The 288,358-nt window shown below is 41.6% G+C and overlaps 6 protein-coding genes and 2 long non-coding RNA genes across 29 annotated transcripts; 3 read left to right on the top strand and 5 right to left on the bottom strand.

The window, feature by feature from the left end:
* The first annotated feature begins 44,503 nt into the window (after positions 1-44,503).
* Positions 44,504-48,429, top strand: SFRP2 (secreted frizzled related protein 2). Its single transcript, XM_050946631.1, has 3 exons — positions 44,504-45,167; positions 46,465-46,545; positions 47,974-48,429. The coding sequence occupies exons 1-3, from the start codon at positions 44,669-44,671 to the stop codon at positions 48,276-48,278; spliced, it is 885 nt and encodes a 294-aa protein (XP_050802588.1). The 5' UTR covers positions 44,504-44,668; the 3' UTR covers positions 48,279-48,429.
* A 23,995-nt stretch (positions 48,430-72,424) lies between these two features.
* LOC127047861 (uncharacterized) lies at positions 72,425-85,487 on the top strand. 8 transcript variants are annotated; one of them, XR_007773484.1, is made up of 6 exons: positions 72,432-72,635; positions 76,725-76,831; positions 77,252-77,289; positions 79,550-79,643; positions 81,310-81,451; positions 82,395-85,487. It is a non-coding gene; the product is annotated as an uncharacterized LOC127047861 (long non-coding RNA). The 8 variants fall into 8 exon arrangements; XR_007773483.1 differs by lacking the exon at positions 76,725-76,831; XR_007773480.1 differs by lacking the exons at positions 76,725-76,831; positions 79,550-79,643 and adding an exon at positions 78,192-78,286.
* A 10,343-nt stretch (positions 85,488-95,830) lies between these two features.
* Positions 95,831-105,413, top strand: RNF175 (ring finger protein 175). The gene is made up of 5 exons (XM_050945496.1): positions 95,831-96,042; positions 96,704-96,811; positions 98,953-99,073; positions 99,801-99,934; positions 105,213-105,413. The coding sequence occupies exons 1-5, from the start codon at positions 95,831-95,833 to the stop codon at positions 105,328-105,330; spliced, it is 693 nt and encodes a 230-aa protein (XP_050801453.1). The 3' UTR covers positions 105,331-105,413.
* Positions 105,414-117,373: 11,960 nt separating this feature from the next.
* TLR2 (toll like receptor 2) lies at positions 117,374-134,142 on the bottom strand. 3 transcript variants are annotated; one of them, XM_050946357.1, is made up of 2 exons: positions 134,049-134,142; positions 117,374-120,547 (listed from the first exon to the last, which is right to left on the bottom strand). In XM_050946357.1, exon 2 carries the CDS (start codon positions 120,537-120,539, stop codon positions 118,188-118,190), a length of 2,352 nt encoding a protein of 783 aa, XP_050802314.1. In that variant the 5' UTR covers positions 120,540-120,547; positions 134,049-134,142; the 3' UTR covers positions 117,374-118,187. The 3 variants fall into 3 exon arrangements, with proteins under 3 accessions (XP_050802314.1, XP_050802312.1, XP_050802313.1); XM_050946355.1 differs by lacking the exon at positions 134,049-134,142 and adding an exon at positions 123,715-124,026; XM_050946356.1 differs by lacking the exon at positions 134,049-134,142 and adding an exon at positions 123,736-124,026.
* LOC127047726 (toll-like receptor 2 type-2) lies at positions 131,757-141,957 on the bottom strand. Of its 6 annotated transcripts, none has more exons than XM_050946348.1 (4): positions 141,632-141,727; positions 137,859-138,017; positions 136,527-136,655; positions 131,757-134,150 (listed from the first exon to the last, which is right to left on the bottom strand). In XM_050946348.1, exons 3-4 carry the CDS (start codon positions 136,623-136,625, stop codon positions 131,757-131,759), a joined length of 2,493 nt encoding a protein of 830 aa, XP_050802305.1. In that variant the 5' UTR covers positions 136,626-136,655; positions 137,859-138,017; positions 141,632-141,727. The 6 variants fall into 6 exon arrangements, with proteins under 6 accessions (XP_050802305.1, XP_050802306.1, XP_050802308.1 ...); XM_050946349.1 differs by having other exon boundaries at positions 137,872-138,017; XM_050946351.1 differs by lacking the exon at positions 136,527-136,655.
* A 15,442-nt stretch (positions 141,958-157,399) lies between these two features.
* On the bottom strand, positions 157,400-281,263 carry TMEM131L (transmembrane 131 like). Of its 7 annotated transcripts, none has more exons than XM_050946217.1 (35): positions 281,062-281,263; positions 280,188-280,258; positions 272,182-272,225; positions 223,591-223,659; positions 221,905-222,028; positions 220,644-220,760; positions 218,056-218,166; positions 210,387-210,464; positions 209,193-209,346; positions 206,493-206,551; positions 206,028-206,136; positions 203,738-203,843; positions 202,950-203,103; positions 201,914-202,084; positions 201,281-201,350; positions 200,491-200,608; positions 199,621-199,762; positions 198,187-198,296; positions 196,405-196,477; positions 194,181-194,323; positions 193,141-193,283; positions 192,244-192,430; positions 191,194-191,379; positions 188,794-188,943; positions 187,256-187,875; positions 182,214-182,368; positions 180,684-180,808; positions 177,880-178,013; positions 176,517-176,702; positions 171,290-171,368; positions 169,701-169,786; positions 167,519-167,639; positions 166,620-166,708; positions 164,958-165,100; positions 157,400-159,453 (listed from the first exon to the last, which is right to left on the bottom strand). In XM_050946217.1, exons 1-35 carry the CDS (start codon positions 281,183-281,185, stop codon positions 159,307-159,309), a joined length of 4,698 nt encoding a protein of 1,565 aa, XP_050802174.1. In that variant the 5' UTR covers positions 281,186-281,263; the 3' UTR covers positions 157,400-159,306. The 7 variants fall into 7 exon arrangements, 6 of the variants coding, with proteins under 6 accessions (XP_050802174.1, XP_050802170.1, XP_050802172.1 ...); XM_050946213.1 differs by lacking the exon at positions 157,400-159,453 and adding an exon at positions 162,965-163,380; XM_050946215.1 differs by lacking the exon at positions 157,400-159,453 and adding an exon at positions 162,965-163,380 and having other exon boundaries at positions 169,701-169,783.
* On the bottom strand, positions 242,137-251,390 carry LOC127047870 (uncharacterized). Of its 2 annotated transcripts, XR_007773498.1 has the most exons (3): positions 248,781-251,390; positions 247,357-247,478; positions 242,137-243,863 (listed from the first exon to the last, which is right to left on the bottom strand). It is a non-coding gene; the product is annotated as an uncharacterized LOC127047870 (long non-coding RNA). The 2 variants fall into 2 exon arrangements; XR_007773497.1 differs by having other exon boundaries at positions 247,357-251,390.
* A 4,374-nt stretch (positions 281,264-285,637) lies between the features above and the next one.
* On the bottom strand, positions 285,638-287,462 carry LOC127047822 (uncharacterized). Its single transcript, XM_050946656.1, has 2 exons — positions 287,020-287,462; positions 285,638-286,237 (listed from the first exon to the last, which is right to left on the bottom strand). Exons 1-2 carry the CDS (start codon positions 287,282-287,284, stop codon positions 285,708-285,710), a joined length of 795 nt encoding a protein of 264 aa, XP_050802613.1. The 5' UTR covers positions 287,285-287,462; the 3' UTR covers positions 285,638-285,707.
* Positions 287,463-288,358: the final 896 nt, after the last annotated feature.

Raw genomic sequence — 288,358 nt, 5'->3', positions numbered from 1 at the left:
CAGCCTATTTGAAAACATTCCTACATTACCTGTAGCTTTATTTCCTTTATCCTGTTCAGCAGGACTGTGCTAAACATTTTTCCAGGAACAGATTATATACAAATGCAATGAATATGGAGATTAAACAGGAAGAACTGGAAGTATTAGTATATAAGGTAAATTATGACTTAATTGGCATCACAGAGACTTAGTGGGATAAGTCGCATGATTGGAATATTGGTATAGAGGGATATAGCCTGTTAAGAAAAGACAAGTAAGATAAAAAGGGAGAGGTGTTGCATTATACATCAAGAATATATACACTTGTTTTGAGGTCCAGAGGGAGGTGGGAGGCCAACCCATTCAGAGTCTGGGTAAAAAAAAAAGGGGGGGGTAAAAATAGGGTTGATTTTATGGTCCGAGTCTACTATAGACCACCAATCAGGAAGAGGAGCTGAATGAGGCATTTCTAGAACAAACAACAAAAATATCCAAAACACAAGACCTGGTAGTAAGAGCGGGACTTGAAAAGACATCTGTTGGAAAAGTAATACGGCAAAACAAAAATTTCCAGTGAGTTCTTGGAATGTATTGAGGACAACTTTTTGTTTCAGAAAATGGTGGAAGTAATCAGGGGACAACCATTTTAGAATTGGTTCTGACCAACAGAGAGGAACTGGTAGCAAATCTTCCAAAGTGGAAGGCAGTTTGATAAATTTCATTATTCTAATGAAAGAAAGGAGTGAGAGCAGCAGAATAAGGACAATGGACTTCAAAAAAGCAGAATAACAAACTCAGAGAAACAGTACGTAAAGTTCTATGGGAAGAAAATCTAAGGGAAAAAGGAGTTCAGGAGAGTTGGCAGTTTCTCAAGGAGACAATATGAAAGGCACAACTGCAAACTATGCTGCTGCAAAGAGAGGAAGAATAGGAACAGACCAATATGGCTCTATCAAGAGCTCTTCAACGATCTGAGAATGAAAAAGGAATCCTACAAAAAGTGGAAATATGAACAAATTGCTAAGGAGTACAAAAGAACAGCATAGGCATGTATGAACAAAATCAGAAAGGCTAAGGTATAAAATGAGTTACACCTAGCAAGGGACATAAAAGGCAATAGGAGGAAGTTATTTAAATACGTTAGGAGAAACACATTAGCAAGAGAAAGAGGAAGAAAAGTGTAAGGTTCTCTACTTGCGGGGGGAGAGCTAATAATTGATTATATTAAGAAGGCTGAGGTGTTTAATGCTTATTTTGCTTCAGTCTTCAATAAAAAGGTAAAATGGTGGCCAGATTCTCAATACAATTAATGTTCACAACAAGGGGGAAGTAATGCAAGTCAAAATAGGGAAAGAACAGTTTAAAGCATATTTAGGTAAATTAGATCTATTCAACTTGTCAGATCTTGATGAAATTCATCCTAGAGTTCTTAAAAAACTAGCCGATGCAATCTCGGCACCACTAGCAATTCTCTTTGAGAATTCCTGAAGGACAGATGAGATCCCAGGGGACTGGAGAAGAACAACATCATACCTATCTTTAAAAGGGGGAACAAAGAAGACATGGGAAATTATATATCGGTCAGACTAACTTTGATACTTTAGAAAGATACTGGGATCAATCAATTATTAAATGATCAAATTGTAAGCACCTGGATGATAGTAGGATTATAAGGAACAGCCAGCATGGATTTGTCAAGAACGAATCATGCCAAACCAACCTAATATCCTTCTTTGACACGGTTAATGATCTAGTGGATAGGAGAGAAGCAGTAAATGTGATATATCTTGATTTTAGTAAGGCTTTTGGCACAGTCTCACTTGATATTCTCATCAACAAGGTAGGGGAATGTGGTCTAGATTAAATGACTATAAAGTGGCTGCTCAGCTGGTTGGAAGACGGTACTCAAAGAGTAGTTATGAATGGTTCACTGTCAAACTGAGAGGGCGTATCTAGTAGGGGCCCATGGGGGTCAGTTCTGGGTCTGGTACTATTCAACGTTTTCAATAATGACTTGGATAATGGAGTGGAAAGTATGCTTATAAAATTTGCGGATGACACCAAGCTGGGAGGGAATGCAAACACTTTGGAGGACAGGATTAGAATTCAAAATGACTTTGACAAATTGGAGAATTGGTCTGTATTCAACAAGATGGAATTAAATAACAACTTAGGAAGGAAAAATTGAATGGACAACTACAAAATGGGGAATGACTGGCTAGGTGGTAGTACTGCTGAAAAGGATCTGGATGCTCTAGCAGATCACAAATTGAATCTGAGTCAACAATGCCATGCAGCTGCAAAATAGGCTAATATCTTTCTGGGGGTGTATAACAGAGGTGTTGTATGCAAGATACAGGAGTTAACTGTCCTGCTCTAGTCAGCAATATTGAGGCCTCAGCTGCAGTACTGTGTCCAATTCTGGGCTCTGCAATTTAGGAAAGATGTGGATAAATTTTAGAAAGTCCAGAGGACAGCAAAAAAATGAAGCAAGGTTTGCAAAACTTGACCTATGAGGAAAGGTTGAAAAAACTTGGCATGTTTAGTCTTGAGAAACGAAGACTGTTACAGAGGAGACAGGATCAATTGTTCTCCACGTCCACTGAAGGTAGGACAAGAAGCAATGGGCTAAATCAGCAGAAAGGGACATTTAGATTTGATATTATAAAAACCTCACTACAAGAGTAGTTAAGCTCTGAAATAGGCTTCCAAGGAAGATTGTGAAATCCCCATCATTGGAGGTTTTTAAAACAACTTTGATAAACACCTGTCAGAGATGGTCTAGATTAACTTGGTCCTGCCTCAATGCAGGTGGCTGGACTTGACTTCTTGAGGACCCTACCAGCCCTACATTTCTATGATTTTATGATTAGAAAGTATTATATCACCCAACTTACAATCCCTCTTAATGGCGTTCTTAGGAAGTCTCGCTTTACTTCCCATTTCACTATGTTAATGCTGTTCCTTTTTGTCATAGTTGGTTCAGATTTAGTAGGTGCATTAGCCACTATTTCACATTTTCCTTCAGCATTTCCAATGCAGTTCAAGCTTCTTCTGCAGTTTTATTATTTCTAAGATTTCTGCCACAGTGGTGGCACACCATAATTTCATAATTAGCACAGAGACCATCATGAGACACTTAAGATTTACAGTAATATCAATCAATGCAGCAAAAGTATGTTATCAGAAGATATTGTGAAATTTGCTATAAATCACAGTACATATCACATGGTGACTGCAGTTATTGTGTGTTGCGACTGTATCTCTCCAGCTCTTCTAGGGCTGATCCAAACCCAATTATATCAATGGAAAGACTTCCATTTACTTCAGTGAGATTTGCGTCAAGCCCTTAGTATTTAATTTTCAAGCTAGATGTTGACTTCCCCACTGACATTTCTTTGCTACATTCTATAAGTTCTTTAAGGAGAAATGAACAAGTTATGATATCACGGAAATCATTTGCACTCATTGCTTTTTCTACTTCTCAGTGGTTAAGAGTTTCACATTTGTATCCTTTGTAAGGCATCTTTGGAAATAAGACAAATAAGAATTCTGATTGTATTAGTTACAAAGGATTACTGTGACCAGGAATACTTTATGAACATCATATGACTGACCAAAATGTATGTTCAAGGTAATTCAATAAGAGAATACTCTTCCACCAGCTAACTGTGGATTATAGAACTCAGATCAGTAATAATGTCCACAAAAGCTGTCTTACATAAAATGTGCAAATAGAAGGTGATTCCTAAAATTTAAGATATATTAATCCTGTGACTTGTTTTTTGGATGTGGTAAGGTTCAAATACGCCTTTGGATGCAGCTGGCATAGCATCAGAAGTCTTCTCATCTGGGCCCTCCTTTTCTTTCACCTAATGTAGTCCTTACTGCATTGCCAATTTCCATATAAATCTGCCACTATCTTCCTTGATCGATGGAGAATGTTCCACTAAGTAGCCTGCATTTTTAACACTTGTTCTTCATTCAGTCTGTTTCCATATGGTACTTATAGAGTCAGTCAGCTTATTTGATATCTTGCTTTCCAGACTGTCTTTCTCTGATGATGTATGTGAGTCAGTGATGGCTTCCCATATCATTTCACTACTCAAGGACTCGCTGTTGTAAAGTGTCTCACATTAGCTCCATATTTCCTAGACCTGCAGAAATGTGCCCAAATATACTCAACTTCCCGTTCTCGGGAGCTCTGTGCAATTTTACGCATTGTTTGCTAAACCAGACAAGCTGTTCTTCCTTTAAATAAGTGATAGTGCATGCACTCTCCTGTTCTTGTGAGGAGAGCTCTCAGGAAGAGAAAGGGGAAGTGAGACACAATGTTAAGAAATGGATGAAAGCCCCCAGGGAGAAAGGATGTGGTGAGCCCTCTGGGAAGAAGGATCTATAAGAAAAAAGGGATATCAATCTCCATCAGAAGAAGAGAATAGAGCGGACAAGCCCCTGCAGAAGAAATGGATTGGTATTGCTTGAACCTATTCCCCTCCACACAGAAACCCAGACAAACAAAAAGTAAAACCCTCCCTCAGGGAAAGCCAAATAAAAGTGATGTTTCTTGCACTGCACCCAAGAGGTGGCCAGACAGAGGCTCAGTGAGGCTCCCAGAGAATGTGAGTTCCAGCGTCCAGGATTTTCCACTGAAAACATCCTGCTACCAACCCTCATAGATTTAGTCTTGAGGACTGACAGACCTTCAAAGTCAATTCTAACTGCTGTAACTTTTGCAATAAGGTCTCCCATTACAATGACATATTTGACACCTTTGCCAGGAGCACTTAACAATATGCCAAAGAAAGAGTTAGTGCATGGTATTGAAAAACCAGACCTGCTAAGGAGTCTCACTTGAAATTCAATTCTTAGCAAACCTGAACTGGTAGGTTCCCAGTCCAACATAGATTTGGATTGTTGTCTCATGGGAGAAGGTAAGATCTGCTCCTTTGCTGTGCTTGTGATCGCTGCTTTCTAAGATGATCACATGATTTTCCATCACTAAATCTGGACTCAGCAGCATCTGGGCACCTGCAGTCAGTAATGTTCAAGACATCTGTGCTGTAAATGGTCATTTCTTTTGGCACTTGGACCACGCTGAAGACAGTTTCTTCCCCTATTATATAAATAAGTATTCTATTTTTGTCTTGTCTCAATTAGCAGCATGCCAGAAAGTCAGCTCACAACATGGGGCTTTTACCGGGTCTTATCATTACTAAAATGAAGGGCCAAATTCTGCTTCTGTGGTGAGAAGCCCAAAAGAGAGATGCAGTCTCTCTGGGCTCTACTGTCAAGAACCTTCGCAGACCCCAAATAGAAACACACACTTTCCATCATCAGACAAATGCATAACCCCTTCCCAGGGGAGGAGAGATGTGGCATTTGGCCACTGTGGAATGACATCAAGGAAAGTATTCAGATTTCTCCCTAGCTAAACAACAGTCCTCTTTATGGAAACCATAAAGTCTCTGTATGAGTCCAAATCAGCAGACAGCCAGGGATAGTAGAAGCACCAATAGTGCAAAAGAAGAGTAACAGGATACGGGGAAGAGGCCTCCCTTTGCAAAATAATGTATTTTTATGTATAAAGACAGAGAGACACGCCCCAGTCCTATCTACTCCAGAGAGTTAATGCAACTATAGAACTGGAGCAACTCACATAGCCATAAGAGGAAAGTGTATCTTCCAGAAAGAAGTCAAGACTGGATGCCCTTCAGGAAGATATGCTTTAGCCAGCCACAAGTTTCAGGGCTCAGTACAGAAGTAACTGAATGAAATTCTTTGGTCTGACTAGATGGTTCCTTCTGGGCTTAAACTCCATGAATGGGAAGAGAAGGGACCAGGATTTGCATAAATGTATTTAGGGCTCAGAGAGCTCATTTAGATGAGCTCTGCAACTTCTACTCATAGGGAAGATGCTATTCCAGTCTGCACCTCCCTAACAATCAGGCCAGCCACTCCTAGGACAGGGCAGTCCTGTGCACAGGCAGTTTACATGGCAATCACTGGGTATGGCATCCTATACAGACACTTAATCTGGGCCCAGGATTTGGTGCTAACAAACTGCATGTTCTTTTAACATGAACTCATTTCTACAATTAGATTTGTGCTTTTCATGGTGAGGAAACTTACCATTGTGAAGGGATTGTTTTGTCCCCTAAAAGTTATACTTCATGTAATTGTTTTTCTTGTTGGTTTTACCTCCCAAATTGGGGTTAGCATTTACATAATCTGAGTCTGAGGCTGAGGTTCATGTTGTTGTTGGACAGTCAAAATATTTTGTTATGTAGGAGCAGTTTTCTTTTGTTGCCATCATCCTGAGAATCTATTTTCAGTATTGTATCCTTCATCCAAATCACCTTTTTCTGGCTAAAAGAGCTTCTGATGAACATACTGAACTGATCTAATAAATCATCTAACTTCCAAGTCTCTATCTTGCAAGATACTTTTGATTAATAGCTTGAAATAATCTTGGACTTGTATTGCTCACTCTTCTGAGCCAACTGAATGACTTGTGTCTGGCTAAAACTTCTCCCTTTGATATTGCACAGAGACCAGCATGCTGAAGAGCTATTCTTCCCTGACTTTTATATCCATACTCCTTCCTTTAAACACATTGGGTTTTTGTTTAATGCAGGGTTTCACATCCAGAGCTTTGCAGATGGAATGCATAATTGAACTTTACATTCAACTCTTGAGAAACACACCATAAAATTAATATTTAAGCCATATTCCTATACAAATGTACATAGAAAGGAAGCAAAATAACACAAAGAACATTTTTTCCAAAGCAATTTCTGGCCTATCTATATAATACTCTCCAGCCATTACAGCAGGAAGATGGAAGACTTAATATTAGTAAAAAGTGACTTTTAATTCACAGACAATACTGTCCTGCACTGATCTGCCTGGGTCAGTCTTGTAGACTAGGGACCAGACAGAATGGGGGCAGAGGGAGAGACAGAAAGAGAAACAGTCTGCAATAACACCAGAAATCCTGTAATGCCTCCTGCCTCAGGTATGCACAACTGGAATAATGGGTAATATTCCCTTTCTAAGCAGAACAAATGACTGTTAGATATGAAACCACATTGCAAGTGGGCCACAGTGTGGGCCATAGGTTCCCCACATGGTAGTAGCCATAGGGTCCTGCATGCATGTGAAATGCCCAGGATGGAAGATTGAGGGTAACACCTAGAGCGGCGCTATCCTGCACTGAACTCGCAGATGCTAAAACAAAAGAATGGTTGTAAGTCATATTCAAGAGAAGCTCAATCAAAAGGGAAAGAACAGGTAGTTTAGCAACTAACAATCAACAGCTTTAGTCAGGTATACATGGTCCTTCCCCTGTGTGAAGGGGTGAACTAGAATGACCTCTCAAGGTCCCTTTTAGTCCTATATTTCTATGATTCTTTGGATTTTATAGCCATGATATAGAGAATTGAATTTGAATCTAAACCTTACTTGTCTTAAGAAGTTTGAGCCTTAAAGTTTTGAGCTGGGCTCAAATCCATATTTTCCCAAGTTTTTCAGTTGTTTAGATCTGGGGGTTTCCATTTGTACTCATATCTACTCATCTATGCATGTTAGATCTTTAGAAACATTTCATCAAATGATATCTGGTGGCTCATCTTGACATCTAACACTGTCCAAAAATGTCTCGAACAGTATTGCACAAATCATGTTCTGTGGGCTGCATGTGACCAGTTTCTGCAAAATTTAAGCTTTCATTTTTTAAAAATTAGGCTTCTAGTATTTATGATTGCAAAGAAACAAAGGAACAAACCCAAACCTGATATTCATCATTTGAACAGATGCAGTGCTGTCTTCCTGAGTCTACAGATGTACAGCCTGAAATGACAGATTTGAGAGAAATTTCCATTGCCTCCATTCATCTAAATGTGATGTTAGCGCGGACGTCCAATGACGGTGATTTAAATAACATGGTAAATTATTTTACTGCTAATAATTTTAGCATTAATGTCCAACTAATGTGCACACACATCATCTCTAGGTATCATAGTGGTTAGCAATGAGAAAGACCTTGGCAACAGATAAATCTATGATATTGCATCCAAAGCTCATATGCTTATTTTTCATGAGTTGATATGTATAAAGAATTCATGAAGGGCAGTGATTTAGCCCACATGACCCCAGGAAGGTTATAGTAGTAAGAACAATAGCCACAACATCGCTGAGGCATAAATCTTTCGCACATATGTATTAGTGTATTACTCAATGGTACTCACTTCGTTTTGCATTACCAAGTGGGGCAATCATTAAGACACCTTACCATTCTTAACTCTGACCACAGTAGAAGTGCCATCTGTTGTGATGTCAGTAAGTTTACACAAACACAAATCCATAAAGCCACATGTGCCAGTAGACTCTTTTGTTTAATCTTGAATTGAAGACACCCTCTCAAGATGTACTACTCACTAGCCTCCTGTTTAAATCCCTTCTAAAGAACCTCAGTGCCAAAAATAGAGTCTGCTATTTTATCACTATTTTGATTTCATTTAGTACTGAAAAAACATACCATGATGCTCTTGTATCTTTAACTAAGGGCTGGTCTACACTGAAGCTGCAAGTCGACCTAATTTATGCTACTTCAGTCATGTAAATTTGACTTACAGCACTGTCAACTTACAGTGCTGTCTACACTGCACTGTGTTGACCATAGATGCTCTCCCGTTGACTTACTTTATGCTTCTCAGGGAGCTGGAGTACAGAGCGCTCTCCCATCAACTTGGCAGGTCTTCACCAGACCCACTAAATTAATACCGCTGCATCAATTGCCACAGTGCTGATTTAGCCAGAAGTACAGACAACGCCTAAGTAAAAGCAAAAGCATATTGCTGTTAACTTTGTTTTATTTATTTATTGTTATTCTCCTAGTCCCTGCTGGCTGCTGATCACCATTACTTGTAAACTTGGGCCCTTATCCTGCTATCCAATCCTTATGGTTGGATCCCTGCACTCATATAGAATCTCATTGACGTTAAGGGAGTGTCTCCCCACATACGCAAGGGTCCACCTGTATAGATTCACCTGGAGGATTAGAGATGCAGACTGTAATCTCTTTAGGCCAGAGCATGTGTATTTTCTATGTCTCCGATGAAGGTCCTGGCATGCATTTTGGCATTATAAAACAAACAATAAATAATTTTCTAACATAATTGAGGAGTGGGCAATTGTATTGTGGAATTACCTACACCTGTGTTTCAAAATCTGGCTTCACCACCAGCACATGAGTGAAAACAGTGAGCTAAGAAGTGATATATATTTGCCAAGGTTGAGAAAGGAAAAGAAGACCCAAACCAATGGTAACCTGATCCTGTCCCCACTGATATAATTGCAAAACTCCTTCGGTGGAAGCAGAATTGGGACCCAAATGAGCTAACAACGATTAATGAGAGGAGATCTTACCTATTATTTCTAAAGGCCCAGGCTCTTACAGCTTTGTAAAATTTATTTTAAGAAATGGAAGATAGGCAACGGGAGGGGCACCAAATTTTATACCACCCATAGTGATCACCGGACTATCTTCAGATGCAGGGTTGCTTCACTTAAGCCTGTTGAGACTTTATTTAAGGAATTTCATTTGCTTTTAGGGAAGAGGTATATAAGAATTGGACTTCACCCTGAAATCAGATTTTACTCCTGTATTGGTGGATATTGGTATTGGGAGCATATATGTGCAGTAGCCAGGCTCTACTTCAGCTTGTAAAATCTTTTTCTGTGGGATAGTGAATTGCCCAGTATTTTTCATGTTAGAATAAATTAACTTAAGTATGCATAGAAGGTAGAGGTACATATGACTCAAATGAAAAGTAAGGCTAAAAATAGTGCCACACCAATTGCTTTGTTCATACTCAGGAAAAGGAAACCTGGTCGGGGGGGCTGGAAGGGAAGAAATATATTTAACAGCTGTCTCAACATAATGTCAGATTTATTAAAGATTTCTAAAATAGTCTTTGACAAGCCTTGACTTAGTGTGCAGGGCTGGAAATGGTATGAGAGTGAAGTATTTCTCATGATTTATAAGAGACCACTGTGACTAGTTTGAAAAACCTGCATACAAGTGCAATAAATTAAAACAGAAGCCTACATAAGACATTCGACTTGTAGACAAAAGGTTTACAGCATTCTTCTGTCTGAATCCCCTGTGCGGTTTGCAAAGGGAAATCAGATTCAAGATATTCTGTTAGCAAAGTACAAACAGCCTAATATTGTAGTAGCTGAAGTAAATTTTAAAGGGTTTAGCACATTTTTTAAAATTAAAAACTAGATACATGGAGCCATGTCATAATGTTTCCAATGGCATTTTATTTGGACTCTGTGTCAAAAGTTGTAGTACGTGTTTTCACTGATTCATCAAAAATAGATGATTTCTTTATTTTATTTATTGAAAAACTTGGGCCCCTAAAGCAAGAGCTAAGCCTTTACAACTTTGAAAGCACAGAGCATGCATGTGCGGAAGAGTGGAAAATGAGACCATATGTATTTGATCAAAGGTGGTGGACAGGCTGGCCTTTCTTTTAGCTTTAGAAGATAATTACACAAATTTTCACATTACCTAATTCATCAACAAGCCAGAATTCATCAACTATAATGTACCACAAAGAAAACATTCCAGCCATCCTCAGTGAAAGCAACTGGAAAGTGAAAACCCTGCAGCAAAAGATATATATATTTTGCAGGGTATTACTTATATAGATAGCAGAGAAGTCAGATACTGATCTTCCTTCATCTATAATTTTCCATTTCCTTTCATAAGGATATTTTCTCACATTCCATTGTAGAATCCAACGAATGACTGAATCTAGATTAACTCACAATCCCTCAGAAATTCACAGACTGGAAAGGAAGTTGAGCAACTCCAGCCTCTGAAACCACCTTCCGTGGATTTAAGACAATTTGCATGGATAATCCACACCACGAAGACTGCTTCTAGGCCATTGAGTGTAAAAACAATGTTTACATTATTGCATAATTTGATTATTCATAAAGTTATTATTGCTGGTGTATATTCTCCAGAATGCACACATTCTAAACCTCCTCAACCACAAAACACACCGATATTAAATCTTATGGAGAGGAAGATTCCTGTTCAGAACCTACATTAATTCTGTCCTGCTGTTTTAGTTTACATAATTAATTTTTTATAGTTTGGTAACAAATTATCCATAACTTCTACCTTACCCCACATAAACTAAACAAAATATCGGACCAGTGTTGGAGAACACGTAATTCTTTAGGTACTGCACCTTTCCCCCATATTTTCCATTAACTAACATTAAACAGCCTCTATCTGAACCCACTTACAAATCCATGGAAATCAGTGGCATTGCACCAGTATAAAATTGCTATATAGATTACAATCAGAGCCAATGTCTTTTTCGTCTGCTGAAATTGCTAAATATTACTCTGAAATGATGGACCAGTTATCTCAGTTATACATTCTTCCTGGTTTGGATGAGGATAATAGGTCTTGATCTCATAAATTATTCCAACACATATGGTACTTGCAGTGAGAATTGTTATAGCAGCAGAATGGTGAAACTCAGATTTACATAACTGAACAGATGGATTACAGAAGTCTGGGATAGCCTTGCAATGGAAAAAGCTGATGAATTACAGGAGAAACACATGCCAGTTATTTAACCTACTGGTTGCCTTTCATTAATTACTAGAACAATGAACAAAAAGTTAAAAGAAAAGAAAACCCAATCAAACAGAAATGTGGACATCTTTTATATACCATACTAACTGTAGAACTTCCTTTAGCAATTTTTATGACATATGGTTCACCGGTATTCAAAATGATATATCATTGTTAGTGATTATACAGTAACTCCTCACTTAAAGTTGTCCTGGATAACATTGTTTCATAGTTACATTGCCAATCAATTATGGAACATGCTCATTTAAAGTTGTGCAATGCTCCTTTCTAACTTCCACTGCTTGCAGGAAGAGCAGCCCGGTGCAGCTAGCTGGTGAGGGCTTGGAACCAAGGTGGACCAACAGCCCCCCATCAGCTCCCCACTCCCCTAAGTTCCCTGCGCTGCAGCCGCCCAGCAGGCTATCAATCAGCAGTTCAGCTGTCTGTCCCCCCACTGCCCTGTGCTGCTCCTGCCCTCTGCCTTGGAGCTGCTCCCAGAGACTCCTGCTTGCTGTGCAGGGGAGGGAGACGGGGAACTAATGTCAGGGTGTCCCCTTCCCCCCTGATCCTGCACCCCACTTACCCCTTCTCCATATAGAGCAGGGAGGGAACATTGACAGAGAGACAGAGAGAGCTTGGGGCAGCAGCCGCTGTCTCAACTTCCTGATCCACTTAAAAAGACAATGCACTTAAGAGTGGGTCAGCTTACTTAAAGGGGCAGTGTGCATCTGTCTCTCTCTCTCTCCCCCACACGCAAGGTGTGTATCTGTCTCAGTCTGCTATGCTGTCTCTCCTTCCTCCTGTTTGTGCTGCCTTGATAAGAGGCTACATTAACAACGTGTTAACCCTGAGGGCTCAGCCGAGTGCTAGTTCATCATTTAGCAGCAAGGCATTCAGTGGGAAATATCCTTCCCTCTTCTACCCTCTAACTTCACCACCTCAACCAAGCTTCACAATCATTATAACTGTGAACAGTATTAAATTGTTTGTTTAAAATGTATACTTTGTGTATATCTATATAATATATAGTTTTTTGTCTGGTGAAAAAAATTCCCTGGAACCTAACCCTTCCCCCCCACTCCCAATTTACATTAATTCTTATGGGTAAATTGGATTTGCTTAACATTGTTTTGCTTAAAGTTGCATTTTTCAGGAACAAAACTACAACATTAAGCGAGGAGTTACTGTATTGTCAAAATGGCTTTCATGTTTTGTGTTCCAGATGTCCATTGTCCTCTGGTCTTTCTGATCTTATATTTGTCTGCATGCCTTTGCATTCAGAATTAAAACAAATATAATTAAAAAAATAAAACAGTCACACTGAGACGAGATCTCCCTACTGTGATAAGCAGTGTATTTTTTTCTGTAGCTGTCTAAACCCAGGGCAAAAAATAAAGCCTTCATATATTCCAATATTTAACCTTTCCTCTTTATACATCTGCCCACACACACGTACATGCACACTTGGCCGTGAATTACAAGGAAAATTCCAGTAATTCATTGTAACGACTCAGGCCCCAATTCATCAAAGCACATAAGCATAAACCAATGGCAGCATATCTCCAAAGAGCCCCATGCTCCCAGAGAGGGGAGGGAGCGAGCTGGGGATCATGCATATGAATAGATACACCACATTGTTGGCCCAAGATCTGCAAGGTTGGGGACTGGATTCAGCACAGCTGGAAGGTTTCATCTCCACTGAAACCCAATATACCTCATCCCTCAAGCGGGTGAAACTGCAGGATTTTTTCTATGGTTTAAAAGCCATATTTTTTTTAGAGGAATCAAATTTCTGAAAACTGTGGTATCCTCCCAGTATTTTCAGGGTCAAATTCTGCTCTAATGTATAGTGGTATAAATCTAAAATAATACCATTTGTTTCATTTTATTTTTATTATTACCCTGTGCTCCTGTGTAACAACAGTGGATAAACATAGTCAGAGGCATCTACAGTTTACAGTTCTAAGATGCACAACAGGTATAAAAGATGAGTCTGATATTGGTTATCCTTCTGCAAATCATCCTTGCATTTCCTCTATGTTTCTTTTGAAGTATTTGCAACTCAATTCATTCTGAAGGAAATATCTCATAATATTTATAGCATATTTTCTATTTTGAGGGTTCAGAATTCCTCCTTTGTGTTTATAGATCACTTTTGTATCAAATCCTGACCTCTCTCTATTTGCAGACTCTTTCTGATTACAGAATGGCAAAGTGACTCACAGAAAATTGGAATTCCAATGAAAAGACCATTTCATATTTCATTATGTTATTGTATTGACAGGCAGTTTTTAAATGTGATTGCTTTATTGTTACCAGAGGACGCTCAGTGCTACATTCTGCGTGCCCTCTGAGTCAGACTCCATGTAACTCATTATATTAAAAAACCGCAAAAACCACAGTACATGATGTTACTCAAGAATGGTGACACTAGATTTTTCTGATACCCAGTTTCTCCTGAGATACAGTTGGCTCTATCTGTGTCATGCACCCATCTTACATAAAGATCTCTGTGGCCTTAAAAGCTTAAACCTAGAACATTTTTATTTACATCATCCCTCTTTATTCATTGTAATACTTCAGTTAACATTTCTGGGCTAACAGTTTTTGACAATAATATGACAGAGAGGTATTCTAGGAAGTAGATTACACTCTGCCCATATATGCATATACCCAAGCTTTATTCCTTTTATCCAGTGTGACAAAGTTCCTCCTCTACCTTGGTGGGTCCTGAGCTTATTTGGCAGATTTGCTCACCTCAGTGATCTTCCTCACAGTCTGGGTCATCTTCTCCTGTGTCTGATCAGGAGTTGGGAGGTTTGGGGGGAACCCCAGCCTGTCCTCTACTCCGGGTTCCAGCCCAGGGCCCCATGGATTGCAGCTGTTTATAGTGCCTCCTGTAACAGCTGTGTGACAGCTACAACTCCCTGGGCTACTTCCCCATGTGCTCCTCCAAACACTTTCTTTATCCTCACCACAGGACCTTTCTCCTGGTGTCTGATAACGTTTGTACTCCTTAGTCCTCTAGCAGCACAGCCTTTCACTCTCAGCTCCTTGCGCCTCTTGCTCCCAGCTCCTCACAGGCACTTCCTCTCCTCTGGCTCCCCGCTTCCTGACTGGAGTGAGCTCCTTTTTAAACCCAGGTGCCCTGATTAGCCTGCCTTGATTGGCTGCAGGTGTTCTAATCAGCCTGTCTGTCTTAATTGGTTCTAGCAGGTTCCTGATTACTCTAGTGCAGCCCCTGCTCTGGTCACTCAGGGAACAGAAAACTACTCATCCAGTGACCAGTATATTTGCCCTCTACCAGACTCCTCTACCCCACTGGCCTGGGTCTCTCACACCAAGTACTTTCATATTTGGAACTAACAGCTCCAGGAGGATCAAATGATCATTTAGCACCAGCAATTAAGAATGTATAATGCTGAAGCCATTCTCTAAAGCAGGGGTTGGCAACTTCTGGCATGCGGCTCTCCAGGGCAAGCACCCTGGTGGGCTGGGGCAGTTTGTTTATCTGCCGCGTCGGCAGGTTTGGCTGATCGCGGCTCCCGCTGTCTGCAGTTCGCAGTCACAGGCCAATGTGGCAGAGCTGCACGGGGGGTGAGGGGGGAGGGGCAAGTGAGGCAATTTGCCCCAGGCCCCCACACATGGGCCCCCACAAGAATATAGTATTCTATAGTATTGCAACTTTTTTTTATGGAAGGGCCCCCGAAATTGCTTTGCTCCAGTTCCCCTGAATCCTCTGGGTGGCCCTGAAATGCAGGAGGAGGGAAGCTTCAGCCAGCACATCCCTTGGCCCGCACCGCTTCCTGCTGCCCCCATTGGTCTGGGACGGCAAACTGCGGCCAGTAGGAGCTGCGGTCCGCCGAACCTGACGACACAGCAGATAAACAAACTGGCCTGGCTCACCGGGGTGCTTACCCTGGCGAGCTGCGTGCCAGATGTTGCCGACTCCTGATCTAAAGAATCATATTTGAGGATGCCCAGATATATATTGTCAAGAATGGCAACTGATTAAGGGTACCCAACTTGAGATGCCTTGAGCCTGATTTGCAGAGCACTTGATTTTAAGAGATATCTGCAACTCCAATTGACTGCAGTGGAGCTGTGGGTTCTGAGCTTTTCTGAGAAATCAGGTCCATGGTAGCTGGCCATACAAAATACTGAAGCACCCAAAATCATTGGCCACTTTGGAAAATTCAGCTATTCGGGTTCCCTTGAAATCAACCCTGCATAGGCTTGCAGGAGGTGTTCCCTCGAGCAAGCAGAAGGACTGCACTAGATGCACCAGATGGAAGAAGCAATTTAAATTATTTACTTTTTTAAATTAAAATACCACAAAAACAAAACATAATTGTGATTTTTCTAACTCCATCAGAAAGGTATCACCTTTGTGGTGAACTCAAGAGTAAGTAGAATGGTAATATTCATAGGCTGCAAAGGAAATAATGGATAAATTACTCTTCTCACCGTCTATAGTACTAATGTTATCAGTATTACCAATGGCTCCCAAGGCTCTCAACATGAAGTATATCAAATTCTCAGTCTGATTCAAACATACATCATCTACTTCTAAATTGTCAACTGCTGTGGGAGCTTTTGTTAGGGCCTCAGGATTCATCCATTGCTTGTGAACTATCAAAAGAAAAGAAAGACAAAAACACATGTAGAAGGAAAGAACCGTACCTAATCAGGATTTAAACTGCACTCCTGTGTTGATGCCACTGGGTATTTAAATTGCATGCTCTGGGGTTTCCTGCTAGTTCCCTGAATTTTGAGAAGGTTCCTTATGCTTCGTACTCACCCATCAGAAGCCCATGAAATCCACCTTCTACTTTGTAGCACAAGGAGCAAACATAATCAGAAGAGGTGGCAAACATGCTCGGAAGTTCTATCCCTTCCTGCCTATATTCACATCACCAAAACAATCTGATCTGGCTCAGGCTGACAGCAGGGTTTGAAATCCAGGCTTTCAGTACTAAAAGTGTAAGTGTCACAGCTTGTGCTAAATAACTAAGGGGCTTGTTACATGGTGGGGTTATGTGCACTATGGAGGTGTGATTTCTTAAGAGCATGAATGTATTCTGCATTAATTGGTCCATGCAGACACTGCTGGAGTGCATGAAATCATTCCTAATATACTTCAATGTAGTGCTCTTTGAAACTAGGGAACCTTTAGGGTACGTCTACATAGGGATAAAAGACTCATGGCACAGCCACGGCTGGCTTGGGCTAGCTGACTTGGATTCATGGGCCCAGGCTGGGACTCTCCACCCTCACAGGATCCCAGAACTCAGGCTCCAGCCCAAGCCCAAATGTCTACACAGCAAATTTTCAGTCCTGGAGTCCAAACCAACTGACTTGGGCCAGCTGTGGGTTTTTTTATCCCTGTGTTGACATATCCTTAGTAAGCACTGGTAGGAGCTACATGGACAAATTAATGTGCAACGCATTAGTCACACATTCAAAGTGTGCATTACTCCATTGTGTAGACAAGTCCCAAGACCCTCAGTGGAAAACTTCAGCAAATTCATAAATCTTTTATGTGGATCAACTACTAAATGGAGACAAAGATCAATTCTCTCCTAGTATGGATTACATGAACAAGACTGAAGATCTCATACGATCAACCACATGGGGAGGAGCAACTGAACTCACAGATTTTGCACAAAGAGCTTTATGGGCCAGATCTTCAACCAATGGTGAACTGGTATCACTCCATTGACTCCAGTGGAGCTACAACAGTTTTATACTAGTTGAGGATCCAGTCTATGTATTAATAATAATGCATTACACTTAGATAGTATTTCCATCCAAACATCTCAAAGTGCTTTACAAATATTAATGAATTTAGCCTAATAACATCCCACTGAGATAAGCATATAATGGCATCTTCTTTTAATAAATAAGGAAACTGGTATACAGAGAGAGAGAAAGAGATGTGGTCAGAGTCACACAAGAAGCCTATAGCAGAGATGGGAATAGAAGCCAGATTTCTTGACTCCCAGTCCTGTGTCTTAAATCACAACACCATCCTTCCCCTTTCCCAGAACAAAGCAAGAGAAAGGAAATCTACACAAGCATTAAACCACCAAGGAAAAATAACTGACTTTCTATAGAATCAAGTCAGTGAGGTCTTTTTGCTTAAAGCACAGTAGGACCGTACTAGAAAGGAAACTTGAGAAATTGGTTAATACAGTTCCTTCTTCTTGACCAAGTAGTCAAGGAGGATTGTCCTAATAAATAGCATTAGTATGCATGTTCATATTGTAAGCTAAATATTATCTATAAATAGGTCAAAGGTGCTTATCTGGTTTCACATCTCTTTAGAGGAGCAGAGTTCCAGAAAAAAAAATCTCATACAAGCACCCCAGAATTAAACAGGACAGATTTTGAAAACATGGGTATAGGAACAGTCAAATACTGCACAGCATCATGGAATTAAAACTGGTACCTGGTGCATATATTCTAAATTCACAGCCAGCATGTAATGACGTAGGCCATCTAGGAAGGATTAAGGATTAGTTATCATTTCAATCCAATGAAAGAATATCTATATTTTTCTTTTAGACATATAATTCTCAGGAGAATAGTGCTTGCCAACATTCTGAAAAAATAATCTTTCAGAATTCCTGCAAGCCCACTATGTTATGATTTCATTTCATGAAATACAACACCTTTACATTAAACCTCATAAAACTAAATCCTACTGGATCTCTTCCAGGTTCAGAGAATAAGCAGATATATTGGTGATGCTTAAAACAGTAAAATTTGGCCCAATGTTACATGCCATCTTCCCATTTACAAGGGGCCACAGGTCTGTAGGCAGCTAATTCACTTTATTACAAAACATTTACATATAATGAATTTCTCACATAATTGAGCTAACAAATACTTCAAGAAATAATAACACTTCATAAGGCTGTAGTGGAGATCTATTTCTATTGATATTCTTCCACCCACTCCACCTCCCCAAAACAATGAAATATGTGCAGAGCTGTCCTGCTTCTTAGTTTGCAGGAATTAATTTGGTTGTGCCTGGATTTCAGGTAATCAGGAGGGACAATACAAAAGGTTATTAATCTACCCATTTAGAACTACTGCTAACTACATTCAGTGAGACGGTACATCTTTTTTTAAATCTGATTACTTCTGCCATACAGACTGAAAAGTAAGACAGATTACATTCAGTCTTATCATTTCTGGCCAGGGTGAATGATGAGGGTATCATGGTACCCAGTATAGGCACAAGCACATTGTGCAAAAACAAACATGACACAAAAGCCATTTTCAAGTCATTCCAATGGGAAATTATTAGTAGTGTTCACTGCATGCAGCACATAGCCTAAGTGTAAATAATATTCTATTAGAAATTAGCTTCCCCCCCATATATATATAACTGTATTGTAGCTCTAGAATCTGGACCAGCTCTGGCACATCTTAGTGTGAGATATGCAGCTATAGATACAGAAGTGCACACATTGCACATTCCTGAATTCTTTCAGATCAGTTAGTGAGCTAATACCATCTCAGACAAACCACAAGATAACTGAGAGACAAAGTGGGTGAGATAATATCGTTTAGTGGCTCAGCTTCTGTTGGTGAGAGAGACAAGCTTTCAAGCTTACACAGAGCTCTTCTTCAGTTCCGTGTAAGCTCCAAAGCCTGTCTCTCCCACCAACAGAAGTTGGGCCATTAAAAGACATTACCTCACCCACCTTATCTCTCTAATATCCTGGGACCAATGTGACTACAACAACACTGTCTACACAAGATAATCTTCAATTCTGAGGCACAATCTGTTCAAGCACATGAGGCAACACTAATGTTAACAGATACTGCGCTTCATCATATTCAGAAGTCTCTTAAGATTCCTTTCCAATGTTTCTCCTTTGATCAGAGCAGAACATGGAAAAATGCAAAAGTCTTGAATTTTGTTTCTTATTATCTGGGGGGTGGGCAATAGCTTTGTAAAATGTACATTGCTCTTGGCAGAACACACAAAAAAAAGATCCTAAAGAGCAGACATGTATGATACAAGAGGCAACAGAGAAGGCACACAGTGGGTAAACAATGCAAAAAGGGAAAGGGGGTTCCTGGGAGCCATGAATAAAGGCAACTTCACTGTAATAGATATAAAGGGAAAACTCCCTACTAGTGAGGTCAGTTAGATAATGGGATTTCAGGGCCAAGAGAAACAAAACAGCCAGACAAACAGAACTTCAGCCCACTTTCTGAGCTCAGTCCTCAGACCCTTCCGGGCTACCTTTAAGGCCTTCCCTGCTCTATCAGAGCACTGACTCCCAGGCTGCTTCCCTAGAGTCCCTCTTGCAGTCTACCTCTCACTGAACTCTCCTGCTCTGCACCCCTTCTCCCAGGCTCTGCAGCGTTCTCACTTGTTTTTCTTTTAGGTAAGCACGGCCTCCCAGGGCTTTCTCCTTGGAGGCCCTTCTTCCTAGCAGGTTCCCGCTGTCTCTGCTCTCTGGGGATTGTGGCAACTTCTCCCAGGGACTGCTTTGCTTCTTGCAGACCCTATCTCATGGGCCTCACACAGGGGCCTAACCTGCTTCTTGAAGTTCTTCCCATAACTGGTAGGTAATTATGGCACACTGGGGTTCCATGAACAAAACTGGCAGGCCCAAGACTGCGGGCTGCTAAAGGGGCAGGCTGCCCTATTATACTTACGTTTCAGTGTTGTCTATCTTTTCAGCCTGAGCACCTTCATTTCATGTAAGTGTATAATTCATTCATCACTAAAAACTACACGTGTATAAACCAAGGTACCAATGTTTTCAATCTGTTTATATCACAAAGCTAAACAATGTAATTTCCCAATTCACTTGGGAAAGTAAATATTAATTCTAACCCAACAATAACACTAGTTAATACAACTTTATTCAGTGGGAAGACAGTGATTTACAATCCTATGTAAACCTCATGTGCCCTTAAACTGTGGTTTGCAAAGTGTTATGCATCTGAGGAGTGTGAGCAAAGTGGAGAATTATATAGTCACCATCTTTTACATATAAATACATTTCATTTTTCCTACAGCGAGAGCCCATCAAGACTGTATCGTGCATTGACTGGGGACGTGGGTTATTGAAAAGCAATGCACCACACTTCCTGACCTAGGAACTAATATACCACCAACCAGCCCAGGAAAGCAAGTGTAATTTAGACCTTAACATGATGGTACAAATCACTTTCACATTTCATCCTGAAGCATTTTCATATGACAAACAACTGTATTTAAACCTCAGAATAAAGGATAACAACACACTCTTAACTCTAGTTGTGTGCTGCCATTCCAGCATATTGCAAGTTGATTTTGAAACAAATAAGCTAACGTGGAGACAGGAGAAAAACATATGATGCTTGCACTTTTTATAGATTACATCTGGGAAATATGTAGGTCATCAAAGAAAGTCTAAGTTAGGTCAGCTCCCCAGCTGTGAATGTCTCTGGATATGTCCTCACACTCCCAGAGCAAGGGCATCCAAAGTAATCGTTCTGCTCTCTGAAATTTGTACATGCTGGCTTGACATGTCAGAAGTACAAGGGAAACACTTAAAATAAAATAGAGAAAATCACATTGGAAAGTTCACGACAACTACCTTAGAAACTAAAGAGTTTCTGGAAGCACAAATTTATTTTTCACAGTACATCTGTCCGGATCACCATCTGGAAATTTTGTCAAGGTTTATTGATCTTCTTAGCTTCTGCAATTCTTTCCCTCTTTCCTAGGCCTTCATACTACATGCATTTATGTATTTGAATAAAGTTAGATATATGAGCTAACACACTCTCCATTAGTAGAAAGCTCGTTAGTGAAAGCCTGGCCGTACTTAGGTCAATAGGAGTCTTTCCTATTGACTTCAGTGGGGCCAGGATTTCACCCAGTTTTTCTAGCAGGGCTCTGACATATGTTACAGCTGTGTCACTTTTATGAAGAGAAAAGCTGACACTGCTGCAGGATTAAGAATTGTACACATCCTAATATTTTTTTACCCTATCTTATCCATCCCACACCCCACCTGCTTGTTTGTTTTAACCATTGTGTCTCGTCTTTTAGACTCTAAGCTCTCCAGGACAAGGCTGTTATTTTCAATGTTTGTAGAGTTCCTAGCACAAAAGGGCCACAATCCGATTGGCCTTTAGGCACTACCACAATATAATTGTTAAAAAAAAAAGTTATGGTAACTGTCCATCTTGAAAGATGATGGTGTAAGTACCAAAGCAGTTCTGTTACTGTGTGTCGCCCTCCAGCAATTCTCAAGTGACAGTCCTTGCCACAGATGGGCATAAGGCACAGGGCCAGAAGATGAAGCCAGGGCACTACTAGTGTTTGATTCCTACTTGTCTTCTTTAGACTGATAGTTAATCTGAATTCATCACAAGCTAACATAAAGCTGTGACAAAGCTGCTATGAGCACTGCACCACAGGCAAAATTAAGGTATCTTTGCAAGTGTTTGACTTTGCTTTTTGCTCTTAGACATGCATCTGATCTTGTATGGGACATGTACAACCTCGGTGCTAGCTGAGGAAACATGATGAAACAGCAGAGAAAAGAATATACCAGAGTGTTGGTGCCAAAATATTTCCTTGTGTGACACAACTGTGGGTTTCAAAGTGGTCAGATTCATCACCATCACACTGGACTGTAGCCTTCATGCCATCATGGAAGGATCAAATCAGACTGAGGATTTTGCAACTCTCTTTCGAAACTGTAAAAGGTCCTTCCTGCTGAGCAGGTCAAAAGCCTTTGTAAGCTTTATGAAAGCCATGTAGAGAGGTTTCCTTTTCTCTTCTTGCAATTGCTTCAATGCAAAGACCATCTCAATAGTTTACCTACCGGCATGGAAGCCACACTGACTCTGGATATAATTCTCCAGACCTGCAGTCTGTTGAGAAAGACCCGTGCAAATGTCTTGCCAGCAACACAAAGAAGAAAGATTCACCTGGAGTTGTTGCAATCACTTCAGTCGTCTTTATTTTTTACAACATTATGATGTTGGCATCCTTCATGTCTTGCAGTATCCCTCCTCCCCTCCACCAGGCAAGCAAAACATTGTGCAGATGTTTAAGCACAACCTGTGCTCCTTGTTCCATCTTTTCCTGTGCCTTTCCTTGTTGTATGGAGGGGACTGCCTTTTCAAACTCATTTTTAGATGGTTCTATAAATAAGGGAGGTTGTGAAATCTCCATCATTGGGTTGGGTTTAAGATCAGGTTAGAAAAACACCTGTCAGGAATGGTGTAGCTAGATATTATATTGTCCTGTGTTGAGTAAAGGGGACTGGACTAGATGACCTATTGAGATCCCTTGTATCAAATTCTTTAATATTCAGGCGCCTGGGAATCATATTTAGGGCTGCTTCAGAAAGAGTGGTTTTGCATGAACAGAGTTTGTGGGGGTGTTCCACCCAGCATTGTATCTGTTTGTTTCTGTCACTGATGATATCTCTATTAAGAGATTTGACTGGGGCAGTCTTTACTGAAGGGTCAATTGTTTTCTTGAGTCCGTGATACATACCTCTTAGGTCTCCATGTCCAAAGGACATTTATATCATCTCTTAGATTGAGCTACTATGACTGAGTACATTGCCTTGCTGTTTGTTGCAACATGTTCTTGGCTTCTCTGAGGTTTGCACACCCAGGAGAGGGGTTCATATTGTACTGGAGGTTTTGTCACTTCAGAAACTGGAAGCATTTCTTCAGAGTATGATTTAAACCAATCTTTTTCTCATATAGTCTTTTACTAAAAGCTAAGGTTGACACTATATGGATATTCATTCTGAGCGTGTTCCATGCTGCATCAGCATTCAAGGGAAGTTGCAATCGATGACATAGGCCTCCTTCCCTCCCCCACCCCTCCACCCCCAATATTTACAGTGAATTGGAGACATCTTCCTTGGTCTTTTGTGCTGTTGATGTCAATGTGTGAGCAAGATCTTTGTTTGGTACAATGGAATTTATGTGGTAAAAGCTTTATTTTGCACCATACAAGCATGTAGTCTGTGTCACAGTCTGCACTGTTGAAAACTGGATGTATGGAGAATCTCTTATAGGTGCTTTTATCCATTTGGTGCCACTGTCCAGATACGGGATGTTTCCATGAGCACCTTAGAAGCAGTTGTTGGTGCAGAGCTCTATTAGTCTTTTCCCATTGTCATTCATTTTTCTCACTTCATGGTGGCTAATGCTTAGCAGCCACACCTTGTGATCTTGGCTGACTCTAGCATTGGAGTCCCCCAGTAGACAGAGTAACTGTCCAAATGTTAGCTTACATATGAGACTGTCAGGTTGCTGATAGAACAAGTCCTTCTCTTCAGAGAAGGAGGAAAGTGTTGGCGTACATGTACTGATGATGTTGGCAAAACTATCTGTGATAGATATTCTTAGTAATATAGAATCATAGAAATGCAGGACTGGAAGGGACCTCAGCTACCTGCACTGAGGCAGAACTAAGTATTATCTAGACGAGGCCTGCACAACATACGGCCCCAGGGGCCGCATGTGGCCCACTTGGGCTCACTGTGTGGCCCGTGGGGGGTGAGTAGGCAAGCAGCAGGATGGGGCGAGCCAACGGCTGGCTGGCTGGCTGGCGGGTGGGCGGAGTGGTGAAGAGGCCAGTGGCAGGTTGAGGAGTGAGGGTAAGCCAGCAGCAGGGGGTGGAGGAAGCAGCAGAAGGTAAGAGGCCAGTGGAGGGTAGGCAGGTGAGCTGGCAGCGCCAGTGGCAGGGGGCTGAGGTGAGTGGGTGGCGGGGGGTGAGTAGGCAAGCCGGGGGGTGGGGGGGATGACAAGCCGAGCGAGCGGGCAGTGGCGGTGGGGCAGGTGGGCTGAGGAGATGAGCAGGTGGACAGTGACGGGGGGCAGGTGAGCTGGCAGCAGGGGAGGGGGGCTGAAGAGATGAGCGGGAGGCAAGGGATGAGTAGGCGACCCTGAGGGGGGGGGAAGATGATGAGCCGAGCAGTTGGGCAGTGGCGGGGGGGGGAGAGCAGGTGAGCCAGTGGCAGGGGGAGTGGAAGTGAGCGGCGAGTCGGTGGCTGACCTGTTCTACTGATCTTGTCTCATAAAAATTGGTCCTTTTTGCTGCTTTTCTCTGGGCTGGGGGTTGTCCCAATGCTGCAAAGAGGGTGTTTCCAAAGGAAGATGCTTGCTTTTCACTCCCGAGGCCGTAAGTATGTCTGCTCTTCTCTAGTCAGCCCACTTGACAAGTTTGATTGTCCTTGGACTGGCTCCTATCCCTTCTCAAAGGGTTGCAGCTCTCTGAAGGTGCCTGCCTTCCTCGCCTTCCTCATTCACACCTCATTCATTCAACAGGGCAATTGATTACAAAGTGGGGGGAAGATCTTATTCTACTTCTAGCAAAAAGACATTTTTCTTTTACCTTAATTATACTACCTTAGGGGCCTGCTATAACATATTACCAAGGTTCAATACCGCTGTTTCAGCAGGGCAGCGCTGGGGAAGGAGGGTTTGTTTCCGTCGGTCGGGCAGCACTGGGGTGAGGGTGAGGTTTGAGGGGGGATTTAGGCCCTCAGCTGTTTTCTTTGGAGTAATATGGCCCTCGCTGCTTTATGAGTTGTGCAGGCCTGAGGACTATCCCTGACAGGTGTTCCTCTAACTTGTTCTTAAAAACCTCCAGTGATGCAGATTTCACAACCTCCATAGGTAATTTGTTCCAGTGCTTAACTTCCCTGGCAGTTACAAAGTGTTTCCTAAAGTCTAACCCTTTCTGCAATTTAAGCCCATTACTTCTTATCCTATCCTCAGTGGATAAGGAGAACAATTTATCACTCTCCTCCTTATAACAATCTTTTGCATAGTTGAATACTATTATCATCCCCCCTTATTCTTCTCTTCTCGAGACTAAACAAACTCGATTTTTTCAATCTTTCTTCATTGGTAATTTTTTATAGACTTTGAATCATTTTTGTTGCTCTCCTCTGGACTTTCTCCAATTTGTCCACATCTTTCCTGGTGTGGTGCCCAGAACTGGACACAGGATTTCAGTTAAGACCTTATCAGTGCTGAGTAGTGTAGAAGAATTACTTCTTGTGTCTTGATTACAACACTCTTGCTAATACATCCCAGAATTATGTTCACTTTTTTGCAAAAATATTACATTGTTGACTCATATTTAGTTTGTGATTTATTATAACCCCTTGATTCTTTCTGCAGTACTCCTTCTCAGGCAGTCATTTCCCATTTTGTATTTGTGTAACTGATTATTCCTTTTTAAGTGGAGTACTTTGCATTTGTCCTTCTTGAATATTATCCTATTTATTTCAGACCATTTCTCCAGTTTGTCAAGATCATTTTGAATTCTAATTCTGTCCTCCAAACCACTTGCAACCCTCCCAGCTTGGTACTGTTCACAAACTTTATCAGTGTACTTTCTATGCCATTATCCAAATCATTTATGAAGATACTGAATAGAACTGGACCCAATACATATTTCTGCAGGACGCAATTTGATGTGCTCTTCCAGCTTCACAGTGAGCCATTGATAACTACTGTTTTCCAACCAGTTGTGCACCCATCCACCCGCATACTTTATACATACATTCTGATGTTACAGTGGGACATTTGACCTTGGATGCTAATGGGTTTTTGACTACATAACCCACCGTGTTCATGGCAGTCTTGTTTTCTTCTTCCATGTCAGAAAAACACATAATGCCTATTGTAGAAAGAGAGTCTGTGTCATTAGTCTGTTTCAGAGAGAGCAGCTACATTGATTTCAGAGTTCTCCAGCTCTCTGTCAATGATGGAAGCTTTCTAGGATCACTGACTTTCTGTAGATCAATCGACATTGCAGTGCACATTGTCCTCACATTCCAACAAGAAAGTTTGAAAAAGGTGACCATTGTACCCAAATCTTTGACATATACACCTAGGCAGAAAAAATAAGGAGGAACAGGCTTGCCTTAAGACCAAATTCCTCCTCTTGGTGGTACTGACCTGGCCCAAAGGGTTGGATATTAAGACATTTGGAAGCCAGCACAGTTGCAGGACATGCCAATTGCTTGACATTTTGTCTGCAGCAGATTTGGTTCAACCAAACCTTTGTCCAGCCAAGAACTAGCTGCCAGGCAGCTGTGCCAGATGGAGTAACTCATTGTGGATACTGTTTTTTATTCCAGTGAATATCTGGCAGGTTGTACTGGGTTATGTGGTACCAGTAGCAGGCCTTACATGCCTGTCCTGACTTGAATGTTAAATAATAATTAATCATAATAAAGACTGAATTTTGCCAGAACTAGGCTTTAGGTTGGGGAAATGTTGAGAGAAATTCTCCACTTGGGATGAGAAGACGAAATTTTCTGTGTGACTGATGTACAGAACCACTTTGAAGCTGCTTAGGATTTGAGAATGTTAAAATGAATTCCAGGAGAGAGAGATTAGCAGGCAAAGGTAAGTGAGGCAATCAACGTTGCATGATAAATAAATGTATCATGACATTAAAATTAACCACATGGCTATGACTTCGATATGTTGTGTGTACACACACACACGTACATGTTGTGAGAATAGCATATATGGGAATACAGTTTCATCTTGAGATGCTGTAAAGTAGCTCTTCTCTATCAAGATGAAGATTCTAGAATGTTATCTTCATGACAGACATAGAGAAATTAGCTAAAAGATAGCTAATATTTTTGCTGGAAGGTTGCAACATAACACTACTGTTATTCTTAGAATCCATAATAACACACAATAATCAAAACCAGAGAGAGAGAATATGCAGGTTGCTCTCAAAGACAGAGAATCACAACTCATCCCAAGCTGTTCTAGGCTGATGGCTGCTACACCGCACTCTTTACTACTGAGGCCACTAACCTACAAACAGACCCAGGAAATGGTCTGATTCTTAAAGTGATACCATGAAATTCCAAAACAGACCTCAATATAGCAGACAGAAGAGACGCTTATAACTTAGTTCCAGAATAGGAAGGAATAAGAAAATGGAGATAATGAAACTGCTCAGACATTTGAACCTATTCTTCATTCTGCTGATGAATGAATGTTGAGTGACTAGTTTTGCTGCCAGGCTTATTTTTTTCAGTGATTTTTAAAAGATTTTTTTTATTGAACTTTCCATAGGCTGGTGATATAATGTCATCCTAAAACCTTTCACCCAGATAAGGCCATGCCAGCTTCCTCAAAAGTGGCCGCATTCTCTGGATTGTTGATGTACGAGGGAGGAGTTGTCACAGATTTACAGTCTCTGTGGTATACAAAACACAAAATATTTTTAATTGCTGATTTAAGCGCAGTTTTTCCAAACTGATGCTTGCTAAAGGTGACCTAATTCAAATGTGACTGGACCAAGTTACCTGTCTCCACTGTAGGCCTTGCACTTGATTTGTCTGAAGACCTTGGAGGGAAGTGCTATGAAGTGAAGTAAGTGAAGTTTACAAACCATAAGAATCAAAGGTAAGGCTGAGAAGCCTCACCTTTTATCAGCAATCCACCTAAGGGAAGACTGATGTTCCAGAATCTCCAAGATCTTGCCACTTTGAGGAGAGGAAGCCTTTGACCAGTCCCTCTGCACCAGATAAAGGTCTGCTAGTGAGAAGTGGTTTACCAGCAGAACATCACCATCTGTCTCCTTGTCTGCAGTTCCAGCTCCTACTCTGTGAAACCCCAGAGAATGAGAGAACTGAAGAGTCTGTGAGCCCCTGTTACCTTAAGTATCTTATTTTTCCCTTTTCCATTTTTATTAGCTGGAAGATGTCCCAGTCATTTTTATATTCTTTAATTTTAGGGCATGAAAGGTAAAGCATGGTTGCGTGCAAATATGTGTGTATGAGCACCCATAAAGTCCACACAGGGAAGGCACCAGAAAAATAGGTCCTCAGGTTTTACAGCCCCAAATATTATTTATTCAGTAGAGTGTGTCCTGTGTTCTTTATTTAAAAGTCTTGAGAGATTTGAGATTGTCATCTGAAGTTTCTGGTAAATAAGAGTTGTCAAACTTCTGCTTATCAAGACTGTTCTGTAGAAGTTTGTATTTTAGTATCTCTGTTTGGGAAAAGTAGGAGTGGCCAGCCACCAGAGAGAAACTGAAATCTAAGAAGGAAAGCTTTATAAGTATCTCTAAGGCTAAGATTCAGACATTAGATAATAGTTTGGTTTTAGTTTGGTTTTAAGATCCTTAATTCAATTCAAGTTATATTTATGATTGACTTTAGTAAGATTCAAACATTGGGCTTTATATTTAAATGGACAGCCATCTTTCTGGACTTCTTGGAATTTACATCGAATGATTCTTTTTGGCATAAATTTGATGATTTAATGCATTTGTTTATTTAATTCTAATCCAATATTGAGACTGATTTGTTTATTTGACCTCGATATGATATTAATTTTATAGTTGCTTTATTTTGAGTTTAGTTTAGTAACTTAGCTTTGGTGGTATGTTTTCTTGATTTTATGTTTTGTTTATGTGTTCTAATGAAATTTATAAAAAGACACTGGGTTGCATTTCTTTCAACAAGCCACCTGGGTCCAAAACCATTAAGGGCCTAAGAGGATAATAGTCAACCCGAAAGCCTGATCAGCTCCCTATAATTAGTCTTTGGTTCTCAGAATATATTTCTAGATCTCACACGCACAGTGTGTATACTAGACAATTCAAGGGCAGAGTAACTAACTTTCTTTAAAATTCAGTGCTTTTGAAATGTGCAGACTGACACCTTTGGAAATCAAAGTGCTCTGTTTATGCACAGAACAGGTACAACACTAAGCCACCTCTGCAGACGAGAGAAGCATAATCATCCTGGCCACTTAATCTTTGCCCTCTCTGTAAGGCTGCTAACCATGGTGATGCCAGATAGCGACAATCATGTTGATATTTTTTCTGATGTGATGGCATCCATCCATTAAATTGGAACACTAGTTCATTTGAGACAGGATACCAAAAGCAAGAAATAATATCATCTGTATGTAATTTCAATAGCTTCCGATTTAGAACTGCTGAAATTCTCTTTTCTTGAAGATTTGAGATCAAGTCCTGGTCCCATTGAAGTCAATGGAAGTATTGTCATTATTGAAATGAATGGGAGCAAGGTTGGGCCATAAAGTGAGGAATCATAGAACTGGAAGGGACCTTGAGAGGTCATCTAGTCCAGTCCCCTGCACTCAAGGCAGGACTAAGTATTATCTAGACCATCTCTGACAGGTGTTTGTCCAACCTGCTCTTAAAAATTCCCAATGATGGAGATTCCACAATATAGAAAACAATAGGAAAACAATATAGCTTAGAGCACTGGATGCATAAAGCTCTTTTTTGGGCAATTTTTAAAAAATATCTTCAAACTTTGAGATTAGCAATAAGCCATAACAATCAGAAAGTCAGATTAAAAAACACAGAAGCAAATGGAAAGAAAGAAAACATGATTTACCAAGACTGTGGGATACGCATCTAGCCTGCCCCAGGATAAGACTCCTCAGAAGAGGAGACAAATCATTGTTTGTATGATGCTCTCTGCTACAGAACACCTTGCCACAGTAAATTACAGTGAGCATGTTCAGGCTGAATGTAAAGTCTTCCCCTATAGCTGGAATGGCAGCAGCCTACAGGACCAACCCATAATCATGAACAAGTAAAAGGCAAGAAGAGAAGAAGCATGATCTTGTGGTTAGGGCACTAGACTGGGTCTAAGGAGAACTGGGAACTGTTTCCAGCTCTGCCATAGTCTTTTCATAAGACTTTGGGCAAGACGTTTAACTTCTTGGAATTAAATTTTGTCTGCACATTAAATCAATGGCAAAACTCCTCTGAAGTTCAATGGGCCAGGATTTCACCCTTTGTGCCTCCATTCCCCATCCACAAAATGGGGACAACAATATTTCTTCCTCCCGCTCTTTATCAATCGTGTCTATTTAGATTATAAACTCTTCAGGACAGGGACTACCTCTTACTATGTTTGTACAGCACCCACTATAATGGTGCCCCAATCTAGGCTCTGGCCTCTAGCTGTGACCATCATAAAAACACGAAATAATAAGGAAAAATAAACACTCTATGGAGGAGAGAGAAAGGAAGGGTACATTAAATTATTAATATACTAGGAACTGGGATGAGAGGCGAGAATGTAAGATGATAGCCCTTTCAGGCATGCTCTGTGCTAACTTTAATTGCTGTCCAGCACTTAGATTAGACAGCTATAATGGGAGTACTAATCACAAACAGGAATACTGCATTAGGCAGAAATCCACACCATGGCAGAAACTGCAGCCAAATATAGATATACCGCAGCTAAATGAAAAAGATCACAGCTGACAAAAACATTGAAGTGCAAATAAATGTAGATTTTATAAAGATCTATGTCCAACTGTTTTCATATATCATTAAACATAGAATGTGGAAAAATCATAAAATGTAATGTGACATAAAATATAAATTACTTGAAATAAAACAATGATAGTCCTGACAGTAATAAACAAAACTAGTACAATTTGTTTAAAGGTAGCAAATAAATGGAAACTGTTGTGATGTGAATGACCACACTGGAGACAATAAAAATCTTATTTTGTGCCATTTGAAAATGATCAAAGTTCTTCTCAGCCTATGCAGCACAAAATGTTCCTGGGCACAGAAATGCTTCTGTTATGTTGAAAACCAATCAAACTAGTCCGAAGGATTCAATCTCAAAAGCTTGTCTTCCTAGAGAAGATAAGGAATGCCAAAGTAATCTGAAGAGCAATAAAATACACTGAAAATCAATAACTGATCTCACTGTCTGCAGCAAAAAATTACATTATGTGCACAAGCGCCACCAAGGGGTTCTTCCTGTATATTTCATTTATCGCTTTTTTCCATTTTCACAGCACATTGGTACTAACTGAGGCACTGTTTAGCACTCCACACCCAAATATCACTAGAGTATTCAATTGACAGCACTGTAAATATACAATAAAAACTAGAAATTAGAATATTTTCATTTAAAGCAAAAAAATATTTTGATGTGACTTTTAATTTTTCACAACTGGACTATAAAGTATTGTGATAACACACACACACAGAGCTCATTGTCCAGCTTTAATCTTGTTTAAATTCCCCTCTTATCAGCCACCAAAGCCTAGTCAGCAATACTCTTACAATTAGAAAACAAAATTCTGCCTTCAGTTAGAAACTGTGCAATCCCCTTTTCTTCAGTGGGCTAGAGATTTTTTTAGAAGCTATACTATAAACAAAGCATGAGTGTGAGTTTCACATTTTAATACATGCAACACTCTTCCATTGATGTTCCTGTCAGTGCTAGATGTAATTTTTAATGGTAAAGGAGCATTTTCTGTAACGAGGAGAGGGCCATTTTTGAGGTTTATCAGCCTCAACATAGCCACATTATAGGTTGTATTCAATGAACTTGCTAAATGTTCCTAAACATCTGGACAGTTACCACTTTTTTAACCTTGTGCAATGACAGCTGACCAACCTGTATTTTTCTTTCTATTCAGGCTGCTAATCTGGAGACATAGGTGGTTCTTGAAAAGCCTACCTCACTTTTCCTAGATTCTATCAACCCAACCACATTTACCAGAGGGATAGGAGCATTGGACCTAATTTTCATCTAATTTATGCTAGTATAAATCTGGAATCATTCCACTGTAGTCAATGGAGTTACAGTGTTTAAGGGATCTCAGAATCAGTCCCATTATGTTTTTCTTTTGACTAGCACAACTTTCCATTTCTGTGGTTTTCTTATTATTTGGTGGGATTTGAATTTATTAAGTATGGCTGCATTTCGATGGGTGCTATTGTTTATGCAGATTGATCTGTCTCCTGCAATATTTTTCTCTTGATGGAAGGATACTTTCCCTCTGCAAGCACTATGGCTCTCTCAAGCCTTAAGAAAATAGTTTAAAAGATGTATGCCTGCCTTTGCATACATTTCATATTCCAGAGTTTGGCCAGATTAAAGAAAAAAACCATATGTGCATAATTTAAATACATTTCTTTCAGAATTAAAATATATGGAATTCAAACTAAGGTAATGAATGTGAAGCAAACTACATTTCAGACCCCATAATTACATTGTAGCGAGATGACTCAATTCTGCAGATGAGTAGAGCAAAGTATTATTTATTTTTCCTATTGCAACATAAAATTAAAATCCAGCAAACTATCCAAAGGGATCCGTTGACTTTATGGCCATTAAATCCAAAAGACAAGAATCAAGTAAGCATAATTTTCACTGAAGCAAAGCTTAATGCCCATAAGATTTATCAAGGCACTGTTGCTTACCTACACACAGTATCTCTTGTAGCCACTGGTTTTGACTAGCTTTTGTTTAGATTTGAAACTATATCATTTCTTTTTTTTAAAGTGAACCACCAAATTTAAAACTATTCAGTTTCAAAAATGAGTTAGATGGAGTTTGAAGAACTACACCTGCCAATAGGGGGGTTTCCTAATTTTACAAAGGGTTTTCTCTTGCCTGTTGCTGTTTGAAAGAGCCACACAAACAAAAAGGCAAACTGACTAATTGACTATATGAGGGAATATATTATTTGGTTGGTCCTGCTTTGAGCAGGGGGTTGGACTAGAGGACCTCCTGAGGTCCCTTCCAACCCTGATATTCTATGATTCTGTGAATAATGGAACAGACTATACTAGAAGCACAGTCAAATGAACAAAGTAGGCTCGGCAAGATGGTTGATTGGTTGGTCAAATAATCTCAATTGATCCTATTATTTGACCACATATTGACAAATATTCCAGCAAGAACGTCCTGACGTGGGCTGTCTTTCTGATTGCATTATGCAGACCCAGATTAAAGAACTATGAGGCCCTGTGCACTAAGGAAATTGGGGTTCCTCACCTTCCTTAAAGCTCCTCCACCCCATACATACCTCACTCCAGAATGCCTCTCTATCCCCACCCTACACACAGACACCGGAATGCCCCGCCCAACCATATATATCCCTACAACTCTCTACCACCCCATTTATCCTGACAGTTCCCACACATGTCCCAGCAACCCTGACATCCATCCTGCTGACCACAGCACCCAACACATCAATCTCACTGGCCAAACCCCCCAGCAACCCTCACTCACATGCAGTTCCTCCCAATCCTGGCCATCCAGATCTGGTCTCTCCTATTGCCTGTCCCACACTCACCCAGCCCTGCACCGCTCAGATTTGGCCTGGTGACCCCTCCATCAGGACGGGGAGGTGACCAGGACTAATTTGAGTGAGTGGTGTTGTGATCTGACAAACAGGGTCACGGTGCCACTCAGTTTTGGTTTTCTTTTGTTTTCCAAAGATCAACCCTCCTACCCCTGTGACAGGAGCCTTGTGCAAGTGCACAGCTGCATATTGGTTAATCTGGGCATGGCATTATTCTTTTAATATTTAGACATTCATTTAATTGTTTCACATTTTTTAGTTAAAATAGCTCAGTTAAGTAACTGACTTTTTGTAATTAGGCATAAGTATCTATCTAAAACTAAGCCTTCTGAAGACCATAAAGCAGTGGTTCCCAAACTATGGGTTGTGACCCCACGTGGGGTCATGCCATCAGCAGATGGAGTCACACCAATCCCTAGTATGAAGGATGCCATTTTTGTTCTACACAGCGTAACCTCATAACCTTGCTCTTCAAAAATGGCATCTTCCATGCTGTCTGGGTCCTGGGAGGAAATGATCAATTAAAATAGGGTCATGTGGGGAAAAAAAATGGGAAAGGCTGCCATGGAGTCTTACTGTTCTTTGTTACTGTAGTTACCATTCTAATAAACTAGAGCTTTAAAATATTTGACCATATTTGACCAGTCAAATGCCCAGTCCTGGCACAAAGTTAAAAAAAACTGGCAATTATTTTTTTCCTTTACTCTCTTTTAGTTATTTTAATTTTCGGTGCTACTTGTAACAATAATAGGGACAGCATTTGCCAACAGAAGGGTGGGTTTTAAGTTGATGGTGTTCCTTTAATGTATTTTAGAATGGCCTAATTGCTTGAACCACTCTTCCTTCTCTTTGCCTTATGCTTCTAACTGATTTCAGTCTCTTCAGAGAGACTTTTCATTTTCCCTCTTGTTACATGTTGATTGGTCCTTTTCCATTTCTTTGACCCCCATGTTAGGGTTAGGGACCAGGTTACTGGATAGCCCCTTACATCAAGGCACTGAGATTCCATATTGAGGTATCACCCATAAATGTGAGTTTTATCGACCCTGGCAACACTATGCACATATCCTTAGCCCTCAACGCCCAGCCCAACTAGCTGAACCCAGCACAGGGCATATGCACTGGAAAAAGAGACCAAGCCTCTCGACCCCACTGGGAAAAGAGAACATGCATCTAGCTGCGTCAGAGACTATTTCAGTCAAAGGCAGATGCAAACCTGGGCTTCCAACACAGCTCAAATTGAAAAACATTGAAAGACCTGCTTTTTATAACCAGAAATTAACAATTTTACAGTGATGCCCTAACAAAAAAATAGAGTTTGATGTATTGTGGCCATTTAAAGAATAATTTAGTGTTAAGAGGAGAAATACATATTTTTCCCAGCAGTGCTGACTAAAGAAAATCTGCCTAAAATACATAACAGTCATCTAGGCATTGAAAAAATGTAAGCAAAAGACAAGGCATATTTTGTTCTGGCATGATATGGCTGCTCAGATAAAAGACATAATAGCTCCTTGTGATCTCTGTGATCACTTCTGAAAAGTATAAACAAACAGACCCAAAGCAGGATTATGAATTCCTAGAGAGACCCATGGCAAAGGCTAGGAGAGGATTTATTTAATTTGACAATAAAACCTATTTCTCAAGCCCTGAGAATAGCTATGCAACAGGTGTTACACACATACAGTGGCGAAGTGCAATAAAAAGCTGACTAATTAATATGCAAATTCAGATGGTATTTTAAAGCAAAATCTCAGATCAGTTCAGGTCAGCATTTGATCTGACAATAGCTCACAGTGAATTATGGGTGGGATTTTTAAAAGTGCTCAGCCTTGGCCTCTCTCTGCTCCCATGTAAATCAGTGTAGAACAGATGTAGGCCAACACTGAGTGCATTTGAAAATCCCACCCTATTCACCATGAGCAAGATCCTTCACTGAGGGGAGGAAAAATGGAAAAGATTCATTTCCCCTGAGCTTTTGAATCTTCAGAAAGACTCCTGAGCATAAGGACCTTTTACTAAACCTTCTCCATGCTTAACTGAACTGAAACACTAGGCGTCATTGTTTTATTATTTGCTATAGAGTGGTGCCTAGATTTCTTGATCATGTTTGGAGCCCCTTTGTGGTAGGCCTTGTGCAAACAATAGTGGGAGACTGTCATTGTGTCTGTGAACTTAGAGATGATTCACCAAGTGAGATGGACAAATGAGAGGGGGGAACAATGGTGGGAAATTCATGCAGCTACTGAGGTAGCTCCTGAACAATTTGATGGTTCCTGAAGAATGACAATAAAATGGTAGGACTGGCCATACAATAGCTATGAAAATTCCCTATACCTACTATAGAAGACCTATCAAACAAACAAAAAAAAACCACACTGATAGGCAGTGAGGATGAGAAGTGTTATGAGTTCCTCTCTCTTTATGTCACCATGCATTAAGTGTGTTCAAGGCAGTAAATTTGTATTAGTAAAAATGTGCAAAAAGTAAATTAATATAGTTGATATTTATTACAGTATGTTTCATCAAACTGCTACCCATTTTTTGCCTGTTAGTACACATAATGCACACATTATTATAACTTTCAGTCCTCCTTTCCTTGTTCATTCCTCAAACCGCAGATGGTTATTCAACCCTAAAAAAGTTAGTGGTGGTGTTTCTTTGACAATCTGAGATTATGAAAAAATTGGGTATGGGGGAATAGGGAGAGAAATGGTTTTATAGAGATTGCTAGTACACAGACCCACTATAATAGTCACTGTGTTCTATTGCTGCCTCTTAATCTGGATCTCTGTACCCAGAGATCAATTTTTCAGTCTCCTTATTCTCGCTCTCCACTCTCAAGTCTTAAAGTGATTTAAACACTTTACTGCCTTAATGATTTAAGACATTTTAACAGCATACATTGCCTTATGATCTAAAGGGGCTTAAATGCTTATGCTACTTTAAGGATTTCATTGTGTATGCCATTTTATGAATTTATGGAAGCTTAAAAGCTTATGCTTCCTTTTAAAAACAATAATAAAGTGGCTTAAAAGATTATGACATTTTAAGAATGTTTTCTTCTTTTTCTTCCTGCTTGTCTTTAAAAAAAAAAATCTAGGAAATGAAATGAAAAAACATGCTAATATAACAGTAAGGTTGTACATTTAAAATAAAAATCACTAAAGTGCAAAAGCCGAGAGTCCTAAAACAGCATGAACTTATCCACACTGTTTCTATAGAGGATTTTTCTATTCCTCATTTTGTTTGATAAATAATAATGTGACCTTTTTTTCCATTACTATTTATTTCAGAAAATATTCAGAAAATACTGCAAAACTGAAAATGCTACTGTAGGAGGCCATTTCCTGATTATTGTTGTTTGAAACATGCAACTTTTGAATTATATTATCATACTAGACAGATCAATCCATCGATCAATAAATTGATCAATTTGGGTTTGCTTTGACAAAATGCTTTCAGAAGTAACTCATTTCATTTTGGGAGCCAGACCAGCATAGTGGGCCCACTTTCTATGCTGAGCATGTCCTCAGGATTTACACTCAAAAGATTTTCCTGGAGAAACTCAAATTCCATCTGTTGCCTCTACCACAAATCGCCTTTATTATATTGACTTTACTCTCTTGGCGCTCTTATCTGGTGGCAATAAATTCCCACTAGAGCGGAACACCAACTTAGCCAGTGACCCCAGACAGACAATAGAGCAGGTCCTTGCAGACACTCTCAACTGATTTCTGAGCTGCTCGCTCTCTCTCTCGATTGCCTCGTTTGTGCCAGGTTTTATTCAAGAGTGTGTGCAATTAGGAGATCCTTCATTTAAAGGGACTTCATGGGGCTGCAACAGAGCAGTGGAGCAATAAATTACTGGGGCTTCAGAAGCAGGAGGAGACTGGAAGAAAAGAGTGTGGGGTGGGAGGTGAAAGGGTAAATGCAATCGCCTGGAATCTCAGAATCTGACTCCAAGGTAAAGAAATTACTAGCCTTGTAAATCTCCGCACTTGGGTAATGATGGGTATAACAGAAGCTGCAAACTATACAAATTAACTTTGGGATGCTGGAACCAAGAGGTTTACGGTGGAATAATCGGCATCCTCATAAAAACAATAGGAAAAGAAATGCTAGCCATTTACTACCATTATGTTTGAGTTTGAGCAGTAAAAACCAAACGACCCGCATTTTTACGCAGCAATCGTTCTAATGTCCCTGGGAGGACTTCTTGGTCGCTTTGACTGCGCACGTTTACAAATCAGAGCAGCCAATAAAGGCGAGCCCTAGGAAGGTGGAAGGAGCATACGCTTGGAGCAAAGTCTCTGAACTGGTGCTCGCGTTAACAAAGTTAAAAGATCATTCCTAGCGAAGACGAAAATAAGCTAAAGCCTGCAAAATGGACACACGAGGAGGCTCTACTCTTTCGTTTCTGGCTTCTGTAGTAAATTACAGTGTTATCTCCTTTTAAAGGAACATGATGTGAAATAGGGTTTAAACAGAGTTCAGGCGAATTGATATACATCTGAACCTTTTAACGAGGAACCAAGCTGCCACATAAATACACTAGCATAATATCACCAATCAATGATAAGGTGATTGTCTGCTACATGCACTTTTTCAGGGCTACCTTGCCCTGGGATGGATGTTAGCCAAGGCTCGTTGTTTGCACATGGAGATCGTCCTTTAGCTTTGTTCACGCTCAGGATTGTTGCAGGCTCTATACAACTGCCTCTCGTTGAGAGGAGCACAACGAACCCACCCTTTCTATAAGGCTGCGCTATTTCCAGGCAGCGTTGGAAGAGAGAAATTCCCTCCGCCCGTAATAAAGGGTTAAATCAAAGCTTGCTTGGCGAGTCAAAGAAGGACTTAGGTTTACTCGAGTATGAAGTGGGGTCTAACGTGTTAAGTACATGGGAAAATGCAGCCAAGGGCCATAAATATCTCATTAGTTTCATTTCCAATTAACCGTGAAACAGCAGCTCTTTATTGGAGTGAACGCGTGCAGCAGGGAGATCCTAGTGCTGAGTCCCCTCGGGCCATGGATGAGACTGGAAGGCAGGAAAGCCTGTCTGACATGGACACCACCAGCTGTAGCTAGAGCAGTTACTTCACTTCCCCTTCTAGCACCTTGTTCCCTCCTTCTTGATGCCCTCTCCGCTCTCCTCTTCCACTTCAGAATCACTTCCCGTTCACTGCACCAGCCCCTTCTCTCCCTCCTTCACGCTATACCACCAGTAATTAACTCCTCACTGCATTTCCCCCCGCCCCTCATTCACATCCAAATATAGCACTCCTGAGAAAGCAAACCAAGGCAGGGAGCTGGTGGCAAGAGGATGTGAGGCTTTTGAAAGACTCCGACAGCAGCCTTTCCACCCCTTCTGCCAATAGATGCCTCTGGTGTAAATGGACCAAGGAAGAATGTTTCTTTACGGATTTTTAATACAAAGCGTTTATGTGGCTAATAAATTCTCCAGAAAGTGGTTGAAATTGAGATGCCTCCCCCTAAAAAGCTGTACTCAAAAGTGTGTGTAACTTTTGCCTTTTCATTCTCTACAAATCCAGTTAACTCAGCCTCTCTGGAATAGGCAAATACGACTCCATTAATCTTCTATTCCACAGTTTGGGAACTTGAGTTTTGCCATTGACTTCAGAGGCAAACTAATCTTTCACTCTAGGGACAACAAATCCAGCTTTTAAAACAGAATGAAGTCTCAAACCACACACTCAAGAGCTCATCACAAATCTGGACTTGGCCTGTTTCTGTACAATCTGACATGTGGCAAATTCACATTCCTTTTATGAGCATGCAGCTCTTTTACAACTCTTCTTTGAGCTTTTGAATTTCTTTACAGAGATATTCAGAAATTCTGTTTTTCTTAGGGGAAAAAAATACTATTAACATTGGGGAAAATGTATTGCATCAAGGCTGCAGCCATTTAGCTTCACTCCAAATTACCTTAAGCACAATTTTGGTAACACCTCCTTGCCAAACATACCTTACAGTTTAGTCACACAATTGCAGTGATGCATTTATAGCCACACACCTAAATTTTCAAAAGTGACTAAGAATTTGGGGTGCTCAAATTGAGACCACTTAAAGGGGCCTAATTTTCAGAAAGTGCTGAATACCTGCCTTCTGAAAATCAGGTCCCTTTAATAGGTCTCAGGGCACTCAAGATCACTAGTCACTTTTGCAGATGTAGGCCTCCATGTTTTATTTGAAGGTATTCACTTTATTTAAACAAATGCATTGCCAAAGTTCTGGTGTGAACTGTGTAGATAAAATTTAACACAATAATGTGTTGTTAGTTTCTTTGTAGTCTACAAAGTAATAAATACAAAGACACAATCAACTAGAACACTAGTTGGAAAGTTATATCACTACTATTGTTTTTCACAAACCTGTAATGCCTTCCAAAGCTATGCTAAAGTTTTGCATGCTAATCCAGGTGGTGCATGTCAGTAGTGTGTTTAAGCTATAAAATGTATGCACTGACAGTCCTGGAACATAACTTCACTTAGGAAGGGTTGAAACACAATACCAATTTTAAACAGAGTCTCATTCCAAATCCAATCCTGTTCTTAACCCAAATCATTTCATGAAAATCAACCAGAGCCAGACCGATTAAGAAGAGGTTGAGAAGTCTCTTCACCAGAAGCTGTAATTCAATATGTCAAACTTCCTAGGTATCTCTGCAAAAAGGACAAGCATCTCAGAGAGCAGGCCCCCATGACTTAACTCCTAGTCAGTCTATTTCTAAACAAAGTTCTCATTCTCCTAGACTATTTTAAACAGCAACCTCTCACTCTTTGTCTCTCTCTGTCTTGCTCGCTCTCTTTCTCATAAACACTCACATACACACAAACACCCACAGACACACCTGTAAAACTCATCTTGCAATTTGTGTGTCACTCAGAGAGAATATTTCATATCAAAATATCTTGACCCAGAGCTAATTCACAAGTTTCCGGTTTCAGCAAAGCTTTCTGATGTGCAAGAGTAATGATAGAGAATACAGGCATTCAAGCCTGCAGTTTAGGAAAGTAATATCAGAGTTTACAATCACAAGGACCAATCCTCAAACTTTCAATCTAAAGCACCTTAACATTTTCTATTAAAAGGATCAGAATGAGGAACATAAATATTGCTTGGTACTGGGGTTTTAAAATGTCATCTCACATTTACAGGAGACTGGTTCTCCAAGTCTGGTTTTAAAATGCTATTCTATTATCAAGTCTCATCTAAAGTCAAGGCTCTAATCCTTGAAAAGCACAGTATGGTCCCCATCCTTCCCCTATTGAAGCGAATGGCAAAAATCTCATTGACCTCAATGACTGGAGGATCTTCTCCTACAATTTTATCCTCTGTTAGGAAACAGCTCCTCCTCTTGACCTACAGTCTCTGAGCTTCATTCCCCACTGTCTTGCAAATGACTGACTACACAGCCTGCACCTATGAAAAGAGGGCACATGAGAGGAGAATTATGGTTTGGTCATGTTTCAGATCCACTTTGCACAAGTGTAAATGACAACCCAAGATGGTAGGCAATGGCAAATGAAGCCCTCTAAATTATAAAACTACACAAATTAATCAGAGGTCAGTAGAGCTACTCAAATGTAGTGTTAGACCCTACTCTCCCAGTTTTGCTATTGACTCCAGTGGGAGCAGGACAGGGCCCTGAAATTACATATCTTGTGGAAACAAAAGAATCTGAAATATCTTATATTGCTCTCTAAGAGCCTAGACAAAAAGCCTTCAATCCAGATACCACAATTAGTCTGAAGAACGCATTGCCACACAGAATGCTATTGAGGCCAAAAGCTTAGCAGAGTTCAAAAAAGGATAGATAGTAATACTGATAACAAGAATATCTAAAGTTATAGAATAGCTTTTTTAAAGAAAACATTTCAGAAAGGATATAAACCTTCACATTGCAGGATATAAACCAATAAGGAGTGAGGAAGAAACTTTCCCTGTTGTTATTCCATAACTTCCTATTGTGAGGTTTCTTGCACCTTCCTCTGACAGGACTGGTGTGGCCATATTCAGAAACTGGCCACTGGACTAGACTGGACCATGGGTCTGACCCAGTATGGCAACTCCCATATTCTGCGAGGGGGATACAATAGTGAGACACTGTAGGAGTATGGCCCAGCCTGCAGTCCCTGAGCACCCGGAACTCCCAGTGACTTCTACAAATTGACTGATGCATTGGAAAATCTGTTTTGTCAAGTACCTGGTCAGATAACGTATACAAAAGGTGACTTCTTGGTTCATGTTCAGTTACACGGTGACTAATGCACAATGGTAAAATACACCCTTACAGATATTCTACTTGCACTCTGCTTAACAAAACATGAACAAAGAAAATGACCCCCAAGGTTTCTGAAACCTTAGTCAGCTAGCTAAATGTATATGCATTACAAAATATATTCATAATTTGCCAAAATCATGATTTCCAAGTCAAGCATCTAGTACCACATCTATAAGGAGATATTTAATGGTACCTTCAAATAGCAATGTTGTCATAAATAATTTTACTAAATCTCAGAGGTTTGCAATTGCAAATAACACAGAAGCTGTGTTGTGAATGGGATCCCAATGCCTTCTCCATTGGTTTTTGCCCTTGTAAATCAATGCAATATCGAATCCTGTAAATAGGTTTCTAGATGAAGACAGATGGTTAGAAAGCGATATACATACATTTTGTTCTCCCTGTAGAACAATTAATTGTTTACCCTCAGCAAAGTTTTTAGAGATACTATTTCAAAGACAATCTAAGTCTTGCAACTGGGCAAAAGACTGAGGTCCCAGTTTCTCATTGATGAAATGCAACAGTGAGGTGGGGACAGCACAAAAGGGTGTGAACCTCCAGGCTTGATTCTGAAGTCAATGGCAAAATTCTCACTAACTGTAATGTGCTCTCTCTCCACTGAAAGAGGAAGGAGGGTACTCTCTGCCCTTACTAGTCGCAGGTAAGTGCAAACTGAACAGCCTGATTAGAGGGCAGGGGTTGAAAGGAGGTCTGAAATTATAAGCATTCTCTCCCAGTTTTGAACTATGTATTTCCAGACTCAGATTGCTCCCTCTGCATTAATTAGAAGAAAGATTCAGTAAGGAAAAACCTTCTTTAGAGTATGGATCAGTTACATAGACATATGACAGCCTAGTAGGTTTTTCAGATTCAAAGAGGCCTCCCTATCAGGAAGGTAAAAGACCACCACACCTTCTTCCCACTCACCACTTCTATCTGCATGTCATGCAATGAACAGAACTGATCTCTTATGGTTGGAGGGGAGAAGGCAAGGGGAGCTCATGAAGTCACAGCCTCAGCAGCAAAATTTTCCTATGGTTTCACTTGGGCAAGAAGAAAAGGATAGAGAACCACCAGTTATGCAGTACTTTATCACAGCACCAGGGGCACTGCTCCCGGTGCCTAGCTCAGAACTGATCTGCACTATTACATCCATTTTTAGGGGAACACCTCACTGCATAATGATCACTAAGCATTCACTGATTCTCATCGTTCATCTCATTTGTTTTCTTCTGTACTTTCTCTTGAAAAGGAGTTGATTTTTCTTACTATATGGTGGGAACGGGTATAATTAATTTAATTTTGTCTTTTTCCCCTGAATCCTGGCAACTATTGAGCCACATTTTTTTTTAAATTTTAATTGTTTAATATTTGCACATTAGATTGGATGGGGGTAGAGAGGCTTTGGGTGCTTATAAATGTGTAAATTTGAGCAATAAATAATTACTATAAGGCACAAAAATAGCATGCAAAAGTATTTTCTGTGATACTAATGAGTAAAGATTCATTATTTACACTGCGATTAAAAGAAGATTGAAATCCTATGGAGCCAGTTAATGCAGTACAGTCAAACTGCTGAGCTAGCGGCAGCTTTTACCCACTTTGCTATGAGAATTGCAGACAGGTTAGCCATTAATTAGTCTCTGAGCTAATATTTTTCACTGTGGTTTTTATACCCCATATACACAATTAAAGCTGATTTTTTTTCTTTACTGAAACAAGCATCAGGGAAAAAAATCCTTAAGATGTGTGTGTGTGTGTGTGTGTTAATCACCAGACTTCTTAAAATAAGGTCCGTGGGAAGTAAAGGCTGTGAAATAGCTACACTTCGGTGCAGTGCTGCGAATCCAGTTCTAATGCCAGTTTAAAAAAAAAATACCCCTCTTGCAACAAATTCGAATGAATTAGAAACAGGTCAGAGGTGAAGAGACTCAGCTGGGGTCAAACTCACGGAAAACAAACAAGTCTCTCCTGATGCGTTCCGCTAGAGAAGGAAGCACCAGCCCAGCGTGGTAATTGAGTAAAGGAGACTAGTAGGAAACAGACGAGCATCTTCAATTGAAGGGGAAGAGGAAGAGGTCTATTTGCAATAGCTTTATTAACTGCAAAGCTCACCTTTAAAACTAAGCCACAACCTTAAAGCAGCTCTCTTTATTTGCCTGAACAATGAGCTCCTAAGTCTTTTGTGCTCTTTGTTCAGAGGGTTTTTTTTTTTAACGCGCATTGTAACATTTCTTTTAAGGATTGCCTGCCAAAAGCGAATCCCCTAAGGAAAACCAGACCAAGAAAGTAGTGACCAATCCTTTTCGGATTATTGTCAGAAGGCTCCTCCCAGCCCCTTCAATTTGCATAAAAAAATCCAGAAAACTCTTGTTTGCCCAACATCTTGATCAGTTTGTCCACCCCTGTCTAACAGTCAGAGCTCGAGCCTCCTGGAAAGCTGCATGTAGCCTAAGGGAAGCTGAGAGTTTTTCTCTCTCTCTGGGCTACAGCCTGTTTTCTGCCTTTGTAAGAAACTGGAAGCCTCGCCTGGGGCGTTTTTTTCACCCCCGTTTTACAGTGTGAGTCACCAACCATGTACCAGGGATACTGGTCTCTGTTTCTGATTTGTATCGCCTCCCACTGCATAGGGTCCGTCAAAGGGCTCTTTATTTTTGGACAGCCCGAGTTCTCATACAAGAGGTCCAACTGCAAACCTATCCCCGCCTCCCTGTTGTTGTGCCGCGGTATCGAGTACCCAAACATGAGGCTGCCCAATCTGCTAGGGCATGAAACTATCCAGGAGGTTCTGGAGCAGGCTGGAGCCTGGATCCCTCTAGTTCAGAAGCAATGCCACCCGGACACCAGAAAGTTCCTGTGCTCGCTCTTCGCGCCCGTCTGCATTGATGACCTGGATGAGACCATTCAGCCTTGCCATTCGCTCTGTGAGCAGGTGAAGGACAGTTGCGCCCCAGTTATGTCTGCCTTCGGCTTCCCCTGGCCTGATATGCTGGATTGCAGCCGCTTCCCCCAGGACAACGACCTATGCATCCCCCCGGCTAGCGGCGACCACGTCCTCCCTACCGCCAGAGAAGGTAAGAATGATTCTGCTTCAGCTTCCTGCGATCTTGGGCATTATTATTTCAATGAAGGGTTAATGGGTTTCCCTGCATATTGTAATGGCTCAAGAACCAGAGCATCCCCTAGACTCTGCAACACATACCAGGGGCTATGGAGTCATAATGACTTTTAAAGCAGCCGAAAATAAATCGTTTCCTGCTGTGAACAGGTTTTAAACAGTGGCCAAAGTTAAGAATTACAGAAGGTTGTTTTACACCTTTATTTACCATGTTAGTTTGTTGTAGGGCTGCTAAAGAGAGCGCGCGAGATAATGGAACTGAAAAAATGTCAAGGTTTTGGAGTGATCAGCAAAGCAATTTCACACGTGAAAAGTCCATGAATCGACAGTTATTACGAATGAAGGAAGCCTCTTCCACTGGTACCCGCTTTTTATGTGGGGGCTGGTTTTAATTAGGTGGAGAATATCATGCAAAAGGAGAATTTCCCTAGTTATAAAAGGGGTGGGTGGGTGAGAGGGAGTTGCTATAGAAAGGGAACCTCATGCGCTTGATACTCTTTCACAACCCAGCCCCCGCCCCCAATATGCCTGCCTTGATTTTTGTTCCTCGTGGGAGGGAAAGGGGGCTCCTTCATCCTTTCCAGGGGATTCAACAGGAACGTCTTTTCAAGCCCCTGCTTCATTCTAGGCAGATCTGAAGTCAATTGCAAAGTTGCTTAGCAATCTTTTCTGAGATGATGCAGCGTGACTTTCCAATCCTCTTGAGGTTAGATGGGTAATTCACTGGAAATGTTTTCCATTTTTCCAAGATTTTCCCAACCCAAGCGATAAACAAACCAAAGCGGTAGAAATGCTTTTATTCCTATCGCTTTTAGTGGGAACTTTGGTGGTTTTGTGATTTTTACTTTGATGCCCTGGCTCTTTGCTACTGTGCATTTCACAAATCTTCCTCTCCTTTTTGAAAAAGGAGGACGTTGACCAGAATGCGATCTATATTATTATGATAGCTGAAAGAATACGCACACTTCACAGTTCATTCCTGTTTTAATGAAAATCCCTCTTTTCTTAAAGCTAAAAAAACGAAAAGAGTTCGTTTAGAGGGGTTATGTTAACGAAGCAATCTGTGTGCGATCAGTTCTGGGGTCATCTGGGAAATGAAAGGTAAGTCAGAACTTAGTTAAAGGCAGCTGTGCGAATTCTACAAAGGGCAGATACCAGTTGGTAGAAAATCTCAATTCGCTTCAATGTTCCCAAACGCCACCTGCTGTTCTTTTTTAACCAAACCTGCTGAAAGCTGCTTCTTACATTTCCAGCACCAAAGGTCTGTGATGCCTGCAAAAACAAGAACGAAGATGACAACGACATCGTGGAAAACCTTTGCAAAAATGACTTTGGTAAGTAAAAAAAGAGCCCCCTGGTTAGAATTCCAGGACTGGGGTCCGCTCCTGTACTGATCAGGTTAAACTCCCATAGGAGGCAATGGGATTTCTGTCAGAGTAAGGACTACAGTCAGGATTTAGCCTTGTCTGCAAATCAAACTAAAGTCAATCCTTCTAAGATACTGTGTCAGAAGACTTCAATCATGCAAATCCTAGTCCTCAGAGTGGAAAAAGTGTTTTTAAGTTCTAGCAAAGTCAGATTTCTGTTTGCAATTTCCTCCTCATCTCAAAAACCAACAAAATCGCCAACAATAAAGCTGTTTAATATTCGTTTATATAGTGGAGTCAGGCAAGTGGAGTAGTACAATGAACAAAAGCAATCGGTAGTCCAAAATTCTGTCCATGGGAAAAAGTGGAGGAAGGATTTCATATAGGGGTGCAGAAGAGAGATCCAAAACCCTGTCTCAAACATTTGTAAAGACTTTCTTTACAGATTTTTAATGAGCCTCTACATACGATTTCACAGAGAAGGTGGTGTGTGGAAATTTATGTATATATACAAAACATTAACATTCTGGATTAGAAGAGGACAGGAAAGCCCCTTTAACAAGGAGAATTGGGAACTGTACAAACTGGAGCATGCTTATTTCAAGAGACTATTATAATAGGTCAGTATCTATGATTCCAGGTGGACATATACTGTAAACATCTGAAGTAATTCAAATGTGTCCTCAGAAACAAAGCCATTATGAGGACAATGTATTCATATAGCCTCTATTTATCCTCGCTTTGGACTGGCAAACAATGCCTAAAAGGTTTTATCTGAATACCACAGAGCTAAACATGTTGTGTAAGTCCTTAAAGAGCCTTGTATTTCCCTCTCCTCGTTATTTTATCAAATCAAATGCAGCTGTTAGGTCAGTTCTCCTTCCATGTGATCTATTCTTTCAAACAGCAATACATGTGAAATATCATTTCCTTACAGGTTTACCTAAAAATCCTCTCCAGATTAATCAATTAAGTTTAAAGTTTTTAACCACAGAAAAGATCAGATTTCAAATTAGATTTAGATTCTTCCCCCTCCCTCCTTTTCAAATTCCAGGGTGTCCATAAGAATGTCTAATGCTGGGTTAAAAACTAGTGCATATTTAATGTACAAAATGTGCCCTCTCTGTGTTTGCAAATGTTAAGAAAACTAGAGAAATGATGCATTTAGAAAAGAAGAAGAAAAAAATCTTAAGGCTGATTCAAACTGAGATGACTTGCATGCACTTAGTGGCTTTAGAAAATGAGCCACCTGCTGCCCATTCTGTCAGCCCGTGACAGTTTAATTAGCAATAGAAGACCTCCCTCCCCAGGTCCCCTTTATGTGCACTAATGGAGGGGAAAAAAAAATCACTCAATCTCTCTCATCCCACTTCTCCCTCCCCCTCTCCCTATTAGCCCTGAAGATAAAAGTGAAGGAGATCACATACATCAATGGGGACACCAAGATCACCCCCGAAACAAAGAGCAAAACCATCTACAAGCTGAATGGGGTGACAGAAAGGGAGCTGAGGAAGACAGTGCTCTGGCTCAAAGGAGGCCTGCAGTGTACCTGTGATGAGATGAATGACATAAATGCACCCTATTTAGTGATGGGACAAAGGCAGGCCGGGGAGCTGGTGATCACCTCCGTGAAGCGGTGGCAGAAAGGGCAGCGGGCGTTCAAACGATTCTCCCGCAGCATCCGCAAACTGCAATGCTAATCACTTCTACTCTAGTCACTTTCATCCTAGTCACTTACACCAGCTGCCCCAGTTCTGAGCTCTTCAAGCCTCTTGCATCTTCTTGTTTCAGCCTTTCTGAACCACAAGATATAGCAGGCATGGGAGACGATGGCTGTTTGTTTAAAACGAAGAGGAGAGGAAAACCCTCCCCTTCAAATTTTGTAAATATATTAAAACTGTAATAAAAATCATGAATATTTTTGTGAAGTATTAAATATCTTGCTTAAAGCTAGTTTTTGTTTTGGTTTGGTTTTTGCATAAGTGCAATGTGACATTGTTCTCAATTTTTCTTTTTCCTTCACGTTGGGAAAGCTGGTCAATTGATATCACCACTTTTCTCTATACACGCATATGTGTTTTGCTCTGATACCACTCAGAAATAGCAACAAACATTTCTGCCTTTTGTTGGCCTTGTAAATGGGGTCTGATTTTGTCCATGTATGAAATGGCATGCCATCTATTTTTAACACTATAGAGGATACCATTACAACTGCTGCATGAGGTACATATGCATCAATAGAAGTTAACCATGTGCACATTTTTTCTACAAATCTGACCCTTGGGCCCCCCCCAAAAAAAGTTTTGTAGACTGATCTGAATACAGCTTTTAACTTTTTTTAAACTTTGCAAATTTTATCATTTGTAGCCTAACTGTAATATACCTAACGATTAACCTGAAAGAGTTGTAAAATATTGCTTTAACCAATCCTGTAAATATTCCAGATAAACATATTATTGTATATAAACAGTACATCACAGTTTACCAATTGTCTTCCTTTGGGGGGCAGGAGGGGCGAGTTATTTCAATGAGTTTTGAAAATGAGAGAATTGAGAATCATCATCACAAATGGGTTTTTGTTATAATACAGCAAAACTTGCACCAAAGTCTCCAACTCCAATAAGTGAGAGAGCCCAATCCTGTGATTGGATCCATATGGGTGGACTCTTAGGCCTTGTCTACACCACAAAGTTGCAGCGCTGGTGAGGGGGTTACAGCGCTGCAACTTAGGAGGTGTACACATCTGCAGGGCATTACCAGCGCTGCAACTCCCTGTTTGCAGCGCGGGCCGTACACCCGGTCGAACCTCAGTGTAGAGGATCCAGCGCTGGTGATCCAGCGCTGGTCATCAGTTGTAGACACTCACCAGCGTTTTTCTTGACCTCTGTGGAATAAGCAGGTATCCCAGCATACCTGAGGAAGCCTCTCTGGTAATCAAGCAGGTATCCTTCCCCGCGGTTTGCTCTCGCGTTCCCCGAACACCCCCGCAAGCAGGTCTCCTTCCCCGCGGTGTGCTCTCGCGTTCCCCGAACTCCCCCGCAAGCAGGTCTCCTTCCCCGCGGTTTGCAGGGGGGTTCGGGGAACACCGGAGCAAACCGCGGGGAAGGAGACCTGCTTGCAGGGGGGTTCGGGGAACGCGAGAGCACACCGCGGGGAAGGAGACCTGCTTCCCCGTGGTTTGCTCTCGCGTTCCCCGAACCTCCCTGCAAGCAGGTCTCCTTCCCCGCGGTTTGCTCTCGCGTTCCCTGAACCCCCCTGCAAGCCGCCCAACAGCGCTGCAGTGTGGCCACATCTAACACCACTTGCAGCGCTGGTTGCTGTAAGTGTGGCCACTCTGCAGCGCTGGCCCTATACAGCTGTACTAATACAGCTGTAACAACCAGCGCTGCAAAATTGTAGATGTAGACATACCCTTACTTCAATTAACAGGACTTCAAACAAACTTAAAGATCCAACCATATCAGTTCTAAGACATTTCTGTAGGACTTTAAAATGCCACTCTAAGATTAGCAGGGTTTTTTGCTGGTCCTTTGGGTGGCCATTTATGGTTTCACCATGTCTCCTAGGAAGACTTTGCTGTTTTGTTTTTTTATGTATATTTTATTCCACCTCCCCCCCAAAATGAGACAAGAACAAAGAAAAATGAAACAGAACAAGGAAAGGAAAGGAAAGAGGGTAGGGAGGGGAAAGGAAAGTAGCATCTCAGGTCTGGTCTACACTACAGACCTATACTGATATAACTACATCCTTCAGGGTTGTGAAAAATCCACACCCCGAGGAACATAGTTATACCAACTTACCCCCTCTCCCCTCCATATAGACAGCACTATGTTACTGGGAGAGCTGCTCCCACTGACACAGCTATCACCTCTTGGGAAGGTGGATTAACTAAGGCAACGTGAGAGAGCTCTCCCGTCGGTGTAGAGCATCTTCATTAAAATGCTACAGGAGCATAGCTGTGCTGATGCAGCATTTTAAGTGTTGACTTCCCCTCAGATCCCACCCACTAAGAATTAATCAAAGATTTCCAAAAATTCAGACCAACTCTTTTCTAATTTGTCCAAGGGGAAAACTTTGCATTTTAGCAATAGAGAGTTACAATGGCTTATCTGTTTTAAAATGATCAAAATAAGGTTCATTTTCATAAACATCCAATTGAAAGAAGTATAAAAGGAACCAAAAGGCCTACTGAAAATCCCTGTTAGTGCAGAGTAATTAAGGTCCTCCATTTTGGGGTTTTATTTTATTTAAAATTTCCCAGGAATTTGTCAGTTTTTGTTACTAAAATTTTTAAAAAATGGGTGAAAATTGGTGCAAAAAATTAACTTCATGGTTTTCTGGGTAAATATAAGGATTAATACTGGGGGCTTTGTCCAGCAGGAGAAGCAGACCAAGCTCTGTGACCTGGGTCTTCTCTCTGGGTGCATGTTTTAACCCTCTCTCAGGCAGCGCTGAAGGGCCCAGATATTCGTAGGGGCTATCACTGGAGCCAGTACTCAGAGGGGCAGCGATAGGAGAGGGCTAGGAAATACCCCGTGGGGTGCTTGATACTTGCAGGGCAAAGTGAAGGGGTTCTTAGTGGGGCAGGAGGCCAGTATTCACTGGACAGGGGGGTGACGCGTGCAACTGTTGCTGTACTGATTGGCAATGGTCTCAACGTTGCCACTCTGCATCACCATGATGTAGCAGTTGAAGATCAGGTCTATGCCAACCACCAACATGGCAGTTTCTGGTGCCTTCTGCTCCCCATAGACCTGTTGAAGCAGTGGTTGAGCAGTCTTGACTTCTGGGACCTGGCATCCTACCAGTCTCACTGCCCCACTGCAGAGCAATAGCCACCCACTAGCAGCTACCCTGTTCGGGGCAGCCACACTGTGTTATCAGGCAGGGACTCTACATGGAGGGACACGCTCCCCACCAGAGTCTGGACCAATACCCTGCTCTGGAAGGAAAGAGAACCACTTGATATGTGCCATCTCTCATTTCAGGTCAGGGAGTCAGGTAGGGAAGGGGCGGGGGGAATCAGTAAAAACAAACAATGGGTTTTGTAAAACCCAAGACATTTTCAGTAAAAACCAAAAATAAAGGGCCTTAGAAATAATTAAAATGGTAAAAAAAAAAGCTGGTACTTTTATTTCATATATATTTTTATATACTAATACTTTTACTTAGGCAAGAAATATCAACAAACATAATAGGATTTTTAAAAACAAAACATCACTGGGGTTACCTAAGAGCTTAACTAGGAGGCTATTTTAGCACCCATTCTTCCAAACAGTTACAGAGAGATGTGATTACATGGTCATATTTTATCATATATATCTTTAAATAATATAGATATGAATGGGCCTATTCCTCAAAGTTGCTGAACACCCAGTACTCCTATGACTGCAGTGAGAATATTAGACTCAGTATCATTCCCTGTCTTTTATTGCTGACACAGAACAACATGCATATACCAAGCAATAATCAGTTTTTCAATGTGAAAAGGAGCCCCATTACTTTCATGTATTCAGAATGATTTTTCCTGGCAGCATACAAGGTTAAACCTTTTACTGTCTATTGCATGGAGCTTGTTTTGAACAGGTTAAGATCCTGGGACCCCATCCTGCATTCCTTGCATACTCAATACTTCCATTGAAGTCAACAGTGCAGGACTGGCCCTTCACAGGAATATCTGCAGACAAACTTAAAAAGTAAGTGGCTCATACAATGGACTCAGCATTGTACAAACCCAACAATAAGCAGGTGCCACACAGCTCTATTTATCCCTCACAACACGATAGGACCACTGTCACTAACCTGATCCAGTGCTTACACCAAACCAGCTCATGGATGAAGAACAGCTGGCAGAAGCAGATCAAGGTTGAAATTATGCTGATTAGCAGAGGAAAGCACTTAGAGAAGTTTGCAGCCATGGTTCAGTCTCCACTGAGTGAAGATGCACAACCACAACTAATCAATTCAGTCCACAGTTTAGGAGTACTCCTTGTTTTCTCACTGATACTAAGCTCTCATGTAATAGCCATTAGATTGTCCCCATCATGTTTCCCCTTTGAAAACAATAGCTTTGACTTCAATGGGAGTACAAGCAAACACCAAGTCACTTGCCCAGGGTCATATTGAGTCAGTAGGACTGTTTGCTCAGGGTCACATTGACATTAGCGGGATTACTATCATGAGTAAAGTATGTAGGATTTAGACTAGTGTCAAGAATAGCACTCGAGTCACTTAATTCCTATTTATTTCCCTGATTTAAACTATGGTTCTTGCCATTTTAATGGCAACGTGTTACTATAATAATAATATTCACTTCACCAAAAAAGGAAAGGTTTAGTCAGTGTTTGTATTATAAAACCTATTATCAGGGGTGTATAACCCAGCAACTGAAAATCCAGGTCAGTGGAAAATTAGCATTATAAGGTCTCAAACTGGGAACAATCTTCTCCAAAAGTTACCAGAAAAAATCCATTTAATCTATTTCAGGAAATCGTTGTGTCTATAACTGGGAATCTTTGGTTATGTCAGGTAAAAAGAGATTCAAGTAAGTAGCTAAAGGCCATGCAGATCTATAGCTTCTGATCAGCATTGCATCATATACATTTGTTTAGAATTAGCTCTCTCATCTGATTTTTTAGGTTTCTAACTTAGATAACAGAGTTATTTGCAAACAGAATAAAATAGGGATTCACTTTCATATGTTTTAAGGCAAAAAGTAATTTTCTAGACACTCTTGTTCTCTTCTAATTAAGAATATTGTTAGGAAGTCAAGTACAGAGATCCCATAAAATATTTGTAAAATACCAGTTGACTACAATGGACTAATTTATCAAAAATAATAATACTTGATATTTATTAAACAGTTTTCATCCAAGTTTCTCAAAGTACTTTACAATTACCCTAATTTTATTGATCAGGAAAAAGTCACACAGCAGCCATTTACAGAGTTCTGAAAAGAATCAAATCTATTGCCTCCAATTTTTGTGCTCTAGCCACTAGACCATAGTAATCTGAATGGCTCATGGTAGTACATCAGTGTTGCAATTGTATCATTTGGAAGCATAATAGTGACTAATGTTCCCTCTAGATTATTTTTCCCTATGTGTGAAAAAGTGAGTGCCCAAACTCAAGTTTAAAACTTATCAGCGAAAGTCTCTTACAATCTCATTCTCTTCCTTATTGGATATCCTCTAATTCCACCTACTCTTTCCATTTCACTCATTCCTGCTCCTTCCCCCCCCACCCCATTCATCATTTATTCCATATACCTATATTCACTATTGCCTTCTCTCCACCACTTACTCGTTCCTTCCCCCTCACCACATATCCTCTCCTCATTCTCACTGTTTTTGTACAAAAAAGAAAGAGAACATGCACAACAATCCTACACAGTCCAAAAAAACCAAAAGATACTTGAACAATTCAGAACTACCTAATCATCATCTCTCCCTCTCTCTCTGTTTTCTCTTGTACTGTCTATCATCAGAAAGTAACAGGCTTCTTCTCTGCAAGTGGCTGGGCTGCAGGTGGCTGTGGTTAGAGACAGAGAGACGCTGGGGGAATGGGAAATTGAAACTGAGCCCTTTTGTCTACTCTGGGTTTGCCAGTACAGCAATAATGATATAAACTGCCTCATTGGAGGTACAGCTTATACCAGCAAAAGAAATTGCTTTTGCCAGTATAGTTTACACTGGTTCCCCAAAACACTTTTACAGGTATAAGTGCTTCCAAACGAGGCTTTTGCTGGTATAGAAATGTTGTAAAAATAAAATAAAGTAATCACACTCCTAACCAACAGTGCTATACTGGCACAAGTGTTCTTGAGGTAGGCAGGGCCATCGTTGCCAGAGCTCCAGGGGAGGCAGACTCTGCTGTGTGAGGCTCTGATAGCATTAATATGGTTTAGATTTTTTCCTTCTGATATCTCTGATGTTACAATATTACATAAGCATATCCAAACTGTAACCTTTTCATATTGAACATAATAATCCCACTTGCCCCTAAGCAGACGAATATTATTAGTGAGAATACTACTGTATTTTATTCTAGGTCATAAGGATGTGTATGTTACATTAAAGCAGGAATAGGAATATGGTAATGAACCACTAAACTTGATGGTAGAAAAGAAGTATACTCGGTTATCTAAATTTTTAGCATTAAGAAAACATCTCAATTTCCCTCAAAGTCAAAGGAAAGATAACAGTGAATTTCAAAGGAAGTTTGGATCAGTACCTAAAATACCAACATAAATCCAGGGGCAAAGATAAGGTTGGCTGGGTGCTCGTCTGGTCATGGAGAATGTCTCCATTTAATAATCCAAGGCTCAGAACTGTGTTTTAAAATTAAAGTCTGGAAATCACAACCAGTTTTTACAGGGTTTTATTTTGTTTTCACAGATGTGCTTAATGGTGTATTTTCTCTTGAATGAACAGCTTTAACTCACAGGCTCCAGAGACCGTGGGGGCCAAAGGTCATTGTCCCCCATTTTTTTAAATCTGAACACGTTCCTGGCTGGGAGGGAGCAGGACGCAGCCTGGCTAGTATCCACATCCCACTCTGCATCGTGCCACATACCAGGCCCTCACCTGCTAGCTGCCAAATTCGCAGAGGCTCCTCTTGGTGCTAGTGGGTCCAGGAAGCAGGACAGTCGGCTTGCCAGCAGGGAGGGTAAAGTAAGGAGCAGGGTGGAGGAGGCAGGGGCTCCAGGAAGATCAGTCTGGTGGAGGAGGTGCTTCCTCCAGGGCTCTGGGAGTGAAACGTTTTGGTTGCTTGGCCCTCCCTCTTTTGCAGTCCTTCTGGTGCCCACGCTTCAACAACATTTTGTTTTTGCAATATCACAATAAAGATGCATTTGAAGCCTTTAACTACATTGTGTGTTTTGGAATCCTAAATATATCCCTAATTATTCAGGGGAAAGTAATTACATAAACAAGGTATTTCAAATATCAAGGTACATATAGCACACTGAATGACTAAGGCCAGCTCTACAAGTTGTGCTGCTCTAGACAAACCAGCAAAATGTTGCTCTTACCAGCTTACAGTCACTCACACAAAGAGTTAACTGAACATTATGCTGTTCTAGATGCCTGCATGATACAGCCAACCCTTTTGGTTACATTCAGAAGTACATGAGACTTCCATATCCAAAAAGGTTTGGTTAAGAATAGCTTGGCTGGGTGACAAACTTGTAATCCTTTAGAAATGGAAAAAAATGACCTAATGGCGCCCTCAGTAGTGGAACAAACAACAGAAAGGTTTATTGCAACATCATATGAAAAAAAAAAATTGGCTCTCAACAAAATACAATGGTTGGCTACCATTCCTGACCTATTTGTATAACAAATCTAATATGAAATTCCTCTCCACCCCTAGCAAAAACCACAGAACTACACCCCCCCCGCCAATCCATGTATATAATGAATAATTCAAGAGAAAAAAAAAACAAACAAAAAACCATCGCTCAAGACCTGAAGATGAGCGCTGTGTAAGCTTGTCTCTCTCACCAACAGAAGTTGGTCCAATAAAAGATATTACCTCACCCGCCTTGTCTCTCTAATATCCTGGGACTAACACCACAATATCAACACTGCAAATAAGACAAAAAAGGCAAAGGGAATGTTTTAATTTAATTTTTCTGTGGGGGGGCAGAAGAGAGGAGCTATACACACACATGTACATATTGGACCCCATCCTGCACAACCACCATGTAGCCTCTGCAACATACACAGACAATTACAGTGTAACATCCCTCATGCACTTCGTTTTATACCTCCCTCAGCCCCACTGTTGCACCCATTTCTGCACCCACCAAGTCCATGTTGCATCCAGTCACCCTAAAGCCCCACACTACAAACCTTCAGCCATCCTGCTCATTTCTCTTTAATTTCTGGGGGAACAGGATAGCAGCGAGGCCACAACTTGCTTGAAAGTTCTGAGGTGTGGAAAAAGCTGTTTGTTGTCCCACTGAGGCCTCCAGGCATGGCAGCACAATTCCTTTCTGAATTCTTATAGAGTAGAAGCAAACAGTATGGCAAGCCCTTGTTCCTGTTGCTTGTTTCTGCCACCTGATAGCATCATGTGACCCTTCTGCCAGGCCGAATTGATAGCAGCAAGGGCCGGGTTCAATACATAGGGGTCCCTTCCCTACAACATAAGGCAAACCAGCTCGAGCCCCCACCCAGTGACCTGGGAAAATCTTACACACACATACCTGGGCACCTCAAAGAGGCACTATTTCCCCTCTCGCAAGCACAGAGTCTTGGTGTAGCAGAAAATGTTTAATAACATGAGATAAACAACATAGCATTAAAGTGGGAAACCACCTCAACTAGGCTGTCTCCTTTTCCCTGGGCTCTTGAGTCCAGCAACCCCAAAATCACCCCAAGGCTCCAAAGTCCAATACCTTAAATGTCCCAAGAGTCCAGCAACCCAAAAGTCTCTGTCCCGGGTCAGTGCAGCCCCAGAGTTCAAGAGTCTATCTGCAGGGGTTTCCCCCCCGCGCCAGCCTGGGTAGAATGGGGCACCTTACATGAACCGGGGCCGACTGCCCTGCCTCTCCGTGGGATTCTGCTTCCACCTTCCCCACGAACTGTTCAGCTCCACTCAGCTCTGCCAGCTGCTCTGCTCCACCAGCTGACCTGTGATCCACTCCAGCCGTTCCCGCAAACTGCTCGGCTCTGCTCGCTCCATGGGCAGCTCCAACCGTCCCACAAACCGCTCTGCTCTGCAATATAGCTTCAGGCTCCCCATTAGTTAGCACAGCTCTTTAGTGATTTCAGCTCTTAGTGAGTTCAGCTCAGTAACCTGTAACTTAGATTCTTAAGAGAATCAAAAATCAGCTCCGATATTCCACAGTGGAGAGAGCAGGTGGTGCAATTGGTGCTTCTGGCTCACACAAGCAGCTCACTCCCTTGTCTAGCGAGCGCCACACAATTGATGGTGAGACTCCCTGTCACAAAGCAGTTTCACAGTTCCTCATCCACACAATCAGGGTGACAACACTCCACTCCTCCTGCCCCAACAACAAAGAAACTGGGGATCCCATAGCTGTCAAAGCAACCATCCCAGGCTGCTGTGGGCTATGCCAAGCGGGGTGGGTGTGCCTATGCAAACACAATCAGCTCCTGAAATTCTTTTCCACACTTGCCATAATTCACCATCAGATGTCAGGGTAGAGCTCATCCTGACTCTGCTTACATCACATTGACTATACTAGCTTTGTGTGCATGAGTGATGTTGCCCTCTACTGGCAACACCACAGAAAGGATAAGAGACCTATTGCTAGCAGAGCAACAGGAATTTTCACCTAGTTCAAGTCGTAGAGGCTTTTGTTCTTAGAGATGAAGGATCATATTCTGCCAAAGGAAGAGCGAGAATGATGCCACAGCCCAGTGGCACTCATCTATGATGGGGGGGGGCGGGAAATCCAACTTCAAGTCCCTGTCCCAATAACTAGTGGAACAGCTTCCACAGGAGAGATTGAAAGAGACTCACCTGAGGCCAGTGCAGTTGCCAGGGTACTCTCCTGGGAAATGGGAGGCCTGGGTACAAATCCCTGCTCCACATCTGGCAGGGGGGAACTGAACCCTGGTCTCCTGCGTCCTGGCTGAGTGCTCTAACTACTGGGTAAAAGAGCGGCACCTACTCCTCAGTTAGGGGAAAGGGTTAGGCACTCTGGGGGGTGGGGGAGGGTTTTAATGGCTGTGAATCTTAAGCAGAGGGAGACACCTACTTCCAGTCCAGAGTTAAGCACTTAAGTGTTTTTGAGGTCATGACTTAGGCCAAACATCCCTCCTTGGCATTACCTACTGGCTAGCATAGACGCCTCCTGGCTCAGCATGCTCGTGTTTGTGAATCCCATTCTTAGGCTTCCAACTCTCCTCAAGAATTGTATAGGGAGCCTCAGTGCCTAACTTCCACTAGGAAGCAGGGTGCCAAAATATTAGGCATTGCAACACTGAGACTAAGGGTATGTCTATACTACCCGCTGGATCGGTGGGCAGCAATCGATCCAGCAGGGGTCGATTTATCACATCTAGTCTAGACACGATAAATTGATCCCTGAGCGCTCGCCCATCAACTCCTGTACTCCACCGCCACGAGAGGCGCAGGCAGAGTCAACGGGAGAGCGGCAGCAGTCAACTCACCGCAGTGAAGACACTATGGTAAATCAATCAAAGTACGCTGACTTCAGCAACGCTATTCACATAGCTGAAGTTGTATAACTTAGATCAATCCCCTCCCTTCCCGCCAGTGTAGACCAGGCCTAAGTCTCCTTTATGGATCTAGGCCCAGGAGCTAAGTCCCATTTTCAAAGGTGACTTTGGCCACATTTTACCCATTATTTCCAGCTTACAGACTGACTGACCAAGGCACACAGTAGTTAAGTACTTGATTGGGTCAGAAAGCGAGTCCGTCACAGAGCCTGGAGGAAACTGAGCAAGTAGACAAACAATTCTAACCACTAGACAAACTTATTAAATAAAAACAAAAAAGTTGGAAGAAGAGAAGCTCCTGGTACAATAAACTCTAAAAAACAATTATTGTACCCATAAAAGTTGTCCCGTAAGAAGTTATAATGCACAACTGCACATCCAAAAACCTTACTGCATTAACAACACTTTTTAAAAACTGAGATGATTCAGGTATCACAAAACAACATTAATCTTTTTGGGGTCATGTACAACCCACATTTTGATGCAAAAAACATTGGAGTATGTTCTGAGTGTAGTCAATGGAAGCAACACACACACAGCAATACATACACAGACTATGGCTCATCAGTACAGAACGAGGGTAAGGTGGAAACAACCTAACTGAAATCCAGCACAATTCTTTGGCTATGTAGGGGTTAAATTCTGAAGTCAAAACACAAAAGCCAGAAAACTCATAGTTAAGCATTAAACCTCCCATACTGAACCACTATGGAGTGCCACTTTAATGTTCTCCAACACCTGTTATACTCAAGTAGGAGAAGATTAATCCTTCACTGACAATTTCCTTGCTTCTGCAAGTTTGCTTCAGATACTTAACATTATCTAAAAGGTTTTTTTGTTATGTGAATTTTGAACCATAGGTGAGGAGAAACCACATTTGGCTATCTGGTTATGTAGGTGCTGTGTTGGATGTTAACAGAACTATCAATCATTTCAATTTACTTTAAGGCACAAAAGTTAATTTATTTAAAGAAGTTAGTCCTGAAAAATTGTGTTTCTCTATGTAAGATAAAACTTGTTTAAAACATATTGCTCAAGATGAGATGGTAGAAAAAAAGTTTTGATTTGTAGATCTTCATGGATCTAGAAGAACTAGACATGCAGACAAAGCATGAAGATAAAAGATTATTTAAAAGTTAGGGATTTTTTTTTTAATAGAAGAGCACAATTTTGATAAAACTTGGCAGCCCTACTCAGCATGTCTGTTCCCTTCACATACTGAATATCCTAATGTAGGGTCAGTTTCCAATACCTTAGCTCACTTTGAGTTATCCTTTACCCTGCAATTATCCCAGTGAAATCAATAGAGCTTTTTAAAGTAAAGGGAAAATTTTCAAGAGCAGGTGTATGACATAGGAGCCTAAGGCCTGGTCTACACTACGCATTTAAACCAAATTTAGTAGCGTTAAACCACACAATGAGGCCCTTTATATTAATATAAAGGGCTCTTTAAACCGGTTTCTGTACTCCTCCCCGACAAGAGGAGTAGTACTGAAATCGATATTGCCATGTCGGATTAGGGTTAGTGCGGCCGCAAATCGATGGTATTGGCCTCCAGTCGGTATCCCACAGTGCACCATTGTGACAGCTCTGGAAAGCAATCTGAACTCGGATGCACTGGCCAGGTACACAGGAAAAGCCCCGCGAACTTTTGAATTTCATTTCCTGTTTTCCCATCGTGGAGCTCTGATCAGCACAGGTGACGATGCAGTCCCAAATCTAAAAAGAGCTGCAGCATGGACCATACAGGAAATTCTGGATCTGATCGCTGTACGGGGAGACAAATCTTTTCTATCAGAGCTCCGTTACAGAAGACGAAATGACAAAGCACTTGAAAAAATCTCCAGGCCATGACAGAGGCCACAACACAGTGCTGTGTGACAAGCATAACGGAAGGCCAAAGAATCAAATGGACGCTCACGGAGGGAGGGAGGGGGTACTGAGGACTCCAGCTATCCCACAGTCCCCGCAGTCTCCGAAAAGCATTTGCATTCTTGGCTGAACTCCCAATGCCTGTAGGGTCTAACACATTGTCCGGGGTGGTTCAGGATATCCCTCGTCAATTTACCCCCCCTCCCCTCCTGTGAAAGAAAAGGGAAAAAATTGTTTCTTGACTTTTTTCAATATCACCATATGTCTACTGCGTGCTGCTGGTAGATGCGGTGCTGCAGCACTGAACAGCAGCATCCTCTCCCCTTCCCAATGGTAGACGGTACAGTACAAAATGACTGATAGCTGTCCTCATCATCCTGTGAGTGCTTCTGGCTGGCCTCGGTGAGGTCGGCTGGGGGCGCCTGGGTAAAAATAGGAATGATTCCTGGTCATTCCCGACAGATGGTACAGAATGGCTGGTAACCATCTTCATCATAGCAACTGGGGGCTGAGCTCCATCAGCCCCCCCCTTTCATGTCTAAAGAAAAGATTCTGTACTGCCTGGACTATCAAAGCAGCTAGAGGCTACCTCCCCTTCATTTTATCTCACTAAAAAGTCAGTGTTTCTTATTTCTGCATTCTTTATTACTTCATCACACAAATGGGGGGACACTGCCACGGTAGCCCAGGAGGGTTGGGGGAGGAGGGAAGCAATGGGTGGGATTGTTGCAGGGGCACTCCTGCATGAAGCTCATCATTTCTGCGGGATCTGACATGGAGCAGCTGTGCTCTCTGGTTTTCTGGTACACTGGTTCTCTAGTACACTTGCCCCATATTCAAGGCAGGACTGACTATTTTCAGATAAAACATAAAGGAAGGAATGACCCGGGGAGTCATTCCCATTTTTGTCTTTGCGCCCCTGGCCGATCTCAGCGAAGGCCAGCCAAGAGCATCCATGACAGCAGCAGACGGTACAGAACGACTGATAACCGTCATCTCATCGCCAATTTACAATGGCATGGCAGAAGGTACAATAGGGATGGTAACCGTCTCTGCTACCTTGCAAAGGCAAATGAATGCTGCTGTGTAGCACTGCAGTACCGCCTCTGTCAGCAGCATCCAGTACACATACGGTTACAGTGACAAAAGGCAAAACAGGCTGCATGGTTGCCATGCTATGGCGTAGGCCAGGGCAATCCAGGGAAGAAGGGCGCAAAAAGGATTGTCTGCCGTTCCTTTCACGGAGGAAGGAATCAGTGACAACATTTACCCAGATTCACCCGCAATGCTGTTTTTGCACCATCATGCATTGGGATCTCAACCCAGAATTCCAATGGGCGGGGGAGACTGCGGGAAGTATGGGATAGCTACGGGATAGCTACCCACAGTGCAACGCTCCAGAAATCGACGCTAGCCTCGGTACATGGATGCACACCGCCGAATTATTGTGCTTTATGTGGCCATGTGCACTCGACTTTATACAATCTGTTTTACAAAACCGGTGTATGTAAAATCGGAATAATCCTGTAGTGTAGACGTACCTTTAGTCTCACTTTTAAGAGACCTAGGTTCAAAGTTTTAAAAAGGTATTTTGGCCTTGCAACGTTGGGTAGAACAATGCCTAAGGGCCAGATTTTTCTAAAAAGATATTTAGGTGGCTAAGATGCAGATAGGCACTTGGGATTTTTAAAAACACCTAACTTTATCACTGGGAATTAGGCACTTAGGTGATTTTGAAAATCCCACAAGGCACCTATCTGCACCTTTAGGTGCCTAAATACTCTTAAAAATCTGAACCTAGTCATCTAAATCACTTTTGAAAATAGGTTTTAGGCTCCTAATTCAATTAGAACATTTTGAAAATGTTGTCCTAAAGGTATTACTCAAATTGGATAACTGAATCTGTCTCATAGACTTGATTTTGTTTTAGACATTTGCTAATCATCTCATTAAGATTCACGCATGCAGTAGTCTGTGTGAGATGCAAAATAAGCTGTCCTGTTTATATCTTTTTGTGGACACTTGTCAGGCAACTTGGATACTTTTTTAATTATGTTTTAATTTTTTTAATTATTGTCCCTTTTTGACCCGACCAGCTAGTCAAAGTTTGGGGCTCTGAGCATGTTCCAGCTGGTAGAGAAAATTGACAGAGTCTGGTATTTTCTATGATGAAATCTTGGTTGTGGTTTTTCTTTGTTTGTTACAAGGAATGTATGAAATGCTGTGTCTTTCAGGCTTTCACAATTTTTTTGTCCCAACACTTAAGCAACTGAAAGCAGTCATAAAAAATATTTAGTTTCAGTCTCCACAAGAAAATGTAGAAGAAATTATACAGTGATATGTTGAGTTTTAACATTTTTAACCATGGTAGTTAGTTGGCAGATAGAAAGGAGGAGGGATGGAAAAACCCCAAGAAGCGCTGGGTTTCACAATAGAAGGTGCAAGGTGAAGAGGAAACTGTTTTTCTACTTAAATAAAATTCTTATTGTGAGGAGCATGGGAAATATCTGCATTTTTAATTATTATTATTACACGTACCTCTGTCTAGATGATTCCTATCACGTCTGCTATATAGAGGCAAAGAATTAACCTAGTGCTGGAGGGTTATCCATCTGCAGGAAGGCAGACAATAGTTGTAGATAGCCTAGTCACTTGATATGTAGCCAAAAATACAGGTGTCCAGACCTGTTATTGTTTTGTCCAAGTCCAAGGCGGGCACAACCAGCGTAGGACAGAGCCAGGGCCCTAGCAGGATAATGGAGATTACCAGTCAAAGGCTATTGATTTGTTAATGACTCTGATCCACTATAACAAATACAGACAACTGGGGAAATAGAAAAATCTCAGTGGAAGGACAGGAAGAGACAAAGGTATTAGAATCTGCTGTTAAAAGGGAGATTCTCTCTAGCAAGAAGTGACCAGACTGGACCACAACCAGATAAGACTGAGCAAGAAAAGAGAAGGTGCAGACGGATTCTGATGGGCTCTCATGATAAGGAAACTGAGCCAGGGTCTTGTGTTCAAGTATAAGAGAGTTTTCCATAAACCTGTAACTCTTGTGTTTTGTCTATAAGTAAAAAGTGTGTGTGGCTTAGAAATTCTTTGCAAAATTTACAGGAGTACTTGTAGCACCTTAGAGACTAACAAATTTATTTCAGCATAAGCTTTTGTGGGCTACAGCCCACTTCTTCGGATGCACAGAATGGAACACACAGAAAGAAGATATTTATACATACAGAGAACATGAAAAGGTGGAAGTAGCCATGCCAACTGTAAGAGGCCAATCAACTGAGATGAGCTATCATCAGCAGGAGAAAAAAAAACCTTTGAAGTGATAATCGAGATGACCCATAGAAGGTGTGAGGAAAATGGCAAAATTTGTGTCTCCTTTGCTTTAACTGCCACATAGTCCTTGAAGAGTTAAATGATAAACCAGAGAACTCACCAGGATGAACCTCTGGAAAGGTCACGTGTGAGCTATTGGAGAGTCTTGGAGGGTCAGCGCTGGTCTTGGCGCTTAGGATAGCTGGGCTGTAGAGCCTTACCTCCCAAGAAGGGGTACCTGCATTGATGTCTGTATCCCAGGAGTATGTCTGAAAGGCCAGATATAGAGAGTGTGTCCAGACCCTGCTCAGACCCAGTAAGTTTAGAAAGTATGTGGGATCCAAAGGTAGGGTTCCATATAGGTAGCTCAGAGAGGGTTGTAACACATTTTAAAATACATGAAACATATAAATCTCAGTATTACAGTCCTCTTGGCTGGATCCCCTGATGACAATATTTGAGCTGGAAGTCCTGACTGCCTGCATGTCTTTTTCTCACACTCACTCTCTCATCTCTTTTTCCTGAGAATCACAGTCTAGAAGATCTAGAACTGCTGCATTCAGTTTTTGACAGTGCATTCCATGACGGACTTGGAGAATCAGAAAACATCAAGAAAAAGACACCACCATTTACTGGAGTCTTTGCTAAGGAGTGGGAAGCTTTCCATGTCAGTAGAGATTTAGTGTGGGATTTTCAAGTGCTCACTGCTGACCTCAATTTTCTCCCATTGAAATCAGTGGTAAAACTCCATTGACTTCAATGGGAGCAGAGGTAGACCAAAACTGAGCACCTTCAAATATCTGACCTTTGAACACTATGATTATGTAATTTGGAAATGTCATAAGAAAGGTAAAATAATTAATGTTGCAGGTAGGACAAGTTGGCCTCTCCTGTTTGCTCTACCCCATAATACAACCAGTAAGCATTCCATGAAATTAGCAAGCAAATATTTACAATAGATGCAATAAAAATGATTTCATGTAACATATTACTGAAGTTACCACTGTAAGATATTATTGATGCAACTATTTGATTAGATAAAGATAAATTAATAAGATTAAATAAAGGAAAAGGCACTTGCCTGTGAACAAAACAACATCAGAGGTTACACGAGCTAGAAAAACAGTGACTGATACTGTTTCAAGGCATAAGAGGAGGAAAATCATAGACTATCAGGGTTGCAAGGAACCTCAGGAGGTCATCTACTCCAACCTCCTGCTCAAAGCAGGACCAATCCCCAACTAAATCATCCCAGCCAGGGCTTTGTCAAGCCTGATCTTAAAAACCTCGAAGGAAGGAGATTCCACCACGGCCCTAAGTAACCCATTCCAGTGCTTCACCATTCTCCTAGTGAAAATGTTTTTCCTAATAGCCAACCTAAACCTCCCACACTGCAACTTGAGACCATTACTCCTTGTTCTGTCATCTGCCACCACCGAGAACTGTCTAGATCCATCCTCTTTGAAACCCCCTTTCAGGTAGTTGAAAGCAGCTATCAAATCCCCCCTCATTCTTCTCTCCTTCAGACTAAACAATCCTAGTTCCTTTAGCCTTTCCTCATAAGTCATGTGCTCCAGCCCCCTAATCATTTTTGCTGCCCTCTGCTGGACTCTTTCCAATTTTTCCACATCCTTCTTGTAGTGCAGGACCAAAAACTGGACACAGTACCCCAGGTGAGGCCTCACCAATGCCAAATAGAGGGGAATGATCACGTCCCTCGATCTGCTGGCAATGCCTCTACTTACATAGCTCAAAATGCTGTTAGCCTTCTTGGTAACAAGGGCACACTGACTTACATCCAGCTTCTTGTCCACTGTAACCCCTAGGTCCTTTTCTGCAGAACTGCTGCCTAGCCATTCGGTTCCTAGTCTGTAGCAGTGCATGGGACTCTTCCGTCCTAAGTGCAGGACTCTGCACTTGTCCTTATTGAACCACATCAGATTTCTTTTGGCCCAATTCTCTAATTTGTCTAGGTCCCTCTGTATCCTATCCCTACCCTCCAGCATATCTACCACTCCTCCCAGTTTAGTGTCATCTGCAAGCTTGCTGAGGGTGCAGTCCACGCCATCCTCCAGATCATTAATGAAGATATTGAACAAAACCGGCCCCAGGACCAACCCTTGGGGCACTCTGCTTGATACCGGCTGCCAACTAGACATGGAGCTATTGATCACTACCCGTTGAGACCGACGATCTAGCCAGCTTTCTATCCACCTGATGTCAGGAAGAGATCCCCCATAGTACAGTGCTGTACAACCAGTTTTGTGAAGCCTTGTGCAAAGCACAGCATGCAAATCACTGGCAGCACATTTTTGGGGAGATGATGAAGGTTTGGCAGCTGGATGTGTTGGAGGTACATTAGGGGGTGACAGGATGTTTGTGTCAGGTGGGAAAGAATCTGGGTGTTACTTGCTAGGGCGCCACAGGGGGTTTTGACAGCTAGTGGTGGTGGTGGGTGATGACCGATAGGTAAGAATGCTGATCACTGGAAAAGCAGAGAAGCGTTGGCCATTGGAGATAATCTTTCAAGGCGAGGATGGAGAGTCACACAGACCAACAGCTATCAAAAGCTGTGGGCATGTATAGGTCATGTTAGACAATCCTACCAAATACATATGCACCCAGTTCCACCCCACCAGTGACAGTCTTAAATGCCAGTTTGATCTACTGCTCATTCTCTAATGTCATGAATTTAGCGTATGAGCCTCACAGCAAGCAGTGGGATTGCAGGGCAGGGAGGAACGACAAAAAACAACACATAACCTTGGTAGTGGGGCCCAAATTTGCTTTAACTGGCACTGGGGAACCATGTGACCACACCCTTGGCATATGCTTAGGGTTAGCTTTGGCCAAGTGTAGTATGGAATTGTTTCACTTTCATCTCAAACATTCAGTGTAAGCAAACAGAAAAAAGATACTAAACTAGACATCTCTTTATATCAATTCTCTTTTGAACTTGCTGGTCCTGAAAGAAACAAAAGGAAATAGAAGTTACTTGTCTAAACTTTACAGTACATCAAGTAACAGGAGGGTTACCTGAGGACTGGGAAAAATACTACAGTTTTCAGATAGAATATAAGAGCTGACTCCACTACCAGCCAGTTAATTTTACTTTAATGCCAGTAAAGATACTAGAAGTCATTTAATTTAAAAAAAAAAAAAAAGGAGTACTTTTGGCACCTTAGAGACTAACAAATGTATTTGGGCATTAGCTTTCGTGTGCTAAAACCCACGTCATCGGATGCATGGAGTGGAAAACACAGTAAGAAGATACATATACACACAGTACATGAAAAGATGGGAGTTGCCTTACCAAGTGTGGGGGGGTCAGTTGTAACGAGAATTCAATTAAAGTGGGTTGTTGAATTGAATTGTCTCGTTAGAACTGACCCCCCCTACACTTGGTAAGGCAACTCCCATCTTTTCATGTACTGTGTAAATATATCTTCGCACTGTATTTTCCACTCCATGCATCCGATGACGCGGGTTTTAGCTCATGAAAGCTTATGCCCAAATACATTTGTTAGTCTCTAAGGTGCCACAAGTACTCCTCGTTGTTTTTGCTGATACAGACTAACATGGCTACCACTCTGATAGAAGTCATTAATGAATAGATGGGAGAACCCTTCATTTTTGAAAGGTCTTCCTCAAATATACAATCCTTCCCTCACTAGGAAATCTCCTATTGCGAAAAAAAGATGTGTTAAAAAGGTAAAAAGACTATGGATATTCATCTTGATTTTGGACAATTGGAGGGCAGCATGGGGGGTGCTGGTATGTCAAATTTCACTCCGTAGAAAATTCTTTTGTCCTAAAAAATAAAGGTTTTGTAATTGAAATAGAAACAAACTATAGAAATGTCAATGTTACAGCATATTATTTTAATAAGGAACAGGGTTCCCCTAACTACATTACATGTCTTGAAAATTTAGATTGTAGAACACATAAATGCAACGTATATTAACAGAAGCTATTATGAGGCTAAAGAAGTTAGTGTATAAATGTAATCAATGAATTCACTTGGTTAACATTGAATAAGGTACCGTATTAAAAAAGAACAAAAATTGTTGCTTGCATTGTGCTAGCCCATTAATTATTTCTAAAAAGCTAGAAATCATGAAATTGAGATATGAATATGCCATGTTGTCAGATGTGTATTGTCAGATGCTACCGGTGTGGTGCTCTGCTCTGCTCTCTCCTTGTTGGTATCACTCGGCTGTGTGCATGTGTTCCCTCTGTGTGCTGCCCCAGCTCTGCGCAGATAGCTGACACAGCAGACCCGAAGAGAACCCTCAATGACCACAGAGTTTAGTAAGGTACGAAGGCACGTCGGCCAGGTTTATTGCGATCTCAGACACAATTGCAGTTCCCTGTAGGTTTCTTAGCCTAATACAGGGCATACTACGAGAAAGTGCCTCTTGGCAATGGACTCGGCTCAGTCAGTGGCGGGACTTTCCACTGCCCCCTCGGCCGGACAAAGACATCGCCCCAGGGATACATTTTTATACACAGGTACAAACAAGTTACATATCACTCCTGACGTACTGAGGTACAACCCCTCTACGCAGTAAGGTGCTGCCTCTCACCTTGTACATGTTGGTTCTATCAAAACAACTCTATCCATCATTTTACCCTTTTGCCCCTGTCATTGGGATGGGTCAGTCTGTTCCTTGTTTTCTGTGTGGAATGTGCAAGTATGTGAATGTTCTGATCTCTAGTGTTTAGTACCTTTTAGGTACGTATCTTCTTGCATCAGCCCTTTCCTTGCCAGCTTCTGTGAGCAGGGCCTGCCTGTGGCTCACAGCTTCACTTTGCTTTATGTTAGCAAAGTCTTGGCCATTATTTTAGTTCAGGCCTCAGGCCTCATACTGGGCCTTTATCAGGGCCTTCACTTACTACATGCCAATTACTGAATTTCAATTTGGATAAAGATATGAACACAGGGTTTACTGAATTTGATACATATAAACACATGACTGGATTAAGATTCTATAAAAGTAATAGAGCTATCAAGTTAACATTAACTCTTATCTCTTCTAACTCACAAGTATTAGACAATCATCATATGATTATAATGGCAATCACAGGACACAAATCTTGTAAAAATTGAGTTCACAGCATCACACAGGAATCCAAACAACAATTTAACCAATATATTAGATAACCTGCAAAAACAATTAATCTGCATTAGATAATACTACCAAGTAATAAATCAAATTGCAGTTTTAAATCTGAACCTCAAATCAGCTATTTAGTTATTAAGCCTCTGATATGGGGTAGCAGCCAGATGATTATAAACTCTTTTCAGGTTACAATTTAGTTACAGTTTAGTTACGGTTACAGGGTTAAACAATGTACTCTCATTTAGTTCTCCAGCTGGCCAGATTAACCATTATTTGTCGCTACACTAGGCATATGCACCCTGCTGGTTGCTACTCTCCAGTGCCAAGTCATCTATTTCCCTGCTACTGCTAGGCAGCGGCTGCTCCATTCACACTCCAGACAGCTTCCTTTCAAGTGAGCATTACAAGCTCAACAACAGACCTCATTGTTGGAATTTCTATTTACACTGCTATTTTTTGTTACTGAGACCATGAAAGGAAACAACAAAAGATGGAGAGTAAATGGACTGCTAACACGCTAGACTAGAAGTCATCAACCCACAGCTCTTTGAAGTTATCTGCATGTAAACATGGAAAATATACAGATATGTGAAATCACTGGGAACTGAACTAAGACCACCAAGTTGACATGTGTGTCTATACCACAAAAATCATCATCACAAGCGGCAATAACTGGCAACCTTGCCCTACGCTTACAAAGACTTGCAGTGTATTTATTTGTCCAATTCCTACTGATTCTAATGGGATTTGGATGGATAAATCCCCATGTAACTCTGAAAATGCAGGGACTTGTGGGCAGTCTCAGCACAAAGGTGAAAAATTAAACAAACATTAAGATGGAATGTGATCCCGTAAGGCCAAAGGTAAAATACATTGGCAGGTCATTGTAAAGGAATCTCATACTATTGCTGCTGTGTTGGACCTATTTCTTGGGTTGAAATTCACCTCTACGCAGAAGGTCAGTGCCAGACTTATGAACTCTACGGATACAAACCTCAATTCAGCAAAGCACTTAAGCACGCTTAATTTGAGCACAAGTTTAAATCCCACTGATTTCAGTGGCATTCAAGCATGTGCTTGAGTGCTTTGTTGCATAGGACTGAAGTTAAGCACATATTTAAATATTTTACTGGACTGGGGCCTTAAATGGGATTTAGGTGGTTCATAGACCTTAACACGGGTAAATTAGAGGACTTCAGCTTCCAGATTTTAGCTCAGACCCTTTCATGACACTTAGTTTATTTTGTAAATTACTTGTATCTATTATTAACCTTTGACTCAAACATGCCATTCTAATGCCAACCTATGGGTTTATTCACAGGAGTAAAATTACTCATGTGTAAGTCTGAGCAGGAGTGAGGCCATATATACTGAAGTGATAAGCGTTATCTAAAACTCTAAGCTAAACAGAGATATATACAGCTCAGTCCCCCTCTTGCAAACTAATCTACTACTCTATACTGCAGTTCCAAAGGCACACACTCCTATCTTTGCTGTTACTCTTTCACTTGAACCCATATCCCCAATGCTACTGCACCTTTCTTTTCCTTTCCCAGCCTCCCTGCTGTGTTCCTCCTTTGGCTCTCATTCCACCCAATTCCCACATCACCAGGCTCCCACAACCTCTTATTCTAATGACCACTTCCCATGAGTTACTGCTCCACATTTCAGCCCATCCCCTGCTCCATCTATCCTATCTTCTTCACTCCATTCATAGTTGATATGGGGCATTCTCAGATTCTCATCATCTCCTACCTGTATGCAGCATTTTTAAAAACTTTTGGTCTTATTCAAAATGGCTCCCCATCTCCCAATACCTTCCACAGGGTAAAGCCGAATTGCCTCAGATCAAACAGACACTAGTTCCCTAAGGCCTTGCTGGTGGAAGAAAAAAGTTTCCCGTAAAAAAAGATGTCTATTTCTCATCATTTTCAGAGGGACATAAGCCACGGGGCTGCCATCAGCTATGGCACGGTACAAAAACAGAGCAAAAAGATAATCCCTGCCCAAGTTAAATTAGTTATTTGTCAAGTGCTTTGAGATCCTTGGACAAGAATATGTGCAGATTATTACTGAACATATTTATTACTGTACCAGATGGGATGTCAATTCAGCTATTCAGCTTGTTGCCCAGTCTGCACCCCTGTCATTTCCTCCCCCCAGCCTCCATTTGTTTAAGAAGAGATAGAAGAGGAAATGGTTAGGACAAAATATAGTTTTTTGCTTTGTACATTTCTACTTTATTTAGTGGTAAATCCTGCAGTCCCCCGTCTGATATGGGACACTGTGTTGAATGGCCAGTGTGATATTTGTACTGGAGACGTACATCCAGTGGTCAATAAAAGTAAATCATCAGTACTTAAAAAAAAAAGTTACCAGTACTACTGAAGTAACAGCAAACTGACTGGGGACACGGCAAAGCACCATGTAACTGGAAAGCTTGTCTTTCTCACCAACAGAAGTTGGTCTAATAAAACAAATAAATAAAGCAAGAAGCAAAAACATCAGCCACATTCTCTCTCATTCAGAACACTAAGCTACTGAAAAAATCCTCCACTCCAAGTATTATGCACATGTTCATGAAGAATCAAAAGCTAACAGTAGCAACACCAACACAAGTTTGTTTTAAAATACAGTGTGTTTGTCTCTTGTATAACTATTTTGCTACCCTAAAAACAACCACAACAAACAAACACACAGACAAACAAACTGGGGGTGATGGGGAGATGATAACCTTCTCTAATGGGTGATTTTTCAGTTTAAGCATATAGTTGCACCCACAAATGTTACAGATACCTGTTTGTATGCACTAAACTGGCCTTCCCATGCCAAAGACGACATCATGAGAGGGCCTTTACCCAATTGTGCATATGAGACAGCACTGCAGCACACGCCATCAGTTACCCGGCTTGTGCGTGCAGGTTGCGCTGCCAGGTTATGTTACCCGACTGCACGCGATAGGGCCCTCTCCTGTCCCCGCAAACAGAGGCGATCAAGGCCAAATTTAGGCCCTGATTCAAGCTCAGAGGGGGCTCGACCAAGGGAGGCGTCAGGCCTTGCAGCCAGTTCTGAAAACGGGCCCCCCCGACGCGACTGCCACTTTCCGTGAGTCAGCCCTGCCCTCGCACAGCTGCAGGCCCCCTCTCCCGAGGCCACCGGGCTCCTAGTCAGCGCTGCCTGGCACCCAGCCCGCCCCGCCGCGGGGATGCTGCAGCCGGGAGCCGCTGCTCAGGGGCGGCCGCGGCTCCGCACTAGAGCGCGGGGGGATCGGGGCCATTGGCCTGGCCGCGGCGCAGTTCCGGGGGCTCCAGGCCCGGCACGAACAGGTAACGGCGGCGCTGGAGCAGCCGAGCCGGGGGCCCCAATCCCGCCCCCTCCGCGAAGCGATGCGGGGTGGGGGCCAGACCCCGAGCCCACCCCCATGGAAGTCAGTGAGGGCAGCTCAGAGCCAGGTTTTTCAACGGCGTCGTTGATTGTGGGGCCGGGAGGACGCTGTATACGTGGGTGTGGAGTAGAGGGGAAGGTGTGTTACTGGGAGCAGGGTTTGTATCAGCTGGGGGTGGGGGTTGTGTAGCGTAGTTGCTGTTTTAGCATGTTCGGGGGGGTGGGGTCATAGCATAGGGAAGTTGTACAAATATGGAGGAAGATCTTGGTTCTTAGGGGTTTGTATCAATTCACCGTAATTTCGCTGTTATTATTAACCCCACTTTATTAAACATTTCAAAGTTGTGTGAAGAGAAACTGAACTCTGCCAGAGAGATTTGACTCAGTGTCTTTTTGCTGTAGCGATTATTTGTCAGTTTCCCCTGCCTGACCTTCAGTGTAAGCCAGATCTGCAACGCGTTCTTACCTTGCGTAGCACTTACTCGCCCAAATAATATTGCAGGCCTTACGCTATAGCTTCTGCTTACATCTGGGCCCCAAATCACAACTCTTTTCTAAACAAAAATGAGAAGCAAGAAGCAAAAACTACAGAGTAAGAAGAAAACCCATGAATAATTCCTTCTGCTCCAGGGGCATCACAAAGTAATGAGCTGAGGGAGGGAGATTTTAACAACTGCAGGTTACAGGTTTGATCCTGAAAGCCTTTATTAACATGTAGAAAGATTTGCCAAATCAAGCCTGTTCTTTCCACTAGTATCTTCCATCCCAAAGTTCTTTACAAAACAATAATTAATTAATGGAATACTAAATGTCTCATTTAAGCACATACACCCAGGGGAGAGACTTAAAATGTCCTCAGAACAAATCCCAAATATAGAAATTTCCCTTCCTCCTGCTTGAGGGAACACTTAGTTTTGGGATTTGTGGACTGCCAGCCCATGCAGCAGGACTTTCTGGCTCTCCCCCAAAGAGTGTGTACATACATATGTACACACACTGTAAAAACTTTGCAGAGGCCCTTAGAACAGTGGTATTAGGTTTCCATACATAACTGTTATATTAATAAGTATTATTAATTTGTATCTTCATAGCATCCAAAGGCCCCAATCAGGAGCAAGGCTCGTTTGTGCTGGGTGCTGTACAGGTGGATAAGAATACATAGTGCCTGCCCCAAGGGCCTTGCAGTCTAATTTAAGACAAGATACACAATAAACAGGTGCTGAAAAATAGGAACAAAATTATATAGTGTAAACTTAGACCAGTATGATAATTATCGCAGGAGGTGCAGATAGCCATGTCTTTATTGAAGAGTATGATAAAGAGAAAAAGCAAACCTGTTAGTCACCCAAACAAGAGATGAATTCAGGAAATAAGAATTGTACACTACAGTATCTACTTGTCTACACCCATATTTCCAGTCTGTATATTTTGCCACAGTGTAATTAGCTGGTCAAAAAACAAGCATGGGATTTACCTGTGGTTGTGTTTCATAGTCATGTAAAATTACAGATTAGAAAGGCCTTTTAGGTAATCTAGTCCATCCCTCTGTCAACAAAGAATTTTTTCCTGCAGTCTGTTTTCCAGTGCTGTACATTTTTAAAATGGAGGATATTGGTTTACACTTCATTAGGGAGCACTTTTCACCTGACAGACACTCTGAACTTGTTTTTTGCTGTGTAAATAAATTCTAGTCTTTGCCATCAGCAGCTTTGACAGATACGGTAAACAGCAACTTTTGAAAGATAATCTATATAGTAAGGATTTTACATACAGAGCAGATATTTTTGGTTTTCTGTCTCTCATTCTTCATTACTAAGGAAATATGCATGAAAAGAGGTGAATTTGACTGTAATTCCAGTGGCAGAGCTCTTTATACAATGTTATGCTGAGCGTGCTTTCTGTATTGATATTAAAGTCTACAGCCATCTAAAAACAGAAAAGTTTTTTTTTTTTAAATCTTGACCTACTGGCTTGGGTTAAAAGTGTCCCAAAATTACCCCCAAATTTCCTCCCCTTCCACCTGTTCATGCACATATACATACAACGAGCATGGTTCAATACCATCAAATGGGTTACTGTTTTTCAAGCACTTTTCTTTCTAAATAGATCAGTCCAACAGACAGAAGGTGTAAGTATTTGTGATCTTGAGGAAAATGACCTGGTGACTCCTGATTACATTACCAACCTTTTGGTAGAGTGACAGCAAAACCAAGACTGACTAGTATTACAGAAAATGTTTTAACATGGTCTAAAAGTTATCAGTTCTGCAAGATGATTAGATACATTAGTAGCTAGGTAATGACATTCTAGAAGTGAATACAGTGCAGTACCATTTCCAGTTCTTCAGCATAACTGCGGCCTTTTTAACTTGTTTTCAGCTGATTTCTAGAGAGAACTTTGCAAATGTGCAGTTTCAGAATTAAGTAATTTTATAAAGTCACATTAGTGTGTGCACATGCGCATGCACGCACAGAGAGTAAATAAAGTTTGTGTTTTGTAACCCTTGCTGATTAGACTCAGGATCAATGTCTCAGCTGTCCACAGGAGTACTTTTCTAGGGTGACCAGACATCCTGATAAAATTGGGACTGTCCCAGTATTGAATTCTGTCCCACATCCTGACCGATGTACGATTGGGATGCCATTTGTCCTGATATTGTAGGGTTGCCAGGCCTCTGGTTGGCATGGGGTTGGCAGGCTCCCTATCCAGCCGGCTCCACACAGCTCCCCAGAAGTGGTGACAGCCTTCTGGGTCCTAGGTGCAGGGACAGCCGGGAGGGCTCTGCATGCTGGCCCCACCATGAGCGCCAGCTCTACAGCTCCTATTGGCCGGGAACAATGGCTAATGGGAGCTGTGGAGGCGACTCCTGCAGGCGAGGTAGCACACAGGGCCGCATAGCCAGATCTCTGCCTAGGACCCTAGGAGGGAAATGTTACCACTTCCGGGGAGCCACCTGAGGTAAGCGCCACCCGGAACCTGCACCCCCTTCCACACATCCAGTCCCTGCCCCAACCCTGAGCTCCCTCCTGCACCCAAACTCCCTCCAGGAGTCAGCACCCCAAACCCCTCTCCCATGCTCCTACTCACTGCCCCAGCCCTGAGAACCCCCCCTTGCGGTGGGGGCTGGAGCCAGGGCCATGCAACCCTGGCTTGCGGTGGAAGCCAGAGCCAGGACTGTGTGCCCCCGACCCGCAGCTTGCGGCTGGGGCTGGAGCTGGGCCGTGTGTCCCCGTGGCTTGTAGAGGAGGCTGGAGCCAGGCCATGTGCCTCCCTTGCAGCTTCTTAGGGCTATGCACCTCCCTCCCCCATGGTTCAGGTGGGGACTGTGGCTTCCCCTCCCCCACGTGTCCTAATATTTTACTCTTGCGATCTGGTCACCCTAAGTACTTCCCCTTCCACACCTCTCCTTACTCCAGTGAAGCTCCAGCCATAGAGAAGAGAGCAGGAATTACTTGCTTGATATTCCCTCCTGCAAACAAATGGTGGTCAGGGGATGGGATGGGGCAGACAGTGGGAAGAGCTTTGGTTCCATGGCAGTTAGATGCCCAAGGGGATTGAGAGTTCCAATTCCTGCTGTGGGTTGGTGCAGCTATATGACACCCCTTTATTCAGGGTAGATAAAAAAGTTACAGGCTAGCCCTAGATACTCCCTTGTGCTGGCATTTTGCTTTAAGTCCTATGTTAGGATTCTTATAGCAAACAGCACCCTAGAAATACCTCTAAATAAATAAAATGATTGTAAAATGTATGCACATGAGTAATCCCACTGTAGTCAATATGTTCTCAGGATTTGATCCAAATGTATTAACAGGATTATATATAAAATAAAACTGGTTGGAAAATGGCAAGAATGTTTTGTGAAAATTTTCAAAAAATAATTTTCTGGAATTTTTTTGCAAAAATTTTTAAACTTGTGGGTTTTAATGGAAAATCAGAAAAACAGAAATCTATTTTTAGTATTTCCCCTTCCTCTGTCTTTCCCTTCTCTATATCCCCCTTTTTTCCACTTGCCACTGAAAAAGGGGAGTGCATTTTCAGTTTTTATTTTAAAAAGAAATTGCAGTTTTTCATTTATTCTGATTTTTAAAATTTGAAACATTTTGAAGAAAAACAAATTTTCATGTACACATTTCATCTTCATAACTAACCTACTTTAAGTTTTAAAAAGTTTTGAATTAAATATTTCAACCAGTTTTAATATGCAATATCTAGACACTTTGTTCTCTAGGCTTGATCCGTCAGCCCTTATTTATGTGAACGATTATACTATGGCTCTATGGGACTTCAATAGGACAAATCATACCAGCAGCAACTGCAGAATTAGGCTTTGTATTTGTAAGTCTATACTTAGCTTTAAACTCAACCTGATAATTTTTTTACTCTATTGCTATATTTTATCCCTAGGGATTTAAGGAGAAAGTTAAAGGACATTATGTTTTATCATAAATTCAGCATCTTAATGTACCATCCTAGAACAAGCACAACAAAAATTCCAACTGATATACATTTTGGTTTTGGTCTTTCATTCAGTTTTGGGACCTTGATCCTGCTCACACTGATATTAATGGCAGAAATCCCCACCTATTTCTGGGGGAATGAGATGGAGTCCATAGTTTGCTTGAGGGAAACTGTGGCATATGTATCTGAGTTAAATATGTCTTACCATTGGTACAGGGGGAAGGGGACTTTGAGAAGGAAACCCTCCTGATTATTGTACATTATCAAGCTATAATATTAGTTTTGTGGCTGTTTCAGGGAGATGCATTAAGATTATCAACAGAGGAACAATGGAAGTAAGTGAGTTTGCATATTAGCAGTAGATTTTATACATTGGTTTTCATTATAGCAGTTCTAGAAATTGTTAGAGCTGTTACCCCAAATGTTTGTTTTTAGATTTAGAAAGTCTAGTCTTTTTTCCTTAATTTTCTGTATTAAGCATAAAGATCACTTACATTTCCTCTAAGGTTTATTCATGGCAGAAAAGTTAGAAAATACTGCTCAAGAACTTTTTATTCTACACATTAAATCAACTCGACAGCAAAACAAAATAATTAACATCTCTATTACTAATTAAAGTATAGTATTCTACTTGATAAGTTAAAGATGATCTATGTAATAAATTTAGTGCTTCCTATCTCTTTCCACAAGTCAAATAAAATGTAAGGAAAATGTCTCAATTTTTTTTTAATTGGTTAAAAAAAAAGGGTAAACAACCCAGCAGGGCTAATATACAGAGAGTGGGATCATGTTGACCATTTCACCTTTTTCCCCTCCATCACAGTAGATTTTAATTTTCCTCATATATAAGCTGTATGCATCCCCACTCCAGCTATTTTTAGAAGGCCATCATTCCAGCATGCTCCAGATGAAACAGAATGAGCATCATCCTCTGACATTACATCATGTAAATTATCCAGCAGGCGGCACTCTGAGAGCAGCACACTTTATTTCTGGGAGGAAGATGCTAAGTGCATCACATTCACTGGCCACTTAAAAATATTTATAGCAAGTGTGGTGTCAATAAAATAGCAGAAGTGATTCTTTTATGGTAACATGAAATGTATTTGTTTCTGACACTCAGAACATACACACAAACAGTCTCCCCATCTGCAATTCAAAGTGTGGTCTGACCATGAGTCATTCAGCTAAATTCTGCAATGCTGTTTGACAAGTACTTCTCATATCTCTTCTATAGCTCTCATATCATCTTTGTTAAAGTGATATACTGCATTCTATATTGAAGTCTAGAACAGTGTTTTGATTTTGGGGATTGCCAGAAAAATCTTTCAGGTAGGTTTATATAATATTTATCTATAGGTTTATATATTTTATTTATGATTAGATAGCCTTTTTACTTTGTGGAAAACAGTGTTATTAAGGGATATATTTCAAATGTGCATTTAGGGGTATTGTGTAGAATAAGCTTAACAGGGACACTTTGATAAAGCTGCATTTCTGAGAAGGAAGAAGAGACTAAGATGGGTAGCTATACTGCACTCATCTGTGATGTTGGCACAGGCCAGATAGTCATTGTTTTTTGAACAGAAGAGTCAGTGTGACAAGGGGAGAAGTGGTACATCCTGATCCTTTCCCTCCCAACCGCTACTTCTGTTTTAACTAGGAAAGAGGCAGCTAGCATCTCTTTTCTGAGAAGCAGAGCCACAACATTTAAGATCTGGATCCAAACTTCCTCAACATTCAAAGTATTGTTGGATCCAGGGCTTTGATCTGACACATTACAGAGAAGTACTAGCAGTGAAGAGTAGATTTCCATCCAATTCAGGGTTCAAATCTGGATCCAGATGAGGCTAGAGCTGGGGTTCAAGCTGCAGATCAAAGCAGGGCTAGAGGTCAGGTTCAGTCTTGACAACCCCAAAATTTCACAAAATGTTGATCCCAAATTTATGGTAGGATCATTTTTTAGTTGTCAAGATTTCCATCTTTGGGCTTTAATCATGAGAGTGACTGGTTTGGGATCCAAAACAGAAAATAGGTCCTTTCTTCCTCCCAGGCTCTGTGATTCAGCCCTTAGCATTTGTTATATAGCACTTTCTGACTTCACAAATTTTTACAAGCATTAACTAGTTAACCCTCACAGTGACCTTGTAAGGAAGATAAATAACTGAGCTCATCCTCATTTTACAGACAGGGAAACAGGCAGAGAATTTAAGGCTTCTTCCAGTTTTGTTTCTGACCTGGAAGCAAAATGCCTGGGTCAGTTCAGATGTGACAACTGGAATTCTACCCTCTTGCAAACACATCAAAAATTGAAAGAGAATTTGTCTCTGTGGCTTCAGTTGTGACCTCTCTGCGTTTAGAATGGGGTCAACAAAAATTAGAGAGGAGAAGGACCTATTAGAGCATCTAGTCTATCGCCATGCCAGTACAGGATGGTTTTTCTTTTGTTTTAGTCAGTCTAGTTCTAAATAACCCAAGCACTGGAGCTTCTACCATTTGCCTAGGAAGAATTTAATTAATATTAGTGTCATGAAGTTTTTCCTGGTAATCATGCTAAATTTTCTATTTTTTTATTTTCTCCCACTATGCCCCCAGGTACCATTTCTCTCCCTCTCTGATGTGCATAAGGGACAAGTTGATTATTATGACATTTCCTCTTCTCCCCTTGCCTCCATTAGCCATCGCATAGGTAAACTGAACAGCATTTGGCTTGTACTTAAAGTCAGTCCAACCCCCTAATAATTTGTGTTCCTTTTCTCTGAATGCCTTTCAATTTGTCAGTATTTTTCTGTTATTGAGGCACCCAGATAGAAACCTGTATTCCAGGCAGGGCTGCAGTTATACAGATGGTGTAATTCCCTTCCAGCTCTGTGATTTGATAGTTTCATATACAGTAACTCCTCACTTAAAGTCATCCCGGTTAATGTTGTTCTGTTGTTACGTTGCTGATCAATTAGGGAACATGCTCGTTTAAAGTTGTGCAATGCTCCCTTCTAACATTGTTTGGCAGCTGCCTGCTTTGTTGACTGCTTGCAGGAAGAGCAGCTCGTTGCAGCTAGCTGGTGGGGGCTTGGAATCAGAGTGGACCAGCAGCCCCCTACTCCCCTAAGTAAGTTCCCTGTGCAGCAGCTGCCCAGCAGGCTAGCAATTGCAGCTGTCCCTCCTCGCATTGCCATGTGCTGCTCCTGCCCTCTGCCTTGGAGCTGCTCCCCGAGACTCCTGCTTGCTGTGCAGGTGGGAGGGGAGGAAGATGGGGGTTAACGTCAGGGTGTCCCCCCCTGCTCCTGCACCCTGCTTACCCCATCTTCCATAGAGCAGGGGGACACCCGACAGGGCTCAGGATGGAGAGAGCTTGCTAGCAGCAAGCTGAGCCAATTAACAAGGCAGTGTACTTAAAGCAGGGGCGGCTCCAGGCACCAGCGCAGCAAGCGCGTGCCTGGGGTGGCAAGCTGAGGGGGGCAGCCTGCCGGTCGCTGTGAGGGCGGCAGTTAGGCAGCCTTCAGCAGCGTTTCTACGGGAGGTTCCTCGGTTTCGGCAGCAATTCGGCAGCGGGTATGACGAAGGCACGGGATCGGCAGATCACCCGCAGAACCGCCGCCGAATCCACGGGACCGGCGGACCTCGCACAGAAACGCTGCTGAAGGCCGTCTGACTGCTGTGCTTGGGACAGCAAAAAAACAGAGCCACCCCTGACTTAAAGGGGAAATGCTCATCTCTCTCTCTCTCACACACACACAGGGTATGTGTCTTTGTCTGGTATGCTGTCTCCCCTCCCTCCATTCCTGCTGCCTTATAGAGTGTGAGAGTTAACGCTTGAGGGCTCAGCCAATTGCTAGTTCATCATTTAGCAGTAAGGCATTCCCTGGGAAATATCTCACCCTCTGACTCGTCCACCTCAACCAAGCTTCACAGTCATCACTGTGTACCAGCATTAAATTGTTTGTTTAAAACTTATACTCTGTGTGTGTAATATATATATATTTTTCACCAGACAAAAGACTATATTGTACAATATATATTATACAATATAGTCTTTTATGTGGTGAAAAAAAAATTCCCTGGAACCTAACCCCCTCATTTACATTAATCCTTATGGGGAAATTGGATTTGCTTAATATCTTTTTGTTTAAAGTCGCATTTTTCAGGAACATAACTACAACGGTAAGTGAGGAGTTACTGTATAGTGACCAAAACTGCAGTGGCATATTGCATTGCAAACTAACACCTAATTTACTAGCTCACAATCTTCTTCAGGTCTGTCTGGGCATTTCCAGCTATCCTCCTCCCAGGTTCTCATTGTCAAAAAAAAGTATGGACTGCTGTGTACATTTTAATTGTATGCATTCTCTTTTCAGACTTCAGCATCAGAAGATGCATGCACAGCACCATGGCCACGAATCCATGCATGTGGAGATGGTTCTTATTGTCATTGCAACCTTGGTAGTGGCACAGATTGTACTGGTTCAATAGCAGCAAAGGCACTGCAGGTCATACAATGTAAGTAACCAGTCAAAAGATTGCTGTTTTAGAGCCATAGCATCTCAAAACATCAGTTCTTTCTCATGCAAAGATTTAAAATATATACAGGAGCGGCGAAAGGGTTTCTGGCACCCCAGGCAGAATTGAGGGGGTGGCATTTTGTGCGCTCCCCACAGAGCGTGCGGGAGCTTCTGGTTCCACTCCCATCACGCTGCTGAAGAAGGACCCTCTGCTGAAATGCCGCAGGCAACAGCGGCAGTCATTGAGCTGCTCAGTTGCCTGCTGCCGTTTCCCATGGCACATCGACAGAAGGTCCTTCTTCGGCAGCACGATGGGGGCAGAACCAGAAGCTCCTGTGCGCCCCATGGGGAATGCACAAAATGCTGCCCCCTGAATCCTGGTGCCCTAGGCAACTGCCTAATGGAAGTGCTGGCCCTGAATATATATATATATATGTAGAGAGAGAGAGAGATATACCTATCTCATAGGGCTGGAAGGGACCTTGAAAGGTCAGCAAGTCCAGCCCCCTCCCTTCACTAGCAGGACCAAGTAGTGATTTTACCCTAGATCCCTAAGTGGTCCCCTTAAGGATTGAACTCACAACCCTAGGTTTAGCAGGCCAATGCTCAAACCACTGAGCTATCCCTCCCCCCACTCAAGACTTCTCTTGACGACTTAAGTTCAGAATGACACTGCTGTGAATGGATGGAGAAAATGAGGCATCATTCTTGTTCTCAAGAAGAGTAGCTTTTACCATTCCATGAGGAAAAAAGCAACTCTAATTTGATTTCCTCTATATACGAATTGGTCCTGAACTCAGTCCTTGGTGGGTTAAAAAAAAAAACAGGAAAAAAATTAGAACCCAGCCCTCAGAAACTCAGACGTCTGATTGGGAATCTGGGAGTTGGCTATGAATTTCTCACAGGGGTATGTCACATCTCTTTCTCTTCCCCTTCCACAGTCACCATCCACACCTAACTGAAGGGATGATGTAGAGAAGGATCCAAAGAGAGTCTGAAGCTTTGATTGAGCAAGGTGCTTCTGCACATGACTAACTCTGAAGGAAGTATCAGAGGGGTAGCCGTGTTAGTCTGGATCTGTAAAAGCAGCAAAGAGTCCTGTGGCACCTTATAGACTAACAGACGTTTTGGAGCATGAGCTTTCGTGGGTGAATACCCACTTCGTCAGATGCACTTCTGAAGGAAGGATGGTCCAGTGATTAGGGCACTAGCCTGGGACTCAGGATACCTGGGCTCCACCACAGATTGCTGTGTGTTCTTGGGCAATTCGCTTAGGTCCAGATCCCCAATCAGTGGAAGTTAGGAGCCTAAATATCTTTGAGGATCTGGACCTCAGGCTCTCTATGCTTCAGTTCCCCAACTGTGAAAATAGACACAATACCCTACCTCCTGAGGGTATGTGAGTGTAACTGCATTAAATATTGTGAATTGCTCACATACTATGGAAATGGGGGCCCTATAAGTAGGGTGACCAGATAGCAAGTATGAAAAATCAGGACAGGGGTTAGGGGGGTAATAGGAGCCTATATATAAAAAAGTACCAGATATTGGGACTGTCCCTATAAAATCGAGATATCTGGTCACCCTATCTATAAGTACCTGAGACAGAACTTTAAGCATGTGCGCAAGTCCACTGAAGTCAATAAGTCTCTTGTAAGTAGCTCTTTCCCACTGGGAATTTGTCCTTGGAAATGAATGATCCAGGCCAAAGCCCTTGTTAGTTTGTATACTGATATCATGAGTTTTGGTGCCAAGAAGTTAGTGCACATTGACATCAGTAATCACTTCCTCAATCTTCCTTGACCGCTTTCCAACAACTTACCCGTCTTGGAGAGATTTTAAATTTGGTATGTTGAAAATCCCCTAGTTTTCCCTCTCTTCTTGTATTGGTTGAGGGAGGATAGAGTCACAGTTTAATATGATTTACAGTCGTGTTTTGACAGAAAAATATAGAAAGAGGCTGATTCACCACTGCCTTACTTCAACCTCATGCTGGAGTTATTTTGTTGATTTCAGTGGAATTACAATGGCAAAAACTGGAATAGTAAAGTGGTGATTAGTCCCTAAAAGTACACCTTACAAAAATAAGGAACTGTAATAAAAAAATTTTAATAATGGAAGGAGCTGTCAAAATGAAAAGCCTTTAATGGGATTGCAAAGATTGAGTGATGAATTTGGCTCCATGTCCACAACTCTGAGCATTCATACCAATATTGTCTGTTGAAATCAGTTTCTCAGAGGTAGAGAAACTGCTGTCCCACCACCAGTACAAACACAGAGCTGAGCACTAAATATATATAGAGTTGTTGAGCTTTTATAATGGCCCCTCTTGGAATGAGCAAATCTCCGATAGTGCTAAGAAACATACATTTTGCATTATCCTTTCATTACTCTCCCTTACAATACTCTAAAGCTAGTCATTGGTGATGGATCACTCTGTCAGTGACCAAAACTTCCAGTAGTATACTAGCTCTTGTCCTATGCCATGTGTTGCTTACTAGGATCTACTTTTTGAAACTTTAGCCTCAACCAGTAGTTAATCACATTTAAAACTCTATCTGGTTGGTAGGTGATTATTTTAGTGGCCCTAATACTCATTCATATGATCTATCTTATATTCACCTTATAGAGAACCCACTTCAGCTACAAGCATTAAATCAGGTTTTAGTGAGGGGGGTGTTTTTTTAAATGTACAACAACAGAGGAGGGCAAACTAAGGCCCATGGGCTGGATCCACACCATCAGGGCTTTGGATCTGGCCCACAGGATTGCCAGCGCCGTGGCGGAGCGGGAATGAGGCAGGCTTCCTGCCTGCCCTGGCCCCATGCCACTCCCGGAAGCAGCTGGCACCACATCCCTGTGGCCCCTGGGGAAAGTGGGGGGCATAGGGCTCCACGCTCTGCCCTTGCTTGCAGGCACTGCCCCCGCAGCTCCTATTGGCTGGAAATCGGGAACCGTGGCCAATGGGAGCTTCAGAGGAGGTAGAATCATAGAATATGATAGGTACCCACAAGTGAGCGCTGTGCATGGAGCCCTCTGTCCCCCTCCCCTCCCCTCCCCTCCCCTCGAGGCTGCAGGGACGTGGTGCCGGCCGCTTCTGGAAGCAGCACAGGGCTAGGGCAGGCAAGGAACCTGCCTTAGCCCCACTGCGCACCAGTGTCACTCCGGAGCCGCTCAAGGTAAGTGGTGTTGGGCTGGAGACTGCACCCTGAACCCCTCCAGCATCCCACACCCCAACCCCCTGCACCTCTCCTGCACCCTCAACCCCCTGCCCTGAGTCCTCCAGCACTGCCACACCCCTCCTTCACCCCAATCCCCTGCCACACCCCTCCTACACCCCAACCCTTTGCCCTGAGCCCCTTCCTGCACACAGCACCCCACACTCCCTCCCCCACCTCAACCCCAACCCTATTTAAGTGATGAATCATAGTCCTGTGGCAATGACCAGATCTTCAAATCCAGTAATAACGGAAATGCAGTGAAAAGAAGCAGAATCTCCGTCTATATAAACCGTCATACCAGAAGTTGAAGCTAATTTTGGACTTGGTTGTGGCAGTTCTACTTTATGCTCTGCTTAGCTGAGAAAATAATTTAGTTTCACAGCCGTGCTCATCTATTTTTACAAGGCTGTTAATGTTAATTGTACTGTCTCAAACAGCAGATAGTGCAGAGCATTAATTCCACATTAGATAACTTCAGAGAATTTTTCATTAATATATCTTGTAGCTTGTGAAAAAGAATAGCTCTACACCATATGGCAAGTCCGGGCACATTTAAATTGGCCTCCTCAGTGGCACAGTTGCCAACTTTCATATGATAAATAAACACCCTGACTTTCACGAAAAACCAAAAATCAAACTAATCCCATTTCAAAACAAGCCAAGCCCTAAGAACCCCAACCCTCTATGTGACTTGATCCCCCCAGCATGCAGTCTGAGACTATGGTGGACCCGCTGTGCACCTCTGACTCTCTCCCCCTTTGCCCCTGCTTGCTGGGAGCCAATTTTAAAAAAAGCAGCATCAAACTACAAGAAGCTACAAGCCAAACAAGCTACAAGTCAAAAACTAGCCAACAAACAACTCACAAGCCAAGTAAGCCAAAACCAAGCCCAATTTCTGCATTTTTTCCCCCACGGGGTGGGCATGTCTGATCACTGGCCACATAAACATCCTGTTTAGGATATTTCTGTGACTCACAGGGAATCTGTGAGCTAACTTGAACATAACATTTTAAAATGCTTGTCTATTAGACAACTACAGAAAGAAACAAGAGATGTCATTCACACCACTGGTAAATCCTTTTAGTCTTATCACCTTAAAGAAGTCACTTCCTCTTTATAACTTTGCAAGAATATTGAAATCCATTCAATCACTCCCTCCTATTGATATCACTGTATTCTCACCAAATTAGTGAGATTTAACTAAATCCTAATTTTAAAAAAGCCCAAAACCAATACATTAAAAAGAGAAAACTGCTCTCTACTCTTGTTGCTCGTGTACAGTATTTCTCTTGCTTGCTACCCAGCTTTTGATCAACCAGCTTGTATCTGAGTAGTTTACTCATACTTTGTATGTGTCAGATTCTATGTACAGATGTGAGAGAATTAAATATTTTTGTTTCTGATGCTGCTGACAAAATGCTAACCTCTTAAGGAGGGGGTCAGATAAAGACGCAAGCTATACAACCCTCCCCAGTAGAATAACTGTATCGTTGAGGCTTGGAATTTTAGTCTGCTGACAAAAAGCAGGTGGTTGTAATCTGGGGAGGGGGGAGTGGAATGGAAACTGCTTCTTCTGTGTTCCCTTTCCATAGGAGATTAGGGAACCAGATTATCATCACATGTGGCTTGGTCTGGCATAACCATTTGGCACCACAGTGCCTCTGGTACAAAGGCACTCTTATTCCTAATGGTATGAAGGCACTCTGTTGGAAGGCTGTCCTAAGTCTTCTTAGTCTCTTCAAGGTGCTTCCAAATGCTTTCTGTCTCCTTTATTCTGAGCTGGATGTTTATGTCCTCTGTGGGATGCCTGTTTGACTGACTCATTAATGAGCTTTTTGCATGACCGTAGCAGGTAGGAGTCAGACAAAGTGGGGGGCGGGAATTGACAACCTACCAGTTGTTTGGTAAACTTAGGAGGAAATAGGCTACAGGAAGCATAAAAATCAAACCTGGAAGGAAAGGGCATCAGTGTACCTACAAAGAGGGAAAAAAGGGGAAAAAACCCAAATACTTAATGAATTCAAGGGACATCATTACAGCCTGCAGCTTCTAAAATGCATTCTGTAGTTTTATTCAGAATTTTGAGGGCCAGCAACTGAAAGAGGGGCATGCTGGGAAAGGTTCCTGTGTCAAAGGAGTGAGAGCATTTGTTGTAACAAACCAGCCAAAATTCAGCTGTGGATAATTCTGATGTGAGGGAAGAAATTGCCAGCCACCAGATGGTCAGATGTAAAATAGCCTGGGTGTGAGCCTGGGGAAAAAAATGTGGTTTTGCTGATGTTGGAATAAATCTTAGTAGTCCTCTCTGCAGTACTTCTTGTAGATGCTAATTGGCCAAAAGAATTAGCTTCCAAATTATGGAGGTGCAGATTGAAGGAAACTATAAGAGTTTATTATCAGAAGGGTAGCTAGCTGTGTTAGTCTGGATCTGTAAAAAGCAACAAGGAGTCCTGTGGCACCTTATAGACTAACAGATGTATTGGAGCATAAGCTTTTGTGGGTGAATACCCACTTCGTCAGATGCATAAGAGTTTATGAAATCCTGATTAGTTTTCTTGACAAATTAAATTTGTTGTCCAAGATTTTTAAAAGTTGAGTAATGATTCTGGACCCTTCCATTTTTTTCATATCCAAGCTGAAAAATATCTTAAGAGCCTGATTTTCAGAAAGTGATCAGTTCAGTGTGCAAGTAGCAGGCCTGTTTCTCCATTCCATTACACTAGTTTTACACTGACTTGACTCCACTGAAGTCAATGTCAAACTGTTGTGACAGAATGGAGAGTTATGTCTGGAATCTTCAGCTGAAAAAAAGAATATAGTAAGAAAACTTGTCAAATGATTTGACCCTCTGTCTTTTACCAAGGGAAAATCTGACTAACAGAGACTGAACTTCTTATCATAAAGTTTGCTTATTTTTGGAAGCTATCCACTGATTAAATATATCAGCTGCGTAGAGAAAAATGCTTTCTTCTAGCATAATACAAAGTTTTAAAATATGTAAGACAGAAAAGGGAATATTTGTCTTCAAATCATTTCAGATGCTTCTGATCATAGATGACTATATAAATATAAGTTGTCTATTCTACTAGTCATAAATCCTCTGTGGCAAGATTGCCATGTAATGAGTACTTTGGAATATAGTTGACAAATGAAGTAGTATATTTAACAAATAATTGATTTCTACCAATAAGTAATGAGTCTAAACTTGAAAATATTGTCATTTTGGTTTGGTTAGTATAGAAATCTCTGCCAATTTCTGGCATACAGTTGAATGTAAGCATATTACATTAAAATTTAAATGCCACATAGCTGAGTTAATACTTCTTTCATGCACGTTTTAAATATTTGAATATGTCTGCATCAAAAGAAACTAGACTTTTAGAAAGCCCATTAGCTTCTGTTGCCAAATTAACAAGTTGTCATGAGATTGTTCTGTCACAATAAATCTAATTATGAACAGTTATTTTCTTTATATATGCATTTTTCACCACTTGCTTTAAGATGGAAGGAAAAGCACGATAATGCTTTTTTTGCTGAATTTGTTTGTGGTATAAGTTCTTGTTTACTTATAACAGAAAAAAATGATAATTTGAGACAGAGTACAAATATAAATCTTAAAAAAAATCATTGTGTGTTTGTGTAAATTGTTGTTCCATCTGTATAATTAGAAAATGGGAATGCTGTCTAGGACGCCAGTGCTGACTTCACTTCCAGGTCTTTTTGTGCTCATTTAAAGTACAATAAAGAGAAAAACATTTTACTTTTTGGCAGCTGTCTGATTTGTCAGGAAATTCCTCTTGCTATGATATGTGGATGAGGAAAATTTGGAATAATATGATCCAGATGCTAGAGTTGCCATTTACCAACAATGCAGATGTGTTGTTATATGAAGTTGTCCAGATGGTGACCCTCCAGCATTATTAATATATTGCAGATACTAGGCCTTATATCTTTATGACATGATTTCATATGTTTATACTCTAATTTACTTGATTGAACTTTCCTACATTTCATATGTGGCAATTACTATTAAAATTAACAGTTTGATTTGTGTAGAACACAAAGAAGAGTATCTTTAATAGCTTTGAAGAGAGGAGTTCTTTTTAGACTGAATTTTGGTGACGATATTACATTAAAATACTACATTCTAATTAATCTCCTTATAGAATTAGCAAAGAAAATCTCAAAGTACAATTTTAAAATTGGTTAAGACATGAGTGTTTATAACTAACCAATTAGATAACCATGATTAGCGTTGAACAAATCTGTGAAAGTTGCTGCTCCTATGTAGCTGACGGTCTGATAATTTAAGAGGCTGAATTGTAATTCTAGGTTCAACTTTCAGCAGTCAAAAAATAACATCTTACCATGTTAGAACTTTAGGATCATGTTCTTCCTGGCCCTTACACAGGTACACAGTGGGAAGGGGCGGCAGCAAGAAGCCTCTTCCAACTGGAATTGCTTAGATGAGGGCCAGTCAGAATTCCAGTCCCTGCAGTCAAAGAAAGTCAAGGACTGCTCCCCCATCTCTCGTGAGGGTGAACAGTGCCCTACAGGGGGCAGGAAGGGGTGGGCAGAATGCAGTGTGAAGGCACAGCCATAACTCATGCCAGCCACTAAAGAGGAGAAGGTGCTGAACTCCACAGAGGAGTGCATGTTACAGTGTGTATGCTTGCTCCCCCTGCACATTGGGAAGCATTCTGTAGTCCTTTTTGCCTTCTTTTGAAGTATCAGGTATTGGCTACTGCAGATCCCATGCCAATTCTGCACTACATTGTGTGACATACAGAGGTTGCATTCACCCTGTCTGGTGTTCATAGAATCACCCAGTGCACTAAAAAAAACACCTCAATGAGGGCGTGGCTCCCAGTGCTTGGGCACTGTTTACACTGGTGCTTTACAGTGCTGCAAGTTGCTGTGCTCAGGGGGGTGTTTTTTCACTCCCCTGAGTGAGAAAGTTGCAGCGCTGTTAATTGCCAGTGGAGATAAGCCCTCAAGTGACCCACCAGAGGCAACTGGTAGTGCATGGGATGGAAGGAGCAATATTATTTTCATAGGTGAATAGCAGATTTTCCCACACCTTGTAGTAGGCCTTGATATCTGCAAGTGCAGGGCTTAGGCACAGCTGGATCAATATCTGATCCAGAATTGCTGTGTTCCTATCTTTTACATCTATTTATTCTAAATGACCTAATCTTTTATCAAGCCCTTGATAATGAAATACTGCTTTTTATAAAATATTGCTTCATATTACATTTTTTTTTTTAGGGGAAAGTTTGTATTTCCCTTTAAAAAAGTCCCTAATTTTTCTTGGTAACAGAGGAAAGGCTCAGTTCTGCCTCCATCGGAATCTATGGCAAAACACCAATAGATGGCAGCTGGAATAATATTGGGCATTACATGATTTCATTTTAGGTTTAAGAGATGAGATTCCTATCCTTCCCTTTCCTCTCCCCAATAAGGAAATTGTGACCCTGTTCTAGATAACATTGGGAGGGAGTGTTGTTTTTTAATTTATCCACATTCTAAAGGCATCTCTTCACAGTTTCTTTTATTCTCAGCAACCTTATTATAAAGCCTACCAATACAGGATTAGGAGCTGAAACTCTTAAACTTTACAAACACACATTAAAGTCATTATAGCTTTATCTCTATCACCATCAGGTTTTCCTAGTGCCAAATTCATGGTCAATGAATAGGAGTCCAGGAGAGTGCCAATATCAGAGGGCTGACTATTCAGCGGATTTAAAACGTTTGCATATTGTAAAGGATCTGGAATAGATATTTGTTTACCACAGGCAAATTAAAAAGCAGAGATGAGCAAGTATAAATTATTAAGTTTGCCAATATTAATTGAGAAAAAGATGAAAAAGTTTAATCCATTTTGTTTGTGCTGTTGAGGGAGATTTTTAGAAAGTCATTGTCAGTGTTTTATGGCTGGTTTATTTGGGACTGAATTCAATGCCATGACCCTCAGTAGAGGCTTTTAAGAGTGACTCTCAATCTTATCGGCCAAATTCTTATTGATGTAAAAGATGGTTACTTACCTTGTAACTGTTGTTCTTCAAGATGTGTTGCTCATATCCATTCCAGTTAGGTGTGCGCGTGCCGCATGCACGTTCGTTGGAGATTTTTACCCTAGCAACACTAGGTGGGCCAGCAGGGCGCCCCCTGGAGTGGCGCCGCTATGGTGCCGGATATATACCCCTGCCGGCCCCTCCGCTCCTCAGTTCCTTCTTGCCAGCTACTCCGACAGTGGGGAAGGAGGGCGGGTGTGGAATGGATATGAGCAACACATCTCGAAGAACAACAGTTACAAAGGTGAGTAACCGTCTTTTCTTCTTCGAGTGCTTGCTCATATCCATTCCAGTTAGGTGATTCCCAAGCCTTACCTAGGCGATGGGGTCAGAGCGAGACGTTGCGGAATGTAAGATCGCTGAGCCAAAGGCGGCATCGTCTCTAGACTGCTCAACCAGTGCATAGTGGGATGCAAAAGTGTGGACTGAAGACAAGGTAGCAGCACGACATATTTCCTGGATAGGAACCTGGGCCAGGAAAGCGGTGGACGAGGCATGAGCTCGAGTAGAGTGGGCAGTGAGACGGCCGATCGGGACGTGGGCCAAGTCATAGCACGTCCGGATACAGGACGTCACCCATGATGATAGCCTCTGGGAAGAAATAGGCATGCCTTTCATACGCTCCACGACCGCTATAAATAGCTGAGGCAAGCGTCTGAACGGTTTGGTTCTCTGAATGTAAAAGGCAAGAGCCCGGAGGACATCCAGGGTATGCAGCTGTTGTTCCCGGCATGATGCGTGCAGCTTCGGAAAGAAGACCGGTAGAAAAATGTCTTGATTGATGTGGAAGGCGGAGACCACCTTGGGGAGGAAAGCCAGGTGTGGTCGCAGCTGTACCTTGTCCTTGTGGAATATCGTGTACAGGGGGTCCACCATCAGGGCACGAAGCTCCGATACTCGTCTGGGTGATGTTATAGCAACTAGGAAGGCCGTCTTCCAGGACAGGTACAGCAGCGAACAAGTGGCTAACAGTTCAAAGGGAGGGGCCATAAGCCTAGCCAGAACAAGGTTGAGATCCCAGGTAGGAGAAGGGCGCTTAACCAGAGGATAGAGTCGCTCCAAGCCCTTAAAGAACCTGGAAACTACCGGGTGGGAGAAGATCGAACTGCTGGATTCCCCAGGATGGAAGATGGAAATCGCGGCTAGATGCACCCTTATTGAAGAAAGTGCCAGGTCCTGCTCCTTGAGGTACCATAAGTAGTCTAAGATAATGGGGACCAATACACCTGCAGGAGCAAGGTTACGCTGGGCGCACCAATGGGAGAAGTGCTTCCATTTGGCGAGATATGTCGCACGCGTGGAAGGCTTCCTGCTTCCCAGGAGGACCTGTTGCACCGGGGTGGAACAGCGCAACTCAAATTGGTTTAGCCAGACAGCAGCCATGCTGTCAGGTGGAGGGACTGCAGGTTCAGGTGGTGAAGTCTGCCGAAGTCCTGCGTTATCAGGTCCAGGTAGAACAGCAGAGATATCGGGTTCACCCGAGAGAGGTCGAGCAGCATGGTATACCAGTGCTGCCTCGGCCACGCCGGAGCGATCAGGATTAGCCTGGCTCTGTCTCTGCGGAGCTTGAGCAGGACTCTGTGAACGAGGGGAAAGGGTGGAAAAGCATAAAGTAGACGACCTCCCCAGTGGATCAGGAAGGCGTCCGAGAGGGAGCCTGGGGAGCGACCCTGCAGGGAGCAGAACACCTGGCATTTCCTGTTCTCCCTGGAGGCGAAGAGATCTATGTGGGGAAAGCCCCACTTCCGGAATACTGAAAGGAGGACGTCCGGGCGGATGGACCATTCGTGGGACAGGAAGGATCTGTTCAGGTGGTCCGCGAGAGAGTTCCGGACTCCCGGGAGAAAGGAGGCTACCAGTTCTATCGAGTGGGCTATACAGAAGTCCCACAGTCGCATCGCCTCTAGACAGAGAGGGGAAGACCGTGTCCCTCCTTGCTTGTTTATGTAATACATGGCCGTTGTGTTGTCTGTAAAGACTGCAACACAACGGCCCTGTAGGTGCTGTTGGAAGGTCTGACACACCAGTCAGACCGCTCTCAGCTCTCGGACATTGATGTGAAGCCCCAGCTCCTGAGAGGACCAAAGGCCTTGAGAGTACGAAGGTGCCCTAAGTGAGCACCCCAGCCGAGAGAGGAAGCGTCTGTTGTCAGAGACACCGAGGGCTGTGCTGGGTGGAACGGACGACCGGCACACACCAGGGAGGGAGTCAGCCACCAGTTGAAGGAGCCCAGAACGCTTGTTGGAACCGTAATTACCATGTCTATAGCATCTCTGCGAGGACGATAGGCTGAGGCGAGCCAAGTATGAAGAGGACGCATGCGCAGTCTTGCGTGCCTCATCACAAAAGTGCACACAGCCATGTGCCCCAGGAGGACGAGACAGGCGCAGACAGAGGTTGTTGGGAAGCTTTGTAGCCTCTGTATGAGGCAGACCAAAGTCTGAAAGCACTGTGGGGGTAGGCTGGCTGCTGCAATATTGGAGTCCAGCAAGGCCCCTATGAATTCTATCCTCTGCGTAAGAAGCAGAGTGGATTTGTCCAGGTTGATAATCAGGCCTAAACGGGTGAATAGGTCCTTGATGACATTCACGTGAGCGGTGACCTGAGCCTCGGAGGTCCCTCGAATGAGCCAGTCGTCGAGGTATGGGAAGACAAGCACCTGACGACGGCGGAGGGAGGCGGCGACTACCGCCATACATTTCATGAATACCCGAGGGGCCGAGGATAGGCCAAAGGGAAGGACTGTGAATTGATAATGTTGACGATTCACCACAAAGCGTAGGTACCTTCTGTGCGGAGGGTAGATCACGATGTGGAAGTATGCGTCTCTCATGTCGAGAGCAGCGTACCAATCTCCGGGATCCAGGGAAGGGATGATGGTACCCAGGGACACCATGCGGAACTTGAACTTTCTCATGAATTTGTTCAGTCCTCACAGGTCCAGGATAGGCCGGAGGCCTCCTTTCGACTTGGGAATTAGGAAATATCTGGAATAGAAGCCCTTGCCCTTTAATTCCTCTGGAACCTCCTCTATAGCTCCCATGGCAAGGAGCTTGGACACCTCCTGCAGAAGGAGTTGCTCGTGAGAGGGGTCCCTGAAGAGGGACAAGGAGGGAGGGTGGGAAGGAGGGGTCGAAATAAACTGAAGACGGTAGCCATACTCCACCGTGCGGTGGACCCAGCGGTCCGAAGTCAGCTGGGACCATGCAGGGAGGAATGCGGCAAGGCGGTTGGCGAACTGAAAAGGATCCTGGGAGGCAATTGATACGGTGCTCTCGGGCGCACCATCAAAAGTTTGGCTTCGGTCCCGCCGGTGGCTTGGTAGGACCGGAGTTGTTACCCCCCTGTGGTCCAGACTGTCGTCTGCGAGAGGTATGACCTCGCCTTCAGGAGAAGTCCTGCCTTGGACGAGGTAGGGGGTAGGGGTGCTGGGGCTGCGGTCGGAAAGATCGCCTCTGAGTCTGTGGCGTATGCTTTCCCAGCGAACGCATGATTACCCGATTGTCCTTCAGACTCTGGAGGCGAAGGTCTGTCTTCTGGGAGAAGAGGCCCTGGCCATCAAAGGGTAGGTCCTGTATCGTATACTGGAGTTCAGGTGGTAGCCCTGACGCCTGCAGCCACGATATATGCCGCATGGCAATCCCTGATGCGACGGTTCTAGCCGCCGAGTCAGCGGCATCTAGCGAGGCTTGGAGGGAGGTCCGCGCCACTTTCTTCCCTTCCTCCAGGAGAGCTGTGAATTCCTGATGGGAGTCCTGTGGGACGAGTTCTACAAACTTCCCTACTGCCTCCCAGGTGTTATAACTGTACCGACTCAGGAGGGCTTGTTGGTTCGCCACCCTGTGTTGGAGGCCTCCTGCCGAATAGATTTTCCTACCCAGCAAATTCATGCGCCTGGCCTCCCTTGATTTAGGTGCAGGGGCTTGCTGGCCATGGCGCTCCCGTTTGTTGACGGACTGGACTACCAATGAACAAGGAAGAGGGTGCACCTACAGGTACTCGTACCCCTTGGATGGTACCATATATTTGCGTTCAACCCCCTTGGCTGTGGGTGGTACTGATGCCAGGGATTGCCAGATGATATCCGCTCGCACCTGTATTGAGCGGATGAAGGGAAGGGCAACCCTGGTTGGAGCTTCCGCTGATAATATACTGACAACCAGGTCGTCTACCTCAGGAACTTCCTCAACGGGTAAGTTAATGTTGAGGGCGACGCGACGCAGTAGGTCCTGGTGCGACCTGAGGTCAATGGGGGGCAGACCAGATGTAGCTGTCTCCGCCACCGCTTCATCCGGTGATGAAGAAGATGAAACCCCGGGAACCAGCGGGTCTTGGAGTTCCTGGTCCTGAGGGATGTCCTGCGGATCCTGTGGATCTTGTACATGGGCTGTGGGTTCCTCCATACCCGCCGGGGGAGGTCTGCTCACAGTGGATTCTGGTGCCCAATGTTCAGAAGGGGCGGACCGCGGTGGAACATGCAGATCACCTTGGTTCTGATGGTAGGCCCAAGGTGTCCAAAAAGGCCACTGATGAGGGCCCTGGTGATTATCCGAATCCCCATATGATGCAGATTCTGCATGAGAGGAGATCGACGGATGGCGAGATGGCCACGGAGGGGCGGAGACCGTTTGGTGAGTGTCTCTGCATCCATTCGGACCATCTCTATGCGGTGCCGGAGAACGGTACTGAGAGTCGTGACGGTGCCAGGAGTGGGACCGGGACCTGCGACCAGCATGGTGCTGGGAGGTCGACCGGTACCTGGAATCGCCGTGCCGAGATTGGCTGCGAGAGGCCCGGTGCCGCGAGTGTCTAGATCTGGATTGGTGCCAGTAGTATCTGGACAGCGACCGGGATCTCAAGTGGTACCGCGAGTACGACCAGTACCTCGATGGAGAATGGTACCGGGACTGCGAGGGGCCGCGGGATTGGGATCGACGGCGGGACCAGGAGTGCCTGCGGGACCTGGACCGGTGAAGCTCTGTGGTGCCGGGCGAAGAAGGTCTCACAAGGGCCGGCTTGCCAATAGACTGAGGGACCCGCACCGGTGGTGCCGGGGGTCGAGGCAGCTCAGGCTCTGTCATGGCGATCAAGTCTCGTGCTGCGGAGAATGTCTCCGGCGTGGATGGCACGGTAAGCTCAACCGGGGAGCTGGTAAGCACCGGGGGATGTTCTCAGTTAGTACCAGTTACATCATCTTCAGAGCTACCTGCAAACCTCTGTCAGGCAGAACACCACAGTATGTATTCTTTAGGTCCTCCTCCTTTTGAAGGACAATTGAAGATGGAGGGTGGGTATTGTTAAGGGGATACTTTGGTTAGACTTGCAATCATTTGCTGTTCATGTTTCACAAAGTTTAATAAATGGCACAAAGGCCATTTAATAGTTGTAGATTAAGACATTGTATTAATCACATTGCTATATTTGAAAAAAACCTAGAGAAAATCAAGCTCCTTTTATTTTAGGTGCCTAAATATGCTTTAGACTGATGACCTTTAACAAACTTGAAATGTAAATGAGTAAGGATGAAAGTTAAAGTTAGCACCATATATGTGTATCTTAACTCCTATATTCAACTATGGGCCTTACCCTACAAACACTACAGTGTGGTGCTTACTACAGTGAGTAGCTCCATTTGAGCTCTATCATTTACTTCAAAGCGACTACTCACAGCAGTAAATCCTAATGATCACTAGTCGTCTTTTGGTGGAGCAGGCCCAGGGTATCTTCTCGGCAATGTAATTTTGTTAAATATGCATGTGTGGTGAGATAAGAAAGGAGTGTCCATCCAAATGGATTTTAATCCCAGTTTAATTTTAAATATAGATAAAGACAGGACATTTTAAACTTGCTTTTGTTAGAAACTGAATTTGTAAAAAGATGTAGCAGTCTAAGATATGATACAGTATGAGATTTTGGAGATCTTCAGTATATTTCCTTTTCTCTGATCCACAGGTTGGTCTACAAGTGGTTTCTTCTTATCTATAAACTGAGTTATGCAATTGGAATTGTGGGTTATTTAGCTATAATGTTTACCGTGTTTGGATTTAATTTATTCTTTCGGTAGGTATCTTCAGGCAATCTTCAGATTGTGTGTCTTTTATGTAGAATTTTTATAAACTTTGATAGTTGCAATGAAAAGGTTCACTTGCAATCTAATCTTTTCCCCACATCAAACAAATAACTATCGCTTAGGGTACAGGTTTACATTTTCTCTAGTTTCTTGATTTTTTTTGCACAATTAATCTGAGACTTGATACTTAAACTGCTTTAGTGGCTTCATATATTGTATTCCTGGATTGTAAGGGGAAAAAATAAAATTATACACCACCACGGTGCTTGAACTTTTAACTACTTATTTTAACTGTTAAGTAAGGCCCTGCTCCCGCAGTGGGATTCACACAGAAGATGATGCATACACAGGCTAAGGGACAGAAATAAAATATATAAGTATGGTGATCAGACTGATGTTTAGCACACATCTTGTAGTCCCTCTTTATATATGGCTATCTATTGTGTTGTCAGGTTTTTTCCTTTTTGATTTTGACTCTTACCCTTAGCCTCAGTTCTGTTCCCTTTAACCCAACTCATTCCACAAACTATTACACATCTCCCTACTGATTAATTGTTCTAAGGATATTTACAAAATTCCCCTTCCTGTGCCAAAATCCAATCAAGGTTTTAACCAAATCCACCTCTCTACACCCAAATTCATGGGGTATGGCTACATTTGGAATTTCAAAGCGGCAGCGCTTTGAAGTGTGAGTGTAGTCAGAGCGGCAGCGCTGGGAGAGAGCTCTCCCAGCGCTGCATGTAAACCACATCCCTTACGGGTGTAGCGTGCAGTGCTGGGAGCCGCGCTCCCAGCGCTGCTGCCCTGATTACACTGACGCTTTACAGCGCTGTATCTTGCAGCGCTTGGGGGTGTTTTTTCACACCCCAGTTGCAGCGCTGTAAAGTGTGAGTGTAGCCAAGGCACCACCGCACTCATTTTAAAGGCTCTCCTTGTGTCCCCCGTCTCAGCAAAAATTAGCGGTGCATTCTTAGGCCTCATGGGAGGCTCCCAGATCTGAGAGTGTACTTCTGGGGGAAGTTTCTAGCCTCCCAGGGAGTCCTGGCCTATATGGCTGTTCTTGGATTGAAAGGCTGAATTTTGCTACCTTCACACCCCATCAATGCCAATTCAGAAGCAACTATACAAATTTATATGGAGGAATATTCGGAGTTACCTTCTCCCAAGTTCGTGTGACCCCCACAGCACTTGCAGCCACTAATGGCTGGAGAACAAAAGACCCTTATTTGAGTCTCCTTCAAGGCAATTATTGCATTATGCCCCCAATCTGTGTATGCAAATGAGTAAAGAAACAGAGTGGCTTGTTGGTCTACAGTTGCTGATAAAAATCAGTACTACAAACACAGTTTTCTTAGAAGGAAACATGAAATGAGGAGGCTGTTTTGGAAAACTGCCTAAAATATTACATGTACTTCACAGACAGGAGTGACTGGATAACCTTGATAGTACCCATTTAATGTTTACAGGCAGTATTGCTTTGGAGCTGTGTGTACAGTATGTATGATTAGATTGTAAACTCAGCAGGACAGGGACCTGATCTATAAAGTACCTAATATACTTCTGGGTGCTGTTAATAACTAATATTGTAGATTACTGTAGAAGGTGACTTAAAAGCTTTATTATCATACTTAAGCTTTTGACTTAAAATCACAACATTTTCACAATTCCTGACTTATTTTTGTGTAGTGCTACTGCAGTAAATGAAGCTTAAAAGCAGAATAGTGAACTTTATTGTTGAGCATTTTTTCTTGGATGAGTTCTTTCAGCTAAAATAATTTAGCATTTATTTGAAAGGCATTTAACATTTTTACTAAAATGTTCGCCTAATTCATTTGTATTTTAAGGATTTTTCCCTTGGAAAAAAATGCCATTTTGCACTTTCTATACCTTATTTAGGTAGAGTTAAGTGTCTATAAAGATAATATAAATTGTTTGAGCATACTTTTGTGAGATTAATGTTGTTTATTACACGACAAATATGAAGTTGGCTTTGAAGGAAATTGAAAACGGAGTTGTAGTGAGGAAAAACAAAAGCCAGAGCTATCAAGAGTAAAAATCAGTTTGATACTTTCTCCTTATATTCTGTACACTAGCAAACACACTCATGTGCTCTTTATCTGTTTTTATACAGAATCAAGACTGAAAATTTCATGGATTTTGGTGTGATATTGCTGTTTTATGGACTCTACTGTGGAGTGATGGGAAGAGACTTCGCAGAGATTTGTTCTGATTACATGGCTTCCACTAAAGGGGTAAGTGCTGGTTTCATTACGTTGAATGACAGTCAGATGGACTGGCCATGAGCTCTTAAGTCTAGTCATACCCTATGCTTCTAGAAGAAAGGTCCCCCCATATTCTTTCCAGAAGTTTATCTAAACTGTTCTTAAAGACAACTTTTATTGTGCCATAGGCAAACTCTTCTGCTTTCTGACTGGTCTTAGTTTCAAAAGGAATTTCTTAATACAGCATTGTAACCAGTGAGTATTCACTGGTCCGAGTTAGGAGAGACAATCCCTATATAGGAACATAGAGAGCTGGTCCAAACAAAAAAGGCAAAAATAGGGTTTCTCTCAACCTGATTCCATATAAACAAGAGACCAAAAAAGACTCCTCATTGCCATAGGTGGGTCTGCTTCTTAGTTCTCCAAAACCCAGTGAAAGAGTCTTTAAATCTTTCCCTTTTTGCAATTCTTGTCTTTTCTTCTTAATGAGGCAGTTAGCCTTCACTAAGGACACCTACATTCCCTAAGTCTGGGATGTTTGGCACACTTTGCAATAGAGGCAGACACTTGAAGTCCTCTTCTCAGCAAGAAGGTTTTAATTCTCTCTAAACGTTCTGTCACTAGTATCTAAAGACAGTTTTAGCTTCTTTCATTCTTGTCCTTAACCCTTGTGTCCACTGTGGACTTATACTGAGTTATTTGTGTCTCCTTGGCCGTAATGGAAAGTGTGGTTTCCGCCAATGTAAATATTCAACAGTTTTATAATGTCAGTGGGATGCCTACAAGAAATTTGTCCAACGACATCTGTGCAGTCTGTGGACAGAAAATCTTTGTGGACATAAATGAGGAAGGGATAATTGAAAATACCTACCAGCTGTCATGCAATCACGTGTATCCTTTCAATTCAATTATGAAATAATAGTTTCCTCTTTTCTTGCTGTTGCACCAAAAATAAAACGATTTGCAATAAACAGACAGGGGGAGGGGGGAGAAACGGAGGTGAAGAGAAATAAATGAACACAATCAAAGAAACCACAGCACAAAGGTAAAAATAGGGATATGGAATAAGTTGCCTGTTTGCTCACATGAGGTTTAGTGGAAGACCTAAATTTAAGTACTATCATGCAATGCTTGCTTCCCAAGCTACTGAAACTCAGGTACATCAACCAATTAACCCAGTGGTGGGCAACGTGTGGCCCATCAGGGTAAGCTGATTGCAGGTCATAAGCTATTTTGCAGATGTTAACTGTCTGCAGGCACAGCCCCCCGCAGCTCCCAGTGGCCATGGTTCACCATTCCCAGCCACTGGGAGCTGCGGGAGGCAGCAGGCCACAGGGACAAGTCTGAGATTACAAGCCTGATTGATAAACTGAATAGTGTTTGATGTGATGTACATAGACCTTTGTAAAGCATTTGACTTGGTATTGCACAACAGTTTGATTAAAAACTAGAATGATATAAAATTAATATGGCACATTAAATAAAAGTTGTCTAACTTAACACGTCTGAAAATGTAATTGTAAATGGGGAATCAGCATTGAATGGGTGTGTTTGTAGTGGGATCCCACACAGCTCTGTTCTTGGCCCCACACTATTCAACGCTTTTATCAAAGACCTGGAAGAAAACATAAAATTATCCCTGTTGAAATTTGCAGATGACACACAAATTGTGGGAGTGGTAAATAATTCAGAGAACAGGCCACTGATGCAGAGTGATCTGGATCGCCTGGTAACTTGGGTGCAAGCAAACAACATGCATTTTTAAGATGGCTAAAATGTAAATATATACATCTAGGAACAAAGAAGGCAAGCCATACTTACAGGATGGGGGACTGTATCCTGCAAAACTGACTCTGAAAAAGATTTGAGGATCATGGTGGATAATCAGCTGAATATAAGCTCCCACTGCGAGGCTGTGGCCTAAAGGGCTAATGTGATCTTTGGATGCATAAAACAGGTGAATCTCGAGCCATAGAGAGGTTATTTTACTTCTGTATTTGGCACTGGTGAGACTGCTACTGGAATACTATGTCCAGTTCTGATAGCCACAATTCAAGAACAATGTTGAAAAATTGAAGAGGGTTCAGAGACAAGCCGTGAGAACAGAAAACTTGCCTTACAGTGACAGACTCAAGGGTCCATGTGTTTATCTTAACAAAGCAAAGGTTGAGGGGTAACTTGATTACTGTTTATACAAACTGGAAATAAAGGTGTAAATTTTCAACAGAGAGAGTAATTGACTCTAGGTAAATTATTCCAATGTTTATGGTGGATACTCTTATCACTGACCATTTTAAAAATCAATATTGGGGTTTCTTTCCTAAAAGAATTAATTTGGGGCATTTCTGTGGCCTGTGGTATACAAGTCAGACTATATGATCACAATGATCCCTTCTGGCTTTAACACCTATGACCATTGCCCACTTTCTAGGTAGCGACCCATATCTACAATCCAATAATACCTTGACTGCATAGCAGCAGCGTTTGCATATCCTTCCCCAGAAAAGTCAGTACCATGGAACAGAGGAGCTGCAAGTTGAAGTTCGGCCATTGAGAGAGGCAGTTTCACTGAGGCATTGCTGCCATCTGATGTACCATAGGTTAAGATAGAATGGCCTGATCCACAAGGGATTTAGTCATTCCATTGCTGAGCATCACGGTGTCTAACTTGTAGGCTCCTAGAAAAAAAAAAATCACAGAAACACTAGTGTGATCCACAGAGCCTGAGTTAGGCACCTAGACTCCCTATATAATAAATGGGGAGATTGGAATGTGATCCACAAAAGCCAGCACATTAGAAAGAGAAACCAACAAAAGAGGTGTGTGATAAGCCCTGCCCCTCGCTTAGAGGTAGGCTGCTGCCTCTGGGCTGCAGGGAGGTGCCTTCTCTGCTTAGCGGTCCACGAATAAAAACACATCTCTTGAAGTCAGGTGGCTTAGCCACCTAAGAAGTTTCCTGCAGGAATGAGTTAGGCACCCGACTCACACACAAAACAGAGCTGCTAACCCTGTAATTTTTAGGCTTATGGTTAATGCACTCATGTGGGATGTGGGTAGGATGAACAGACATCCCATTTTTAAAGGGACAGTCCCATACTTAAGCCCTCCTGCAGGTGACTCAACTTTTTCTTAAAAAATGGGCAAATTGCCCTGTAATTTCTGTTCTCCTCCCCCTCATCACTACTGGTGAGTCTTGCTGCTGGTCGGATCCCTGCTCACCAGCCGCTCACACCAGTGATGAGTGGAGGGTCTGGTTGGTGTGCAAGGCTGGTGGCGGGGCTGGCCACTCCCCCTGCTGGTCTGTCAGCATAGCCCCTGTTGCATGCCATCTCTTGGCTAGTAGGGCTCTGCCCCCCCATCCCGTTTCTGGCTGCACGCTGTGGTGGCTGGTGAGTGTGGGCAAGCACCAGGCGATGGCCAGTTACGTATCACCTCTGCTGCCCACCCATCGGCTCTTTACATGCTTCTCCTCTTGCTGTCCTCTCCCTGCTTTGCCCCTTTACCCTCTGCAGCCCTGCTGCTCCTCCATATCTTCCCCCTCCCCCCACGGGGCACATCTCGCTCCCAGCACTGTGCGGAGAACCAGCCCCTAGTCGGAGCACTCAGCTCACCCACAGCCTGGCCAACAGGCTCTTTTCTCCCACTGCCTCTGGCTGGGCTGGCACCCCGGGAAAGCCCAAGACCCTCCATCCTGGGGCGCTGGCCAGGAGGAGCTGAGCCCTGCATGTGCCAAAGCCCCACACAGTGCTGGTACGGGGAAGCCTCTCTGCCCCTCAGCTAACCTCTGGAGTGGTGAGGGGAAGCAATTTTCAGCCTGTTTGCACCCTGACCCCGCAGGCTTAACATCAGTCCCATGGGCAGGGGCTTAGCACCCTCTTCACCTGCCCCCTGGTGTGAAGGGCTGCTCTGTCCCCTGCTGAGCCACCTCTCTGGTCTGGTTCCCTGAAGTCCCTGCAGTCAGGTTCCCTGGGCCCTGGTGCACAATGCAGCTTTAGGGCTTAACCCCTTCCTGCCCATGCTGTAGCCTGTGGACAGGTGGTGGCTGGGTTACGTCGGTGGCCAGCAGCAGCCTAGAGGTGTTAGCTGCCTTTTGACACTGTGTGGGCAGGAAAGGACAAGCTGCTTCCAGCCATGGAGGGGAAGAGGGGAAAAAAGATGAGCTCTGCAATGACACTGACCAGGTCATCCCTCCCTGTCTCCCTCAACCCGTGCAGCTGGAAGCAAGTCTCATCCCGCACAGTGCAAAAAGGCTGCTGCTGGCCACATTCTGGTGTGAATCCTAGCAGAAATCTGGGGGGTGACCCTGTGTTTCTCCCTCCATATGGTGCCTTGGAAAGATACAGTACCAGAAGAGATGAGTCTGTCCCAGGGGCCCAGCCAGGCATGGATGGGGGAGAGCTCTGGGCAGGGAGGGTCAGTCACCCCCACTATCAGACAGGTGTGTGTGGGGGGGGTGTCCTCTCCCTGTGTGAACCCTAAAGCTTTAAAAATAAGGTAAATAAAAAGAATCCAACTACACAGTATTTCTTTTTAACAAGGGCTCAGTCAACTTGATGTTAATTTGCATGTTTGTACTGTGTAGTTCAGATTGATTGCCGTTGAACTCTGTTGAATAAGAGTAATTTTACCAGGTGTCTCGTATTCAGCACACGGAAATATGGTCACCCAAGATGTGGGCGATCTAGGTTCAGTTCCCCCTCAGGCAGGGGATGGGGCATTTGAACAGAGGTCTCCCAGCTCTCTGGAGGTCTGGGGCTGATGTGGGGCTCTTTTAATCTCTCATGGTGCTGTACCACTGTGGATAAAAACTTAAATAGTCATTCGGTGGATACAGGGACAAAGAATAACTCTGTAGCCTGGTAGTTAAGACACCCACCTCAACCAGTCCAGTCCCCCTGCTTTAGTCATTAATTGTTTCTACAAAGGAGAAGAGCTTGAGCAGGAGAGATTAAGGAAGCCCCCCCATATCCCATAAGAGTATGATTAGAGCATGCTCATGAGAGATGGAAGATGCCTGTTTAAATTATTTCACCCCTTCTGCCTGAGGGGGAAATTGAACCTGGGTCTCCCTCATTCCAGGTGAGAGTGCTAACCATTGAGCTTAAAGTTAAGGTGAGCTCCTCCTGCTGACAGATTTTTGAATGGGATCTGATCTGGTAGGTGGCCTCTCAGCACTCTACCCAATTGGGCTCTGCATGCAATTAGATAGACGAATGTCCATCTTCCCCTGGTTCATGAATTGCTCTGGGGCTTAGGCAGGAGATAGGCATCAGTGCACATGCTCAGAGGCAGAAACTTAGGCATTGCATTAGTTTAGGAGCCTACAGGGTTTGGTTGGAGTTTTGTAGAACTAAAACTGGGATTTAGACATGTAAACCCTAGATTTAAGGCACCTAAGTACCAAGGGGCCTGATTCTCCACTCACCTAGCCTAGTTACACTGGTGTGACTGACTTCAAGTGAGGTTACCCCCAAATTTGCATGGGTGAAAGTGGGATCAGAATAACTCGGGGAACATAGCTCAATATAAGCATGACAAGGACAGGAGACCTTTAAAGCTGTTCTAAGATAAGAGATATCATTTCTTTTAATAGCTTAATGTAAGTAGTTTACAACTAATCAATCATTTAATCCCTTCTCCCCCAAATTAAAAAAGAAATTATAACCTACTTTACAACAACTTCACAAGGCTCCTGACTTTCCATGAATTTCAAATGCTCAGCTGCACTTTTTTCCTTTAACAATGTCTCAAGATAATAGTTATAGACCCAAACTGTGAAATTCAAGAGTATTTTGATCTGAGGTTGTGATTCAGCCCATTCAAGAACAGCGCCAGCTACTACTAAATTTGGCTCTGGATTCATGATTCCTAAATTCAAGGATGTCCAGATCCAGAATTTTGCCTTGGGCCCATATCTAATTATAATTAATAAATATTATATGAACTTGTGTGGCATGCTTTTCATCCAAGTTAGGTAAATATAATTATCCCCATTTTTAGTTGGGGAAACTGATGCAGAGAAGTTAAGTGACTTGTGTAAGTGCCTGAGATAAATAGCAGTGCAATGTGCGCAATCAATAATGATTCAAATCTGGAAATAAGTTCACAGAAGCATGTATTGTTCCTTGTTTATATTTGAAAGAATCCTTAACAATATGCCTGATACAAGATTTCATGAATTTTGCATCCGAGGTTGGTGCATTGTTGGCAAAAAGCAGACTTGCCCATACTGCAACAAGAAAGTTGATTTGAAGAGGATGTTAAGTAACCCATATCCTTTTCTTTAAAAGTGTGTTTTTTACTTCAATTTTTTAATTATTTTGTCTTTGCTCATTTGTGTTATTATCTAGTGGAGAGCGGTGAGAGTAAAAAATAAAAATAAATATGGCCAGTTAAAATAGCAGTAATAGCAGCAGATTTCTTTACTTCCTTTTTACTAGTTAGTAAACAAGAGTTTTTCTCTCCTAGCCCACGTCCACACTACAGGGTAAAATCGATTTTATTAAAATCGATTTTATAAAGCAGGCTTTATAAAATCGATTTTGCGCGTCCACACTAGGGCTACTTACATCGATGTTGAGCGTCCATGTTCCCTGGCGTCCATCTTTTCCCTGAGCGTTGCACTCTGGGTACCTATCCCACAGTTCCTGCACGGGTCCCTGCCCTTTGGAATTATGGGTTACTAGCCCAGTGCATGATGGGATCAAAGTCCCCGTCCTGGGTGGTTCTGGGTACAGCCCCCCCCCTTCCTGTAAACGGCACACAGTCAGTTCGCGCTGTTTTTACTGGCTGCAGTGAGGGAAACGCCATTTTGCAGCAAGCATGGATCCAGGTCTGCTCTTGTCCTTGATCGCGAATGCTGTAAATAATTCACGCATTCTCGTTCTATCACTGCTGACCCATGATGCAGAAATGCAAGAGAGAATGCTTGAATGCGGGGACGACAGCGATGACGAACTGGAGAACGAGTTTTCTGACTCCCCGGGCCCCTGCACGTTGGAGCTCCTGACGGTTATGGGTGAGGTTCTACCCGTTCCGCGCCGCTTTTGGGCACGGGAAACAAGCACTGACTGGTGGGACCGCATAGTCCTGCAGGTGTGGGACGATTCGCAGTGGCTGCGGAACTTTCGCATGCGTAAGAGCACTTTCTTTGAACTTTGTGACTCGCTTTCTCCTGTCCTGAAGCGGCATAATACCAGGATGAGAGCAGCCCTCACAGTGGAAAAGCGAGTGGCAATAGCCATATGGAAGCTTGCAACGCCAGACAGCTACCGGTCAGTCGGTAATCAATTTGGAGTGGGCAAATCTACTGTGGGGGCTGCTGTGCTGGAAGTATCCAAAGCAATCATTAAGCTGCTGCTTCGAAAGGTTGTGACTCTGGGAAACGTGCAGGCCATTGTGGATGGCTTTGCTGCAATGGGATTCCCTAACTGTGGGGGGGCCATAGATGGAACCCACATCCCTATTTTGGCACCGGAACACCAGGGTGCCCAGTACATTAACCGCAAGGGGTACTTTTCGATGGTTCTGCAAGCCCTGGTGGATCACAAGGGACGTTTCACCAACATCCACGTGGGATGGCCAGGAAGGGTTCACGACGCACGTGTCTTCAGGACCACTACACTGTTTAAACGGCTGCAGCAAGGGACCTACTTCCCTGATCAGAGAATAACAGTTGGAGATGTCCAAATGCCTATTGTTATCCTTGGGGACCCAGCCTACCCCTTGATGCCCTGGCTAATGAAGCCATACACAGGCAGCCTTGACAGTGCTCAGGAGTTGTTTAATTACAGGCTGAGCAAGTGCAGAATGGTGGTAGAATGTGCATTTGGCAGGCTTAAGGCGAGATGGCGAACGCTTCTTACTCGCTCAGATCTTAGCCAAACCAATATCCCCTTTGTCATTGCTGCTTGCTGTGTGCTCCACAATCTCTGTGAGAGCAAAGGGGAGGCCTTTATAGCGGGGTGGGAGACTGAGGTAAACCACCTGGCCGCTGATTATGCGCAGCCGGACACCAGGGCAATTAGAAGATCTCACCAGGATGCTGTGCGCATCAGAGAAGCACTGAAAAGTAGCTTCCTCATGGGCCAGGGTACAGTTTGAATGCTGATTTTCCTTTCAATTGATTGCTGCCCTCCCCGTCTATGTGGTGTTGCTGCTGCAAGATACTTTGCCTGCAGCATTCCTCAATTGCTTGCTTAGGTTACTTGCAAGAGCTGTCCATTGGAAAACATATACTTCTGTATTTCCCAATTATTACCTACCTCCACCATTAGCTGCTTCCGTCTGCTGCTAGGCACAGTACCTGCAACCTTCCTTAACTGCTTTTTTATTGAAAATAAAGTTACTACTATTTGTTACAAGAATTGTGTTCTTTATTTAAAATCAGACCCTTTCATCAATCAAGCATAATGTTTGTTGTTACAATACTGTGCATGAAATTTCATAACTCATTGTTCTATGGGGGACGGAGCGAGGGAGGTTTGGAGGAAGGGGGAGGGAGGTTTGAAAGAAGAAAGTGCATCAGAGAAGACAGAACAAGAATTCTCATGGACCAGGTTACGGTATGGCTGCTTTCTTTGTTTTCCCTGTATTGCCCATATCCCCAATTGTCAAATCCTGATGCTGATAACTAGCTTCCGTGCAGCTTTCCAAAGCTGCTTGCTTTAGTTCATTACCAATCTACAGTCACACTGACTTAATAGCATGACCTGAGAGTAAAAAATAGGCAAAGGTGCCATGGTAGAAGTTTGGATCATTAGAGGAGGGAAAAAAACAGGACACAAAGGGCTTTTCAATCTAATGAAAGCCTTCTGGTTGGAGTGTCCGCAGCGGTGGAGGGGGCTGGTGCAGAGAGCCTTCCCCCACGCGTTCTTACACGCCTGGTTCTGGAAGGTGTGGGACAGGGTGAGTACTGAGGGAGGTTATACACGGGCTGTAGGGGCATTCTGAAACCACGGAGCTCTTGCAGCATATCGCGGAGGATGTCAGTCTGATCACGAAGAAGATCCAGAGTTGCTGCTCGCCAGCGCTGATCTTCCTGCCACCTGACATCATTTTTGGCGTCCCTCCTGTCTTCGCGTTGGTCCCTCCTGTCTTCGCGTTGGTCCCTCCTGTCTTCGCGTTCACTGGCAGCCTCCCTGTACTTTGCGACCAATTGCTTCCATTCTCCCTGCTGAGCTCTCTCTGTACGGGTTACTGCCATAATTTCGGTGAACATGTCCTCACGCGTCCTCCTTTTCCTCAGTCTTCTTATGATACCCCCCCCACGTAGATGAGAAGCGAGAGGGAGGCTGGAGAAATGTGCAGCTGTGTGTGGGGGGGTGGGGTTTGGAAAGAGTGATAAAAGAATCATAAGAGACACATTTCACACAACCATGCATACAGTCTCTCCCCTCACTGACCTGTGCCTGTTACCGAACCTTGAACATTTTACTTTACCAAAAGGTCACCTTATGATTCCTATAATACTTATTGCTTGTGGCTGAGGACAGAGAGTTCTGCTCAGACGCAGGTCAGGGGAGCACACAGACCATGTCCGGAGAAAATGGTAAGTTAATAATGGCTAGTAATCCCTGTAGTAGATTGTACTGGTAATCAAGCTACTCTCCTTCCCGCGGTTTGCTCCCGCGGTCCCCGAACCACCCAGCAAACCGCAGGCAAGGAGCCCTGCTTGTTCGGGGAACGCGAGAGCAAAGCAGGGAAGAAGAGTAGCTTCCCGCGGTTTGCTCTCGCGTTCCCCGAACCACCCAGCAAACCGCAGGCAAGGAGCCCTGCTTGTTCGGGGAACGCGAGAGCAAAGCAGGGAAGAAGAGTAGCTTCCCGCGGTTTGCTCTCGCGTTCCCCGAACCACCCAGCAAACCGCAGGCAAGGAGCCCTGCTTGTTCGGGGAACGCGAGAGCAAAGCAGGGAAGAAGAGTAGCTTCCCGCGGTTTGCTCTCGCGGTCCCCGAACCACCCAGCAAACCGCAGGCAAGGAGCCCTGCTTGTTCGGGGAACGCGAGAGCAAAGCAGGGAAGAAGAGTAGCTTCCCGCGGTTTGCTCTCGCGGTCCCCGAACCACCCAGCAAACCGCAGGCAAGGAGCCCTGCTTGTTCGGGGAACGCGAGAGCAAAGCAGGGAAGAAGAGTAGCTTCCCGCGGTTTGCTCTCGCGGTCCCCGAACAAGCAGGATGAATCCGCCCTGTAACAATGGAGACTTTTCTAAAAACCACCTCATGGGTCACTGTTTTAGGAAAGGTTTTTAATCTACTTGGTCAGTGACTCTAAGTACAGGTAGTGATTTGAAGCACCCAGTAAAAAAGGCTTACATTAAACTGAAGCTTTTAGTAAAAAAAATTACACTCACCAGAGGATGGTCCCTCAGCTTCATTTTCTGGAGTACTGCCTTGAGATGGCTGGCAGGGAACCTCAGTAAGGGTGAGGAAAAGATCCTGGCTGTTTGGGGGGATAAAATGCTCTGTGCTCTCTGCTGGAGCCTCCTCCTCTTGGTCCTCATCATACTGATCATCGCCATCAAATAAATCTTCCGTAGTTGCAGGAATCACAACGCCCACCTCTGAATCAACAGACAAGGGGGGGTTCGTCGTTGCGCTGTTCCCCAATATTGCGTTAAGCTCGTCGTAGAACCGGCATGTTTTGGGGGCAGAGCCTGACCTGCCCTTTGCTGCTTTGGTCTTCTGATACGCCTGTCTGAGCTCTTTCACTTTCACTCGGCACTGTAACGAGTCCCTGGTATGTCCCCTCTCCCGCATGGCATTAGAAATTTTTTCAAAGGTTTTCTCATTTCGTCTGCTCGAGCGCAGTTCTGAAAGCACTGACTCTTCTCCCCATACAGCTATCAGATCGAGTAACTCCTGTGTGCTCCATGCTGGAGCTCTTTTCCTATTTTCAGGAGACTGCATTCTTCTCTCTGCTGCTGAGAGCTCCACGCTGTGCAAGCAGGAAATGGAATTTCAAACTTCCCGGGGCTTTTCCTGTTTACCTGGCCAGCAGAAGAGTACCTTTACCTGTGTAGAGCGGCCACTAGAGCACTGTGGGATACGTCCCGGAGGCCATTAACTTCGATGGCCGTCCACACTATCATAAAATCGATTTTAAAAAATCGATTTTGGGGTTACTCCTCTCGTTTTGATGGAGTTCCAAAATCGATTTTAGGGACCCTTAAAATCGATTTTATGCACTCTGTAGTGTGGACGGTTACAGCTTTAAATCGATTTAGAGCTCTTAAAATCGATTTAAAGCTCTAGTCTGGACCTGCCCCTAGTTTCTCCAGAAGGATGGACAGTAGGCCAAGTTCTGCTGCTGCATTTGTGAAACCCCATTCAAGCTGGGGCAGAATTTGTCCTACTGACTTTTTCCAACCCATTTCAATTCCCCTTGGGGGAATTGTTTAAATCTTACTTTAAACATTTTTATGAGAATATCATTCAAAATACTGTAAATCTAGAGCAGTGTTACTCAGACCTCAGTGGTTCAGGAGCCAAATTAGCAATCAACGTTACCCAAAAGAGCCACAGTAGTGTGAATGCACTATTTCATTTACTATGGTACTATTCATAATTAAACTGTTCAACCGGGGAAATATTTTGTTTGTTAGATAGATAGATCTCCCAGAAAATAAGTTAATAACTTAGTGCAAGTTGATAACTTAATTGGTTAATAACACAGTAAAAGCATCCTGATAGTTAATAACTTAGATTGGTGAATATTAAAATACTGTGTGATTTAATTATCATATGCTGCAAAGAGCTGCAGGAGACACATTAAAGGGCCACTTGCAGTTCATGAGCAACAGTCTGAGTATCACTGCTCTAGAGGAACCGGAGAGCACTATGTTTGAGAACATTAAACAAGTACTTTTCTTCGCTTATTGCTGAAGGAACTGATGTCATACTAAATCTCTTTTCACCTTTAAACAATCTTGGCAGTAGATTTCCTTAACGGTAGGTTAGGTGGAAGCGTACACATGTTTTGTATGGGCAACTGTTGGATTGGCTCCGCTATCTGGTGGCCTGGCAACCAGTTGTTATAGGAATAGTCCAAGTCATTAACTATTCGCTGGGCTTAGAATAGGATATGTGATTATAGCCAGAATGTAAAATGTTGGCTATTTCAATATGTAAAATACTATGTATCTCCTGTACTTAATATTGTAAAAATATAATTAAGACTGACCTCTGGTGTTCTTATTGCACTGCTCTACAGGAGCCTCAGATGGACCTCTCTGATGTCACAGCAATACTACATTACTTGAACAGCATGAAATTAAAACGTTTCTGATCTTCTCAAAGTGTGCATGGAAAGGGTCTCCTTGAAAGGAACATTTATGACAGGACAATGTTAGTAAAAGAAATGGCTATTTTTCTCATTATGACTATTTCTGACATTTTTTTTATATTTGCTGCGCTAGTAAGTATGTCAATAGCACTGACTGATTGATGTTCAAGTAAGATTACTGAAAGATGGGTAGTGTAAATAGATAGCCACCTCCTGAGCACACTCTCCTGGGCTGGGTAGTTCTGCAGCACACTTCCTCAGTTTCCCTTTCTCCCAGGGCTCCTCAAAAATGTCACCAATTCCATGTAATCTTAAAATATCTCCCTTCTGAAGAGGGATCCACTTTAGCCTAGAGCAGGGGTCGGCAACCTTTCAGAAGTGGTGTGCCGAGTCTTCATTTAGTCACTCTAATTTAAGGTTTTGCGTGCCAGTAATACATTTTGACGTTTGTAGAAGGTCTCTATCTATAAGTCTATAATATATATAACTAAACTATTGTTGTATGTAAAGTAAATAAGGTTTTAAAAATGTTTAAGAAGCTTCATTTAAAATTAAATTAAAATGCAGAGCCCCCCGGACCAGTGGCCAGGACCCAGGTAGTGTGAGTGCCACTGAAAATCAGCTCACGTGCCGCCTTTGGCACGTGTGCCATAGGTTGCCTACCCCTGGCCTAGAGACATTAGTATTTCATACCAGCTTCACCAGCAGGCCCCAGGGTTCCCCAGTTTGATCAGTTCTCTCCCCTGGAGTCAGAGTTCTCCATCCCTCCTTCTCAGAGCTGAATTCAGTTTCTCTCATTGAATCAGGAGTCCCCAGCCCTCCTCATTGAAGCTGGGTTACAATCCAAACAGTCCCTTTATTCCCTTCAGGAATCAGTCTCGCTTCTTACACCACTGACCTGCAACAGCTTCTTCAGGCCAGTTGCTTCTGTTCTGCCTGACACGCCCAGCCCTACATAGCTCAAGTGAGAGGCAGTAATACTCCAGTTCCTCACTCTCCCTCAGGCTTCTCCCTTATATCTGTAGGCCTGGCCTCAGTTTAGTCATGACCTCATTCGTTAGTACTCATCCTCCCCATCTGGGGAGATGAGCTAAGCTTGTCCCAGGTAGAGCTGTGGCCTATCACCCCTTAAGGGGCCCAGCCACTCTGTGACAGGTAGCATTGGCTGATGAAATTTAGGATTGGCTCATAAAACTTAAATGCAACACTAGAGCTTGGCAAAATTTTACATGCAAAAACCTGTTTGTTTGTTTTTTTGTGCTGAAAACAAATGCAGATTCAGCTCAACTGAAACAATTTGTGAATTTGAGTCGATTTTGGCTCATTGTTTAGGTCCAAAAAAGAAAAAACATTTGGAAATGTGAAAATGTTTTATTTGGGTATTTCCAAAACAAAATATTTATATTTTTTCATTGCAGAAAGATGTTTGATTTTGAAATTTCCCTGAGTTTTATTTAAAGTCTGTTTTTAAATGTTGAAAAAAAAAACCCTTGAAATGAAAATGACACTTTTTTCAACATTTTAGTTCACTGAAAATTGTGAAATGGTTTCCTTTTGGGTTGACCCAATGTGATTTCTCTTTAATTTTTCAGACCTGCCCCTGACCCAAATAGTCAGTTATTCAGCCAGTGTTAACAGCATCCATTAATGTGATTATTTGGAGGACCATTCACAGCTGTGAGGACTAACTCAAGATCACTTGTTCCCAAATGCAGCAAACATTAATCTGAGGCTATGTCTACACTGCCCCGCAGTTCAGGTTACAGGAGTGTGAACAACAGTGTGTACCAAAATGTTATTCTGTCACTTCCCTGAGTGGATGCTGTTGGCACAAACTAAAAGACTCCTGTTTTGCATTAAAGTAGCCCTGTTTGAAGAGGACTAACTTAATATGAACTAGGAACCTTTTAATTCGTGTCCGCAGCACCCACACCTGGAAGAAACAGTGCAGCACTTTGGAGCACACTACTATTCACAACCCGTAGTCCTGCAGAGTAGTATAAACAAGCCTTATCTTTACTAGTTCCCATAGGCACCTCTCGCTCCATTGTTTTTGCTGTATCAGTGCTCCCCTCTTTAAAGAGCTGCTTGTACTAATCTAGCTCCATGAAATCCATCATAAAATCTGCAAAATAATCTCCTCACGTGTACTCCTCTCTTGATACAAGAGCATCATAAGTCACCGATAAGCTTTTGCTTTAGGGTGCAAGATCAGTGAAGCTGAGGTACGTAGTGCTTTTTGGGATCTGTTGCAGATGGAAGTGAAAGACACAGTAGGGGATGTGAAAGCAGTAAGGACTACAGGCAACTCTTTCCTTAACTTTTTATTTCCATGCTTTTTAAGTTTTTGAGTTGGTGGGGGTGTGCCTTTGTTCAATTTTTACTGTCAGTAACTAGCATTTTTATGTCTAATATATTATGTATTTTTTTCACATTATACTTTTCCTACCCTCAAACTGTCAAATAGGAATTGTATAGTGTAGGAAGGGTGTGACAGTCATGCACACGGGTGGGCGTTACATTTTGGTATGGCAAATTGACTTTGCTACAAGTTACGTTCCACTGTAGTTGAAGACACCGCAGCCCTTTTACTTCTAAGGGCTGATCTATACTGGAAACATACAGTGGCATAGCTACATCTCTTGGGAGCGTGAAAAATCCAAACCTCATGAAAGACATAGCTCTGCCAACCTACCCGCACTGTTCACCGGGCTAACTCAACAGATGTCAACTCAATTACCACTTCTCAGGGAGGTGGATTACCAACTGTGACAGGAGAACCCCTCCCGTTGGCATTGGTAGTGTCTACACTGAAGCACTATGACAGCTGTGCCACTGTAGCAGTTTAAGAGTAGACATACCCTAATAAAATATTTTTTAGGTTATGATTATGCTAAAAATGCTACAGTGCCACAGCTGTGCCACTATGGCGCAGACACCTACTGCAGCAAGAAAGGGGTTCTTCCACCACTGTAGTAAACACGCCTCTCCCAGAGGCGGTAGTTAGTTTCACGAAAAAATTCTTTTGTTAACCTAGTGGTGTCTACATGGGGCTTAGGTCAGCTTAATTACATTGCACAGGATGGGAAATTTTTCACAGTTCTGTGCAATGCAGTTAAACCAACCTAATTCTGTGAAGTAGAGTAGCCCTTAATAAGTGAGTTGTCCAGAATTAAAACAAGTGCCACTCTGTGGTATCAACAATGTAAAATGCTTTCTCCCATTTAATTTCTGGATTTATGAACTTCTACAAACATAGGCCGGTGACTACCACGCACCAATTCCCCAGTGAAGAAGAATGGATTTTTTCCAGAGAGGTCGCTTCCCTTTATTTCCCCCCCCACACACACACTCTAAGAGGCCACCTCTTAGCAACCATCTCTCCAGCCAAAGAGGGGTGAAGGCAAGATCCCTAACCATAATTCCATGTGTTAGCTATAAAAGAGGTATTATTAAAAACATTATGTGAGATTCTCCCTTCTCAGGGACTGCCTAACGTACTGCCTCAGCAGCACCAGACTCTCGGCCCAAAAAGGAGGGACTAGAACACAGATTGTGCATGTCAGAGTGTATTCTGTGGTTCATGAGACAGTGAAGCTTCCCCTGGAAGGGTAATTTCTCCAGGTATGTACAACAGCTGCTGTATTCAGATTAAACATCACCTATTCTTTAGAAGTATTTATATTGAGGTTTCGAATGAAAAATATAATAAATGTCACTTAAATGGATCATATTCCAGGATAAATTTGAAGTTACATGGAGCCAACTAAGGACAACTTTAAGATTTTGATATATAACATAAGAAATGGAAGAAAAATAAACCATAAAACTTCAACAAATAGGAAGAGCAGAAAGAGAAGTAGTTTTGCCTTTAAGAAGGAGTGGTGAAATTAATGATCCAAAACTCCAGGTTTGGGTGCAGTGCGGTGGAATTCTTCAGAGCAGCTCTTATTTCAACAGGCAGTTCTGTAACTACGAGCAGCTCGACATATTGTGCTCATTAGCATAAATTTCTGTTTAGTGTATACTATTCTTTGACTCCATAATGTTTTTATGGCTATGGTCACATGTGCAAATATGAGTGTAAAAAAATCTTCCTTTTTATGAAACCAGCAAAGAGTCCTGTGGCACCTTATAGACTAACAGAAGTTTTGGAGCATGAGCTTTCGTGAGTGAATACCCACATTGTCAGATGCATGTAATGGAAATTTCCAGGGGTAGGTATATCTATGCAAGCAAGAAGCATGCTGGAGATAACAAGGTTAGTTCAGTCAGGGAGGATGAGGCCCTCTTCTAGCAGTTGAGGTATGAAAACCAAGGGAGGAGAAACTGGTTTTGTAGTTGGCAAGCCGTTCACAGTCTTTGTTAAATCCTGAGCTGATGGTGTCAAATTTGCAGATGAACTGAAGCTCAGCAGTTTATGGACACATTCAGATATTAGGAATGGCAATATACAAAAATCTGTAGGAGAACACTTCAACCTCCCTGGCCACACAATAGCAGATCTTAAGGTGGCCATCCTTCAGCAAAAAAACTTCAGGACCAGACTTCAAAGAGGAACTGCTGAGCTTCAGTTCATCTGCAAATTTGACACCATCAGCTCAGGATTAAACAAAGACTGTGAACGGCTTGCCAACTACAAAACCAGTTTCTCCTCCCTTGGTTTTCACACCTCAACTGCTAGAAGAGGGCCTCATCCTCCCTGACTGAACTAACCTCGTTATCTCCAGCATGCTTCTTGCTTGCACATATATACCTGCCCCTGGAAATTTCCACTACATGCATCCGACAAAGTGGGTATTCACTCACGAAAGCCCATGCTCCAAAACTTCTGTTAGTCTATAAGGTGCCACAGGACTCTTTGCTGCTTTTACAGATCCAGACTAACACAGATACCCCTCTGATACTTCCTTTTTATGTTATGCTGTCTGAGAGTTGCTTAATTGGGAGGTGTTAGGGAAGCAGATTTAGTTACAGCACGCTAAAGGATTAGTGAGAAGTGCAAGGGGACTTCCCTCACTGACCTGAATAATTATATAACAGTGAATCAACTAAACAGCTTCCAAAAGAATGTGTTAAAGACCCACAGTACTAAAAAGAACTATAAGAATGGGCCCAATCCTCTGCCACTGAAATCAATTACAGAACTTTTATTGACTGCAGTGGGAGTGAAGTTTGGTTACCTAAGCAAGCTAAGAGCCTGAATCCCATTTTCAGAAGTGATTTAGGAGCCTACAATGCAGTGCAATGTAGGCTATAGCTTTAAGAAGAAGGATTGGAGAATTCAGAGAAGATAGTGGATTTTTTTTTTTCAGAGCAGCTCTTATTTCATTAGGTAGTTAGGACTTAGGGCCTAAGTTTCTAAATCACTTTTGAAAATAGGACTGGGACTCCTAAGTCACTTTTGAATATGCTTCTATTGCATAGTCTATCCAGGCTCTGATACATGTGTAAGCCCAGGTATGATTGCAGCTCAGGTAGAGAGACTGGAGCCAGCTTTAATCTAGTTAACTTGAGCACATGTGCTTCAGCAAAGGATGGCCCTTTGAATAGTTATCCAAAGTTTGAGGCAAGTTTGCATAACCTGCACTGAAGTGCACACTGCCATGGCTTCAGCATTGCAGGATCCGATCTAGCTAGATTCAGACTGGCTTGGGTATGTATACAGAACCTGCAGTTGCACCCTGTGATTGCAGTAGAAACATAGCTATAGGGACTTTTGACATTTTTATCCTTGGTCGAGACTAATTTCAACCGAAGTCAAATGGGAAGTTTCCCAATTGATTTAAATGGGAGCTAGATCAGGCTGTGAAAGAATTAACAACAAATTTGAGCAATAGCCAAATGTTTCCTTGGGTTACATGTTTTATAACACTGGATTTATTTTCTTTACATTATGTTACTTTACAAAAAGTAACCAGACTACCATTTTCAACCCCCCCACACACCCCAAAAAAATCTATACCCAAAGCAAGGCCCTATAACCAGGGAAAAGTGAAGAGTAGAAGACTCAATGGAGTCCATCAATGACCTTGCATTGCCAGTCTAATGATGTGGCAGGCACTTAGGCCCAGGCTGCCAAAGGTATTTAGGTGCCCAATTCCAATTGATTTCAAAAGGAGTTAGGTACCTTAATACCTTTGAGGGGCTGGGCCTTAGATGGTATGGGTGCTAGTAAAATATAATCTTAAGTAGATAAATAAATCGGATGACTACATTTGGTTTTAAATGGCTTATATCAGGGGTAGGCAACCTGTGGCACGCAAGCTGATTTTCAGTGGCACTCACGCTGCCCAGGTCCTGGCCACCATTCTGGGGGGCTCTGCATTTAATTTAATTTTAAATGACGTTTCTTAAACATTTTAAAAACTTTATTTACTTTACATACAACAATAGTTTAGTTATATATCATGCACTTATAGAAAGAGACCTTCTAAAAACATTAAAATGTATTACTGGCACGCAAAACCTTAAATTAGAGTGAATAAATGAAGACTCGGCACACCACTTCTGAAAGGCTGTCGACCCCCGGTTTATATAAAGAATACAGAATTGCACCAGATTTTGCATGTTCTCGCACCACAGCCTTTTTACAGACACGTATGCAGAGACGACATGGACAAATCTCTAAACAATCTTCTGTCCTCAATCCGTATATTTCCTTAACACAAATTTCATTACTGTAGATTGAAATGTGGAGACGATAAATGGCCAAAACATAAAAAGATTAAAAACTATTTTCATAACACCACATACAAACTCCAGTGTTTTCAGCTTTCTGGGAAATTTAGGAGCCTAATCCTGCAAATGTAATGAGATAAGGTCCTTATAGTGGCCTCATTACTGTCTCAGTCTTGACAGACCTTTTCTAGTATTTTAATGCTATTTTCAAATTAAACCAAAATATCTGTTGCTGACCTTCATCAAGAGGCCATTCAAGGTAGGTCTTTGTGTTCATTATTTTCCTCAGCTTACAGAATCTTTTGGGAATTGTTTGCTCCTCAATGGGCTCCAAAAGGATCAAAATTGCTGCATCATTATGCTCATCAAAGAGACGAAAGTGCGAGAACTCCAGCTCATACTTGCACCACTCGCTTTGCACAAAGTGCTCTGACAGCACAAACAGAGTTTTATGACTTTTTTCAATGGAGTCAATGATGTTGTCAATGATCCACTTCCCAGGCACAAAGTCCCGTTTATGAAGGCACAGTTTAAATGGGGGGATAGCATTCTCAAGTTCCTGTACCATTAAGTTTTCAACCCATTCTGAGTCTCTTTCACTGTAGGAAACGAAAGCATCATAGCAGAAGTCATGATTGTGTGATTTCCTGGGTTTCCTTTTAGCTTGAAGCCAAGCCCAGGTCATTTTCATGTACCAGATCACATGAAGTTTGTAGCCCAGGATCACAATAAACAAGATTACCAAGACCACCAGAATGCAAATTAAGGACATGGCCAAAGTTCTGTGACATTCAAACATCGAAAGTTGAGCAGCTTTTACCTGCTGTCCTCTCACAGAAGACGGAGAGTCACAGATGTAGTTGTCTGGCCAATTAGCCAAGACATTGGCTATTCCCTCCTGATATTGAATGAAGGAGAGAAATTCACAAGAGCAGATGAAATTATTGTCACCTGCATCCAGTGTCTCCATTTTCCTAAATGATCCAAATTCTTCCTTAGAGAAACTGGTTAATTTGTTTCTGCTGATTCTCAGGGCTACTAAGTTAGGAATAAATGGAGCATCTGGCAAGGTCTTTAATTTGTTTTTTGCAATGTAGAGCTCTTTCAGACATGGTAGCTTTAATCTAAAATCATTGAGGCTATTACTACTAACATCCAAAACTTCAAGAGTTTGAGGAATGCATGTTGTTAATTTGGGTATTTGAGTGCCTGAGATATTTAAATATTTCAGGTTTTCTGGCCATTGACACAATTCTGGAATCTCACCAAAATTGTTTTGGCTAATATCTAGGTGAGTAAGGTATTTTAGATGAGATAGACTTCGTCCCGTCATTTGTAAATCACCCAATGTATTTTGACTTAAATTGAAAGTTTGCAGCAAGGGCCATGCACCCCTACAGGATGAGTGTTCCAAATTTGGATCTGCAAGCAAATTTTCACTGAGATCAAGATAAAGGAGTGAGGAAAAATGTCTTGAAATGCTGCAAGGCACCAAGAACACCTTCGTATTTACAACTGTGATTCTGGTGATGTTACCTATAAGATTTTTTAAACTGCTAAGATCTGAAAACAAATAAAATTTTTCTATAGTTAATCTCTGTATTGTCACAATTTCCATGGGGCTTTCTCTCTTTATTTTAATTGGTTCATGCCAGCGTCCCGTTCCCTGCAGTATAGAGTTGTCCAGCTCCAGCTCCAACAATTGCTCAGCATGCACCAAGATGTGTAACAGTTTGTCAATGCTTGCATCTGTAAACAAAACATTTTTTAACACAAATTTTTCCATGACAGAATGACTCATTGGCTCCAATAATGAAGATTCATTAGCTGTATTGAAGGCTATATTTCTCAGTTCTATACATATTGCAGAATTTATAAGATCCTCCAACATCACCGATAACACCTGAACATCATTTATGTTTATGATGATATGATTTATGTTAACTGTTATCAAACTCCCTGACTCATATTGCCTGAGCCTTTGACCATCAATCTCAAGTTGCTCAAGAACTACAATGCCATCAAAGTCTTGCTTCTGTATAGCAGAGAAGGAATTGTTATTCCCCAGGTGCAGATATCTCAAATTTTTGAGATTAGAAAACAAGGGATTCTCCCCCAGTGTTGTATATAAATTACCCTGTATGTTTAGTTGCTGTAAGGAAAAAAGATGTCTAAACCAAATGGGTGACAAGTGAGTCAACTTATTATTTGATAAATCCAAATGTTCCAATTTTCCAAGGAAAATAAATGATTCCTTATCTATTGTCCAAATTTGATTGAATTGCAGCAGCAGCACTCTCAGATTCACACGCACCAGCAGATCAGTTTCTCTGACATATTTTATGCTGTTGTAGGACAGATTTAGCCCTGTGATATCAGTTGTTAGTCCTGAAGGAATGGTGCTCAAATTCATTGAAGAACAGTCACAGAAATGAGTGGCATCACATGAAGGACACACCTGTGTCGTGGCTTTTTCTTCAGAAAAATTTGCCATTATGACCATGTAGATGACCCACCCTTTCCAGAGTTGGTTAGGCATGATTTTACCTAAAATTTAAAAGAAGGATAGAATAAGCATAGCATGAATTATTAGTGTTAAAAAAGCCATACTTGAAAAACAGTCTCTACCGACCTATCTTCAATAAGGTGTTATGAATAGTTATCGTTTGTAAAGCCTTTGGAACGTGAAAAATATATCAAGTGTTGAAAATAGTACATCAAGAAAATCAGATTATACATAAATGTGCTAGAATTATTTTCTGTTTGGCTTTCAGTTCCTTTTTCTTCTCCTGCTGTGTTTAATTTTGGAATGAGAAACATCAAATTAATTACTACCTGCACCAGTCTTTCACAGATCAGTGAATACTTTAGTCAAACATTCATAAACCTAATAATAATGTAATTTACTGACCTAATCCTTTTTATGTTCAATAAATAGCTAGGTTCCAACAAACTGCTTTTTAAGAAAACACTCTCTAGTGTTTTCTCCCTCTTCCCCCCAAAAAATCTGCAGATTTCATTTTGTGTACAAAGTTTGAGCTGTAGGGTGCTTACCCTTTCTGTGCACTCCAACTCCCACTGAAGTCAATGAGAGCTGGGGACAATCAATTTCTTGTAGAAATCGCTTATTGAGTACTAATATTATTTTCAAGATATGCCACTATTTCTGCATAGTGTTTCTTTGAAAAGAAGAAAAGGCATTGCATGTGTTGTAATCCTTTCCCTCAACCTTCAGCTAGCTTTTGACTTTTTCGCTTGTGAAGTCTTGGGCACAGGAACTGCCTTTTCCCAGGTGTCTGTACAGGACATTCATTACCATATTGTATATGGACAGTGATGACAAACACATATTTGTAGATATTGACAATGAATCCCTGAGAGGAGGGTTCAGCACTGATGCAGCACTGGTTCCGACAGACCCTTAGCAGAGAGAAGGCTATGGTGACTTTATGCTCCTAGAACCTCTTTCCCAGTAGATGTTCTGGTTAGCATCGCTGACAACTGATCTTCCTTGTTCATTGTCTGACCCACTTATGCTCTCATTTTTCAGCGTTTTTACAGGAAATGACCAGCATTGCAAAATGAGAGTGTTTGAGGGTCAGGAGTGACATGGCTTTGTGGGGCAGCTAATGTACTGCTAGCCCAGCCTACTGCAGGCCCTGTCTGAGCAGATAGAAAGAACACTGGAACATTCTTTGCCATCAACAATGTCCTTTGTTATGCCTTCTCCAGTCCCCCACAGTGCAGATGGCTGTGCTCTCCATTCTTCTTTCCTTCTCCCCGATCTGAGGCTTGGCAGTGGCTACATAGCAGAATACCAGCCATAGACCAAAAAGAAATTAGGATAGGGTGCTTAGAAAGGGGCTACCTCCACGTGTTTTCCCATAACCCTTGTGAGTACCACAAGAGCAGAGAAATGGTTACCAGGGGATTAAGGAAGTGGCTGCCTAAACCTTCACCTCTGCTGTTCCTAAACCACACTAGTCTGATGGTTATTTAAAGGGACAGATTCACTGGTGTTTGTGCATTTATTTTATATACTGGGGGAGGATACATTTCTTCAACCCTTCTCCCACCACACCACATCCTGGCCCCACACTAGGAGACTCTCCCTGCCCACGAGGTCCCCCACCACCACTCTCACCTATTCCACCTTTTTTCCTATTATTGCTGCTTCTCCCTAGAACTTTGGTCACGGAGTGGAAATCATGGGCGGAGGGTTCCGAACTATGACTACACCATTCACACTTCCCTAGGCTCAGCTACGTTCCTGCTACAGCGATGGGAGTCATAACAGCAAAGAATACATAGAGCCAACAATCAAGTATCAATCATAGAGCCAACAATCAAGAGTATCAATCAAACATTTGCAGGCAGAGACACAGTAATGTCTGTACTGTAAACCTGGTATGAATTAACTTTGCAATTTTCAAGCTGTTGTACGGATTCAAGACCTGATACTGCAGACACGATTCTCTTCACTCACTCAGATAGTCTAACTGTAATATGAGGATTATTGTGTGATTCTTCTTTCTTATGGCAATTTGTGTGAATAAAGTTAAGCAAGTGCATGAGTGTTTACAGGTTTGAATATCAATAACATCATAGCAGAATTTTCAGAAGCTGGCACGATCCATCACTAATTTAGGACACTCAGCAGCTGACCGCCCAGTGATCTGCCACACACCATCCATGCAACCTCCTTAGTGGTCATCCCCTACTACGAACACAACCACTATTCCTTTCTTAATAACTTTCGCAAGGTGATTTCCATCTCTACACCTAATGTGACCAATGTGCATACATTTGCATCTGCCGATGTCCAACATCAGAGTCCGCTTTTCTCCACTAATACTTCTAACACAGGCATTCATCTTTTTCCCCTCCCCCCCCCATCCAGCAGACGTGCAAGAGTCTTCACCAACACCCACATTTCAAAAGCTTCAGTTTTTTCTTGTCAGGAGCATTAATTTAACATCCATAAATGGCTACACAAAAAAAATTAGGCTTTTCACCATTTGCACCTTCCTACATTTCAAGATGCTATAGCTTTTCCACAGTTTCTAAGGGGGCCATAACTAAGCACACCATCCCTGCTCTTCTTCTGGTTTCTTTGGAACAGCTTCCTTTGTTGGATGTATAGGATCCCAGATAATTCAACTCATCTGCTGCCTCTGCAGCTTGTCCATTAGTCACAATGTCTGCTTACATCCTGTTTTTATTAGATGTGTCAAGATACATTCATTATGTTTTCACCACATTCAGGAATAGTCCATACCCTTCACTAACCCTGTCTTCAGGGCCCTACAAGTGCTCATATCAATTAATAACTATTACAATAAAAATGAAATGTGCCAAGATTCTGCAAACTAAATATGGTACAGGAAACTATTATTAAGCTAATGTTTAAAAATAAAATGTTACCAGTTCTATGGACCCTGAAGCACTGGGGTCAATGGAAATGTTGACATTGATTTCGGGAGCAGGTCCTAAACGGGCTAGTGTAAATTGTTACTATTCAACTAGAGCAACTACACTAAAGGTGTATGGAGGATAACTACTAATCTGCATAACACCGTTACATCCATCAGATACAAACACGCAAAGTCCTGAACCAGTTGGATCTGCCCACGATGGGCACCGCAGGAGAAACGTCAGGTAACTAAAGAGATGTCCCAGGGCCCGCCCGAGAGAGATTATTATTTCTACCTTACCCATTCAGGTCTGCGACTCACCTGTCTTCCACACCGGGCTTCTCCGGCGGGCGATCAGCGCTCTAATAAATCAGTAGCCCGGAGAACGAAGCGCAGCCTACAAACCACGTGCCCATCAACCAATAAGCCAGGGCTGGAAGCTGTCAAACATGGCCCGAGGGGAGCTCCCCCGTTTTGTGGGACCCAGCAAGGCCGGGACCAGACTCAACCGCAGGGCAGAGGCTGCTGTACGCCTTCCCCTCTGGCCCCAGCGCTGCACGGAGCCGCTCCTCCCGCCTGGGGGGCTGCAACCCCCGGGGACTCGGGACCCGTCTGCGGCCGCACTGGGAGCTGCTGGGTGTGCAGCGGGGGCGAGGCTGTCACGCTCCGCTCCGCGCCTTCAGCCTCCCCCGCGCAGACCTGCCGCGAGCGCCCCAGGCGGCGCCCGCCCCTGCTCCGGCTGGTCCCCGCGGGAGGGCAGCTGCAGCGGCGGGGCCGCAGGGCTCCGGGAAAGCCGCGCCCGCGCGCCGAGAAGCTGCCTGCCAGCTGGTGCTGATGTGCGGCCCCGAGCGGCGCGGCGCGGCGGGCTGGCTCGGACCCAGGCAGCGAGACCGCGACTCACTGCCTGCATCTTCCCTCCCTCCTCCGGGCCTCTCCTCCCGCCTCCCTTTTCTGACAGTCTGCAAGGCAAAGTCAGCTGTGGCCAGGCACTGGCTGCCCGGCCAGTCCTCACTCTGCTCCCCCGTGTAGAGAGCCCCCATCCCTGGTTTTCACTGGGACTTCAGGGACGGGAAAGGCTTCGCTTTATCTAGTCCTGTCTCTCCCTTTCACTCTCTGCCCGCTCCTCTTTACTTCCCCGAAGCAGTGATGAGCTAAGAGGAAAAGGTCTCTCAGGGACCAGTAACTGTAAAGACAGGAAACAAAGCCTAGGAATAAATGGTCAGATTTCAGAATGCCAAGTAAGTAGTGGGGTTCCCCTAAGGAGCCCTCCTGGGAATAGTGCTGTTCTGTTCAACATATTCATAAATGAGCTGGGGAAAGGGATAAACAGTGAGGCGGCAGCATTTACAGACAATACCAAATTTCTGGAGCTACTTAAGTCCACAGCTGACTACAAAAAGTTACAAAGAGTTCTCACAAAGCTGGGTGACTGGGCAACAAAATGGCAGGTGAAATTCAATGTTAATAAATGCAGAGTAATGCACACTGGAAAACATAACCCCAACTGTACATATAAAATGGTGGGATCTAAATTCGTTGTTACCACTCAAGAAAGAGAGTTTGGAATCATTGTGATAATTCTCTGAAAAGATCTGCTCCTTGTGCAGCGGCAGTCAAAAAGCTAACAATGTTAGGACCCATCAGGAAAGGGATAGGTAATTAGACAGTAAATACGATAATGCCATTATATAAATCCAAGGTACATGCACACCTTGAATACTGCATGCAGTTCTGGTCACCCCATCTCAAAAAAAAGATAAATTAATTGGAAAAGATACAGAGACAGGCAACAGAAATGATTAAGGGTATGGAACAGCTTCCTTATGAGGAGAGATTAAAAAGACTGGGACTGTTCACCTTAGAAAAGAGACAACTAAGGGGGGGGGGGGCTATGGTAGAGGTCTATAAAATCGTGAATGGTGTGGAGAAAGTGCGTATGTGTTATTTACTCCTTCACACAACACAAGAACCAAGAGTCACCCAATGAAATTAATAGGAAGCAGGTTTAAAATAAACAAAGGGAAGTATTTCTTCACACAACACATAGTCAACCTGTGGAACTTGTTACCAGGGGATGTTGTGAAGGCCAAAAATATAATAGGGGTCAAAAAAGAACTAGCCAAGAAGGTCAGGGATGCATTCCCATAGTCTTATATGGCGGAGGGATAGCTCAGTGGTTTGAGCATTGGCCTGCTAAACCCAGGGTTGTGAGTTCAGTCCTTCAGGGGGCCATTTAGGGAATCAGGGTAAAAATCTGTGGATTGGTCCTGCTTTGAGTAGGGGGGTTGGACTAGATGACCTCCTGAGGTCCCTATGATTCTTGGTATTTCCAACCTGTTTGTCAGAAGCTAGTTTAATAAGATGAGGCCCTGAAACATAAAATCTTGTATCAGCGGCCCAGTATGAGGCCTGAACTACAGTAATAGTCAAGACATTGTTAAGCAAAGCTGGGCTGTGAGACAGAGACAGGTTCCTGCTTGCAGAAGTTGGCAAGAAGAGGGCTGCTAGAAGTACATATTAATCACTAATAAAATGAACATGGGCCAAGTCAGCACCAGAACAGCAAACACATCCCACACAGATAACAAAGAACAGGTAGACCTAGCCTAAAAATACAGTAGAGACAATATGATGGATGGATAGTTTGTCCAAACCAACCTGTGCCAGGAGAAAGGCAACCCCCTAATAGAGGGGGCTGTAACTTAATGCATCAGTAGTGATGAGTAATCTGTTCTGCACCTGTGTATAAGAATACATCCCCAAGTGCACATTTTTGTCTCGCCTAGAAGGCAGTGGAAAGTCCTGCCACTGACTGAACCAGTCCATTGCCAGGGAGCACATATGTACTGGCAGACTCATCGATACCTAATCTGGCGAGCTAGAGACTGTGTTTCTCTTTGACAATAAACCTGGCCCAGGTGCCTTTGTACCTTATTAGAGTCTGTGGGCATTGGGGGTTCTCTCGGGGTTTGCGGTGTCAGCTATCTGTGCAGAGCTGGGGCAGCACACAGAAGGAACGCGCATTCAGCCAACTGATATCAACATTGAGTAGAGCAGAGCACCACACTGGCAGTGTCTGACAACAGCTGGGAGTGGGTGACAGGGGATGAAACACTTGAATGATTGCCATGTTCTGTTCATTCTCCCCTGAAGAACGTGGCATTGGCCGCTGTCAGACAAGAAGATGCTTAGCTAGATGGACCATTGGTCTGACCCAGTATTGCCATTCTTATGTTCTCTTACCACTTGCTCCCACTCCTGGTCTCTTTTCTCATCCCAGTTTTCTTCCTCGCGAAGGAAATACCTTTCTAAGCATTAGATAATTAACCTGTCTAATTCATTACCCAGGGGTATAATTGATGAAGATTTTAGCATAATAAAATTCCAGAAGGGATTAACACACGTGAATGAGAGAAGCTTCTCTAGTTACACTGGCTATGCTAAAAATATCTCTCCTCTGCTTCAGAGCGTAAGTTCATCAGCTGGAGTTACTAAAGATTTGCCCCAGTATACTTCCACAGTACCCTGCTCAGGTGAAAGTTTGATCATGATTAGCTGATATGATGGAGAACTTGATTTATCCTGTTAATCATGTTCAACATTATGTTCATTAACACCATTGTTCACAACCGCATGAAAACATGGTGCATTTTAGTGTATGCATGGTCCAAGACTACTGCAGAGGTAAGCAGAAACTGTGTGGTAGGATTAAAGCCCATTAACCAAATTCCTCTGAATCACCCAGTTCTAAACAGACTGTGACCTATAATCCAAGACCAGTACAGACAAAGTTGCTGGGACATGGATATTCCAAAAAACAGGTTGGTTTCTTTTGAAAACCCAAATCATTCTAACTGTTCAAGAGTATTTTTAAAATGCTGTTTTCCTGGTGCTTCCCCATAGTAATCTGTTACAGCTGTCTGCACAGGATATCTGGAATTACTTCTAGAAAGCTTATGTGAAGCCTGAGGTGGAGTTCCCTTCAAATTCAGGTCTCTGAATTGGGTGCAAGAGCCCATTTCTTTCTATTTCTAGTCTACTTTAAAATTCTCATATCTGTTCTACAAAGGAAATTGTATGGGGAAATCCCCTCATGGATTTCCAGAGTGGAAAGATGGAACCTAAACAGGGTATCTCAAGATGTGATAAAGGTATGCTTTGAATTTAAGATGGAAGCATCACCATTTTTTTTTAATTGGGCATTAAAAAAATCCCCCTTACAAAACAAAACATTCCACTGCACACACAGTTCTATCCCTGGGGAAAGGAGAGAAAGAACCAATCACAGGTGATAGGTATTAGTCATGTCCCTTAATGCACTACAGATAGAATGGTGATGAGGGTGATATACAAGCCAATACAGAATAGAATATTTTTCAATCCTCAGTTGTCTCTTACTGGTCACCATGTCACACAGAAGAGTGAAAATCTGAGTAGTCCCCTATATTAAAGAGGCTTAATGGCAGTTTCTCCCAGATAAATTAGTTCTTAAACCAGGGTCTGATTTTCCTCCTACAACAAATAAAATATTTCTCCTGCATTAACTGAAGTTTCCAAGTCTCATTCAGTCCTAAATCTTCAAACAAATTGGAATAATGACATCAGCTGTTAACTGTACTCAGGGCTATTCAAGTCAGAACTGCCTTAAAGGAAATACTGCTTATTGCATCAGTGGTTCACTAGCAGGGCTGGATTAATGCAGGGGCTGCAGTCCAGGGCCCTGGGCTAAGGGGGGGCCCAGTACAGCAGGACTCAGGCAGTCTGCCTGCATGACGTGGTGGCCCCATGCTGCTCCCAGAAGCAGCCGGCTCCTGGCACATCTCTGCAGCCCCAGGCGGAAGTGAGGGAGGCAGCTCCATGCACGGCCCCCACTCTCAGCACCATTCCCAGCTAATGGGAGCTGCGGGGGTGATGCTTGCAGGCATGGGCAGTGCACAGAGACACGATGTCCCCCTCCCACCAGGGGGCACAGAGATATGCCAGCAGCCGTCCGCTTCCGGGAGTGGCATGGGGCCACAACATGCAGCCTGCCTGAGCCCTGCTGCACCAACAGCCAGGAGCCACCTGTGGTCAGTGCCTTCCGGCTGGAGCCTGCACCTTGCAACCCTCCTGCAGTCCAACTCCCTGCCCCAGGTCAGAATCCCCCTCCTGCACCCAAATTCCCTCGCAGAGCCCACACCCCTCACCCGCTCCTGCATCCCAACACACTGCCACAGCCTGGAGCTCCCTCCTGCACCCAAACTCCCTCCCAGAAAGAAACTAACAACAGCTGTTCTAAGGTAAGAAGTAGGCTATTTTGAATTACCTTAACTATATTCTACATGTTTTTAAGACTGAAATGTAACCACAGAATGGCTTTATGTTAATTAAAAGGCAAGTTTAGTATAGCGTTAGTAGCCTCAATGCTATAATTGTGATCATTTTATTTTAAATTAGGAAAAGACTTGTTTATAGGGGGCCCCAGAAAATCTAATAGCCCTGGGCCCACAGGAGAGTTAACCCGGCCCCATTCACTAACTTCATGAAGACACAGAGATTCTAAAGACATGATCACAGTAGTGTAGTAACTTAGAAAGCCTTTGTTTTATTTGTTAACCAAACACTGTCAGAGTTGATTTATTTTTCCTTTCCTGTATTCTTAAAATGCAGTGTCACCAGTTGTCTCTCACTTCCATCCAATGAAACAAAGATATATTTTAATATATTTATAAATTGCATAAAATACTACATTAACAGCATATTATTAAAGTTCTGAAGTCAAGCACTTAAAAGTTTAGAGATGAGTGAGTAAAGGTTGCTCGTCAAATCAGCAACTCTTCAATATTTCTTTTCTACTTCATAATTCAAGGTGACGCCTCATGCCTAATTTATTGTACACCATTTAATCCCTGCACCGAATACAAAAATATTCATTTCCTCATAAGATTTTCCATGGTGCTTGTCATCAAGGTATTCGGTGCTTTACAAACATTAATGAATTTATCTTCAACTTCTCTGGGAGATGGCACTATTGTCCCCATTTTACAAATGGGGAACTAAGGCACAGAAAGATTATGGCCAATCTTTGCAATAATGTTTACTAATTTGAGGTGCCTCAGTTATGCAAAATAAACTACAGTGGGTGAAACTCACTTTTTACAACGTGGTGTCTACCCATGAGGTTTGCACTAGTGCCACTACATAGGTGTGGTTACATCCGTGCAAAAAATCCCACTGCAAAAAAACACAAATCTACTATACCTATACCTTAGTGGGGTAGGTAGAAGGAAAGAAAGGTAACAATGGGGCAGCAATTGTGGAACAGATTGGCTAGGGCACATGAGAAGAGGGAGAGGAAACCTAACAAAGATGCGTACTTAACAACATCCACAAGCATTTTGTCTGTTGTTTGAATATCTTAGGGTAAGCTACTAGGGACAGGGACTGTGACTTCAGTGTTTTTACAGTGCTTATAACAACAAATAATAAACACATAGAAATAATAAAGTACATAGACCATTAAAATGTACACATAGTGATCCTGTGACCTTTGAAACTGGACACATCTCAAAGTTTTCACATCAAGTATCTGACATATTTGTCAAGTTGCTTCATTCTTAAATTGCTGGGTGTGACAGTGTGTGGCCGGGGCTCGACCCTCCCTGGGGAGGAGGGGAGCCACACTGCCTCGCTACATGTCGTCTGAGGGCCTCTGCCCTCGGGGTTGAGCAGCCAGCAGTTCAGGCAGCTCAGGCCCTGTAGGCAGGACCGAGCAGTAGCACAGTCAAAGGGGGCCCAGCCCTTGGTTCGGGCAGGCACCAAGCCCACAGTTACAATAGCTCAGGCCCTTGTGGCACAGGGCTGAGCAGTTAGCAGTTCAGGCAGCTCGGGCCCTGTAGGCAGGACCGAGAAGTGGCACAGTCAAAGGGGGCCCAGCCCTTGGTTCGGGCAGGCACCAAACCCCCAGGTACAGTAGCTCAGGCCCTTGTGGCACAGGGCTGAGCAGTTAGCAGTTCAGGCAGACTAAATGGCCTCCCTAGGCCGGAGAGGGGGAGAGTCTGCCACCCGGGTATGGGTGGCAGGGGGAACGCAGGCCCGCCCACTCCACTGCATTCCAGCCCGGGGCCCTAGCAGCGGCAACGATGCGCTGCAGTCAGTGGGGATCCTGGCCGAAACACACTGACATGGGTTCACGTACACTTGCAGTCTGACTGGGGTCAGCTGCCCCCGGGCTGCTTCCTATCTCCCCCTCAGGTCCTACCTGATCTGGGGCATCAGTCCCCGGGAAGCTTAGTAGCATGGGCTCCTCCTGGCCAGGGCTGGGTGGCAGATCTGGTAGTACCTCTGGAAAGTCCAGCCAGGCCTGGTCCGGGGGTTCCTCAGGGTAGTAGCAGGGACGGGGCAGCTCTGGCAGCTCGTCATCGTAGCGGGCACGGGGCAGCTCCGGCAGCTCGTCGTCATAGTGGGCGCGGGGCAGCTCCGGCAGCTCCTTGGCGTAGCGGGGAAGTTCTGGCCAATCGGGGCAACGGCCCTGGGCCTCCGCAGCTTCCCAGTCAGGAGCACCCTCTAGCAGGTCCGCTCCCAATGGCGGCAGGGCTCCAACTGAGGGCTGAGGGCCGTCTTTTATACTTCCGGGTCGCCTCCTGACCCTCTGAGGGGCAGGACTATCACCCAGTGGCCCCGCCCCTTTAGGTGTCTGACGGGGCTCGACCCTCCCTGGGGAGGAGGGGAGCCACACCGCCTCGCTACACTGGGCCACAAAAAATCCTGATGTAAATCCACTGATTCCCCTGGAGTTACATATTTAATCTATTCTCTTTGAAAGGTATTACCTGTGGGAGGATCTGGCTTCAGAGATCATATTTCTATCTAACTGGGCAATTTCTACTTTTCCATTGCATTTTTCTTGAATGACTCTAAATAGTCTGATGGTATCTAAAACAAATAAGATGATGTAATCAATGGATCCTGTGGTATGTTTCAGCATGTTGGCTCTCTTTTTTATGAGAGAGAGAGAGAGAGAGAGAGAGAGAGCGCACTGTAACTGCATTTGTTTTGGAATGGTTAAAAAGAAACTACAGAAGCACACCAGCTTCAGTAGAATTTCTTCCCAAAAGCATTTTCACAGACAGGGATGCTTGGGTACTTATTAACAGAAAAGTCAGAAAACCAAAGAATCTCTAAAACAGTTGGATGTTCTCAGCTGGTATACTTCATTTAGCAAAGCTTAAATTAGTTTAGTGTGCAGTCAAGTCAAGCCTCCACAACACTGAAATAAAAGTCAGCATAACAAAATGTTTCTTAACAGGAAAAAGGCTTCACAAATGTCCTGCTTGAAAACGTAGTGTGGCTGAGTTAGTGGTTCAGCCTAAAATGACATCATAGGATTTTAATGCTGTTTTCAAGTTATTCCAAAATATTTGCTGCTGATTTTCGTCAAGAGGCCATTCAAGGTAGGTCTTTGTGTTCATTATTTTCCTCAGTTTACAGAATCTTTTGGGAATTGTTTGCTCCTCAATGGGCTCCAAAAGGATCAAAATTGCTGCATCATTATGCTCATCAAAGAGACGAAAGTGCGAGAACTCCAGCTCATACTTGCACCACTCGCTCTGCACAAAGTGCTCTGACAGCACAAACAGAGTTTTATGACTTTTTTCAATGGAGTCAATGATGTTGTCAACGATCCACTTCCCAGGCACAAAGTCCCGTTTATGAAGGCACAGTTTAAATGGGGGGATAGCATTCTCAAGTTCCTGTACCATTAAGTTTTCAACCCATTCTGAGTCTCTTTCACTGTAGGAAACAAAAGCATCATAGCAGAAGTCGTGATTATGTGATTTCCTGGGTTTCCTTTTAGCCTGAAGCCAAGCCCAGGTCATTTTCATGTACCAGATCACATGAAGTTTGTAGCCCAGGATCACAATAAACAAGATTACCAAGACCACCAGAATGCAAATTAAGGACACGGCCAAAGTTCTGTGACATTCAAACAGCGAAAGTTGAGCAGCTTTTACCTGCTGTCCTCTCACAGAAGATGGAGAGTCACAGATGTAGTTCTCTGGCCAGTTAGCCAATACATTAGCTATTCCCTCCTGATATTGAATGAAGGAGAGAAATTCACAAGAGCAGATGAAATTATTGTCACCTGCATCCAGTGTCTCTATTTTCCTAAATGATCCAAATTCTTCCTTAAAGAAACTGGTTAATTTGTTTCTGCTGATTCTCAGGGCTACTAAGTTAGGAATAAATGGAGCATCTGGCAAGGTCTTTAATTTGTTTTTTGCAATGTAGAGCTCTTTCAGACGTGGCAGCTTTAATCTAAAATCATTGAGAATATTACTACTAACATCCAAAACTTCAAGAGTTTGAGGAATGCACGTTGTTAATTTGGGTATTTGAGTGCCTGAGATATTTAAATATTTCAGGTTTTCTGGCCATTGACATAATTCCGGAATCTCACCAAAATTGTTTCGGCTAATATCTAGGTGAGTAAGGTGTTTTAGATGAGATAGACTTCGCCCAGTCATTTCTAAATCACCCAATGTATTTTGACTTAAATTGAAAGTTTGCAGCAAGGGCCATGCACCCCTACAGGATGAGTGTTCCAAATTTGGATCTGCAAGCAAATTTTCACTGAGATCAAGATAAAGGAGTGAGGAAAAATGGCTTGAAATGCTGCAAGGCACCAAGAACACATTGGTATTTACAACTGTGGTTTTGGTAATGTTACCTAGAAGATTTTCCACACCATGAAGATCTGAAAACAAATAAAATTGTTCTATAGCTAATTTCTGTACTGTGATTACTTCAATGGCACTTTCTCTGTTTACTTCAATTTGCCCATGCCATTTTCCAGTTCCCCGTAGTACAGAATCGTCCACTTGCAGCTCCAAAAATTGTTTAGCTTGCACCAAGATGTTTAATACTCTGATAACACTTTCATCTGTAAACAAAACATTTTTTAACACAAGTTTCTTCATGATAGAATGACTCATTGGCTCGAGTAATGAAGATTCATTAGCTGTATTGAAGGCTATATTTCTCAGTTCTATACATATTGCAGAATTTATAAGATCCTCCAACATCACCGATAACACCTGAACATCATTTATGTTTATGATGATATGATTTATGCTGTTAACTGTTGCCAAACTCCCTGACTCGTATTTCCTGAGCCTTTGACCATCAATCTCAAGTTGCTCAAGAACTGTAATGCCATCAAAGTCTTGCTTCTGTATAGCAGAGAAGGAATTGTTATTCCCCAAGTGCAGATATCTCAAATTTTTGAGATTAGAAAACAAGGGATTCTCCCCCAGTGTTGTATATAAATTACCCTGTATGTTTAGTTGCTGTAAGGAAAAAAGATGTCTAAACCAAATGGGTGACAAGTGAGTCAACTTATTATTTGACAAATCCAAATGTTCCAATTTTCCAAGGAAAATAAATGAATCCTTATCTATTGTCCTAACTTGATTGGATTGTAGCAGCAGCACTCTCAGATTCACACCCAGCTTCAGATCATTTTCTCTGACATGTTCTATGCTGTTGTAGGACAGATTTAGCCCCGTGACATCAGTTGTTAGTCCTGAAGGAATGGTGCTCAAATCCATTGAAGAACAGTCACAGAAATGTGTGGCATCACATGAAGGACACACCTGCGTCGTAGCTTTCTCTTCAGAGCGATTTGCACTTATGACCATATAGAAGATCCATACTTGCCAAATATGCTTAGTGTTTGATTTTCTTTGGTTCAACATCTTAAGAGAGAAAAAGAGAGAGAAAGAGCGAAATTAATATAAGGGAATTGAAATCCAGTGTAAGTTTAGTTATGAAGGAATTCACATTCTGATTTTTTTCTTGTAGTGATTTCTTGTTGGATTTTTTTCTCCCATTCTGTCTGCTTTATTTTGGAAGTATAAGTTTTTGAAGTGAATTCATACTATAAATTAAATATTCATAAAATTCACAGGTGACAGACCTGGTCCAATTTTTTAACAGACATACCTCTGGATGTTTGAAAATTCTGATTTAAGTCAGGGAGAGATTTTAATAGCCTTTAACTTGGTTAGAAGTTTTAACATTATCAAACTATGCTAATGGTATATTCCCAGAATTCTGAGACCCCCTCCCCCCTTCATTAACTATAAGGTGCAACTACAAAAAGAATAAGTGCTTATATGTATATCATAAAACTATATATATGCTTGTCTCCCCAATGTCTGCCTCTATTTTTGTACAACACCTAACACAACGGGACCCTGCTGTTGCTCAGAATGTTTAGTGTAACAGTATAAACAATAAAGGAAAGGATAAGACATCTGACACTCCCTGTAAATTCTGCAAAAGGCAGTTTAGTTTATTTTTTGAAGTTAGAGTCTGATATCCAAACAAACAAGTTCTTTCTGCATGTACACAATATAGGTAAAAGTAATACATTGCAATGCTACGCATTACATTCCCCCTGCCAGAACAGCACTGGGTTTAATTCACACAGGATCTGATCCTGCTACTATTGAAGTCATTTGCCCTTGACTTCAGTGGAAGTAAAAACAGGCCCACAGTTGTTAAAGTTCACAAAAATATCTTATAGGAATTCTGGGTAGCCAGAGATGAAGTACTTATCTTTCTTACTGAGGCTTACAGCTTCGGTGCCAGTGTTTTGTATTGGTCTCATGCATTAGGATCCATGGAGTCTTCTCATCTGCAACATGGCAACAGGAGCTGGAAATGTTTTGGCTGATAAACAATGGAAGGACCCTGGTCTGATGCTATGCCAGCTCTCAGGCTGGCAAACACTTTGATCTGTCCTGCGCAGTGAAAGCTTCACGCTAACAAATTTCCAAATGTTCCTTAACTCTCTCAGTCCCATAAACTTCAAGTAACTGTTGCACTCACTCTACAAATTCTTTGCTTTTGGAATGAGTAGGATTGTTCAGTATTCCCACTGCACCATCCTTTATAGTTAAACTTCTGCCACATTTATTGTTGTGCTAGAAAACTGATGCAGAAGTTACTGTTTATTCTTGAAGTATCTTCTCTCTATGCTGCAATTCAGCAGTAGGTCTCTTTTCTTTTGCTTGGTCAGCTGTCTTTGGTGCAACCACTGACGCAATGCTTTTGTGCAAATTTTTCTTTCACAATCAGTGACTGCAGCACTGACGGGAATAATAGTTTCAGTACTTTTCTGTTCCCATTCTTTCAATTTATATTATTATATTATATTTATAATAAAAATCTATATTTATTATTTTTGGATTAGGAGTTGAGTAATTTTCGTCTTCGTTTACTCTATTGAGAATGGAGCATCTCAGTTCACATGAGGTATTTTTTTATATAGGTCCCTCTGAGCTGAACTGTTCTGTTCTATAAACCACTGTTTATGTATAGACTATTTTACTGGGTCAAGTTTTTTAGTCTGTGGGAAAAAAAGAGTTTTTTCATTTCCCAAGACACTGTGTTCAAAGACATTATCTGAAGTGGACTTTTATTATCAACAAAGATTAAGTTAATAGGCAACAGTTCTGAAAATTGGATCAAGATCCTGTATCCAAGACAGAGAATTTTAATGAAAAGGAATTTCAAGTTCTCACTGAAAAGGTGCACCTAATTAAAAGTCAGTATGGAATTTGTACTAGGAAAAAGGAAATTGTAAATTTTGCATTCCTGCCACTTCTAAAGGAGAGAATGGACTAAAAGTGTTTGTGCCTCACCACACTTCCTGATCAAAAAGATGTTACACAGCTGCATAAGTGAAGAAGGTACAAGCGTTTTGGTTTTTTTACCAGACCTGAAAGAAGAATCTTTTGGATTTTAAGCACCAAACTTTAAAAATATGATTTGCATTTTTCTGTGCACAACTTCGCATGTACACTTTTCCAGGTCAACCATCTATGAGTATGTGTGATAAAATTTTACATATTTGGAAAAAATGAGGTTCATGCACTAAAATTCCTATCACCTCTATGTGCATGTGGCAGAATGTGTGTGCAAATATTTGTGCTCCCAAGGTTGCGCAAACAGAAGAAGCCTGGCTGAGCCCTTTCATGCAGTTTGATCCTAATATGTTAAAATTAATAATTGATACCAACATGGTAGCTTAGACATTTTCCAAAAATGATTTAAAAGTATTATACCTGCTTAAATTCCCAGCTGATCACATTTTGTTCATACTTAAAGCATTTTTGCTGTGTGAAACTGATTATATATGGGAAACAAGGAAGCTGGTTTTTCATGAAATTCTGTCATATGCATACAGCAACAAGCTAGGAAAAAAATAGAGATTTCCTCCTCTAATTCCTTTCAATTGTAGCAACGTTGGATAAAATATTTTTAGACAGACAATAAAAACAATGCAGGATTACTAGGATTTTTTTTTCACCCTTTAATAGCTTTTTTGTAATCAAGAGAAAAACTGCTTATCATAGCTAAAATAAAGTTTGTAAAGCACTTTGAAAATGAAAACATATGAGATAAGCATTGTATTTACTACTTAATACTTTTGCTGTTGTTTTGTTTTTCAGATTATTCACCACTCTTTCAATAAATACATTTGTGTATCATCTGGAATTGGCGTGATCTGTATCGGGGCATTTAATGAAATACTGACTCTCTCCTGACATCCAGGACCAGTCCATTATCTAATAACACATCTGACATCCAGGACAGCCCACTATCTAATAACACATCTGTGTTACACATAGCAGTCATACTCCCTCAATCAGGAGGGCCAAAATAAGTTACATCTGTGCTTCTGACTTCTTCTCCAACCCACTGACATTATCTCAATCTTGTTTGGATTAAGTTGCACCCAACTAGCCTTTATCCAAACACCACATTTGCACAGACAACGGATTATTGGTTCCATTGTTCCAGCTGAGGCAGAGGTGATGGAGATGTGCAGCAGGATGTCATCAACATTCTGAATGTCTAGCAGCCCATGTTTCCTCATCAACATACTCTTCAGCCTCATATATGAGTTGAGCAGAAAGGTTGCTAGGATAGAAACTATGGGATCAAGACAGTACTCTTGGGGCATAAGAACAATGGTCCAGAATTGTCTTTTGGGTTCTCTCTAAAAGATCAGAATGGAGTCACTCAAGAACAGCTGCATTCACCCTAACTAAGGTCTACAAGTGAGTCAATTCAATGCAAGAAACTGCTGACAGATCTAGAGAATCAACAAACTCTTTATTTTCATCCATCAGTAGGTAGAAATCAAGCAAACACAACCAGCATTTCTATTTCATTCCTATAGCCCAATCAACAGAGGTCAAAGAAATCTCAAGGACTCAGACAAAAGCCACAATTGACCTGCCACAACCTCCTTGGTAACTTTTCCTAAAGACAGAGATTGAATTCTGGTCAATTGATTAGACAGATTGTCAATATCTAGAGTTGGCTTCTTGGAGATTGGTCCAAAGGGCATATTTTGGAACCATCTAGCTTTAATAAAGAAACATACTCACTCTGAATGCGTACTTTTGAAAAGGAGCAAAATACTTCCTCTAATTTCTAGCCAGAAGAGGCTGATGTTTAGTATTCATCAAAACACACATGCCAGTATGTCCAGTAAGTGTATGTTCCCTTTAGTCTGAAGCGATGCTCTTTCTTCCTCTTTTGTAAAGCTTTTAAAAAAAGGGGGGGAGGGTACATTATATTTCTTCTTTTCAGCATAAGAGCACAAAAATAAATCCAGCCTCCACTTGTGAAACCCTAGCTTTTCCTAGCATTTACAAGCTACAAATCATTGCACATACGGCAATTTTTTCAGCAGGGAGTGAGCAGAAATACAGAAATGCAAGATAGCAAGATGTGTGGCGATATTTTGGGGGTTTTGGCTGTATTACATGTCACATGCGTGAGTGCCCAACTTTCTTTCTTCTTGCTCACTGTGGGCCCTGGCCTACCACCCATGTGCAGACTGAGTAGCATTTATTCTTAAATTGGCTCGCTGCAGCAATAGCGACTAGTCATGTATGTGCTGCACAGCATGAGCAATATCACTAACTCTCATCATTCTATCATGATACTTGTGATACTGATTATTTTTCTGAAAGCCCTAGCTCCTGGAATCATTTGAATACATAAGAATCTCAGGTTGTTTTTTTGTTTTGTTTTTTTTTTCTAATAATAAAAGAGTAAGTTTCTAGGTCTCAGCATTGTGTAGTAAAACATTACCCCTAAAGGTCCAAAACACAGAAGGCAAATTAAAAGTATCCAATATTTATTTGTCTTAAAAATAATGAGATGTTAAAATCTCTCTCATGATTTTTTGGAGACAGAATACTGAAGTAAATGGACCACTGGGGTCTGATCCGGTATGGCTAAATCTATGTTTCTATGCAGGACACATCTCCAAGGAAACAGACATGAAGGTTTAAAAAAAATAAATCAACACTGTTAGGCTATATAGCCCTAAACTGGTTTGCCCACCATAATTAATGATGCTGCACCATCAGCTAGGTCTCTGCTGTCTCTGCATTCTGCTGCTGCCCTTTATGCTTTTAGGCCAGATATACACAAAAAAATTGGGCTGATCCAGCTACTTCACTCAGGGGTGTGAAAAAATGACATTCCTGAGCAACATAGTTAACCTGACCTAACCCCTGTTGTAGATAGTGTTATAATTCTTCTGTCAACCTAGCTATCACCTCTCAGGGAGGTGGATTGACTACAGAGACAGGAGAACCCCTCCCATTCCTATAGTAAGTGTCTATAAAGAAATGCTACAGCTGCAGCACTGAAGCTGTGCTGCTGTAGTGGTTTAAGTGTAGACGTAGCCTCAGGTTTATTTCCTCTTTCCACTTCTCTCTCTCCCTCCCTCCTTTTATCCTAGCCAGACATTCCTTTCAAACACTATTTGTCACTAGCCAAACAGCATGGAATACCATACAGGAGTCCCATTATCCCTCTCTGAACTCATTCTGAGCAGCGTGGTTACGTTAAAAGAGACACTGTACTGCTTCTGTCTTTCAGATCTCCAGCAACAACATATTCTACTCTGGTTTCCAGACCCTTATGGAATTTTGTCTCTGCTGGAGAAATTGTCATTGATGCAATACTGAGGTGCCTTGATATAAGGCATCCCAACTATATCTTTATGTGGTAATTACACTAGAACAGAGGTTCTCAAACTGTGGTCCATGGACCACCAGTGGTCTGTGAGCTCCATTCAGGTGGTCCGCAGATAGTTCCCTCTAAGGTGCATGCCTGGCCAGCCGCACACAAGAGAATGAAAGGCCACCCACCTAATTAGTGCAACTGCCAGACATGGCTCCACTAATTAGGTGCTTGGACCCTGGGCAATAGGGGGTAGGTGGGAAGGGGCAGTGGAGTGAGAAGAGGGTGTGGGAGGAATTTAGGATGTGCAGGGCTGTGGGGCCAGAGAAAGAAGCGACTTTCCCCAGCTCCAGAGCTGTAGCTGCCAGGGAGAGACCCCCCTCCTTCCCAGCTCCAGCTTGGGGGCTGCCACAGCAGGGGAGAGAGGGCATATCCATCGCATTAGAAGGTAAGACTACTGAAATTAAAATATGAGTTGTGTGCTTTTATTTGTAGAACAAAAAAACATTTTTTATATATATAGCGCTTTTATCCAAAGTGCCTTACAACAGTTAGCTAACAGTACAAACAACGTTTGGAAAGACCATTAAGTGGCCCACTGAGACCTCAGCAATTTTCAAGCGGTCCACAGAAAGAAAAGTTTGAGAATCACTGCACTAGAGCCATGTGGCTGCAGAAAGGTTGCCAACCCTCCATGATAGTCCTGGAGTTTCTAGGAATTAAAGATGAATCTTTAATAAAAGATTATGTCATGTGAGGAAACCTCCAGGAATACATCCAGCCAAAATTGGCAACTCTAGCTGCAGGGCTAGAGAAAAGCAATCTGGAACTCTAGGCACACCACTGAACACTTAGACTCTGCCTGGCCCTCGCCCCCAATGTGGTGACAGGGTCCACTCGAGCCACCTGCTGGACTATGAGTTTTCTCAGGGCAGAGGGGCCTACTTCCCCCCATCCTGGATGTCTTCCTTTTCTTGGCTGGGCACCAGCTTCCACCCACCTGAGCAATGAACTTGTGGGGGCGGGGAAGGTGGTACAAGAATTTTCCACTACCACCATGCTAGCAGAAGGTCCTATCAGGTGGGGGCCACCAACATCACCAGACATGAGCCAAGATGGGATGGCAGCAGTGAGGGCAGTCCTTTTGTCTCTTTCTCTATCCCCTCCTTCCTTCAGTCTATTGCTTCATCATTCCCTTTCCTTCGTTCCTTCTTGTCATAAACATACAGATAAGGGTTAATGCCTCTTTTACCTGTAAAAGGTTAAGAAGCTCACATAACCTAGCTGACACCTGACCAGAAGGACCAATAAGGGGACAAGATACTTTAAAATCTGGAAGGGGGAAAAAAGTCTTTTGTCTGGGCTGTGTGTGTGCTTTTGTCGGACTCAGAGAAAGAAGGAGCCATCCCACTCCTATAGGGTAGTGAGTATTTAGAGAAGGAATGTATTAGATTACTTTTATTTTCTATTTGTGATTTCTTTTGCAAAACAGAGGGAGGATAAAATTGGGTTCTTTGTGTAACTTTAAAGTTTTGCCCAGAGGGAAGCCCTCTGTGTTTTGATTCTGTTTGTCTGTGAGATTATCTTGAGCTCTAATCTCGCAGAGGTATTCCTTTCACCCTTTTCTCTAATTAAAATTCATCTTTTAAGAACCTGATTGATTTTCCATTGTTTTAAGATCCAAGGATTTTGGGTCTGTGTTCACCAGGACTGACTGATGAGGGTATACTCTCAAGCCTACCCAGGAAAGGGGGTATAAGGATTTAGGGGGGAGGAATTAATCTCAAATCTGCCCAGGAAAGTGGGGGAGGGGTAGGGACTTGGGAAATATTTGGGGAAAGGCAGAGTTCCAAGGCAGTCCTTTTGTCTCTTTCTCTATCCCCTCCTTCCTTCAGTCTATTGCTTTATCATTCCCTTTCCTTCATTCCTTCTACACTCTGCATTCATTATTGCTTCCATTGCACCACTCACTCTGGTGAGAGAGATTGAGAGAGAGAGTGAAAGGGTCAGAGGTGAGAGTAAGTGGTAGAGAGGAGGGCAGACAGACCAGAGTAGGCCCTTCAGCCCAAATGAGAGGTAGGAATAGCTGGGGTCTCTCTCTATCCCCTGGTGAGCTTGGAGCAGCAGCAGGAAATACCCCCATACCTTGGAAGCAACAGAAATAGGCAGCTGTACTTACCCCACCAGCCTGGATATATCTGCCTGGGAGCGTGGGTTCAGGGACCAGGGGTAGCACTCTACGCCAGGGAATGCTGCGCATTTCTCTCCTCCTGCCACACTCAGAGACCTCTGGCAGGAATTCTCCAGCAAAGCAGGTTTCAGAATCAACAATTCACAGACCTGGCTGTTCACACCCCTCAAAGCTATTTTTTTTCCTCGGTCTCTGCAAACACCACTCCAACTGCTGCTCTTGCATCACATTTTCAAGCTTTTCTTCACAGCCAGTAGAGCTAGAAACAGCATATTTATTTAAATTTTTATTTAGCATGTTCATAGTTGTCTAGCATCTTCAGTGGCATGATGAGGTTCTTCTAGGCCACCGCTGAACCTAGTCAGCAGGCATTCATCAACAACGTGTGTCATCGTCTGTGTTGTGCCACAGCTGCACAAAGGGCTGTCACAAAGGCTCCAGCGATACTGGTTGGCTGCAAAGAGACCTGGCCCGGTCCGGAACCTGTTCCACAGCCAGACAAATTGTGGGGTCGGCGACGAGGGACCGGTTGGGGATTCCTCTCACCAGAGTGTTTCTGCCCTAACATCCTGGCATGGTGGATGAGACCATAATGGCTGGCGTGACAGCAAACATACAGCTGGTGGTTTAAAAAGGTAATTGTGCAGCGGCAGGCTTGAGTTGGCGCGTACTTTCTCCAGTCACTTGCCAGTGGCAATCTCTTGTCTGATATGAGGAGCAGCAATATTGCTCAGAACTGGGAGCCATGGGAGTGGAGTCGGATGCAGGTTGCTGGAGATGATACGCATGGCAGCATGTAACTGTGTATCCACCACTTTGGTGTGTGACAATCGGCTCCATACTGGTGCACAGTACCCCGCCACTGAATACAAAGTGGCAAGAGCTGACATCCGCAGAGTTGGAGCACAAGCTCCCCATGACGAACCTGCAGTTTGCTAAGAAGATTGTTGCGCATTGTAACAAAAATAATTAATTTTTGATTTGTTTTTGTTCCCCAGTCCCCACCCTGATTCAGAAATCGTTTCTCACCAGCTGAACATTCCACAGTCTCTGATAAGCAGAGATGAAATTTTAAATGCAGAGGAACAGATTCCACCATTTCTCTTCTTGGGGTTCCTGGATTGGCCCCTTCTTTCAGAGGAGAGCACAAAGCCACGTGAGCAGCAGCAAACTCAGTCAGCTATTCTTGCTTTCTGTGCCAGGAACCAGGAAAACTTTTTCCAGCCACTTACTGAAACATTCTGTTTGAAAGAACAGGCAGCTCAACAGCTGCCTTTACACAGGAGACTCTGCGTAGGTGTTTTGCATGCTACAGTCCCACATTTTCTCAGGATAGTTACCCCTTTGATAACCTCTGGGAAAAAAAATCACCTAATTCTGAAGTGATTATCTCTCGGGGGGGTGGTTCGAAACTTTTAATTTGAAGTCCTATGGAAAAGTTAATTGATAAAAAGCAAATACTCCAAGGCTCCGGTAAAAAAAAGTTAAATTCAGTTTTCTTCCTATTGTATATGCTAACAGGTAGGATGGAATTGGTTTGTTTGTGACATAAATGCTAGGAATTGTGATTTGCTAAAATGGCTATACAACAGTTCCCAATAATCAAATATGATAACAGAATTTGGTACCCCTTTTTCAGGTACAGTATGGCACAAAACTCTATCACAGAATACCAAATACATACAAATGACTATCGACTTAAAATTAAACCATTCCAGGAAATTGAACAACCTACTTCTAGCATTCCAGATTGGAGCGAAATTATGTGAGAGCCTGTGAAACAATCAGCTACACTGAATGAGTATCTCAGCACCTGATAAACATTGGAGGTACAGCATAAGCAAAGGCACTCCCATTTTTATAGGAAAGTGCAGAGAGCAACCATTCCTAGCCCACTGCAAGGAATAATGCAAAATACCAAACAGCTTGCCCCCTTTCTGTAGACAAAATGCACAATTGTTATGGTCAAATCACCCATCACTTCCTTTGAACTGAGATCCAGGCTCTCTTCTTACCTGTGGAATCTATTTCTATAACCTGCCTTCAGTGAGTATGGACCCATTGAAATAAGTGGGCGATGTTTGGGGCAAAATAACTGAGAAAGTAGTAACTACCAAGATCCAACAACATGTGATATTAGCCAACATACTGGATGCCTCACAATCAGGATTCAGAGCAGGGCATAGCACAGAGATTGCTCTAGGGACACCAGAAGGTGAGCTCCTTATGTTGATGGACACAGGTAAGATCTCCATGCTTATTCTGCTAGAACCCATCCGCCAACTTTGACACAGTAGACCACAAGGTACCTACATGGCATAGCAGGAGTAGAAGGCCTAGCACTACAGTGGCTCCAGTCATTCCCCTTCAGCACAAGTTAGAGAGTGGGGATGGGTAGCTGCTCCTCCTCTCTGAAAGACCTCACTTACTGGGTCCCACAGAGATCCATACAATCCCTTCCCCTTCAATATCTACATGAGATCATTGGTAGAGGTAACGTGCCATGGGTTTGGCTGCCAACACTATGCTGATGATGTTCAACTATATATCTCATTCTTAACTGATGCAACCACTGCTACTGCTGACATGTCAGAATTCCCACAGGAAATTAGCTCTTTGATGAATAGCAGCTGGCTCAGGATGAATCCTGATACTGGTCACAAAGGAGAAATGCTTTAAAGACCTGGCCAAGACATCATCACCACCTTCTTATAGCCTCCATTCATCCATGTGGTGTGAAGCCCTGGGGTCCTGTTCAACTCTTCGGTAAGCTTGGATGACCAGGTAGCATCAATTTGCAAAAATACCTTCTTTCACCTTGAACTCTCTAGGAAACTTCATCTATTCCTCCTGGACAAGGCCATGGACATAATGATCCATGTGTTTGTCACCTCCATGCTGGATTACTACAACTCATTTTGTCTGAAGCCGAATGTGAAGACAATGCAAAGGCTCCAGCTGGCACACAATGCTCCTGCCCGCCTTCTGGAGGAGATCAGGTGAATCCAGAGTCTGACCATCTTTAGGAAATGGTACAAAACCTTCTCTTTGAATTGTGAGTGTCACTTATGATGGAAAGACTTTCTCAAACACCCGTTACATCCCCCACCCCTCGCAACTCCTTCTCCAAACAACAACAAAAACCCTACCCCACGCAGAGTTCTAACCCCATAAAGTAAGCAGTGCCAATGACTCCAGGAAATCCACTAAGGACTTTGCTGTTGGTATTGATTTTACAGAGAAGGCACTCAAATTCTACAGTGATGGGTGGCAATATTATTGACACATGGCTCTTGGACACTTCCTTTGTCCTCCTGGGTATCCTGGTTTACACTGAACCTGTGGCTGATTAAGCAAAAGGGGAGAACCGGAGAGAACTGGTGGTGGTGGGCAATCCCTACTGAGTCAGATTGACTATAACAATGGGGACTGCAATCTCTTTATCATGAAAGTTGAACGTGCAAATGTAGAATTATGTACAAAAAAACTGCATTCAAAAATAAAACAATGTAAAATTTTAGAGTCTGCAAGTCCACTCAGTCCTACTTCTTGTTCTGCCAATCGCTCAGACAAACAAGTTTGTTTACATTTGCAGGAGATAATGTTGCCTGCTTCTTGTTTACAATGTCACCTGAAAGTGAGAACAAGCATTCTTGTGGCACTGTTGTAGCCGGCGTCGCAAGCTATTTACATGCCAGATGTGCTAAAGATTCATATGTCCCTTCCTGCTTCAACCATTATTCCAGGGGACATGCGTCCATGCTGATGATGGGTTCTACTCAACAACAATCCAAAGCAGTGCGGTCCGATGCATGTTCATTTTCATTATCTGAGTCAGATGCCACCAGCAGAAGGCTGATTTTCTATTTTTGTTGTTCGGGTTCTGTGATGTCTGCGTTGGAGTGTTGCTCTTTTAAGACTTCTGAAAGCGTGCTCCTCACCTTGTCCCTCTCAGATTTTGGAAGGCACTTTAGATTCTTAAAACCTTGAGCTGAGTGTTGTAGCTATTTTTAGAAATCTCACATTGGTACCTGCTTTGCGTTTTGTCAAATCTGCAGTGAAAGTGTTCTTAAAATGAACAACATGTGCTGGATCATCATCAGAGACTGCTATAATATGAAATATATGGCAAAACGTGGGTAAAACAGAGCAAAGGACATACAATTCTCCCCCTAAGGAGTTCAGTCACAAATTTAATTAACACTTTTTTTTTTAAATGAGCATCATCAGCATGTCCTCTGGAATGGTGGCCAAAGCATGAAGGGGCATATGGATGTTTAGCATATCTAGCATGTAAATCAGACATGCCACATCCTCAAAAAAAACCAGAAATTTAGCTTGTTTTTGGCTTAATTAGCTTGAGAGTTGCTTGTTGTTTCTTTTTTTATTAATTATTTTTTGATCGGCTCCCAGCAAGCAGGGGCAAGTGGCAAGCAAAGTGGGGAGAGAGTCAGGGTGCACAATGGGCCCACCACAGTCCTAGACTGCATGTCGGGGGGATCTAGTCACATAGAGTGTTGGGTTCTTAGGGATTGGCTTGTTTTGAAGTGGGCTTAGCTTGATTTTTGGCTTATTGTGAAAGTCGGGATGCTTATTTACCATGGGAAAGTTGGCAACTGTGATGTAACTACCTTGCAATGATGACTACAAAAGCAGCCTGTTCTCACTTTCTGGTTACATTGTAAATAAGAAGAGGGCAGCATTATCCCCTGTAAGTGTAAACAAACTTGTTTGTCTTAGCGATTGGCTGAACAAGAAGTAGGACTGAGTGGACTTGTAGGCTCTGAAGTTTTACACTGTTTTGTTTTTGAGTGCAGTTCTGTAACAAAATAAATCTACATTTGTAAGTTGCATTTTCACAACAAAGATTGCACTACAGTACTTGTATGAGGTGAATTGAAAAATACTTTCCTTTATCATTTTTACAGTGCAAATATTTGTAATAAAAATATACACTTTGATTTCAATTACAACATAGAATAGAATATATATGAAAATGTAGAAAAACATCCAAAATATTTAATAAATTTCAATTGGTATTCTATTGTTTAACAGTGCGATTAAAACTGCGATTAATCATGATTAAATTTTTTAATCACGATTAATTTTTTTGTTAATCGCATGAGTTAACTGCAGTTAATTGACAGCCCTAATGGGAATGAGTGTGTATATGAATGTTAGCACAGCAATATGCCAAGCTTCCTTACAGCTGCATATACATAAAAGTGGTAGAAAATCACCTTGAGCCCAGATTTTCAGAAAGTATTTAGGCACCTCATGCCCATTGATTTTACTATTTCCCATGGTTAACACATTGAAAGGGAAGGGACAGGCCATGTCTGTACAAGCTGCTGACTTTTGTGTAGCTTGGCATTTCTCATCAATTTAATTTATTTTGGCTGGCTGCGCCTGGTAAAACATAACAAATGACTGAAACCAGGAAATGCTAAAAAAACCAAGCTCATGCATGCAATGAATTTCTCTCTCTCACTGAGAATCACTGGTTAGACTAGATCTGACAGTCTTCACACAGGTGAAACACCCATGGAGAACTATAATTGACTATGCACATGGGTAGCGAGGAAATCAGCCACAGACCGAATCATCAGGGAATTGTTTTGTTATTTAGTAACATCTCAGATTGTGTAACCACTAGTCACACTGTCATGCCCTGTTGCTCAAACATTTGGAAGTGTCGTTCTGGTTTCTCTCTCATTTTTTAAACATTATATCTGCATTTTGTTTCAAAGAATGTAGTTAAAGGAATTTCTCTGCAATTTTGATTTTTATTGTTCACTGAAAAAGTGTCAAGACAGAGAAGACTCTTTGTGCACAAATGTTTGCATGTAGTGATGCTTGTACTTTGCACCTGGCACAAACACCACATTTACTGATTGATTTATTTTTCTTAATAGCTTAAATATGGCTAACATCAGCCCTGCACCTACCTTAGCTACTCAAGATGATGGTCCAGGAAGGAATCCTCCCTTTGGGCAGTTTAGCACTATAGTTCCATTGCTTTAACGTTCCCGCTTCCATAAGGAGGAAGGAGTAGGATCCAACAACCCACATAGTACTTTAATGCAGGGCAGCAGCATGGAGCTGAGCTCTGTGTCACACAGGGAGCGTGTATCTCCAGTTAGGTGCAGTACCTAAGCAGAGTTTGCTCCTAAGTCCATACTCTCCCTCCTTTAGCCTGTGTTTACAAAGGAGTATCTAGGGGGTATGTCAGCACTGCTAGGTAGACCCAGGGTTAATGAGCCTCAAGTCCATGGACAATGGGTTTGAAAACCCAGGGCTTTAGTGTCCAGATTCACTGGTGATCCTAGGTTACAAAATTTTGAGCCCAGGCCCCACGCCAGGGCTACAGTGTCCACACTGTGATGAGCAGCCCTGAGTCAAACTACCATAACCCAGGCTTCCTAGCACCCTCCTGAAATGCGGCTGCTCTAGCCTTTGTTCATAGGTGTGGGTGTGCCCTATGGGAAAACTTGATCATGCAGCCCAAATGTTACATCTTGCCAAGCTGTCTTTTGGGTCTGCATGTGCCCGGAAACCAGATGCAGCAACATGACAGAATCACCATTTGAAGAACTTCTCTTGCTTGGGCTTCCACACTCCTGTTTCCAAAAAAGAGCAGAGTTTCTATGAGACTCTGGTGGACATTTCAGAAGCTTCTTCTGACCTCTTGAATGCATCTGACAGAGGAGGAGGACAATACAGACATGGCGGGTTCAAACTGGCTGATGATATTCATGACTCTCAGTATAGACACTGATGCCCTTTACATAGCCCAGCGCTTCTAGATCAGGGCCAAAAGCACAGACGGGGGTTGTGGGGCGGGGGCCATATCATTATGCAGACCTAGGTGGAACAGCAATGGGTCCAGAACTTCTGGAGTTCTGTGAGCAGCTTGCCCTGACCCTCCAGTGTCATGACACATGCATGAGGGTGGCCATACAGGTTTAGAAGCAGATTGCTACTGGCTATCCTGGACTGCTACAGTTCTGATTCTAACCAGATTGATGTTGGAAAGTCAACTGTGGAGGTTTATGAGGCAATCAGGCATACGGCTTTCCCCAAGGTGGTGAACATAGACAATATTCCTGAAGTAATTGCTGGCTTTGAGCAAATGAGATTTCCAGGCTGGGCTGGGGCCACTGATGGGACTCACGTGCCCATAGGTTGCCCTCCACAGAGAGCAAGGAGTACATAAACCTCAAAGGCAGACGCTTGTGGACCACAGAGGCTGATTTATGCAAGCCAGTGTGGGCTGCAATGGAAAAATTCATGATGCCAAGATTTTCTGCTAACCAGAAATCTACATTCATGGACAGGCTGGGACACTATCCCCACCAAAGAACATTGTCATAAATGTAGTGACTATCCACACTGTTATTCTGGTGGACCTTGTCAATCCTGTTCTTCCTTAACTTAAGTAACCATATCCTGATCTCAGAAGGCCTGCCTAAAGAAAGTTTAATTATACTCTCAACTGTTGTAGAATAGTGGTTGAATGTTTGTTTGAGTGACTGAAATCCTGCTTGTGCTGTCTACAGACCCATTTGGATTCCAGTGTCATCAGTGCTGTCTGCACTATTGCGGCTTGCTGTGCTCTTCATATCTTTGTGAAGCCAGAGGTGAGCCATTTGCCCCTGAATGGACCTATGACAGTAATGGATTGCTGAACCAGAACACTCAGTCAGAAAGTACACCTATCACAACTGGAGCAGAAAAGCTGCCGTACAACAGAAATCAGGGATGCTGTGTGGATTTGTAGGGGCAAAGAATAGTATGATTATGAATGTGTTTATACAGCAATGTTTACAGTAAATAAGGCACTGCCACATCACACAACAAAATGGGGGTACTGTCATTGTCTGCAGAGAATGGTGGGGCAAACTGATTGTCAAGATGCGCTGACTGCTTTATGAAATGGAGGGAACTGTGGCATATACTTGATGGATTCATGTACATGTACTGAGAAATTGTGTACAGATACAACTTACCAGTTGTGCCTTACCATGTGTTTCTCTTTGGTATTTGAAATATACATTATATGATGTGATGTAGAGATGGCAATAAATTTGCTTAATAAAATCAAAGCCCTTTATCTGTGAACATGGCTGTATTCCCCCCACAAAACACACCCCAAACCAATATTAAGTATTGCCAGGCAGGCAAGCTGCCATTAGAACAGCCCAACAACAGAAATAAACCAACACTAAAACCAGTAATAAAGTGTATAAACCAAACACTGAACAGTGCAAAAAGTCCCATGAAAAAAATCCCCTAACTTTGCGTGATCCCTGGTCCCCCCATTATCCTTTCCCTTACTTATGCCTTTAGCAGGCATTTGGCACTGCTACATGGTAGCAGAGTCCTATCAGTTCCTTTGTCTGTCCTGCTACTTCATCCCCTCACTTCAACCGCATCCCATAATACATATTAAAATATAAAATAAAATTTCATCCCAAAGTACAAATATAACATGATGCTTGCGGGACATCATGCTAATCACACTGCTAGGATGTCACATCCCTTCATCCCTTCTCCCACCTCCCTCCACACAGTTTGTCTGTGTTACTCATTTAGACCCCAGTCCTCATAGTCAGAAGTCTCACTGTCTTTTTCAAAGCCCCTGGTGGAGATACAAGGTAGCCCATCTAATTAATATATATCATGTGCCAACAGAATAGCTCTGGGAATTTAAATGTTTCTTTCTCTCTGTCCTTACTAAACTTATCTATCTTAAGTATTTTATGGAGCTCATTTGGGGGAAGGGACATTGGAAAAATTGCACATTGGAAAACATAATCCCAACTATACATATAAAATAATAAGGTCTAAATTAGCTATTACCTGTCAAGAAAGATCTTGGAGTCATTGTGGATAGTTCTCTGAAAACATCCACTCAATGTGCAGCGGCAGTCAAAAAAGCAAACAGAATGTTGGGAATCATTAGGAAAGAGATAGACAATAAGATCAAAAATAGCATATTTCCTCTATATAAATCCATGTTATGTCCACATCTTGAATACTGAGTGCATATCTGCTCGTCCCATCTCCAAAAAGATATATTGGAATTGGAAAAGGTTCAGAAAAGGCCAACAAAAACGTTTAGGGGTATGGAACAGCTTCCATGTGAGGTGAGATTAATAAGACTGGGACTTATCAGCTTGGAAAAGAGATGAGTAAGGGTGGATAAGATAGAGGTCTATAAAATCATGACTGGTGTGGAGAAAATAAATAAGGAGGTGTTATTTACTCTGTCTCAAAACACAAGAACTAGGGGTCACCAAATGAAATTAATAGGCAGCCGGTTGAAAATAAACAAAAGGAAGTATTTCTTCACACAGTGCACAGTCATCCTGTGGAACTCTTTGCCAGTAGATATTGTGAAGGCCAAGACTATAACAGAGTTCAAAAAAGAACTAGATACGTTAATGGAGGATAAGTCCACCAGTGACTAATAGCCATGATGAGTAGCAACGGTGTCCCAAGCCTCTGTTCGCCAGAAGCTGGGAATGGGCAACAGGGGATGGATTACTTGATTACCAGATCTGTTCATTCCCTCGGAAGCACCTGGCACCGGCCACTGGGCTAGATGGATCTTTGGTCTGACCCAGTATGCCCGTGCTTATGGACCATCTTTTTGTTCTGTGCTTGTACACCACCTAGCACAATGGGGTCCTGGTTACTAGGGGTCCTAAGCACTATAGTATACAAACAAGTAGTATCTGAGTGCTTCCCAATCTTTAGTGTATTTATCCCCCGTATGGTGGGGAAATGCTACTGAAATCCACAGGAGTTAGGCATGGAGACATATAGTGGGATCTTCAAAAGCCCCTAGCTGTGTCTTTAGGCACCTGCCTACCTTTAAAAATCTGAGCCTAAGTGACTTATCCAAGGTCACACAAGAAGTCTGCAGCAGAGGTCATCGGTCTCCCAATTCCTAGGCCAATCTCTAATCACTCAACCAGCCTTATTTTCTCTACAACATATTGCTCCAACAAAGTAAAAGTTGCTTTTAAATGCACAACTGACATTTAACGCCACCTAAAAGCATCAATTAGAGAAAATCAACTACATTTGTAGGAAAGCAATTTTCTGTAAGAATGCAAGTAGAGCTAGGCATTTTTTTTGCACGAATTTGGTGAATAATTTAATCAAAAATGGGGGGGGGAGATATTGGAAATGTAAAACATTTCATTTCAACCTTTAAAAATGAACCATTTTGACCTTTTATTTCAAAACATATTCAGAACTGCCATTTTGAATCAATGTATTCAAAACATTTTGTTCAACTTGAATGATTGTTTTTTAATTTTTGTTTTGTTGTGGTGAGAACAACAAAAACAATTCAGTTTTGGTTGGAAACAAACCAATCGTTTTTCCAGTTCAGACACCATACTGAAATAACAATTATTCATTCAGTTCTAAATGCAAAGTCATTAACACTGTCTAAAGACCTAATCATAGTGCAACCTAAGGTATAAGATTACAGAAGATTTTCGGCATCATCTGCCCTTGATAGAATCTATTTTCTGATATATTTAGGCCCCAATAGAATTAGAGTAAACAGTTTTACCTATACAGTCTCTTTCCTTCTTAAGGATTCCAAAGTACCTCACAAACAATATAATATAAGCACAATATGCTACTATGTTATATTTATGATTCAAAGAAAGCACCACACCCTCTGCTTTTGTTTCAGTTAGACTTTTCTATTGACAGCATGAACTTTTAGCAACTTCTAGCAACCCACATTGTAAATTATAATTGCACTGTATACCTAGGTCAGCACATAAATTAAACAAATACCAAATAGTTTAACCAAGCTAACCCCTTTAACACCAGTAATTTTATCTTTGAGAGTGCTTTCCCTGTAGGTCTGGTTGTCCTTCCTCCCTCTTCTGAAAGAAATTACTTCAAATTCCACTAGCACCCAGGTAACAAAGTTCACCTGCTCAACTGATTATGTCAGAGGCATCGCTCTGCTTCAGTCCCACAGCTTATGTGATTTGCTCCAAAGGAGAGGGATGGTAGACGTCAGCCCACAGTTATTTCCTGGTACTGCCCTAATGTCCTTGTACCTCAGTCATACCACTGTCTGTATTTATTGATTTTACAAGCCTGAAATACTGTGTCACCCTTGTTAAAATCCAAACCTGTTCCAGAAAGCTTAGATAATCCAGTTAGGATGCACAGACCACGTCAACCTTATCTTTACTACAAAAAAATAAATGTGTCTTCACACTGAGGTACCCCGTCTTCATCATCCATAATAGAGACCACTTGGAGAATGTTAAGAGGCTAAGACAAGCTTCTCTGTGAGTAACCATCAGCCAGAGAAGTTCGTTTCCTACTAATATGAAATGCTCATTTTAAGAGTATCTTCCTTTTATACACCAGAAAGGCTAATCAACCATATACAAGAGAGAATTTTTTAAAAAATAGGAGAAATCCATTATGGCTGAGGCCTTGATATTGAAAGCATCTATCAGGACTTCTTCCAAATATCATGTGGTATGTAAAGCATTAAACATGTTTCTCTCTGTCTCCTACTGTTCGTGGCAACTTTAACTGTAAAAAATATAAACATCAGGCCAAATTCACTGCTGGCATAAGTGGATGCATTTGACATTAGTGGATTTCACCATTTATTTTATCTACCATCTATAAAAATGCATTATTCTGCTCTCTGTGTTCTTGGGAAACCAGGGTGCAGTATCCAGCTTGTCTGACTCATGAAAGACATCCACCCATCCCCTAGTCTCTGCCTGAACCAAAACCAATCCAGAAAAAAACTTTCAGAGAGCAGTAAAGGGCAGTTGGAGATACACCTAGACCCCTCCTGACAAGGGTGACAAGAACAAAGGCAACTCTCCTAGCCTCATCTGCATCAAAGATGGGACAGGAAGGCATCTCCATTAGCATACAGAATGGAGAACAGAGAACTGCACAGAACTCTGGGACTAGAAAAGCAGGGAAGCAGTGTATCATGGGAGTCTCTGCTCCAGATGTTAATGAACCTACACCTGCACACACCCAGGTAGGCAGTTATCAGACCAATTTTAGTAATGATTATTTGATTGATATCCAGAATACTGAGGCAGCCTAATTGCATTGTGATCTCCCTGCAAGAATCACCCATAGCTAGGAGTAATCAGCGCCTATTGTCTAGCCTAAAGAAAACCCTTGAATCATCAATTTAACCATAAACAAACCTAGTGTTCTCCCTTGAACCATTGTATTTTCCCTACAAACCCCACTACTCACACTCCAGTAAGTGTTCTGATGCTTGGATCCAAACTATGCATCAGTTCCACTGGGATTTCATCTTCTCCTGACTGATTGCTGGGGGCTCTGCCTGTCTCCAGCACTCAGGACCCTGAGCTACCTAGGAACCCTGACTAGTTCAAGCTTCCTGGAAGTGGTGAGATCCTTCTCTTTCTTTCTCTCTCTCTCTCTCTTTTCTTTTCTACCTCAGGTACTAACCTTTAATAATGTAACTGTTAGGGTGATTTAGGCTCTCCTTGTGAAGTTATCACTATTATTCAATAAATAACTTCTATGGTTAAGCTGGTTGCTTCTCTCTCAGTCTGAACTTTACTCTTTGGTGTTTTTAGCTTCCCTCTTTACCCTGCAGCAACGCTTCTCTTACCTAAGCTAAAAATCCCCTGTAGCGCCCAAAAATACTATAGGGTTTGCTCATCAAGTGGGTTACTACCAGTACAATTGTGATGTGAAAGTGGGGATAGGGATGTACTAAACCTGTGACATACGACGGTGGCAGCTTGGAAGTGCTGCTCAACCCAGACTACTGAGTCCAGGGGTATGATTCTATATAAGGGTGGCAGCCTGGAAGTGCTGTTCAACCCAGCCTGCTCAGGCTTACTCTAGTCCAGTGCGGTACCTTTGGCACATAAAGATCAAATATAGCTATAACGTTTTTTGTAACGTGTAAGGATACTAGTTACAGTACTGGTTAAAACTATTTTGTTTCTGAAGACATTGGGCACCCGTTTCCTATTTCTGATTATAGAACTGACAGAACATTTTGTTTATTTTCTGGGGGCTTCGTTAATAAACCCACACTCCTGCATATAGCTACCAACTTTATTGCATCTACCAAAACAGATAAGAGGGGAATCCCCTCGTGCCTGAGAGGTTGATGGGAAGAATTGATACTGAGGAGGATGGACAACCGGAAAAGGGAAGGAGATAGAAGAGGAAATGGGAATGAAGGGAACAAGAAGATAATTTAAGACTCTTCTCTTCCATGCTCCCCTTCAAGCAAAACACTGTTCTGGTTAGTTTTTCAGATTTCTTGATCTTGGGCATAAGAAGTTTTAGATACTTGTAACAAAAACCAAAACCAGCACCAACAAACATGCAGCACATCAGATTTCATTTGCTTAAGTCATGCTGAAGGACACGTTTCAGAACACAGTGGGCCAGATTCTTGTTTACACCACCCTGGCCATGTAAAGGGACCTCAGTGTAAATGAGAAACAAGCCCAGGATGCCATTCAGACTATATTGCATGGTAAAGGAGGTTCCTTTGTATTATGTATTCCCAGGGCTGCATTTAACCAACAAGAATTAATAATTATTAATACTGATACTTTACACATTTAGCAACTTTCATTTAAGGCCCTGTAAGTTCTTTTACAAACAATTATTTGGACCTTGACACCCTTGTGATGAAAATATTACTCACTCTGCATTATATTTGCTTGGTGTGAATCATTAAAGTATGTTCAGGATGAAAAGAAATATTTAAGAGCCCAAATCAATACTACAGAAGAATACATTTCAAATGATTTCCTTCTACGCTTACCTGCCAAAAACTTGAGTGCAATGTTTAATGTTCTCCTGCAAACAGTGAGGTCACCTAAAAAAGTAAAAGCAATGCACTTCCCCCTCTATTGTGAGCGGTAGTGAGATGTTAAACTGGTACAAGAGAAACAAAGAACCTCGAATTCAAGTCTTGGCAGCAAGAAAATCTTAATGCTTCATTTGAAAAACAGTAGTGAAGGGCAAAGGCAGACATGGGCTCACCCTCCCAGGCAATCCCTCTGCTGTACTGTCTTGCTGGTTAGGACTGTAAGAGACCTCAACAGTCATTTTCATATTATTATTTGTATTATTATAACTCATAGGAGATATATATGTTCTGCTCAAAAGTTGTGCTTGAGATCAGGGATATTCTGAGCCATAGATGAAGTAGAAGGCGTGCTTGGGCTGGCTGTGAAATCACCAGCCATGCAGCAGGGATTCAAGACAAGCCAATCTTGTGGCAGTGGCTTGTCTCAAACCGGTCACAAGGCCCATCATTTGAGGGTGCTAATTGTGATGATAGCCAGGTTAGGGAGAGAGTTGCCTTAGCAAGGACTGGAGTCTAGTAGCAGTGGAGATCTGGTGGAGAAGCTCTGGAGGTAGTAGGAAGCAGGGGGCAGAAAGTGAAGAACCCACAGAACTTGAGTGGTGGGGGGCTGTGCTGGCTAGCCCTTTAAAGGGATTTCAACTGAATGGAGAAGTAAATGACTCTTTTCCAGTCCCCACGCCACCATACCCAGCCAGTTAAGGTGCTCTGTAGCCTCGAGGCCTAGCCCTTTCAGAAGACCCTTTGCTAGTAATTAGCCAGGGCTCTCCCTGTCTTCATGACCTCAGAATTGCCTCCTTTGTGACTTTCCCTCACTATTAATGTGCTAGCCAGCACAGCCCCCCACCACTCAAGTTCTGTGGGTTCTTCTTCACTCTCTGCCCCCTGCTTCCTACTACCTCCAGAGCTTCTCCACCAGATCTCCACTGCTACTAGACTCCAGTCCTTGCTAAGGCAACTCTCTCCCTAACCTGGCTATCATCACAATTTCAATATCTGGTTGGACTAGTTCTATTCTTTGGCATTTCCTTCTCTATTCTGAAAAACACCTTTCCTTAACAAGCCAACCAAATTATGTGACACCATTTATTTCAGTAAATAATGGCCAGACATCATAACAGACCCACGTATAATGTCAATTGTGAAGTGTTTCACCACTGCAGCCTGAACTGTTACGTTCAGAGGAAAGTGAATGAAGTATTTCAATTGTTTGGGTATGGTGGGAGGAAGAGAAATCTAGCAAATGTCTATCACTCTGTACAAAGTAGTTTCTGGATGTCAGACAAGTACAACGAGAAAGCTTCCTGTACAGCTGTGCTCACACAGAAGTGAGAAACCAACCACTTCCCTTCAAAAACTGTAAACTCAATAAAAATAAAATGAAATGGAAAAAAAACAGAAATCCAAATTTTGCCACTACTGGTTTGAGAAGCGAGGTCTTGCACAGCTAGTTATTTGGCATGAACTTCTTTAACGTGCCCCCACGTTCTAGAAAATGTGGGTACAACCACAGGGGGTGGGGCAATATCTTCTGGAGGTTTTGGAGTCTGAAATGGCAGTATAAAAGAAAAGAAGGCTGCTGGAATCAGAGCTTGTTCTGCAATGGGGTTGCACCAGTTTAACTAAAGATGTGAGGTTAAATCAATGCAAACCCCAATATGGACATTCTTATTTTGGTTTAAGAGTGGCTGTTTGCAATGTAGCTTAAGTCAATTAGGAATATGTTCATGCTAGACCAAAATAAGCCACTTTTTGTGCTGATTTTTGTATATATATACACACACAAAAATATACAAAAATTATAAATTATATATACATAAATTTTTCCTTTTTTTATTATAATAAAAGGAACAAATTCTAGAAGCCAAAGTATGGAGCACATATAAAAATACCCTACATCAAAAACAAGAAAAGACCACACACTATTTACACGTCTGGATTTCCATGTATTAACTGCAATATTTCCAGCACACAAATTTTTATGGCACATAGCAAAACAACAACAACAAAAGAACAGCAGAGAGTTCAAGGCAAAGAGCGAGATGGCAATAAGTAAGGAGCCAAGAGTAGTCACAATAAAATTCAAAAGGGTGGTGGTTTTTTAAGACGCAGAAAAAAATGAATTAAGACTGATGCGAAAGGGGAGTCAGTCCTACAGCCTAAGTCCCACTGCAGCAAAAGGGTAATTTCGGTCAACCAGGATGGTGGAGAACTTTTAAAGAGAATTACACTACAGTGATCAGACAGTTGGAAGAGCAGTGCTAGTCAGTCTGTCACAGCAGAAGAGTCTCTGCACCATTTACTACGCTGTGGAGCAGACACACAAAATCTCCAAAGTTGCATCATACTGCTGCTTTACAGCAATGTGATAATGAATCCTCCTCTCCCTCCTGACTTCTCAATGACAGGGGGAAGTAGAGAGACTCACAACAGTGCTGTTCAGTGATCACTCAGTGCTTGCAAGAACCCTGCTTTATTCTATGTCCTTTTCTAACTGGCTGGGTGCAAAAAGAGCTTCCCCTAACCTCCCCTCCCCCCGACTCTTTGTCTGGGTAATTCAGCACTTACAGGCCTGTTCCCACTACCACTTTGTCCCTGCCAAACAAAACTAAGTAACAGAAACGTTAAAAAATCCAGTATTAATACAACACACAATTATTAACAATGTTCAATCAGTCTTCGATGTGCCTGCACTGTTGGTTGGACCTGTGGGCTCCTCTAGAACAGCAGCACTCCTGCTTTCTGGAGGCAGTAAATCCACTTGTTAACTTGTTCTTGGTGCCTGTCTGAGACCTTCCTGCACAAAACGCAGACTCCGTGCCCCTTATCTTCCTCCCTTCTGGGATTATTCCTCTCTAGTTCATATCCAACTGGGGTGACAGATGTCAGCCTCTTGTGACACCACTTCCATTTTAAACCATTGTTTCCCATCAGAGAGATGTGCTGTGTCATGTTCATGAAGTGGTGGCAGCTCCCAGGACCCCAAATCACACTGAGTTTTTGTTTTTCTTTATCTGTCCCTTTACTGTCTGCAAGTCCCCGGTGGCTCTGATCCCAGTTTCCAACAGGGCAGACATTCTTGTTTTCTGTTTTCTTTTGAACAAAGGGTCAGCGGCAAGGGCAGAGACCAGCACTGAATGCTTTTCTTCCTCAGTTCTCATTTCTTGTTTTGGATTCTCTGTTATGCCCACATCCACCTCCAATAAGCTTCACTCTGAATTGAAGGATTTCCTTTTTTTGACAAATTCTTATTGCTTTGTCAAGGATTAATTCGGCACTCCCCGTTATCTATCACTGAAGTTTTTGTTTCAAATCTCAATCATATTCTGGTCTCTTATCAGGAACTCAGATCCCCAAAATTTCAAGATTGGCTCTTCAGTCTCAGATCAGTCACAAACTCTTCTTGGTTTCATCATCTTTTTGTACTATTTATAAACATCTCTCTCTGAAGTTTCATTTTTATGTGGAGTGCAGTACTCCTCAAATGTCTGTACTAGTTTCATGGTTGGCCTCCTCAGCCTGAGTTAACTGAAATCTATTATACACTTCAAGTGCATCAGAACCAGCTATTGCAAGCACCGTATCCACTGAGCAATCACCCCCACACAGTACCAGGAGCAGAGTGGACGCTCTCTGGAAATGTAAGAGACAATTCAAAGAAGGTTTAAACAGCACTTCACTCTGTATGTGCAGAGGTAAGTGCCAGCTGTCTTCCTTTTTGCTGGGCTAAAAGTTATAAGGCGGATGATATTACCACTACCCTTCTTCTCTTCTAGACAGTTAGTGCCAAGTTCTCAACATGAGCGGAGTGTTGGCCAGTGGCACTGACTGGGTAGCAGCTTTCACAGTCATCACTCTTGAGGATGGAACCAAAAAGTCCAAACATTGGAGACAAGCTTCTGGCACTTGAGAGGTAGGGCTGCAGGACAAGAAAAAAGCATCAGGGCAAAGTGCAAGACAATGCTTGGGAGAAACAGAATCTGAAAACACATACGCTACATCAGAGGAAGAAGACTGAGGGGAGTCCAGTGTTCATATAGCTGGGAAATTAGACGGGAGTTTACAAATGACATGATTTAAAAAAAGAAAAAGCAGTTTTGGGTTGCAAATGCAAAGTATTTCACTAATCAGGGCAGTATTAGTCTTTTTCTATATGGCTCTGATGGGACCACAACTGGAGTACTATATTCAATTCTGATCAGGCTTACTAGCCTAAATACAGACAAATGGAAATAATTTAAAGAAGAGTAACAAAAAATATCAGGAAGATGAAGGACTGATTTAAGATGCAAGATAGAAAGAGCTAAAGATGTATAAGCTTGGCTAAAAGATGACGAATGGAGGGACATGGCAATGTGCTATAGCACTATCGGAAGGCTGAAATCACTAAGGACGGAGAGGAATTATTTAGAGTGGAACACAGTGCTGTAATGAGGAGTAATGTAGTGCAAGCATAAAGAAATGTTAGCATGAGTATCAGGAAAAACCTCCTGACAGTGAGATATAGCGTGTGGAACAGTCTGCCAATGGAGGTCATAGAAGCCTTCGGACTTTTAAAACTGGCTAAAAGATATTGCACAGGAACTCCTGTTCTGTCAGGAAAATAGACTGAATTATCTAACAGGTTTTTCTAGTCCCAAACTTCTCTGATTCCAGAATACATTCAAATGAAATATAGAATTAATGTGCCCCTCTGCCCCCTGCAAATTTCTATCATTTCTTCCATCCAGTGCCCTACTGAATCCACTATGAATGTGTGCTGTTCAAATAATCTCTTGCTTTTACTGATGAGATTTCTCTACAATAAACTCTCTTCTCCTATTGCAAACAGAAAAAAATACATTTTCAAAGTGCAGGAGGTGATGATTGTATTTAAAGACAGCACTACAATACTGTGCACAGTGGGACTGAAATACCCACAACACGCATCTCTCGTCCAAGTGCAATAACCACATATGCATGTTCACGATAATTGGTTTTATAGATTCTAGGGTCAGAAGGGACCAATGTGATCATCTAGTCCGACCCCCTGCACAAAGCAGGCCACAGAACCCTACCCATCCAGTTCTATAACCCCTAACCTATGCCTGAGTTATTGAAGTCTTCAAATTGTGGTGAACTGTGCAGACTATTATTTGCAATTTAGTTGGTATGTGGGCACTTTCTTGTTGTTTCTATGCAGTCTTAAATACAATTTGGTATTAGCTTCATAGTGGTATGTGGTATACTTAAGAGAAATGAGATTTCCTTATAATTAATTTGGACTTCTGACTCTTTCTTCTAACTGAAGTATAAAATCACTTGGATATGAAGAACCATTGGTAGGTCACCTACTCCATCCCCCATTGCAATAGGAGTGATTTAATTGGCCATGACGAAGCTAGTTGAGCCTTGAATGTCTTCTTGGGGTGGGGATGGGTGAAGATTCCTCTGTCTTTTTAGCAACTTGTGCTGTTACTAAACCGTTGTTACATTTGTAGTTATTCGTAATATTTGGCCTAATATTACCAACTTCCCACGAGAACTGCTACTTTTTCAGCTCTAGTTTGACTAATGAGTCAGTAACTAATGAGTCATTTTTTAATAACATTCTTTTATGTATCTGTAGTTTTATATGACCTCTCAATTGTTGTCTGTAGCCAAAATAGGGCCAGTTCTCGGTATCCTTTTCTTGGAGTCTTGTTTTCAAACACTGCCATTTTTCTGCTGCCTCCTGAACCTTCTCTAATGGATTTATTTTTTAAAATGTGCAGTGTGGTGCAGAATACGTAACTCCAACTAGAACCTAAATAGGGCTGAGCAGAGAGACCAAATCATCAGTGAGGTTTCTAGCTGCAATTCAATGTGAGTGCAAGAAGGCCATCTGCCTATAGCAGGGAGCAAAACTCTGTACCACCTGAGCAAAAATTGCATTATAATACACGTTATAGGGATATCCAAAGAGAGAAAATCAGGCCTCCCCAATCCCATGAATATCATTAAGTTAACAGAACTGGTTGGGTATAGCAAGAGTGTGGGGCTAGGCTTTTGCTAGATTTCTCTGCCAACTGCATTTCTTGTGGTTCACCAAGGAACGGGACTTCACTGCATTAGAACCTATCAAACCAAATGATCACTGGTATTCTTCACACATCTTGTGTACGTACTCACAATATGTATCTTTCAAAATCTCCGGCCTTAACATGCTGTCACAGGCTACAAAGACACAGAAAGGAATGTTAATGGTGACATCTACTTCTATAGGCTTACCATTCAATTCTGGTGTACTAGCAGAATTGACTTTAGAGAGTCCTATAAGCTATTACTTCTATGCCCACAGTCAGTGGGACAATACAGCAAAACACACCAGAAAGAATAGCACAGCATGTGAGGGCTGGTTACCAGTATAATAAAACCATTAAACACAAAACGTGGGATTTTCAAAAGTGCTCATTATTAGCCTAGCTTTTGTCCCATTGAAATCAATGTGAGTTTTACCACTGACTTCAGAGAAAAACATTTTAAAACAAAGAAGGTGTGCTGTAGATATCTCCTTAGATTTAGCAGAGCTTAATCAACTCCTGCCCACTTTGTGACATATCAAGGGGACAGGGAGAACTGTGTGTTGTCCATGCCTGAGGAGATGACTCTTTAGGGATGAGTTGCTGACACAGCTTGCATGAAGGATACAATCAACAAGGGGCTGCTTCCTTTCTTGGCAATCTTTTCAACTATAAAGATTCAGCCTTCATAAAACAAACTGAAGTGTCGCTGTTCTGTTAATCCTGCTTTGCAGAAAAGCATAAACTCACCCATCAATGAAAATTGTGCCCCAATTTAAATGTTAGTGTTTTTAAACAAAGGAAATTAAACGCACCAAAGAATGTTCATATAACATGAAAGTAAAAATCACACCAAAAATGCTACTGCAATATGAAGGTTAACACACAAAATATCAGGAGGTACAAAAAAGAAAAGCTTCTCAAAGAAACACTGACTCACACATTTTGCACAAATACAGTATTATCAAATGACTAGTTAGGATTTTAAGGCCTGATATACAGCCAGGCCACAGCCCAACCTCTTAATTTTTGTGGATGCAATTTTTGCATCCTCAAATAACACTGCCTGTAGAAGCAGAACTTGGACATCTAAATATCTGCAACAATAAATGTAAACAAACAGTTAGATGGCCAAATGTTACCATTTGCCATGGCTGCAATTATTTACAAGTGCAATTCTGTGCCTGGAAATTTAGAGGCCGTTGCTGAAAATAAGGCCCTACATGTAAACTTTATATGAAATGTGTGCAATGAGGGTGAATATATTACTATGAGAATCTGAATTTTTTCCATCTTTTGAAAATTGTGTTTTAAATTTTTAACCTTCACATGATGTCAACATGTTTTGTATATAATATTTATTAATTCTTAAAAAGTACTTAATACAGATTTCTGTAAAAAAAATTTATTGTCCATATAAAAGTGCCAAAATATCCACCAACACTGTTATCTAGTTCAATAACCAGCTTAATCTAGTAATCAAAATTGAAAGCATCTTTATTCACGTTTTTAAAATCAAATTTCTGTCACATATTTCCACAGTAACCCGAGTCCCTAGAAAGTGGGAAATTTGCATTCCGGTTGGCTGTTGTAGTCCATATGTCCAAGTTCATATAGGCACGGAATGGGTTAAACCTTGGATAATACTCCTGCTTACACATAACTGCCTGGTTCTCAACATGAGCTGAGTGTTGAGCGGTGCCACTGACTGGGCAGCAGCTTTCATAGACATCACTCTGAGGTGCCCAGATGGAACCAAAAAGTCCAGACATTGGAGACAAGCTTCTGGCACTTGAGAGGTAGGGCTGTAGGACAAGAAAAAAGCATCAGGGCAAAGTGCAAGCCAATATGTTAGGGGAAACAGAAACTGAAAACACATACACTACATGGGAGGAAGAAGCCTGGGGAGCAGAACTGCTGAGAGAAACCTAGGGATCATATCGCCAGGAAATTATAAACAGGAGTTTACAAATGACATGGTTGCAAAAACAAGGCCAATGCAGTTTCGGGTCACATATGCAAAAGCATTTCACAAAGCAGGGCAGTATTAGCCTTCTTCTATATGGCTCTGATGTGACCACAACTGGAGTACTATGTCCAGTTGTGATCAGGCTTACCAGCAAAAATATAGACAAATGGAGAAACTCTGTTACTCTTATTTAAATTATCACAGGGATGAAGGACTGATTTAAAAGACAAGACAGAAAGAGTCAGAGATGTATAAGCTTGGCTAAGAGATGACTAATGGAGGGACCTGGTAACATGCTATAGCACTACTGGAAGAACAGAACACGCTGCTGTGAGAGTAATGGGGTGCAAGTAAAGAGAAGTTTTAGAATGAATGTCAGGAAAAACCTCTTGTATTAGCCTGTGGAACAGTCTGTCAATGGAGGTCATAGAAGCCTTAGGACTTTTAAAACCAGCTAAAACACTAAGAGATGTATTGTAGGGGAAAATCCTGTTCTGTCAAGAAAATAGACTGAATTATCTAATAGGTTTTTCTAGTCTCAAACTTCTATGATTCCAGAATACATTCAAATAAAAATATAGAATTCATGTCCCTCTCTGCCCCCTGTAAATTTCTATCACTTCTTCCATCCAGTGCCCTATTGAATCCATTATGAATGTGTGCTGTTGAAATCATCTCTTGCTTTTACTGATGAGATTTGTCTGTTAAACTCTTTTCCTATTGTAAACACACAAAATATATTTTCAAAGTGGAAGATTTTCATCCTAGTGCAGGAAAAGGTGATTAAATCTAAAGACAACACTACAATACATTGCACTGTGGGACTGAAATAAACTTGTCCCATCCCTTCCTGTTCATCTGCTACACTTTTCTCTTTGGAGACAAGCACAAAGGGCCAAAGGGAGTGCTCAGAGACTCATGCACAAATCCAGCTGAAGTCAGTTTGAGTTGCACGTATACATCACAGAGTAAACTTTGTGGACGTTACCAATAGCATCAGGGCTGTGTATGCCACTCTACAATTTCTGATTTCCCTTTTGTGTTTATAACTTCAGAATAGTTTTCATTATCAGCACTTCTTGCTTCTATCCTCCACTAAAGCTGTGGTTTTTCGGGGGGGGGGGGGGTTTTGAGGGAGGGAGGGAAGGAGGAACAGAGGGAAAGGGGTAAACAGATTACTCAAATCCAACATGCACGTTTCCATTTTCAGGGGTCTCAATACAATGTTCAAGTAAAATGACCCAAAAGAAACTTAGCCAAATATTGGTAACGTACTATGGATAGTACTAACAAAATCAACATCAAAGACCACAACCTACTGGAAAGAAATGAGGAGAGACTGAAATATAAAGGTATCTGGCAGGCACTTCAGAGGAGTACATTAGGCCAACATGTAGTGACCGGAATACTCACTGAAGAGTTGACATAACTGGCTGGTTCCCAGGTAGGTGTCATGTTGGGTGGAGCGCTCCAGGTAGGCTGACAATTGTGATCAATGTAGGCAGTATTTTGCACTTCTGCAGTACATGGGAAGCCACTGGGGTAATTCATGTTTTCTACAGTTGAGGAGAGATGGAGAACAAAATTAAGCTTTTTGCATTACAAATTATATTTAACTTTCTGCAGGCGGAGCTGAACTGTCCCATCATGAGAGACATTAGAACTGCTAGCCGGCTTTCACCAATCCAAGGTGACTTCCTGGCAATACAGCAATCACCTCTTTGTAACATTTACATATTTCCATGCATCTTTCAAACCTACAATGTAAACAGGATTATCGTTTCTTATTAGCTACTACTGGGGCCATTAGCCAATTGCTAGTAAGGGAATGGGTAAAGGCTACATAAAACCTTTTCTCCCTGGATTGCTGGAACTTGAAATCCTCCATTAGCCACAAAACAGGTGGAGAATGGATAACATTAAGGCAAAGCTTCCCCATCCTTCTCTGCCCACATGCCTCAGTCCTAAACTCTCAAGAGATTACTGAAATTCAAAATCCTGTGCTCTTGTAACTTCATCTTTAAATATAGCCTAGCTAGTAGTGCAGTATTCCAGGTAACTGTGAACATGCTTAATGTGCAAAATAAGTCACATCTTGGGGAAAAAATAGGCCACAAGAGACGTTATGTTGTACACGCTAGTATACTGAGCTCTGTCACAGGTGCACAATCTGTTGGGATTTCTACTTTGAGAAACCTGGTCTTTGCACAGCACTTTTTAGTTGCCTTGTTATTTCTCATATGCACACACAACACAATACTGTATAGTACTTGGTGTCAAAAATTTAAACTTGAGTAAACAACTTCTCAAAAGTTTAACAAATAAATACTTTTCAGGCTTTCTATTCACAGATTTGTTTCAGCTCCCTTGTTCTCCATCAATGAGTACCGACACAGTTGATGTTTGAGATTTGTGAGGGGGTGCAGAGAAGGAATGTTAAAAAGAGCAATCTGGGCCTGATAACTCTGCTGGAGTTAATGTAGTCACATGAGTAGAAAACTGATGTAAGTGAAATCAAAATCAGGCCTCTAGGAAGCTCTGCAAACCAGGTTTTGGGTGAGTGGGTCAAAACTCATTCGAGTTGTTCAGTCAGGAATTTAACTAAGGATGTCTGAAAAACCTCATTCTAGAGAGGAGTGAGGACCATGTGGTTAGGGCACTAGAAGAGGAATCAGGAGACCTGGGTTGCGTTCCACATCTGCCACAGATTAAATTATTTAACTCCTCTGTGCCTTAGTTCCCTAACTGGAAAACAGACATAACTGCACTTTCCTTCTCCCATCCTTTGTCTGTCTTGTCCACTTAGATCATAAGTTCTTTGGGGTATTCAGCACCTCGCACAACGGGCACCTCATATTACCTGGGGGCCTCTAGGCACTACTGTAATAAACATACGTGATAACAACTAATTTCTCCTGATCTATTTTACCCTAATTAAAAAAATTAGCACGCTCAGCTCTCTAACAGTCTAGTGCTACTGGTTTTAAAAGAAAAAATGATATTATTACCTTGCTTTTCAGAGGAGGAGAGAAAAGAACACGCTTCGTGATATTCTACGTTTAGCAGCACTCTTACCTTCTGGAAAAGCACTGTATTCATTCATCTCTAATGGGCAATACATGTTGGGAAACTGGTTATCATAAGCTGCATTCCAATCCATTAAGCTATTACAAATGACAAAATCAAATGACAAAAATCAAAATACTGTACAGGGTTTATGAAAATAGTTTACTGTAAAACTATTAGATGACAATTGACTGAAATAAGTGATTGCACTTCACACATGCTAATTACATAATAGTACAAAACAGTATAAGCAATAATGTGTTAAAATTAGGTTCATTCTTATACTGAGTGGGGGTGTGGAACAATTTTTATAGTGAGGGGGCTGAAAGCCATTGAACCAAACTGTAAACACTGTATATGACGGGAACCACTTCAAGTCATGGGGTGCAGCACCCCCTGCCTCCCTAGTTCCAGCACTTCTGATACTGAACATTTTTTTTAATCTTTTCTCCATGAGGCAGAAGAAGAGACTAGTGGCTGGTAGGAAGGTTATCTGAGTTCTGTTTCTGGATCTGCCACAAACTTCCTGTATTACTTAAGCAAGTACAAACCTTCTGGGATTCAGTTTCCCCATCTCTCTCTCAAAAAAAGGAATTATAGTATGTTCCTACCACATAAGCATCTTAGGAGGGAACTATGGCCATTAGGAGTTACCTGCGGACACTCAGGTAAACAAAGCATCTCACGGCCCACCAGGGGCTTACCCTGAACAAGCCGCAAACCAAGTTTGGGAACCCCTGGTCTACAGTAAGAGTCTTGCTTACTAGTTCTTAACATGCAAACATACCATGGAAACTGTTTAAACGGCACATGCTTAAGAATCATTGCATGATAAGCTCAGATACATTCATGCTGTTAAGGCTGTAGGCTCAAAAACATATCAAAAAATGAAGCAAAAAATAACTTGCCTATTGTGAACAGAAGGGGTATCCTGGATCATGCATGGTACATTATTCTCAAGGTTATAGTTTAAGCTATTTGTCAAACAGACTGGTTGAGCAGGCCACAAATCTCCTGTAGGATAAAGACCTAGAAAGGCAAAGAGATCTTGATTGAAGCATATGAAATGCAACAGTGCAGAAATGAGGGATCCACCAAATCTTAGTACTATGGTGACATCTCATTCTCAGATCCACAGTAAAAAAGTTGTATGTAAGAGAGATAATCCAGCCAGAGAGATCACTTTATAGTTTTCCCAAAGGACAGTACCCTATCCCTCTCTCTTATATTACTACTTGAAACCAAAAAGAATGGCTGTCAATGTAAAAAGAAACCTCACTAAAAGATTCCAAGACAGACTAACTGTCAGGGCCAGATCCTACAGCTGGTATAAACTGACCCATCGGAGCTAGGCCAATTTATACCAGCTGAGGATCTGTCCCCCTAAGAGTGTATGTCACTGGACGAAAATTCCTAGGGAAGAACTTATTGACAAATGTTTCTGTTTGATGTAACTTGCTGTGCAGATGAAAACAAAATCAGACACTTTTCAATTGGTTAAAAAAAAAAGATTGAAGCAGATTCTGAAATTCAACATAGCAAAAGCAAAGATTCCCACAGAAAGTACATGTGATGTTGGAATGACATCAGTGATGAGACCTGGTACTTGTACCTTTCATCATGGGAGGATGGACTAAACGAAAATGACTGTTTTCAGAGCCAAATCTGAATACTGATTACATGTTTGTGTATTAAAACTCTTCCTTAGGAAGAGGCTCTAGTTTTGAACAGAAGAGCTCGTGCTGCTAGAGCAGTGGTCCCCAACCTTCTCGTGGCCAGTAGCACATTCATGTTTTCAGAAGAGTGTGGCAGGCGCCAACAATTACTCACATACAGGGCTGGCTCCAGGCACCAGTGGAGCAAGCACGTTCCTGGTGCAGCATATGCTACGGGGCAGCATTCCATCCATTCTGCAGAGTGGGAGCGTTTTTTGTTTTGTTTTGTTTTGTTTTTTGGGGGTCGGGGGGTGGCGCCAGTTCTGGCCAGTGCAGAGAGAAGCCGGGAGGACAGAGAACACTGGCACCCGTAGCCTGCAGTCCCCGGCACTTGGCGGGTCCTGCGCCTGCCGGGGACAGAGAACACCAGGGCCCGCAGCCTGCAGCACTGGAGTTCTCTGCCCCCAGCAGGCGTAGGGCCGGGGCCGGGGCTTCTTGAAGCGGAGAGAAACTGTGGCCCCGCGCCTGCCAGGGACCGAGAACACCAGATCCTGCAGCTGCAGCTTCTCTCCCCTGCTGGGCACTAGGTGGGAGCACATAAATGCCCAGGCGGGTGCCATGGCATCCGTGGGCACCATGTTGGGGACCACTGTGCTAGAGCCATTAAAAAGAGGAATAAACTATAAGTGCACATACTTTTTAAAGGGAAAAAGATGTGAAAAAAACAAGAGAGAGCAGGCTTCAGATTTCCTCTTGGATCCACAATTCTATTCTACAATTTCTAATTTATCCCATAATCTTTTATGCCACAATTTATTAATCCCACCAAACAAATGAACATTATTTCCATTTGAAATGCAGATAAACGAAAACAACCACATATTTAAGATCCCAAATCATCACATCGTTTATTGTCCATTTTGGAAGGAGTGGAGTAAGGTCAAAAAGGGCTGAAAATGTTTTCCTCAATCATAACTGAGGAAATTAGGAGAGAAATATCTGATGGCAATAACTGTGTCTCAACTTCACTTAAGACATCAGTTCTTTTGACCTCTCAATCATGCTGGTACTGTTTAAATGTTACTCTGCAGTCAGGGTGCTTAGCCTGTGCAAAGCAAGACAACTGTCAAGAAAGAATACTGGAAGTGTGAAATGACACCTGAATCCTGCCTTTTTTCACTGAGAAGACCATAAACAAAGTCTAGGTTATAACAAAGACTAGTGATGGCAAAGAAAGTCTTCTCTGAGTCCTTTTAGTTGTCAGGAAGTTTAAAAAAAAAGCCAAGTCCTCAGCAATGTAGCTCAAACACAGTAGTCTGACAGTAAAGCCCTTGCGGGTGTACACGTAAACGTACTTAAGACACATTACATGTGGTACTTATGTGTAGTACTGTACAAACATTAGCACCAAATCTGTTGTTGAAAAGCAACTAACCTTTATTTTTGTCAGGATCTGCAGTTATGTCAGTGAAGTTGGTACATACGGTTTCTGGATACTGGGGGACAGTACTTATGTCTCTGCTGAATGAAGACAAAGGACTTTTTAAAATTTTGGATTATCAACATTAAAAATTCCCTAGTTATTCTTCTCCTAGAAAAGGAAAATTCAAGGAGTTTTATAGGGTTTTTTCATGTTGAAAATTTTCTGATGGACGTATCTAGAATGGAAGCTACTAAACGGAGCGATGGAACAATAAATAATAGATGATACTGTAGGGAGCATGGAAATGGTGTCCCTTTGCTCCACAAATTAAGCTTTTCCTTTGCCTATTCTCCTTACTCTGAGCTATCGCATACCTCACAATCTCAGCATTTTAGTGCTTATTACATGTGGAAAACAAACAAAATACTAATTATCTTAACTCTATTATCCATATTTCAGATGACATAAAACTCATATAGGAGCCAAATTTCATTTATCAAACATTCTAATCATGTGAAGGTTTCAGATGTCCCCCAGGCAATTCAGATAATCAGTTTACTTCAAAATAATATAGATAATATATTCCATATTTTAATGTAAGTGTATTCACATAGTCCACATACATCTAATTTAACTGGAACACAGACTGTACTGAAACTAAATGAGAGCATGGTTCACAGGTTCAGACTGAGATTACATTTGTTTGGGATGGGCTTTTATCTATTAGCGATCGCTAAACATAAGAGGTCCACCCATATCTTTAAAACCAATAGGTCAGCTTTCCATATACTGTACTACAGAAATTTACTTCTCAGAATAATGTCACCTGCAGAAGTTAAGAGGAAGAAAAAGCTCTGCTCACTGAGAGCCCAACTCTTCTTTTCAGGTGTGACCTCTCTACCAGTCTGTGACATTCTGGGTTGTATCTCTCTTCCTGCAAATATCAGAGATGGTTCCCAATTTGTTGTTGGAGTGACAGGCTTTTGACCATGGCCCTCATGCCCTTACACCAGATGAGTATTACCAAAGCTGCACTGAAATACTCTGTTATCAGTAACCCCATGGAAAATATGTAATTGACTCTAGTAGCTGAATCCCACTTGTCTCAAACTGGGAGTGAGCTGAAGATCCAGGTAACAAACTTTAGATGCTGCACGTATTATAGTAAGGGGGAGGATATGTCAGAGAAAGAAAAGGAACAATTTTTGAGTTGTCTCAGGACAGCATGATTCTCATAAAAAGAACCCCATCAACTTAAAAGTGACATATTTGTCTGACCTTAGCACAGAAAACTACTAGAATGGGAAGATAATACAGAAAAAATAACTTCCTTATTTTTTCTTATGTATCCCATATTTCCTTTGCATAATAAGCAAGGTTTCCCTATCATTTGTGTAGGTTTTTTCATAGAGCTACAGGGAAGGGAGAAACATTTTCAACATTAGGAAAACGTGACTGTACTACCTCAAAAATTAGCAGTGAGAATCACAAGCAGGTGTAGGACCTGAAACTGTTTTTAATTCATTTTAAAAAAACTAACAATATTTCAAGTTGATGGAGTTTCTTTAATATTTACTGGGGTAGACTTAACAAAAATTTACCTGGTATTGCAGATGTTATGAGACAGATTTAAAGTGATGGGAGTTTCAGTTGGAAAATCATTTTGTGAAATATTCTCCCCTAAATAAAACAATGATTGTAAATCAAAAAAGATTTTGAAAACAGAAACATACACAATACACTTACCAACGGTGTGTATGAACTTATTTCTCAGTGTGGAATGTCAGTACCATTACAGAATGTATTTCTCAAATATGCTTATTCATAAACCCCTCTGAAATCTATACAGTTGTCATATATTATATGGGGTCTCAATCTGGAGACCATGATCCCTTCTTCATGGCTAGCTAAGAGGAGGGCCCAGACATTTTTTTTCTGTTGCAATATGGGCTCAGGGTTTGGAAAAAGATTGAGAACCACTATTCTACCAGAAGAGTAAGTTCTTCTGTAGTGTCAGACTTTATGAAAAGAAAATACATTTATCTTTTTTTTTGTGTGTAGTGTTCACCTTAAAAATTTTTACTACTAACATTTATAATGTTAATTATTCATTCCTACTTACTATCCAAATGACTCTGTGTTTGAAAAGAGTTACACTACATTATGAATATATAGGGCTGCCAATTTTCTAATCACACAAAACTGAACACCTTTGCCCTGCCCAGCCCCTTCTCCAAGGCCCTGCCCCTGCTCACTCCATCCCCGCTCCCTCCATTGCTCCCTTTCCCCCCACCCTCACTCACTTGCTCATTTTCACTGCGCTGGTTCAGGGGGTTGGAGTGTGGGAGATTGTGTGGGCTCCAGGGTGGGGCCAGAAATGAGGGGTTCAGGATATGGAAGGGGAGTCCAGGCTGGGACAGAGGGTTGGTGTGTGGGGGAGGGGGGAGTGAGGGCTCCAGCTGGGGATGCAGGCTTTGGTTTGGGTCTGGGGATGAGAGGTTTTGGGTGCAGGGGGGGACTCTGGGCTGGACAGGGGGTTGGAATGCAGGAGAGGGTGCAGGCTCCGGGAGGGAGTTTGGGTGCTTACTGGGGCTCACAGCTGGGGCTGACCAGAGCTGCCTGTGTCCCTTTTCAACCAGGTGATCTGGTAAAAAAAGAAAAAAAAATGCCTGGCAACCCTATGAATACATAGAAAATTATTCCAGAGACATTCCATCTCATTAGGTCAGAGGCACAGCTAATTTTTCCTGACTCTGAAGCGTTTGTTGATAGTTTTTTGCTCAGACACTAAATTATATTTATATTATTCAAAATAGCACTTAGCAACATGAAACCAGTTTTTCCATGTCACTAGAGAACATTCAATATACACTACTTTAAATTCTGTTCATTATTAATGCTGCTGCAAGCTACCTGTTAATAATACTATTGGTACTAAGGATTTTCACCATTCTTTTTAATATGGCACAGCAAAGAAGCATAATTGTGCCTTTTGGTGTTTGTGATGTGCTTTGGCCTTATTACCATATACAAGTGCATGATTCTGGGGTAGTTTTTGTAATTTTTTGAGCTGTCCATCTGCACATTTTCTTAATTACCCACAAACAAAGATTCTTTTCACTTTTGCCACTTGAAGATGTAGGTCATATATATTACAGCACATAACACATACATTGTTCCACATGTAACAATAATCTAAAGATAAGGACTGAATGAAAATGTGGGCAGAGTCAGTAGCTCTCAGTTCTGTAGTCTTCCCAAAAGTGACTAATTGTACAGCTTCCTTAATTTCTGGTGTGGTACTTTTTCAGTTCACTTTCTTATCCGCATTTTCTCTTCCCTCTTTTGCTTTTACTGTTGATGGCTCTTTTTCTCTACTTTCTCTGGTGCTTTTACTCTCATACATTTTAGGTCACATTTGGATTTTTATTACTTCTGCCTAAACTAAACTATAGTCTATGAAGCACTTGCAGGTAATCCGTGTAGAAGGAGCTGGTCACATGCTGTATACTATTCTCCCAGTTTCAGGCTGCCTATACAAGGGCCCAAGCCCTTCAAATGAAGAAGGGCCGAGAGATCTGTAAAAGCATCTAAAAACAAAAAGAGTGGGAAGGAGGGATTGGCAGACAAGTTGCCTCTACTAGGGGCTGCTGCGAAAGAGGAGGAGGAGAAACAGGAGCTGTCTTCAGAAATCAGAGCCACCAGTGAGATGGAGCTTCCAGATAGAGAGGAATGTCTGGGGGAGAAGAGAATGAAGTGGCTGGGAAGCAGGGGGACAGGATGACACAGCACTAGGCCGCACAGAAGGCTGTTCAGGGAAAAAAGGGGTGGGGTGGGGTTGAAAAGAGAGTGTACACGAGCAAGCAAATAGACAGGAGAAGAAATGAAAAGCAAAGCAGACAATGCAATTACACATTTCAGAAGGGACCCAACTCTTCAGTGTCAGCAACTTCAGTACATTCCTAATAATACTCCCCCATGTGGAAACAACAGCTAGTTGCCAGGGGTTGTTACCTGGGGAAGAGGTCCACAGGACAATCTCTATGAAGACACTGCAATGCTATGAAAAAATTTGTGCCTGTGCATAAAACAGTAGTAGGCTTGGCCATACCTACACCAAAAGGCCACTTTGTTCCCTCTCTAGTTTACCTTCTCCCTCATTTACTCCTACCTCAGTTTTCATTTAAGAAGTGTTTCTCTCATACACCCTCCTTCCTCTACACAGAGCCCTAAGCATAATGGCTGGAGCCTTTTCACTCCAACTCACCCCTCCCCTAATCCCCCCAGGACAAGATCACCAGTGTCTGGCAATATCAGACACTTTTAACATAATCCTGTGATGCTCTTGTTGTATCATTTTGTTTCAAGTCTCAGGAACTTTTCTTAGCAGGGAACCAAATCACACTACGTGGTGGAATACAAAATTCAACTAGGTCTGAACTGTGGCTTCAACATGGCACTTCCAACCACCAACAAACCTCTCAAAGAGAAAACAGCTACATCAAGAGAGAAAACCTGTGAATGTTATTTTCATCTTTCCTTACTCACTTATGGTAATTAGAACTTCTATAGCAACTCTGTCTTCAGGCACCACCCCCACAGATCCCACTGGCTGCAGTTCCTGGCCAATGGGAGCCGCGGAACGCCGCCTAGCAGCTGAGCTAGGGGGGATGTTACCAATTCCGGGGAGCCCCCCCAGGTAAGTGCCACCCACAGCCTGCCTCACCCCTTCCCATGCCCCAATTCCCTGCCTCCTCCCCCTACACACACCCAAACTCTGCTGCGGGGAGGTGTAGGGGGGAGACTGCCCCAGCAGCGACCGGTACGACGCACGCAGGGCTGTCTGAACTGCCCCAGAGCCAGGTGCACTGGCCACTGCAGAAGTCACAGAAGTCATGGAAAGTCACAGAATCCCTGACTTCCATGACCTCTGTGACAAACTTGCAGCCTTAATGATAATATATTGACAATTTTGTAAGTTACTTTCAATCACTGGATTATAATATGTATAAAATACTACTATATTTCAACCAGGCATCTTGAAGTGCCTTGATAACACAATCGAATGAATCCTAATGACACTCCTGAAGGTACAACAAGCAAGTGTCATTAGACATATTTTATAGACAGAAAAATGGAGGCCCACGCTGGCCAACATCACACAGTGACTCAGTGGCAGAGCTAGGAAGAGGATGAGAGTGCTGACGCCCAGTTCCTTGCTCTAATAACTAAAGGACACTGCCTCTCTACGTTAGGACCCAACTGAACTAAATACTACAGATTAGACTGCAAAAGGGTCACATCAATTTGGAAACGTTCAGACATGCTGACAAGTTACTTCTTAACAGTATAGTCTTCTAGGCTCAAAACTAGGCTTTCCCTCCCAAATGTGATACCACATGTTTCTCCAGCCTTTCCTGGTATTCTTAAATGTATCTGAAGCATTTATGAAAAAACTTACTTTGCCACCTATCTAGAGCACTAACCACAGTAGGAGAATGAGTATCATATTGCTGATCAGGCAGAAAGTAAGTTTTTCTAAGTCTAGAATGACAACAAGAGGACAGAGGAAAGACGTTCACATGGTTATTGAACATGGAAACAAAAATATATCCAGGGTTCATAAGACATTACTAGTGTACCTTGCCAGAATGGGGAAAATACGAATATATTTTGAAAAGTCATGTTTTACTCTAAACCCAAATGTACAACAGACTTGTCTATTACAGAAGAGAAACAGGCAATTACCTAGAGAAAACAGCATCAACTTTCGTGTCCCAACAAAAGTAGCTTAATAAAAGGTATTTTGTGATCTGATGTGAAAATTCAGTGTTCAATTACTTTCAAAGACAGACTATTACCTTTGTATAATGTAATGGTTTTGTGCTCGTTCATGAGCTTTAATTAAAACACAATAATACTGACTGGTTCACTGCCTGTATGAGTTCTTGGTTTGCCAGGTGCGTTTCCTTCTTTTCACATTTCTAAGTAGCAGCACACCTGCAAACTTGAATTTGCTTTATGCTCAAGGATCCCCACACTAGAATTACTGCCCAGGCCACAGGCATCTATCACTCAAACAGGTCAAAGAAAGCACAAAGTTGGGTATAGTATCATGGCAACCTGAGTCACTAATGCATTCGCCCTAAGATATTCTTGCAAAATGATTACATGTTTTAGACACATTTAATAAGTAGGAGACCATTTTTCCCCATGAAGGAGCACAAAAGGCCTACAAACTAACTGGAGGCAACTAGATGCCTTGACTAGAATATTGGGGAGCAATTAATGAATTTTGAGGTTTTCTAATGTTTACAAAGAATTTTCTAATGCAAGAAAGATCTCAGTTACTTCAGAGTGTGCACAGGTCAGATATTGGAGTCCTGGCTCATTTATAACCTACAATATTATAATGGTTATGGAACAACAAATACAGCAATTCTGTATCTTGGAGTCTTAACTCCAATGTTTGTTTTCAGATTTCCTGAACAAACCTGGTGAACCATGAATGGATGAATACAAAACCCCTTTATGTTATATATACACACGATGTACATTCTTTTATACAGAGTGTACACTTTCAAAACTGAATACCAGCTTTATAAAAGTAGCTGGAAAAAAGATTTAGCAACTGGTAAAATACTTTCTGGTCCCTCAGTCTGTAGAATGCTACCATGAAGACTCGATTCTATTAAACCATGGTATCTGGGCAGACTGCATAAGCTACACACACTCTCCTTGTAACTATGGGTTCTATCGACTCAAACTATCGGAAAAGAAGACCTAAACTCGGCATGTACTTGTGCGTATTCTATTTCCAACACTTACTTGATGGAAGAAAATGCCGGGTAGTAATCATGGGTTTTTTATCTCCATCAGAGCTGCTTGTGCTACTCCAGCTGCCCCAGCTACCACGACTGGCACGTACACTTCCTGAAGAACTTCCACAGTCCGAGCTTGAATCAGAGCAAAATTTTTCCAAACAATTCTTCTTAGACCGTTGATAAAAGCTTTCTGAAAAAAGTTGAAAAAAGAAAAGAAAAGAAAAGAGAAAAGAAAAGAAAAGAAAAGAAAGAAGATTACATTTAAACTCAAAATTAAATAATTTTTTTTAAATGTGTTTTTATATTAATCCTTTAAACCTACTGAGCAGAAACAGGAAGTATTATTTACAGATAGCGTCACTGGCATGTATGGCATTGTATAGGCACACAAGATGACAAAATCCCTACCCTGGAGGAGCTTATCATCTAAGTTACACCTATAACACAATGAGAAGTGACAACAAACCATGGCTACAGGGGCTGAGACAGGAGTAAGAAATGGGAAGTGCATACTGCTCTTTAAGCAGCACAAATGTTATTGTAAACAGATACCTTACATAAAGACCCTGAGAACATGCACATTAAACCTAATAAATAACCCAACAGCGAACTATGGACTTTCCCCTCCTCCTCATCTCATCAAGAATAAGAACCACCACTATATAAACTCATTTATCTGCCTAACACACTCCCTTCTCAAAAGCTGGGGAAAACAGATAGATCTGAGGCAAGGTGAACAGGCCCTGGATCTGTGGAACAAGGCAGGAAACAAGGTTCAAAGTTGATGGTTATTCACTGAAAATGCCCTACCTATATCCCACCTGAAGCTATTCTGGGGGCTGTCACTTTAACTGATCTCACACAAGGAGACAGCTGATAGGTAGGCATGTCCCAAACAGTTTAATGCAGTGTTGTTCCCAGGATATCAGAGACAAGGTGGGTGAGGTAATATCTTTTATTGGACCAACTTCTGTTGGAGAGAGATGCTTTCGAGCTTCCATAGAGGTCTCTTTAGAAGCTGATCCAATAAAAGATATTACCTCACCCACCTTGTCCCCCAAACAGTTTAAGGCATTATAGTTTCATGCTCTGACATGTCTTCTTATGTTGGCTAAGGCGCATTATGGATGAAATGCATTCAGCCCCTCAGAGAAGACATACTTTTTGGTATTTCTTGGCATCTCAGAAACCATGTTGACTGGCTCCCAGAGAAGCTACATATAGCCCTCATTGGCTAGGATGGTCACATTAAGGGGCCCATGAAGGCAAGGGAAATAAAAGTCCCCAAGGGAAGTAATCAAAATATTGTGGTGTCAAAAAACTATACATTACCTTTTCCCAATGCAATCCCAATAATTATTACATACCTGTTTCTCCCCGTGTAGACAAGCTCCCAACCTTTTGGTCTGTTTTACAAGATTCCCTTATGCCAATGTTAGTTCTTAGTTCAGGCCTTTCAAATTCCTTGCACATACGCTTCAACTCATTCTGTTCAGGAACCCTGAAATAATCACAAACCAACTGTGTTTACATTTTAACTATCAGTTTCCCCCTTCCAATTACTAAACATTTTATTACCAACTCTGTCAAGCCAAGATCTTGAGCTGGCAACAGCCTCAAAACTCTTGCTCCTCCGGTTGGCTGGGACTGTGAGTGAGACAAAGGTGACAGATACCTTCAGAGCTCACACAGGACAGTGCGGATGCAAGAACTGGCCATATATTTCCAACTTAGGAGCTCACCACGTGCTTCTTTACAAATATTGTCACACCTTCCTGTCACTGCCCCCTACCTGTGAAGCACAAAGTGATCCACAAAGCCATTACCCTCTCCTCCAAGTTGTTCCTCAAAACACACTTCTCCTCTGATGCCTACAAGAAAGTATAGGTTGGGGGACAGTCTGGGATACTGAAGTATTGTCACTCTTTTTTTAAAATATAAAAATTGTATATCTTCCAAACAATCTCTCAAATTCTGTATATTGGTTGCCTTCCTAGACTCCAATCTTGCAATCAAATCCATTGAAATCAAAGTACCGTATATACTCGTTCATAAGCTAAATATTTTTGGTAAAAATGTGACGTAATCAAAGAGTGGGGGTCGGCTTATAAACTGGTCTACACAAAAATTTGATTATTTTAAACTCTATGGAATCATTGAATTGAATATCTAATACATTGTCATTTTGTTTACCTGGAGCATCTGCAGGCATGGAGCCTCTCAGCCACCTGTGGCGCAGTTCGCCATTCCCAGCCAATGGCTGTGCCATTTTCGGCAACTACCATTGGCAAGGACCTAGATTTCCAGAGAACCCTGAACCTGATTTGGGCTCCTGACACTAAAACAATAAATCATCATCATCATCAAAATAATAAGCAGAAGAAAACCCACTGATTCAGGAAATATTAATCTCTTTAATTCTTAGCTAGTAGGAGCCAACATTTCTTGATCTAATGCATTATCAGTCAGATCCATGTTAAGAGAAGCCCAAAGCCAATCAGGTGGCAGGGTAAATGCAGAATAGAAACACCTAAAAATGTTTATCTTTAGCATTATGTATTTCAGGACTAGTCTGGGTAATACTGGAAATGACACAAATTTGAGTTATTATTTCTATGGCGAGTAGATCGCCACATTTTAATGCCTAGAAAGCAATGATTGTTGAAAGGTACACAAATGAACCAGTAAGAGAAATAACACTAGACAAACATTTCCCTTCCATTTCTGTCTGTCTTATCTACGCAGACTCTGATCCTGTGCTGAATTCTATGTATTGTGAGTAGACTGTGTTATGCAGGATTATCACAATGGTCCCTTGTGTTCTGACTTTACAATCAGTTTATCTAGTTACATTACTTAGAGTCTGTTAAAGTCAATATAAACCTTTTCAGGATTATGGCCTTAAATCTAAGCTGTTTGGGGAAGGCACTTTCTTTAATTGTACGTTTGTATATTGCCTTGCACAATGGGGCCCTGATTCCAGATGGCATCTTTAGAGTTACTGTAATACAAATAATTTAATAATAATAAACAACAACATAAAATAATAGGAAAAGCTTACAATTAATTGACTCTTAGAAGTTATTGAAGTAAACTTACAAAAAAAAGTTTTAAAAATATTTCTCAGGATTTTTTCATATTCCTGCCTAATATTCTGATCTAACATTGCTTTAACTTAACACAATACTTGGCTACAAGCCACCAAGAAGTCATTTAGTCAGAATGTCCCAGGTATCCCAGACTTCTTCTTTCAAACTTTAATTTTCAAATCACTATACTTCATTGGGGAAATGCTGGCTTCTTTATATATAAAAAAAACTTCTCTTCCTCTTTATACTATATTAGAAGACAAAATTGCTTCAAACTATTAAGAGACGATCTGATTCCCATGAAGTTGGAATAATTTCAAAAGATTTTTGTTTGCTGCAGACAAGACATACTGGATTTTATCCACTCGGAACAGAGTGGAAAGGAAACTAACCATCTGAGTTTTAAAGCAGGCAAATTTCCAATTTATAAGGAGAAGCAATTAAATATTGACCAGGATGTAAATTCAAACCCTCACGTTTCTCCATGGCTTCTTAGTTTAAAGTCTGTTTACACAGGACATATATGTTCACAAAAGTGCAGGTGTAACATATTTTGCAATTATAAAATTAGCATTATTTTATTTATCATCAGGAATATAGGTTTCTGGATGTTTTGTTCCTTTAATCTGAAGTCCTCAGCATGAAACATTTTACAGCTGAAGAATAAATCAAAGAATTAAAGTAGTGACTTCCCCATGAAAATCCTCTCTTTCTCTGCAGAATCCTAAACGTGGCCCTGATTCTGCAGCGAGATCCATCCAGATGACCCTTTGCAACCATGACAGATCCCATTGAAATCAACAGGACTCCTTACAGATTGCTTTGCAGAATGGAGTGTGTACATATACACACATATTTGTGTACGTACATGGACATGTGGGCACACACCCATTTTCCTGTGCAATATAGTACAGTATGCATTAATATGACAGTTTTAGCCCTGAATTATATTATATCATACAATAACCTTCATACTGTATTATACAAAACCTAAAGAGAGACTAAAAACACAGAAATGAAAGCATTTCCAGTTTCAACATAGTGTAATAAAACACGTGATTGTCCGAGGATGCAGCACTCACCTTGGAGATATATTAATATTCTTTTTCTTGTTTTTTCTGGATGTTCTATTTCTATTCCAACTTATATTTGATAAATTGCCTTCTCTTTTCTCCTGAGATCTCTTCTTCCTGTAAGCCTCTTCTTGCTGAAAAGGTAAAAACATGAACTAGTGAGACAACATGTCTATTATCAATGAAGTAACCTTGGTAAATTCACGTCAGTGGTTTTATCTAGGCAAAGTACATTCACAAAATGACTCTTTTAGACTTACTGAAAGATTTAGTGCCACTTTCCAAGATCACCACTTAATCTACCTACTCAAGATTCAGACCTTCATATCCCCTGTAAATGTTGAGAGAGAAAAGTTTCTGAATCCTCAATGTGCTAGCATTTTCCCCCTTTCCTTCCCTGCCCCTGGGCAAAGTTGGGAGTGCAGAGGATGAATGGTATATACAATTCTTAATGGACTAAAAACTAGAAACATCTGCCTGATTTGTGATCAGCCTGTGGGAGAGTTCAGCAGCAATAAATTCTCTCTTCCCTCACCTATTGGTGGCGTCCCCTCTGTTTATCTGAAATACTACTGAAGAAATAGCGGGGATAAGTAAAACAGAAAATATTAATATATTTAAGTTTTAATTTATATTGGACTTAAAACAAAATAGACCACCATCAGAAACACATGAAGAGCCGCAGAACATGGCCAAAAGCCACTTATAACTGCATTAACATTTTCTCAAAACAAGAGTAGGATCCAGCAAATGTTTTCAATATGTGCTCCAGAAGTACAACATGTAATTTATTATTAAAGCTTTCCATGAAGGCATTAGATAGAACCTTTCTGATTCTGTCCCCTGCTCTATCAGTGAACTTAGGAAGCCACTTAAACCCTCTGTAATATATACACAATACTTGTAAAGCTCTTGAAATCTTTGAACAGAAGATACTATCTCATAGGTTCCTGGTTATTATTACTATTTAGCAATTTGTGTAAATGAATTCATCCTTTGTCATGCTCAAATTCAGTTTCTGGCACAGAGATTAGAGTCATAGGTTCCAAGGCCAAAAGGGAACTTGGGATCATCTAGTTGAACCTCGTGTATGACAGGCCATAGAACTTCCTAAAATAACCAAAGTGAAAGGGAGAAGGACGAACCTTGTTTGCAAGATAGCTCTCTAACAAGGGTTGGAGGAGGGAGCTCCGCATGACACTACTGACGCTGACGCTTGGTGTTAGATTTAAGTCAGACTGTGTGAGTGTGTGTTTGTGCCTGCACTAATGTTAACTGCATGGAAACAAAATGTGTTTGAGATATAGCCCACACTACATATAAAGCCTACTTGTGAACTCCACCAAAACATTTGTTATCATTTTATAATCCAGTTTTAATACATAAAACTAGGACACAGAGTATCACAACCTGGGGGTTCTACTCATTCATCAGATGATCAGTAAGTGATTTTAGGATTTATTCTTTACAGAATGTCTGTCTGTCTCTTTTATTTTAGGCATTTTAAATATGAAATGGAGAAGGATCATTTATACAAACCTCAACTGAAGCAAGTTCCTGTTTTCCACAGCATGGTGTATCCTCCTTAGGTCCTTTACTAATCTTTTTCTCAGTGGAAGGCTTTGTGTTAAGATGCTTTCTCAAAGTCTCACAGTTTTCTGTTTCATTCCTGAGAGGCACTTGCTGGTTATTCCCTGGAGTGAAACAATACAAAGAGTATAACTTTGGGAAGACCACGAGACTCCCAGTGCCTTCCCAGGTCACTCCACCTTGGCTAACATTTTCAAACTTGGATGCTTCGCAAAACACTAGGATTATCAATCATTTTTGTTTTGCTGCTTATTCTCCCCCCCCCCCCCCAAAAAAAATCCAAAAGTTAACCGTGCTGTGTAACACTTCTAAAACCAGGAGGAGAGGAAGTTTTATATATAGCAGTACTAATATACACTTCCCCTATATACCCATCTTGTTATAATCACCCTACATCAGTTGGTTCTTTAGTCCTTATGTGCAGTTAGGACCACACTGGGGGTGCATTCAGCTAAAACTCTCAACCAGACTCTTATCATCTTACATCTCAATTGCTACATCATCCTTTTCTCTGGCTTTAATAAATGCAATCTAGCCCCATTCATATTTATTCAGAATGCTGCTGCAAACATCAGTTTCTTAGTCCTCTTTTTACATCCCTCCACTGGCTCCCCTTTCTCTATCACATCAAACATAAATTACTTGTTTTATTTTCAAGGCTCTTCATGGCCTATCCCCACCCTATCTACGATCTCTCATTCACCACTGAGATGTCAGCTTACACTGCCCATTGCCCCATCAGGCCAGCCTCCATAGACAACCTGTTTACATTTTCAAACAAGCACATTGGTGCTTTCTCCCTTACTGCCTCTCCCCACAAACACCCACAAAGCTAACATCTTGTCTACATGAGGAGTTACTCTGGAAAGGCTATGGTTGATTAGCTCCATTTGTGGATGCTCTTATTCTAGAATGAGAATGCCTTATTCCAAATAAACTTAATCCACTTCTAACATGGATTAAGATAGTTCAGAACAATGCACGCTCGTTCTGGAATAAGAGCGTACACACATGGAGTTAATCTGAAATAGTAAAACTGCTCTAAATTCACATTCTGCCTTATTCCAGATTAAATTTCGTATGTAGACAAGCCCTTATTCACTATCTTCCTTCAAAAGCCTCCTTAAAAACTCCCTCTGCCGTGATGCCTACAAAAAACTTGTCCATGGTTAGGCTGCTAGTGGGCTGATATCACAGCCCTTCCATGCTGCCAATGTTGCCACTGCTTCCTTATGCTTCCCTATTTGTTGTTATCTGTATGTTGTACCATACGTAGACTGGACGCTTTTTGAGACAGAGATCATCTTCTGTTCTGTGTCTGTACAGCAGCTAGCAGAATGGGATTCTGGGTCATGACTGGAGTTCCTAGGTGATACGGCAATATAAATAGCAAATAATAAAAACAATAGCTACAAGGATGGACTTGGGCAAGGATTTTTGGTTGTGGAATTCTAACCTAGAAGTCAGCCAAGTTTCTCCCACTGGCCGCTTTTAGGTAACTTAAGGTTCATTTATTCTGTCTGACCTATTATCAGGATGGTTGGAATTTTTATTTTTAATTTTAACATTCTGCACTGATATTATTGTACAATATTTAATTGCATTATAAATGCACTGAATTCTTCAGATGCAAAATATTAAGCAATACAGACATTTGAGATTACCCTGCAACCTAATGACAAGGCTTTTGGTTGTGCTGCGCATGGCACACATAAGGAACAGGAGTACTAAGGTCATGACTATACCACAGATCAAACTGCAGTGTTGATCTTTGGTGGGAAGGGTACGCCTGTCCCAATCTCATTCTTCAGTGCTCCTTATTAGCCAGTTTACTAGCAGTGCCTGCAGCCTTTGAGGAAGTTAACCCTCCCTCTTTTGTGAATGGCAACATCACAGTGGCAGGGGCATGGATGAACATGGCGGGGATAGGGAAGAGTGAAGAACCATCACAAAACAAAGCAATGAACAAGATCAGAGACCGGAGCTAAAAAAACATGTTACTAGTCTTCTAAAAAATGTGTCACTGCTTTCCAAGATATAATACATGGAGTGAATTGTTTCCTGAAGATTTCCTGGTGCCACAAATATTCTCTATAATTAACAGTTATGCATGTTTCATATCGGAATGATTCAGATTTAATTTATAGTCCCAAACCATCTACAAATTAAACCACAGAACTTTAGACAGCCAACAAACCCAGAAAATGTCAGGAGTCAAGAAATAATTGAAACAAAGCTTGTTTGTTTCATTGTTTGCTCATTTTCTTAAAAATTTGATAATTAAGTAATCATGAGAACTTTGGAATCATGAGAACTCAGTAGCCCTGACCCCAGAACCCTGCCATGCTGAGCCGGGAACCCGGACCCCGCTGTGTGCCCCGGCACCCTTTAGCACACAGCTGGGCTGCAGCTGTGTGCTAATTGGGCTGCATGTGGCCAGAGGGTTGAGAACAGCTGACCTAGAAGGTAATAGGGCTATTAGTAATAGCCCACATGGATTTGCCAAGAACAAATCATGCCAAACCAACCTAATTTCTTTCTTTGACAGGGTTACTGACCTCATAGATGGGAGTAAAACTGTAGACATGATATATCTTTATTTCAGTAAGGCTTTTGACAGTCCCATTTGACATTCTCATAAGCAAACTAGGAAAACGTGGTCTAGATGAAGATAGGTGCAAAACTGGTTGAAAGACCATATTCAAAGAGTAGTTATCAATGCTTTGCTGGAGGTGTGTGTCTAGTGGAGTCCCACAGGGGTCAGTCCAATACTATTCAATATTTTCATTAATGACTTGGACAATGCAGTGGAGAGCGTTCTTATAAAATCTGTAGATGACACCAAGCTGGCATTGCTAGCACTATGGAGGACAGCATTAGAATTCAAAACAACCTTGGAGAACTGGTCAAATCAACAAGAAGAAATTCAAGACAGACAAGTGCAAAGTACCTCTTTAGGAAGACAAATCAAATACACAACTAATGAATGGGGAATAACTGGCTAGGCAGCTGTACTGCTGAAAAGGTTCTAGGGGTTATAGTGGACCACAAATTGAATATGAGCCACCAATGTGATGCTGTTCCATAAAAGACTAACATCATTCTGGGGTGGATTAACTGGAGTGTCATATGCAGGACACAGGAGGTGACTGTCTTGTTCTACTTAGCACTGGTGAATTCTCAGCTGGAATACTGCGTCCAGTTCTGGGCACCACACTTCAGGAAAGATGTGGACAAATTGGAGATAGAGTCCACAGGAGAGCATAAAAAATGACAGAAGGTTGAAACAACCTGACTTATAAGGAAAGGTTAAAAAATCTGGGAATGTTTAGTCTTGAGAAAAGACGACTGAGTGGGAACTTGCTATCAATCATCAGATAACTTAAAAGCTGTTATAAAGAAGACTTATCAATTGTTCTCTATGTCCAGTGAAGATAGAACAAGGCAGCAAGAGAGATTGGGGTTAGATATTAGGAAAAACTTTCAAATTATCAGAATAGTTAAGCTTCCAAGGAAGACTGTGGATGGAATCCACTGGAGGATTTTAAGAACAGGTTAGACAAACATCTGTCAGTGATGATCTAGTATATTTGGTCCTGCCCCAATGCATGGGGCCGGACAAGATGATCTCTTTAGGTCCCTTCCAGCCCTACTTTTCTGTGACTCTCTATTTTGTGATACTAAAAATGACTCTATAAATAATCATTTACTTTTGTTAAGAATGCAATGCCATTTACAGTAGGAAGCAGCTTGGTTTAGGTATAATGCATGATCTCTCTGCACTGTAACAAAATATTGTTTAAAAGTGTAATCAATGTTTTTAAATTTTATTTAGCAGCTTTGAAAATATAAAGTAGGTTAACAACAACACTGTACTTCTAGAGCATCTGAAGGATTTCAAAGCACTTTATAAATATTAATTAATTTAGTTTGTCAACATGTCTGAAATGAGTAAGTAGTAGTACTGTAAATCCATTTAACAGATGAGGGAATACACAGGATAACTGACTGTCTCAGGGTCAAATAGTTAGTCTGTGGCAGAGCCAGGAACAGAACCCAGATCTCCGTATTCTCAATCCAACAAAAACGGACTTATCAACTGAATATTTGGGATTCAATCAATGGATTTGCTTTTGCCACATTCTCAGTGAAAACAGTTCACAAGAAATATTCCTTTGACTTCCTAACCAACATTTCTCCTAAGTGTTCTTGTGCCTCTTCCCCAAGGCTAGTCTCTCAATTTAAAGTCATGAGCTAAACATCTCTTGAGTCTCTGATAGAAACGGCTACTTGCAAATTCCTAATAATGTGAGAACTTACAAATACCCTGGTGGCAGCTTCTGGCCCTTTTAGGTTACAATATTATTACAAAAGCCAGATGCCTAACTTTCAGAAGTGCTAAGCACAACTCCAAATGAAGTCAGTGGGATTACTATCAAGTCAGCAATCAGACCCCAGATTTTCAGTGGGCCTAAATAGTAAACAGGTACAGCTACACGTCCCAGAGTTTAAAAAAAAAAAAAAAAAAAAAGTTAAAAGATTTAAATAATTTGAATATTTGACCAAGGACAGATTGTATTTTAATCATATCTATGATGAAAATATGTTTGTCTCTTAACTTCGTTTTAACCTTTATAAATATTATGATGTGAATTTATGCACTGAAGCAACTGTGAAGTCTTAAAACTTTATCATATCCATATTATATGAAACTTGCTTTCAGTTTCAAACTTTCAGAAATACCCTTGAAGTTGCATCTTAGCCGCAGTTTTGATTTACAACACAAAGGAATTTTTCTGGCCAGATCCTCTTTCTTGCAAATCTGCATAAACATATCAAAATCAAGAGGCATGAGTAAAATATCCTCACACAGAGGGTGAAATCCTATCCTCATTGAAGTGAAGGAATGTTTTGCCATTGACTTCAATGGGGCCAAGATTTTCACCCAAGTCCAATAATTTCAAAAAGAATTATATAAATGGAAAGATTACCATTCTTTTTCCTGGAAAGATCTTGCAATTCTGGCTGTTGTTGAGATGAATTTGACAAGTGACTTTCGGGTAGCTTCTTAGATGTCTTCAGAGGACAGAACTCCTGTTCTTTGAGCTCAGTTATATTTTCTAAAGTTTTAAGGTTAGTTTCCTTAGGAAACATACATGTTTGAAGATCCTCCTTCAAATCACACTCTGAAGAAGTACTTTTCATGAGAACTGTATTTTTTAGTGCACTTTCTTCTTTATCCAGAAAGTTTCCTGGAAGAGTTAAATTCTTCTGCATGTTTACATTTATGCCATTTGCATATTTTAGGTGTAGCCAGTTCTCACTAACAATATCAGTGCAAATGTCCTCTTTTGGTGCTGAGACTTGGTTCTCTACAGTCTGATTCTGCTTTTCATCAGTAGTTGTAATGGCACTGCCAGTTACTGTGTTTGTTTTTTGTTTACTGTAGTAAACGGAACATTTATGTTTCTTCTGAGAGTGGCTATAGGTTGCTGGACTTCTCTTTGCAGCATTCTGGCTTCGGCTGGATAGAGTGCCTACAGAAAGGAAGCCTTTTCCTTTGCCTTTATCAGAGGTGCTACAGGAATCGATAAAGGTCTTGCAGCTGCCCCTGGATATGAAAAAAAGAATTTTAAGGTGTTTTTAAATATATGTAAAGCCATCATTAAATTATATTTTTTTAAAAAAGTATTCAGTGAGAGGCAATGAGAAATATTAATGAAACATAAGAACTGGATTTCTACCTTCTTTTGGTATAAAACTCAGGAAGGGACAATTTCCCTGAAGCTATCATCTGTCCTAACAGAAGTGAGTGCTTACAGTGGAAAGATTCACTTAATGGCTATGGGTTAAATTCTCATCCAAGTTGCATACATGGCTCCTACTGTCTTCAAAGGCACCCATAAATGTGTTTCCAAGCCTAAGTTATGTGCATCTTGTTTGGCCGCACAGGGAGTTGCATTTTTAATTACATCTAAATTTCAATAATAGCAATGATCCCTATACAAAGGCTCTGGGCACCCTGATATTTAATTAAATGTTACAATTTCACTGTGATTTAAGCATGAGTTTAAGTGCTTCGACCAACTCCAATACATGCTCAAATGCTTGACTGAACTAGGACCTAGGTTCAGAGATTAAGATTTGATGGCCTACAAGTGCTTTCCATTTCTAACTTCTGTGACTGCTAAATATGTACATGTAATTCCCATCACATAGTAGTAACAGGACCACAGCAGCTATGTAGTGTGTTTACATTACCCACCTTACATTTCATTATCTAGGTATTACTAACAACACACAAGATTAGTTATTCTGTTTTGTTCATATGTCATCTGTACAGATTAAAACACCAGAGTGCACCTGATTATGTCAGAATGTTGAAAACTCACTGAAACAAAGAAGTTTCTTGGAACAGTATCTTCCTAAAGGAGTTCACAGTAATATCATAGTACAAAGATTTAGAAAAGGCTATTCTATGTTAAACAGAGTGCAAATGAGAGCACTTCAAAAGAAGAAGAATTTTTACTTGTAGGAATCAGAGCTGATTATATCCACAGGGTTGCTGTTTTGCTGTGATGAAGAACTGGGATTTGGTCTCTGTCTTGATTTCATGAATTCTGCTAAAATGTACTGTGCTTGTTGGAAGGCTATTAGAATCACACCCAATAGGGACAAACTGCAAAAGAAAACAACAGGTTTCACTACATGCATGTCTCTAGACAAATCAACAAAACAGACCAATTCCATAGCAAGAACTGTTTTTCAGATTGTGTGTTGGTAAATTCCGAACACAAAGATACCTAACATTGAATGGGGTATGGTACAAACAAAAAGTTTCTAGAAGTAAAAATTATTAGTGTTTTATTTTTAAGTTCCTGGAAGTTATGATTATTTTCTGGCAAAACAACAGAACTATTAGTTTTACAACAAAAACAAAAATCAAACCTAAAAAAACAAGATAATTTGAAGATTGAAGCTAAACTGAGGACAGACATATTTCATTTTGCTTAGCTATAGGAGAGATCTTATAACAATGCAAGATAAATAGGGCATACTGTAATAAACCATGTACTTCACATGTGTAGGATATGTACATGTATTTTCAGGAAGACAGACTCGATGATCTCTTAGATCCCCTCTCACACAAACTTCTATGATTCTGTGATGTTATTATTTAAGCACTAATAATGCACTCACTGCTACACAATATACAAATATAAACATAGTCACTCCCCCAAGCAGCTAACAAGCTAAACTATAGACACCAATAAGACAAATTGCACTGGAGGCCCCAGAAGGGGGGAAAAACCCCTTTTTAAAAAACAAACAAACAAAAACCCTATTCTCATGCCTTTCTAGAGAGGATGCTAACATAAAATTTACTAGAAATATCAACCTTCATTCTTTGGGGGTCAATGTTTGAAGTCATAAAGGATTTTTTCTGTATGGTATATTATAACAAGGGTGAATTATGGGTAATTTTTTGCTTCCTCCAGAAGTAGTCTATATACTATCATCAGAAAGCAAAATATGTAAACTAATGGAAAATGGCTCTATTCCTATGTTCTTGCAGCATCTGGTAATCAGGCTTTTTCACTAGAATACTTTTAGTTTGTATACAATGTAAGCAGAAGTATTTTGGATTTCCAGGCCACAGAATAAGCACGCACTGACATGTTATAGTATTAACATGACATTTACATTTACATCCTATCAATTCTGAAAACTAGGAGTGAAACTATTAGGATTTAAAGATGTGTATGAAAATGGCACCAGAAATCACCTACACTGAGAATAGTTTCTCAGTTACATTATACAATATAAAAGGTAGAATAGCGCGTGTATGTGAACACACACACGAACACATTACAGACCCAGAACCTCATCTGTTGTAAATTGACATAGGTCTACTCACTTCAGAGGTAAGCCAATTTACACCCACTGAGAATCTGAGACACAAAATTAGCTAATGCACATATGCTGAGACACCTTTCCACCACAGCCTCTTCAACAGAATTTCTTAACAAAAAACCACATTAAACAAGAGTATGTTACTAAAAAGAGGGTCTGTTTATTTGTTTTAAACAATATCACTAAAACGGATGTAAACCTACCAGAAATGCTTAGGGTAGATTATATATCCATTCAGCTCCTTTTGGGCTGCTCAGATACTGACAGAAACCATCCACATCTACTGCTGGGGATTTCCATGGCACGGAGGAGTGCTCAGTGGGATTAAAGTCACTCCTGGGGCCAGGGGTGCTGGAAGAATTTGTATAATAGGGGTGGTAAGAGCCCTTGAACCAAACTGTAAACCCTGAATATGATGGAAGCCACTTCAAGCCAGGGAGTGCGGCAGCACCCTCTCCGCATCCCTAGTTCCAGCACCTATGCCCGGGGCATAAACGAAGCAGGAAGGGGAAATGGCTAACGCTTACTCTAAGTATCCCCAGGTGACATATGGACCCATAGGGCTCATATACACCTGGCACAAGTTAGAACACTTGGATGCTACAGAGAATCTGTCCATAAAATGTATGACTTTACTAATAGCTTAAAAAAAACTTTTATTTGCATCCATGCTAACCATCTATAGTTATCTAATAAAACACTGCCATAGGTGTGCATGGCACTTTCCAGGCAGGAGAAGACATGCTCATTGCCCAAGAAACTTAAACTTATTACAAATCCAATCCTGCACAGTCCTGAGCATCCTCTATGTTCAGTACCTACGTCTTTGAAGGATCAGACCCTAATTATACCCATGACATTACGCACTTCTCTAAAACTGTCATTTTATATAAAGGTGGCAGCTGCTGACATGTAACTCAAAGAACCAAGAGCAACTATAAATCTTGAATAGATTGATTTTATTTTCTTTTGAATTTGGGTGAGGAGTGCATGGCGCAAGAAGCAAGTATATTACCTAACAAAGAGAACTGTGAGCCTCCAGAAAGACTCTTCCCAGATAGGTCCTGGCACCACATCTGCACACAAGGGCAACAAATGGTGAGGAAGGGTCACATTGAGTGTGAAGTGGAACTCTACATCAGCAGCAGTCACCAGAGTAAGCTCACGGATTACCCACGAAGAAGTAAAATCAGGAGTAAACCTGTCAGCAAAATAAATGAGGCCAGCGTTATTTTTCTATAGTAAGATTTAGTTTTATTAAGATGTCATTGATTTAAAAATACTAAACAGCGATCATAAACAGCTTCTAATTTTCTAAGCAATGACAGCTCCTTGCTTCAAGACTGCCTCCTGCTGACCAGTTTATGTAGTGATGTTAACATCTACCTAAGAGAAGCACTTGCCTGCCTGCTTTACAACTGTAATTGTGTTGGCATTCTCTATGTGATATGTAATATAAGGTATTATTTCATTTTGATGTTTCCTCCTGGAAAAGGAGGATGGATAATCAACAAATACTAAATGCTACAGTGCTAAAATGTACAGACCTTTTCAAACAGTTGAGAGTGCACTGTATTTGTTGTATGTACAAGCACCATCACTGCATTACAATCATATCCCTTTTTCCTTGTGTTTAAAATCTTGAGTTACACTTGCATGGACACTAGAAACAATACTTAAAATACTGGTAGAAGCATCTGACTAACTGATACTAATGACTGTGATATGCATAGAAAATCAGCAAACAAATGATAAAACAATGAAAAAAAAAGCAAATATATGTTGCTCATTTGTCCTGTTCAACCATTCAACTTTAATTTATTAATACTTCATAATCTAGTAATAAAAATACCGTAGTATGCTTTGTAAAAATAATCTAATTTTACTAATATGAGACTTCACTATAGTACTTGCTTTTAATGTAACAGTAACGGAAAAGAGGAGAGCTTTATATGTTTATTCAAAAACAGAGTGAGCTTCTGTGGACTAATGAGGTGAGGTTCTTCTGCAATTTCAAATTCACACTTAAGATAAACCAATTTCTCGGTTAACAATCAACGCTTACACAATGCTGAGCTCTCGCGAAGAGTTCTGAGCCAGGAAAAATTCCTGACAGTCTAACACTTCAAACCCATATCCTTGGCAACTGTACCCATTAATCTTCATAGATGATACAATTATAGGAAGAGGCCCAATATTCTCCACTTTGAAATTCTTTGTGATAGATAAAATTTGCTTGCTGTCTTTTAGTTCTAAAGGAAAGAAAATTAGCATTTAGTAACTACACAGCATAGAGTGTAATTTTACGTTCAATATTATTTTAGAAATTACTGCTTATAGTTCACATTTTTTTTAAAAAGTTCCAAAAGTGAGAGTTAGATTTTTCATTTGATAAATTGCATTTTGCAATAACACCACTACAGAATTTGTAAGATCATCAGCCTTCTGTCATGATAAAACAGAACCTGCATCTGTTTTACTACTGGGCTTTGACAAATTTCTTTACTTTGACAAATTCGATTTCATTAAATGCTGTAGCAGTATTAATAATAGGAAAAAAAATAACAAAAAGCCAATTAATTTCTATGCTGCTGCACATTCTTTTTACTAATACCAAAATATTATCCAAAATGCTTTTTACTCAACACATGAAGTGTTCTTTATCATTACGTCTACTGTCTGCTCTAATATATATGGAGGTGATTTCTGAATTACAGAAAGGTAGTGGGGGGCAAGCTTGATGGAAATGCTTTTAAAAGATGATTTCCTGACAATCTGGGTTTTTTTGTTGATGTCAATACATGTAATTTACAGAATCCATTTCAGCCATCACAGCTAATCAAGGTTATGATTTTTCCCCTTTATGCTATTCCTGTGTAACACCAGCATCACTACAGTCACAAACTATATGGAGCACAGTAATGCGTTGCTACAGGATCAGAGACCTGATTTTGTTACTCACGTCGTCTGCAGTCCATGAGTGTAGCTTCTGGCACCTTAAATCTAAGTGACCCTCCTGCACCTGGCAGTCTTCCACCTACTTTTAATAATTCTCTGGCTCCAAAGCCTTCTACATTGACCACATCCAGAACAGTCAAGTTATTTCTGTCATAACAGGAAAACCATGCAATCAGCTCTTGATACAGAAAAGATAACTCAGTAAAACCATCCCACATCTATCACAATCTTGGTGCCAGTCTGTCACAGTTCCCACCTCAGCAGCTGCAGAGGTCACACAGCAGCAGAATCAGTGTGCACACTGTGGATCAAATTCGTGCCCATACAGCATGTCAGCACAAGGCCTATGCACCACTGAAGTCCCACTTAGGCTTTCTGAGCAGAGATGATTTTCACCCCCTTTGCAGTGCAGAGCCAAATTCCATGGAGACCGTCTCCAAGATAGTGTGCACAGAACAGCTGGAAGCCAGAGGGTCTGCCACTGGATAGCAGCTGTCTCAGCTGGTGAGAGGGGTGGGAAAAATTCCTCCCTTACCAGCACTCTCTTTCTGCAGAGATCCTAGTACACAGCCTGCTATTCAGGCTGGGCTCGGGGTCCCTGGATTTGGTCCCGTAAGAGCCAATGTAATCTAATTGATCACACTACTAACATCAAGGAGTTAGATGAAAATCATGTCTTAGTGATAAGAACCAAATTAATAAATTTCTTCTTCTATATACACAGGAAAAAAACTGATGGGAAATGGAAGGTATTATTCTGCAATGTCAACCAGTGGAACTATACGTTTTTGTGTGTTTTTGAATATGCTTATCATGTACAAAAAAATCACTTCAGTTAGAACTCTATTTATTACAGTGTCCACTTCCACAGGACACAAGTGCAAAGTGTAGATCAGATTTTGAAAATATTTTAAAGTGAAATGGAGGTATATAAAATGGAAATGTGGTGTATTTGTCTCTGCTGCAGTATTTGGCAAAATTATTTTCTTGAAGCTGTTTATTTATTGCTTACAAAAGCTAGGTTAAATTCAGAAGCTGGCCTACCTGATTAATATAAGGGATGCTACTTTTCTGTAGTCAACTGGTGTAAAAACTACACCAATCCTTCGGGTTTCCAATGGTTGTAAATGTAACTGAAGCACCTCAGAACTGGATTTCAAGTTAGTAAGGTCCTCCTGATGTGCCTCCTGAAAACAAACATGCATTTATTTATTTATTTGGCATAACAAATTTAAAAAAAAACCCATCCCAATAAAGCAGACATTACATCGCTCCTCAGCACTGTGTAGAAAATCTCTGGGTAAGGTGCAATTACTGCCATTTGACAGCATAAACCCCATTATATAAAGCTGTTCATTTGATCAACAGTTCACGACAGCATTTCTTTTATTATGAGGAATGCAGTACTTTATTCTTTTAAAACAGATTTTACTTGCTAATATGGAAAAGTATTTATTTTTATGAAGTGGCTTTCATATTAAAGGAATCCCCAAACCACTTTACAAAGCAGGAAGAGTGGTAGTCCTCTGACTGTATAGGAAAATGTGGCAACCATTATGCACACAGCACTGGACTTTAGAACTTGATTTAATTGACTGTTGGCAATTAGTACAATCATTTGAGCCACTGTAAACACACCACAGAGAACTCCTTAACATCGTAACACCACCACCACCAACGCAGTAAGGCTGGAAATATCAAGTTTGGGGGTTTTTTTGGTAGGATCATTTATTCTTTTTCACCATTTAAACAAAAACAAAACAAAACACATCCTAAAAGCTTTCTATGCCAGAACCGGACCTCTCCTCTGACAAAGAGAACATTTAGCCACCTACAGAACTAAAAGATACATAAACAATAGTAAGGAAATGGCTTCTGGGTTAAAGATCACACCTAGTGAATTTTCTTTTTTTTTGGTTCAAAGTGTTTTTATGATTTGTAATATTTTACAAACCAAAATTACAAACTACAAGACACACAATTAACAGCTAACATTTATGAGAAGAAAAACACATAGGGCACATTTTCAAACATAGCCTATAATTCTATACATGCAACTGTGTGCACGTACCCAGGTGTGATTATAATAACTGGTTACATAAACACAGTAATTAGACACATGATGACACATTCAAACTTTGTGTGTACATAATTAATGACTGTGAAAAGGTCAAATTAAAATCTGCTCCCTAGTTTTATATAGAGAATTGCTGGGTGAAATTATCTGGCCTGTGTCTGGCCATAGGTCATACTTCTGGCCTTAACATCTCTAGGTGAAATCCTGGCCATATTGAAGTCAATGTGATTTTTGCCATTGACTTCAGTGTGGCCAGGATTTCATGCTACAACTCTATCTGGAGTTTTAATAATAAATGCTCTGTTTTACAGCTACGTTCTCTTTTTCAATGACTAGGATCTGAGAAATGCTCCCTCCACCCTTTCAAAAGTTACTTCTGAAGTATATGGGGAAAATCAACCCCTAAGTACAAATGGAAACTAAGGCAGAGAAGTTAAATGATTTCTCCAAGGTCTCTCAGTCAGGGGGCCTGAGATGGGGAATCAGAAATACAGATTTCTAGTCCCCTGTTCCAATTACTACATCAATTCAATTTTCTTCTATTATAAAATTATCAGCCAGCTCTATAGGGCAGAACCCCACAAGTACATAATCAACATTCAAGATTAACACAAGTTTAGTATATGATTTGAACCCACAATGCTTTTTTGAAAGCACAAAGCTTCCAATTAAAAAAAAAACACCAAAAACAAAAGCAAACTCTGGAAAAAAATAGACTGGCAAGCATAGAATCTAATGCAGGGGTAGGCAACCTATGGCATGTGTGCCGAAGACAGCACGCAAGCTGATTTTCAGTGGCACTCACACTGCCTGAGTCCTGGTCACCAGTCCAGGGGGGCTCTGCATTTTAATTTAATTTTAAATGAAGCTTCTTAAACATTTTAAAAACCTTATTTACTTTACATACAACAATAGTTTAGTTCTATATTATAGACTTAAAGAAAGAGACCTTCTAAAAATGTTAAAATGTATGACTGGCACGCGAAATCTTAAATCAGAGTAAATAAATGAAGACTCGGCACAGCACTTCTGAAAGGTTGCCGACCCCTGATCAAATGCAAGACGAAAGAACTTATGACTGAATGACTATAAACAGCACTCAGAAGCAAATTTAAATATAATGCAGCTAGGAATATATGTTTATTTTTCTAATTTGTCAGATATTTTTTCTGTCAAAATTAGACATCTTACCCTGTGTGCATACTCCTCCATGAGCCTAAATTCAGTGGTTGTGAAATTAATAGCTTGCACATTTGTGCCAAACCTAAATAAATCAAGACAAGAATTTAAGTATTTAAACCTAGTTTGTCAAAACATCATCGCACACGTTTTGGAGAAACTACAGTATTGTTATAGCCGGCACTTATTCTTAGGGCAAGAATACTTCTACCATTGCATTTTGGCAGATGTGGAATATTACGGAAACAAAGATATGCATATTAATGGACTGCATTATAACTTAACTTTCATGAATGTGCTGCTCACTCAGAAAACAAAGTGATGTTTGGGCAAGGTCAGATTTTTCTCCCCCGAAAGTGAAATATTATAATCAAAGATTATACAAGAATCAACAACTGAAATTCCTAAGTAAGATGTAAACAAAAGCAGAACATCGTTGGCCACCAATATAATCTTTAGGAAACATTTCATATCAGAGATCAGTGAAAAATTCAGAATGAATAATTTATTCAATAAATGTTGTCCCTCCTTCTGTTGTTCATGAATTGCTCAGGAATAGATTATGGTTTTCTCTAACTTATTTTTAATTTGCAAAAACAATTTGCAACTAATGTTTGATCTGTCTGTGAACAATTCAGTTGCAAGTATTTGATATTTGTTACTCAGGCTGTTTGGAAAGGACACACCACACAGATTTTTGTTCGATGAGGATAAACACTGCTCCTAGAAGTAAGCATCTCGTGTTGAATATTCGTAAATATGAATTCAAAACTCACTTTTAATGCAATTCTGCAATATTTGATTAAATGAAATCACTTCAGTGAACATTACTTCCAGCACTTGCTAGAAAATTTGTAGGAAGTAAATACAAAAGGATGCAAATGCGAAGAACATTTGTTAAAAAATTGGAATGAATATTTGCGGACATTCTTTTCTAGAATTCACACAAATATAGTTATTGGTTTGAGTACATTCAAAAGAATTATGGTGTTGAGGAAGCAATTAAATAAAGATCTGGGCCTTGACCCAGCAAGGTACTTAAATAAGTGACCAACTTTAAGCATGTGATTAATCCTAATGATTATAAGAATGAGAGTGAGTAGTCAAACTGACTTAAAATTGGTCCCTTTCTCCCATCTCTTCCCTGTCTCTCCACACAGCTTATACTAGTCAAAGAACTCTCATGTCATTCAGGGAACTGGCTTAACTATCCTGAGAAAAGAACTCATTTTGGTGATATAGGCAGCATCTTCATTTGCGGGCTTTGCCAATGCAGCTATAGTAGTAAACCCTTTGAAATGTAAACTAAAGCAGAGAGTCTGTCTGTGTAGAGCAGTTCCCATAACCCTCCTACTCCTTTGAGTGCCCCTAAACGCTCCCTCACTGAATTCAGGCTGCCTTTATTTCTCCCAGAAGGCCTAATTCTGAGCCACATGCCCCCATCACAGAACCCTTGACTCATGGCGTTACCTCCCCAGGTGAAGGCTATGTCCCAACCCCCAGTAAAGACCAGCTCAGCCTCTGACAGGCATGTACTTGTTGAATCCATGCCTTAGGGTTTCTCATATAATAGTTATATCCACAAAGACAGTCATATAACATACAACCAAGGTAGATTAAACGTGATGATTATAAACCATCAAAAATGGATTTAAGATTATGGGGAACCATACCTCCAGGTAACTTATGATTTTTTAAAAATGTTAAAACAAGTGCTGAGTAACAATGCTAAGGGACAGAAACAGATCACTAATAAGGAATATCAGTATTCTGAGATAACGTTATATTCATTACCATTTGCTGAGCAGACTCAGTGATGCCTGGGGATCAGGATAGTAAGACAGAGGCAGAAGTTGTAGCGTAACTGGGAAGGATGAGGGGTTTCTTAGCACAAAATATTTTACCTAAACAGTTTGAGGGAAAAAGGTTAGAACTACATACTTGTGTGCGAGAATTCTAAAACAAGATAAAATAATTCTGCATTGGTAATATTGGCCTCATTTTCAAAGGAGACTCAACATGACTTCTCTTTTTTGCACATTAGAATTTTACATGCACAAAACTACATGCAAAAGCTGGGCAAGTGTGTACAATGTTTCTATATGCAAAAGCAAATGATAGTGCTTGAAGAACTACACATGCAAAAAGAGAGGCTATCTTTTCAAGATATATTCTTTTTATTTTGATTTATTATCGGGTCACACTGGTAGATAGGAATAAAGTTTACCCAAAGAAACAGGTAAAGTGTGTAAGACATTATTCTTCCTCACTTAGAAATATGAATGATGGGGGACTAGCTGGCTCATGCTATTGCTTAATAATTTAACATACATATATTGAATATTAAGATAATAAATAATGTTTGCATATGAAGCCTTTCATCTCCATATGCCAGGGTCTAACCAAGGCCAGGTTAGTAGTGACCAAAAGTTGCCCAATGACAACTGAGTTGCTGGGGACAGTCCCGTTCCAAGAAGACATACGTCATCTGATAGTCCCAATCTGGGACATTTCACAAGCACAATATTCACTCTTAAAAGATGTATGCATGGTGTGATAAAGATTCATGTGGAATTATAAACATCACTAACAGTAAAGATCATCACAGCCAGAAGCAGCCCTAGATGTTTTGCTGGCCAGCACAGAAAATGCTTTCAGGCCCCGGAGGGTCAAGTAAAACAAAACAAACACCTAATCTGGAGGGAAGGGGGGGAGGGAAAAGGTGGGACAACAGTTCAGTGTTCCCTGAAAGGTGGTGTCCAGGGTGACTGCCCTGTTTGCCAGCCCCTAGATCTGGCCCTGATCACAGCACATCCAAACATACTGTTCCATGTTATTCATTAGTTTTATAATAAACTACTCTACTCTAGCTGATGAACACTTTAATAAACATTTCAGAAGGTGAGATCTACAGTATATTGCTAAATCCTCAATTTATCTTAATGTATTAAGATAGATATTTCAACAATTTAATGTATTAAGATAGATATTTCAACAATTTAATGTATTAAGATAGATATTTCAACAATTTAAACTGGAGCCAGTCAGGTATAAGAAACTGTTGTCTTGAGATGTACTGGTATGGAGTTTTCCAAAAACCTTTTTAAAAATCAGTTTGAAAACAATATAAAAACATTGTGTCTTAGTACTGTTGAACTGGAATCTTCATAATTTAAACTAGCTAAAAATATACAAACTTCGATAAAGCCTGAAAATAGTTATTATTACCATACTATTCTTAAGTGCAGTTGCACTGAAGTTTAGCGTCAGGCCAGGCTCTGTAATCAAACGTGGCAAAAAGAAAGCAAATGACTCCTCCTCTTCAGGCTTCTTTTGGTGAGCAATGCGAGTCATTCCCAAAAAATTCCTCCTGTTTAATTGGTGAAAACAGAAAGCTTTGTTAAAACCAAAAGAAATTGATTTAACTCTCTTGACATCAATTTTCCAGGAGCACTTCGTTATGGCAGAGAACTTTTTCTTGGGGGGAAAAAAGGTCTTTTAACAAAATAATGCCCATAGGACTGTGACCCTGCATTAACCATCCATTTGTCCCTTACACCTCTGCTTTCATAGCTGTAACATAATAACTCCCTGTTCATACAGTCCCATTTTCTCGTGCTGGAAAGGAGCTGATGTCAATGCTCACGCACAGACATACTTCTCCCTTCCCCATGTCCCCAATGTGTCACATCCATTAGGTAAAGGAAGAAAGAGCTTAAAAACTATCGAAAACCCATGACCTGAAAAGACTACTGTGCAACCTGTTGACAGAGAGGATTTGTGCAGCTTCCATATTTGATCCTGTGTAACATGCTTTGTTTTCTTTCAGAGTGAAGTAGAAGTGGTGAAGTTACTACAATCAAAATATTATTTACACTCAATGTTCAGGTATTTACAACAATTATTGACACTGAGTTAAATGGGAGATGAGGTGCTTAGCTGTTCTGAATCTCAGGACACCTAATGAGAAGACTAACTTTAAGGCACCAGAGTGTGAAAGTTTTTGCTCTTATTTTCAAGTATACTAGTATAGCACGGCAAGACGTGTTTCTTATAATACAATTTGAAGTTTATTACATGAACAGTCTTTGTACAAACCTGCAGGCTTCCCCATGTTTTATTTTCTGCCATCTTTCATAAAGCTCACTTGCAAGTTCAGAATCCACATTCCACGTAGACTGGTCCAGAGACAAACTCCCTTTCCAAAACAGATTTGCTAAAATGATAATAGATTTCCCATATTTTACTAAAACAACATTTACTACCTTTATCACTCTGTCCCATAACTTGAAGAATTGGTATCAACAAAGTTATTAAAAAAAAAATAGGTACACGTGTGTGTAAATTGGAATGTGTACAACTAATTGTTCAAGTAGGACTTTTTTTTTGCTGCATCTTACATTTGGAATTTAATGGCTATATTTCATCACAGATTTTTGAGCAGAACTCTTAATGGATGTCAATGGGATATACATATCATAGTTCAATATCTCTAAAATGGTGCAAAATTATGTTATAGCACCCGCTAGCTGTGAATAATCATTTCCATTTTAGCTCCCCTTTTCCAATTACTGATAATTTTCTTGAACAAACAAATTCCATTAAAGTCAAAAATATATTTTGAAAGTTAGAACTGATTCAAACATTTTTGAGTTCTGTGAGCAGGAATTAAAAATCTGGAATATTGTGTTTGCTACTAGTTACTAAAAATCCATGCAGAGGAGCAACAATTTAAGAAATCAGGATATTCTTAAATGATGTAAAACTTACTCGTACTAATCATATATATATTTGTACTACAAATCCAGCAACAAATACAAAAAATTTTCTAGCTACTTTTTTTACAGTACCAATCTGCTAATAGAGGCTAAAAATAAAATAAACTTACCTGTATCAGACTTTCCCAAGTAACAGTGTATATCACAATGTGCTATGGCTTCAAAATGAAGATCCCCCTGCTGAAAAACAATGCTTGAATATCTGACAAAGCAATACTATAAATAAAATAAATCCAGATACATTTAACCAATGAACATTACAAACTTTAATCAAATTTATTTAAGAACAGTAAGTCTGAAGCGTTGTAGCCCTTGTTTTGGATGGATGATACACCGCTTTATGATTCTGCATGAACAGTGGTTGGATTGAGCTCCCTTTGAAAATATGGCCCAGTAGATCCTCCCCATCCCTCATTCTATGATTTACTATTCCAAAAAGTCTAATACTCATTAATGAAAATTACTAGGCTCTAGAAACAGTAAGATCTAAAAAACCAGAACCTTAATTATGCTCCTTTGTGCATACATATGATACAATCTTTAATTACATGATCATATACTATTTTTCCATTGGGCCCCTACTTCATTCAGTGCATGGGATGGATATATCAAGGGGAAGTATTTCGGTGGCATGGGCAACTGCAAATCTGTCATTTCCCCACTTCTGAGCACTTGGCTTTGCAGCTAAATAACGTCAACATAGTTTTTTTGTATGTAATATACAAGTCAATGGAATACAGTACCTTGGACAGAGTTGAATAAATCCGTAGCGGTATCGCAAACATCACTCCTACATTTGTAGCCAAAAATACATTAGAAAATACATTTATTACAGTGTCTTTGACACTGAGCTTCAAAGAAAATACATTCCAACAGCCTGGAGGTAGAGTCAAGGGTTCAGTGAAATTCAGAATCTAGAAGGAAACAATCAGATCAGATCATATTGGCCAAAAATTGTTTGGTTGTTTTTTAATCAAAACTGTAAGAATTATTTAAGTGTACTTTTGGATATTAATTATATACTTCTAAAGTGATATTTTCTCCTAATAGTTTTGCTTCTACTATCATGAAATTCTTAACTTCTATACATACATACGTAAAAAACATTGGTCATCAGGGTAAACTTATCAGGACACTGTAAAGTACCTTTTTAAATACAACTGCATTTTGATTTTTAAAAATTCTAGGCACATGCATTTGCACACCTAATTTATCTTTGCAACTATTGTGATTGCACATATGAATCTGGGATCTGAGTGCACAAACAGCCAATTCAAGGCCCAGTCTGTCATTTGCGCATGCACACATCAGTTTTGTTTGGTCTAATGAAGCAATTACATAATTTTTTTTGCCTAAACTTCTAAAAATAAGGCCTCTCTTTTGTAAAAGCTTAAATAACTTTACAAAAAGCTCGACCACTCACCAAAACATTTCCAGTATAGCCTATGAAGAGAGATTCACTCCTAACGTACCAATAGCACAAGCAGCAATTGTGAGAACATTGACTATGACGGCAAAATTCTGTACTTCAATGCACACGTACAACTGCTCCTGCAGCCAGAATTTATTCTAGCATATATTAAAACCAACATCACACTGAATAATGGACCACAGCCTTCTGGACCCTGATAAAGGCACACAGTACTTTGCACTAACTCCCACCGAATTCAATATGAATTGAGGACACTCAGCTCCTCAAAGAACCTGCTCAGCATCTTGAAGGACTGAACCCTTTTACATTAAGGAAAAGGCATTATAGGATTCTAAAATAAAACTTACCTTTAAAATGTTCTTAGTTTCCCTGGCTATAAAGACATCATTTAGTTCAATGTTAAAGTCAAATTTGTTTGTAAACCATATAGACCAAAATCCTGAAGTATTGTGATGTGGCTCTATGTGAAATAATGCTGCAGAAGGGTCAATGCCAAAATACCTGTACAGAAACACAGATTAAAAATGCAAGGGTCCTTGAACACGCAAAGCAATTCACACAGACAGACAGACAGAAGTATCACTGTTGGGAAATGAGTGTTTTTAAGGACTCTGGATGAAGAACAACTTATTTTATTAAAAATACAGTAAAAATCAGAAGACAAAGTGCAACTCTAAGAGGGATGGATAGCTAGTCATACTACTGTCTCACTACTTTAGAGTACAATGCTGCCTAGTGCTTTCCCTGTTATAATGAGGTAGCTGTGATAACACTACTGAGTCAAGATTAGAAAAAATGTTCAATTTCCAGTTTTCCACTAGAGTATTGTTCCCATAAAGCTGGAAAAAGAGATATGTAAATTTATCTCAGATTCTAAATAAAGCCTCTGTGACCTTAACTGTTCAGATTTCTTCTTACTGAATCTTGGAAGTTTGTGCGTATGAAATATGAAATGCTGCAGGGTTTTATTTTATTGAAAGACACAGAAACAATATGCAGCAGTCTGAGCACTCATGCTTACTACCATGAAGTAAGAAAGTTAGCTTGCTTTGACTCTACAGCATATATTTGAGCACATTTTACAGTTTCCTTACAATTCTAGCGAATGTTTAAAATAATCCCACCATCAACCTACCGTTCCATCACAGGACGGGAAAGACATGCTTTTAGTGTTGTGGTGCCTTTTAATGGATTCATCTTCACATTACTAGTATAATGGCTTTCATTGTCACATGATGCAGCTGTATAAATGAAAAGTAAACATACATTTGAACAAAATCTTTGTAATAATAATGCTTTTCATGTAAGGATTTCAAAGATCCTTACAAAGAAAAGTCTGTATCAACAGCTCTACTTTACAGAGGGCAAAATCAAGGGACATGAACGTTAATATTCTGATTTTCAGATGTGTTTAGTATCAACTTAAAAGAGTTTCATGGGTGCTCAGCACTTCAGTAAATCAGACCATAAAACTGAATTGTCCAAGATCAGATAGGGAGTCATTGGCAGAGCTCAAGTCTCCTGACTCCCGTCCGCTACCTTAGCTACTGACCCAAGCTGTTACCCTCAATAAATAAAAGCATGCCTGGGAAAATAAAAAACTCACTCTACTCCTCTACTGCCTTCTTTGCCTTCTCTTTCTTAGAAGGACGAGTCCCACACTCATTATGAAGTAAACTCTTTGAGAAAATGTATTTTGTTGTCCCCGTCACCACTCCCAAAACAAAAGACAAACAAAACAAAAAACACGTTTTTATAAGAAGCAGAGGAAAGAATCTGGAAGCACTGATCAGGAGGGTGAAAGTGTAACAAAAATGTGCAGGGCAGTACTGAGTACATAAGTGACGAAGTTTGCATGACAACAGTGATCTGAGTCAGGGAAACTAAATAATACAGTAGATCACCAGTTCTCAAACCGTGGGTCAGGACCCAAAGTGGGTCGTGACCCTGTTTTAATGAGGTCACCAGGGCTGGCATTAGACTTGCTGGAGCCCAGGGTCAAAGCCAAAGCCTGAGCGCCACCACCCAGGGTCAAAGCAAAACCTTGAGGGCTTCAGCCCTGAGTGGTGGGGCTCAGGTTTCAGTCCCCGCTCCAGGGGTCGTATAGTAATTGTGGTGGTCAGAAGAGGGTCATGGTGCAGTGAAGTCTGATCTACTGCAGGGGTTCTCATGGACATGGTCTAGGTGCAGAGGTAGGCAAACAACTGCCCATGGGACCCTCCTGCCCGGCCCCATAGCTCCTGGCCAGGGAGGCTAGCCCCCGGCCCCTCCCCTGCTGTTTCCCCTCCTCTGCAGCCTCAGCGCGCCGCGCCACTGACGCAATGCTCTGGGCAGCTGGGCACCGCAGTTGCAGAGCCTGGCCTGACCCAGTGCTCTGTGCTGCGCGGTGGTAACAGCGTGGCTGACTCCAGCTGGGAGATGTGACTGTAGCGCTGCCAGCCACCAGTGCTCCAGGCAGTGTAGTAAGGGGGCAAAGGGGTTGAATAGAGAGTAGGGGAGTTCGGGGTGGTGGTCAGGATGTGGGGGTGTGGTCAGGGGGCAGGGAACGGGGGGGTTGAATGGGTGCAGGGGTCCTGGGGGACAGCCAGAAAGGGGGGGGGGGGGTTGGATGGGGTGGGGGGGGCAGTCGGGGCGGTGGTTCTGGAGGCAGTCAGGGGACAGGGAGCTGGGGTGGGGCAGGAGTCCCGGGGGGGACATCAGGGAATGGGGCAGTTGGACAGGGCAGGCAAGGGGGGCAGGCATCAGGGGGCGACAAGCAAGGAGGGGTAGAAGGGGGCAGAGGCAGGGGCTGGGCCACACCTGGCTGTTTGGGAAGGCACAGCCTCCCATTACCGGCCCGCCACACAATTTCCAAAACTCGATGCGGCCCTCGGGCCAAAAAGTTTGCCCGCCCCAGTCTAGTGGTAAGAGCATGGGACTGACTGGAAACAGCAGCTTCTAAATGTTAACCCTCTCTCTTCCACAAACATGCTTTGTTGACTCAGGCAATTATCTCAAACCATCCCTATAAAAACTGCCATAAAAATTTACCACCCAAGCACAAAAGTGTACTATTTAAGTAGATGTGAAATAAAAGAATCATCCAAATGATTAAAGGGAACCTAAAAAGTACATTCAATAAATGCTGACAATCTTATTGGTCACCCACTTTTCCTTCCTGTTAATATGGCCTGTACTGAATTTAAGATCAGGGGTGTGTGTGGGGAGAGACAGAGAGAGAGCACATGTGTGTGAGAGTGACAGAATGATATGAAATAAGAAGGAAACAAAATAAGTATAAAGAATTCTCTCTCGCCCTAGCCCAGTATGTTTTAAGAAAGCAAAGTTGTACAGACAAGTTGGTCTTGATCCTTTTCAGAGTACCTTATAAGGTAAATATGTACCTCATGTAATCATATTATATACACAAAGTATACATACTGTACCTTTACAAACAATGGAAGCAACTTTTGTAAAATTTGTGGTTGAAGAAGGAAGTTGTATTGGCTCAAACTGCACAGATGATGTATCTTTTTGTGAGAAACGCTGTATGTCCTGCATTAAAATGATATATTACCAATCCCTGTAGCACTATTACCATTATTATTATATTTTTCGTATTTGTTTAATTCATCTTCATGACAAACTTAGAAGGAACTGTCATTTATCATATGTGATAAATAGTTTTGTGGCTTTTATTTAGGTTAACATGCACATTAAAAATCATTATCTGAGCTGTAGCTTACAATCTACAAATTCTGTTGGACATTATACAAACTTAAATGTGTTAAATTCATCTTAAAATAAATAAGTGTGCTATTTGGAGACAGCAAAAAGTAAGTAGTCAAGTTAGTTAATATCCTAATTAAATTCAATACCTCCAAATATGATTGCATGAAGAACATAATTACCTGTATATGTAAAACGCTGTTCCCTGAATGCAATGCATACATGTTTACTGTGGAATCATCTGTCCAAAAAAATGAACATCCAAATAAGTACCAAAGATCAAAGTGCCACTGCTTTGTCAGACATTAATATGAGAAACAATATCTAACGTATTCAAATGAAAATTAGAAGATATATTTTTTTCATAGAATAATTCTGTCTCTTGTAAAAATCAGAAGTTAATCACACATTGGACCTGACTCTCCTCTCACACCATATCTTTGGCCCTAATTATGGTGGCAAAAATCAGCTGGAAAGCTGGCATTACCACCAGCTCCTAAATCCCCAGCTGGCACACAGCCCTATCCACAGAGCCAGCATAACCTCCCTTTTTCCAGGCCATGGTATAGTGTAGTCCATAGGAATAGGTAATTGCCAAGTAAGACAGGGGTATAAGTTAAGGCAGAACCATCACAAGACCTGTAAAACAATAGCTTAGGTAACAAAGCATAAAGTCCAAAAGCCTTCGCCAATGCACTTAACTTGGAGTAACCCTAGATTATAAAAGACACAAGACAGAATGCAGTAATAACTAAACTGCTGACAGGTAACCACAAGATGCCAATTTATACCAGCTTGGGATATTTTAAGTTAGGTACATCAGCAGAGGTCTGACCACAAGAGTACCATGGTAATTAACAAGCTTGAGATAAATAGGCTAGTAACCTAAGGGAGAAAGGCACCCCATCATTAGTAGGGTGACGAAATACAAATAAGGAAAAGAGGAAATGAGAATACGCATTAGGAATAGTGACAGTGTAACACATTATAAAAGTTGCATTCCGGCCTGTGTGGGAGATGTAACTGTTGGGAGACCTCAGGGTGGTGACCACTGGCGGTGATGATAAGTCTGATGATGAGGATGATAGCAAACACTTCAGATCCTTTTGCAAGGGACGGTGTGAGTACATGAATGCTCAGAGATATATTCTGAATTATCTCTATCCACCTTGCTGGGCTGGAGTGTTTGTAACTTTTCTCACTGTGTTAATAAAACTATTACAAACACAGACGGTTGTTCCAGTGTTGAATGTGAATGTTGTAACCATGCACATCGAGGTTCCCAACTGAACAGTAATTTTAATAAATAGTGGGCATGATCTTGGGATAAGAACCTACCAAGTCTCAAAGTGAAAACTAGGCATTCTTAAGTAATCAAAATAATTAATGCAAAATCAATAGATCATCAAACAATACGAAGTATGGCTGCTGGAGAGGGGTGTGGCTAAAACTGCACTAAGTCACTGTAGGGGCCAAAGTAATCCCAAGATCAGGGATTCACAAATGTGCTCTAAAGCCTCCTCCCCAAATTTGCAGGCCACAGTACACATGATCTAGCTTACTGACTTCAACAGAGTTATTCTCGATTTATATTGGTGTAGTGAGAAGAGACGCAGTCTCCAAGTCTCTCTTAACTAAGCACATCAACAAAAAGAAAATTAAACATTATTATCTGAAGTTGAAAAGCTGCCCACAGGATCATCAAGGCAAAAGATCTATAACTTCCCATTGCCAGCATCATAAAAGGAATTATGACAGGCCTTTACCCTAGTGTACAGGGATTTATGATTTGCATTATATTGAGGAAGTGTATAGGTTTTTTAAAATGCTCTTCTATCTCCTGAACCCATTAAAAAGGATGTTACAGCCATACCTCTGGACATAACAGATGTGAACATTTATCCACAAGTGTAAGAATAAATATGCTTCCACAACTCAGTGCAACAAAACACTGCTATCTCAGATGTGAGGGAAAAATAGATTTACTCCAGATATATCAGCTCCATCAGTCAAATGTAAGTATCACTCCAGTCAATTACCAACCCTTCCAACAACATAGCAGGCTCTAGAAGAACGATAAATGTGTTTTGCACCCAGACTTGAAATGTGGTAAAAGTGATAATTGAATCATTTATCTGTTTTCATGAGTCATTTTTTCTTCTACCAGACAGTACAATTGACAGAAAACTATATTTTTGTTCTAACGTTCCAAAAAACCTAAACAATTATAAAGGTGATGGTGCACTATAAATAATTAAAAATCAAAGATATCTCACCCCTTGGATTTGGAGAAAAATTATCTATATACCCAACAAACGAATGATACAAAAAATTTAAGTAGATGTTTACTTTGCATGTGGCATTCTAGCCTCCAAAAATGATGATATGAAGATCCTTTGTATTACATTATTACAGTAATTTCCACAAAGCCTGCTTTTTCTAGGTCCTGATTTCTTTGCAGGCCTAGTTCTGTTAATCTAATTCCTTAGAAATTAGAATACTACAATTTTCATTAATTGCACTTTTCCTGAAAGGTGAAAACAAAAGCAATCATCAACACCACACATTTTGTACTATTTAAACAGACACCTAAGAAAAGGAGGTTTCTGTTCCATACACAAATCTTAAGGAAAAAAGAAAAGAATGTAACAAACGTAGTTTACAACGGCAGAGAATTGCTACCTCTTTCATTAAGAAACACCACCACAGTAATTCTGCATTAAATACAAAATGTTAAACAGTTTCACTTCAGTAATGTGGCCTTCGCATTAAACAGCAAAATAAAGAGGATGTCACTGAGATCAATATATTTGTGATACCAGATTCTGAAGTGTATATAAAAACAATTTCTATTAAAATTAACAGTCACATCTTGCACTTACCTGAGGTCTCAGTTTTGTCCACTGCTACATAAACTACAAAAAGATTCTCCAGTAAATACTGTCTGTGATCCACAAATTCCTGTTGGGAGTTTTCCATTCTTAGTACTAAGCTCATTTTTAGCAGCACCGGATCGTCAGACATAAAACAGCAACTCTAGAGTGACATAAAGGAGGGGAAAAGGTGGTGGAAAAAAGGAGGAGAAATTTCATAAAATAAGCTGATCTGAATAAAACATACTGAATTGATGGTCTCAGCCAAATTCTAATGGACAAATGTTCTACGTGCATCACAAAGGTAGCAATCCCGGGGCAGTAATTAGAACTTTTGATGGAATTCTCAGTAGAGGCAAAGGACTGCACAGGTACAGACAGCAAATTCCACTCAAACAGGCACTTTCTCGGGGCAGCGTGGGGAAGCCTTCCCTGGCAATGTTGCGCCTCTTTCTGGATAAACAGAAAGCTGCAGTCTCCAAGGCATATTCTGCAAACACTCTGTTCACACACACACACCTACACAAAAAAGTAAAACCAAAGCATAGTACAATGGGGTCCTGGTCCATGACTTGGACTCCGAGGTGCTATAGTGATACAAGTGATAAATAATAAAAAACATTAAAACGACACTAAGGGTTAAGCCTCAAAAGAATCCCAATGTAACAGTAGTTTCAACTGGAAGGTCTGGCCTTAGGGACTGTAAAACATTTTCATTTGTAAAATCCTTCACTCTGAATAAGATGTACTATAAACAGACTAGCAGAATGAATTCCAAAGGTGGAGAACCTTCAGACGTGCAACAAACAGTATCCAAGCTCAGGGACTGAGAGAAAGAGCATCCAGCTGACCTTAAACAGTATGGTGAGGTATAAGGTAAGAAAAGCAATCTGGATCCCAGACTTCTCACAGTCTTGAGATTCCAAAAGACAGAAGTGGAAAACATCTGAAATATTTATATAAATAGTATTCTATTACTGTTTAACAGTGTGACTCATTGTGATTAATTTTTTTAATCGCTTGACAATACTTTGCAATGCGAGCTACAAAAGTGCCATGCAAACATCTGTTCTCACTTTCAGGTGACATTGTAAATAAGAAGCGGGAAGCATTATCCCCTGTAAATGTAAAAGGACTTTTTAGTTAATCACATGAGTTAACTACAATTAATTGACAGCCCTAAAATGAAATGTACATTCATACCTTAAGTTGTTGGCACATATTGTTGTGTAAACTGCATTCAAGATGAACTTGTAAGAGACTGGCATTCGTAGTTTCTGCCTAGAAAAGTAAAAATTAAGACAACAGTTCAAAGAGTTTGATTTAACAGATTCTATCCAGTCAAATTTGGCCCAAAGTTTACATTTTGTAAGGCCAATAAAAACTATTCCCATTACATTTCTATTGAGATTGCAGAAGATACAGTTTTTTTCTCCAAAATGTAAGCTTCTGAAGGCCAAGCTTTTACACAAAATCTAACAGTTTCATTTGTTTTTGAAATCTGTAAATCTAAATCACTGGTTTTAGATACATGTTTTTGCGCAATATATGCCACCCAAACATTGCATCACTGAGAACCTCCCAGTGAAAACTGACTATAAATGAATGTGAAGTTCACTTCGTTATTTTCATTGTACTAGCTGAAGAAAAAGCAAAAGGCAAACAAACAAAACAGCGAAAAACAAATGGCAATGTTGTCAATCCCTGACACTAACATCAGCAAGGAGATACGGTGGTGTGGTTTTTTTTAAATTTGACTATTATTTTAGGGTAATAAGGCAGCCAACATCGCTGCTTAATGAGAAATTGTATCATTTCCACTCCTACTTTCACGTCAAACTATTATTAAACATTTTATACAGCAGCAACATATGATGGACCTTTATAAATCTTAAGCTACTTGATTTTCTCCTATAATGCCTTTTTTACATACAATAAAGGCTTCTTTCCTTGTTTTCCTGTATATTTTCTTTGAAACACATTTTAAAAACTGCTGGTAGGCTAAATTTCTGGTTAGATTTACTGGATGCAGCCCTGATATTCAGGCCTCAGATTAAAACAAAGAAATAAAATAACACAAAGCAGAGAAATTGTTTTCCGTTGCTTCATCTTTTTATTAATTTGAAAGAAAAAAATGAATGTGTTTATTTTGCAAGCTTATAAAATGTTCATGCAGTAGCACTGTCTAAAGTCAGACTTAATGCATGCAAGCTATGTGAAATACTGTCATACATAGTTTGTCATACCAACGATCCATAATAATTCTGTGCTTCTCCTTATCAGTGACTGTCAATTATGCCAAATTACATGATGGTTTGGGGACTAATTTAAGATCACAGTTCATTTTTCATTTGTGACCTCACTCAAATTTGAATCAAGGTCTCCAAAGGTGCAAGGAACCAGTGTAATCTACTCAATCTTTTCCTTTAAAAAAAAAATGAAATAATTTGAAGTTGAAAGAGGCAGAACTGTGAAAGCAATGTTAAAAGGTGCCATACCCTAATGCATATTTTTTATTTTTGATGAGCCTTTGCATAAATACTTCACAGGAAATCCATTCCAATATTTGCTCAGGGAAGAGACATGCATTTAAAATCCTGAAAGAAATACAACCAGGAGGAGATGCTTTGAACCCTTTTTCTACAGATAAGGTGGTTTAATCACACAGTAAATTCACCACATGCATAAAGCTTTTTTTATAACATGATGTGTGATTGCATAAGAGCACAACAAAACAAAAAGTCAACATGATTTCTTTGGTATTAAATCAGTTTATATAGCAAATATTGCAGAATCCCACAAGGGGGAGTTCTAACACCTCCAAAGATTAATCACATAATTTAAAAAACAATTTTAAAAAACCTCCTTTTTTAGCACAGCACTATCGAGGAATGGGAGTCTCAACCAATTCACCTCTTTTTGCAATTTCACCTTTATTTTGTCCTAATCAAATTATGCAAGTAGATCAAGCTCTTAAATCCAATATGTGTATCATTAATTAACCTTCCACAGCTATTACAGGCAGTGGAGTTTCAACAAGAAAATGGGCATATGTGAGCAGACCACTTTCAAGTCAGCTAATTGGTCTGATAAATCTTATCCAACTTAGATTTCCCTTCTGAACCTTCCTGGAAAGAACTATATTTTTTTCACTAGCCAATACATCACTACTTCATGCATTCTTTTCCTTTGCTCAAAGTGCTTGGTCAGTTAGGACTCTTCAGATTTTCTCCAGATAAAGGTCAACTAAATGTAATGCTCTGACTCAAGTTTTTCTATAGGGTTGTCTGAGCCACTTCTCTCTCTGCTTGGAGTAAAGGCTATTCCGTCTCCTAGTCGTATACCTTTGCTTCTCAGTTTGGCCCTCACTGCTATTTTGGAGGCTTCTCATGTCATGTTTCATTTCTCATGTCACCTCCCCCTTATGTATCAAATGTGATTTAATAACTTCTTATAGGATGAAGTTTATCTTAAACCCTTAAATCATGGATTACGTGACGAGGCAAGCCTTATGAAAGCCCTACATGCTTTGAGAAAATTTTATCCTTAATAAGAGGAGGATTCACAAGATGATTTATTATTGTCCCAGATTTTGGATCCTAATGACCTATCAACGGAGTTCTATTCCCCCAACTTGTATGGTGATTACTATATTTCTAAATTGCACTCTGGCCAGCCTAGATTTTAAATGCCTTAGATCAGGGGTTTCCTGCCTTCCTTTTGCTGCCCACAATTGCTAGGACCGCGGTAGTCAAGTAGCCAATTTGGTGCACCAGTTAACCAATCCCAATCATAATGGTTTTGTTTTGAATGCCCTGGATGCTGTAATTTGGTATTTTAAAAGAGTGAAGCTACTAAAAAAAAGAAAGGAAAGAAAAATTCCAAAACACAGCTGTATTTTATGTTCATCTGCTGTCTATAGGGATTTTTTAAATATACAAAGGCAACTTCAGAAAAGAAAAGAGTTCTTCATTGTGCTACGACAGACAATATACATCGCCTGTCAAGCCAGGTGTCTTACATAATTGACAGGATACATATATCACAAAAGAGAGGACAAAATAAGGAACCTTAGAATCTCTACACTACACTTCCATGAAAAAAAGCTTCACCACCTTCATCTTCACTTCTTGATTGTGTAAGTATTCTGTCCTATAACACAGAAAACTGCTATGGCATATGAATCATAGCAGAATGTGAAATTATACAGTGCCTTGTTCTCATAAGCAGCAAAATGAAAAAGCAAAGACCCATAACGAAAAAATCTAGAATGAGCCCTGTGTGACAGGAATAATGGACCTATTTTGATTCCCTTCACCTATTAACAAATCTACAGTAGCTTCTCTATATATTTTATATTGTACACACACACACACACACACACAAACAATTTCAGCTCAATGGTTTTTCATCAGGATTTGCCAAAGCTGAAAGGTTCTGTAGATATGCCTGAATTCTGATAAAATTCTGCTCTTGCCTGCTCATGCCTGCCTGGCTCCTGAGCAACACACAGGATGGGCTCCTGCAAAGCCCTGGGAGTCCTGGCTCCCAAGATCTTAAGCTTACAGCTCTTCAGCAGCCTGGGCTCATGGACAGCTTGCCAGGTGAGGGGCCTCAGAGTTAGGACTTCCAGTAGGACTGGGTGGAAAATGGTAATTCCCTTCCATGGAGAATTCTGAAACTTTTGGTTTGCTTTCTGAATTGAAAAGAAATCAAATCTTGAAATCTTTCATGAAACAGAATTACCATTCTCCATTCAGCTCTAACACACACACATGCAAACACAAATATTAAAATCAACCTGGTCTTTAATACAGGGCCATTATACACTGGTATATTTTGGATATTCTAAGCTTCCTATCAGTTTGTAAAAATGTAACTAGAGACTATTTCATCTAATTAATTACTATGGGCAAAAGGGGCAATTATGAAGGTATGATTACGCAGTTTGCTATTATGGACATTTTGTTTTGCTCTGAATATGGTACTGAACATACAGGGATAGTAGATACAAACAAGGGTAAAAATTGTCCATTAAGCAAGAAGCAATTGGTTTGATGATTAAGATAATTTCCAACAAAAATCCCAGTTTACTTAAAAAACACATTTTTAATGGCAAAATAAATGGGAAAGTGGGCCAGGGGATTAGAGGGAGAAGTGTGCAGGGTGGGAATAGAGGAAGAATGCTAATTTTCCAAAGGAGAAAAAAAACAGATTTGATTGAGTAAGTGTCAAAATTACTACAAATCTTCAAGTCACATCTTGGTTTGCACCAAGTAGAGATCATACAGAGACAGAAACTTTTAAAGAAAGAGCAAGAGCTTGGACCATCTGAGCTAGTACATTCCCTCCCTTTCCAGCCATAAAAGTTCAAGGATTCTACTTCATATTATTACATTCTGATAATTCGTTAAAAAAAAAAAAAAAGAAAAAAGAACAGCCTGGTGGTTCTGAGTAATAATCATCATCAGTGAAGCATACTTTTACCCATCCAAACAGAGAAAACATCACAGACTGTTGGCTGGGCTGTTTCCAAAATATTGTTCAACTAGCACCAGAGGGGTTGTGCGGAGTGTAAATTTGAGTGTAATTTCCCTCTGTGTCCACAACCTACCCTAGATAGGGCCTCAATTAGTCTGATTCTGTAAACACTTGCACACAGGTGTGCTTGCTGGATCAGGGACGTACTGTTCAAACCCTCTCCCTCCCAGGAGTTTAGCTTTAATAGTAAATAAAACAATAATATACAATAAGCCTCCTCTGTGATCTTGGCTGCAACGGGGATTTTCCTCCAGGATTTCTTCTGTCTTAAATCTCTAGTTCCCTATTCCTAAAGAGCTATTCCCCCCCTCCACACACACACAGACTCTCCCTGTTTTATCCAAAGTGGTGTTAACAAGCTGTACTTGTCACAATGATTAAGGATATTTTTGTCATGGGTATTTTTAGTAAAAATCATGGACAGGTCACTGGCTATAAACAAAAATTCACGGACCCGTGACCTGTCCATGACTTTTATGAAAAATACCCACCTGACTAAAACTTGGGTGGGGGCTGCGGGTGCTGGGGGAGGGTGAGAAAGAGGTCCGGGGCACTGCTGGTAGTGGGGGAGGTGGGGGAACGGGTTGAGGTGGTAAGGGGTGGGGGAGGAGGTTTGGCAGGGCTTCCTACCCTGCTCCATGTCCCTGAAGCTCCTAGGCACATCCCAGAATGATGTTTGCTTTTTAGCAACAGGGTTACACTGTTCACTCGTATTTAGCTTGCGATCCACTATGACTCCCAGATAGGGTGACCAGACGTCCTGATTTTATACGGACAATCCCAATTTTGAGGTCTTTTTCTTACATAGGCTCCTATTACACCCCACCCCCGTCCTGATTTTTCATACTTCCTGTTTGGCCACCCTACTCCCAGATCCCTTTATGCAGTACTCCTTCCTTGGCAGTCATTTCCCACTTCGTATGTGTGCAACTGATCATTCCTTCTTAAGTGGAGTACTTTGCATTTGTCTTTATTGAACTGCATCCTATTTTCTTCAGGCCATTTCTCCACTTTGTCCAGATCATTTTGAATTTTAATCTTATCCCCCAAAGCACTTGCAATCCCTCACAGCTTGGCATCATCTGCAAACTTTGTAAGTGTACTCTCTATGCCATTATCTAAATTATTGATGAACAGACCGAACAGAACTGGACCCAGAACTGATCCCTGCAGGACCTCGCTTGTTATGCCCTTCCAGCTTGACTGTGAACCACTGATAACTGTTGGAAAACCATTCCCAGAGAGTAGTTATGCACCCACCTTATAGTAGCTCTATCTAGGTTGTATTTCCCTTGTTTGTTTATGAACAGGTCATACAAGACAGCATCAAAAGCCTTACTAAAGTCAAGCTATACTACATCTACCGCTCCCCCTCCCACCCCACAATGCTTGCTACCCTTCAAAGAAAGAAGTAGGTTGGTTTGACACGATTTGTTCTTGACAAATCCATGCTGACTGTTACTTATCAACTTATTATCTTCTAGGTGTTTGCAAATTGATTTCTTTAATTATTTGTTCCATTATCTTTCCGAGTACTGAAATTAAGCTGATTGGTCTATAATTTCCCAGGTTGTCCTTATTTCCCATTTTTATAGATAGGCATCTACATAGCCTGAGAGAATTCCTGAAGAAGAAGAAGCTGTAAGGCCTCAGATTATTTTGGGACTTGTTAGAGAAGTTTAAGCTGCGTATGCTGCTTTGACTACTGTGAAATTCCAAAAAACTCCCTAAAAAATTACCCACACTATGTGTAAACTGAGAAGTGGCGAGAAGGTTGCATAGTGTCCGGGACGGATGGCTCAGTGGTTTGAGCCTTGGCCTGCTAAACCCAGGGTTGTGAGTTCAATCTTTGAGGGGGCCATTTAGGGATCTGGGGCAAAATCAGTACTTGGTCCTGCTAGTAAAGGCAGGGGACTGGACTTGATGACCTTTCAAGGTTCCTTCTAGTTCTATGAGATAGGTATATCTCCACATATATATATATATTTTTAATGGACTTGGCTCACTCTATGTCTGAACTAAGCAGAGTGAGTTGAATCCCACAGCTACCAGACCCTGCACATACATTCACTATTTAAAGTGAAACTGAGAATGAGGTGGACTCACTCCCTAAATTCAGAAGGGTCCTGCCCAAATCAGAAGACTGCAAGTCCAGAAGAAAAAGTCACAGGCACAAACAAACCACAGAAGGAAAGCCACATTTTTAAACTAGAGAAGGGCTGGGGGGTTAGGGGGGTTCCTGTGTTTTTTTTTATATTAAAATACAGATTTGCTTTAAAATGGGGGATGAAGTATAGTTTAAAAAAAAAAAGGAGGGGGGAGGGACTTTATTAATGTCCAAACTGTCATGCCTCTTCCCCAGGAAGCAGCTGATCCCCTTCTTCCTTCTACCCACCCTGCCTATGGGTTTCTGCTGACTTTCCTTTCCACCTTCCTCCCTGGGAGTCTCCCCTTCCCTCAATAGCTGCTGTGCCTCGACAGCTACTCCCATTCTCCTCTCTTTGGAAATGGATTACGCTAAACCAGCACAAGGTATTCTGATTCCAGAATAAGAGTATCTACACATGGGAGTTTTTCTGGAATAGCTGCTCTGCTTTAAATTCACACCATTTTATTTTGGAATAACTGTCATATGTACACAAGCCCTAAAGTAAGAGACAATGGGTCTGACCCTCAAATGCCTTGAACTCCTTCAAAACAAGGAGAGAGAGAGAGGTCACCATTCTGATACAGCAGCATTTAATTCAAACTTTGTGTAGGCACAAATGATTACACAAGATTCAAGGCAGTGGCAAACAGGCTAATAAGCCCATAGAGATTTTAAAAAGTTATTTTATACATTATTGACATGCAGAAAAGGTCACAATGTTTTTAACTCTGCAGGTCACCTTTAAATTAATAACTATTCTGGGGAGCTTTCAACCCAGTTGTAGGCACCACGGTTAAAAAAGAAATTTAACAAGCTGTAAACAAATATACACAAGTTAACCATATAAACAACTGTTCGTGCCAATTTTTTAATTTAAAAACTTTACCTCCCCACCATGCTGTAATTCCTACCATTACATTCTTGTGCCACCGCACAGAAACCAGAAAATGAGACTAAGAGAAAGTGAGATTGACCACGTTGTACGAGGGTGAATCTTACTGAAATGCAAAAATTTAAAAATCTCAAGTGATGCAAATTGAAGTCAGTTTTAGAAAAAAATTAGTTAGTAACACAAGTAAAGATTCTTTAATATATGTCTTTATTTGCATACAGGAACTTACAATATTATTTGCAAGTATTTCTAAGTTTACTAATGTGTTTTTAAAAAAAAGCATACTGTACCAGTGTTGGTGAAATCTGGATGTTTTGGATACGTGGAAGCAGTAAACAGGTATTCACTAGCTGCTTATTAGAATCTTCTGGAGAGGTTCCTATCGATCCCATTCCAAATACCTGTTGTAAAAACAGTATATTATTCCAACATTTGATATTTAGGTAATTATCACAAACCATGAAACTTCATTTTGCTAGTAAGACTCCAAGAAATCAACTAGTTTTTAAAATTACACTTTAAAAACAAAAGGTAATGCAGCGTTTTGTGCAGAGAGTTCTACTCTAAAAAGTAACTATAAGTCCCTTTGTGCATTCATTCATTCAGACATTATGATGTATCCCTAATAAAAGGGCACCCATCAATGTAACATATAAGTGTCTCCAAACAGTTAAAAACAAATTCTCTTTCAGGCAATTTTAATAGACACATCATATATGTGGATGCTGCTGCTGATTCTTGTGAACTGCACCATATCAGACACCTCTGGCCAACAGCTTTTCTATCAAAAAGAACGTTCAGGGAGAACACACATTTCACGCCTTTTTTACCTAGAAGCAAAAGAGGGAACTTGTTTTAAAAATTCCATGTCATCTTTAAAATGTACGACGTAGGCTTTGTTGTTCACAGAGCACTGAGAAGAACGGCATGGGGAATGAGTGAATTCATATTTTTACTACTGTTATTTGGCTGAACGTCGTTTTCTTCAAAGCTGCGTTAACAGAGCAGTAGCACATTACATCTTCACAATAGAATACGACTTTTTAAAACAAGCTTAAAATCTGCAGAGAAATGCAGAATGGAATAGAAACATGAGGGGATCATAAAGCTGCAAGAGTTTAATTTTTCCACATCTGGGATAATCCTCTGCCCCTAATATTAAGGCAGGTTTTATTTAAAGATGATTTTGCTGATTGTGTTTCAATAAGGTATTCACTGTTTCCTTTATCCAGCCTGTACATCAGTGCCAACCTATCAGCAGCCCCAAAACCTACATGAATCATAGAAGGCAAAATGTGCAGTTCTCCTCAACCCTAGTGATGTCACAGGTAGGGCAGAGGGTTCATTAGTCTCTTCTAAAATCTTAGATGCACACTGAACATGTTGAGAAGTGAATTTTCAATCTCTTCTATTGCTTTCTTATTCCTCACCCCCAAAACTTTTTTCAGTGAAAGAGCCACATGTTAACTTTGGAATGTATTTTGCTTACTGATCCAAAGAGATGTCTTTGCTTTATTTTAAGGTGAAAAAGTATACTCACCCTCATTTTCCCATAACTCAAAATCACAGCAGTGGATTTTCCACAAGGAACATTTAAAAAAAAATTTTTTTTTTTACATACTCACTGAAATATAAATATGGTCTAGAAACATCAAATATGTTTTATACCCTTTAAGCTGTCACAGTGCATTATAATGCCCCCTGCACCACAGAAGTTATGCCTACCCTAGAGTTTGTGGCCTGTTACAGTTAAAGCTCTTACTTTATTCCATTAAAGACGACTGCCGTAAAAATCTTTGCAGACTCGTAAAATCTTGCTGTAAGTTAGTAGCTCTGCCGAAATTTGTACGTTACAACCAAGAATGAATTTGGTTTAATACATTCAGCCTCAGTGGTGAGTGAAATGACTGGCCATTTTATAAAACATCTTCCTAAAACTTGTCCACAAAAGGACAAGGTGAAATGAGATGTATGAAGAGCAACAAGCTAAATGAATGAGATGAGAAGCTGGACATAAAGGTGAGATGATAAATCAGCATATAGTATATTGTTCTTCTAGCTTCCCTAAAAAAAAAATCCCAACCACATTTCTGAGCCTCTTCCAGTGCCACACACCAATAGTGTGCATTATCAGGTATATTTTTCAAGTTAGTTGACCTACATCTCATTTTGAGATTTTTTTTCCTATAGCAGTCTCAGGATGAGGGAGTGGGCAATGTGGTTCAAGTTGGTGTTATTTTTTTAAAAAACAGAGGAAATTAATTTAAAAATTAATCAAAGTGCAGAAAAAAAACAGCAAATATGTAACATCTCCTTTAAAATATTTTAATGTCAAATAACTCAAGAAATACGTGCTAAATTCTTCAGGTAACCAGAATAAGAGGAGTCTTCAGGTCACCAGCCATCACTTACCCTTTTGTTTTATTTTTCAAGAAGCCTAAAACTGCTACAACTTACCCCTTCCACCCTGTGAGACTCCACTGCATCTATCACAAAAGAACCCCAGCGTAGCTGAAAGACCATCTACACAGGACTCAGTAGGTCTGTTTCCTAAACACTTCTAATACATGTTACATCCCAGCATAGCGTTTGCTATGCTGGCACATGGTGTAGAAGCAGCTATTTGTGGCAGGTGGACAGAGACCCCCATCCTACAAACACTCCACACGTGCTTAAGTGGATTACTATGAGTAGTCCCAGTAATGATAGTAACATTAAGCACATACATAAATGTTTGTAGGACCAGGGTCTTAGTCAACAGCAAACTTTGCTCCCTTTATCCTGGTTATGTCAGGAATTCAACATATTTTCAAAGTTATATTTTTAAGTTAATGTCTTTAGAGGTCATTTTTGAAGCATGAGTCAATTGAAAAGTTACCTGATATGAAAGTACTCCATGAGATGAGGTATTTATAAATAATGAACTTTCAATATAGCCTTCCTCTGTTGGCAGAAAGAGGACTCTGAAAGACATTTTTCCCATTGCTGGAATCACCTAAAGAGACAACATAAAAGCCTGCTGCTCAATACAGCTAATTGCAGCTCCTTCCCTTTGACATCATCTGTCATCAGACCTTTCTATATATGAATCCAGACGCATGAACCCCACAAATGCAGGGCCTCATCCTGCCAGGTACTGAGCACACTCAACTCCCAATAAAGACAAAAACTGAGAGCACTCAGCAATGTGCAATGTTGAGCCTAGAAGTTTTAGGATATCAAATGGTCAGGAGGACACTTAACAGAAAGCTCTAAAAGCTTGTCCACCTACACAATACCAATGTCCAAAAACATTTCAGCCCAACAATCGGTTCTCTGTAGTTCAGTACAGACTGCGAAGTGAACCAATGCATGAGCTATATGATGCTTAATGAACTGAGTCACAGTTAAGGGTAGGCATACAGTTTGGCAACCAAATCTGAGCCTAACTCATAAAAACAAAATCAAGTTTATGTCTGGAAAATCCTAACTCTTCCTCATTTATGTGAGTCAAGTTCAAGATTGTTTGCTGAACCATTCATTCAGCCCTAGTCAAAATGTGATTGGATATAAGCAAATGGGAAAAAAAAATACCAGCACACCAAAAGAGGGTGAAATCTGGGCTTTGTCAACTTGAGCACTGCAGTGTACTTTTTACATACTTCAGATGTTCTTAAGTTTCACAAAGAGAGTTCTAGTTAAACAATTGTCCTGAAGTTTGTTATTTTTATAACTGCAATCCAAAATCTTTTTAAAAATCATTGTATTGTAAATCTGTTTTATAAGGAACATGCAGGACTATACTCAAGAGATTGAGAATCCAAGGCTATAAACAGCTTCAGGCCTTTGAACTACTGAACTCCACAGAAGCACTATGGTACATACAGTAGAGTGGGATTTAACAAAGCATCTTAACAATAACGAATTCTTTCCTTTCTGAGCCATCTTAAAATGAGCCTTTCTTATTGTAGGAGTTTGGATTTTTTCTCCTTATATATCCAGGTATAAGTGAAACAAAAACCCAAGCTAACAAACACAGAGAAAGAATGAGTTGGGGGTAGCATGGAAAAAGAACACTGAACAAAAACTTTAGGCCAAAATAAACATGAAGCATTGGCACACCGCCACTGCATAGTTTCCAAGAGTACATCAACACTCACCCTGCTATGAACAGGAGACACATGAAAATGTCTAGTAGCTGTAAACACTGAATTCACTACAACTTCTCTATCCCTACTCGGGTTGTAAGCATACAGCATTTTAGATCTGGGCAGTCCCAGTAACCTAAGGGGAAAAAAACCAAAGTATTACTGATTTTATAAACACTGGTAATTTGCAAGAAAAATCAACACATTTTGGTGCTATTAAAACATTTTGATATGTAACAATGTATCAGCTTAACATATTTTAAGCTTACACAACCCACAATTTGACCCTTTAAAATATGAAGAAAAATAAATGACATTGAAACATATTGGTTACACACAGCAAAAACAACATACGGTCATTAACAGTTGGGGGGAGAGAGAGAGAGAGAGAAGGGGGAGAGGGTTAGGTTGTTTTTTGTTGTTGTTGTTTTACTTGCTGGGTACAGATTTTTGAAGAAACTAATAAATTATGTTTAAGAGAAGTAAAAGCCTTGCTTGGTCAGTTGACAAAATGATTCTTTTAGACCATATATTTTTGGAAATAAGTTTGAAAGCTGTTTCTGATGCAGACATTCTCTGCTGCTTCTGGAACTTTCCTTTAGCTCACAAGGGGATTGTGCTTTTTGATAACTGATGGGATAAAGCTGCTAATCATTCTTTAAAAGCTTTCCTCTAGCCAAAACTTAAGCAGCAAAGAAACCCTTACAGATTCTAGCAATGTATTTGATTTTTCAGAGAGCTGATTTCTTTTAAGTATTATTCTTGTCCTATAACAATCTCACTCCTAGATCTACTAAGCCTTAGCAGATCTGGGAGTGGGCTTGGATCTGGGAGTTATAGGACAAGAATAACTTACAATAACTAATAATAAGGCAACTTATCTCATTAAGAGGCATGAAATGGTAAGAACCCATTTGGTACAGCTACAGGAATCACTTACAAATACTGTTTACTCAGTGTTCACTGGTTTCCTGTCTACAGTCACACATTCTCTTTTTAACATCACCTGATTCTCCTCCTGAACCCTGAAGCTACCATTTTTACCTGACCCCCAATGATCAATGTTCCTCAAACCCAGCAAATTTACTGCAGTCACAGTGATGAGTCATATGTCTCGTGATTTGGGAGCAATGACAAGAGTATCTACGCACTTTGTCTATAACACTCTTTTTTCTGAAAGAATTCCCTTTGTTAACACTAGCCTGGCTACCCCAGTGGGAGAGGAACAGTCAGCATGCTAGTGTACAAAGATGTCAGTGTTTTCACTACAACTTGCTCTGAGCCACACTGTATATACAGGTATCTGGAAGAAAGAGGGCTGCTAGGAGCCTGGACCCCGGGTAACGATGGCCTCAACAGGTCATTGTGCCTGGGGATCTTTCTAGGGAGATCACTATGATGATTTCCTTCCTTCGAGTCCTCTATTGTAGGATCTCCCATAGAAAGGAATGATCTGGGCTAATACTCTTTCATTCCAAACTTGCCTTAATTTGGTAGCCCGCCCATTAATTATTAATTAAAAGAACAATAATCTAAGAAAGCAGCAGAGTGTCCTGTGGCACCTTATAGACTAACAGATGTTTTGGAGCGTGAGCTTTCGTGGGTGAATACCCACTTCGTCGGATGCATCTTTGCTGCTTTTACGGATCCAGACTAACATGGCTACCCCTCTGATACTTAATAATCTAAGATACTCACTGCGTTCCAAAATGCAGAATCGAAGGATGAAAATGTAAGGCCTTTCCATTAGGTATCTTTGCTGAGAAGCTGAAAAAGAAAAAAAATGATGAATATTTTGAAACTGAGGCAGACTTCTACCTAAAATGCACAACATGACATTTGTCTTGTTATTGTGCTAACACTGAAGTGCTCTCCTAACTTTACATCTCAAGCACACTGTTCCATGGTTTTTCATACATTCCTCTGTAGAGCTACACTAGTCACACTTCTATAAGATTTCTATGGTGTGGAATATACTGGCAATCACTACGAGTGAAATTATGACTCAGGCTCAAACATTTCTTATGTGCAGAAAAGAATTTGGATGAAATCACCACAAGGACTGTGACATCATGCTTACATTATCCACAATTATTTCCAATAGCAAATCCTAGGTTTACAGATACTGCTTTAGCATCTCTTCTCCAAAGGTGTACTGAAGAAATAGTGGAGTAACATATGTTTCAGTTGCCCGTTTACTTTTCTCTGCACTATGCAAGTTTACAAAAAAATTCCCACCAGTTATCACATATCTTCAGCTGCAGGTTACAGACCTAGTGTAGACAAAGATTTCAGGCCTGGACCCATTATCATCCCTGTTTAAACTTTTCAACAAGATTAAAATGGTAGTGAAAACAGGTATGGACCCCAGAGCCTTGTCTACAATAGGTATGCACACAGCATTAAATATGTTTTAGAAAAGTTCCTTACTGTTGATGCGGCCTTTGACTATGTGTACACTCATGTAGAGTACAGACACTGCACCCCTACCCTCCCACAAGCATGGTATACCTAGCAATGTAGATGGGGCTGCTTAGGCCAATAAAAACCTTTGGGTACGTACCCTGCATAGCTCTATACATGCGACTCTCATGTCTACACGACTATTTTTAACAGTGTAATACCCCATTGTGGGTAACTTTCCAAGCCACAGTGAAAGGCTCTGGCAGTGGGGAAAAGCTCTGTCAGAGGGCAGCCAGCCAGGAAGGTTCCAGCAGCTCACTGTGTTGGGAATGCCAGGTGCATTCACACACTACGGTGTAGTCACAGCCTGCTTTTCACGGCAGTGTGTAGCTACACATACCCTAATGCCTAGAAAAGGCCTTTGTCTCACAGCCAGTGACCAGGTTCAGCCATACAGGGCAAAAGGCAGATACTTTGCAGAGGGTGCAGCTAGAGAAAGAGTAGCATCAGTCTGAAGATAACAAATACCAGAAATGGTCCTGGGAATTATGTGATTTTAATTGTTGCAGTTTTGAAATAGCTTGGGAGTAAAAATGGAAATTGGCAAATAGTATCCTCCTCAGAATCAGTATTTATTAGTTGTATCACAGTAGCACATAAAGTGATAGCGGACTTACTGTGTTACAAGCTGTACAAATAAACAGAAAGACACTCTGTGCCATAAAGCACTATCAGATTTCAAACAAGGTGCACCAAGTGAGTAACAAACAGTAGTAGGGAAGGAGGTGGAAGGATGGAGTTACTGATAACAATATGACATTGTTACATAGGTTTGCTAGGTCCACATCTTCATGGTTCAAGAAGTTTAATATAAATAAATACGAGCTATCCTTGACTGCTATTCAGTCTAACCATCATTAACAGCCTTGAGAAAGAGGAGAGTGACCTTTTTTAATTAGCTCAGGAAATGGACTTTATGGCACATGGTAGGACAGTTCATTGTTCACCTATTTCAAAATGCATTCTTGTAATGTTATTCTTGAATAATTTGATATATATATTTATTTATTTCATATTCAAAATTGAAATACATAATAAGGAATCAATATTGATAGGAAAGAGAATCAACAACATTGTTACAAGAACTCAACTTCAACTCAGTTAAACCCAAAACTACCACCATTTTTCTTGGCCCATATATATATATATATATATATATATATATATATATATATATATATATATATATATATATATATATATATATATATATATTTTTTTTTTTAAGGAAGACTAGAAAATGGTACCCACATTAGCGGGACTTAATGATTTTCTTCTTGGGAATTCTGGGACCCTGACCACTTTTCCCACAATCCCCTCTGTGGGATAAGTTCCCAAAAGCTAGTGCAACTGCAAATGTGTTCAAGAATGGACACAGGACAAAGCCGCAACTGAAAAGATATGATTTGTGCAAACATATTACACCACTGGTTCTTTCAGTTGTTCTATACTACCATTTCATTTAACAATTATTCACTTATCAAGAGTAGGCAAGACCCAAGAGTACAACTAAAAAAAAAGACACTGGAGGAGCAGGGAGAAGAGGATCCACTGCTTTTTCTGATTCTGTTTTTTAATGGGAAAAAAAGCACCATGACAAACCTCTGATGCAATCAATCAATTTATATCCTGAGGACTACCTGCAAAGAAAAGGGATATGAAAATGTTTAATTCTCCACCGTTTCTGGGCATTTTAAGAAAAATCTTCTTGAAGCCAGCAGAGCACTTATTTCTATTTTTGAGATGAAATACAATTTGGAAAGGCCACATCACCAGTGCCAACACTGCTCCTGGCTGCTCCAGCTGCACTTCTGTCCACACAAAGAACCCGACTATGGATGCCTATACCTAGGTACTGGTGTGGATTTGCAGAGAGGTGTCTACCTGCAGAATCTCTCAGGAAGCACATGGGAGAGCTACAAGAGGAAGTAACTAGGCAGAGACGTATCCAGGCACATGAGGAATTCACTGAAAATATGCGTATAGAAATCTCCAAAGCCGAGGAAACAATCCAGCCAGAGAAGACTTTAGTAGCACCACCAGGGAAAGAGAAAATGGCTCCTTCACAGGGAGGGCGCTTGCTGCCTGTTACTTCTGGCAACTGACAATGCTCAATGCCTACTCCCAACCCACCAGCCACACAGATTTATAAAAAAGTATGCTGCCCAGACAAAGAGGGATGAGGAATCTCTCCTAAACATGGAGGAGGAGAAACCATGTACTGCTGATGCAATGAGGATCGTGGCCCCACTTTTAAGAGAAAACGAAGTGTGGTGGTGGTGGTCGGTGACTTCCTTCTAAGGGGGACACAGGTATCCTTCTGCCAGACTAACCTGGCGTCCTGGGAAGCGTGCTGCCTGCCGGGGCCCATATCCAAGACATTATGGAAGGCTTGCCAAGGATCATCTGGCCCTCTGACTACTCCCCCATGCTGCTCGTCCATGTGGGCACTAATGATACTGCAAGGTATGACCCTGAGCAGATCAGAAGCGACTACTGGGCACAGGATGTGAGAGTGAAGGAGTTGGAGGCACTGGTGGTGTTCTGATCCAGCCTTCCAATCAAGGATGGGGCCCAGGCAGAGAGAAACAGAACCTGGAGGTGAACCACAGCTACGCAGATGGTCTCAACAGGTGTGCTTCTGCTTTTTAAAAATGGGATGCTGTTCTCAGAAGGTCTGTTGAGCAGAGATCGGGTCCAGCTATTGAAGAAGGAGTAGAGTATCTTCAGATGCAGACTGAGGAGGGCTTTACACCAGGTTCGATGGAGGCAGAAGATAAAAGCCCATGGGTAAGTCCAGAACATGGAGACCAGGGTGAAGGGTCAGAACCTGGGGGGAACACAGGCAATCATAGCAAGGACAAAGGAGGGAATATAGAGGAGAAATCTATGAACATCTTAGTCCAGTGGTTTTCAACCTTTTTTCTTTTGCAGACCACTAACAAATTTCACATGGAGGTATGGCCCCTTTTGGAAATTTAACTTGTGGTCCATGGACCCCTATCACAGAAATCTTAGACTGAAAACTGACTGAATAGAATTCAACTATCAATGTTGCACATGTTTGGCATGGCATTTGATGCAGCGTGAGAAAGAACATTAAACTGGGCTTCTATGGTAACACTACTGGGTTTTGACCTGTAACGTAGGAGTATTCACATACTTTTGATTGATCAGAAAAACTGAATGCCTTTTCTGGGATCTGAAACTTTATTTTCATAGTCACCTTTCGCAGACTCCTTAGACATAATCAGCAGGGTTTGTGGGCCACAGGTTGAAAATCAGTCTTAAGATATCTGTATGCTAATACAAAACATATGAGGAATAAACAGGAAGAACTAGAAATACTAGTGAGTAATCACAATTATGACCAGTGGTGAGTTGGAGACGGTTCGTGCGAGCCGGTTGTTAAATTCTGAAGCAGTTTTAGAACCCACTTCCCTGCGAGGGGGCGCTGCGGCTTTGATGGTCTCCAGCTGGGAAGTGATGTAATTCTTCCTCTGGCCGTCAGGGGCGCTGCAGGAGCCATGTGGGCTGCTGCCTGGCCCTGGGCATGGGTCCTGCTGCTGCTCCCCCAGCCCCTGGCTGCTGCCTGGTGGGTCCCCGGCTGCTCTGCTGGGCCTGGGCTGAATCCTGCTGCTCCAAGCCGCTCTCCCCGTGAGTACCTGCCACTCTGCCCACAGTCATCCCTCGTCTCCAGCCAGCCCCACATCCCCTGCCCGTACAGCCAGATTCTGCTGCACCCCCCGCGGCCCTGCCCAAAGCCAGCCAGCCCCACACCCCCGTCTCCAGCCAGCGCCTACCTCCAGTCAGCCCTTGCCCTGCCTCCAGCCAGCTCCACACCCCCTGCCTCCAGCTAGCCCTGCCCCACGCGCCTGACTGCAGCCAGCCCCACGTACACGAGAGGCACAGGCAGAGTCAACAGGGGAGTGGCAGCAGTCGACTCACTGTGAAGACACCATGATAAGTCAATCTAAGTACGTCAACTTCAGCTACGTTGCATAACTTAGATCGATCTCCCTCCCGCCCCAGAGTAGACCAGGGCTAAGACTTTTTATACTTTCTCATATGACCTTCTCATAAGCAAATTAAGGAAATGTTGCCTAGATAAACCTATTATAAAGTGAGTGCAGAACTGGTTGGAAAAACATACTTAGAGATTAGTTATCAATGGTTCACAATCAAGCTGAAAGGACATATCAAGCGGGGTTCCACAGGGATCTGCCCTGGGTCTGGTTTTATTCAATATCTTTATAAATTATTTGGATAATGGCACAGAGAATACACATATAATTTGTGGATAATACCAAGCTGGGAGGGTTGCAAATGCTTGGGAGGACAGGATCAGAATTCAAAATGATCTTGACAAACTGGAGAAATGGTCTGAAATAAAACAGGATGAAATTCAATAAAGACAAATGCAAAATCTAGGGAGGTGGTGGAATCTCCATCCTTAGAGGCTTTTAAGGCCTGGCTTGACAAAGCCCTGGCTGGGATGATTTAGTTGGTGTTGTCCTACTCTGAGCAGCAGATTGGACTAGGTGACCTCTTGAAGTCTCTTCCAACCCCTAGGATTCTATACTCCATTTAGGAAGGAACAATCAGTTGCACACATACGAAATGGGAAATGACTGCCTAGGAATACGAGTCAACAATGTAATACTATTGAAAAAAAAGCAAACATTCTGGGATGTGTTAGCAGGAGAATTGTAAGCAACATACAAGACCTCAATTGGAGTACTGTGTCCAATTCTGGGCACCACACTTTCAGAAAGATGTGGACAAATTGGAGAATTCTAGAGGAGAGCAAAAAAATATATATGAATAAAGGTCTAGAAAATAGGACTACAATGAAAAGATTGAAAAAACTGGGTTTGTTTAGTATGGAGACGAGAAGACTGAGGGGAAACATGACAACAGTCTTCAAGTACATAAAAGGTATAAAGAAGAGGGTGATAAATCTCTCTCCTTATCCACTGAGGACAGGACAAGAAGCAATGGGCTTAAATTGCAGCAAGGGAAATTTAGGTTAGACATTAGGAAAAACTTCCAAACTGCAAGGGTAGTTAAGAACTAGACCAGTGGTTCTCAAACTGTGGGTTAGGACCCCAAAGTGTGTCAAGACCCTGCTCTAATGGGGTTGCCAGGGTTGGCATTAGACTTGCTGGAGCCCGAGGCTGAAGCCGAAGCCCAAGGGCTTCAGCCTTAGACGGTGGTTCTCAGGTTACAGGTCACCCGCCTGGGACTGAAGCCTGGTCCCCACTCCAGGGGTCATGTAGTAATTTTTGTTGTCAGAAAGTTGTTGTGGCGCAATGAAGTTTGAGAACCCCTAAATTAGACCAAATTACCTAGGGAGGGTGTGGAAACTCCATCATTGGAGGATTTAAAGAACAAACTAGACAAAACACTTGTCAGGACTGGTCTATATACAAGGGTTCTCAGGGTAAATTTTTTTTGGTGGTGGCTGCTCTCACACTATTTCCTAAAATATTTAGTTAGCTTTAGGAAAAACAAATCACTGTAATTTATTTATTGCTAGCTAGTAAGTCCATTGTGAAATGTGATATTAAACGTACAAGTACCACTTTTCACAGCAGACTTACTCAGCCCCGGCAAGCCTGGAGACAATTTAAACCCTGAATGGGGGACTAATCAAGGCAGTGGGGGGGGGGTAGAGCCTAAAGCTGCACAGCTGGAGCCCGAGAATGCAGCCTGCCACCCCACCACCCCAAGGCTGAACCCCACCGCCCCTAGGAAGGCGGAAAATTCACTAGGTGACTACTTCTCCAGCATTGTGCCCCAGGTGTCTCCAGAGGGAGACAGGGCCCAACCCCCGCTGGCAGGCCCAGCAACCAACATCAAGGTAGGGCATCCAGGAGCAACATGGAGGGGGAGTGGCTGCTACTTTGCCTCCCGCACCCCTCTCAGCCCAGGAGACTTGGCCGCAAGAAAAGTCTCTGGTGGCTACATTTGAGAAATGCTGGTCTATAATAATTAGTTCAGCCTAAGTGCCGGGGACTGGACTAGATGGCCTACTGAGATCCCTTCCAGTCCTACAGTTCTATTATTCCAATAAGTTTCAAGTCCAGTAGCTTTTGAAATATGACACTGAAAACCCATAACATACATTTAAAAAAAGAAAAAAAAACTGTCTCAGAAATAGATTCATCTCAAATTATGCCAAAACCTCTTCTGGCCATAGATCACATGCCCCAAAAAGTGCACAAGGCTTTCCCCCAAAAAGTTAGAGGTTGGCAGAGAGACACAAATATCAGCTGAATAATGGAAACTCTGAAACAAGAAATAGGGTTATAAATCCCACTTAACAATAAAAACAAATTAGGTTTCCAGCTACTTTAAGATCTCCAATTCCTTTGTAAAATTGGTGAATATCATTGCATTAAGTAATTGTCTGAATGAAAGGAAGCCCTACATTCAACCTGATGGCATTTCTCTGTCTTTCTGTAATACAATAGCTTTTGCACACAGCATCTAATCAGTTCCAATATTTCAAGGAATGTTCTAGGCATCGGTGGGCAGAAGACATTTGATGAAAATGGGGGATGCCCACAGCCCCTGGCATGGAAGTGATGAATGTGGGACAACGGTACGGGGAATGGAGACCTACAGAGCCTCAGCATGTGGCAGATGGAGTATGGAGATGGGTTATGGGGAGGCACACAGAGCCCCTGGCGTGGTGGGAAAAGAGAGGACCCTCATATGAAAGGGGAAAGAAAAAGGAGAAAAACTTGAAAATGTGAATTCTAAAGGCTCAAAACCAAGAAGGCAAATAAAAAGAATCCACAATGTGTTATTTTAAACATCCATAGGTGCTGGAACTAGGGTTGCTGGAATGAAGTAGTTTCCATCGTATATGGGGTTTACAGTTTGGTTCAATGACTCTCAGCACCCCCACTATACAGACTGTTCCAACACCCCTTTAACATCTCATGATTTAGGGGGGTTGATTCCATGACTTTTGAATGCTTGGGGTTGTCAATGCTGTGTCACAAACTCACTACTATGCTTTGCATTAGACTGTAATGTCTTTGGAACAAGGGCTCTTAGGCCTGGCTACATTTACAAATTAGATCAACCAACCTATGTCACTCAAGGCTGTGAAAAACTTCACACCCTTAGTGCTTTGGTTAAGTTAACCTAACCCACAACATAGACGGAGCTAGGTCAATGGAAAAATTCTTCTGGCAACCTAGCTACTGCTTCGCAGAGAGGTGGATTAACTACATCCACAGGAAAAAAAACCTCTACTGATGTAGGAAGTGTCTACGCTACAGTGCTACGGAGGCATACCTACTGTAGCAGCTGTAGTGTAGACATATCCTTACTTTGGGCATGGATACACTGGAGAATTGTAGCGCTGGTGATGGGGTTACAGCGCTGCAACTCACTCTGTGTCCACACTTGCAAAGCACGGCCAGCGCTGCAACTCCCTGGTTGCAGCACTGGCTGTACACCTGGTTTGCTTGGGATGTAGCTATTCCAGCGCTGGTGAAGCAGCACTGGTCATCAAGTGTAGCCACCAATAGCGCTGTTATTGGCCTCCAGGGTATTAGGAGGTATCCCAGAATTCCTGTCCACAACAAACCGGAATGGCTGAACTCCCATCTCCCCGTAGCTACTTAGCTAAAAAACAAACAGCTGCTCTTTGCTCCAGCGAGCGAGTGGAGGCAGGGGAATTGCTTTGGAATGTTCACAGCTGTTTGCTTGAGGAGAGAGGGGAGGGGTAGTGTTGAGCAGCTGCTTATATGGTCTAAAGACTATTTAGGAGTGCATAATTTGCATTTAGCGAATAAGAGACAGGTGAGGGAAAGGTCAAAATGATTGAAGGTAGGCACTGTGTATCTTCCAGTCCTTAGAACTTGCAAGGCAGGGAGCTGAGAACAGTGTCAGCTCCAAAAATCCACGCTCTCTGTCTCCCCCATGCTCCCTGTCACACTCCACCCCACACCCCCTTTTGAAAAGCACATTGCAGCCACTTGAACGCTGGGATAGCTGCCCACAATGCACCACTCCCAACAGCGCTGCAAATGTGGCCACACTGCAGCGCTCGTAGCTGTCAGCGTGGCCACACTGCAGCGCTTTCCCTACACAGCTGTACGAACACAGCTGTAACTCCCAGTGCTGCACATCTCCAAGTGTAGCCATACCCTTTGTGTTTGCATAGTGCCTGGCACAATGAGGCTCCAATCTCAGCTGGGTCCTCTAGCAACAGCTCCTGCAGCAGAGGCCAAAGCTGTGTTATCCATGATAAACCTGCAAGAGGTGGCAACCATGTAGGAGTGAATTTCTCCAACAGTTAAGTTCATGCACAGCTTTGCAGTACCACTGATACAAGCACTTTGCACGACTGGTACCTAAACCATTAAACGGTGGCCAATTATGTTTTTTTCTAATTATATCAGATTTGTAATTATCAAACTCAATGTCTTGCAGCACAAACTTAATAAACACCAGGCTTAACTATCAGTAAAATGTAAGGACATTTTCCACCCCCGGAGGAAAAAATAAATATAAACACTCTTCAGAAAACTGCCAAAAATGTTAAATATCTAATTTGACATAAATCAAGAGAATTATACACAATCCTAGTGTTGAAGACCGAGAGGTAGATGTTAAATTCTATAATGAGTATGAGAGTGACAGAAAATAGCCATCTCCTCTAGACATTTTTGTATGTGCACACATGCACAAGGTTTGTTTAAGAAGAGCAACAGGGGTAAAACACGTTTAATAACACAGTGCAACTACAAGCTCTCTCAGAAATCAACCCCCACCATCTGAAACAGATTATTTACTGACGGTCAGTAAATTAAAAAAAACCATGACTTTAGAAACAGATTAAAAGTAATTTTAAATACATTTCCTGAAATCTCTTCTTCTGAAACAGTCTTTTGTCAGCATGATTCAATTTACCCCAGGGTGGAGTGATTTAAATTAAAGTTATTTAAATCACCGATTTTAATCATGATTTAAATCAGCAAGCAGGAAACCTTGATTTTCATAATGAATTTTAATCTTGTTTTATTTTATATTATATTATACACACACACACACACTTTTTACTTTCCTAACAAATGGCCAATTCTCATTTGTTGGTATAAGTTCATACTTCTCTTGGCTAACCAAGATGATATACTAAAACTATACACATCAATTTAAGCTATTTTTATAGATTAACATATCCTAACTCATATTCTTATTTTTATAGGGTTTTTTTTGTTATGTTAGATAATGGAGCATGATTAATGCACTACTTAATTTGCGATATTATGGAAATTGTAGATTCCGCAATATTAGACTTCCACCACAATTCTGATTTTAATTAGTTTACTTTGCACAATCCACAATTTTGCATACATTTTGAGGTTTGCTACACACACATTTTAGTACAGTTGAACCCCATTTATCTGAGCTTGTAGCGGCTGGGGCTGGGGAACAGGCTGTTAGACCTGCACATGGCGGGGCTCACGATGTCAGCCCTCTGCATTAATAACTAATATAGTTGCAGCAAAAAGTATGGTTATCAAAAAAATTAACAGGCATAACATAAAACTGAGTGTTTACGTTGTTCCAGCAAATTTTTCTTAAAGAAAAGGTCTTGTCTGGTTTTTCCAAACTATCGCAATTCATAAAGATCCATTATTACTTTTCTGCGATTTTCCATGCCTTGTCCGCAACTCAGCCACAATTATTTGACAATCATCACGCAATTCAAGTAGGACCTAAATTATGATGCATTACTTGTTTGCTGGTTTTATTAATTTTTTCCTCATGGTTTGTGCAAAGCTACAGTTGGATGGAAATTAGAATTCAATTAAAAACGCATAAAACCAGCATTTTAAAATTGCTTAAATAAAACCATCTGAAATGTGCTGGGATACATAAGTAAAAAAAAGGTATCAAAATATTTTTTGCAGTTAAAACTGACTTCTACAAAGGGAAGTATTATCCATAGTTAGTGAATTGAACTGATTGTTTCTGGTCACTGTCTCCTTCGGATTGTAGAACTAGTAGATCTCATCCTCTCAAACACACTTTTAATTCATTGATTGGAAAAGGAAAACAAGCTTTCCTGTGCTGTCAACTCCCTGTTTCGCAAATCTGAATGAAACAGACGCTGAACTGTTAAACTAAAATTAAGAAAATATTCTCTCTGCACCTGTAGAAGAGGTTATTGCTGTCAAAAATGGCTACTGCGCTTCAACTCTGGTTCCAGTGTTTAGCCAGTGATTTCCACTAGTTCAGTGGTTTGACTTTCTTTAAAACTTCGGCAGCAAACATACACTGTTTGAATATTTGTCTTAAATTTAATTAAAATATTAATAAATTTATACTAAGTTTAGGCCTTAAAATATGCTGTCAATTTCAAATTTAAATTTTAAACAGGTTTATTTAAAAAAAAAGTTATTTAAATTTTAAAAATCCAGTTTAAAAATATGTATTATTTTAAATCATTGATTTTTGTCCACCTTGCTTCTAACAGCTGTTTCCTAATAATATAACAAATTAGAATGGGAGTAAGTAATTTTAGGTGTTTGAATAGACAGTCTGTTTGGGCTAAGTATACTTCTATCCCAATATAACGCTGCCCTCGGGAGCCAAAAAATCTTACCCTGTTATAGGTGAGACCACGTTATATCGAGCTTGCTTTGATCCACCGGAGTGCGCAGCCCCGCCTCCCAGACCACTGCTTTACCGTATTATATACGAATTCATGTTATATCGGGTCACGTTATAACAAGGTAGCAGTGTAGTAAAGAAGAGATACTCTAAAAATGTTTAACAGATTTTTTAAACCTAGCATTCTTTTTGTGTGAACAATTTGTGGGACACAACTAACTGTAGGCACAAGTAAGGTCCGTTAGATACGGAAGTAGAGGACTACATTTGCAAAGAAGATACTTAGTCATCTCCATGGCTTAAATTTGACTCATTAGTCTAGACACATCTAACAATTTCCTCTGCAATCTCTCTTTCTCGCTGCCAGCAGGCCTTGATGCAAATTCACAATGCTGGAGGCCTAGTTTCATGTTTGTCTACACAGGATGGAGTAGTTTAACTTAATATATAATATTTTTTTAAAAAAAAAGCAAGTGCTCATGAACTAGGAACTTTTCTGAGGGTATGGCTACACTTACATTTGTGCAGCGCTGGGAGTTACAGCTGTGTTTGTACAGCTGCGTAGGCCAGCGCTGCAGTGTGGCCACACTGACAGCTACCAGCGCTGCAGTGTGGCCACATTTGCAGCATTTCCAGCGCTGTTGGGAGTGGTGCATTCTGGGCAGCTATCCCACAGAGCACCTCGTCCCATTTTGGCGCTGTGGGTTGTGGGAAGGGGACGGAAGGGTGCGAGTCTTTCTGCTTCCTGTTCCAACGCCCCGTGGTGCTTTGCTACACATTCCAAGCAGTTTGGCGCCATTGTGAGTCTGCAGCGCGATTTCTGTTACAAATGGAGCCCGAGCTGCTGAGGACCTTGCTGATGAATGTTGCCAGCACATCACATTTGGCAGTTGAGCTATTCCTTCAGCTCCAAAGTGACAGTGAGGAGTCAGATGATGATATTGATTTGCCTGATGCGCAAGACACTAAATTGCTTGTGGCAGTAACGGACGTGCTCAGCACCGTGGAACGCCGCCTTTGGGCTCGGGGAAACGAGCACTGAGTGGTGGGATCACATCGTCCTGCAAGCCTGGGATGACGAGCAGCGGCTGCAGAACTTTCGGATGAGAAAAGCCACTTTCATGGGACTGTGTGCTGAGCTCGCTCCTACCCTGCGGCGCAGGGACACAAGATTGAGAGCTGCCCTGCCAGTGGAGAAGCGGGTGGCTATTGCAATCTGGAAGCTGGCAATTCCAGACAGCTACCGATCGGTGGCGAACCAGTTTGGAGTGGGAAAGTAGACCGTTGGAATAGTGTTGATGCAAGTTTGCAGGGCCATTAATCGCACCCTGCTAAGAAGAACCGTGACTCTGGGGAACGTGCAGGACATTGTGGATGGCTTTGCACAAATGGGTTTCCCTAACTGTGGAGGGGTAATAGATGGGACGCATATTCCTATTCTGGCACCACCCCACCTGGCATCCGAGTACATTAATAGCAAGGGGTAATTCTCTCTGGTTCTCCAAGCGCTTGTGGATCACCGTGGGCGTTTCACTAACATTTACTCAGGATGGCCTGGAAAGGTGCATGATGCACACATCTTTCGGAACAGTGCCCTGTTCAGGAAGCTGCTGGCTGGGACTTTTTTCCCAGACCACAAGATCACAGTAGGGGACGTCGAAATGCCCATTGTGATCCGTGGAGACCCCGCTTACCCCTTAATGCCATGGCTCATGAAACCGTATACAGGGAAGCTTGACAGGAGCAAGGACCGGTTCAACTACAGGCTGAGCCGGTGCAGAATGACTGTGTAGTGAGCTTTTGGCTGTTTAAAAGCGCGCTGGAGGTGTCTCTACAGATAGCTAGATTTGGGGGAAAGCAGCATCTCCGCTGTTATATCCGCGTGCTGTACCCTCCATAATATTTGTGAAGGGAAGGGTGAAAGATTCAGTGAGGAATGGACCTCCGAGGTTCGACGTCTAGAGGCTGAATTTTCACAGCCAGAGAGCAGGGCTACTAGAGAGGCCCAGAAAAGGGCTTCAAGGATTAGGGATGCCTTAAGGGAGCAATTTGAGGCTGAAAGCCAACAGTAATGTTTGGTGCCTTTGCTGTGCCCGTTTTTCCCTTGGGGTACAGTATTTCTCACTTTCTGCAATAATAAAAAATGTTTTATAACTCAAGAAATCATTTATTCAAAATACAGTACATAAAAGGGCAGGGGGGTAGGGTGGTGGACTGTACATTCAGAGGTTTGAATATGTCCTGCTTGGATTGCTGTTCAATGCCTGCTGCACTTCAGGATTAATATGCTGCATTGTGATGGGGGTTGAGTGCATAGGGTAAGGGTTGTAGTTCTCAGGGCTGGTAGGTGAACGTACAGGTGTTGGGGGCAGCTGGTGGTGGTAAGAACCAGGCTGCTGGAGAAAGGTGTTTTGTGCAAACACTGGGGAACAAGGGAGAGAGCTTTGGGCGGGGTGGGGGTTACCATGGTACTGATCTGCCTGCATGGCTACGAGAGACTACATACAGTCCGTTTGGCGAGCCAGGAGGCTTATCAGCTGCTTTGTGCTTTTCTTGGTAGCCAATTCCTTTCTCCTGCTCTGTGTTTGCCTCCACTCATGCATTTTCTCTCTCCAGTCCTGCAGCCTTTTACTGTCTCTGGCGTACTGATTCATAACTGCTTTGATCAAATCTTCTTTTGATTTTCTAGGATTTTTCCTCAAGTTCTGTAGTCTTCGCGCAGGCGGTGATAGGGCTGGAGCATTCAAGGACACTTAAAATAACAGAAATAGAAACATTTAATACAGAGGCTACATTGTTTATTATCACAGTGAAGGAGTTTGTAGACTTTGTGTAGCATCATTTCCACATACCTAACATAGCACAGAGAGGCCACGGCAGCGAAGGCATGGCGAGCAATGGGGTGAGTGTTTCTGCTGCGACTTCACCTGGGAAGGGGAACTGCCTGAGGGCTGGGGTTTCTGTGCATTGGGGATAGCAGAGGGCAGGTACTTGGGGACCTGCACTGGGGAAAGCAGAAGGCAGATAGTTGGGGACCTGCACTGGGGAAAGCAGAGGGCAGATAGTTGGGGACCTGCACTGAACACTCATCACTACATTTTCAACAGGATTTTTTACTGCCAGATATATCACCGCTGCGTGTTACCTGGGAAGAGAGGGAGGGTCTTCTACAGCAATGCGGATTCCGCCCTGGTCCCTATGCAGCTTGCCTGTGTGCAGCAATGGTCCCCCCACCCCTCGCGGCAAAGTGGCGTGGACGAGTTAGCCTGACCGGGACAAGGACCACGGTGGCTCTCCCTATACACTTGCGCAAGCACATTGCCCACACTCTGGCTGCAACTTTTGAAGAGATTACTGAGGCTGATTACAGAGACGCGATAGACCAAATCAATGGGCTATTCCACATTTAGGCATGCATGCAGGCAGCCATAAGCCCCACCCTCCTCTCACAAAACATTTCCATCCTAAAAATAAAATCTGCTTACCGGGAACACGCTCCTCTGCTTCCTCTTCACCAACAAGTTCCAGCTGCTGCGACTGGATAGCCTCCTCCTGGCTTGAGAAGAGCTCCTGGCTGCATGCCTCCTGGGACTCCGGGGTGTCTCCTCCACCCCAGTAGCCTCCCTCTCCGCTTCCTTTACACCCTCCCCCACTTCTCCCTGCTCTGAAGTCTCCATCATGCTCCTCGGATTGGCAGTGGGGTCACACCCAAGTATGGCATCCAGCTCCTTGTAAAAACGGCAGGTCGTGGGGGCGGTTTCCCTCACGGGCTTTGCAATAGGCACTGCAAAGCTCCTTTACTTTTACCCTGCACTGCAACGCGTCCCGTTCATGGCCCCTTAGCAGCAAGGATTTTGATATCTGCCCATAGGTATCATAATTTCTATGGCTGGAGCGCAGCTGTGATTGCACAGCTTCCTCACCCCAAACACTGATGAGGTCCTGCAGCTCGGAAGTGTTCCATGCTGGGGCTCGTTTGGGGCGTGGAGGCATGGTCACTGATTGATTGATTGCACTCCACACCTGGCTGAGCAAACAGGAAGGGGATTTTTAAAATTCCCGGGGCATTTAAAGGGCGGGTCACCTGAGCCCAGGGCAGTGGAGTGTGAAACGATGAGCAGAGTGGCTGAAAAGGTATGCTGGGATACCTCCTAATACCCTGGAGGCCAATAAAAGAGCTTTTGGTGTCCACACTTGATGACCAGTGCTGCATCACCAGCGCTGGAATCGCTACACCCCAGGCAGACCAGGTGTACAGCCAGCGATGCAACCAGGGAGCTGCAGCACTGGCCGTGCTTTGCAAGTGTGGACACAGAGTGAGTTGCAGCGCTGTAACCCCATCACCAGCGCTGCAACTCTCCAGTGTAGCCATGGCCTGAGATCAACTTGGGTTTGGGTTTTTTTTTTAGTTTCTTTTTAATTGTAAGTCTTATATCAAAATCAGCTATCTTATTTTGTCTAACCATGTCAAGAAAAATATCAGAAATTTCAGTTTATTTTCTTATCACTCTAAAACAAACCCATTCAATGTAAGCAATACTTTCAATATTGCAATATTTAACCTTTTTTCTAAAACTCTAGCTGCTGTAGTACTGAGATTGTGTGTCAGTCTTAACTTTCATTTAAAAAAAAAGTTTCCAGCCCTCACGGTTGCTAAGAAAACCTTGAAACGTGAACCCTAAAGATAGAGTTGCCAACTTTCTACTTGTACAAAACCAAATACCCTTGCCCTGCCCCTTACTCCACTCGTCCTCCGAGGCCCTAACATGCCCTGCCCCTTCGCCAAAGCCCAGCCTCCACCACTCCATCCTCCCACCCTCGGTTGCTCGCTCTCCTCAGTCTCACTCACTTGCTCATTTTCACCAGGCTACTTCAGGAGGCTTAGATGAGGGAAGGGGTGAGGGCTCTGGCTAGGGGTGCAGGCTCCGGGCTGGGGCCAGAAATGAGGAGTTCAGAGAGTGTGTGTGTGTGTAGGGGGCAGTGAGTTGGAATACAAGAGGGAGTGAGGGCTCCGGCTGGGGGTGCAGGCTCTGATGTGGGGCTGGGGTTGAGGGATTTGAAGTGCATGAGGGGGCTCTGGGCTAGGACTGAGGGGTACAGAGTGCAAGAGGGGACACTGGGCTGGGGCAGGGAGTTGGGGTGTGGGGGTGTGAGAGAGCTCTGGCTAGGGGTGCAGACTCTGGAGTGGGGATGAGGGGTTTGGGGTGTAGGAGGATTCTGGGCTGGGACCGAGGGGTTCTAAGTGCAGGAGGGGGTTCAGGGCTGGGGCAGGGGGTGGGGACATGGCAGGGGGTGAGGGCTCCGGCTGAGGGTACGGGCTTTGGGGTGAGGTTAGGGATGATGGGGTTGGGGTTCAGGAGGGTGCTCCAGGCTGGGATTGAGGGGTTCAGAGGGCAGGAGGGGAATCTGAGCTCAGGCAGGGGGTGCAGACTCTGGGGTAGGGCAGAGAATGAGGGGCTTGGAGTGTAGGAGGGTGGCCAGCAGGGACCAAGGGGTTCAGAGGGCAGGAGACGGATCAGGAATTGAGCAGGGCGCTGAGGTGCAGTGGGAGGTGAGGGCTCCATCTGGGGGTGCGGGCTCTGAGGTGGGGCTGGGGATGAGATGTTTGGGGTGCAGGAAAGTCCTCAGGGCTGGGATTGAGGAGTTTGGAGGGTGGGAAGGGAACCAGGGCTGGGGCAGGGGGTTGAGGCCCAGAAGAGGAGTAGGGGTTCAGGTGGCACTTACCTCAAGCAGCTCCAAGAAGCACTGGCATGTCCTCCCTCCGGCTCCTACACAGAGGCGGAGCCAGGTTAGTTACCACCAATGGGAGGTGCGGTTGAGGCAGGGGCAGCATGGGGAGGCCCCTGACTGCCCCTACGCAAAGGAGACGAAGGGGGGACATGCAGGCCATGTTTCCCAGGAACCACACAGCGCAGAGGTTAGCAGTGAGCCTGCCAGCCCCACTGCGCGGTGCCGCCAACCCGACAGTTAACAGCCCGGTCAGCAGTGCTGACCGGAGCCCATCAAGATCGAAAACCAGACACCTCGTCACCCTATCTAAAGGCTCAGAAACGAGAAGACAAATAAAACTATCTTTTTTTTTGTTTATTTTCTAAATCATTGTTTTTAAACCACTGGCTGGTTTGAGGAGAGAGTGGCTTGATTAATGAATTTTAAATGCTTGGTGTTGGCAATACAGGTAGCTCAGCCCTCTGAAATCTCAGGCCACTTAAAGTGACTGAACCTGTTCCTCCCACAAAACACTCGTTACTTTTGAAAAGTTAATTCTGAAGAGTTATTCATATACGAAGTATCTCACATCAAAATATTCAAACCTGGGTACATGCTATACGAACAAAAATATAAATAACTTGGTCTGATTTTGAAAAATGCTTAGCACTCCTAACTCCCATTGGCTTCACTGGGAGCTACCAAGTGCTCTGTAAACCAGTCTGTTTATTTAGGTTCCTAATTTTAGGCCATGAGCTTTGAAAATGCTGGCCTAGTTCTCGAGAATGTGGTACTAATTAACCTGTTTCTTAAAACCAATTATAAAAAAGTGAAATACTTACTGTACATAAAACACACTTCTCCAATGTCAGCATTCACTTTTCTTAGGCTAAAATTCTACGCAAGACATCCTGCTTATGGGTCTTAATAATACTTCGAACTGCAATAGTACCTCTTCATCCAAAGTGCACAACGAGGTGTTTTACAAAAATTAACCAAACTGCCCAACATCTTTGTGAAATAGATAGGAAAATATTTTCTTAAGGAAGCAGAATCATTGATCAAGTCACGGACTACGTTGTACTTAATGCTGGTCTACGTGCATTTTTCTAAACCAGGATATAACACATTTCAACATTATTCAGCCATTTTTACACTGCCTAAGAAAGCTGTGTTTCAGACAAGAGTGGTTTTTAAACCCAGTTTTGTCTAACATGCTTTGAACTCTAGTGTAAAAAGAGCCAAAGAATGACGACAAAATAAACATTGATTTTATCCTGGCTGCCTTTGTTAAATTCTCTTGAACACTACAATAAACACAAGTTAACAGAAAAAAAGGTGAAAGTTAAAAAAAAGAAAAGAAAAGAAAAAGAAAACTGGCATCAAATAGAGATGAGAAGGTGACAGAGTTGAAACATCTGGTCATTACAATAAGTTATACATAATTTTATTAGTGATTGGGGGAAGGTTGACCAAAAGTTGGGGGAATGTTGACCAAAAGTCTTTCATCAGCAGAGTTTATTTAAAACTTTCCCCTGTGTAGAACGGCCCATTTTTGGCAATTCAGCAGCCCTACTTCAAGTATTTCACTTTCATGCATAAGTGCATTTTAATATTCATCTTGCACACAATAACTAGCTCCTCACTTGAAAGAATGGGGGAGGAGGTTATTGACAGGAAACACAATGGGCCTGCAAAACTCAGAGTAATAGGAAGTTACATTCTTGTTAAATATCATTACACCCAACCATTTCCTTTTTCTATCTACAGCTGCAACCAAAATTTTCCATCTTCACAGAAGCCATCTTAAGCTAACCCAGAACACTTCAGCAAAAAGTATTAAAACGTTCTCTAGTAGGTATAAACTTAGTCTATTTAATTATTAACATTTATAATCTTCCTGCAGATGTTGCTTTTTGCTGTTGCTTTAAGATAATCCAGGCCTTTCAATTGCTTTTTAAAATGAAAGGGTACAGACCTGGAAACACCCATATGCAGATCTGCATGACCTTAATGGGTCATGAGAAGGCTTTTCAAAGGTATCTGGTAAATATTAAAGCCTTCACAAAGTCCCCTGCCCTCTCTCTTCCCCCTGAAACTAACAAAAAAAGGAACACTAACTAAAAAGGAAACTAAACAAATGACAGAAATCTAGAGCCAGGACTTACAGACTCACACTCTGACTTTAGCTTATTCCCTTGAGTCTAGATGTTGCATTTGAGACAGCTGGCTCCTGTCAAGGGCTCACAGAGCACTGGGTGATTTCACATACCATAGGAGCTGAAATACCCAGCCACAACTGTTTGACACAGAAGTAGTGAGTTTTAGCCTGGACTTTGCATTTTCTGCCTTTTATATATTTCAGTCAGACCTTTAAAACCACTATTTTAATTATGTTTACGCATTAGCTAATAAGGAATGCTAAGTATCTCTGTACATCTCAAGCGCAGTTTTTGGTTTACACAATTATGTGAAAACAGGCATGCAAGACTACACACAGCTATTTACTCTCTATCAGGAGGAACAGAGTCTAATGTTATGTAAGCTACAGAAAAGCAAATATTGCAGTATGTTGGGCAGATGGACCCAAGCAGTGAAGCATTTCACAGTCCTACAAAACAGTGGAAACAGAGTGTCTCTATTGAAAGCTTAAGCAAACATATGGCTGTCTTTTTCCAAAATCATTTCACAAAATATTGGCTAGAGAAAAAAAAATCACCACAAATCCAATTTTCTCAATGCTATGGAAATTGCATTTTTATTAGAAAAATTTTATAGCTGCTATAGCTTGCCTTGCTTATTAAAATTCATTCTCTTCTCCAAGAGAGGAAATTAAACACAATATTTCAAGGCATATGAAGATTTATCAGAATTTAAAGCACATAGATAAGGTTTGTAATAACACTCCATATGTCATATCATTAAATAGTATTTCTGTAATTGCAAATTTTCAAGTAACAAAATCTACAGAGAAAGACTAGTGCTACCCTTTTGCCTATTTGTACTTTACCTGCAGCACTGCTGCAGAGTGAAATTGACTATGGTTACATAATCTTACTCAAATTCAGTCACAATAGGAGCCATGGGAAAAGTGCTGTTGTGCTTGAACACAATGCTACTCTTCCTCTGCAGGTGTCAGTGTGAGATCTTAAGGAGTGCTAAAGGGGAAAGACACAAAGAAAAAAAGGGAGATAAAGCCATAAATATCAGAAAGTAGTAATCATGCTCCATGCAGAAATGGTCCAAAACCCTTCCCCCCTCACTTCACTAGTGTATTTTTTCAAATGGGATTGTGTGTTCTTTGCTCTCTCTCAAACAAAGTTTAGAAGTGGTTTAACCAAGCTTTTATTTTATTTTGGTACAATAACCCACTGGATTATCATGCTACAGATAAATTAATTTACAACTGTAATCATACTAATAATATCTCATGTTGCAGTTGTGATTTTCTACAGAAATTCAAAGAGCTTTCTTTATGGGGCCTTTATAGAAGTACTACACTATTTTACAGTAAACAGTCCAATACCAATCACAATAATATTACATTGTTTTGATCCATTACAGAATACTATATTATTTTTATACGTTTTTAACTGTTTCCCAGCTGTGTGTTTTCATCTACTATATACTCACACAAACAAGTAATGTCTATCTACTATCAAAGCAAGTATTTATTCTTTACATGCACCACACACAGCCAGCTCACTCCTCTTATTATACTTCCCAAGTACATCCCCTTTCTTTTCTATTCACAGAAAGAGGAAATCCTGAATGCTGCATGCTATGATCATTTCCACATCCTAACCCAAAGAAAGTCAACCACTTTAACACCAGGACACTACAGAGATAAGGGACTGGGAGAATTTCTCTAGTTACATCTTTTGAAATATGTAGCTTGTGAGCCTGCTTTGCATCACTCAGCACTTATGGTCATGGTATGCAAAAAGAAAATACCACAATTTAGTGCTATTCGTAAGAGGAAGAAGCTCTTTTCTAGTATATTCTTGACCTACTCTAAGTGTGACTGCATTTGTTATACTTTGTGAAATTCCACGGTTAAAGAATACAAATGTACAGTATGAACAAAACTTACATCAGAGCAAATCAGAAATATTTGGCAAAAAATAAAATGATTGCATTAACAGGATTAGTAAAGTTATAAGTCAGTGCAGAAATTTGCCAAATCCTTACAAAAATATCTAGGGTCTGCTGACATCAGTATGCAGCAGTGTTTCTTAAACTATTGTACTGGTGACCCCTTTCACATAGCAAGCCTCTGAGTGTGACCCTCCCCCCCTTATAAATTAAAAACATTTGTTTATATGTTTAATACTATTATACATGCTGAAGGCAAAGCAGGGTTTGGGGTGGAGGCTGACAGCTCACGACCCCCCATGTAATAACCTCGCGACCCCCAGTTTGAAAACCCCTGGTACACAGTTTATTTACACCTTGTGTAGTAGTTCACAGAGCCAATTCTTCTAAGGCATTGAATACTGCAACCCACTGCTATTAAATAAAGCAGAACCATATGAAACAAGCACTGTTCCACAGTTGTTACCAAAATGTCTTCCATTATTTTGCTTGAAAAACTCATGTATATCATGGCTGGGCTGCCAGCCCCCAGAGTTTAGCTTCCAGACAGCGACATCCTGAGTTAACAAGCTAACAATTGTATACTTAAATAAAATAACTTCTTGCTAATATTTTCAAATTACTGTTTCTCTCATAAGTCAACTTTGGCTACTTTGAAATTAGTTCAGTGAAAATACCATAATAAGGTACTGCATCAAGACTTTACCTTCTTTAGAATCTAGTAATTCCTCCTCTGTTCCACAACAAGGAAAGCTAAGCAAATTAGCTAATTTTGCCACTGGCAAAAGATTGCTCTAGAGTGTGCCTAAATATGAGATCTGGACTTTAATTTTTTCTTACATACTGTTTTTATTAGGTTTTAATTTTTAAACATAATATCAACACCCAAATAGAGGCCATGATCCTGCATAAGAATCCAGTAGCATTTACCTCTATCCATGCAAAATCTCACTGAAATTGACAGGATCCTGGATGGGTACAGGAATCCATGCTAGTAGATCATGATTCAGGATTGAAGCTTAAACTATTATGATGATTATTAAAATGTACACGAGTGCTTTTTATGCACTGCCACATGTGTGACCTCTGTTCATTGCAAACCAGTTTGGCAAGGGCAAGCAATGCACTCAACATATAGAGGGATGCCTCAAGGAACCCCTTGAGCTGATAAAGCAGCAGTGTTGTTGGGTTATAAAGGAAGCTGCATTTAGTGATCTTAAGCTGGAAGAGTGGTGGCTGTAAATGAGGCTCAGAGAGCAGTAAGAGGAGATCACAAATGTTCAACTAGTAAAATAGAGGACGTGGCAAGAAGAAGTAGGAAACAAAAATTGGCAGACTGGATTAGACCCATGCTCCATCTAGTCCAGTATCCTGACTCTGACAATGACCAGCACTAGACAGCATAGAGAGATGCAACCACCATAAGACAGTTTTTGTAACTCTTTATGATGCATGAAGAATGTCCGAAAAGTTGGGTATATCCCCCTACTCAGTTCTCTCTTGTTGTGTGAGTGACTGTGTGTGTGTATAAGACAGAAAGAGACAGAAATACGAAGAATACGAAGTTTTATCTTCCTCAGTTTGGGAAGGTTCAAACCCCCTCCACACTTCTCCTGCTAGCCCCCATACAGTCAAGGGCTGAGTAAGCACCTATTCCAATATATTCCAGTTGTTTGTAAACTGTGACATTTGTCATTCCATAACAATTGCAGTACAACAGTATCTTCTATTCAAAATTTAGGTAGTTAACATTTAATGTGCCACAATATTTATGGGGAAATACTGGGGTAAAATTAACAACATTTAACAACATAAGAACGGCCATATAGAGCCAGACCAAAGGTCTATCTCGCCCAGCATCCTGTCTTCCAAAAGTGGCCAATGCCAGGTGTCCCAGAGGGAATGAACAGAACAGGTACATCCCCAGTTGCCCATTCCCAGCTTCTGGCAAACAGGCTAGGGACACCACGCCTGCCCATCCTGGCTAATGGCCATTGATGGACCTATCCTCCATGAATTAATCTAGCTCTTTTTTGAACCCTGTTATAGTCTTGGCCTTCACAATATCCTCTGGCAAAGAGTTCCGCAGGTTGACTGTGCACTGTGTGAAGAAATACTTCCTTTTGTTTGTTTTAAACCTGTTACCTATTGATTTCATTTGGTGACCCCTAATTCTTGTGTTATGAGGAGTAAATAACACATCCTTATTTACTTTCTCCATACTAGTCATGATTTTACAGGCCTCTATCATATCCCCCCTTAGTTGTCTCTTTTCCAAGCTGAAAAGTCCCAGTCTTATTAATCTCTCCTCATATTAAATCCGTTTTTAATTATGCCAACTGTAGGTCTTTCCAGTTTGTGTGTTCTTACAATGGTAGATTAAAATTACAACTTTCCCTTCCAAGTTTCCTAACGCTGACAGCATTAAACAATCCCTTTGAGGATTATATCCATAGTGAATCTGTATTTTTATTGCCGCACCTATTTGTTGCAAGATATGGCCAACCACACACACACACATAATACTGATGGGATAAAAATGTGAAGCCTTCTCACCTCCCCATTTCTCATGATCTGTTCGCTTGTTTCTCTCATCAACAGAAGTTGTCCCAGTGAAAGATGTTTCCTCACCCATCTTCTCTCTCTGACATCCTGGGACCAAGATGGCTAAAACAACACTGCACGCAAAATCTAGGTCAATTTGTGGGGTAAGGACGGGTGCACATTTTCTCAAAACCAAAGTCAATGGCACCAACCTAGTACTCATGACCAACGCAACATCTAACCAAAGTAAGTCCTAAAAAAAGACTCAAGATGATGGTAGGGATGAGAGTGGCAAAACAGAGATAGGGCTGCCGCGCAAATTGCTGCTGACGTTGGCTAGGCAGTGCTGCAACTGCTATCATTTAGACAGGCCCCCAAGACCATCTAAATTACACTGGGGTCTTCTCCAATCCCAGAGCAGCCCCAGATCAGGAGGGCATGAAGATGGCTTAAAGCGATGTCAGCACGGTTCCCGACTCCCTCTCCTTAGACTGGGAGGTCTGTGCTGCACCTCTTGGAGACAGCACAGTATCTCAACCTTACATTTTGCTTATACTCTGGAAAATTGTCACTATGAAGCACCATGCTTACTTTCTCACAGTAAACTTCCATATTAAATTTGCACAGTCTACAACTAAAAAAAAAAGAGGGCTTTTTGTAACTTTACGTGAAAACTTATCAAAATCAGAAGTAAATGCTCTGCTCTTTCTAGTTCATGTATTGTCACCCATAATGAAGACTGTGTAAACAATTCCACGGATGATGTCAGAGCCATACTGCACTCTCCCACAGGTATGCTGGCTGGGTAGTGTGAAATATTTTATTTTTGTAAGAAAAAGAATCAAATAGTATTCTGAATATATACAGATCAGATCATCTGAGTAAGGACATAACTTAGCTAATTGCAACTACGCATCTGCAAAATCAATCACACAATCTGCGTCACATTCACAACCACATGAGCTAGAAATGCCTTCTCCTCCACTCCCCCTCCCTTTAAATGGCAGCTTAAATGCTGCAGAAACTAAGGCCTTGTCTGCAGTGCCACTTTACAGCACCGAAACTTTCTCGCTTAGGGGTGTGAAAAAACACACCCTGAGCGATGCAAGTTTCAGCGCTGTAAAGTGGCAGTGTAGACAGTGCTATAGCGCTCAGAGCACTGGGAGCTACTCCCATCATGGGGGTGGGTTTTTTTACTACACAGCTGCCATGGCAGCACTTTTAACGTTGGTAGTAAAGACATACTCTAAGAGATCTCCAGCAGACCAGAAAAAAATACTTGTGAGCAGCAGCCTCACGCATTGCGTACAACAGGCTTCCAGCACAGGACTCAAACAGTCATACCAACACAGAAATCGAACAAAAGCTGTTGAGGAAAAGCAATTCACGTCACAAAGAATGTAAACCATGAGTCAAAGAGTTGGTCAAGTACAGACCTGTTCCTCCTCCAGTTGCCAAGAATTAGCATTCATAGATGCCAAACAGTGATGAACAGTGCATGTCCCTCCAGCAGCAGGCAAGTGGGCAAATAAAACAGGTACATTCTGTAGACTTAATACGAGGAACAAGAAAATGCACTCCAAAATATCACAAAAACGTATTTTCTTTCAAAGTGACATACAATGTCTACTACAGTGACAAAATAAAAACCAAGAGGAGTTTTAAGTTTAAAAGATTGAACAATAAAATGCTAGAATGTAACTCATGATGTTACCAACCAGACTCAACATACCAGAAATGTATGTAAGCAAATATTATTTTAATCAGATAAAAAATGTTGTAAAACAGAACGAAACTTGCCAGGTGTGATTCTCCACTGCCTTGTATCTTGTGTAGTAATTTACAGCAGTGAAAAATGAGTGAAAAGTGGATTTAAAACACTATACCAGTATGAGTGGCAAATTCTAAATCTTTTTACACTCACTTTGTATAGAGGCAAATGACTACACGAGGTGCAAGACAGTCGATAATCAGCTGCCCCTATGTCTGGTATGTTCATCTCTCTCTTTTCACTCATTTAACTTTCCTTAGTTTTACTCTTGTCCATCTTTTCCTGTCCTACACCTTAATCTGTATTTTCCCTAATTCTGTAGTATTTTAAATTTCATTACTTTTTCTACCAACATCTTTCATTTCTCTCCTTTCTTAGATTTTGTTCCCTCTTCCTTCTATTTTCATACTTTACTCCATAATTTTAATTATTACTTACTTAATTCTTTCCTTGTTTTCCCCCTCTGGCCTACGAACTTTTGCTTTATGTCCTTTTCACATTCAAAATTCCATTCCATTCCAGATGGGTTCTTAGACCAACCTCATCAACATGATATCTCAGCGGCTTCAAGTATGGCATTAAGCAATCTGACTAATATCTGTCACATGTGGTGTGTTTTCTCTTCCCCCAGAGGAAGAATTAGAATGTTTTCTTTTGGTGGAGTTTTGCTTTAAATATACATACTGTTATGTGTTTATATGAAAGAAGGCATGTTGAAGAAGTGTACCTTGTAGTTAGAGCAAAAGATGGTGAGGTTTGGGATAACTCCCACGAGAACTAAGGACCTCAGACCACAGTTTCAGACCAGACCTCAAAAAAAGTTCTGTCTCCTGTACAAACAAACTTTACCCATACAGTAGAAAGTTCCATAATGCCTGAGGAGCAGAGATGTCAATCATAGTCTTCATTCAATAGCTGTATGGAAACTGCTAGATACCCTGAACCAGGCCATTGAGCAACCCGAAGTAAAAGAGGTGAGACCTTGAACTTGACTCAATATTCTGTGGAAGTCAGTGTAGAGGATGGAGGAGTCTTGATGTGCTTGTGGCAATCTGTGTTGCCAAGGAAAACCACTGCAGAGTTCTGTATTAGTTGGAGTTTCCTTAAAGCTGTTGACTCCATGCCCAGATATACTGCATTGGTATAGTCCAGCTGTGAGGTTACAAAGTCCATCATCCATTACCATGGGAACAGAGATAGTAGAAAGTGTTATTTGCAGATGCTTCCAAGGAATCCACAAAACACTCTTAATTTACAGACTGAATAGACCAATTGTGGGTGTATGCCTTCAACCAAATGAGACTTCACTGCAGCTGCAAAATCTAAGTTCTTTCCTCTGCCCACCAATATCATCTCCATCTTGCTCAGGTTCCGCTTCAACCACCTGTTCTTCATCCATGAACCAATCTGGTTCAAGCACTGGGCATTCTTGATGATAATGTTGTGGTCAAATGTTGTGAAGGATCGGTAGAGCTCTGTGTGTCTTCTGTATATTACTTGACACTTGATTCCATGTCATCTGACCAGTTCACCTGGTGTTTGCATGAAAACATGGAAGAGGACTAGAGAGAGAACTGATCCTTTTGGGACTCAACAAGTGAGGGGTCTCGTGGCAAAGATTCCTATCACTACTCTTTGGATGCATCACTCCAGGAAAGACTTAAAACTTTTTAGTACATTCCCATGGATCCATGCTACCTTTCTCTGGTAGAACAGCAGTATCTCATCATCAACAGTATTGAATGCTGCAGAATTGTCCCAAAGGATGACATTATCCATCCACAATCCATTCACAGCAAGAGATCATCCATCAGTGCCACTAACATAGTTTCCATGTTTGAACCTTCCTGTTTCAGCCTCTCTTTTACCATCATTGGCACATGAGTTTCCAGTCCTCTTTCTTCATCCAGTGCAGAACATTAGAAAACCAAGGCGATCATGTGGGCAATATGGAGAAGAGACCCCCAGAGCCAGTGTGTCAATGAGTGAGGCTAGCGTACAATAGTGATGATTCACCAGGTCCTTGACTCCTTGTCCTGTTGCGGAGTGCTGCTGTCTGTTAGCATGCTTTGGAGTTTTATGGAGACTAAAGAGTCTCCAGGTCAAATCAGGATCATGGGTCTTGCTGCCTGGGAACTGGGAGAGCTCCGACCAATGCCTTAATGAGGTGATGGTCTGTCCAAGACAGTGGCTGGATTGTGATGCCCACAATAACATATAATCAGAGACCAGTCCAGGGTGTGGCCTGGCTCTGAAGGCTGGACCAAAGATGACCAGAGTCCTAGGGAAGCAGACAAAGAATGACTTGGGTGTAAGGGAGAAGGACCTTGTATCTGAAGCCTAAACATGAATTTCAAATCTGAGTGTTTCACCACCATCACTAGCAAGTGATCAGCAAACTCCTTTTAGAGCCCTTTTTATTTCCATTATCTGTAAATGAGCATAAAATCAATCTTAGCATTGGCTCTAGTTTCTACTGTTAGATGAAAGAATCTAAATGTACCCATCTTACTTGAAGCAGCTCTTTCTGGATTTGCTATTTGAAGAGAAGATGAATGCAGCTGCCTGGATCTGTGATAAGGCAAGTAGTCAGTTGGATAGTGTGGGCTAGGGAAAGGCTCATGGTGTCATCCAAGAAAGTGCCTATGATGTAAGCTATATGGGAACATGCATTGATGAGGTCATGTACTATTTGATGTTGATGGATCTTGCATTGATCAGCATCAATATTAGTTCAGGTAGCCACCTTCCTCAGGCCCATATCTGTGCCGCAGATAGGTAAAATGTGTCTGGCACCCATTTATGTCTTATGTCTGCTCCGTTGTTTCCTTAGAGAGTTCCTCCCGGTTTGAAGTATGATTAGGTGAAGTAGCGGGTTGTATCACAGGATGCTCTAAGTGGAGGAAAGGTTGTCTGGCTTGCCAAATGCCATGGGCAAAACAGGGGTTTGTTGGACACCTTTTGGCACTATGCCCTGGTTGAGTCCTGGGAATGGGCAGACCTGGAGCAGAGTGTTCCTGATGTAGCAGTGGGTGTGCTGGAGGCCCAGTGGCATAGCAACAAAGGAAATAATAATACTAGTGACTATAATAGTAGGTAGGGTCAAGTCCAAAAGAAGGGCTTAAAGATCTCAATGGCATTAGACATTCATTTCCTTGAAATAACTTCTCTGGTTTGTCATATCACCCATGTTGTACTTTCCTGCTTTGTGAGAGAGGAGAGAGAAAGGGAGATATATAGTACTTATTATTTAGGACTCAGCCTTATGTCCATCTCCCCTTCCCAAAACAGCTGCTTTGTTCCTCTCCAGGAAAGGCCAAAGATTCTGTACGTATATATTCCATTAGTCATGTGTATTCACTGTTAATTGTTTTGCTGATCAACTGTTGAATACACATGCCCTGAACAAATCTGAACAGCAAAAAAATTAAAAATATATACACATTAGTAATGTGGCACACAGAACAGGAGGTAGTTTATTTTGACCCTTGGCTGACTGGATTCCAAGAAGTACTGTGGGACAATAAAACTTATAAACTAGAGACTCGTTTCTTTCTTCTTGTTCTGCCTCTGGCACCCAAGAATGCCACCCTTCCCATTCTCACCTTAAATAAAACCTCACAGTAACTTTATCTAGTATAAAAACAACAAGGAGTCTGGTGGTACCTTAAAAGACTAAACAGATTTATTTGGGCATAAGCCTGTGCCATGTACATTGGCAAAATCGGACAGTTCCTACGTAAAAGAATCAATGGACACAAATCGGACATCAGGAATGGTAACATACAAAAGCCAGTAGGAGAACACTTCAATCTCCCTGGACATTCTATAACAAATTTAGAAGTGACTATACTTGAACAAAAAACCTTCAGAAACAGACTTCTGCTGTTTCTCTTTGAACTAAAATTCATTTGCAAATTTACCACCATTAATTTGGGCTTGAATAGGGACTGGGAGTGGCTGGCTCATTACAAAAACAGCTTTGCCTCTCTTGGAATTGACACCTCCTCATCTATTATTGGGTGTGGACTGCATCCCCCCTGATCAAATTGGTCCTGTCAACACTGGTTCTCGACTTGTGAAGAAACTCCCTTCTCTTCATGTGTCATTATATAAAGCCGGCATCTGTAATTTTCTCTCCATGCATTTGAAGAAGTGAGTTTTTTTTACCCACGAACGCTTATGCCCAAATAAATCCGTTAGTCTTTAAGGTGCCACCGGACTCCCTGTTGTTTCTGTGGATACAGACTAAGACGGCTACCCCCTGATAACTTTATCTAGTATGGATTCACTCTAGTATATGCAGCAATAACATTCCTTCCTAACCTGCAACCTCCGTCCAATGGTTTTTGGATGAAATGCTTATTCTGTGTATTATAGTAAAAAGAATAATTATGCTGGGCGATGTTGTTATATGTCCACTGCATGTGTGTAATGGGTTCATATAAACCAACTCCTTCCGTATTTAATCAAATATTCCACACTCAGCATGTACAGTAGAATGTCTCTTTGCTATATGTCCATAGCATATAACCCCAGACATAATACAGTGCAACTTTTGCAAAACACTTTTGATTTCAATGTAGTATTTGCTTTTACATTCAGGGTATTACGAAACAGTCTTTTATGTATTTTTTCTATAATAAAAATGAGATGAAAGATTTATTTACTTAATAGATTTATTCGAAGGACAGAAGATCCTCATTACTGATCCTACCTATGTTTTTCATAAGATTAAACTGAGAAATTAAGAGAAAAGTATATATATTTTCCCAGAACAGCACTTTAAAACTTTTTTCCTTTACAAAATACCAAGTAACATAACATGGATGAATCATCAGAAAATTATTAATATTTGATTTGTTTTTGTATTTTTTTCTTTTTTTAAAAAAAAGGATGTGGATCTCGCAACAGTTATCCATACCTAAGTAAGCTTATTTATTTCTTTTGAGCACCCAAAAGTGCATTATCCAATCTAAGATGCCGATCCTGCAATCTGTTTCGCTGAAGGTACAGTAATCTACTGGCATGCAACAATTTTTCAGGACTGATGCTTAAATTCTGACATGATAACTGCCAGGGAGCTCTAAAAATGATTAAAAAGGAGAAACTGGGAGAGCCAAGACAACAGTTACAATAATAAGATAACAGAGTTACTCAGATGTGTAAGCATCTTGCCTGATAGTTACGTTCTGGTTTTGTTGGGTTTGTTTGTTTTTGGCTTTTTTTTTTTAATATATATTTTCTCACAGTCAAGGCAGTTTAGTGTCAAAGAGGTAGCTGTGTTAGTCTGGATCTGCAAAAGCAGCAGAGAGTCCTGTGGCACCTTATAGACTAACAGACGTATTGGAGCATGAGCTTTTGTGGGTGAACACACATCACATGCATCCGACGAAGTGGGTATTCACCCACAAAAGCTTATGCTCCAATACATCTGTTAGTCTATAAGGTGTCACAGGACTCTGTGCTGCTTTTTCAAAGCAGTTTGATCATTGTTTAATCACTATATTGAGTAGCACCTTCAAACCGTAAAGAACTTGCAGCTAGGGCAAAATGTGGTGGCTTTGTTAATTAAGCAGCATTTCCTGCAGACAGCACATAAGTTCAGTGCTGTACGAGCTGCACAGGCTGCTAAATGATGCTTGGATTGAGTTTAAGGAATGAAATCCTAGTTCTATGGAAGTCAATGGGAATTCTGCCAAGGACTTCAATAGAGTCAAGATTTCACCTACGGTGTTTCTGACCTCTAGACTGTTTTTATGTTCCATATCCTTCTAAAAGATATGAGGATAAGAGCCATCTACTCTGATCTACTAGATAAAACAGGCAATACAAGTTTTGCCAGTAATTCCTGCATCAAGCTAAATAACTCTGGCTGAGCTAGAGCACATCTTCTAGAATGACATCTCATCTTGATATACTTTGTATACTATTAATTTATTTTTAAATACATGGTCATTTTCAAAGCAGTGTATCATTAGCAATAATCGTCAATCAAAATATGACAGTGAGCAAGGAAATTTAGAGCAATTGGTTAGACAATAAAATCAATGGCTTTCAAACAGGTTACAATAATTTAACCTTGAACAAATTAGCTAATAACACACAATATTTTAATTCTATAATGCAGATTTGAGCAACTGTGATCGTATCTCACAATTTGATTGGACTTCAACCCCGGATTTTCAATAAATGTAAACACCACTGTTTATACGACAAAATATGTGGTGATGGTTTGCATCTTGATTGGCAAATATAGTTGACCTCCGCTTCCTCCCCTTCCCCCCACACTTAAGTATACAGCCTGGAAGGCAGTGGGTAACTGAAAATTTCCATGTTCCTGTTGAGCAGAATCTTGAAAATTGGGTACACTTCATTACAGGATGCTGAGTACAGGAAGAGACCCACATCTGAACACTGATCTTTCTTCAAGACGGTCCAGAAGTTTCTCTTAGAGGATTTCAGCCATTCAGCTGCCCTTTTGAAATATTATCTTTTGCAGCTGCTTGTATCCATCATTCCATGGAACCGGCATGCTTTGCTCAAGAATTACACAATTGGAGAGGTAGAGGGACTAAAATACAGTGGAGCCTGTAGGCTTTGGAAGGGATGAAGAGGATTTCTCCTTAAAAAAGAACACACACAAACCATCTGTTTCACTCTCCCTAGAGCTAAACACGTCACACTAACACTGCTGGCTCACGGTTACAGGAGTCCCAAAGTCCCTCTTCACTCCAGGTGTCCTCCCAATGGCAATGGAACGTACAGTACTACTCCTGCAGCCCTGGGCCAGGGTCCAAAATGTCAGATATGACACCCAATTCAGTAGTACATAGGGTTTAGTTTCAGCTTGTCTCATGAGGCTTGAACCAGTTTCCAATCATACTAATAGGAAACGAGCATCTAAAGAGAGTAAAACTCTTAAGATTCTGCCTGAACATTCCAAACATGTAAGCAACTTAGGTTACGTCTACACTACAGGATTATTCCGATTTTACATAAACTGGTTTTGTAAAACAGATTGTATAAAGTTGAGTGCACACGGTCACACAAAGCACAATAATTTGGTGGTGTGCGTCCATGTACCAAGGCTAGCGTCGATTTCTGGAGTGTTGCACTGTGGGTAGCTATCCTGTAGCTATACCATAGTTCCCGCAGTCTCCTGCGCCCACTGGAATTCTGGGTTGAGATCCCAATGCATGATGGTGCAAAAACAGTGTCGCGGGTGATTCTGGGTAAATGTCGTCACTCATTCCTTCCTCTGTGAAAGCAACGGCAGAATCATTTCGCACCCTTTTTCCCTGGATTGCCCTGGCAGATGCCATAGCATGGCAACCATGGAGCCCGTTTTGCCTTTTGTCACTGTCACTGTATGTGTACTGGATGCTGCTGACAGAGGTGGTACTGCAGTGCTACACAGCAGCATTCATTTGCCTTTGCAAGATAGCAGAGACGGGTTATCAGTCATTCTGTACTGTCTGCCATTGTAAATTGGCGATGAGATGATGGTTATCAGTCGTTCTGTACCGTCTGCTGCTGTCATGGGTGCTCCTGGCTGGCCTTTGCTGAGGTCGGTCAGGGGTGCAAAGACAAAAATGGGAATGACTCCCCGGGTCATTCCCTCCTTTATGGTTTATCTAAAAATAGAGTTAGTCCTGCCTAGAATATGGGGCAAGTGTACTAGAGAACCAGTGTACCAGAGAAACAGAAAGCACAGCCGCTCCGTGTCAGATCCTGCAGAAACGATGAGCTGCGTGCCATTCTAGGGGGTGCCCCTGTAACAACCCCACTCGTTGCTTCCCTCCTCCCCCAACCCTCCTGGGCTACCGTGACACTGTCCCCCCATTTGTGTGATGAAGTTATAAAGAATGCAGGAATAAGAAACACTGACTTTTTAGTGAGATAAAATGAGGGGGAGGCAGTCTCCAGCTGCTATGATAGTCCAGGCAGGACATTAAACGGTAAGGGGGAGAGGAGCCCAGCCTCCCGCTGCTATGATAGTCCAGGCAGTACAGAATCTTTTCTTTAGACATGCAAAGGGGGGGGGGGGCTGATGGAGCTCAGCCCCTAGTTACTATGATGAAGATGGTTACCAGCCATTCTGTACCATCTGCTGGGAATGACCGGGAGTAATTCCTATTTTTACCCAGGCACCCCCGGCCGACCTCACCGAGGCCAGCCAGGAGCACTCACAGGATGATGAGGATGGCTATCAGGCATTTTTACTCTACCGTCTGCCACCGGGGAGGGGAGAGGAGAGGAGAGGATGCTGCTGTTCAGTGCCGCAGCACCGCATCTACCAGCAGCGTGCAGCAGACATAGGCTGACATATAAAAAAAGTCAAGAAACAATTTTTTTCCCCTTTTCTTTCACGGGGGGGGGGAGGGCGGTAAATTGACGAGATATACCCTGAACCACCCTGGACAATGTGTTAGACCCTACAGGCATTGGGAGCTCAGCCTAGAATGCAAATGCTTTCGGAGACTGCGGGGACTGTGGGATAGCTGGAGTCCTCAGTACCCCCTCCCTCCCTCCATGAGCATCCATTTGATTATTTGGCTTTCCGTTACACTTGTCACAGCACTGTGCTGTGGCCTCTGTCTATCATAGCCTAGAGATTTTTTCAAATGCGTTCTCATTTCGTCTTCTGTAACGGAGCTCTGATAGAACAGATTTGTCTCCACATACAGCAATCAGATCCAGTATCTCCCGTACGATCCATGCTGGAGTTCTGGAGTTCTTTTTGGATTTGGGACTGCATCGCCACCCATGCTGATCAGAGCTCCATGCTAGGCAAACAGGAAATGCAATTCAAAAGTTCGTGGGGCTTTTCCTGTCTACCTGGTCAGTGCATCCGAGTTCAGATTGCTTTCCAGAGCTATTACAATGGTGCACTGTGGGATACTGCCCGGAGGCCAATATCGTCGATTTGCAGCCACACTAACCCTAATCCGACATGGCAATACCGATTTCAGCGCTACTCCTCTTGTTGGGGAGGAGTACAGAAACCAGTTTAAAGAGCTCTTTATATCGATATAAAGGGCCTCGTTGTGTGGACGGGTGCAGGATTAAATCGGTTTAATGCTGCTAAATTCAGTTTAAACGTGTAGCATAGACCAGGCCTTAAATAAGAAAGTCTTCACCAGCATTGATAGAGACATGAGCTGCTGGGTAAGAGGTAGGTGCCTGCATGTTCAGAGAAGGTTATAGGATTGGTCTTACAATCACAGTACCAAAGAGAATTGTGTTATGAGTTACTGGCAAAAACACAAAAAAAAGAGAAACTTTCTTACATCTTTAGAGCTCAGCCATGCAATCTGCCGCGCACACTCCACTATGAAGATTGTAGGAGCTGAAAGGCTTCAGCACCTTCAATGTCACAGGCCCAATATAACTCTAAAAGTCCACCACGAGATGTTGATTTTGAAAGTCTGAGATTCATGAATGTCAACTATTCCTATGGCAACTAAGTTACCTTCTCCCCTACTCAAACCAAAACAAAAAAAAAATACATCCGCATCTTCAGGAAGCCAGGAAAGGAAGCCAAGCTGTCAGGAGCATGGAAGATAATATAATAAATATCAGTGTTGCTAGCGATCCATGTGATTAAATGTCAATACTCTTATATAGCTATAACATAAAGCTAGGAAATTCCCACTACACATTCCTGAGAAGAATACGTGGGTGGGAGTGGAAGGTAGTTGCGGCTTAGAAGAGGAACTGATGAATACAGTAAAGCTGGGGTGCAGAATGACTTAACTGCTTATTACCTTGCATTTCACAGTTCATGATGTTGAGGTCTGCTATCTACAAGCTTAATTCAAAATTGGGGCTGGTGGGTGGCATAGATATATGGTATAGACACACTATTATCCTTCAGCCTCTTAATGAAAACAATCAGGTCTCACGGGGAAACAAAAAATGATGATGAATAGCAGCAAATGAAAAATTAAGCACAGAAAAAATACCAAAAAGTTGCAGCCAATTTCTTTTTTTAATACTTAGCATCACTTACTCTATTTCCTCCTATACAGTACTGGAATTGTTCATGTTTCAGGAAGTCTTCCCAGACATTTTAAAATGTATCGAATTAACATTAAGACCAGACCACTTTTAATCCTTAGGCCTGCGAACGAACTGAAGTCATTTATGTGAAGTTTGGCTACAGTATCACAACTGTCACAATCCCAACATCCAAAGGAAATGTTTCCCAATCAGTCTAGGCTTAAAGCACATCAAGATATTTTCTGTATCTTCCCTTAAGCAGTATGTTGTTATGAACAAACGTATACAAGATTTTAATAAAACTTCTTTTCATGTTAAAAATCTCATGACTTCTTCTAATATAAAAAAACACAGGAAAAGCGTGAATCAGGCTGCACCCAACAGAGCACAAACCACACTATCACTGTTCCAACTTTCTTCTCACGGTTTCCACTTCATTAGAACTCGATGTGTGCCATGAAATTTTATAGCTACGGACTTGACTTTTGCGTGTGGGTGGATTAGATGGTAAACAACTGAACAACGTTAATCAAGAACTCCAGAAGAAACCCTGGGCTACCCAAGAGGCTACTACAGAGGAGACCAGTCTAGATTGTTGCACTAATCCTTCACGGAAAAACATTCTTCCCCCGTCCCATTCTTCTTTGTTTTTTTTATTTTCAAGAGCAAGGCTGGGCTTACTGAAGTTGGTTCTAGTCTGAAAATTCCTGTGTTCAAAACACAGTATATTCACATTGATAATATAAACGGAAAACAAAGGTTATTTTGTGCACAAAATAATTCCTGACTTCTCTCTCTCCTCTCCTACTTATATTTCCATTACTCTTCCTAAAAATTACTATGCCAAAACTGTAGCCCTGCTCGCATTTACAGTACATGTATAGTAAAGAACCTTAAGTACCCTGCAGTGACTGCTCTGAATTCTGCAACAAATGTAATAGGGGAAGAGTAAACTGTAATAAGGTAAAAAAGTGAAGTTTAAAATAAAAAAAAAAGGTTTCACTGAATTAAATAGGAAAATACTACAAGTACAGTATTTCTTATCATCATTTTACCACTGTCCAAGTTATATGTGACTGCTCTGACCAAAATAATAAGCTGACCACTCAGCAGTAACTTAGTATCACAGAAGAACAACTTTCTTTCCTAACTAGCTATGTGGCAGAGTGGATACAAATTAACAATTATTCCAGTTTAACCAGATATTTAAAAACTTAAATTTGAATTTATAATTAAGGCTAAACTGAAAGTAGTAAACAAGCACTTCACTTCGCTTTTTTGACCACATTCTATACTCAAATTACCATGGAAAATACCTAATTATTGAAGCGGCTGATGCTGATACACTTTTTATACCTAGCCACCCTTGGTACAGAGATCATCCACAGGTTGACCTTCCAGTTGACTGGAAGAAGTCACTGAGCCAGCCACCTAGAGGCACTTCGTTAAAGCGGGAAAGTAGGTTTGATTTCATTTGAGTTTCCTGAAGGGGAGGAATAATATTTTCTTCATTTGGATTAAATTAGTCAACATGCAATAAGCTAACTGATCAGGGGAAGCAGGAAACGCAAGCTTCCTGTTGTTTGCTAATTTTATTACATAAGTCAAGAGATTTCAGATAATTTTATTTTCAACTAATAAAAATCAAATCAGTTTTAGTAATTTGCTGATTTCAGTTCTAATAAAACTGAGTGGGCTTCTAGACATCTGCTGAATAAATAAGTTATATTTCTCAGGTTTTTTTAAATAATTTGCCATTATATAGCAGAAAAGTGAAGAATCTTAATAAATGTAATGTAGCAGTGTTCATTTGTCCCTATCTGAACACAGTTAAAACCATCTAGCCCTGTAGGCACCTTTAATTTTACTGCCTCCAATCCACATTTGGATTTACGTACCAACTAACCATAATTACATTTTCTTTTAAAAGGAATCAATAAGTCATTCTGAATTAGTGATGTAAAATCAAAGCATTTGATAGCAAACCATCATATAGCTATTTAACCAAAAATCAGATGGTGGAGTTTGGGATTAACATGAGCATTTTTAATGTAGGGTTCTTATGTAATAAATAAATAAATAAATAACTGTATTTTCCTATGTGCCTGAACAGCCCTTAGCACATTTTAGGTTCTTATGCAACAATAATGAAAAGTGCTAGGGGCTATTTAGACACATAGGAAGAGAATCTCTGGACTGAACAACTTACAATACAAAAACAGCAAATAAGGATAAGGGAAAGAAAAGACAAATGATCAGTGTGATGACAGACATGTCATGTAGTAGTATTTTTTCTGTATGTTCTTTTTCAAATATAATCTATCCCCTGCTGTCCCTCTACCCAACCAATCCTATTTCCTTTGTTTAAAAATAATATATCCATTCTACTTATTATTGTTCCAAACAAGGTAAGTTAAGTTTAACAAGATACACATTTTGTTCCAGGGATCACAGAATTTAACATGTACAAGATGGTCTTGCACAGCATTCAAAGTGGGATAGCATGTGGTCATATGGCATATTGAATTGGCACTATGTCAACTTGTCACACTGCTGTATAGAGACTAACAGCCTGTAACATCCTGAGGGCTTTTGCTCTTGCTTTTGGAGGCAGGGCCAGAAAAAATGCAGACCCAGAGAAATTGAGAAAGGATGCCCCTGACCCGTATGCACTGAGCAGAAAGACGGTTCAGGCTCTAAGAACCGTGAACTCCAGGTGGGCTGGGTCCCGGAGCACAGCCAGATGAGTCTAAGAGGGCTCAGAAACAAGTCTGAGAAAAACTGCACACAGATTGGCGCACGCATAGGCGCGTACACACATGGTTTCCATATGATGGCAAATTGCATGGCCCACTATTCACCTTCCCTCATATCCACCAGTTACTCCAACACAAGTATATCTACCTTCCTCCCTATATCAATTTTCCACTACTGAAACAAAGCATCCATTCTCTGTCTCTGCCCCAAATAACATCAGTCCTCTCTTCCCTGATCTCTCCCCATGTCACACTGTTCCTCCTGCTCCTCATTACCACCATCTCCTGGGGCTGAGCTACTCTTCACAGCAGCAACAAGCACTGACAAGGGTTCTGCTGTTATTCCCCAGCCCCGTGCTCAGTATGTCCTGCCCTCAGGGCAGCTCCCCAACTCCCTCTGCATTGCTCAGATAAGATAGCAGGGCAGCGAGTGAACCCTGCAAGAAGCAGTCTCAGGCACCACCAATCCACCCACCCTGGCAGCTGGCTGAAAGGGAGGCAGGAGAGGCAGAGACCAGAGGCTAGGCATGGCTGAGTGAAGTTGCAGCACAAATCAGCAGGCCTCTATCTAGCCATTTATACTGTGCTCCTCAATGTAGTCTCTGAGCACCTAGGCAATGAAAACCCCATGCTCCAGGTGAGCTAAGTCTCAGAATACACAGCAGCATGAAGGCCAGTGCTAGCCTGAAGAATTCACACTCCACACAAACAAGCAGTGGAAAGGCAGGGAGAGCCTTGTCACAGTTCAGGGCCACTCTATCTGTATTCCCATTCTATGGTCACAAAGAGCACTCACTCTTGGGCTTCCAGCTCCCCCAGCAAGCCACCTCTCTTGGAAGGAGATCCACATCTTTCCCTCTGCTCACCGAGGTTTTTCCAGACTGCACCGCCCCCAGCAACTCTGGCCACCTAAACAGGCCTGCTTTACCTTCTTCTCGGAAGCTACAAACAGCGTAATTGTTGTCAGTTACTGCAAAGCTTTTCCTAAGCAAACACCTTTATTCTTAAGATGACAGCTTTACAGAGAATACATACAAAAAACAATAAGAGAACCTACACACAGGCTAATAAACTTACCAAGGATCACCCTTAACCCTAGTAAGCAACAGCCCTTCAAACCCCACCAAGAGTTTGTCTGTAGTTACAAGTTCATAACTGCCTTGGCTCAGAACAATCACACTTACGAATCTCTGAGTCACTTCTTTATACAGTTTGGGCTTCTGATCTTGTCCTCACATAACATGTGATTAACAGATAAAGGTCCCCTCCTCAGGCAGAAGCTTCAAAAGGCTGAGTACCTGCATCACCACGGGGGGGGGGGGGGGGGGGAATCTACATTTGCTTCCCTCAAGAGATTTCCTGGGAAACCCACTTATTTTTAAACATTCACACTGTTTCAAATTGTCCTTTTGAAGCTCTTAACTCGCAGGGTTTACACTAGCCATGTATTAGAGATGTTACATACAATAATACACAAACATCTGTATTTTAATACAATGAACTCCTAAATACATTACACCAATTCAATAAGGTTTGTTCAGTACACTCCAGGAAATTGCAATATCTGTCACAAGACTGACCAACTGGCATAGACCCGGCCAGCGAGGGACTGGGGGTGGGAATTGAGATTGATAAGGAGAGGGCTAGAAAGACAGGTAGACTCAGGAAGAAGATGGATGAAAGATCGGGGGGAGGAGGGGAGAGAATAGAGGGAAAAAAACAATAGAAAAAGATAAAATAGTATAAAGGAGAGAGAGGAGATGATGAAAATAAATGAAAGAAAAAGAAAATCAACATTAAGTTAGAAAACTGATTTATGCACGGATTTAAAACGCATTTCATACTGCCAGAAAAGAGCACATTTACAGTTTAGCACATACACAGCAATATAGCTCTTGACATATTCAGGCAATAGCCACAACACCCCTACCAGATAGATGAGTGTTAAGTGCATTCTACAGATAGGGAAACTGAGGCACAGAGGGAGGGAACTAGTTCAAGGCCACACCTTGAGCGAATTGACAGAACCAGGATTAGAGCTCAAGAGATTAACTCCAGATTCTGCGCTTGTTTGTCCAGAGGGGGCTGTCACCCAAGGGGGGTGAGGAAGTCCACTTTAAGTTGACGTGAGAAAGTAAGTCTACAGACCAAGTGTGCCCTGGGATGACAGCATGCATCTTCCAGCTAATTAAAGTTCAGTGTGGTGAGAGAGGTGCGTAACAGCATTTATTTTTCCAATTCAAGTACTGATTCTGCATTTTTCCCACGCTATCACAAAAGCTAAAATGCATTAGCAAGATGAATTTAGGTGACTCATCACCTGCACAGTGTTTCAGCAGAATATCAAATAGAATCTAAAATGAGAGTAGGAGTTTGACAATTTTTTCAGACTATGGTGGATGGATTCATATTCCATTAACTGTAGTTCCTAGAAAGGCATGGAATTTAGATGTACAATCTGGCATACAACAAAATACAATTGGCCTGAACCAGTGCTATAACTTCTAACTTTGATTAAAAGTCTCTTAAAAATGGGTTGGCCAGATGACTCATTTGTTAGCATATAGCACTGCCATGCAATACGCTTTGGGAGTAACTTCAGGTCTCTTGTTCCCCAGATCAACAGACATACCCTGTTTTTAGCAGATGAACCCTCCTGTTTGTAAATAAATTGTGCAGTACTCTATGAAATTCTAAATATGAACATATGGTAGCCTTATATGAAGCAATGGATAAAAATGAAAGGCTCTCTGGACCCACTGGCATCAAGGGATGAAAGACAAACCAAGTCACATCAAGTAAGTTTTTCCTAGGAAGTTCTGGAGCATTTAAGACATCTATTATAAATGGACTGTTTTTTTCCTTTAAACACCATATAGGTCCTTTTATATGTCTTAACAGGAACAACATCTCCAAGACATTTTGGAGGAGGGATGGGGACTGGAGATTTTTATTAATTTAACATACAATAAAAAACACAACAGTAAATTGTGGGCTAATATGAACACAAATAAAATAGTGAAAGTAAGAAGCACATTGTACGTATAGTTCTCCAAAACAATACAGTAGGATAATAGATTGGAAGAAGGACTGTTTTTGATACTGCAGCAGTGCAATCCACGGTAAAGTTCATCAGTGACCGAATTACAACATTGGAAAGACAAAAAAGCCCTATAAAAGAAAAAAGGACCGAGGAGACGCCAGCTTGCTCACCATAGCTACCCCCAATTTAGGAAGCCAGAAAGGTGTATGCGTATTCTAGAAATGTGGTTGCCATTCACCGCCATCTGTTTCTCCATTATTAAGATATACCATACCTTTGCAAACCACTTTGGCAGTTTTCTTCAGTGAGCAGCAAAAGACAGTCTTCCAGTCAGCCAAACCTTGTGAGGTTTTCTACTCTATTAGTCCAAAGAAGTAAACAACAGTAAAAGAAGGACACCTCCAGCTGGAGATCCTGAGTAAATTTTACAAATTATATCCAAAATAACACTCCAGTTTAGCTTAAATTTGGAGGAGTAACTCCACCAATTTTAGATTAAAACCCATTTTCCTCCACATTGGCTCCAGGCATCTATTTAAATCTTTCTGTTCAGATAACACATATATACACTGTTTTTGGTTCTTTTAGAAATGATGTAAAACAAAATATAACGCTGGAAAAAACCCTTCATTCCAGTGGTGGCAGAACTGAAATTACTGACTCCCTGACAATTGGGTGAGGCCATAAGGAGCCTGCAATTGCAGTGGTGTATTTAAAAAGGAAAAATTAACTGATGAGATAATTTTCTGCTGCTCCCATACTATACCACAAAAGCTGGATTCATTCTGTATATGCTGGAGGCAATTTTTGATTTGCAGCAACTCCAGTTAATTGACAGTAAAAAGGCTTAAGCTTAAAAAATATTAACAGTTGCATTTTTTATTTTTAGTAATACAGGAAAGGTTTGTTTCTTTTCTGAATAATCTATAAATAGAAAGAAAATTAGTTCCATGAGGCTGTTATGAAGATTTGAAGTCTGCTCAATATCTCTCCAATGCTTAAGAGTGTATCATAGGTTCCATGCCACTACCCCTTCCCCACAAAAAACTGGACCTTTAGGAATTAAAATATCAAGGCCAGGAGCAGGGCTGCCCAGATGGGGGAGGGGGGAAAGTGGGACAATTTGCCTGAGGCCCCGGGCCCCCATGAGAATATAGTATTCTATAGTATTGCAACTTTTTTTTTATGGAAGGGGACCCCAAAATTGCTTTGCCCCAGGCTTCCTGAATCCTCTGGGCAGCCCTGGCCAGGAGTACCTGTTTCTTTTATTTTTTAAAATACATCACTAGCTACCCTAAATTTCTTGCCCTTCTAAATGTATTCACAGATAATCTGAACTGGGTCTCAGCACTATAAACATATGATAATGGAATAGATATCTTGTATTTGGCAACACATTCATTTATAGGCTAGCATATTAATATCCAAATCAGCTAATGTGAAGCATGCCAATTTTCCATGTCTTCTTTTCAGAATGCAATTACAATTAAATTGCATTAGTAGCTGTGCATATATTAATCCTCACTACTTCACTGATTTCTCAGTCCACATGAACTATTGAGAATTTGAGCGCCATCTTATTATCCCTCAGGAGGGCAATTGATAAATCATCTCTTTTTCAAAATTCATTTAAAACCCCTCAAGAATACCCAACTCCTTATACTTTGCTAATATAAACTAAATCTCAATGACCAACGCCAAGACAAATTAAATGACAGCAACATACAATACTACTTTGTTATTCTCTCCGCCTATCTTTATCTCTGATGCCTTTGCCAAGGCTGAGGTGGTATTACACAGATAAAGCAAAGACCAGTATAAACAAGAGTATTTTTCCTTGACAAGCGAAAGGGGTAAGAATTCTAACCACCAACTCTTATTCTAGGCATTGAATTCTTAGGGAGTTTGGAAACAATTCAAAGTAATCCCACTCCACCAAGTCAAATGCCGTCTCAGTATCCAAGGGGAAAAGTTTAAACACAGAAAAATTATTTGACTGATATAAGTGGATCACACATGACTTTTCTTATGTTATCTGAGACTTGTCGACACAAAACAAAAGATGCCTAATCTGTTTAAGTTAAAATGGGTAAAATACCTTCTATCCTATTTGCTACTATTATAATATTGAAAACAAAAAACAAAAAAAAGGTCTGTTTGCAATCCTTCCCTTTCTCTACTGTGTGTGCCTTTATGATATAAAAGTGTACAGCAACATTCCTTCTACACACATTAATCAATGAGAGAGGTAATTTTAGGGCAAACTTTTCTATAAAATCCCCAATGAAAAACTGTAAAAACAAGAAGCTTTTTCTCCTTCAAGATCTTAAAAGACTCAGTTTTTAAAATAAATCAATGAAAAATTTCTTCTTTTTTCCCTGTAAACTAGCCGGTGACTTTGTAATGGACATTCAGAAATTTCAATAATGTCGGTCTCTGTTTAACACTTGACTTTGCAATATCTTTGGCTACTCTACGTGCAGGTTCTAACGTGAAACAATTGGGTAATAAATATAAATGCACTTAAATCCTCCTAAGTAGACTATTCTAAAAAGCCTCTGATTCTACAAGCTGAGGTCTTTCCCTCCCCCCAAATTATAGGAGTTTGGCAGGGAAAGCCTTTATCGTAGTTTGGTTTATCATGTAACCTCTTTCAATAGTTTCAACTTCACTTTCTGTTTTTTCATTTTTACCCTCAGCTAAATTAAGCCTGGCCACAAGATCCGTCACAACTTACCATATTCTTTTTTTCTCTATTTTAGCAAATTGGGCAGTATTACAGGCATTATCGTCCCTCAATTCAGACAAGCAGTATTTACATGTCCATTTTCAGCTGTTCAAACACTGAAGTTTCAACAGTTTGAAGAAATAACTGTCAGCACTTGTCATTGATTTTCTTCTGCTGGTAACAGCCTATGCCAAACTTGTTTTTGTTAGAGAGCTTTCCCTCCAGCTCTACAAATTCAGGAGATATTTTTTAATAAACTTGATATAACATAAAAAGGTTATTTCTGAGTAAGTGAATCTTTTAATTTGGTTGAAGAACGTATTCCAAAAAAGTATGTCCAACCATCTAACTATGCATTCTCATCATTTCCTACACTGACCTTGATTCAGGTAGCAAGAAAACACTGCCTAGGAGAATCCAAGCAATCAGGGAAGCAGGAATTGTAACCTAGGTAACTAGGAACATTTCCTCCCCTCCCCACTACCTTCCCTCCACATACAGACATCTGCCAGCCCACAGAACTCCAAACGAAGCATTTCTTACTTGTCAGTGAAAAGTTCTTTCCAAAATTTACGACAAAATAGTGGTTTTGGCATTAGCCTATGTAGAAAATTGAGTACAAAGATAATAAATACCCATTCTTCTTAAGTACAGAACACAAAACACACCTCAAATGGATGTTTCTGAGATGCACATGTACAGGAAGTCAGTTAATGCCTTAGTGATCGTTTTTCTAAAATTAGATTAACAAGCTCCCAAAAGAATCCATTAACCTAGCATTAGATATTACAGACTATGTAATGCTTTGGGAAGATCTCTTTTTCTGTGTGTCCCAAGATCCAGAACTCTATCTGCTTTCTTCAGCACTGGAGACCGCTTTGATTCACTTTCACCACTAGCTTCTGTTACACTTGCTACTTTTAGCAATGCCAAAAGAGTGCACTAATTTCCTTCCAATGCCTTGGGAGTTTCCTAGTTCTGATTGCTAAACATACATCACATTCCCAACTAAGTTATCTGGTATGCTACCAGTTCGCTTCTTGTTCACTGCTTTAGGAAAAGGAAATGTGGTCCCAACATTTCAGCATACAATGTAAACCATGCGAATGAAATGGGATCTGAAAAGAAAACAACTAGCTAGAGAGAGGAATCCTATTATTACCCCAAATCAACGTGCAGTCCGGTGGCACCTTAAAAGACTAACAGATTTATTTGGACACAAGCTTTTGTGGGTAAAAAACCTTTGTGCCCAAATAAATCTGTTAGTCTTTAAGATGCCACCGGACTCCTCGTTTCTGTGAATACAAACTAACATGGCTATCCCGCTGATACTATTCTTATTACTACGCTTCTCAACTATCTTTTCTAGCCCATATTCATAACCTCCAAATAAATATTGCATATGCTAGAAAATACAAAAAACGGCTTAAAAGACACATGCAAATCGAGAGCTATATAGATAGGTTTCCTGGGGCATTCGAGTATGAAAATAGTGTAAGCGTGCAGTGCACCTGACAAATTTTTCTTTCACAACAAAGATCCATATTCGAGATGGATCAGCCATGAAGATATTTTAAAACAACCTGAGTAATTAAAAATTGGTCACAGGACCTATCACAATCTCAGGAACTACTTTAATTCTTTTATCAATATTTTTATTACCAGTGCCCTTTGAGCCAGTCACACAACCTACAGGGAAAAGCAAACATCAAAGGACTTTTTTCTCCCCGAGCCCCACGTTTCTGGCAACTAACTAGAAGCACAAACACCATCTTCAGTTGGTCCTGACTTCACCTCAGCAATGCTTAGACATGCATTAAAAACCCTGCCTGGAAAATCATACAGGCCATAGGCACAAACAGTGGGACAAAAACCTCAGTCCTTATCCAGGCAGAACTCCCACTGTTCTCAATGGAAGTTTTGCCTGAGTAACAACTGAAGGATTTTGCCCTCCTTTGGAGGGAAAAACAAGGTCAAGTTATACCTATTAAAGTAAGTATCTCGGGCAGCAGCCACATATTGTGACTAGGAATCACATGTAGTACATGGGCAGGAACTGTAGGTAGCAACTGGTAACACAACTGTGCTATTTCATTTCTAATGTCATTTTTATCATTCTCTAGTACAGGGGTGGCCAGCCTGAGAAGGAGCCAGAATTTACCAATGTACATTGCCAAAGACTCACAGTAATATGTCAGCAGCCTCCCATCAGCTTCCCCCACACCCCAAGCGCCTCCCGCCCACGGCAGCCCTGCCAATCAGCACCTTCCCCTTCTTTCCCTGCACCTCCTGATCAGCTGGTTTATGGCGTGCAGGAGGCTCTGGGTGGGAGGGGGAAGGAGCGAGGCCGTGGCAGACTCAGGGGTGGGAAGGAGTGGAGTGGGGGCAGGGCCTGTGGCAGAGCCAGGGGTTGAGCAGTGAGCACTGCCTGGCATATTGGAAAGTTGGCACCTGTAGCTCCAGCCCTGGATCTGGTGCCTATACTAGGAGTCGCATATTAATGTCTGAAGAGCCACATGTTGGCCACCCCTGCTCTAGGACTTTAGAGATAACAGCTTTGATTCTGTCCTGGGTTAGGCAGGCCCCTGCCTGCATATCTTAGGCAGCTGGGCTCCTGATGGAAAAAAGTTTACCTGGAGGAGGGCTGAGGTGGGGTGCAAATCACCCAACAACCCACACTCCACCAATAATTAACACGGTAATGAAATCCTGTGTTTGCCCACATTTAATCACTGGCTGGATGAAACAAGCTTCTGTGGATAACTGCCACTATTAATATATTGTTGCATTATATCTAAAATATTTGTTTAAGTCCTGTGATTTGTATGACTTACATGGCACTGAAAGACATGCCCACACTAATGTGTACCAAAGAACAGAACTGTTTCATTGGCAGATTTCCAAGTATTTTAATCTGGACACTTAGAGAAAACAAAATATGTGAAAAAAAAAGAAGTGTAATATTTACCAGGGTTGTGGGTTTGTCATGGTGCTAAAGTATTACAAATACCGTGAGTTTCTTGTGTGTGAATGACTTTAAGAAAGCAGCATTTCCCAGACAATGGTGGATCACCAGCCCAGTACAGAGGAAAGACCCCGGAAAGCAAGCCCACACCAGCCCAGTGAGGAGGGGAAGCCTGGGAGGAGGGCCTGGAGATCGAGTCCACCCTGCATTCACCCCATAGCAATGGCTCCTATCCCACACGGCTGGGCCTGGCTTCCCAGTCCTGGAACACGCACTTGTATAATCACTCACTCAAGTTATGCCTGGACATCCTCCTGCCATAATGACAGAATGGGTGACTGGACCAAATGTTCATGGCACTGAAACCCCATGCACCAAGTCACAACACCTGGAGCGGGGAGCTGGATCCAATCCCGTGGGACAGGAACCACCAGTGTGCGATGGGCTCGCTCTTCCATTCCCTCCCTCCCTCCCTTCCCAAGGGCCTCCCCTACTCGCTGGGCTGGGCTTATTCTCCAGGTCTATTCCCCCCACCCCCCTTCAGGGGACCTCTCCTCCTCATCAGGCAGGGAATAGAGTACCAGTGCCAGGGTGGAGGTTGCTGTTGCAGGTGGTCAGTGCACCCTTGGTAGGGTGAGGAGGCGGCAGCAGTGGAGAAGAACACTAGCATAGTGTTTGAGTTTGTATCCTGGGCGGGTTTTTCCCTGCGTCGGCAGACAGACTATTGTGGAAGCATTTATGTATATTGCATTTAAAGAGGATAGATGGGGTGTAAAATCATGGATATGAAAATGCAACTATTTCCCCTGAACCTGTGACTTTAACTAAATTTACCATGACCACTCCATGACTTTGCATAAAGTATGCTTTGACAAATCTGCAGTCCTAGATACTACCCAACCCTTCAAAACGGACGGAGTGACATTAAAAGAAACAGTATACTGTAGTTAAGAGCTACATTTCTTAAAAACTTTACGATTTATCTAATTTGAAGAAACTGAAAGTTCAGGAAATGTAGGGATCTATAACAACACAGTGAAACTGTTTCTCTCCCCCACCAGTTCTTCTGTCATGCCTATCACTGTAACTTCCAAGTGTTAACCACACTCACAGAGTTAGCAACACTGTGAGACTATTATAATTTACAACTGAGATTTAAGACCCACTACAAGTTCAAACAAGAGACACACAATGAAAGACACAACGTCCATTTGCAAATATAAAAATCTTTTGTGCAAAAACTGTAAAAATCAAATACAACTAAGGTAAAAAATTAGGAAGAAAAGAGGCAAGAGAGCATTTTTCTAGCCTGGTACATATTGTGCTTTATATCCGGCTTCACTGACTACAGTTAGTTAGTATTAACATTAATTGCTAATGATATAAGTACTGTAGCGTTAATGTCATGGACATTTCAACTTTATTATAAAATGTAATGTAATACGTCAGAATACTTTTAATTTTAACTTATCTATCCAGTGACACTTGAATGAGTTTTAAAGTGTATAATGCAGTTTTATAAACTGAGATGAGCTCTAATATCTACGGTTTAAGTTGGGTTTTACTTACCTTTGCTCTTGTGGATGCTCTTCCACATCCTCCTCAGAATCAGCCTAATGAACAGAAAAAATACCGTGTAAGGATTTAAATATCATAACAGTGTACAATGGAAATGTACTGTGCTTCTAATCCCACTGAAATTGACACAATCATGATTCATGAGTAAAAAGCCAGAAATTATAAATTAAGAAGCTCCATTCAGTACAAAGAAATTCTACATGCTTAAGTAATTAAACAACATCTAGCCAAGATTTAGGATTTTATTGCCACTTAGCATGGTTAATCCATTATCTTTTCCAAACCTCCATCTAATGTATTTATTTCCAATTGTACAAATGCACATGTACAATTCAAATGATTAAAAGTGTACAGAAAGAATTAAAGACAAACCAATATCTACACTAAACACTCTGAAATCATAAAGATCAATCAGTTCCCCTCAAAGTACTTGTGCTCATTCAATGCATTCATTAGCCAAAGTCTGAGAAAACAGACCACAAAATACCTTGAAGGTGGACAAACTCTGGCATTTGTCTGATCAAAGGCAGGGAAGCAAATTCCTAAATCTAGGACTCTCCAATGAACACAGAAGTCCAAAAACATTTCTAGGGCCTATGAGCTCAAGCATCACCGCTGATCTCAACTGCTGAAATAAAACACGAGTACAGAGATGGTCTCCAAACTACACAGGGCAAAAATCATGACAACTTGTATTTCAAAACACTTTGAACTGCATACTGAAGTGAAAGAGAGCTTTGGTTTAATATGCTTGTTGCAGGAAACCCCTTTAACCAGGCAAAAAGCCGTGTTCTGAACCAGCTAAAGTTTCCAAGTGGTCTTCAGGTGTAGTATAAAACAAGGTGCAACCATTCAATTTGCATTGAAACAGTAAAGGACAACTTTAGTTAGATTAACATTTTCATGAAAAGGTCAGTCATCTTGCTAAGCACAAATTATATGAAGTTTTCTTGGTTATTGAAGCAACAGCTGAAAGTCTCACAAGATACTCAAATGCAAACCTGAACAGCAAAAAGTGGGAAAATGCCACACAGTGAAAAGAAAATGTAGAACTTTTACGACCAGCTGTTTCCCCATTCTACCTCTAACCCATGATGAATTCAAGCTCCAATTTTGGCTAGATACTGGAGAAGGGATTAACTATCATCAAGGTCCAATAAAATGGAAACTCAGAGCGATGGGGCAACAAAGCCACCCAGCTTCACAAACCTACTGAGCAGTGTAGCCGGGGGGGGGGGGGGGGGGGGGGCGGAAATCACTGAAGAGATGTTCAGCTGCTCAGTATTAGCCAGGGGCCTATGAAAAGAGGAAAAAGACAAGCACTCAGATACAATTCTATCTATCTTTGCCAGGGTCAGTAAAAGCATCAATACATCATTGGTAATGGCATTAAAAGCATGAGATAGATTTTTTTTTAAAAGGCAGCACAGACAGCTAATCTCTGTCCATCGCCAGAAGCAGATCATCAACCAATGAGACAAGTGCAGTCTTCATACCATATCCAGGCCTGCAACAAGACTGACAGGAATTAAGGAAATCTGAGGACTTCAAAACCTTTTCATAAATTTTCCTTAAAAAGAGAGGCTAGAAATTCACAATCTCATCAGACAGTTCTTCAGCATCAGCATAACAAGAGATGTTAGCATTTGAAATTCCTGAAGAGCGGTTGAGAATCTCCTCTGATAAATGAGCCAGCATCTTCCTCCACTAGACTTAACCAAGTAGGAAGGAGATAATTCAGTTTCCCAGTGTTGCCTATGCATTTCAAAACCTCCATGAGACTTCAGATTTTAATCCCCCCAAAATAGCTAAATCACAACAAAGGCTGGTAATCCAGTCTGATTCTAAGTGGTATTATCCACAGCCTTTATAACAAGTGTGAAAACCTAAAATCTGATTCTGTGTTGTCTCATTCTATATCTCCAGCCTCTCTACTATTCTTTAACAGTTCTACTGCTCAGGACTTCACATTTGTTATAGTGGTGGTGAAAATATCCGTCCGCATCTGTGGTACAGCCGCATAACACCTCAAACACTCATGATTTGGAACATGCCTTCTAGCTCTAACATTATCTTCCTTCCTCAAGCTGCCAAAGGCTATCAGCAGGGTGGATAAAAGTGATTTTTTTTTTAAATCTGTTTTTAATTGTGTTTTTTTGATAAAATGTTTTTTGAGGAAAAAATATCTAAAGATAGTTTTAATTAAGATATATTTGAGCTATAACGTATCTCATCATGGAATAGGGATTATAAATTCTAATTCTATAGTATGAGACAATGTATTCATGTAATGTTTAAGAAAAGTTTTGTAAATGAGTTCCAATAGTTCATGGATTAGGGACGCAATTTTATGGGGCTTCTGTATAGATTATTTAGGTTAATCTTTATCTATCCAACGGAACTCATTGCTCAGTCTAGAACAGGGGTCGGCAACCTTTCAGAAGTGGCATGCAGAGTCTTTATTCACTCTAATTTAAGGTTTCACGTGCCAGTCATATATTTTAACGTTTTTAGAAGGTCTCTTTCTATAAGTGTATGATATATAACTAAACTATTATTGTATGTAAAGTAAATAAGGTTTTTAAAATGTTTAAGAAACTTCATTTAAAATTAAATTAAAATGTAGAGCCCCCAGACCGGCGGCCAGGACCCAGGCAGCGTTGAGTGCCACTGAAAATCAGCTCGCGTGCCGCCTTCGGCACGTGTGCCATAGTTGCCTACCCCTGGTCTAGAAGATACCATCAGAGATGCTTAATTTTGCAATTCTCAAACTGTGGATTTGTGTCTGCAGAGACAACGTGCTTGTTAACAGCAAAAATGTTTTTAAATAAACAATATAGATGTGAGAAATAACAGACCTCAACCCTATTGTCCCTCTGCAAATTTGTGTACAGTGTCAAACCTTACCTCTCTCTAAAAGTGTAAAGTTTCAAAAAGTTCAATGAATAGAAGATTGTTGGGGTAAGAATAGATCTGGACAAGGAGAAGTAGTCTGGAGATAAATGTGATAAGGGAGGGACAGGCAGCAGAAAACAACATGAAACTGTTTGAGCAGCATATTCCAGAAGTCTTGAGGTCTTTCTGACAGTAGCCTTCATTGATCTGAGATCTACCATACCATTCTTTCACTAGAAGGGAAAACCTATAATGGCAGCAGGCTGTAAAAGAGACTCAGTTTGGGAATAAGAACCATTCAAGAAATATGTATTTGCTGGTGATGTTTTAAAGAAAGTCACACCAGGGAACCGGTGGAAGTCACTTAAGCACTTTGATTCAGAGACTGTTGAAGTGATAATCTCACTTTTAACAGCAGTAGCTGCTTCTGCCGGTGTAGAAAGAATTATTTTCTTCCTATGGACTAATTCATTCCAAATTGAGAAATCATTTGGGACCTGAAAAAGCAGGAACGTTTGGTTTTCTTTTCCAGATTATGAGCAAACAGGAAAATGAAGGTGAAGACGACCGAGTTAGCTGCAGAAGCCAATATTTTAAGTTTCTCATGTTGACCTGGCTGACATCGTCAATTTAATTTTTGTTTTAATATTTCATTTAACTATTTTAGTTAAAAACAATTTTAACAAAAAAAGTCTGAATTTAAAAAACTTGGATGTTTAACTAAATTCAAACATGCATATGCTTGTTTTGTTAAAATATTACGTTTGCTGTTGAAGAAAAAAAATCCAGAATACATAACGTTGTTGTTTAGGTTAAATAAAACAATTTAAATGTCTGTCTGGTGATGTTCTCCTAATACAGAATGGCAAGAAAATCTTCCAAATATTAATGATTAACCTGTTGAATTGGAGATATTTATGAAGTCATTGGGAGGTGAACTATCTGCTTCAATTACCTTTGGTAAATGAAATATTCTAACAATCATTCATTTTCTGATATAGCTTTAAAACTAATATGAAAAGTTTTCAAAATAAATCACTTAAAAATGTATAGTGTGTACCTTCTAAAAGTGAAACCTACATCTATCTCTGAGTTGTGAAGAATACGTATTAAGATTATAACATCCATCAAGAACGTCTTCCTGACTAGTGATTTAAATCAAATCCACCCTGGCTCTCAGTATATCATCATTATCTGGGAGGAACATGCAGGGAATGAGTGTAACTAGACACCACTTCATTGACAATCTAGGATAAAAAGATAGCCTGGTAGGACAATATGTTATCTAGGGGGTTGCCAGTCTGAACAGCCATTTCCTGACAGCCATCTGAAATCTAACTTGTTCTGGAGGTAGACCAACAAATAAGAGGTGTGCTGACTTCGCAGTGGAGGTGGCAATGGTATTGTCCATGACAAGAGCGTAATCTCTTCCCTCCAAAACTCATTCAAAATCAAGATCCAGTGTATACACAACTGTGTGTATTAGGCTAGAAAGCACATGGAGGAGTCCCATATTTGGCAGGGCACCCATGAGATTCTGAGCTAACACTGGATAGTTTCTGTATTATCTGTATAAACCATCAGTCACAACCACTCCAACACTGCACTAAGAGGAATACAGTACAGTAGATCCTCAAGAGTTAGGAACACCAGAGTTATGAACTGACTGGTCAACCACTCACCTCATTTGGAACTGGAAGTATGCAGTCTGGCAGCAGCAGACACATACACACACACAAAAGCAAATACAGTACTGTGTTAAATGTAAACTGCTAAAAAAATGAAGGGAAGGTTTAAAAAAAGATTTGAGAAGGTAAGGAAACTGTTTCTGTGCTTGTTTCATTTAAATTGAGATGGTTAAAAGCAGCATTTTTTCTTCTGCATAGTAAAGTTTCAAACAGTATTAAGTCAATGTTCAGTTGTAAACTTTTTAAACAATCATAATGTTTTGTTCACATTTACGAACACTTTAGAGTTACGAACAACCTCCATTCCCAAGGTGTTCGTAATTCTGAGGTTCTACTGCAATTCTCAGACAAGAACTTCAAAGGTAGCCTGCACATCCACACAAGCCCCTCTGACTCGTATTGAGCTCTCTTAGGGTACATCTACATTGCAAAACAAAAAAGTAAAATCCCACAGAAGTGAGTCTCAGAACCTGGGTCAACTGACTCAGGCTCATGCTATAGGGCTAAAAATAGGTGAGTAGACATTCCCGCTCAGGCTGGGAGCTTAGGCTCTGAATCCCAGCCCAGGCGGGAACATCTACACTGCTATTTTCAGCACCATAGCTCAAACTCCACAAGCCAGAGTCAGCTGACCTGGTGTTGGAGACTCACTGTTGCAATTTTTTTAACACTGTAAACATAACCTAAGTTGAATACAGCTTTAAAGCGGGAGACCTTATACATTCAATCTATGCTTTAACTTAACGGAATCTGGGCTAATGACATACTGCAATGTCACCCAGCCAAGTCTCAGTTACACATGTAGCACCACAGGCTTCATCACCCCTCAATTCAGAGAGGGCAACTAACCTTATTAGCCACAGACACTACATTAAACAACATGAAGTGAAGTTAGGACCCTACCACCTGGCACCCTGTGTGCCAAAAATAATATTCATCATCATCATCCCAGACCTAACCAGGCCACCGATATTAAACAACTAGCACCACTCTGTCCCTGAGACATGGTCTCACTCTGCCTAATCTCCCTCAGTTGTACTTTAATAGGCTATACAAATGTATGATTATTGCATTCCCTTTTTTTCCAGCACCCTGAAAATGCTGTGTAATTTAATATCACTATTTGTGGAAATCTGCTAATGCTTGTAAACAGAGCCAAATCCAAACTAGCAATATCTTTTTACAGAACACTCTGCTGGTCTATTATACTTAAATTATGTCCACAAATGTGACAGAATATAACCTCCCCCACAATTTTAAAATCATTTAAGAGATATATGCCACAGACACCACAAAGGAAAAGTTCAGTGCAAACTAATAGTGCTTGATGACTTAATTGCTGGCATCTTCAATGTTTATAGCTATACCCAGGATTTATTTTTAAATTGAAAAAAAAAATCATCTCTCTCTCTGAATCTATGGTGGCTAAGAAGGTTATTTTTGTCCTGGGGATTTCCAAGTCACTCTTCCCATCATAAAATTCCCTTTAGTAACAATGTACTGAGTCTGCCTTGCAGAGTGCCAATTGTTAATTACCATGCCATTGCTTTTTGGATTCTGATAGAAACAATATACTTTGATCTTAAGAGCAACTACAACCGTGATCTGCTGATACTTTTTGAAAAAGTGCCTGCCAACCAAAAACAAGCTGTTTTAGAGTCCCAGATCCCCTTTTTTGTGTACAGATATAAAGAAAGTCAGATTCCCCCTCCTCAACCCACCCCCCAAAAAATCATGTGCTTGTTTTTTATTTTAGAAAAATCAGACCTGTATTTCCTTTCTCACTGGAGGACTCAAGAGCCTGTGTGCATATCTGGAGCTTTTTTAGCCCATAATTGAGAGAATTTAAGTGCTGAGTCCTTTACAAAGAAACTTTTCTCTCAAGTGTTTTAGTTAAACAGACATTAACAAATTACAAACAAACAAACCAACCAACCCACAGAATTATATAGAGTCTAAATAAAAGCCACATCTGCTCTAATCAAGCTTCCCCTTCTTGGTACTTGTGAAGTCAACATTCCACTAGTTTTCCATTCATCTATAATCTTTCAGGATAAACAGGACCAATATTTTTAATGTTACAAACAGGTAGGATTACAACAAACAAAACAAAACCGCCGTTGTTCTCTTGTGATGTACAAAGAAGGCCTGAAAGCAAAGCATGAGTCCAGTTCTCCCATCCCTTTCCTTTCACACACTTGCAGGTCACCTTAAAGAGAGACTAAGAACCTACAGAAACTAAGAGAACGGTGCTGCCCAAGTCAGACTCAGAAAGCAAATGCTTTTAAAACAAAAACAAATATAAACTCCAGGTGAGAGGACAGTATTGGCGATTGCTGCAAGTTATTTATAGAGGGCTGTCAGCATGATGGATACTGAACCAACAAGAAGCAGCTATTACACTTCACACACAAATTATGGCTCAGTCGCAAATACTGTGTACATTGTGGAGGAGGAGGAGGAGGAGGAGGAGTCATCACTGACAGGCTTAGTGGATAAAAAGTTTTTAAGAGCTGAAAGGAGAGAAGAGAGTCCAAGCATAGGGGGCAGCATTGAAGAAAATGTGAGGGAAGTTGGGAGGGGCTTACGAGGAGCAAAAACAATTGGAGGGAAAAGCAGGCGGAAATGGTCAGAAGAGTTTGAACTTGATATAGCTCAGGTAGGCAAGAAGAAGCTAAGAAGGGAGTGTAAAACAATTACAAGCATATAAGTGTTTGTGTAGTTTCTTTCTGTCTAACTTGACTTCTTTCTTTTGAGCCTCACAGCTCTGGAAAATGAAATCAAGGCAGGACTTGATTGCTGAATGGGATATTGAGCTTTTTAACCTTTAATACTCCAACTCAAATCCTGCGCACATCAGCACATGCTTAAAGCTACCATTCGATGGATCTTTGGTGGCATATGTAAAATAAGATGGTTGTGCAAAGCCACAAACCACATCAGAAAACCATCACAATAATTAGCAACATTGTAGGATATCTCAGCAAAAAAAAAAGAAAGGACTGAATAGACATACCTCTTCTGTCAGTCTTAGAGCTCATCACACCAAAACTGAATGGATGCAGAGCAACACTGTAATAGACTCTCCTTTACCAAGGGGATAACAGGCTACTTGATATCACTTTATTTCTCTCAGAGTTACAATGTAATCTTAAATATGAGCACTGTTCACTGCTTCAACCCTGGAAAGGTGCAGTCCCAACCCCAAACACACACCCTGCCCCTGAATCTGAAGCCATTATGACTCATGGTATCACATGGGGGACTTGTGCGCTGTTGCCAGGTGTGGTGGCCACACAGTTTGTTTGCAAGGCAAACTGACATTAGTAGCGGTCACTGTGCTGTGGGCTGGCTGTCCAGCTGCTTCTGCTCCTCCCTCTATACACCCTCAGTGCTTTTACCAGATCTCCTCACCTGAGTGGGCATCAGCAGTTCCCCTTCTTCGGCTTGCCACAGCTCCACCACGCTGGGGATTGGGTCAATAGCTAAACAAGCCAAACAAAACAACACACACGAAAATAACTAATCACATTTTACATGCACGAGAAAGCTCTAACAGCAGAATTTCATGTTTCTCTTTTCCCCCGTGCTGAAAAAAAAAGCGTCCATATTAAAAGCAGCGCAGGCTGGTGACATCTAAAGTAGGCAGGCAAAACTGGCACATAAAGGTGCCTCCTGAACCAATTTGTGCAGCGGGTAAAGATGATAATGTGTCTGACTCCAAACGGGTGAGTTAATGCCTACCCTGAGGAGCCTCTACTGATAAAAAGGAGGGTCTCTTTTCTCTGCAATGTCAGCGTGTGTGCAGCATGGTATAGCTGGGGGAGCGAGCCACAAGGATGTGGGGTTGGGAAAGGGGAAATTCATGGCTTATTTCGCTGTAACGCTGGTTCGCAGTTTGTTACAAGGTTGCAACTGCTTCTAGCATTAAAAGAGGGGCCAAACACGAGGACTCCAGCCACAACAGCAGAGCCCGAAACAATGCTGCAGGAAGCGGAGTCCTCCTCATTCTTCTCCCCTCTGTTTCGGGGCTGGGAACCATTACAGCCAACACAAAGCTGGGGGCTGTCCTCGAATCGCACGCACAAAAGGATGGAGAGAAAGGGAATGGCTTTGCAATCAGAATCGATCATGCTGGTCGGTGCTCGAGCAGGGCTTTCGCCTTTGCTTTGCCCATGCACAGCCCCTCTGCTCTCCTCCACCACCTTATTTACAAGCAGCAACCCTCTTCCCCCCATCTGCGAATTCCACCAGCCCCCTGCCCTTGGGCTGATTTACCAGCGCTTACCTTGGCCCTGCGCTTCTCCCGGGCGAAAGCAGGGTAAGAGGATCTGGAAGACGCCTAGCAAGAGATTCATGGCCGTGGCTGCGCGGCAGTAGCTGCCTTGCTGCGGGTAGCGGAGCCCCGCCATGCTGGTGCTCTGCTACTGCGTGCTGCTCCGAGACTGCTGCTGCTGCTGCAGCCACCGCCTCCTCCGCTCTGCGCGTGTGTGCCACAGCGATAGGGAGGGCTGGGCAATGCGCGGCGCGGCCCGGGCTGGAACATTGACAATAAGAATGCAGCCTGCACGCTGGCCCCGCCCGGCTGCAGCCGCCGCTCCTGCAGAGCACATGGCAGAGAGGCCAGCCACAGAGCTTGGGAGACGGGGGAAGGGGGGAGTAGAAGGTAAATCTTCAGCCAGCCCTGGGCCAAATCCTGCCCTCCTTACTTAGACTCGCTCAGTTCAGCAGAAGCCGTGCCCGACTTAGGAGAGCGGTATGGGGCCTACTGTCTCAAGCTAAGGGAAATACAGTCTCAACCCTGCTCTCCATAGGGTTTTAAAATGTTAATAGATGCACCCCTTTTACCCACGCCTTATATCCATGCACACATTTATACACAGGTGAAGTGTAGTGTGTGTGGTGTGTGCACGTGGGGAAACACAAGTGCATATAAAAATGGTGTCAGTACACAACAACTGTATTTGCATTCCAGCTAGTGGAATATATTAGCAAATTATCACCTTGATGTGTCTGTCTCACATACACACAAAGTAATTTGTCTGCTTATTCACTGTACCACTTCAAAAGCAAATTGCATTCTGGCCTGATGTGGTGCAAGCAATATGTTACATGCCAGCACCAGATGACAGCTCTTCAGTACTAAACTCTGCACACACACATTCCTCCCAACTCCAGTCTCCAAGTGCTAGCAGAGGGGTGTTTGAATTTTGTGTGTATGTGCACATGCATGCATGTACACACATGCTACAGAGAATTTTTATTGCCCACAAAAAACAAACTCTGCACAGAAAGCATTAATGGAATGGTGGTTAAAACTTATGGGAAGGGGAAAGGGAAGTATATCTGTGTGGCCTCTTGCCAATTGTTGCAGTGAGGATATCCGGTGAATTTGACAAGCTGTTACTAGGGGTGACAAGACACTGACTACTCCAGAGGACTCAGGAGTCTGACCTCAACATAATATAAAAAGGGGGAGACCTCATGGTAAGGCTTCAGCTTATAACAGGTGTTGACAGAAATAGACTAATGCAGAGCTCATGTGGAATGTGGACAACCTCACTGTGGGATGCAAAAGTCATGGGAAACCCTTTCCTTCAAAGTCAAACTACAGAGACTTACCCCATTTCCTGTTAAATAATTCAGAGAAAACAAATCATGGTGGTATTTTCCTATGGAAACCAACCATTTATTTATTTAACTATATAATACATTCTGGATTGCTCAACAGTTTGTTTATATGGTCTAGGAATATTTCTCTATGCCTAATCTTTTGATCCTGATGCTGTCAGACATGGAGGATGCTTGAAAGTCAGAAGACAGAAGTGATGCAACCACACACCTGTCAAGCAACATTAATTCTTAAAATTAGGGCTAGATAAACACTTCTAGCTTTATTACCCTCTTGAATATTCTGAGGCTCAAAAGCTCAACTAATGTTGTTTGAAAAAAATGGATCAAAAGAGTGAGTAGAGCTCAAAACAGTGAGAGAGGCTGGGGAGGGAAAACAGAGCACTGAGAGGAAGCAGGGGAAAAACCCTCTTGGTTTAGCCCACATCTGCTGACCTTCAAGGCAGATATTCTGAAGAGGGCTGCTGAAGAAGCAAATATTGGATGTGATATTTAGAGAAAAGTCAAGAATTTGGTTTATTTTTGTGTTACTTGGTTACTTAGCATTATTGCATGTAATGGGATTGCTATTTCTTTTTTGTTCTATTGTATTTTTGAGTAACTGTCATAGGCAACTACAGTATTCAGATAGGGCCCTTTTATCTTTATTTTATAAATCTGAAGCCTACATAATGTATAAAATGCAGTCCAGATACTGTCTAGAACTCACCCATTTTTAACAATATGTAGCTTCCAACATGTTCTCTAATCATTGCAACACATAGCATAGCCTTTCCTCTAGCTAGTAATACTTTAAAAAAATATTTCCCAAATTCAAACTAGTTTTGCAAATCTTAAAAAAAAACAAAAAACCACCCAGCTAACGAGTGCAATTGTGGTAGTTAGAAAAGACATTAAAGCCAAACAATTAACAAGATCCTTTTTCATCTCTTGACCCAGGTTCTGTATAAATCCTAATAGGAACTCCGTTAGTCGTTGCTATCAGTAATAATTCTCAAAGAGGTAAAGAAGCTCATGCTCCAATACGTCTGTTAGTCTATAAGGTGCCACAGGACTCTTTGCTGCTTTTACAGATCCTGACTAACACAGCTACCCCTCTAATAACAAACAGTTATATATGGTCATCTAGGTCTTTATATTTGCTAGTCATAAAATGCCTCTCAAATCCATGCACCTTTCGGATAGCAACTTTTCTAAGAGTTCATGCCTGAAACTTATTAAGTGTTTCTCCATTCACTGAGAAAGCAACATTGGAACAGAAGACTTTTCCTTTTGCCTATCATGCATACAGACTCTGTATGCTAACTACATTTTTCACCCTTACTTATTTCCTCCTCTTCCTTCTCCCTCTATTTTATTTTTTTCCTTTTCCCATTCTCTTTCTATAATGCTGTTCTTTTTCAAACATCTTTCCTGTCTTCTGTTCATTCCTTCAGGATCACTAATCAATCGCTTTTCACATACTGTATACTGTTACATACCAAGGCCTCATTTACACACAAATGCTGCACCATTTTAACTATAGTGGTATACTTAAAGTGGTACAACCCCACTTTGGGTATGGCTACACTTACATTTGTGCAGCACTGGGAGTTACAGCTGTGTTCGTACAGCTGTGTAGGGACAGCGCTGCAGTGTGGCCACACTGACAGCTACCAGCGCTGCAGTGTGGCCACATTTGCAGCATTTGCAGTGCTGTTGGGAGTGGTGCATTGTGGGCAGCTATCCCACAGAGCACCTCGTCCCATTTTGGCGCTGTGGGAAGGGGACGAAAGGGTGCGGGTCATTCCGCTTCCTGTCCCAACGCCCCATGGTGCATCGCTACAGATCCCAGCAGTTTGGCGCCATTGTGAGTCTGCAGCGCGATTTCTGTTACAAATGGAGCCCCAGCTGCTGAGGACCTTGCTGATGAATGTTGCCAGCACATCACATTTGGCAGTTGAGCTATTCCTTCAGCTCCAAAGTGACAGTGAGGAGTCAGACGATGATATTGATTCGCCTGACGCGCAAGACACTAAATTGCTTGTGGCAGTAACAGATGTGCTCAGCACAGTGGAACGCCACCTTTGGACTCAGGAGACAAGGATTGAGTGGTGGGATCACATCGTCCTGCAAGTCTGGGATGACGAGCAGTGGCTGCAGAACTTTTGGATGAGAAAAGCCACTTTCATGGGACTGTGTGAGGAGCTAGCCCCCACCCTGCGGCGCAAGGACACGAGATTGAGAGCTGCCCTGCCAGTGGAGAAGCGGGTGGCTATTGCAGTCGGGAAGCTGGCAACTCCAGACAGCTACCGATCGGTCGCGAACCAGTTTGGAGTGGGAAAGTCGACCGTTGGAATAGTGTTGATGCAAGTTTGCACAGCCATTAATCGCATCCTGCTAAGAAGAACTGTGACTCTGGGGAACGTGCAGGACATTGTGGATGGCTTTGCACAAATGGGTTTCCCTAACTGTGGGGGGGCGATAGATGGGACGCATATTCCTATTCTGGCACCACCCCACCTGGCATCCGAGTACATTAATAGCAAGGGGTAATTCTCTCTGGTTCTCCAAGCGCTTGTGGATCACCGTGGGCGTTTCACTAACATTTACTCAGGATGGCCTGGAAAGGTGCATGATGCACGCATCTTTCGGAACAGTGCCCTGTTCAGGAAGCTGCTGGCCGGGACTTTTTTCCCAGACCACAAGATCACAGTAGGGGACGTCGAAATGCCCATTGTTATCCTTGGAGACCCCGCTTACCCCTTAATGCCATGGCTCATGAAACCGTATACAGGGAAACTTGACAGGAGCAAGGACCGGTTCAACTACAGGCTGAGCCGGTGCAGAATGACTGTGGAGTGTGCTTTCGGCCATTTAAAGGGATGCTGGAGGTGTCTATATGGGAAGCTAGACTTGGGGGAAAGCAGCATCCCCGCTGTTATATCCGCGTGCTGTACCCTTCATAATATTTGTGAAGGGAAGGGTGAAACATTCAGTGAGGAATGGACCTCTGAGGTTCAACGCCTAGAGGCTGAATTTGCACAGCCAGAGAGCAGGGCTACTAGAGAGGCCCAGCACAGGGCTTCAAGGATTAGGGATGCCTTAAGGGAGCAATTTGAGGCTGAAAGCCAACAGTAATGTTTGGTGCCTTGCACGGGTGTGAAATGCAGTGGTTACAATGATTTGCAGTGGCTGTTTTTCCCTTGGTGTACAGTATTTTTCACTTTCTGCAATAATAAAAACTGTTTTAAAAGCCAAGAAATTATTTATTCAAAATACAGTACATAAAAGGGCAGGGGGGTAGGGTGATGAACTGTACATTCAGAGGTTTGAATATGTCCTGCCTGGATTGCTGTGCAATGCCTGCTGCACTTCAGGATTAATATACTGCATGGTGATGGGGGTTGAGTGCATAGGGTAAGGGTCGTAGTTCTCAGGGCTGGTAGGTGAACGTACAGGTGTTGGGGGCAGCTGGTGGTGGTAAGAACCAGGCTGCTGGAGAAAGGGGTTTTGAGCAAACAGTGGGGCACAAGGGAGAGAGCTTTGGGGGGTGAGGGGGTTAGCACGGTACTGATCTGCCTGCATGGCTACAAGAGACTGCATACAGTCCGTTTGGCGCGCCAGTAGGCGTATCAGTTGCTTTGTGCTTTTCTTGGTAGCCAATTCCTTTCTCCTGCTTTGTGTTTCCCTCCACTGATGCATTTTCTCTCTCCAGTCCTGCAGCCTCTTATTCTCACTGGCATACTGATTCATAACTGCTTTCACCAAATCATCTTTGCTTTTCCTTGGTTTACACCTCAAGTTCTGTAGTCTTTCAGCAGGCTGTGATAGAGCCGGAAGATTCAAGGACACTTAAAAAAAACAGAAATAGAAACATTTAATACAGAGGCTGCATTGTTTATTATCACAGTGAAGGAGTTTGTAGGCTACTTGTAGCATCATTTACACATAGCAAACATAGCACAGAGAGGCCACAGCAGCGAAGACATGGTGAGTAATGGGATGAGTGTTTCTGCCACGACTCACCTGGGAAGGGGAGCTGCTTGAGTCAGGGCTCACTGGGGCTTCTCTGCATTGGGGAAAGCAGAGAGCAGCTGGGGGGGACCTGCACTGAACACCACCCCCACAATTGCCACAGCAGTTACTCCTCTGGGAAGGGGAGATGCTTGAGTCAGGGCTCACTAGGGTTTCTCTGCATTGGGGAAAGCAGAGAGCAGCTGGGAGGACCTGCACTGAACACTATCCCTACATTTTCAACAGGATTTTCTACTGCCAGATATATCACTGCTGCGTGTTACCTGGGAAGAGCGGGAGGGTCTTCTACAGCAATGTGGATTCCGCCCTGGTCCCTATGCAGCTTGCCTGCGTGCAGCAATGGTCCCCCCACCCCTCGCGGCACAGTGGCGTGGATGCATTAGCCTGACTGGGATAAGGACCACAGTGGCTTTCCCTATAAACTTGCGCAAACGCATTGTCCACGCTCTGGCTGAAACTTTTGAAGAGATTACTGAGGCCGATTACCGAGATGTGATAGACCAAATCAATGGGCTATTCCACATCTAGGCATGCGTGCAGGCAGCCATAACTCCCCCTCTCCCAAAACATTTCCATCCTTAAAATAAGAGCTGCTTACCATGAACCTGCTCCTCTGCTTCTTCTTCACCAACGAGTTCCAGCTGCTGCGACTGGCTAGCTTCCTCCTGGCTTGAGAAGAGCTCCTGGCTGCATGCCTCCTGGGACTCCGAGGTGTCTCCCTCCACCCCAGTAACCTCACTCTCGGTTTCCTCTACACCCTCCCCCTCTTCTCCCTGCTCTGAACTCTCCATTGTGATCCTCGGATTGGCAGTGGGGTCACACCCAAGTATGGCATCCAGCTCCTTGTAAAAACAGCAGGTCATGGGGGCAGCTCCTGAGCGGCGGTTTCCTTCACAGGCTTTGCAATACGCACTCCGCAGCTCCTTTACTTTAACCCTGCACTGCAACGTGTCCGGTTCACGGCCCCTTTGCAGCAAGGACTTTGATAGCTGCCCATAGGTATAATTTCTACAGCTGGAGCGCAGCTGTGACTGCACAGCTTCCTCACCCCAAACACTGATGAGGTTCTGCAGCTCGCAAGTGTTCCATGCTGGGGCATGTTTGGGGCGTGGAGGCATGGTCAGTGATTGATTGATTGCACTCCACACCTGGCTGAGCAAACAGGAAGGGGATTTTTAAAATTCCCAGGGCATTTAAAGGGTGGGTCACCTGAGCCCAGGGCAGTGGAGTGCGAAATGATGAGCAGAGTGGCTGAACAGGTATGCTGGGATACCTCCTAATACCCTAGAGGCCAATAAAAGCGCTTTTGGTGGCCACACTTGATGACCAGCGCTGCATCACCAGCGCTGGAATCGCTACACCCCAAGCAGACCAGGTGTACCGCCAGCGCTGCAGCCAGGGAGTTGCAGCGCTGGCTGTGCTTTGCAAGTGTGGACACAGAGTGAGTTGCAGCGCTGTAACCCCATCACCAGCACTGCAACTCTCCAGTGTAGCCAAGCCCTCAGTGTGAATGCAGTTATACCGGTATAAACGTACTTACCGTATACTGGTATAGTTTATTCCTGTACTAGAAGAGGAATAAATTTTACTTGTTGTAGGAGCAGCAGTGATCTGTATGCTCTGTATAACTATACTATGTATAACCTGTATACTTAAAAGGTCTGTTATACTTCTCCCCACCCTTTTGTCTCCTCTCCTTCTCTGAATACCTGTGAACTGGCTTTCCCCCTCCCTATCCCCGCTGGAATGCTTGTGGATTGAATGGGCTGGTTGAACAGCTGGAAGATCAGAAGAGCTTCCAGATAGACAAGGTGTCTAGGACTTTAATTAGGCAGCACTCACACACCCAGTGCATTGACTCTGCATGGATACTGCCCAAGGTGGAGTGTGAACAACCAGACGTGGCCAAGTCATCTTTAGTCGCAGGCCAGGATACT

Source organism: Gopherus flavomarginatus, chromosome 3 (genome assembly GCF_025201925.1).
Source record: "Gopherus flavomarginatus isolate rGopFla2 chromosome 3, rGopFla2.mat.asm, whole genome shotgun sequence".
Lineage (NCBI taxonomy): Eukaryota > Metazoa > Chordata > Testudines > Testudinidae > Gopherus > Gopherus flavomarginatus.
The sequence above is the reverse complement of the archived record's forward strand: the minus strand, read 5'-3'. Positions and strand labels throughout refer to the sequence as shown.

Excerpts from the sequence above, each read along its gene's own strand:
- TMEM131L (XM_050946213.1), bottom strand. The coding sequence starts at position 281,185 with ATGGCGGGGCTCCGCTACCCGCAGCAAGGCAGCTACTGCCGCGCAGCC. Across the intron at positions 202,085-202,949 it reads AAACTAAGAACATTTTAAAG|ATTCTGAATTTCACTGAACC; the intron begins GTAAGTTTTATT and ends GTTTCCTTCTAG. Across the intron at positions 199,763-200,490 it reads AAACATGGGGAAGCCTGCAG|GAGGAATTTTTTGGGAATGA; the intron begins GTTTGTACAAAG and ends CCAATTAAACAG.
- SFRP2 (XM_050946631.1), top strand. The coding sequence starts at position 44,669 with ATGTACCAGGGATACTGGTCTCTGTTTCTGATTTGTATCGCCTCCCAC. Across the intron at positions 45,168-46,464 it reads CCTCCCTACCGCCAGAGAAG|CACCAAAGGTCTGTGATGCC; the intron begins GTAAGAATGATT and ends TTACATTTCCAG. Across the intron at positions 46,546-47,973 it reads CCTTTGCAAAAATGACTTTG|CCCTGAAGATAAAAGTGAAG; the intron begins GTAAGTAAAAAA and ends TCTCCCTATTAG.
- LOC127047822 (XM_050946656.1), bottom strand. The coding sequence starts at position 287,284 with ATGACCTGCTGTTTTTACAAGGAGCTGGATGCCATACTTGGGTGTGAC. Across the intron at positions 286,238-287,019 it reads AGCAGAGGAGCAGGTTCATG|TGTCCTTGAATCTTCCGGCT; the intron begins GTAAGCAGCTCT and ends GTTTTTTTTAAG.
- LOC127047726 (XM_050946348.1), bottom strand. The coding sequence starts at position 136,625 with ATGAAAAACCAGCTTCCTTGTTTCCCATATATAATCAGTTTCACACAG. Across the intron at positions 134,151-136,526 it reads TCAGCTGGGAATTTAAGCAG|ATGTTGAACCAAAGAAAATC; the intron begins GTATAATACTTT and ends TTCTCTCTTAAG.
- RNF175 (XM_050945496.1), top strand. The coding sequence starts at position 95,831 with ATGGCGATCAAGTCTCGTGCTGCGGAGAATGTCTCCGGCGTGGATGGC. Across the intron at positions 96,043-96,703 it reads CAATTGAAGATGGAGGGTGG|GTTGGTCTACAAGTGGTTTC; the intron begins GTATTGTTAAGG and ends TCTGATCCACAG. Across the intron at positions 99,935-105,212 it reads CAGCTGTCATGCAATCACGT|ATTTCATGAATTTTGCATCC; the intron begins GTATCCTTTCAA and ends GCCTGATACAAG.